General features: G+C 50.3%; 16 protein-coding genes across 30 annotated transcripts; 10 read left to right on the top strand and 6 right to left on the bottom strand.

Annotated features, from left to right (window-relative positions):
- Positions 1–17,619: 17,619 nt before the first annotated feature.
- On the top strand, positions 17,620–39,568 carry NALF2 (NALCN channel auxiliary factor 2). Its single transcript, XM_072335142.1, has 3 exons — positions 17,620–18,748; positions 32,686–32,857; positions 32,990–39,568. Exons 1-3 carry the CDS (start codon positions 17,990–17,992, stop codon positions 33,376–33,378), a joined length of 1,320 nt encoding a protein of 439 aa, XP_072191243.1. The 5' UTR covers positions 17,620–17,989; the 3' UTR covers positions 33,379–39,568.
- A 9,998-nt stretch (positions 39,569–49,566) lies between these two features.
- On the top strand, positions 49,567–106,562 carry EDA (ectodysplasin A). 5 transcript variants are annotated; one of them, XM_072336121.1, is made up of 8 exons: positions 49,567–49,965; positions 82,598–82,700; positions 94,810–94,839; positions 97,630–97,809; positions 98,399–98,433; positions 98,763–98,814; positions 100,866–100,996; positions 102,928–106,562. In XM_072336121.1, exons 1-8 carry the CDS (start codon positions 49,687–49,689, stop codon positions 103,177–103,179), a joined length of 1,062 nt encoding a protein of 353 aa, XP_072192222.1. In that variant the 5' UTR covers positions 49,567–49,686; the 3' UTR covers positions 103,180–106,562. The 5 variants fall into 5 exon arrangements, with proteins under 5 accessions (XP_072192222.1, XP_072192224.1, XP_072192227.1 ...); XM_072336123.1 differs by having other exon boundaries at positions 100,866–100,990; XM_072336126.1 differs by having other exon boundaries at positions 100,866–100,954.
- A 1,353-nt stretch (positions 106,563–107,915) lies between these two features.
- LOC140252271 (transforming growth factor beta activator LRRC32-like) lies at positions 107,916–110,612 on the top strand. Its single transcript, XM_072336750.1, has 2 exons — positions 107,916–108,023; positions 108,678–110,612. The coding sequence occupies exons 1-2, from the start codon at positions 107,916–107,918 to the stop codon at positions 110,610–110,612; spliced, it is 2,043 nt and encodes a 680-aa protein (XP_072192851.1).
- A 2,877-nt stretch (positions 110,613–113,489) lies between these two features.
- On the top strand, positions 113,490–117,874 carry LOC140251748 (protein Wnt-11b-like). 2 transcript variants are annotated; one of them, XM_072335818.1, is made up of 5 exons: positions 113,490–113,691; positions 115,323–115,558; positions 115,651–115,928; positions 116,358–116,650; positions 116,755–117,874. In XM_072335818.1, exons 1-5 carry the CDS (start codon positions 113,525–113,527, stop codon positions 116,927–116,929), a joined length of 1,149 nt encoding a protein of 382 aa, XP_072191919.1. In that variant the 5' UTR covers positions 113,490–113,524; the 3' UTR covers positions 116,930–117,874. The 2 variants fall into 2 exon arrangements, with proteins under 2 accessions (XP_072191919.1, XP_072191918.1); XM_072335817.1 differs by lacking the exon at positions 113,490–113,691 and adding an exon at positions 115,020–115,104.
- Positions 117,875–124,604: 6,730 nt separating this feature from the next.
- IGBP1 (immunoglobulin binding protein 1) lies at positions 124,605–129,032 on the top strand. Of its 2 annotated transcripts, none has more exons than XM_072336191.1 (6): positions 124,605–124,858; positions 124,934–125,218; positions 126,507–126,702; positions 127,712–127,797; positions 128,117–128,229; positions 128,486–129,023. In XM_072336191.1, exons 1-6 carry the CDS (start codon positions 124,605–124,607, stop codon positions 128,632–128,634), a joined length of 1,083 nt encoding a protein of 360 aa, XP_072192292.1. In that variant the 3' UTR covers positions 128,635–129,023. The 2 variants fall into 2 exon arrangements, with proteins under 2 accessions (XP_072192292.1, XP_072192293.1); XM_072336192.1 differs by having other exon boundaries at positions 124,634–124,858; positions 128,483–129,032.
- Positions 129,033–130,605: 1,573 nt separating this feature from the next.
- LOC140251968 (diacylglycerol O-acyltransferase 2-like) lies at positions 130,606–134,071 on the top strand. Its single transcript, XM_072336193.1, has 8 exons — positions 130,606–130,645; positions 131,750–131,878; positions 131,942–132,049; positions 132,217–132,287; positions 132,501–132,705; positions 133,318–133,492; positions 133,582–133,784; positions 133,917–134,071. Exons 1-8 carry the CDS (start codon positions 130,606–130,608, stop codon positions 134,069–134,071), a joined length of 1,086 nt encoding a protein of 361 aa, XP_072192294.1.
- Positions 134,072–135,328: 1,257 nt separating this feature from the next.
- P2RY4 (pyrimidinergic receptor P2Y4) lies at positions 135,329–139,743 on the bottom strand. Its single transcript, XM_072336190.1, has 2 exons — positions 139,644–139,743; positions 135,329–136,463 (listed from the first exon to the last, which is right to left on the bottom strand). Exon 2 carries the CDS (start codon positions 136,445–136,447, stop codon positions 135,329–135,331), a length of 1,119 nt encoding a protein of 372 aa, XP_072192291.1. The 5' UTR covers positions 136,448–136,463; positions 139,644–139,743.
- Positions 139,744–140,710: 967 nt separating this feature from the next.
- LOC140251597 (phosphatidylinositol 3,4,5-trisphosphate 5-phosphatase 2-like) lies at positions 140,711–148,504 on the bottom strand. Its single transcript, XM_072335566.1, has 26 exons — positions 148,368–148,504; positions 147,541–147,604; positions 147,005–147,143; positions 146,785–146,929; positions 146,397–146,537; positions 146,203–146,290; positions 145,904–145,990; positions 145,572–145,676; positions 145,371–145,485; positions 145,117–145,223; positions 144,750–144,852; positions 144,219–144,415; positions 144,025–144,142; positions 143,848–143,944; positions 143,610–143,748; positions 143,439–143,538; positions 143,054–143,142; positions 142,769–142,850; positions 142,597–142,686; positions 142,410–142,526; positions 142,227–142,315; positions 142,012–142,099; positions 141,789–141,944; positions 141,642–141,714; positions 141,126–141,564; positions 140,711–140,926 (listed from the first exon to the last, which is right to left on the bottom strand). Exons 1-26 carry the CDS (start codon positions 148,502–148,504, stop codon positions 140,711–140,713), a joined length of 3,321 nt encoding a protein of 1,106 aa, XP_072191667.1.
- A 2,769-nt stretch (positions 148,505–151,273) lies between these two features.
- Positions 151,274–157,840, top strand: ARR3 (arrestin 3). 2 transcript variants are annotated; one of them, XM_072334183.1, is made up of 16 exons: positions 151,274–151,312; positions 152,328–152,373; positions 152,543–152,573; positions 152,891–152,951; positions 153,291–153,335; positions 153,567–153,766; positions 153,860–153,919; positions 154,087–154,154; positions 154,452–154,587; positions 154,715–154,799; positions 154,900–154,972; positions 155,440–155,577; positions 155,716–155,799; positions 156,093–156,116; positions 156,224–156,273; positions 157,447–157,840. In XM_072334183.1, exons 2-16 carry the CDS (start codon positions 152,357–152,359, stop codon positions 157,560–157,562), a joined length of 1,188 nt encoding a protein of 395 aa, XP_072190284.1. In that variant the 5' UTR covers positions 151,274–151,312; positions 152,328–152,356; the 3' UTR covers positions 157,563–157,840. The 2 variants fall into 2 exon arrangements, with proteins under 2 accessions (XP_072190284.1, XP_072190283.1); XM_072334182.1 differs by lacking the exon at positions 157,447–157,840 and having other exon boundaries at positions 156,224–156,284.
- Positions 157,841–157,931: 91 nt separating this feature from the next.
- RAB41 (RAB41, member RAS oncogene family) lies at positions 157,932–173,744 on the top strand. 3 transcript variants are annotated; one of them, XM_072334186.1, is made up of 8 exons: positions 157,932–158,137; positions 159,223–159,281; positions 160,932–160,985; positions 162,644–162,749; positions 166,467–166,578; positions 169,148–169,241; positions 170,925–170,991; positions 171,330–173,744. In XM_072334186.1, exons 1-8 carry the CDS (start codon positions 158,059–158,061, stop codon positions 171,392–171,394), a joined length of 636 nt encoding a protein of 211 aa, XP_072190287.1. In that variant the 5' UTR covers positions 157,932–158,058; the 3' UTR covers positions 171,395–173,744. The 3 variants fall into 3 exon arrangements, with proteins under 3 accessions (XP_072190287.1, XP_072190285.1, XP_072190286.1); XM_072334184.1 differs by lacking the exon at positions 162,644–162,749 and adding an exon at positions 166,080–166,188; XM_072334185.1 differs by lacking the exon at positions 162,644–162,749 and adding an exon at positions 166,083–166,188.
- Positions 173,745–173,869: 125 nt separating this feature from the next.
- LOC140251312 (START domain-containing protein 10-like) lies at positions 173,870–176,109 on the top strand. Its single transcript, XM_072334901.1, has 6 exons — positions 173,870–174,028; positions 174,117–174,264; positions 174,585–174,688; positions 174,929–175,046; positions 175,272–175,324; positions 175,888–176,109. The coding sequence occupies exons 1-6, from the start codon at positions 173,885–173,887 to the stop codon at positions 176,107–176,109; spliced, it is 789 nt and encodes a 262-aa protein (XP_072191002.1). The 5' UTR covers positions 173,870–173,884.
- A 422-nt stretch (positions 176,110–176,531) lies between these two features.
- PDZD11 (PDZ domain containing 11) lies at positions 176,532–180,734 on the bottom strand. The gene is made up of 6 exons (XM_072334902.1): positions 180,594–180,734; positions 180,426–180,509; positions 180,021–180,077; positions 179,598–179,696; positions 179,370–179,430; positions 176,532–178,569 (listed from the first exon to the last, which is right to left on the bottom strand). Exons 1-6 carry the CDS (start codon positions 180,678–180,680, stop codon positions 178,535–178,537), a joined length of 423 nt encoding a protein of 140 aa, XP_072191003.1. The 5' UTR covers positions 180,681–180,734; the 3' UTR covers positions 176,532–178,534.
- A 92-nt stretch (positions 180,735–180,826) lies between these two features.
- Positions 180,827–197,528, top strand: KIF4A (kinesin family member 4A). Its single transcript, XM_072335269.1, has 29 exons — positions 180,827–181,187; positions 181,806–181,996; positions 182,248–182,340; positions 182,754–182,920; positions 183,142–183,236; positions 183,431–183,550; positions 183,681–183,856; positions 184,000–184,061; positions 184,540–184,675; positions 185,051–185,109; positions 185,297–185,402; positions 186,129–186,194; positions 186,483–186,668; positions 187,284–187,387; positions 187,704–187,848; positions 188,349–188,459; positions 189,190–189,273; positions 189,870–189,983; positions 190,212–190,367; positions 190,986–191,080; positions 191,517–191,646; positions 192,211–192,381; positions 192,760–192,867; positions 193,561–193,638; positions 193,730–193,831; positions 194,703–194,861; positions 195,378–195,497; positions 196,000–196,122; positions 196,716–197,528. Exons 1-29 carry the CDS (start codon positions 180,950–180,952, stop codon positions 196,899–196,901), a joined length of 3,681 nt encoding a protein of 1,226 aa, XP_072191370.1. The 5' UTR covers positions 180,827–180,949; the 3' UTR covers positions 196,902–197,528.
- Positions 197,529–198,269: 741 nt separating this feature from the next.
- Positions 198,270–202,695, bottom strand: TAF9B (TATA-box binding protein associated factor 9b). Its single transcript, XM_072335098.1, has 7 exons — positions 202,085–202,695; positions 201,932–202,013; positions 201,707–201,843; positions 201,500–201,634; positions 200,302–200,383; positions 199,931–200,044; positions 198,270–199,630 (listed from the first exon to the last, which is right to left on the bottom strand). The coding sequence occupies exons 1-7, from the start codon at positions 202,232–202,234 to the stop codon at positions 199,464–199,466; spliced, it is 867 nt and encodes a 288-aa protein (XP_072191199.1). The 5' UTR covers positions 202,235–202,695; the 3' UTR covers positions 198,270–199,463.
- A 2,445-nt stretch (positions 202,696–205,140) lies between these two features.
- Positions 205,141–242,416, bottom strand: LOC140251215 (fibronectin type-III domain-containing protein 3a-like). Of its 6 annotated transcripts, none has more exons than XM_072334701.1 (28): positions 242,277–242,385; positions 239,695–239,853; positions 237,505–237,659; positions 229,198–229,333; positions 225,739–225,814; positions 224,895–224,971; positions 221,734–221,968; positions 220,663–220,935; positions 219,225–219,280; positions 217,929–218,083; positions 217,604–217,663; positions 216,810–216,948; positions 215,868–215,921; positions 215,079–215,200; positions 214,821–214,995; positions 213,944–214,030; positions 213,588–213,726; positions 213,172–213,240; positions 212,823–212,941; positions 212,619–212,724; positions 211,868–212,043; positions 211,139–211,252; positions 210,677–210,826; positions 210,082–210,362; positions 209,272–209,484; positions 208,651–208,817; positions 208,303–208,424; positions 205,141–207,748 (listed from the first exon to the last, which is right to left on the bottom strand). In XM_072334701.1, exons 4-28 carry the CDS (start codon positions 229,291–229,293, stop codon positions 207,431–207,433), a joined length of 3,579 nt encoding a protein of 1,192 aa, XP_072190802.1. In that variant the 5' UTR covers positions 229,294–229,333; positions 237,505–237,659; positions 239,695–239,853; positions 242,277–242,385; the 3' UTR covers positions 205,141–207,430. The 6 variants fall into 6 exon arrangements, with proteins under 6 accessions (XP_072190802.1, XP_072190805.1, XP_072190803.1 ...); XM_072334704.1 differs by having other exon boundaries at positions 229,198–229,336; XM_072334702.1 differs by lacking the exon at positions 239,695–239,853 and having other exon boundaries at positions 242,277–242,416.
- A 13,097-nt stretch (positions 242,417–255,513) lies between these two features.
- CYSLTR1 (cysteinyl leukotriene receptor 1) lies at positions 255,514–259,616 on the bottom strand. The gene is made up of 2 exons (XM_072335782.1): positions 259,555–259,616; positions 255,514–257,873 (listed from the first exon to the last, which is right to left on the bottom strand). Exon 2 carries the CDS (start codon positions 257,828–257,830, stop codon positions 256,793–256,795), a length of 1,038 nt encoding a protein of 345 aa, XP_072191883.1. The 5' UTR covers positions 257,831–257,873; positions 259,555–259,616; the 3' UTR covers positions 255,514–256,792.
- Between the last annotated feature and the right edge of the window lie 17,280 nt (positions 259,617–276,896).

Here is a 276,896-nt window from a genome sequence, read left to right on the forward strand (position 1 = left end):
GGGGTGGAGAGATGGATAATCAATTCATTTCTTGGAGCAAAACATAAAGGGGAAAAATGTGTGGTGTTGGTGTTTAAATTCTCCCTCTGTACTCAAGGTCCTGTGTCCAGACTGGTGGCCCAGCTGCTCCAATACCACCATCACCCCAGTATGGCACATGGTGAACAAGTGTGGCTGTCCTGCAGAGGATGGACCCTTTTCCCATCCCTGTCCCACCACAGAGCTCACGTTGCATATGCAGCTCACACTGCCCCTTTGAACCTCCTCCCGAGATGCGCTTCTGCTGCGACACCTGAAAGCCATTAACCTCCAGCTGCTGGTGGGATGGAGTTGTGGGTGGCTTCAGATGTGCAGCAGGAGTGACCTGGCTTTGATCAGACCTTCTGCTGCTGATCACTGGTGGGAGCTGAACAGCCCTTAGCAGCGCTCTGCAGGGGCTGTCTGTACCAGGAGATGTTTAGGTGCATCTCCTGGAGGTGTCTTGTGGGGACCTTCCACCACCACAGCCCTTACGCAGATGATACACACACATCCCTTCCTGCCCAATTTTCATTCCAAAGAAAAGCAAGAAAAGGATGAGAAAAATGGATGGCACAACCAGGAGGACAGGGACAGTCCCTCCACCTGCCTGTGCACAGCATCTCTCACCCATCAGGGTCAAGCTGTGGATGCTCTCCCATTGCCACTCAGTAGCTGGGACCACAGTTCTGTGCTGGGTTGGTGCTGAGCAGCCGTGCTGGGTCACATTGTCTAGGTGGGAGCCTTCAGAGCCCATCAGCAGTGCAATGGGGCTGGATCCCAGCTCTGTGTCTGGGGGATGCACACAGGGAGACCTGTCAGCAGCAGGGCAGGAAGGGCAGCTGTGCTAAATGGTGCATCCCCCTCCTACCCCCACCCCGCTGGGGCTGTACAAGCGCTTCCCGACACGGTTCAGGGCACAGGGGCCTTCCCCTGCTCCCGCTGTGAAGATGGGAAAACAAGAGCTCTGCTTTGCCCCATGTTCAGCATCGTGTTCTCAGCGCTGAGCGATCCTCCCCCCTCAGCCCCTGGGCTCCCCGTGTGCTTAGGGTGAGTTTGTCCCATGATTGATCTTCCCAGGAACCCTCTGCAGATCCGCTTCACAATGGGGAGGGGACATTGCCGCCACTGCCCCCAGTTTCTCTGGATTAGCAATTTAGGACATCTTTTCTCACTTTATATCCAATGGAGAGAACCTCTGCTAGAGCCATTACTGGTCTCACACAGCCTCACTCTTTGTATGGGAGACATTTCCTCCACAGTACTTTCTCAAATCTTTCACTAAGGTATTTTTTTTTAGGGACCACAAGCTTAATTAAAACCCTCATTATAACTTTAGCACCCAATAATGCCTCAAAGACTTTTCAGTCCCCTACTGAAAAGCCCTGGGATGCCAGATTGCTCCAGCACTGGTTGAGATGAGTCAGGAGAAGAATTGCAGCCCTCACCCAGCCCCAGCACTGGCACCCACATGCTTTCCAAGGACAGGGCTCTATGTCTGCAGGCACAGATCAGTTTGTACTCCCATTTCCTGGTATCTACTTCCTGATGGAAGAAGCACTGTAGTTCGGTCCCCACAGGCTCCTGCCCCAGGATTCTGCCTTTCCCAAAGCACTGTGGCTTCCAAAGCTCAAAGGATGCTTTGTGAGTTCCCACCACTGGGACACTCCGTATGTGCGCATGGAGCTGAAAAGACATGAAGGAATGATGGACCAATGGTCACAAACTTCTGGGCAATGATCAGCAAGCGGCCCCATGGCCCAGTATGTGCTTCAGAAGGTCTGAGTTGTATGCTGCAAAAAGCTCTGTTGGAGGTGTTTCAACCTTTTGTTGCTGTGCTATGCCTTGCCCATCCCCAACTTTTCTGATTGGTGTTAAAAGGTTTGGGTACCCAGTGAGGCAATCAGACATCAGTCTGTTACAGCATAGTGTTTCTAACGTATTTATTGGATTTCTTCATGGGATTAGAGCTGCATGCAACAGGGCAGACAATAAGCCAGAAATTGGTGAACCCTCTACGTAAGCAGAGCCAAGAGGAGTGGGAGCAGAGGACACCCTGGCTCTGCCTTTGCACCCACCCAGAGCAGAGCCTGGCTCCAGCTGCAAGAGGTGCCCACCCCCCCAGCCCCCCCCCAGCCCCCAGGCTGAGAAGGGCTGACCTAGGGCAGCATCCCAACACGCAGCTCAATCCATCAGGACAGCAGAGGCCCCAGGGTCCCGGACCTTTCAGCAGCCAGATGCAAAGGACCACTCCTGCTGCCCAGGTACTTACTCATTTCCACTTGATTGAAACATAAATACAGGTCCTCAGCCTGATGGATCGCTTCTGCCCTGAGCAGCATTTACCTTTGAGGGGGAGTAACAAGCAGAGAAAATGGTTTCCTATGTGCTTTCCACATACAGAGAGAGCACACAGCACATGGAAAACATCACTGCTCCATGGCTAAGATACCGATCTGACTCCTGAACATGCTGGTGTTGTCTCAGCAAAGCCACGCATTGCATTTCTTGCTGCCACAGGTCTCTTTTTCACCATTTGTCCTTTCTCTTTAGATCTCAAATACTCGGGGCTGCTTTTAACCTTTTACCAGTGGTCAGTGCATTTCTAAACAGCCCCGGCTGTGAGGAGACAATGGGACAATGCAGAATCCCTTGCTGGAAGCCATCACCCCTTGCTGGAAGACAAACCCTGCAGATATGCCCAGCCCCTCATCCTTTCCATCCCAGCGAGCTGGGAGTGCAGTGGGGTGAGGCAAGGAGCCAGAGCTGTGATAGCAGGGCGGAATTCCCAGATAACCCCTGCAGATATATGGTCAGGCAGAAGGATCTGCCCTCCCTGCTCGGTGAATTACAGAGGACATAAATTAGTGATGGAGAGCAGAGATAGGGGGCAGCCCTGCTGATGGGGCCCGGTGGGGATGCAGTGGTGTGGGGATGCTCCTTGCATGTGGGGTGAATGTGTTCCTCGCAGGCGTGAGGAGATGTTTAATCCCCACTGACCCCATGGACATGGGTCAGCACCACACCGTCCCACTCAGCTGGGGAAGCAGCCTTTGCAGTGACACAGAGCAGCACAGCTCCATGCTGGGTGTGCAGCCCAGGATGCAGTCCTACAGCCCAGGGGCTGTGGAAAGGATGTGCCCAGCCTACCCCATGAGGGCACAGAGGCACTATGCACCAGGACAAGCACCGGGGATGGGATACAGAACCCACAGGAGAAGTCAGCCTCGTGCCTTTGGGCTCTGTTTGCACCACAGGGTGACTGCCAACCTCCAGCTCAGTGAAGCCCCTCCCGGTGCTGGCGACCCCCAGCACCCCTCCTGGCAGCACTAATGACTGCTGGCGCCGAGAGCGTGGGGCACTAATGAGCCCAGCTCTCATTAGCCCCAGCAGTGCTGTCAGCAGGTGAGGATGTGTGGGTTCGATTAGAGCTCCCCAGCCACCCCTACAGCAGTGGAGAGTTGCAACAAAGCACTCAGCCTGTAGCCCCGCACCCTTCCCGGCACCCACAGCTTGCAGCCCAGTGCTGGGCAATAGCACACAGTTGCCATTTACCTGCCCATCATGATGGATGCTGTTGTAACCAACCCAAAATGGAACTGGACAAAGATGGAAACCAGCCCCCACCTTTCCCAGCCGCCTTCCCCGGTGTTAACATTTTCTTGAGTGCATGGAGAGCAGATAAGAAGAAGTTAAATTTATCTTCAAAGAACCCCCCAAAAGCGGCTCGCTCTTAACCCCCTGCTCGCCGCCTCCCTCCTCACCCTTATAAATCTTCTCCTTATCTGAACTTGCAAGGAGCGGGGCTGGGCGGGGGAAGGAGCGGGAGCACAGTGGGCTTTTTTCAGCCAAAAACATCTCTGGTTCATATTAACGAGGCAGGATAAAAGAGTGCGAAGGTCCCGCTGTGAGCATAAATAACGCAGGATGGGCCCTTTGCTGAGATTTACGCCAGAGAGGCACAAACCCCAAACAACAACAAGGGGCACGGGGGAGCTTTGTCCCCACGTGGTTTGGGGTCTGTTTGCCTTAAAAGGGAAATTGTGTCCCGGGGAAATCACAGCTGCAGCAATAGGCAATGGCTAGGATGAGGCGTAGATGGGGCAGCACCCAGAGTCCATTGCCTCCCACCCCCCCAGCCCCACACCTAGGGAGAAGAGAAGAGGGGGAAAGGGAGGGAGAAAGGCAAAGAGAAGGGGAGAAGAGGGGGAATTGCACCCACACCGCAGTGACCTGCATGTCACACGAGCACAGATGCACCCCTGCTGATCGGACAAAGGAAACAGGGCAGACACAGACAAATTCCAGAAAATTATTTTTTCATTTTCTCCTTTATTAGTTTTTTATTAGAGGAAAAAATAAACGTAAGCTGACTCTGCCCGAGTGCTTTCTTCACCAGAATAGCTCCCGGCTCCTCGGAGGCTCCCCCACGGCTCAGGGCACTGTGGGTCTGGCTGCCCCCCCCCCAGGGGGGGCATGGGGCTGCCATTCCCATGGCATCAGCAGTGGGCTGTCCTCTGTTTGTCCCTGGGGTGACCCATCCTCAGGGAGCTGAGCACAAAGGGAATGAGCACTGATGGAAAAGGGGGGGGGGGGGGGGGGGGGTGACAACACCCATAGAGTGTGGGGCTCAAGCTGCTCTTGGGACCCACCTGGGCACACAGTGGATGGGTGACTAAACCTAAGCAGGGTTCCTGGGGTGGGAACATCACAGTTAAGGTATGAGCTCAGAGCAGGGTCAGATACAGTGGATACCACAGTGTTAGTGCAATGAGGGGGAGGTGAAGCCTGATGGGAACCAGTGGAAAAAGTCTTTGACCTTCCTGAACCCTCAGATAGAAGCAACATCCTGGAGAGCAGGGGGAAAATTAGAGGGCACGAGCAGGTGCACCCTGTGCAAGGACACCTCCAGTGGCCAGGAACATCCCCTCATGCCCCTGCAGCTTGGGGCACATGTGGTTCCACTACTGCTGAAGGTGGGAAGGGCTGCCAAGAGCCATTGCTGTCCTGCAGAAACGCCTTAGTGTCTGGAACCAATTATTCTCCGGGCCCAGGAATTAGCACATTACAAAATCAAGCTGACTTCAAGGACCAGGAACGGGATCCGTTTTTGCTCAAATTGTCACCTGCTGCCCCTGATCCTGCCCTGGGTGTGGGGAGGGGCAGCTGCAGGGCAGCAGTGGGGCCCTGGGGGCAGAAGCCCTCACCCACACCCAGAGGCTCTGGGCCGAGGTTGCGGAGAGGTGTTGGTGCTCACTCCTCATGTCAGAGGAATTTTCCTCCTTCCCATTGAAGCACTGCAGAGCTCAGCCTGAGCAGAGCAGCACTCCCAATGAGCTCAGGCTCACCCACCCAAACTTCCCACGTTATCACCATAAGGGGGCAACGTGTCCTCCTTCTGTGCCATGCACCTCAATCCGTGCCACCGCTTCTTCAGGGCGCAGTGATGAACTGGGGGTGTCCATCTGCTGGGCACAGCAGCTGCTCACAGCTTTGCAAACACACTTTCCCATTCCCAACAGCACAAATGGGAGGTGCCAGGGGGGCACGATGCAGTCCTCATGCTTTCCACCCAAATGGTAGGGGTGAATTGTTGCCTCCATGCCCCCACCACAGTGCATATGGGGTGCAGCCCCAGCTCCATTTGAAGTGAAATGCTGCTGCACTGTGCAAGCCGGAGCAAACCAACACAGGATTTGCATTAACAGCAGTCGCTACAACATGAACACAGCCAAGCACAATATTAGAGAGGCAGTTCCCCTCTGTCCTTAGTGCTTCCAGATGGAGCCCCTCACACAGACCAAAGGGCCGGGCTGCAACTCTGCTCTCAGCACGGGCAGCCCCGTGTGGGCAGTGGGACAGATCTGCCCTTTGTTGGAGGCGGCAGAGCCCCGCTGCGGGCCCGCGCCTGGAGCTGCGCATTTGTTTCCGCTTCCATTGGAAAAAGTTAAAAAGAAAAAGAAAGGAGAAAGAGGCATTCTGTAGGGCCCCGGGGAGCTGTACAGGGGAACACATCTCTGGGACAACACTTCTGGTCCCATTGCTGCCCTCTGCGCATGGCCAGGAGTGGGTCTTTGTGGGCACTGGGAGCACTACAATGAGTTCTAATGGCGATCATTGCCAGGGGGAGATGTCAGCACTGAGCAGCCGTGGGCAATTGGAGACTCCTTGGCTCACACCTGGGTGTGAGTGCCTGTGTTTGTCATTAGAGCCCTGAGCTCCAGTGTCCCCAGGGCATGGCCAAGCACTGACAGCTGTCCCCCCCCCCCCCCCCCCGCCGCCCCTCGGAGCCCCCTCCTCAGAGCTCTCAATGTTATCTGAGCTGGAGCTCAGACGGGCTGTTGTGACAAGGACAGATGCCCCAGGGAGACGTGCAGTGCAGCACCCACAGTCCCAGCACTCCGGTGCTGCTGTGCCCACTCCTGCCCAACCCCTCCAGGCTCTGCTTACATCCCCTCATGCAGAGAACTCACTGCACATGCAGGCTAATTTCTGTCCATATTACATTGCCGTGGGCAGCAGTTCTGCCCTCTCCAGCCATCACAACATGAAGTAGGTTCACTGCTTCCCCCAGGCAACCCGAGAGCAGGCTGGGGGTTCATCCATCAGCATTAAGCTGGCCAGCTGCTGTCCTTGGGACCAAAAGCCATGTGTAACTGCCACCCAATGCCCTGAAACCACAGCACTCCCATTAGTGCTCATGCAGGATCACAGCCCCATCCATGGACAAAGCACCTTCAGACTGACATGAAAATCAAATTGAAGCCACAGTGTTCTCCTTCTTCCACCGGCAGCCTGCAGCCCTTCTTGGCAATGATGTGAGGATCTGAGGCAGCGCCCAGGATGGATGCAGTCATTCCCATCCCATTCAGCCCCCCCCCCCCCAGCCCCTCTGCAGCTGGGAGGGATGGGGGGGTCCTTCCAAGGTTGTTCTCTGGATCCAGGCCCACAGAATGCAGCTTGTTTACGCGGCCATGGCTCCTCCAGCCCCACAGCTGCACTGGGCAGGATACTCAGAGCCCCCCCAGTGCGCTCTCTGTGATCATGGGGTCTGGAGGTCCTCTGCCGGATGGGAGGGGGCTGAAGGGTTCTTCAGCTGGGGAACCCAGGTGTGCTGCAATCTAGCAGGATTCCCACTGCCACGTCTTACCCAAGGGGCCTCATGGGGTCAGGCTGTAGAAACACACAAATGTGTAGCCCTGGGGTCAGCACACACCTGTGGTGGGAGCACATAGCAGCTGGAGAGCAAGGAGAGGACAGCACACGTAGTGCTTCCCTTTCACATGTGCCCCCCAGCCTCTCACTGCTCCCAGCCCAGTAATCCTTCTGCGAGCAGCCCCCAGAGCTTTGCAGCTCTCCTCTTGTCTCTGTCCTGAAGCAGTGTGGGATGAGATGGGTTTGTGCCACAAGGAGGTGCAAAAGCACACAGCCAGCAGAAAGAAAAGGGACACTCCATCACAGCATCTTCTTGCAATCTGCTGGATGGAGGGATGGAGCCTGGGGGATTTGTACTTGCTTTTATAACCCAAAGAAACAGGACAAACCATCATCCTAGGAACCATAGACCAACCTCTTCCTGCTCCTACCAAAGCCCTACTACCACTGGACCATTCCCCCACAGCTTTATTGGGGCCCAACAGAACTCCACAGGGCAGGAGCATGGGGCATGGTGAGCAGTGTTGGGGAGGGCATAACGGTTGCCTTTACACACCCAGAGATACCAAAAGCCAACTCGAGGAGGTTAATTGCTCAAAGAAAAAACCCCAAACCCTTACAACAAAGGGCGCTTCATATTTCCTGGCTCCCTGACAGAATGAGCACAGCAAGCGCACCCTGGTTCTCTTTCATTCCTCTCCAAAAACATCACTTTCTTGGAGAGGGGAGGGAGAGGAGTGAGCAAAAGGGGATGGGAAACACCACACCCCAGGGTGCTCAGCCCTGCAGCCCCAGTACAAAGCCTTGGGTTCAGCCTCCACCCGCAGCAGCTCTACGTCACTGCAGGCCCTGCCTAGCCATGGGTGCATCCCACAGTGATGGCACTGAGCACAGCAGAAGGTAGCATCCCCACATCCATCTGGATTGACCCACATGGTGTGGGGTGTTGAGCAGCTGGGGAAGAGCCTGGTGGGCTTTTCCTCCAGCTCTGCCATGCTGTGAGGCAGCATGGGGCTCGCCCCCAGAGCCAGGCATCCTTTGAAATGGGGCAGCCCCAGCACTGAGCAAGTTGCAGCTGGCCCAGGGCTGGGGTGAAGAGATGCTGCTGGCCAGCACCACTGGGCAATGGGGCATCCAGAGCCCTAACCTGGAAAACAGCCCCAGATCCACAGTGAGCATAGGTGGAACCAAGGGCTGGCTGATCCTCCTTGCATTAAGACCCCTCACATTCACCTCAGTGAAACTGCTGCTGCTTGCCAAGCTCTGCAGCTGAGGGTGCTGCCACCCCCAGAGTTCCCATGTACCCCATCCCCCCCCCCCCCCCCCCAAATGCTGGATCTCAGCCCCTTGTGGCTTTTCAGGCCTCCCCATAAAGAGTGTTATTCAGGGCTGGAATTAAAAAGCTTAAGTGTAAAAGAAGGCTGAAGGGAGCAGTGGAAGAACCGGATTTTCTTTTATTTGATTTTTTTTCTGTTCTGAAGGATGCTGTATTGAGCTGAACATGACAAATATGCCAGGAATGTTTGCCCTCAGGGCTCGGGAGAGCATGGAAAGGCCCAGAGAAAGGCACCACTGGCACCTTATCAAACATGGCTGGGCTGTTTGTGTAATACCCAGTGGCAGGTCCCTGTGCCCTGCCCAGGATGCCACCAAGTGCCAGGTGCCACTGAGGGGCTGCATCACTGCCTCTGCAATGCCAACCCTGCATGGCCACCCCAGTCACGGTGCTGAGCTCTGCCTGCTTATAGGGACAAGAAAAGCAGCAGAAAATATCATATCCATTCTTGGAACCCCAATTAAATGCACCGCAATAGGAGCTCATTGCCCCACCACAGTGCTGGCATCCTTCACACTGCTGTCCCCACCTGTGCTTCCATGTGCCTCTGCCCCATCCCATTAAAACCTCTCCTCCTTGAGGAGTCCCCACTGATGTGGAGCATCCTTGGCTCACACCATGGTCTCCCTGCACCCAAGAGAGAGCCACTGCCACACTGCTCCACACAGCCCCACATAGCAGGCTGGGGCCGGGGCTAATTAACAGCCCTCGTTAAAATATATATTGTGGTCGGTTTAAAAGAGGTTCCCCGGAGCCAGAGGAAGCTGGGGAGGGGCTGCAGAGAGATAGCAAGGCATTGGGGTGGGGTGGGGGGGGGGGAAGGTGGAGGCTGGAGGCTGGGTGCATTTATTTCTTTATTTACTTCCATCTTGAAAATAACATAAAATGCCTCTCTGTAGCTGTAGGCGCCCTCACGTCTATTAAAGTACCACATAGGAAATTGTAAAGTACAGGAAAACAACCCAATCAGCCTGACCCCTTAACAAACTCCAGCCAGAGCCAAAGTTGCAGAGTAAGCAAAGCAAATCCGCCGCCGCTGTGCCTGGCTGGGTGCTGGGGCTGCAGTGCAGGCAGCTGAATGGCCCCAAAGCCCCATCCCAGCCCCAAGCCCCAGACTGGGGAAGCTCTGAGGTGTTACCCTGGAGAAATTGCCCTGGTGGTTGCAGTGATGCTGTGGAACAACTAAGTACAGTTCAGTATATCTGGGCACATCCTCATCCTTGCCCAGCCACATCACAGCCCCTTCCCCTCTGCAGGAGACAGCTGGGGAGCAGCACTGCCTGACCACAGGCTTCCTCAGCCCCTTGGCCAAAGGGAGGGTGTTAAATGACTCAACAGCTGGCCTGAGCGTGGGGGTCGGAGGGTAATGTTTCTTCCAAGTCAGATGCTTCCTCTCCTCCACACTGGAGATGATGACACTCAGGGCCAGCCAAAGGTCCCACCTCCCCCAGCCAATGCTGCCATGTTGCTGGGCCACAGCTTTGTTCCACAGCCCTTGGACACCCGCAGTCCAACTGCCAGCTATGAGCATCAGTCCCACCCAGGTACTGCTCCGTTTCCCTGGACACAAATAATTCCACCAGACCACAGACTATTTTAAGTGTATAATAGCCAGAAATTTGCTCTCAGCTGCAGGCTCTGAAATCAGTGTCCCAGCAGAGGCAGCCCACGTTAATCAGGCTGGCCACAGCTTAGAACAAACCCACTGATTGAGCTTTGGCAGAGGCAGCACCTGTGCCCCCCCAACCCCTTTTCCACCTCACACAGGCACAGCACAGAGATCAGAAATGTTCACAGAGCAAAGGTCTGCATCCTGCTGCCCCTTGCATCCCTCATCCCAAGGGACTGGGGGGAACTGCTTGAGCAAGGGTCCCTCTTGGCCACTGGCAGGGGGCAGCACAGCCTCTGCTGCCACCTGGCCCCAGGTGTGTGTCAAGGGGGGGAGGGAGGATGCCTTGAGCATCCCCACAGCCACAGCCCCACATCCGTGCTCCCTTCCTGGTAGAACAGCGGATGTTTACATGATGGTTTCTTGCTGGTGAAGGACACACAAAGCCTCCAAAAAGAAGGGGAAAAAAAAAGAAGAAGAAAAGGGAATAAAACACACACACACACAAAAATCCCCTGTTGTTCCCTCCAGCAGATGGAAAGTAAACACAGCTGCTTCTCTCACCCCACGCACCCCAACCCCCGCCCCACACCCCCCTTCAGGACATGCAGCGAGAGGCCCTTTGCCTGTAGGGTTCTTCAGCACAGCAGGCATAGGAGAGGGCACTTCTGCACAGGGTGTCTCACACTGTGCCTGTTCCTGTGGAGTTTTCCTTTCTCTGACTCTTATCCTGCCATGATTTTGCTGGACTGTGGGCCTGTGCTTTAAGGTTACCCCAAGGGATGCCACGGGTCCCCCTACCTCATGGGGATATTAAGCATGTATCCATGTGTGACTGCATTTGGAAGAGACACACTCCAGCAGTGACTCAACGTGAAGGCTCCAGGTGCACCACCACACCTGGGATTTCCCATCTCCTTTTCTTCTTCCTTGATTTCAAAGCAGGCAGCAGCTCCCAGTATTAAGGCCTGATGCAGCTCTGCAAGCCCAAAGGTCCCCACCCCACCCTGTCTGACCTGAAACGAAGGAGAAATGAAGCATTTCCCATATTTACTATGCAACAGCAGCAGCTCCGGGGCAGAGCCGTGAGTGGGAACCTTCTCAGCAGCTTCCTCAGAGTAACACTCCCATTTCTGGATTTGAATAAAGCACAGAGATCTCTCAACCCCACAAACGTGCAGAAGCACCACATCTCCCCCTTTTCCATCACCCGCTTGGTGTGTTTGTAAGCAGCCCCAGGCCCATCCACCTTTGGGTCGGGGAGGCGTGTGAGCCCCGCAGAGTGGGTCTGGGGCTGCAGGGTCGCACGGGGCGGTGGTGATGCTCCGGGCTGCGGGCTCCTCACGGCCGTTCCGTGGAGCTCGGCTGCCCTCTAGCGCCCGCCAGGCTCTATGGCACGGCGGGGCCGGGCGATGAAACGGAAATTACAGAGCCGGTCCTGCGGAGCCCGACAGCCGCTTCTCAGCCTCCTGCTCCATTTCAGCCTCCGTTTCTCCTGAGCTTGAATGTTTTGTGATGGTTGTGGGGCTGGGTTTTTTTGGCCTTCCGTTACTTGCTGGCCTCCCAGCCACTTTTGGACCCCACTCTTTCTGGTCTCCCAACACCTTTCAGCCTCCCACACTTGTGTCTTCCCCTCTCCCATAGGCATGCACCATTTCTCAGACTCCACGCTTCTGTGTCCTCCCCAGTTTCTCAGCCACCCTTCCACCTTTTTGGGTATCTCACCTCCTTTTTTAGCTTCCAACCTGTTTTTCAGGCCACGCATTTCTTTTATTAATATTATTTTAAAAATTATTTTTAAAACCTTTACATTTTTCTGCACACCCCACTTCCTTTTCAGCCTCTACTCTTCTGGTATCCTCCACCCTTTTTAATCGCCCCCCCTCCCCCCCCCCCCCAGTCTTTTCAGCCTCTGCTTTCGCTCATCCTCTACTTTTGGTACTTCAGGGGGATGCAGAACACAGCGTTTTCATTGCACAAAGTGACCCGGCAGAGTTTGTACTGCTTACAGCAGCTGCCTCCCTGGAGCTCCCATATAGCGATGGGGGAGGGGGGGGCGCTCAGCATTGCTAATGGTGCAGCCATCAGCCTGGGGCGGGTCCTGCAGCACTGCCCCTAAGACCCAGAGACGAAAGGTTGTTTGGGAAGAAAAGGGAAAAAAAAAAAACTAAGCCGGGTGACCCCCACAGCCCTGCCAGCATCCCCCAGCCCCGACGACTTCTCTGAGAAGGAGCGGAGCTCACCCACAAGGAGGCAGCAGCGGGACAGGGTCGTGCGGGGCCGGGAATAGCCGGGCGTTGAGTGCCGGCCGGGCGTTGAGTGCCCACCTGGCATCCGCGGCGCGGGGCCGGGAGCCTCGCCCTGCTGGAGTGGCGACCATCCCTGCTGGATTTCTCTCTGGTAGCCCTGATGGCTCAGCATCTGCAGAGGCTGCCTTGGAAAAGGGCAATTCCCATCCCCCACTGGGCTGCCCACTTGGTTGGACCTAAAAAGTGGAGTGCTGCTGCTTCCACCTGCGCTCCAGCACCACGGCATCGCCCTGTCCCAGCCCAGCTGCGGCTGAGGTCTGGATACAAGGAGCTCTGCCCCACGGGATGCGCATTCCCAGCCCTGCATGCCGAATGCAACCTCCATGCACAGCTCCCCCCACCTCCCCCTCCTTTCCACCAGCCCCTCTCCCACCCCCACCATCTTCAAAGCCAGCGACCTGGCAGCCGTTCTGAAACCCGGGCAGAGCCTCCATGCCACAGCTTGGCACGCAGCTCAAAGGCTCAATTAGCAACATCTGCTTTTGTGGGCTGTAAAACCTGCTCCCCTCCCTCGCTCCCAGTGCTCACAGCTGGGAGCAGCATGGGGCTGCAGCCTGCCTGGGCCAGGGGAGCTGTGCTGGGCTACCCGGATGGTTTAGATAGTGATACAAAGGGATGCTGCCCCAATGGGATGCTGTTCTGATGGAATGCTGGGGGTGGTGGGGCATGTTTGAAACTAGAAATTGGACAAGGATCAGGTTTCTCACCCCAGGTTTGTGTAAAGGTCATTGTGAAGTGCCTGCATATTGGTCTTTTCCAGGAGATAAGAAACATCAGAGAAAAAATGGGAAATGCTCAAGGTAGTGGGATGCAGAGAGAGCAGAGGACCCTTCAACCCTCCCCAGTCCTACTCTTCATCTCCAGCTTGGCCACCCTCAGACCTACAGGCTGGTGAGAGACTGGGCTGATTCTTACAGCTGCTGGTGCTTGAGTCAGCCAAGAGCTCCAGGTGAGATGCGTTTCCCTTGTGAGAATCCCTCCAATCCCCCAATCCTTCCCAGTGCATCCTACTGGTGTCTGCTCCCCTGCCACCAATTGGGTAAGGGGTGCTTAAGGGGCAGTGCAGGAATGGGCTCAAGGAATCACAGAATCATGGAATGACCTGGGTTGGAAGGAACCTCAAGGATCATGAAGTTCCAACCCCCCTGCCTGGCAGGGCCACCAAACTTCCATGTTTACTAGATCTGGCTGCCCAGAGCCCCATCCAACCTGGCCTTGAATGCATCCAAGGACAGGGCATCCACAACCTCCCTAGGCAGCCTGTTCCAGGACCTCACCACTCTCCTAGTAAAGAACTTCCCCCTAACATCCAAACTAAATCTACCCTCTTTCAACTTCAGTTCATTTCCCCTTGTCCTGCTATTATCAGCACTTTCAAAGAGTTTACTCCCCTCCTGGATATAGGTTCCCTTCAGGTACTGAAAGACTGCAATGAGGTCACCTTCTTTTCTCCAGGCTGAACAAGCCCAGCTCCCTCAGACTGTCTTCCTAGGGGAGGTGCTCCAGTCCCCTGATCATTTTCATTGCTCTCCTCTGGACCCTTTCCAACAGCTCCATGTCTTTCTTGTACTGAGGGCTCCACACTTGGACACAGTACTCCAGATGGGGCCTCACAAGAGCAGAGTAGAGAGGGAGAATCATTTCCCTGTCCCTGCTGGCCACCCCTCTCCTGATGCAGCTCAGGATACCATTTGCCTTCCTAGCTGCAAGAGCGCACTGCTGTCTCATGTTAAGTTTCTCATCCATCAGTATCCCCAGCTCCTTCTCCACCGAGCTGCTCTCAAGGATCACTCCTCCCAGTCTGTACAGGTGCCTGGTGTTCTTCCAGCCCAAGTGCAAAACCTTGCACTTTGCCATGCTGAACCTCATTAGGTTCACCTGGGCCCACCTTTCAAGTCTGTCAAGGTCCCTCTGAATGGCATCCCTTCCTCCCTCCGTATCAACTGCACCACTCAACTTGGTGTCATCAGCAAACTTGCTGAGGGTGCACTCGATTCTATCATCGATGTCATTAATAAAGATGTTAAATAGCACTGGTCCCAGGACAGACCCCCGGGGGACACTGCTCGTTACCGGACTCCACCCGGACATAGAGCCATTGATCACCACCCTCTGTCTGCAGCCTTTCAACCAATTTCTTATCCATTGAGTGGTCCACTCATCAAATCCATATCCCTCCAATTTGGAGATGAGGATGTGGTGGGGCACCATGTCAAAGGCCTTGCTCAAGTCCAGGTAAATGACATCGGTCACCTTCCCTTCATCAACCGACACCGTCACTCCATCATAGAAGGCCACAAGATTGGTTAAGCATGACCTTCCCTTGGTGAAGCCATGCTGGCTGTCTCGGATCACACGCTCATTCCTCATGTGATCCAGCATGTCGTTGAGGAGGATCTGTTCCATGATCTTCCCGGGCACCGAGGTGACACTCACCAGCCTGTAGTTCCCCGGGTCCTCCCTGCTCCCCTTCTTGTATATGGGAGTGACGTGACCCTTCCTCTAGTCATCTGGGACCTCACCTGACAGCCACGACTTCTCAAATATGATGGAGAGCGGCTTGGCAAACCACCAGCCAGCCAAGGAGTGAGGGTTCACACATATGCAAGTGGCACAAGCCTGAGCCCACCCTCTGCCCATAGGAATGGGGTAGCAGTGATTCCCCTGTCCAAGTTCTCCTCTGGGTCCAATCCAAACCAGGGCTCTCACAGAAATTAGGGCATGCCCTGGCTTACTCTGCTCTCCTGGCAGTTCAGAGCCCAGAACAGCCATCTCTTATCCAGCTGATTTTAATCAGATATTTTTCCCCTGTATTACAGGCAAGACCCTACGTACCTTTGGTACTCCTGTAGTAGAAACCAGTAAATCAGCATTCAAAGTTTCATTCCACCTCCTTACACATGCCCAGACTGGCTGTGCAAGCTGTGCCCAACCATGGTAGGAGGTGACTGCAAAGAAAACTCAGCCTTTGCATCTCTGCTTAGCGTAAGAGAAATGCTAATAAGCCACGCTGGCCCTTGGATAACAGCAGCAGCAGCAAATGCTGAGAAGTCCAAGGAAAGCTGAGCAAATGGGTCCATTTGCTCACAAGGGCCATGTGTAAACCATTATTTTTGCAATAAAAGAGCAGGGGCTGGGAGGAGCAGTTAATGTTTTCCCAGCAAGGGGAAACTCCCAGGGGAAATAGCCCTGCACCCTGGAAACGGCTCCTTTGTCAAACAGGGCTGTGTTTGTGCAGCCTTATCTCAGCTCGATGATGCTGAGCAGGGGCAGGCTCTGCAGCAGGACAGCTCCCAGCGAGGAGAGGTGCTGTGAGTTCCCACCAAAGCCTGGAGCAAGATGTGTCTGGGAAGGAATGTGGAGACCAGGGCTGGCCTGGGTTTCTTGGCCAGGGTTTTCATCCTCTGGAAGCCCTTCCTACTGCTTGTCCTTCTGGTTGCATTCAGCCCATGTGCACCCACTTTGAGCATCCAAAGGAGCAGGCAGGATGCAGAGTCCTCTGGACAGGGAAGAAACTGACCACAAAAAGAAAAGCACATCCACTCTGTTGACCCAAAGAGCGCCCCAAGTGAGGAGCTTTTATTTGCAGCCAGATGACCCTTAGGAGAGCCTGGCAGAGTGGGGTCAGCTGGGGTGCAGGACTCAGCCTTGCCGTGGCCCCTGCAGAGAGGAGCTGGGATGGGATATGTGGTCCTGTTCCTCTGTGGTCCCTTAACTGCCACAGTGCCCAGAGCAAGTCCATGGAGCTCTCTGTTACCAGCAACATCTCTTGGGGTATGAAAGCCTTCAAGGGACTCTGCTACTCCATCTATTCCAGCATCTCATGCCCGACTGAGGAGCAGGGAGGGAGGAGAGGGGAGAGCCAGAGGGAAGCTATGCCCTGGGCTCTGCAGTGCTCTGCAAGTGCCACAGACACTCATGCCACAGCTGGGAGATGCCCATCCTTCACCCTGGGCTGCAGCTTTACCTCCATCCCTCTCAGTGATGTTTGCCATTAGCTTGTTCCAGCTGTAAAACCTCTCTTGGCTCTTCCCCAGCTATTTTCTCACCTCAGTGCCTCAGCTGGAGCACAGCTACCTGTTGGAGTGCATGCAGCCCAGGCATGCTGGCACTGATGGTTAATGTACACTGGGATCCAGGTGACAAGAGGCCCTGAGGGGCAGCTGTCACCTCTTCAGTTCCTCTCCTTACAAGGTGCTTGCTGTCCTCCAGGGGAGAAAAGAGTTGGAAAGAAAGAAGTGAGCATCTGGGGCAGAAGCAGGAAAACACAAAACCCAGAGCTTTAGAAGGGAATTTGCCTGGATTGGGCTGCTGCCTTTGGGGCAGGTGAAAGGCAGCCCTATACTCTTCCATCCCTTCAGAATCCCACCTGCCCCAGTCAGCCAGGAGACCTCAGGCAGCCAGCCAGCAGAGTATTGCAGAATCACAGAATCGTTCGAGTTGAAAGGGTCCTTTAAAGGTCATCTGGTCCAGCTCCCCTGCAACGAACAGGGACAGGGCCAGCTCCTCCACTGCTAAAAGGCTGTAGGCGCTGCTAGGCGTGCTGTGTCAGTTCATCTGGGGACAGAGCTTGATGAAAGCCCCATAAATAGGAACACTTGAACCAGTTCCCACAGCCAGGTTAGCGCCTGAGGGTGAGGATGGGTTTGTGTACAGTGGAGCCTGGGAGCAGCTCTGCCGACGGGGCTCGGTGGCACAGAGCTGCTTCCGTTCCTGGGGAGCTGATAGCTGGCGGAACGAGCCTCGTGTTCCACCAGCCCACAAACAGCGTGCTGCCAAGGCTGGGTGCACACCGAGTGACACCCCTCCACCGCCCTCCCCCACCCCCCGGTTAGCTTCGGTGCTTCTACAGTGCTCCCCGGAAAGCCAGCTCTCGGGAATGGGCTCCTCCCAGGGCAAGCGGGGGTTGCCCAGCGCTCAGCCCGTGTCACAGCCGCGGCACCGCCGTGTCCGCCGCAGCGGGCCGGGCCGTGCGGGGCGGCGCGGTGCGGGGCGGCGCGGGGCGCTCCGGGAGAGCGAGCGGGCAGCGGCGGCGCGGAGCTGTCCTTCAGCACCACGGCACCTGCCGGCCGGCACGGCTCCGGGCGCTGCGGGGCGGCGCGGGGCCGTGCGGAGCCGGCGGGCAGTGAATGGGCGGCGGGCGGGCGGCGGGGGGGCCGTGCGGGCGCGCAGGCGCAGGGCTGCGCGGCTCCTCAAGGTGTTGGCGGCGCGGCCGAAGATGGCGACAGACTGAGGGCAATGGGGCCCGGCGGTGGGTGCGGCGGAGGGGCCGGCGGGCTGGCGCAGCCCACGGGGAAGCGGAAAGCCGAGTGAGAGCGGGGCCGGGGCATGCCCCCGCGCGGCGGGCCGGGGCCGGGAGCGGGGCCGGGAGCGGGGCCGAGAGCGGGGCCGAGCCGGCGCCGCCTCCTCCTCCTCCTCCTCCTCCTCCCGCCGCACCATGCCACGGCCGGCGGCGGCCTGTAGGCGCGGGCATGGAGGCGGCGGCGGAGCGGCGGCGGCGCGGCGGCCGCAGGTGACATTGGCGGCAGCGCGGCCGCAGGACCCCCGCGCCGCCCCCGCGGCATGATCCGCGGCGCCTGGATGTACCCCCGCGGGGGCGCCGGCGGCGGGGCGGTGTGCTGCGCGCCGCGCCGCAGCGACAAACCCGTGGCCGACCCCGAGCGGGCGCAGAAATGGCGCCTCTCGTTGGCCTCCCTCCTCTTCTTCACCGTGCTCCTCTCCGACCATCTGTGGCTCTGCGCCGGGGCCAAGCTGCGCGCGCGGGAGCGGAGCGGCGCGGGGAGGCCGCGGGGCCGAACGCCCCGAGCGCTGCAGGAGCCGCCCGCCGGCAGCTGCGAGGCGTTCCTGGGCAACCTGAGCCGGGCGCCGGGCCCCGCGCCGTGCCCCGCCGCCCGCGCGGACCTGGACTCGGCGTGCGCCCGGCTGCACTCCCTGCAGCGCCTGCTGGGCTCCTTCGCCGGCGTGCCGCTGCGCTCGCCGCCCGCCACCGCCCTCTTCTCCTCGCCCTCCTCCAAGAGGAACTTCTTACAGGCGTACTTTAGGAACTTCAACCTCTCCTTTTGTGATACTTACACGATCTGGGACCTGCTGCGGGAAATGGGAGGCCCGGACAGCTTGGATTGCAGCGTGGAGAACCTGATGGTGGATCTGGTGGCGGCGGCGGCGGGCGCGCTGGGCGGGGAGGCGTGCAGCAGCTGCGTGCAGGCCTACCAGCGCCTGGACCAACACGCTCAGGAAAAATACGAGGAGTTCGACCTCTTGCTGGAGAAGTACCTGCAGTCGGACGAGTACTCGGTCAGATCCTGCATCAGAGACTGCAAGGTAGGAGCGGGGCCCCTCCACGCTGCCAGGGTTCTCTGCGGTGCGGCTGTGTGAAAAGGACCAGGGATCCTGGGGAGGAGGAAGGGAAAGGGACGGGGCACCAGGCAGAAGCCCTAGCCGTGGCAGCATGGGGTGCTGGATATCCGGGTCCAACTGTCTGCATGCTGGTCCCTAAGTCCATGGTATGAGACCGGAGACCCAGGATGGGACCGGAGCCTTGGAACAGGACTGGAACCCCTAGGATGGGACTGGAACCCCAGGATGGGACTGGAGCCTTGGGACATGGCTCAGTGCTGAGCAGGGCATCCCCTCGCACCCACACACACACTCTGCAGACCCCAGCAATGCACATAGGTTGAGCAGATCAGGTGTGGGGCCTCTCACCTCTGCCTCTGGCCTGCACAGAGTGCTGGGGTAGCACACGGCCTTCCCCACGCACCGCTGATCCAGGGTGTACAGACATCAGTGACCTGAGATGAACCACAGAGCAGAGCCCCCTCCCCACAGACACAGTGGGTGCATGGACATCTCCCAGCACCTCACTCCCTTGTCCTGTGGGATGGACTGGTTGGTGTCACCCAGCATCACCCCAGACCAGGATGCATGGTACAGGGGACCAGGAACTCGCTCCGGGGCAGGTATCACCAGCCCTGCCTGTGGGGCTGGTAGGGGTGGCTGTACTCCAACATGTGGTCCCATCTTTGTGCTGCTGCACCCATAGAAGGTGACAGAGCCCAAGTCTCACAGGCATCGCCATGCTGTCAGCAGAGCAGGGGTCTGTGGGGCGGTCCATGTTCCTAAAGCCACAGGATTGCTTTCCAAGCCTCACATGGCACAGACGTTGCTCCTCTTGGGGGTTGCTCCCCTTTCTCCTCTACCCCCTCCCTTCAGTGCTGTCTCCAGGAAGCACAGCAGTCCCAGTAATTAAACCTGCAGCATCTGGGAGCAGCAGGAGTGCCATAGCACTGTGTGTGTGTTTCACCCCAGAGGGCTGCAGGCATAGCATCCCTGGGAGTGGCATGGAGCTGCCCCTTGCCTGGACCATATCAAGGGACACATGGAGCTGCGCAGCAGCTTCTGGAGCAGTGTTTTCTCCTGGGGAAGAATGGACCTTCTGGAGATGGTGCCTTTGACCGTGAGCATGGCCATGTGGTGCTGCAGGGGCTCTCAGCACCTCCTGCATGGAGCTGTTGTTGGGAAGGAGCTGGTGCTGGCATGCTGGGCTGATGCCAAGCCAGGTAATTGCAATCTGCTCACTGAACTTCCCCCTCTGGTTTTGCAGCTCCGTAGTACTCTACTTGCACCAAAGGATTTGGTGCTGCTGCTGTGCTCCTGGCGGTGGAGGAAGCAATGTATCTCATACTGCATGTGTGCCAGTGGTGCCCAGTGGGCTCAGCAGAGGGCAGGAGGAGATGGGAGGGATGGAATGGGCTCTGCAAGGTGCCTGGGGGTGCCCAGGGGCATCATCATGTGGGCAAGCTTGTGTATAAACTGAGCTGGCACCAGCGGTTCCAGTGGGTAGTTTCTTCACCCAGCGTTATCCCACTGGCATTAAAGGATGGTGAGGAGAGGTTGGCTTTTTAGTAGAGCAGATGGAGCCTGAACACAATTCAGGAGGAGGGGTTTGGGCAGAACTCCCAACATCTCCTGCTCCCCAGCATTGCCCCTAAGCACTCCCTGGTACAGAAACCTCAAGAGCGACGATCAGAAAGAGAACATAGAACTTGTCATTGGTAAAGAGGTGTTCCCATTGACTCCAGAGCACTAGAAACAGAGGCTGGCTCGGATGAGTTTTCCTCCAGTGTCCGTGGGCTTAGCATCCTCGATGAGAAAGCAGGAGATGAGCTTGGGTGATGCAGAGCTGAAGGCAGCTCCCGACTCACCCGCTGTCACACTCACACTCTCCTCCTTGCAGCATCTGTGAACACAGCTCTGGGGAGCAACAGGAGGGTGTGAGCAGTGCATGCAACCTGTAAGCACTCACCCATGCAAGACACAGGGAAATTCCCCTGCCTGAATTTTCCAAGGTGCCCACGCGATCTCTCAGCTCTCCCTCTTTTCAGCATCTCCTGAGCATCAGGCCACTTGTTTGAGGTGCTTCTGTATGCTCTGAGGTGCCTGGGGGCTTTCAGTAGTGGGAAGCTTGGCACTGCCCTCACTGTTTGTGTGAGATCAGACCCGGTTCGGTGCATTCTGGCCTTGTTTCCTTGTTGCTCAGCAGGGCCGGGCTGGCAGCACTGTCTGGTGGGACTTTGAAACAGGCAGGCTTTGCAATCCCTACCCAAGCACTGAATAACACTGCGTCTTTTGATGCTGCTTTTGGCTGTGTGCAGCTGGAGAGAATACCTGTGTGCAGCAACAGCGGAGAGCTGCTGCTCAGTGGTGGCAAAATGCACAGGTTGGTGACAACAAAATTTGAGAGGAGAAAAATACAACAGGTGGCCAACAGTCTGACCCTGACTCCATTCATACCTTCCTGCTCCACAGCAGGGGCTGGAAGATGGGATGCCAGCAAGGAGAGCACCTGTGCGCCCCTCAGACACTGTCCCGCTGCAGGGCCATGTCTTCCCCAACAGTGATGTCCCCAGGGAGCAGCACAGCTCAGAGAGCAATGCTGGGGAGCTGGCAGGCAGTGAACCAGTGTGGGGATGTGGGCTCTGCTGCTTTAATGCAGCAGCTGAAGTGGTGCAGGTGCCGCTCAGACACCGGAAGGCTCCATGTGTTTTGGGTGAGTGTGTCAGTCCTGCTGCTCTCCCCCTTCATGTTTAAGGCCCTTTGCGGCTACAGGGCAGGAGGGGCTCTGTGCACTCAGTGGCTGTGCACAGAAGGGCTTTGGCAGCTGGATACCCACAAACACGGTGGGTGCTGTGGCCACTTCTCCCTGGGGAGACTTGGGGTGGTGGGAGCCTTTGTGCACCAAGCAATCTGCTCCATCTTTGCAGAATGCAGTGCAGAGGGAATTCCCGCTGCTGTGAGCTGCCATCCTGTGGGATACTTCATGCTGATTTTTTCCCTTGTTTTCCTGTCTTTCTGGGTAGACAGAATGCAGCGTTGCCTCTTGCTGTGCCACTGTGAAATTAGATGTTTGTTGCTTTAAAGGCGGTGGCACTGCGCTTGTGCTGCCTAACGCAGCCAATCGCTGCTCCAGAGAGCACTCTGAAAAGCATGCATCCCCACCCTCGTTAGGGCAAATAAAGATCTATGGGATGGAGCCTGGTGAATTAAGGACTCATTAAGCTGTAAGAAACAAAGCTGCAGAGGGAGAAAGCCTGACAGGAGGGATCTGCTGGGCACTGCCGGGCAGCCGCCTGGGCAGGACCTGTAGCATCTCAAGGCAGATTAGATTAGTGGGGCTTCTCTGGGTGTGGGACTGACACTGCATCATCCTGTAGCTCTGTCTCTGTCCCCATGCTGGTTTCCCCGTTATCTGTTTGGAAGCAGGACACAGCTTTACCCCCCAGGTTTTTGGGCAGTGCAATGAGAAATAGAGTTTGGTTGCCATGTGGGCAGTGGCAGCAGCCGGGACACGGCATGGGGATGTCCTGGGTAAGCTGCCCTCCTGCCCTCCTGTTTTCTTGCTTTGACACAGAGAGTCAGAATAGAAAGATGGAAGCAGGGAGAGGTGTTACAGCACCCACCTGCTGCAGAAGGGGTCTGAGGTGCATCCATAGCACTGCCATGCCCTGAGAGGTGCGCTGACAGCAGCTCTGCCTCAGTCATGGCCCCAGGGTGGCTGAAAACAATAGGAAAAGTGGTGTCCTTTGCCCAGAACTGCTCTTTGCTGGTGGCGGCACAAAGATTTACTCACATTTCATGAGGTGAATGAAAAAAACAAACAAAAACAAATAAACAGTGGATCAGTGCAGTACTTAATTTGACAATTTGAGCAAAGACCATATGTGCGGGCTTAGCCGAGCATGCAAGTCAGCACTGCACGCCCATCCCCTATAAACAGAGGTAATCTCTTTCAGCCCTGCTCCACTATGTGGTAAAAAAGAAGGAATTTGAACCAAAGGGGTGTGCAGTTGCAGCAGCCATGGCACAGTTCATGCACCTCATGCAAGATCTTTGAAAACTCAGATCAGAGACAGGCGGGTTCTTCCAAAAGTAGAATAGGAGAGAAAGGAAATGGGCTGTCATGTCGTGCAAAGGGGGCATTTTGCTGGTGGGATCCCATAGGGAAAAAAAGGAAAAGGAATCCAAGTTTCTGACAGCAGCCAGGCTTTGTGCAGCAACAGCCGGGTTAGCAAATGGTGCATGGGAGGGTGAGAGCTCCGTCTCCATCCGGCTGTCACCGGGCAGCTACAAGTGACGCAGGTGCCAGCGCTGCTCCAGTGCCTGCATGCTGCAGGTGCGTGCCATGGTGCTGAGCAGCCCTGTGCCTCCAAGCAGGATGTGGGGTGAGGCTGGAGCAGCTCCCTGAGCCTCCAGCAGCTGGAGGTGATGGCTTTGGAGAGCATCCAGCATGTGTGGTGCTGCTGGGCTGCGGGCAGTGGGCGGTGAGCTCAGCAGAACGTGCCCAGTGCTGGCAGGCTGCGTGATGGTGAGCTACTGGGCTGAAGCAGGGCCACCTCGCTCTTGGGGCTGTGTGACAGGCAGCAGGATGTGCTGTCCCTGCATACAAAGGGACCTGGCTGCTTTGTGCAGCCCCGATGTTCTCTGGCACCACAAGGAACCTTACCTGGTGCGGGAGCTCACAGCAGGGTGTGGAGCCCCAAAGGCAGCAGGCTCTGTGGCAGCGATGCCCGCAGGGCTTTCCTCTGCTGGCAGCAGGCAGGATGCACCTGAGCTGTCACCAGGATGCCATTAGGATGCAGCTCATGCCTGGCTCTGCACAGAGGAAGCAGGGCTCCGCTGTTGTTTGAAGGGCAATGACTCAGGGACAGCAAATCTGAAAATGAGACACAGAGGCTGCTTGGGTGGGAAGGAGCTGACCCTGCCTGTCCACAGGACCTGCTCCCCTTCCCTCTTCCCTGGGCTTTTGCGTATGTGGCAGCAGCATCCCCTGGCGGGGTTTGCGTGTTGCAGATCCCTGCCCAATGAGCATCGTGGTGCTGCTGGAGGAGGAAGCACTGCCCACCCCACACATCCCCGAGGAGGAAGGCACGTGCTTGGCATCACAGCTGACATCTCATCTCTGCACAGCAGCCTTGCGGAGCAGCTGGTAAATGGGTGCTGGGCAGGGGCAGCTAGGAATGGGAAAATGCTGCAAGGACGTGAGTGGGGGGACAAGCCATGGTCTCCAGCTTATCTCCCACTCCTGGGTGCTGCAGGGGATGTCTCCTGCTGGGGAAGTCCTTGCTGTGTCACTGATGCCATGTTCAGCAATGCTTTGTTTGCAGTAACTCTTTGTTGGGCAGCATCAGTGTATGCAATTAATGGGCAGTTGACCTGCACGGTGGTTAGGGTGATAGAGCTGGTTGTGGTCTTGGCCTTGGTGGCATCCTGCTGGACTTCTCTCCCTGGTGCTCCCTGGGGTGACACCGCTGATAATCACAGGAGGTAATGAATCTTCACATGGCGCTGTGCAGTCTGGTTCTCTGCATGTGGGTGGTGTGTGCCTTAAACCTTAAACCCTGTCTTGCATCACAGCAAGCAAGGGGCACAGCAGCTGGCCTATGCTGGGTGCTTGGCACCATAGAGCTCTCAAGCAAGGCCAGGGTGAGTCCGGTTTGCCGAGGAGACCCCTCTGTGCCAGAGAAACTTCTCCTGGCTGCAGCCTGCCCTGGGTAATTTATTGTGTGTGGCACTGAAGTGTCTAGCCCTTATTTTTTTATATCCTATCTAATGTAACAGGATGTTCTCATTATCTGTATAAATGTTTAATCTGCTTTTGAATCCCGGCTGCAGCAGTATCTAATGGGGGTGAATTCCTCAAGCTCTCCTAATAGACGGCGGGCACCCGATTTTTTCCATCTGTCCCGACTCTGCCATCATCATCTTCATCTCCATAACTGTCTTTAATCACTTTGTCACTAATCAGCCAGCCAGCAGTGAGGCTGCAGCTCCCTAGCACTTACCCAGCAGCTGCAACAGGGAGAGCTGCTCAGGAAGGCAGCGGTTGTGCACTGGGGTAACTTCATTGCATGTCCAGGCCTTACAGTGACATTGGGCTGCACTGTCCCTGGAGTCAGGCTTTGTGGATGGTTGTTGGCAATAGGGATGGTGCCTGTTGGATGCCAGGGTTTGTGCCTGGGTCCCCAAGTGATGGGGAATCTCAATGAGGATCAGTGGGCTCCCGACGTGTGTCCCTGTGTGTTGATGTTGATTAGCTGCGGGGCAGCCAAGGAGAGGGGATGCAGTGAGGTCCCCCCCCCAAGCTGATGGTGCAGATGTGCCCAGGGAGCAGTGATTTGTCTGGGAAGCACTGCTGTGTTTGGCACACCTGGTGCATGCAGTGCCATGCATCCCAGTTCCCATCCCTCCATCCCCACAGCCCTGAGGATGCTCCGACGGAGTCCTGTGCTCCAGACAGCCCAATCCCCACTCACTAGCCACCAGCTGCATGTCCCCTTCCCACACATACCTTCACGCTCCCGAGGCCGCGCTGCCTTGCTGCCCCTCTCCCTTCTCAAGCCCAGCCAAACCCCTTCTAAAAAGGGACAGAAAGCAGCTGCCGGGATTTATGGCTGCCCATCTTGCTGCGTGGGAGCACTGCTGCCTTCTGCCTTTGCTCTCGGGTTCATGTGCATCTGAAGTTTCTCAGGACAGCGTCTGTCTGCTCCCTGCGTCCTGCAGCACAATGGGGCTTGCTTCTATAAGACTCAGTGTGCATTTTGTTTGCGTTCAATACATTTGTTTTACAGCCTGCAGGCAGCCCACCAAGACTGGGGCCACTTTGTCCCAGACGCTGCCCAAGCATGGGTAGAGGGGACAGAGCTGGCTGCGGGCACCAAGCACTCCACCAGCATCACAGAGGCATGGCACAGACTGGGGTCTGCACTCTCAGGAGCTCTTCCACCCCACTGAGTCCCCACTGGGAGGAAGGACTCATCTACCCCAAGGTGGCATTAATTAAATTAATTAAATGCCAATGTTGCTTTGTGGCAATTAGAGTGGTCTGAAGAAGCGGTGTGGTATCAAAAGCAGCAGCACATGGCCAGACTCTGATGGCAAATAGGGTCACCGTGGCAAGGCTGCACTGGGCAAACTGGGGCTGTTTTGGGGGAGCAGTGGTCTGAGGTCCCACACTGCCCTGAATCACTGTGGCTGCATGACTGGTTCCTGCACTGGACTGCCTACTGTCAGAGCAGGGGCTGCGGCCTCTCCCGTCATCCAATGGAGCCATACCACCAGGTTGAGGTGCCTAGGGCTGCATCCCCCAAAGTGCACACCCAGCCACATTCCCAGGGGATGCTTCCTGTTCTGATAAAGACCAAAATAAGGGTGATTCCTCATTTGCTGGGATAAGTATGGGCTGAAGCACTGGTCTGTGCTCAGTGCCATTGGTGCTGAGCTGGGTCTGAGCTAAGGGGATTTCAGGCTGTGTGGTGCCACCCTGCAAGGGATGCATCCTGCAGCGTCAGTTCCATGTATGGCTCCAGGTCAGTCCTTCTCGTGTCCTTCATTTTGGATGCACCAGACAACCTAAGTCCCACATTTCCCCCTTTCCCAGAATCCCCACAGTGGTTAAATGCATGCATGTGTGTGCAGAAGTCCAGGGGTTGGCATTCCCCTGTCCATGTGTCTGCATCTGATCTGTGATGTGGTGGGAGGATTTGTCCGAGCAGTTGAGGTGCGTGGAGGTCGTGCTGTAAAGCTGTTCTCTCTGAGTTTTGAAAGAGATGAGCTCAAAGGGCTGCTTGTGTCTGGCTTGCTCTAAGTAGCTCGGAGGGGGTTTTACTGGGAAGGCCATATAATCTATAAAAGAAATGCTAGCTTCTTTATTCCAAGAACTGGGAATTCAAAATGAAGATTCTAAAAGTGCGTTTCTTCCTGCAGTCACGAAGGTCAGCAGTGCTAGGAGCAGACTGACAGTGCTGTGGGGTAATCCTGGGGTGGTGAGGCTGGGATGAGGTCTGCTCCTGGGGTGCAGATGGCTCTCCTTCATGGTGCCGCTGCTCTGGATGAGACAGAGGATGCTTGGCTCCAGCACTGTCAGCACCAGGCACAGGAAAACACCATAAACAAAAAACAGCATGAAGAAAAAAGAGAAAACTGCACAAAGTAATGTTTTTAGTCCCTTCTCTCCCACCCCAAAGCAGAGCCTGTGAATATGACAGGGCCAGGCTAAGGCACGGCCACGACACTGCTTGGGAATATCAAAGTTACCGAAAAAAAACAGCTGTTCCCGATACGATGTTAGCACAGCCTATGGCAGGCCTAATGAGAAAAAAAATACAATGCTGCTTAAAAAGCTCGACATCGTTAATGTCAGAATTGCAGGCAGCGGTAATTGAATACAGCGGTAATTGGACGTTGCAGGCTGTGTTTGTGACTCCTGGCCGGCCGCTAGTGAGCATTCCCTTAATCCTTTGCCATCCAGGGGGCTCTTCTCTCCCCCTGCTGAGCCCTGCTTCCCCCGCTGCAGCCTGATGTGCCAGAGCTTGGAGATATGCCCAAGCGACTCATTAGCAGTACTCATTTCCCTGTGTCCAAGATTAATGAGGCGCAGCCACTCCAGATGCTCATGGCAGGCCATGGTGAAAAGGCGAGTCCTGAGAGCGACTCTTCCGGCGCAGGCAGTTCTGTCTTCACGATGGGGACATGGGGCACCATGGGCAGGACCTGCTCGCTCTGGGTGCCCGGTGGCACTGCTGCTGTGTGTGTGTGGCCCCAGAGACAGACAGCTGCCATGAGCTCGGTGGCACCAGCAATGAGGAAGAGGATGAGGAAGGGCATGAGCACAGAGCAGCAAGCAGAGCAGATCCACCCTAGCACTCCTGGATCATTCTGCAGAGCTGACCTCGGTGCCTTCTCCCAGCACTGCCCAATATTACTGTGATTAAGTGCTGCTCTGAGCAGCTTTGCCAAGCTCTAAAGTCAGGCGTGCTTTCTCCAAGCCCCCAATTTGCCTGCAGCTGGTGGAACCACTGATTGCAGCCTCTCCATGCCCGCCTTCTGGGCAGCAAAAGGGCAGCACCCTGCTCACCTGCACAGGGACATGCTGCCTTGCTCAGGCACAGGGATGGCAGCAGGTCTGCCTTGTCTTTGCAGGACAAGATAGATTTGCAGACCAAGATTTCCTGCTTCTCTCCCTGTCCTCGTTGTCTCCCCCCGCTTCGGTCTGCAAATCCCCGTATGGAGAAGCAGATTTTGAGCCACAGGCAGAGTTTCCCAGGGTGCATCCCCAGCACCGTGTCCTGCTCTGGTGGGAGAGCAGCCACTTGTCAGGTTAATTACAGACATTGGGTTAATTACAGCCGCTCACCCAGGTCAGTCCCAGGGATGCTCCTCCATTCCTGCATTGGTCCTCCCAGATGTAGCTGGCGCAGTCTAACAGCAAGCACTGCTGTTGGCAAAACACTGGCACCAAAACCAACCAAATTACTTCAAAACAAACAAAATAACAAAGCATTATCTGGTTTTGTGTGGAAATACTCAGGACACAGGAAAGACTGTTTTATGGGAGGGTTCTTGTGCAGGCAGATAGCTCACCTTCCTCATTGCCTATAAACGGGGTGTCAGATGCTTACCCCTTTCCTCAGCAGCAAAGCTTCCTGTCCTTTCATGGCCATCCAGGCAGTGCTCTGAACTTTTGGGAGACCACATCACTTGTATTCACTTGGATGGGCTGGAGATCAGCCAAAAGCAAAAGCAGAATGGCAGGAACGCCCACTGTAGCCCAATTCACTGCCTACAGAAACCATTAAGGACAGGGTAAAGTGGGTGAGCTCTCTGTGGTGAGTCAAGCAGAGAATAAATCTCCACCTGTCCTAAATTCTCACAAGTCCTTTAGAAGAGCAAGAAAAAGCAGGCTGCATGGGATAAGCTCAGAGGTGTCAAAAGCTGCTGAAAACCTGAGCTGTAAGCTCAGTGCTTAGCTAAGGGAACTGTAGCTTTGAGGAAAAGGTGCCAGTGCACCAAGCCCTGGAAATGCCCAGCACTCAGCCTGGCTGGAAGTAGAGTGGGGTGCTGAGTGCCTGGCTGACCCCATGTGCATCCCACATGGGCCTCACACTTCCCTCAGCTGCTCCCCAGCCCATCCGTGTCCCTCTGGGTTACTCATGGCTACGTGGAGGCTGGAGGATGGTCTGCAGGAGACCATGGGTTTGGTTTTGCCATGCCTGGAAAACCCTTCTGCAGGAGGAGTGCTATCTGAGTCTGGCTCTTGGAACTGCTTTTCCTTCTCTCTTAGCATGGCCAGGGCTGGGGCAGCACACCTAAAGGGAAGAGGATGGTTGGTGGGTCCTGTCTGCTCACAGCTGGGGTGGTCACTTGCTTCTGAGCAGCAGTGCAGGAAGGAGGCACAGATGATGAAAGGGAGGGAAGAAATGTGAGAGTAAATCAGTCAGGCTCGCCTAAGTTATGACTAAACGGGGAGTATGATACATCTGCAAATATTAGAAATGTGTAAACACAGAGGAGGGAGAGGGATGATTTATGGGATGATTGAAGGGAATGAACTTTTGGATGGGAAAATGTAGGTCAAGTAGCGAGGAGAACTTGCAGGCATTGAGATAACTGCTGGCGGCAGGAGCAGCTCCTCCTTGGGAGTGGGGCTGAAGTCCCATGGGGGCAGTGGGGGCTCCGGGAGATGCATCCCCCTGAGGATGGCAGCAGGGTGATGTGGTCCTCCCAGAGCAGAACATGCCATGGGTAGGCAGTGCACTGCGTATGCAGTTTGGTCCCTTTCCCGTCCCTGCACCAGATGGGGTTGGTTCATGATTTGCTGTTGTATGCATGGTCAGTTAACATTTGTAGCAGGATCTCAAGTGTAACACAGTGTGCTGTATATGAACCGTGCTCTTCACCTATTTGCTATTTATTATTTGTAACCATGGAGCTTGTAAGAGTGTGTGCAAGAGAGGCTTCAGTGCCCTCTATGTGCTGTGTGGATGGCAGGCTGACTTCAAGGGAAAGGCCTGAATGGTCTCTCACAAAAAGCAAGTGGAGAGTTGTCTGGCAGTTGATCCATGGTTTTACTCCTGGCATCTCAGTGAGACCACTCTCTGTAGAAGATGTCTCAGGCCTTATCTGCTGTCTTCTAGTCTCACTTTTCATAGAATCACACAATCACAGAATGGCCTGGGTAGAAAAGGACCACAATGCTCATCCAGTTCCAACCCCCTGCTATGTGCAGGGTTGCCAACCAGCAGCCCAGACTGCCCAGAGCCACATCCAGCCTGGCCTTGAATGCCTGCAGGGATGGAGAAGCTCCTTGCGCAACCTGTTCAGTGCATCACCACCCTCTTTTCCCCTGAGATACCTCATGAGTTTTACTTAACACATTCTACCTGCAGCTTGGTTGTTTGTGGTGCAGTTGGTGCATCCTGTTTATAACTCTGGAAAGACTGTGGCTTTGAGGAGAACTCATCCCACCCAACTTCAGCCACTTGAAGCATCTGATCTATGCTGGCTGTCAGGCACCAAGCCCTGGAGCTGCCTAGCACTCAGCCTGGCTGGAGGTAGAGTAGGGCACTGAGTGCCTGGCTGACCCCACATGCATCCCCAGTGGGCCTCACACATCCCTCAGCTGCTCCTTAGCCCACTGGTGTCCCCCTGGGTGACTCACACTCTGCATCCAGCAGGGAAGCAGCAGCACCTCCAGCCTATATGTGCAGCCAAAGCCACTAACTCAGATAACAGTTGCAATAATGAGTTTATTTTAAAAGGTCAAAAATTAAGTCCTGAATGCCTAACAGACCTAAACATTTTGATTGGAGCGTGTTTATGGCAGGAGATGCATTTCATAAGGCTGTTGTTTCTCTCTGCTTTTTCTTTCTGTTGCTCTGACAGCCGGGCCGGTACCCGTTGCCCGGTGGGTGCCTCCCGGTGCCCCTGGGTTTGCCCTCTCTGTGCCCACGGAGCGCAGCTGTGTGCCGCCTGTGCCCCCTAACGGGGAAGTGGGGAACGCGCCCGGCCGGGCGCCGCTCTGCGCCTGGCAGCCGCTCTGCTCCAACTGCCGCCCGGCAGGGCTGCCCCGCGCTGAGCCCATCGGCAGGACGGCCGTGTCCGGAACACCGGGACTGTGGTTCTAATGCGGACTTCGTGCCCGCCTGCAGACACGCATGGACGGCTGTGGGGCAGAAGTGAGGACTTGCTAACCTGTAGGATCATAGGGCCATAGAATGGCTTAGATTGGACCTTACAGATCATCCGTCTCTTCCTATCCTGTCTGACCAGTGGGTGCTTTCAAGCAGAGTTTATATCTCCAGGTTCTCCTTCCTACCTATTTTAATGTATCGTTACCTGCTGAAATGCTTAACGTTCTGCTGAGTCCTACTGAGGTTGCACTGGGAGTGATGGTTGGCATCCCTCCCTCTGAGTAGAACCCATTATGCCTGTTGAGCACCACGGGGCAGCCCAGTGCTATGTGCTTCCCTGAGCTTTTTCCTCCTGGCTTCCCCACTGCCCAGCACCAGCCCTGAGGAGTGCAGGCTGCTCAGTAGGGCACATGCTGGTTATCCTTACCTGCAGTCCTATAATACCATGTCTGCAGCCTTATAGAACCCCATCTGCAGCCCTTTAAGTCTATGTCTGTGCCATGGAGAAGGAGGCTCAGGAGGAGAGGGCAGTGGAGGTGGGGAAGTGATTACCCCAGGCTCGCTGCCCATCTCCCCTCCTCCTCAGCCCTGAAGAATGAGCTCAGGCAGATGCAGAACCAGAAGCAGAGCTCCAAGCTCTCCCTCCCGGCCGTGTCCTCATGGGCTGATTACAGTCAGTCCATCCTCTGGAGCCGTTCCACTTTGTCTAAATAATTAACGTCCAGAGGGCCAGAGAGAAAAAACAGGGCTGCAGCTGGAGCTCCACTTCCCAGCTGAAGCCCTGGCCACAAGGCTGTTGCCTGCTGCATGTATTGCGTCCTGGCCCCCAGTAAATTTGTTCTGATGAAAGTTTCAGCAAAGCACGCTTCCATGAAAATTCTGGTTTTCATGAATTGGCATTTTCCAGGAAAAAAAAAAAAAAAAAGAAAAAGAAAAAGAAAAGGGGGGGAAGGAAGAAAAGCAATAGAAAGAAGTTGCCAAGAATTTCCCAACCAGCATTAATCCTGAGACACTACTATGGTCCAAACAGACGATGATAAGGATCTATGGAAAACATGGGGAAACAAAGAAGAGATGTTTTTAAGGCCTCCAGAAAATAGAAATCCAGCTGGAAGGAGGGGCATGGGGTTTATCCCAGCATGCTCAGGAGGGAGATTCATTCCCTTTCAGGGCAGGGAGCCCTTTCTAGTTGGTTTCAAAGGAAGTTGGATGTGGTCATTAATGAGACCTTTGTTTTGTTGCTAAATGATACGTTCGTGGATGAGCTGGAAACATCAGGGAGATGCAGCCTGAGGAAGCTCATTGCTCAGAGCTCTTCTCCAGTGCAGATGGGCAATTCCCCCCATGCCCAGTGCCTGGGAGGTGTGGGGCATGGGGGTGATCTCTGCACTCTGGCCATGGGGCTGTGCCTGGCCCCACATCTCTGTAGCTACATGAGGTGGGGAGGTGGGCATGACTGTGTGCTTCTGAGTGGCTTTTCCAGCAGACAGAGATGCCCAAAAGACAGGCAGCTCCATAGGGAGGGCACCAGCAGCCCAGTGCATCCCTGTCTATCCCATGGCTTGTACCATGTGGTTGGTTCACTTCTGTGGTGGTTTTTATTTGATTAGATGAGCTCTGCAGCCTCCGATGTTCTCCTTTAGTTGGTGGTTAGCTCAGTAAGCAGCCCAGATGTACCGACAAGCACTTCCAAGTGAGATAGGGGCTCTCTTCCTGTTAACCCAGCTCTCTGCATCTCTGGGGTTGCCAGGTGCTGGGGAGTGACATGTCCCTCTTGGTGACTTCCCCTAGGCTGTCTACAAGGCCTGGCTGTGCTCCGAGTATTTCAATGTGACACAACAACAGTGCCGACACCGGATCCCATGCAAGCAATACTGCCTGGAGGTGCAGACCAGGTGCCCGTTTGTGTTACCGGACAACGATGAGCTGATCTATGGAGGCTTGCCTGGCTTCATCTGCACAGGTAAGGACGGTGGGGCTGCGAGTGATGGGGGTGCACCTCATGGTCCTTGAAGTCTCTCTGGGAGGGAGGAGGAGGAGGTTCCTGGGCTGGGCTCCCTCCATGCAACCTCGCTGACCCCACTCCTTCCTGCAGGGCTGCTGGAGAGCCAGCTGCCCGAGGAGGAGGCCAAGTGCTGCGAGGTGCAATGGGACTCCTGCGACCACCCCCCAGACAGCAGCTCCGACACATCCCCCAAATCCACGGCGTCAGAGTCGCTCCATTACCACCGCCACGATCCCCACCTCCATCACCAGCGGCAGAACCACTACCACCTCTACCACCACCACCAGTACCACCACTCCCCGTCCTTGCTGCCGGTCTCCGCAGGGTCTCGCCTGGGCAGCAGCAGGATCCGGCTGTGCGTGCTGGTTCTGATGCTCCTCCACACCATGGTGTCTTTCTCGAGCGTGCACAGTGGCGGTGGAGGGCTCAGCCCAGAGGCCCTGCCCTCCTTGGATGAGAGCGTGGCGCGGGATGAGTGATACGGAGGGCAGAGCCGACCTCCGAGAGGAAACGCCAGATCTTTTTCCACGAAGGGGGGCACATGCTATTCCTCCAATGGGAGGCACGGGATTGGGGGTGACACACGCAGACACACCCCCACACATACCCCCAAGAGCTGCTCGCCGCGGGGCATCCCCGTGATGAAGAGTCTCTAATGCGCACAGGGCTGCGGGACTCGGCGGTGAGAAGGGTTCAGTCAGCAGCAGCCAGGCGGCTCAGCTTGGGGCAGGACGGGATGGGAAGTGGAGGGGATGGGACCCCTCAGGGGGTGGCCCCATGGGTACCACATGTGCCTTGGGTACCCACCAGCTATGTGCCAGGAGCATGGAAATCAGCCTAACTCCCATTTCTCTTCTGTCTATAAAGCCCAGCGCCCTCTGGTCCCAGATGGGTTTGAGGGTATGGAGACAGCACTTCTCTGCAGACCCTTCTCTTCCCTTCTTATCCCTGGGGAAAGTCCAGCAAGGCAAGGCAGGCCCTGCATGGCCTGACCAGGCTCCTTCTGCTGCTGGTGGTGCTGGCAGGGCTGGAGGATGCTGTCCTATGGTGCTGGTGGGGTTGGTGGGGCAGGAGGATGCTGCACTACGGTGCTGCTGGGATTGGTGTCACTCGGACCAGCGCTCCCCGCTTTGCAACATGATGGTTCCATTTACCATCTTTTGCTCTCTTTCCCCATGGGAGAGGTTGCTCTCGGGGAGGCGTTAGGGAGACATGGTGAAGCTGAGGGTGTCTTCAGCTTGCAGTGGGATCAAGGCTGGTAACAATTGGATGAAAGGCTTCAGAGGGCATCCTTCCATGCTTCGCGGCCACAAATCATCTACTGGATGGCAGAAGGACTGGGCGAAGGGCTGGAGAAATCTGGCTGGTAGGGATGGTCTCCCACACAGAGCAGAGGCGCTAATAAGGCCCAGCTGGGGAAGGGAGTTCTCCCAAATGCTTTTTATCAATAGTTGCCCCCAGATCAGAGAACGCTGAGGAACCCACCCGGGGCAGTGGCACTCACTCAGGCAAGGTGCAGCCTCAGTCAATGCAGGCTGAGCCATACCTGAGTCCAGAATTTCTGAGTGTTCAGTCCCAAACAGACACCAGGTCTCTCCCTACCACAAAGCTCCCAGATTCTTTATGCACCACAGATCTTTGAAGGCAGCACAGAGGAGGTGGGGAAGCAGGCTACAGTCAGCTGCAGAGTGCCATGGTCACAGCACGGGTGCACACCCGCTGTTTCTATCCTTGCCCCTTCAGGTTAGCCCAGGGTTAGGGTCAGAGTGGCCCTGTGGAAGGCATGGGGATCGTCCTGCTGCACTCAGACCCATCCCAGGGCCCTGTGGAACAGTGGGGAGGTTCAGAGCTGTGAGCATTTCTAGCTTCTGGTCTGGCGAGGTGAAGCAAAGCCCCGTGCACAGCACTGCTTCTGATCTGGAGGAGGGCAGCACCAAGAACCTTACAGGAAAGGCTGCTCCCAACATTTCCAGCCCATTCACAAACCAAAGAGGCTCTGAAAAGCAGCTGAATGTGTGACTTCTGCTTTGACTTGAACCTCAGAGCTCTGGGGAGATGTTTACACACTACCAGTTACCTGTTACCAAAGTTCTGAGGATGCAGAGCCCATGGGCTTGTTGTGCACGGGCTGTTGGGCAGGAGAGCTCAGGATTGTGGGAGGTGCAAAGAGTTTCCCAAGCAGATTCTATTACTGTTGCCACCCAGGATGGATAGGTAGGGCGATTCTTGTTTGAATATTCACAGCAGCATCCCGGTATTTGCAGTCTGGTTTACACCAAGCTGGGAAGTCAGACGTGCAACAGCTCAGCAAACAGGAGTGGGGCTGCTCCATTTGCTGTGCTGCGGCACCGCAGCGTTGTGCACGGCTCTGGCGAATAGCAAAGACACACAGCGAGAGCGAGGGAGGGAGCACAGCCACATCCCATTCCTTCTTAAGGAAATGAGATTTTTCATGTACTGCCAAGAGTGAAGCTGATTCCAGGCGCCTCTCCCCGACATAGGCTGCGTCCAATCTGGGGGGAAGCATGGCCCCGCGCGGTGCGTCAGCACACGGCCCTGACTCAGCTCTGCTCTTTGTCTGCCCACAGCTTGCTGGGGGTGCTGGGCCTCTGCACCACTGCTACACAGAGTGACAGCAGCAGGGACAGCTTGGGGACACCGCGTTTGAGTGCAGGGATGGGGATCCCAGGCAGGGAGCAGCTCAGGGTGCTGCTGCGAGGGGCTGTGGCATTACCTAGTGTGACTGCGAGGAAAGTGCTGAGTCTTCACAGAGCGGGGCTGTTGGAAGGAGTTCTTTTATTTAGCAAGTCTGGGCTGCTGTCAATAAGTTCTGTGGTTTTCGGGCACCATATGCTGTATTCAACACTTTGCCAATGGCGTTAAACAAATCCAGACACGGCTGTTTGTGGAGCGGGATGGAGCAGCTGGGAGCAGTGCGTGACACAGTCCATCACTGTAGGGCCAGCAGATAAAAATCTTCCCTCTGCCTTGACACTGCAACCCCAATAACCCTCTGCATCAGCCTTCCCCTTTCTAGAAGAGAGAAGCAGAAAGCAGACTGGGCGCAGGCTCAGCTGATACCCCGTAGTTCCCCATTGCGCCCTTTGCAGAGCATCCCCGGGGGAGCACCGCCCCACGCAGCCCATCCTGCAGGAATTCAGCCCACGGAGCTCCTCCTTTCCCCTCCATTCACTGATCTGATTTCTTCCCCCGGTGCTGGGGGTCGGGATGGTGCTGCAGGGAGAGGTGGCCACGGCCATGGCCTGTCTGCTGCGCCAGCTCTCTGCTTTGTGCTTTAATGTCGCTGCCAGTTGTACAAATTAATTAAAAATAACTGAAGAAAAATCCCAAAGAAAGGCCCCGCTTCCTCTGGTGAAGATTAATCATTAGTTGAGCCTTTTTCTTATGAAAATACAGATCCATGGTAGCCCCAGGCGAAAGATTCCCAGGGAGAGCCCTCACCATTCGTGCTCTGAGTTAGGGAAATCGCTTTGAAAGCATCTGACAACTAAAGCAGAACATGTTGAGTAACTTGGCAACACTCTGAAAACATCTTGAAATGGTTTTTGTTCAACACATTTTGCTTTGCTTCAATAGGAGATGTCAAGGCAGTTCATTCACTGCCACTCAGGGCTGCGGGCGATGCCGGGAGACGGCTCCTCTGCCCCTGTTAAAAGAGGCAAAGAACTGAAAACCCTGATATGTGCTGCTGTGAGCCAGGGGCAGGGTGGTGCTGCCACATTGGAATGGCCTGGAGCTCCGCATGGCTGCCTTTGCTGAACCCACATTGCTCATCCCTTATCCTGCATCCTATATCCTACACCTCGCATCCCATATCCTGCATCCCTCATCCTCCATCCCAAATCCTGCACCCCACCCACAGCAGCCCTGCCCTGTTCCCTGCTGCCTGGTTCAGCTGCTGCCCTTCCAGCAACTTCAGATGCCCATCCTCAGCTTGCATTGGAGCATGATCCAATACACAGCCACCACCCCAGGAAGGAACACCCCTTGAAATTAAGAGACAAATTCAAAACAGAAATATATATATATATATATATATATGGAGAAAGTGGCTGAGAAAATCTATGCAACATGCCCAGCAATTTTGTTTATAGATTTTTTTGAGCTGCCCTGTGAATTTCCATCCATGGGAGCATAAATCATTATTCCAAGTACATTAGAGTCACAGAATGGCTTGGGTAGAAAAGGACCACAGTGCTCATCCAGTTCCAACCCCCTGCTATGTGCAGGGTCACCAACCAGCAGCCCAGGCTGCCCAGAGCCACATCCAGCCTGGCCTTGATTGCTTGCAGGGATGGGGCATCCACAGCCTCCTTGGGCAACCTGTTCCAGTGCAGCACCACCCTTTGGGTGAAAAACTTCCTCCTGATATCCAACCTAAAACCGCCCCATCTCAGTTTAAAACCTCCTGCCCTGTGTCCTGGATCCCAGCAGCTCGGGGCCTGCAGGCTCCATCTGGGTCATCCCTCAAGGATTTTGTCACAGTTCTGTGCACAGTGTCAGATGTGTCCATAGAAACGGGCTGCAGCTCAGCTCTGGGCACTGGAAATGATCCTGAGCAGTTCCCACCTCCAGCATTCAGAACAATGGCACTTCGCGGCCATCTCATTGCAATAGGAAGATGACTCCAGCTTTGCTTACTGTAAACTGAAACTCCCCCCCCCCCCCCCCAAAAAAAAAAAAAAAAAGAAGAAGAAAAAAGAAAATGTAATATATTTATTTATTTACTTTACAAATTGGCATCAGCTTATGAAATTTGGGTTTGGTTTTGCCACTTTTAAATGTATTTATTTGGGATCTGTCCGTGCTTGGATTGCAAAACAAAAAGCCATTTTGAGCCAGACAGCTTTTGGGGTTGTTTCTTTTTCTTTTCATTTTTGAAACATATCAGGACAAGGCATATGGATAATTAGCACTGATTTTTGGTTGGTTTTTTTTTTTTTCACATTCAGAAATGTATCCAGAACTGCCCTTTTTTTTTTTCCCACAGAACCTTTCATTTTCCAAAAAAGAAAGAAAGAAAGAATGAAAGAAAAAGACAAAAATCAATCACACTTTTTCTGCTCGCGCGGTTGGAGCTGGTGGTGGTGCATTCGGAGAGAATAGCAATTTGTCAGGAATTCCAACCAGCTCAGCTCAAAATAGCACCCAGCCATTTCTCAGGAGCAGTGGGCTGAACAGCACTGTGGTGAAATCAAACTGGAGAGCTTCCTTCCTTCCTAGTTTCCTTCCTAGTTTCCTACCTTCCTTCCCTCCTTTCTCCCTTCCTCCTTTCCTTCCTTCCTACCTCTCTTACTCCTTTCCTTCTTTGCTTTCTCCAACCCTTCCTCTTTTCCTTCCTCCTCTATTCCTTCCTTCCTCCTCCCTTCCCTTTTCCTTCTTCCCATCTTCTTTTTCCTTCCTTCCTTCCTTCCTTCCTTCCTTCCTTCCTTCCTTCCTTCCTTCCTTCCTTCCTTCCTTCCTTCCTTCCTTCCTTCCTTCCTTCCTTCCTTCCTTCCTTCCTTCCTTCCTTCCTCCTACCCTTCATCTTTTCCTTACTTCTCCCTTCCTTCTTTCTCCCTTCCTCTGTTCCTTCCCTCCTTTATTCCTCCTTTCTTCTCTTCCTTGTTTCCTTCCTTCCTTGCTTCCTCCCATCTTTCTTTTCTCCCTCTATCCCCAGAGCTGCAGACCTGTCATCTCACCTGTGGCTGCAGAGATGCTCCCATTGCAGACACCACTGCAGTCCCCGGTGGCTGTTGGCTGCCCGCAGCCATCTCTCCAACCACACTCTGTTCTTTCCCAACCCATTGCATCCCAGCTCCTCCTGGCCTGCAGAGCACTCAGCCAGCACTGATGGGAAGCCCTCAAACCAGAGCATTTTCCTACATGTTCATGGGAGTTTAAATTTGGAAGGAATTAGACCAGTGGATCTGGCAAGGACACTGCAGGGCAGGCACGGGGAAAAGCAAACACAGCATTCCAGCAAAGAACAACCTAAGGGGACAAAGGGGAGAGCCCGGAGGGGGTGGGGGTGGCCCATGGGGGGAGGGCTGATGGTGGCCGAACCCTTCTCACTCGCTTGGAGCTGTCGGTGGGTGCAGGGCCTCAACCTGCACGGTGCCCAACTCAGCGCTGCGAGGTGAACCAACCATACTGCTGAAGTCAAAGTACTCTTTCTAATCCACCCCGCCCGGTTTTCTCTTTCTTTCCAGCTTTCGTCCTCTGCCTCCCCCCCGTCCCTCCCTCTGTTCCCACCCCCCTTCTGTTTCTCTTTCTCCCCTCTGTCATAAGAAAGTGACTGTGTCCTCGAGGGGACAGTTTTCTTATGCCATTTTATACACTGTGCTTCATGTTTAGAACTTTTTTGCACTAGTTCCTATTACATTTATTTTCCAAACCGGTTTGACAAAAAATAAACGATTAAAAACAAACAAACAAAAAACCAACAAAAAAGAAAAAAGAAAAAAACGAAAAAAAAAATAAAAAAACCAACCGACAAAACCAACACAAAACCATGCTATAATTCCGTTGTATTAAAGATATTATCCTACTACTCTCTGTGTTCAATAGTCTCTGTACCTGTAATGCTTTCAGTTCTGTTGTATCCGGGGCAGAGGTTTGCTCCGCTCCTTGTTTAACCCAGTACGGAAATAAAATGTTAAGAGTTGACGATCCCCTCCCGCTCTCTTGTGCCTCGCTCGGGGCTCGCAGGTCCGCGCTGCGCTCCGGCCGTGACTGCAGGCGGAGCGGGGCACGGCGCGCTGCCTCGCCGGGTCCGCTTTCGTAACCTTCCTTTGTATTCTTTTGTTTCTCGCCTTCGCATTTCTTGCCATGGGGCTCACCTCGGAACAATAGGGGCAAGGACTGTCACCAAGAGATTCATCATGGAGCAGTGACTAAGCCAGGGTATCCAAATTTTGCCCGGCTGAAGCCCACACCCACATGTAATCTGGAATTAATTCATCTGGACGACAGATCTCGGCATGCAGCAGAGCCGGGGCTCTCCTCTCCAAACGGAGCTCTGCGTGCCCGGCTGCAAAGCAATGAAGTTATACTTTGGCCGTCCCCACCCTGAGCCGTGAGCTCTCAGATTGGGAAGAAGATGGGGAAGATGAGAGCAAGGAGGGAGAAATTGAGGATAAAGGGATGATCGGTGCAGAAGACAACCATAGGGTGCTGGAGAAGAAGATGGGAAAAAGCTGGGGCATGGGCAGCTGAATGGGGCTGGCAATGTACTGCTCCCACGACAGGCAGCTGGAGAGCCCCTGACCTGCTGCAAAGCACTGGTGGCAGCAGCAGGCACAGGTGTGTAAACCCTCTCTCCATCTCTCTCTCCCTCCCTCAGCTGTCTGCAATTGCCAGCAATGAACCTTACCAGATAAATGCGCTGCTGGGGCACCTCCCTGCCCTTTGGTTTGAAGGAAGCAAACCATCTGCAGTTCCCTGGGAGGACACTTCAGAAGCAATATGTGTGTGAGCTCTGTCTGGAGTTCCCAGGTAACCTCATTGCTTTGGTGGGGTGTCATATGGGAGCACTGGTGGTATGATACAGCGTGGTGGGTCCTTTGTCCTAAAGCCCATTACTCTGGTTTGTTTTGGGCTCATTGGCTCATTAGAACCTGGGAAGCAGATGTGTGCAGACACAACCCTCACTGTGCACTTGGGTTCCCTCACCCCACCCTATCCCTCCCTGCTTAATGAGGAGGAACTTCGGAGCCCTGGGTGAGCCCTAGGCTATGCTGCTGGCACAGGCTGTGTGGGAGCCCACATGGACTAGAATGATCCACATCCCCCATCTCCCTGGCCAGGTAAGGATGTGGTCACTTGCCACCTGGTGCAGATCCTGCTGCTGTCTAGTGCCTGGAATGAAATCAGGTGTTAAGAAAGGGGAGGAATTCTACACACAAATTGGGTAAGAGTGGGCTATATCACTTTCCTTAGAGCTCCCTCCTGTAGGCGGTCAGAATTGTGACCTGGAGCACCATGTACTGGTACCCTGACATAACAATTAGGCCAAATCAAAACAGTATCCAGGAGGAGAAGCGTGGCTGACAGCAGTGAGGGGTTCTCCTATCACTTGTGTAGAGGCAACCATGCTTAGACTCACAGCAAAGCATACACAGGGGTCTATGCCCAGAGCAGCTCTCAGGTGCAGTAAATAGGCTGAGGGTGCAATGTGTTCTGCTTCTTGGGAGATGAGCTGAAAGTCAGCACTTCCTTCAGGCCATGTGCCACCACATGAGTCAGAGGAACATGGAATGTCCCAAACTAGAAGGGTTGTACAGGGATCAGAGTCTAACCCTTGTCTCCATGCAATGCCACCCAAACCTTATGGCAGAGAGTGGTGTCCCAGCACGCCCTGAGCTCTGGCAGCTCTGTGCTGTACCCACTGCCCTCTGGGAAAGGGCCTTTCCCTGACTCCTCAGCTCAGCTCTCCGTTCCCTAGAGCCTCATCTCCGGACAGTCACACCGCAGTACAGCCCTTGAAGCGCCAACGTGCGCTTAATGGGATTTGCTGGCCGAGCAGAGGGGATTGCTGCAACCTCCTTATCAAGCAGCTCGGGAATGGTGCGGGGCTGAGCGGGCGCACTCAGGATGTGCAGTACCACGCCTGGCCGCCAGGGGGCAGCACCACGCCGCCAGTAGGTTCCACCTGCGCAGGACGGGCTGAGCCCTGCAACGCGTGGCATAGCTGGGCGGGGGGCTTGCCCTTCCTCTTTGTCGAAAGGAAGCCTTGAAAGAAGGCAGTGCGGTCTTCAAGCATGGGCATCATCATGCCAACTTCACAGTTCCACCCCCGAACCACTTCTGAGCTCCTGAAGCTGCTGTGTGTTCTCTGCATGTGCAGCCACTCCAAGTTGTGAGAATTGGGCTGTGTGTCACCGTGGGCTCCATCTTTGACACCAATACTTGGACACGAGATGGAGAATCCCTAAGTGATGCTTGTGAGCTTCCCTGCACTCCTTGTTGCTCTCCACCGAGCAGGGAGCCCATGGCTGTTCCAGGCCATCTGTGTACCAACAACGCCCAGAGCAGTGTGCCCGGCTGCTGGGATGAGCCCTTCATTTGTTCCTTTTGATCTCTTGTTGGTTTCTGTGGGGGGATCAAACAGGTACCTCGTGTTGAGTGATGTGTTCTGTGACTGGAAAGTTGGTGTGGTGCCTCCTCAGAGGACTGATGAGACTCTTGTAGCTGGAGCTGAAGAAATTATTAATGACCGTAATTTCCCACAACTTTTGCCTGGAGGACTCCTTTGTTCTCTTCTTTGTCTAAAGTTTGTGTGAAGTAAGAACTCACAATTTATTCTGCATTAGCAGCCCCCTTTGCTATAGCGGAGCAGGCGCTGCCTGGATGGGCTGTAGGTGGATCCTTGTGAGATGCTCTGATCCAGACAGGGCTTTGCTCTGCTCTTTCTTCCCGGGCTCTGCTTTGTTTTAGCTCATTGCCCAGGCACTGCGTGTAGCACTCAGCATCCTGTTTGATTTTTGGGAGCTGAGGGATGTCTCCATCACATCCATGTTCTCAGTGAAGGCAACATCAATGCCTTTAATTCACCTTTATCTGAATTAACTCCACTTTCTTGGGCCTGAAGGAGCCTTCCCTTTTGCAGCACAGCTCCAACCAGGGAAGGTCTGCCTCTTGTTGCCATCCTCAGCAGACTGCTGTTCCTTTTTATGTAAGCCATGGCACATGGACAAGCACACTCTCGGTGAGGGTGATGGAGAGCCTTCAGCTGGTGAAGGTGGGAGCTCAGAATGAGATTCTGGAGGTGAACTTGATGGTGTTGGAGGAGTGGTGGCTGTGCCCAGGATGCCTGGTTTGCCACTGGGTGCCCAATGCTTGGTGCTGGGTGACCCGTCCATCCCTCACACTGCCCTGGGGCAGCATCCTGCTGGAAGAAGTGTGCAGGAGGTGTTCTTCCCTTTGAGGAGGGGAAGATGATGTGCTAAAAAGGATCACAGAGTCTCTCTGATCTGCTAGATCCAAAGGGTGCTGAACCACAACAAAACTATCTTCACTGTGAACAACCCAGACAAGGCCTAAACAGGATAAGAGGATAAGTTGCTGTATACCAACACTGCATATGGAAGTGGTGTCTTTGTGTCATGCCAGGCACATCACCTGTTTACACCCTTCCTTCCCTGCCCCCAGCAGTCTCCTTCATGCATCACTATGAAATGATGCTCCCATCCCAGGAGCATCTCTCCTTGCAAAACCCACTGGTGCTCCACCCTCCCCAGGAGCATTCCTGCTCTTGTTGTTCCACCACAGGGAGGCTGCAGGTAGCTCTGCCATGAGCAGGGAGGAGTGTTCTGCTGCCAGCCATCCCCTGACATGTGGGCATCCATCAGCCTGTCAGCATTTGGCTTTTCTTTCCTGCTGGGGGAAATGGCTGCTGTTCCTCATGACAAACAAGCCTTGTGGAAGTGCCAGATCCAGGAGCTGTGCTTGGGGTGAGCCCACGTGCAGAGCTGTTACTGCATTGGCATCAGTTGTGGTGCAGCCTGGAAGCCAACAAGAACCTCTTTATATTAACTCTAAGGTTTTCTTTTTATTATTATTATTTTTTATTTTTATTTTTTCATAAAAGCCCTTCTAATTTGTACCAAAGAGGCTGGAGCACACCCTTGGGACTGGTAAAAATAATAATAGCTTAAGTGGTAGAAGACTGTGAATTTGAAACAGAAGGTTACAAGACTTAAAAGTATTACAGAAACGTCAACATTGTATATCAATAAACGTCATTTAGATATACAAAGGAGATAGCGGAGACTTAAACAAAAAGCTGTCAAGTTTTACCTCTTCAGATCTCCTTGAAACGAAGCAGATGTCTTCATCCAATTGATCCCGTGAAGCCAGCCTTCGCATCCAAAAGCATTTCATTTCAAGTCACAAATGAATTACTCATTACAGAAATTACTTGGTTTGCTATTTTTTTTTTTCAATCATTTATTTTTTTTGTTTCTTATTTATTTATTTATTTATTTATTCTGAGATGAAACACACATGTTTGTGTTGGCTGCTCCAGCACAGCGCTCCCCAACGCTGGGAACAGGGAGCTGCGGCAGTGCCATGGGAGGTGGAGACAAATGGCTCTCATTACAGCCCTATCTGTTGGCTGCTTGAAATATGCCTCGGTAATAAGCGGGTTTAATTGTGAGCACTGCGTGCCATAACGAATGGCTGCCGCCTCCTTCCAAATCCCCCACCAGTCATCCAAGTGTCCCTCATCAAACTCTGATCCAACACGGAGTCTGAAGAGGAAATTGCTGCTTTAAGTCCGTGTTACCACGGGATATTACGTCTGAGCCCTGTGATCTTTCTCCTCGCATAAATCTGTGGCTGTTGGGACACATCTAAGAACAAGCATTCAGGCTTTCCTTCCCTGGGTTATTGCTGTCACACGCTGCAGGTCCTGAGGCTGCAAATCACCGTGCCTGGCCTCAGCCAGGAGCCTCTACCCTCAGGGGCAGTCCCTCAGCTTGGAGCTTGGTGTGTGACCACAAGGTGAGCAAAAGGCAGCTCTGTGTGTGCACCTTATGGCTGCTCCTGCTTGGACAGAAGTTCTTGGGATTTGCCCTCTGCAAAGGCAATGCTTTGGGTCATCACCCTGAGCTGCCTCAGAACAGGAATTATCCCAGCTGCAGCTCTTTGGGCAGCGTGGTGCCCGAGGTCAGCTGCCTTGCTGAGGTGTTCATCTCGTCTCATCTACAAGTAAGGCTGCAGCACTGTGCTTGGTGCACAGATATACCTGGGCTCTGACCTCACTTCCAGCCTTCAACTGTGCGGGGTGCACCAGGATGTGTCCTGGAAGTGTCCTGGAAACCCTGCACCCTTTGATTTGCATACGTTTCAATCCTCCTGTGCCTTTGGAGGCCACATTGTGTGGGGAATAATTTAACCAAGATTGTTCCTCCAAAGAGATAACCTGCACCTTGTGTTAACAAACATCAAATGACCAAAAACATTTACAGAGGAAACCACGATGCGAGCTCCAGCCTGAGCACTGTGTGCAGGGAGATCCTATTTGGAGGTAGCTGCTCTGCTTTGCAGGGGTGAAGGTGCACCTGGGGACCTCCATCTCAGATGCTGAGAGATGGCTTTCCTGCAACCAGCCCTGAGTTGTGGCAATAAAAAGGGGAGGGAGAGCCCATCCATTCCCACAGCCCTTCATCTGGGCACAGAGCTGTGTGCTGAGCTGCTCTCACATGGACTGCTGGGGGCTGAGCTGAGAGCAGAGCAGGCTGTGAGCTCCCCAAAGCGTGCCTTGCACACAGCACAGACCTACACTCCTCCAGGCAAAGATCCTATCACCTCCATTCCCCAAACTGGATCTCAGTGCCGGCCCTCCAGGCTGATATTCAGCAGCATCCCGTGGTCGGGAGCCCAGGGCTGGGGGAGAGCAGCAGGCGTTGTATAACTCAGAGTGGAATATCACTGCTGCAGCCAGGATGAGTAAGAGAACAGCTGATGTTGGTCACCGGCTGCAGTTCCGTGCGGCCGAGGGAGGGGGAGGCTGAGAGACGGCTGCACAGTTGAAAAAATAAAGACAATGAGTCTATAAAAGTTGAAGAACTGAATAGATTCCGAACATTTGCTTTTCATTATCACCAAATAACATATAAATAAACATACGACAGAAACGAGAGCAACGTCCCAATCGCCCTCTGCAGAAGGAGCCGTGTTTAGGCTGAACTGAGAGTTCTGTGGCCAGACCTCCTCCCCGTGTGCTCTGGGATGGGAGTGCGGCTCCGGCTGAGCTCTCATCCTAATGTGAAGCCAGGTGTGTGGGAAGGAGAGCTCTGCTGGCAGTCCTTCGAAGGCAGAAGGGCTGGGGGAAGGATGTGGAAATAAGCACTGCCAATCCATCCACTGATTTGCTTTTCGGCGCAAGCAGACCTGACTCTTTTGTTGTTGTTGTTATTGCGTGTTGATAATGGCTCATGCAGCTCAGAAACACTGTCCACAAAGAATGGTTGTTTTTGCTTTTCCTTTCCCCACATCTCAAGATGCAAAATGAGCCCTCGAGTGACACTCAGCACATGGCAGAGCAGATGGCTCAGGCTGGAATTGCAGTGGGTGCTGTGCTGTCACTATCACTGCGCTCTCTGCTCCAGCTCTGCCGTGCACATTCCACCTATGGCAGTCCCAGGGCTCAGTTTTGCACTGCTCTGCAGTGACCACCAGCCCAGGGGGGACTGTGGGCTCAAGGAAAGGAGCGGTCAACTCTGCAGCTGCAGAAGTAAATGGCACAGTTTGGTGGAAAGAAGGAATCCCCACGGCTGCTCTCCCCATGCAGATGCACTGCTCAGTCTCTGCAGATGGACATAGCCTCTGTCACAGCAGGCAGAGCCACAGTGGCTGGGAGTACAGCCTTAAATGAAGCAGATAACATGAGAAACAGCAGCCCTGACAAATCGCTGTAGCTGCAGAGGCGAATGGAGGCTTTCAGAAAGTCGGGATGCTTTGTCCTGCAGGCTTACAGACACATCTGAGGACACACTCCTTGCACGCTGTGATCTCAGCATCCAGGAGGCTGCGTTCTATTAGGGTTGCTAACATCACTGTGTGAGCAGAGGAGATGGCTTTCCTGCAGTTTAGCCGAGTTTTCCTCAAAGGAAAGTCATGAATTCCAAAGCTTTTAGGTCACGCATGTAAAAATCCACTCTGCTGCTGCAGCAGATACAACAGCTGGTGCCAAAACGTAAATGGGAAATGGGCTCAAGGCTTATTTGCAGCATGCCTTGAAGAGATTCACTTAATCTCCCAAATATGCAAACTGTTGGCACTGCACCTATGGTGCTCCTGATGTGCTGAGAGCTTTGCCAAAGAAAGGAAACCTGAAGTGATGAGCTGCTGCAGGTTCCTCCTCTAGGCTGTTTTCTGAGCTCTGCTGGGACGCAGCAGCTCTGATATAGTGGTGCTGGGAGTAATGGCACGCTGGGAGCCAGGAGGAAAAGCCCATGGGGTGAGAGAGGTGGGCTCTGCGTTCCCCCCTCCTCAGCCCCCAGCCATCCCCTGGGGTATGTGGGCTGCAAGGAGCAGCACCTTTATTTCTGGGATGTTTCCTTTTTCCCTGGATTTCTCCCTGTTGTTCAAAGGGAAACAATGAAGGGGCAGCTGGGCCCGATTGATTCCAGCAGACAGAGAGGTAAAATCTAGTTGGGAGGACCTCCTCCTTGTGCAGTAATGCTGCTTTCTCATTAAGAACTGCTCCCTGCAAAGCTGCGTGGTCAATGCGTGAAGTCTCACCTCTCAGGTCTGGGGTGGCACATTCACTGTGTCAGCAAATGGGATTTCTCATTGACTGGTGGGATTTTGTAGGAAGAGCTCCCTGGTGCTTCATTCTGAGGATTTGATGTGTTATCCCAGTGAGATCCCAACGGAGGTGGCCAACTCAGCTCTTCTGAATGGTTCATGGATGGATGGAGACCCATAAGCAGGCCCTAAGAACATGGGTACAAAGTGTTTAGGGAATCACTTAACCTCTGAAATTCATCCTAAAAGGAAAATGAATTACCCTTGAAAACAGAGCCAGGCTACTACCAGCCTGGGAAAGTCAGTGTTTGTAAATAACTTGGATCTCCATCTTGAAAAACAGGACCAACCCTGAGTGTGCAAATAATTACAGATGTCCCTAAAATAATGGCAGTGTTGTGTACTGAGAGTCCGTAAGCTTTTATTTGCTTTTTGCTCTGGAGCTGTCAGGGTTGGTGCTGGTTAATGCTTCCAGCTTTTCTATACAAATATTAGGGAAACATTTCTCTCTTAAACGAAAACAGAGACTCTCATATAATTCCATGACTAGGACACAGAACTTAAAGGCAAAATAATAATAATAATAATCCCTATAGCAGAAAAATAAGTCTAGGAAGGAGTACAAAGAGGTCATCTAGTTCATCCTGCTCCCCAAAGGCAGCACAAACTGTGTTCTTTATGGCCCTAGACTATGAAATACGGAGTGCCGGAGACCCCCCATGCGCCCCATGCTCCATCCCAGTGCTTGCAAGGCATTCTCAGAGCCTCACATCCCCCTGTCCTGCTCTGTGGGGGGCAGCCCCCTGATGCTGCTGTGCTGGGGGTCCCGCAGCTCCCCTCCCCCTGTGCCATGGGGACTCAAGGTTGTCCCATTTGGTGTCACAGCAGATTTCTGCTGGCACCCTGTTTTGCATTGGGCACCTCTCTGATTTGCTAAGACCACTGCTAATGCTTTATCCCACCAATTCCCGGAGGCATCCCTTAAGGATTCAGACAAAACACTGCCATTGGCAAAAGTGCTCACGGTGCCAATTTCCCTTTCTGCTTTCTTTTTGGGTTGAGTATTAGGAGAAATTTCTTCTCCAAAAGAGCAGTGGTGTATTGGCACAGCTGCCCATGGAGTAGTGGGGTCACCACCCCAGAGGTGCTCCAGGACCATGGGGATGTGGCACTGAGGGACGTGCTTTGTGCTTCGTTCCTTTTTCCACATCTTACCTGTTGCTGATGTTAGCAGTTCCCTGAAACACCAATTTATAAACAGTACAATTTCTTGTTAGAATTGCCCCAAACCTTCGATCTCCTGCAACTCCTTGCCCAGAGGGCCCCTCCACCTGCTGCCCCTGCCATGTCACACACAGTGACACCTTCCTTGGCCTTTGCTGTTGGTGACACCTCTCTACCCCATCCCTTCCCTGTTGCTCCTTCCACTGCCCGCCCCCCACAGCCCCACTCCCTGCAGCTCTGTCCCCACACCCCCATGCTATTCTTCTCCATCAGGAAGGGCCCTGATTTATACTTTCTGTGCGTGTTCCTCATTGTCTCCGAGATGACCGAGCTGATCTCATGCTATTCTTTCTATCTTGCTTCTGCCTTGGGATGTTCTGCAGATGTGCCCTTGTGCTAATCCCTGTGAGCAGCTGGCAGCTCCCCCAACCCTGCGTTCCGAGCACATCAACTCACTGCTTCCCTCAAGCCTCCCTGCTCAGGTCTGCTTTCTCAAAAGCCTTTCCTCCCAAACCCCACACCTCTGCCTCATGTACTTTTGCTGCCAGTGCTCAAGAGGCACTTGGATAATGCCTGGGTTATATGTTTTAACTTTTGGTCAGCCCTGAACTGCAACTTGGTAATCCTTGTAGGTCCCTTCCAAATAAACTTTTCTGTTCTATTCCACCCCACTCTATTCAGTTCCATTCCAACCCATTATTTAAACTTCCATTCCATTCTGTGCTGCCATTCCATCCCACTACTCCCTTCCCTTCTCTTTTTGCTTTCCCTCTTCCTTTCTCTCTTCCCTTCCCATTTCCCTTCTCTTCCCTTTTCTCTCACTATTTTCCTTCCCTTTCCAGTTTCCCTTCTACATCTCCTTACATCTTCTTCCTTTTTCCCTTCTCCTTTTTTCTTCCCATTTCTGTTCCCTTTCCTCTCCCTTTCCCCTTTCCTTCTTCTTTTTTCTTCCCATCCCTTTCCTTTCCCTTCCCTATCCCATTTTCCTTTCCCCTTCCCTTGCCCATCTTTTCCCCTTCCCCGTTTCCCCTTCTCTATCCCATTTCCCTTCCTTTTCCTCATTTCCCTTCTCATTTTCCTTTCCCTCCCCGCTCCCCCCCGCCCAGTCCACATCTCCCATCCCCGGCCCCCGCCCATTCCCCGCCCCCTCCCGGCTCGGTGCCGCCCGCAATCCCCGCCCCGCTCCGTTCCCCGCCCCCTGGCGTGGCGGTGGGGCGGCCCCGGCCGCTCTGCCCCCGTCGCCCCGTCGCTCCCCGGCCGAGCATGGAGCAGTAGCGGAGCCGCCGCCGCTCCGTCCCGCGGCCATGGGTGCGGAGCGCAGGGGGGAGGCGGCCCGCGGCGGCTGCTCCTGTGCCGGCGCCGGGAGCTGGCGCCTCTTCCTCGGCTTCTTCGCCCTCTCGCTGGCTCTGCACGTCCTCACCCTCGGCTGCTACCTGGAGCTGCGCTCCGAGCTCCGCCGCGACCGCGGCCCTCAACCCGCGGCCCCGCCGAGACGCGACGGAACGGCGGCGGCCGCAGCTCCCGGAGCTCCGCCCGCCGTCCGCCCGCAGCGCCCCGCGGAGAGCGGCGAACGGCGGCAGCAGGTGGGTGCGGGCCGGGCAGCGCCGCGGGGCGGGGGGAACCCGGAGCGCCTCCCTCGGAGCTCGCGCCGTCGCCGGGCTTCATTGGCGGTCGCCCCGCGTTCCGCTCGGCTGTCCGTGGGGCCCCGCGGCGGGTGGGAATGCACCGCGTTACGCTACACCTGCTGCGGGCGGCGCTGCGGATGGAGGCACCGCGGGTGCTGCTCGCTCCGTGCTGCGCTCTGCGCTCCGGGCGCGGAATCGCCGCTGCGGCGCACGCGAGGGGAGCCCCGCACCGCCTGTCTCCTGCGCCCGATCCGGTTGCGGTGTCCGCTTTTCTCCCCGGCGTAGTTTGGCGATGGGGGGGATCTCCCCGTCCCGATTTCTCTCTCGCACTCAAAGGGCCTTTCGGAGTCTGCGGGATGCATGAGAAGCTGGGGGGTCTGCGGGCAGAGCCCTGCGTATGCCGAGGGCCGTCAGTACGGGCGGACCGCACGGGAACAGCTGGGATAACCCGTGGGTTTGGAGTCTCGCTCTCCTGTTCGGCCTCCGGGTGCTGCTCCCGGCGCTGTTTGGGTTCTCTGGCTTCTGATAACGAAGCGTAAGCAGGAATTGGATTGGGGGAAACTGGATTATCCGGGTATCCCCCTGCCCTGTGTGTCTAAGCAGTGTCAGAATGAAGGGAGAGAGCTGCTCGGTGTTGTGGTTGAGTTTGGGATTGCCCTGTGGCTGCACATGGCCGGAGCTCCGTCTGTGTGTTGTCACGTGAAATGTGCTCCGGCTGCAGAGCGCTGGGTCACGGAATAGCAGAGCACACAGCTGAGGCATGCGTAAGTTCCAGCCTGAGATAATCTGTCTCTGAGTTTGTGCTGATATCTAAACGCTGCTCTGCACAGCTGCCGTGCTCCAGAGAAGGGTCTGCGTGGTCCTTGGTTTGCTGTGTGTCTGCTGAGAGCTTTTTGGCCGTACTGTAGTGGTTGGTTGCAAGAGAAAGTTCCCTGCTCCCATGAGCAGAAGGCTTGGCACGATGGGCAGGGAGCTGCTGGCACCGCACGGCGCTCTGACAGCATGCAGCTCGTCTTATTTGGAGCATTTCTCTGCTCTTTCTCACTGCCTTTGCTGGGAAAAAAAACAACAACCAAAACCCAACAGAAAAAAAACAAAAAAACAAAAACAAAACCCAACCCTCAGTGCTGCAGCGTTTCATTAATACATCCATTTCCGGATGGCCGCAGTGAAACAAGGTGTTTGCAAACAGCCTGCCTTAAGAAGTTAATGACGGTGTAAAACTCCTCCATGTGCTGCCAGCAGCTCCCAGCCCCTTCAGCCTCACTGCGCGCAGATGTGTCCTGAGGCATCAGCTTGCAGCACCCGGCACGGTTTGGGGCTGTGACGGTGACACTGCAGGGCTGCAGCCTGGGGCCCCCCCACCCCCTCCTCGTTCACTGTGCTGTATGGGAGTGGAGACACGGGCTGTGGGAAGCCCTTCCCCTCGCTGACCCCTTTGTTTTATTTTCTCCCCACTGACCCATGGAGGAGGAGGGCGGCCGTGATGGTCAGCGCTGGGATTTTGGCAGGAGCTGTGCTGGGCTTTGTGCCAGCAATGACCTCATGACAGGAGCGAGATTTGGCAGCCCGATAGCGCTCTGCTTCCCTATCTTACAGGGTATTCAAATATGTAACTAATTTAGGATACAAGGGCAATTTTTCATGGCAGAGGTTGAGGCATTGTGCTTCACATCTTTGTCCCAGAAGCTGTGGGGCGTTGCGTCAGCAGTTTGGCCTCCGGGTTAAAAGTTTGTTAACGCTGCATTAATTGGCTGAGTTGGGGCTGTTGGTGGTGCTGGGGAACACCGCATGGGATGGATGCAGCCCTTGCAGGGCACTTCCTAGCACTGGGCACTCCCTTGGGTGCTGGCACTGTGGCACAGAGTGGGCAGCAGGGATTGAAGAAGTTTGTGTCTAACCCAGATCGTACTCCGTTTGCAGAAAGTTATTGCTGCTCTGTTTGAGTGTTGCAGTGGCCTCACAGCACTGAGCATCCAACACGATGCTCTGACTGCAGGATGGCACGTGTGGGCTGCGATGGAGAGGGTGCAACTCGGCAGCGTGGTGGGGCTGGAGCTCCTCTGATGGAGATGAGCATCCTCAGCTGTGCTCAGCAGGTTGGAGAGCTATCTTAATGGAGGGAAGCTCTTCTGTGAGCATTGCTCCTAGCAGGCAGCAGGCCCCAGCCCATCCCTTGTTAGGAGCTCAAATAAGGCTTTGCATTTGCTCCAGTGCTCAGTGGATCCCTGAGTTGGTGCTGTGACTCCCAGCACCTTGCAGTGGCTGAGAATGGGGGCCAGAGGGTGCAGCACTGTCTCTGCACACTGCCCTCCTGCAGTCTGCTTCTCTCAATAATGTCATCAGTTTGGGGCAAGCAGTGCTCTGCTGCTACTGATGGCTGAAGATCAGCACATCAGGCAAGGTGTGGGCAGTGTGAGGCCAGGACGGTGCCCACGAGCTGTGTGTGCTGCTGTAAGCACAGGGAGCATGCAGGGTTGAGTTCAGCACACAACTCGAGCATATTTGGACATCCCCCCCTTACTGATTGCAGAGCCATGGGGCCTATGAGTGCCCTCAAAGTATGGAGCCTGTACAGAGAAGGGTTTATTTCTCAAGCTGTTGGTTGGCTGCAGCTGATGACCCAACTGCCATTAAACTGCCTCTGAAGCATTCCCTAAAAGCAACGAAGCTCCTCCTCTGATGCACCCCAACTCCCATCCCCACAGTGTGATGGGTGCACAGAGAGCTGAACCGCGGCTGTGGGACATGTCCTGATGGGGGCGTCTCCATGGTGCTCATCCTCCATGCTGTGCTTTGTCATCCAAACTGAGGCTCCGCTGTGCAGTGCTTAGCATTGCTGAGGCTGTGTTGGTCTTTGGGGCCATGTGCCTGGGGGGCTCATAAAGAGATAGCAAATAGGAAACATATTTGTGCTCCTAAGCCTAGGGATATTCTGTGCGAAATCTGGCACCAATCCATGTGCTCCATTTCTGTAAAGAGCAGATAGTGCACAGCATTGGAGGAGAGCTGCGGGAGGCAGGAATAACCCAGTTCATCATCAGCGGTGCTGCTTTGGTTCCATCTCAAGTGGGGTGCTGGTAGGAACAATTTCTTCTCAAAAAGAGCGGTGCATAGCACGGCTGCACAGGGAGCAGTAGGTCACCATTCCCAGGGGTGTCCCAGAACTGTGGGGATGTGGCACTAAGGATGTGAGCATGGGCATGGCTGGGGATCTGAGAGGGCATTTGCAGTGCTCTGATCTCTTCCTGCACCTAGTGGGTTGCACAGGGGGCTATGCTTTATGTTACCTGCTCATTAGCCTTTGCACCAGCGGTACGGAAAGCATGTGAGCACGGGGGAGTCATGGCACCAAGTGCTCCATCAGTCCGATGGGATTTTAACCTCTTAATGTGATTTTTCTTACTGCATGGTACTATAAATCATCTCTGCTCCTCTGTACGCATGTAGTATCTTGTAGTACTAATTAAGCTGCACGCCATCCTAATTTTTGCTCTTATACTAATCCCATATATTTTTCTTGACTCGAAGCCAAACCCTGAGAAGTTCAGAGCATGCGAAGCTCCCAATCCTGCCTTATTATATGTTAATGACTTGGTGTTTTAATGTCTTTCAACACTTTAAGAGGATGTTATTTCTGGAGGTTTTCTGGCTGCAAAAGGTGACCTGCATGTGAGTGCAAAGCAGCGAATGGGCTCTGTGCATCTCGGCACTGGGATCTGTCAGAGTTCAGTGTGCACAGATACAAATTGCAGCGAGATTTGGATGTAATTTGAAAATAGTTAACTGTCTTTATAGGTTAGGAAAATAAAGCTCCTGCCTAGACTTTACATGCTGGAGTTGTAAGTGCTCTCTTGTTAAACACTTGGGGAAATGAACTGTTTTTGTGTGCTGATGGTGCTGATGCCAGTTGGGCCTGAGCGCTACTATAACAAATAATTACTAGCAGATGTGTGCATATTAAAATGAGCTCTTTCCATAAGGCCAAATAAAATTCTGTTGTAAGTGCAAAGTACTAAATATGCAAGATTGTATTGATGAAATGCCAGTGCTCTAATGCGTTCCAAATGGCAAGTGCCAGCATCCCTGGCTCAGGCTGCACCTCAGCTGCAGCTCCTCCTTCTGCAGTTGCTCTGCACTTCCTCAGCAATGGCTTGTACCATGAGAGGAATGGAGCAGCACCTGGAAGTGATGTGTGGGTCTGCAAGGGATGTGGCTCTATGCAGTGCCTCCTGTCTTTGTGTAGCAGGGAGGGTTCTGTGCAAAGCCATGCTGTGTGTCCCCCGTGCCTTCTGCTTGGGCAGAAGCTCCTCAGTGTGAGGAGCTCACCTGTGCAGGTGGTACAGTGCTGCATAGATTTGCAGCAGTGGGCATTGCACAGAGCAGTGTTGTGTTGCATGCCCTTGCAGTAGCATATGTTGCATGGTGCAGCATGTCTTTGACAGTGAGTGGCATTGCATAGCTTTGCAGCAGGGTGTGCTGAATGGTGTTGCCATGAGGTGACGTTGTGTTGTATAGCTTTGCAGCAGGGTGCATTGCGTGGTGTCGATGGCTTTGCAGTGGTGTTGCATGGCTTTGCAGCAACAGGCATTGCTTGTTGTGATGTCACCACAGGTGCTGCATTGCGTGGCACTGTGGGCACTGCATAGTGCTGATGGCTTTGTGGGGTGCAGTGGTGCTTTGCATGGCTTTGCAGTGGTGTGCACTGTGTGCTGTGATGTGTGTGGCTCTGCAGCAATGTGGCCTTGCAGTACTTTGGTGCTTAGCAGTGGCTGGTACCAGGTGCTCTGTGGTATGGCAAGGGTGCAGGAGATGTAGCCTTGATTTGGGTTAGATTCAGGCAAAGATGATGATAGACCGAGCCACAGAAGTGATAGCAAATGTCAGTTTGCAACTTCTCTTTGCTGTTCCTACCCCCTTCCCAAGAGACAGACTGTGCCAGTAGCTCCCAAAGCCTCAGCCCATCAGTCAAACAGCATTAAATGCTAAACGTGCCCCGGGCAATGGGTGCTGGTCCCCATCCATCCCTGCTGCAGTCTTTGTTCGATGCCCATTCATCCCACTGCTGCCATTCATTCACCTCTGTGCCTTAAATCTCTCCGGAGACACATAACAAGGGATGGAGACAGTGGGATTGTTGCTTAAGCTGTGGCTCAAAGTCAAACACACCTCCAGAGATTGGGGAAAGGCCCAGTGGAGCATCCCTGCCTGCTGGGCGCCTGAGTTTGGGGGTACAGTGCTGAGGGTGGAGATCACACAAAGGAAGCCTTGGTAGTGCCAGGGCTGAGTTCAGGGCTGTTAACCCAGCACAGGGTGCTGCAGGGGGGTCCCTTCCAGCTCGGGGTTTCCTGTGCTTCTGACTCAGGGAGCAGTTGTGAAGCAGTTTACTTTAACCTCACACATCAGCTTTGGGGTTTGCTCAGTTTCCCATGGGACAGGAGAACAGGGGTGAAGCCTTTACAGCTGATTGAGCTAATGCTGCACTGTATCACTGTGACTGAGATGAAAACACAGTTCCCATTTATACAGATTTTTCATTTACTGCTCTTTTAGGATTCTGGCTGTCAGTGCATTTGACCGGTTGCCTCCTTCCAGCTGGATGGGAGGATTTGGGATGTTGGGGTTACCAGAGTTAGGAAAGGTTGTTTCTGTCTGGAAAGCCTTAGCTCTTGATCATTCCCACAAAGGCAGAAAAAGGAGTTTGGAATGTGAATTGCAGGTTTGCCATTGGTGTGCTGTATGGAGGCAGCACCGTGGAAACACACAAGGAAAATATTTTCTAAGTGCAGCTGTTAGTGCCTTTTTAGTGGTAATGAACTCAATTAGTCCAGTGCTGCCCCTGAGCAGTGGCAGTGGGGGGACATCAGGACTGCCTGCTCCCCTGCCCTGGTAGTTGGGTTGGAGGTGTGGAGGAGCCTTTCTCATCTGCAAGCAACAGATGGAGCATAACGGTGTCTGTCCTCATCCATCAGTGAGTGCTGCATCTCCTTATCAGTACCACGTGTAGCAGAAATGCTAAGTCACAGCTTGAAGCAGTGATGGAGCACCTGGTGGGAAGGCAGGGCCGGCCCAGGGGAGCTCAGCTGCATGCAGTGTATCTGAGCAGTGGAGGGGATGAAGCCAGGATCCACCCCTTTCCAGCCTTCATTCAAGGGTTGGCAGTGGATGTGAGGGTATCATGCTGGAGATCCCTGCCTACCTGCACCAAAGGTAAGCAGCTTTTCTTCCTTTGTTTCTTTGTCCATGGCTGCTGCTCTGGGGCTTCAATTCCCTGCACTGGGACTAGTCCCAGCAGCAGCACGTGTGGCTGATGGTGACTTCCTTGTGACACAGCAGAGCACATAGGCAGCCACAGGGCTCTGTTTGTTTCCTACATCCTGAGTGCTGACTCAATTTTTATGACGGAAAATCACTGTATTCAATAATAAAATGAAAGGTGAGCTGGTTGGGTGTAAAGGAGCTCATTCAGACCCAAGCAGGAGGATTAACTTGCAAGTGCTACATTATCAGAGGCAGCATCCGAACACAGGAACCACAGGGAAGCAGCCATGAAAACGAATGGTGCGTGGCATGATAGAGTGCTGTCCAATGTTGCAAGTGGGTGACAGCTGCACACCTGCAGCTGGAAGGGAGAGTGCAGTGGGGTGGGAGCTGGTTGTGGCACACACTGCATTTCAGGGCCCCTGGGTGCTACTGGAGCTGCTAGGAGTCAGCGTGGGTGTGCAGGGAAGCACTGCAGTGTTATAGCAGTCTGTCACTGTTAAGGGTGCTGCTTAAGTCTGAGCCTGTTCTTGCAGACAGATTGCATCATGTTGTAGTGACTGCTGTGACATCTCAATTGAAAAAAGAAGGAAAAGCAAAGGCAAATAAGCAGAGATGAAATATCTAAACAAAAGAAATCATTCCCAAAACCAGAGGAAACATCTGAACCAAACTGTCCATGCTGATAGCCAGGAGGCTTTGCAGTGATGCTGCCAGAGGTACCAACCAGCCTTACGATAGTTTCCTTACAGCTTGCTTAAGGTATATTGACAATGCAGATGAGTGCACTGAGGAGGCTTTGAAAGCAGAGATGATGCCCTGTGCAGCCTTCTGCAGTTGGGCAGTGAGGGCCTTGGGGACTCAGCACCAATCCTGCTCATCCGCACTTGGCTTTAGGTCTGGTGGGACAGCAGGCAGTGGGAAGCACCAACCCTCTTGCTGTCAGAAGTGCCGTGTGGGCTCCTTGTGAGCTCAGGGCATGTCTGGGTGCCATATTTGTAAGGTGTGGAGCAGCTCTGCCCTGTCCCTTACCCATCAACATCTGCACCGGCACCAAGGCTGGCAATGTGCTGTGCCAGGTGTGCAGAGTGCTCCAAAATCAGGTGCTTGTGCACTAAGGCTGGCTGCTTAGCACTCCGAAGCAGGCTGCCAGATGCCCCCAAGTCAGGTGCCCGTAGCAGGGTGCCGTGCTGTGCTCCCTCAGCCTCACGCTATCTCCAAATGCTGCAGCCGCTGTCAGAGTCACGTAGCAGGGAGCAGCAGCCCATGAGTGGCTCTGAAGCCGAAAGCAGCACGCCTGTAATAAAAGCAGGCTCCGACTTCAAACAAATGTGTACTGCACAGTCGTTGTTAGCACTCTGATGTGCGGCTGCGGAGCTTGGACAATTTATAGGCACTGCATCAAGAGCTTTAGTCAGTTCCATATGTGCTGCCTTCATGCGTTTGCCGGTATAGAGCGGTGGGATAAGATCTCGGAAGTTGAGGTCTTCAAGTGTTAAATACAAAGCGTTGCTCCTGCAGGCTCTGCTCTGCTGATCCAAGTGTCTGGCGCACATTTCTCACAACAGGCTGAATTTGCCAAGGAGAATTACGCTCGATACAGCAAAGAGCTGTCAACTCCTTCCTCCCTCGCCTGCCAGTCTGCCCTTCAGAAAGCAGTGGTGTAGTGCCTGAGGTGCTAACTTTGATAGTGATGGTTGCTGGGGGTGCTCAGGGAAGGTGTGTGGTCGCTCAGCTCTCAGCCGAGCATTGCTGCATCGCCTCCCATTGACTTGCCTGAGCCGGGGACTCAATGGTTAAACGTTCCTGCTCTTGGTCTACAAGAGCAATGACAGGTATCTCCTGCTGGATCCGTCTGCTCCATCAAATCTGGCAAATAGCACAGATTTTTATGCTGTGAACAGAAATGATGCCCCAGGGCTACGACTGAAAGGAGAGGTTGACATACTTACCTTGCAATCTTGTTAGCATTTAGCTGTGCTTTCTCCAAAACCCCAAATCCCAAGAACAACAGCAGCAGCAAACATTGCAGGTTTTGTGAGCAGATGCCTTGGAGATAACAAATTACTTTGCTCTTTGTTTGACTCCTTGGCACTCAATCGTTAATTAAAATGAGGCCAAGTGTGCTTAGATGGTTCATATGAAGGGAAAGGGGAAAAAAAAGCCAAACTTGCTTGCGGAATGAAGCAAAACTGCCTTTGTAAGAAATATCCCATGCAAAGTCAGCGTTAGTCTTCAGACTACGAAGCAGCAGCGTGAATTCTGATCCAGTTGTGCCCCTTTTCACTATTACCTTTTGTGATAGAGAGATCTGCTGATGTTAAAGTCGGTCCAAAGTACACCTGGGATGCTGGGGTAGCACTGCTGTATGCAGCTCCATGTGTTTCTGAGGATGGGCTTGGAGGGTTATTGTACAAAGAGGAGCCTGAGAAGCATGGCTCTCCAGTTGTGACTTATAGGCGCAAGTGCTTTGCAATAGGGGATGTTACCTTAGGGTTGCATCCATGCCTTTCTTCTAGCTGGGGCACAAATGATGCTGTTAGCATTCAGTGTTTGGATATGACATCTTCACAAGAAGTACGCACTGCATTCCCCAGACTGAGTTGGAGTTGTTGCTGTACTTTAGGGAAGGCCCTGTGAGGAAGAGCAGAATGCAGGGGTGTAGCAGAAATGCTATTTCATGGTCTGCAGCAGTGATGGAGCACCTGTTGGGAAGGCAGGGCCAGCTCAGGTGCGTGCAGTGTACCTGAACACATTGAGGGATGGAGCCAGGATGCACCCCTTCCCATCCCTCATTTAAGGGTTGGCAGTGGAGGTGAGGGCATCTTGCTGGTGATCTCTGCATACCTGAGGCCTTTCAAAGGTAAGCTGCAGGCTGGATGGATGCTCTGTTGTGGTGTTCATTTATAGTTCTATGTACATCTGCCTCAGAGATAAAAGGCAGCTGGTTGGTCTGGGTTGGGCTGAGTGCTCTTCATCTACATGAGAGCTTGTGCTCTGCATGGCTGTTGTCTGTGCAAAGGGAGAAGTGTCTGTTCATGCAGTTAATGCAGACTGCTGCCTCTGCAGGAGGCCAGAACAGCTGAGCTTTGCTGGCGAGCTCAGTGTGACATGCTGGGCAGCAGTGCAACTTCCAGCATCTTCCTGCAGAGAGCCAGAGCTGTATGGCTATCAGTCAGCACTAACAGCAGGACAAGCATCTCCCCCTTCCACAGTGGGATGAAAGCAAGTGCATGTTGTGTATCTGCAGCAGCATCTCCCTCTCCTGCTGCCTGGATTCTCTTACACCCTGGTGGGACAGCATCTATCCAGATTCACAGCCGCCAGTGCTGCACCCTGGGCTTAGTGGGAGCAGTTGGTGCTGGGCTGCAGTGGTTGGTGTTGGAGGAGCACAGTGCTCCTGGCTTCATCCTCTGGAGCATTGTTTCACTCAGTCAGAGCCTCAGGCATTACTGTAGGTAAAAGTCAGATGCATAGAGCTGATTACTTTAGGTCTTCCTGCCAGCTAGTTGGGGAAGCGTGTTGCTGTGTGTGCTGCCCGCTGTGAGAATCCCTTCAGTGATTATTTGCTGTTTCCCAGTTCTGTGCTAAGAAAGAACAAGTGCAGAATGCTTGCTGGCAGAGTGATTCTTCTGTGGTCATTTTTAAATGGTCCTTTTCAAATGAGTGTTGCGCATGGGTTGGTTATTCTTTAAGGGAATGAACTGCTTAATGAACCGTTATGCTCTTATCGAGTGACAGAACTCTGTTTTTTGTGCTCTAGTGACTGAATTGGCCCAAACCAATAGCTTAGAATCAAACCAGCCAATGCTGCTGTGGTGGTTTGGGAGCAAGGATGCATCCTGTGAGCATCTGGGGGGGAATCTGGTGTGTAAACTCAGAGTGCATTGACCCACAAGGCTGGGTGGCCACTGTGCCCCACACAAATCCCACACTCTGCTGGGTTGGTCCACACCATCCTTAGCTTCAGAGCCCAGAGCTGCCTTGGCTAATGACTCCTGGAAGCACAGCCATGATGAGAGAGAACTGCGGTTGGATGGCACCCATCCCTCCAAGCAGAGCTGCTGATGGCAATTAAAGCTGCTCTGATAATGCTGAGCATCTTCCCTCTGTGCTGCAGAAGCCTCAGCCCTGTGCTGGTTCTGGAGGTGTTCTGCAGGACGGGACCATGCAGCTGACACAGCAAACATGCTGCTTCCCACCCGCAGCCAGAGCGGGTCCTCAGTGTTGAAGAATTGAAGGTTCAAATCCCCTTCTAATTTTGTGCCATTTCTTGTTACTTTGTGCCTATCTGAAGCTCTTCCTTGTGACAATGTCTGATAGCAGAGAATACTCTGCATTAGAATTTTTAATTAAAACAAATTGTTTGTGGGGGGTGGGGGGGCGTTGTTTACTAAACATGATAGTTAATGAGTGTCCACTTGGGGTCTGGTTATCATGTAAAGGGCTTAAATATGTTGGAATCCCCTGCTGGCAGTGCTGGGGTTAGGCAGGATGATGCGGAGCAGTGCAGCAGAGGTGGGCATTACAGTAGGAGAACGTCCTCAGCAGAGCACGTGTTGGTGCCCGCAGCCATTAAGCTTAATAATCTCGCTGTCTGTATCGACTTACAAATGAAAGCTTGCAGTAATTTGGAGCAGCATTTGAATTGCGAGTGGTGGTGGTGATGCTGAGCTTGTCTTTTAATGCCGAGTTTGGAGTCTTTGAGGTTTGGATTAAAAAAAAACTTCAATGAAACCACAAAAAAGACATTGGAAGCATAACCGAACAGGTGGAACAAATTTGTTAAATCTGTTATTGGGAAAACAGCAACTTGCTTTTAAGAAATAAATCAATCTGCAGCTCAGCGTTTCATAATGAGGAGTGGGATAGGAAAATCTAAAAATATCTACAAATGGGAGCTAATGCTCTGAAGGAACAGATCCAAACTCGAATATAATATTGCCCATTGTGGTGACAATAAGCATTTTAAAGTTCATTGAGATCCGTGCTGGGATGCAGATGGGGCTCTGAGAGCCGGCGTGTTTCTCTTGCCTGGGTCCAGTTTTATTTGCATAACCACTTATAATTTGCATTGCCAGTAGCTTGCAGAGCTGGAGTTGGGAAACCACGATGAGTTCATCCCACTTGCTGTGCTCAGTGCATGAAATGGCAAATCTGGAAGGCTCCCTAATGTGGGTGACCATGCTCTGTACTTTGTCACCTGGCCATGTTTGTCCCTTGAGAGCACTGGGAGCAACCCTTGGTCAGCACAAGGACTTGTGCTGGTGCTGTGGGATGCGTGCACCTGTGTTTGCAGAAGGGCATCTCTGTATCCTGGTCTTTGCTTTTCATTTAGTTTCCACTTTGATGTTTGGGCAGCATGGCCAGCTCAGCTTCCCTGTTTCTTGGAAAGTCATCCCACAGCCCCATGCTTTCCAGCAGGGTTTTCGTGGTAGTGTTGTGTTTCCCCTGCTCAGCCATGGCACGCAGCAGCACTGCCCTCAGCTGCTATGCTCCATCCCAGCCTGATATTTGCTGAAGGCTTCTTTCTGCTCTTCTTGAGCAAATACTGGAATGCATGTGGACAGCTGTTGCTCAGAGGCACACAGGGAAGTGCATCTATACAGCTATTGCATGGTGCTTGTCTTTTGAGGAAGCACTGTGCTCTTGTGGCACTGAATCCAGAAAAACCTCTCCACCTCATCCACATTCAGGTTCAATTGGGTTTAGGCTGGGTGTGATTGGGGCACTTGGGGCATCAGGGTGGGAAATACCCCTATTGCTGTCCATGCAGAAGGTAGGGATGCCCTGCTCAGGGCTGCTGGCTGTGTGCTGCCCCAGGTGGGTGCCTCGCTTTGCTCTGCAGGAGGCACCACAGAACACCAGCAGGCCTGGAAGGGCACAGACGATACTTCTGCATGGTTGGGCTTCCCTTGGTGTATCACAGCCCAGCGCCCAGCTTTTTGTCCTCAGACCCATCACATGTTTAGAATACTTTTAACTTCCTTAATGGTTTACCAAAACCCAGCCAAGCTCTAACCACCATCAACCTGGCTGTCCATGCGCTGCTCTCTGCGCGCATCGCAGCTGCTACAATCTGGCGGCTGCTGCTTTAATGAGAACTGGAGCTGTGCTTTCGGGGCCCGCATAGCAATTGTGCTGACTCCTCCTGATGCTTTTGGAAGCACTGCTTGCCTTCTGTTGTTGCCGTGGTTTGGGATTGCTTTCATTTGATGCTCGGTCCCCGGGAGAGCATCCCCGTGGTGCAGCTGCTTGGTGCCTGGGGCGGAGGTGGGGGTCCCATGGTGCCCATCTGTTCCCCAGCCCTCACCCATGGGTGCAGGGGCTCTCAGGATGCCCTGCAGAGCTGTTAGGTTGGCAGCTGTCGAGGCCAGGGGTTCAGGGAGGCTTTGTGTCCTCGCTTTGAAGCTCGGGTCTGAAAGTGTTGTAATGAGGTTTTATGATGTATTCTGGCAAGGGCTTGTTATTTTGTGTGTGGATTTATTGTATAATGAACAGAGTGATTTTGAAATGTTTTGTGCAACCATTTTTTGGAAGGGACATTGTATTTTGTTTATGGGGATGTGTGAGTTTTTATGAAACTTTATTTAGCTTTTAGCAAGAATAATCTTTATTCAACAAATAGCGCAAATAAATCTTAAATTGAACAAATATGTGCCAACTTTCAAACACAGCAACAAACAATGACATGAAACGGGGCAACTTTGGAACAGCATACAACTGTAAGCATAGTAAAGAAATAAGTAATAAAAGCTAACAAAGAGCAGCTCGGGCCGTGCAGGGCAGGTGGGGGTGGGCTGGGCCCCTTCCCCATGCTGTGCTCAGCCCCATGCCTGCTTGCATTGGGCTCCAGCCGAACCCAGGCTGATGCATGTAGCTGTGGGTGATGTGGAAACGTTCTCCAGCAAAGCTTTGTGTCCCTGCGGCAGCTCCAGGAAATGTTTCATATATGTTTCTGTCTTTGCTCAGCAGCATTGCTGGCGGGGAGAGCCCTCTCCTTCTACACTGTGTCCCAGTGGCAAAGCATCATAGGATGGCTGTGGGAAACAGCACCTCATCCCTGCGCAAAGCCATTGGGATCCTGCCATGTTGCCATAGCTGAGATGGGCACAGAGTGACCTGTGGCAGCTCTGCTCATAGCATTTGCTGGTTTCTCCCATAAGAGAACCTCACGGCACCTGAAAGTGGCCAAGCTGGTGGCCATGCCATGCCTGGGACTCTCTGCAGTGTTGTAGAGCCCTGTCCTTCAGTTCTGCACAATGTTCCCCTCTGAAATGCTCTGCTTGCTGAAATGTCTTTATCACGAGTGAATGTATGGAATTAATTCTGGGTTTCCCAGAGTTTTCCATCAAATCTGAAGATAAATTACAATGCAGAGTGGCTCATCCTGATGAGTGGCATTTACTTTTTTCTTTATCTTTTGGGCTATCCCAGCATATCCGTTTTATTTGGCTTTTTGGAGGGTTCCTTGTAGGGAAGGACAGAATCTTCTTTCTGTTCATTTCCAGGGCGATTTTGCTCTGCTTCATTCTTTGCTCCTGCACCATAGTTGGGTGATGCTCATCATTTTACATGCTGGTTGCTGTCCCCAATTACAGAAGGAGCCTATTGGTGGGGACACCTGCCCCTTCCTGGTTGCAGCTTTCCCTGAGGTGTCAGGAATTCCTGTGCTGAACTTCCATTTGTTTCTCAGACCTTCCTCCCCAACCTTCCGGAGTTGACCTTCACCACTGTGCTTGGGTTGTAGAGCAGGAGATGAAATGCATGAGGCCATGAAATTGAAAGAACAGAGCTATTTGTGGAGGAAAGAGACCAAACTCTGTTTCCAAGTGTCCTTCCTACTTTCTTACCTTGGAAATACCAGGAACACGAAGCCTGATATTACTTATTTCTGCGGGGAAATCTCACGTAGCAAATCCACTGTTACTGGGAGGAGCATTTTCAGCCCTTCATTGGCCTTTTCAGCCCCTATAAGTTTTAACAAAAGAGCTTTTCTTCTAATAGCAAGCAATGGAATTGGGTGTTAATGAAAACAAATTAATTCTGAATGGAAAATTCCTTCTCGACTGTGTTGTGCCATTCTCTTCTAATAGAGCAAACCTGCCAGCCCTCTCTCCCGTTGCTCATACTTTTCCAGGAAGAATAAATGAGACTTATGTTTCCAGAACCATGAGATAGAGGCATCACTTGGTTTGTGTCCAGCCTTCTTCATCCCTTCACAGTGCCCCTGCAACTGCACAAAGCCAAACTCTGCTTTTTCTTCTGTGTCACTTTGCTTTTGAACATTGATTTTTTTTTTTTTTTTCCCCTGGTGTCTCTTCTCCAATTTGGATTATTCCTCTTTCTTGCATGTCCTAATTACTTTGTATACGCAAAGAATCTGGTCAGAACTCTTTATTGTTAGCTGCAAATTCAGCTTCACTTTTGGTGTTGGACCCTGATGTGGTGCGGATGGACATAATCTCTGCAGATGCTCTGTGGGACCAGAGGACTGTGTTGGGTTTGGGAAAGCTTTACCCCATTTGTCAGCAGGTGACATAGATGTGGAGAAGCCCCACATGCCCAAGGCTGTACCAGGGGTTTGTAACTATGCCAGTGTTTTGAAACCAGATCACTTGAAACACAGTCCAACGTGCTGTGAAGCCATGCCACATCTCCCAGCTATGTGCCTGCTCTGTGAATCTGGCTGGCTGTTCCTGCCTATAGACAAGGGATGGAAGGCCAAATGCAGAGAAAACACCTGACTGCCTGCTTTGCTTTTAAATCCATATATTAACTTATGAAGTCACTAAGTCACTATCATTTGCACCCCTTAGGATCAAGAGGTAGCTGTTTGAAGCTCAGCGTTCTTGTCAAGCTGGTACTTCAAACACAGCCTTTGTAGCTCCATGCAGCAGAAACAGATTTTAGAGGTTCTCACTGGTACATGGCTCCTAGGAGCCATCAGCAAGGCAATGGAAGGTCCCCATGTTCATCTTCTGGGGAAGCCATCCACAACCAAGGGACTGTTCTCTGGCTGAGGCTGTATTATCCCTGTTCTGTAGGCTGTGCTGGGAGGGCTGGAGCTGATCCCATTCTGCAGGATGGGACAGGAAAAGCTCTTGAGTGATGTGCTGTGGTCATGGGCAGGAGGAAACATCAGCAGATGAGAGCAGCCATCACCTGTGCCTCACTGGAAGCCATCAGCTTCCCTGTACATGTGTAGTGGGATATCAGGGTTGCAAGTGTGTTGGCAGCTGAGCTTCCTCTTGCTTTTGAATCACAAGGAAGGATGGAGCAGACATCCTGCAAATCCCATGTAGGAGCTGGAGCCCGGTGAGCAGTCAGGGTGGGATGCAGCATGCAGCCATGTGGCCACCGAGGTGCTGAGCTTGTCCCATAGGTGCTGTTTGGCACCCCCTGTGAAAGATGGGGGTTGTGTGGCTTGCAGGATGTCCATCACTGGAACAAAGAGATCATTTATTTGCACCGAGCTCAGAATTTCAGTGGTCACAGGTACCTGTCTGTAACAGCTCAGCTGAAGCCCTGCAGTGCTCAGATGTTTTGGTCCTCAGCTCTCATTTCTGCCACTTCAGACTTTGCTTTGCCCTAGGATCTTCCTTTGGAAAGAATGCGGTGCTGTGCGTCACAGCACTCACAGATGCAATTGGGAGCTCTGCCTTCGGGGTGAGGATTCTGATCTGAACCTGTGAGTCAGAGCACGCACTTCTGCAGCATCCCAAAGAGTTTATGGCTCAGGGCTATTTACTGCCCGTCACAACAGGTTTTTTATTACACTGGAAAACTAATTTGCATCGCTTGTTGTAATTAACGCTGTAAAATGTTTAAACAAAAGCACAGATAGAAATTAAATTTACAGGCATTGCAAGCAATAGTATTAGCATATAAACCTTTGGTTCGCTTTTCTCCTTTGGCATGAAAGTGATTAGGTCTAATTAAATTTATGAAGCACTCTCTGCTCAGATTGAGGGATGTAATGAAAAAAACACATGGCAGAGGTGGCTTTGGACCCAGAGAGGTCTGTTAATGGAGTCATCCAACCAACATGTTTATGCCCTGATTTATATGGTGGGCAAAAATTATAATGCAGGAAAATGGTCTTTTGGTCATTTGAGATTCTCTTCTGTTGTTTTGAATTGTTTTTTTGTTGTTATATGGCTGCAGTTTGCATGGTTGAAGCTGATTTGTGTGTATGGGATGAGGCCGTCAGCTGTCCGTGTGCTGCCATGGGACCATGGGATGGTGTGTGCTCCTTTGGGGCTGTCTGCTAGTCCAAATCCAATTAAAAGTTGAAGCGTGGTGCTGTCTTGGAGTCCTCCGAGGGGTTGAGTTGCACTGAGGGTTTGCTTTTGGAGGAGAATTTGCAGCAGTGGGGAAACACAGCCAGGTTGGGTGATAGGAGCAATTCCTGCTCCAGAAGAGTGATCAGACATCAGCACCAGCTGCCCAGGGAACAGTGGGGTCACCCGGCAGTGCTGCAGGGATGCAGCACTGAGGGATGTAGTGATAGGGGTGGTGGGCTGAGTGGGTTTGGAGATGGCTTCTTTATCCTGAAGGACTCAGTGGGTCTGTGATTGTGACCTGGCAGTGTGTGTTCAAGGCCTGCTGTGTGATGTGTTGCTGCAGGAGTGGGTTTGGCAGTGGGTTTATACCCTATGCTCTACAAGGAGGGAAAGGTGAGGTTTGTGTCAACAACTCATGTGTGGTTAGGATGGGAATCATGACACTGATAAAGCTCTGAGGCTGCTCTGCCTCTGTGGCAGTTTGGTAGCCCTGGATGCTACTGGGAGTTTGCAGCATCCCTTGGACCTGCAGCCCTGGCCTCATGTCCTGCTAAGCACTGCAGGTGGGAGCACTGTCACTTCTCTACATGTGCAGAATTTTCATTATCAGGGCCCTCTTGCACTGCTGCTCTGCTTCTTGCTGTTTCCCAAGCAGCAGCTCTTTAAAAGCCCAAGTGTAGGTGTGTTATCTATGTTCATCTGAGCAGACTGTCAGCTCATACAAAAGCTCTTTCAAACCCTGCCAGCCTGTCTGCAACCTGTCTTCTTTTTTCTCTCCACAGTTCTCTGCTTGCATAGGTACTGTGTTTATGTGCCGCTCTTTCTCCAGATTAAATTCTCTTGCACCCTGTGTGACTCTGTGCTGGCTGAGCACATCTCCAGCCCATGTGTGCACTGTAGTAATGCTGCTCAGAGCATTAGTTGCATCACTCCCCAGTCTGTGATTTACTCAAGTGACAGAGCCCTCCTGCTGTAGTGGCAATGCTAATTCAGAGCCTGAAGCAGTGATGGAGCACCTGGTGGGAAGGCAGGGCCAGCCCAGGGGAGCTCAGGTGCATGCAATGTGCCTGAGTGACTGGAAGGGATAGAGCCAGGATCCACCCCTTCCCAGCCTTCATTTAAGGGTTGGCAGTGGAAGTGAGGGCATCTCTTGCTGGAGATCCCTGCCTACTTGAGCCCTTCCAAAGGTAAGTAGTTCCTTTCCTTCATTTCTATATCTGTGGCTGCTGCATTTGGGCGCATTCTCATTTACAATAGCCAAAGACTTTGCCACCCTGCTGTTATAATCTCATTTTAGCATTACACCTGCCTCACCTGGGAAATATAGAAGCTCTGGATAATGGAGCTACAGAAAGTAAAGATTGCTTTGGAACAAGTGGTTTCAATGGGGTAAGTAGGAAGGAGGGGTGGGCTGTCATTCTGCCAGGCAGCATGGTACCTTTCTCAGTGTGAAGATGGATCTGTAATGCCCTATGTGCTCATTGTGAGGAGCAATTAGAGCTTTTTTTTTTTCAGCTGGTTGGGTTTGATTTTGTTTTTCAGAGCCATGTTCTGGATTTTGATGTTTCAGCCTCTGAATCTAAAGAGAGCTGTGGGATTGGGGGAAGTGCAAGCTTGATCATCAAGTTTCAGGGAGTCTCAAAAACTCTGAACTGCAGGTTTGGGTCACAAGACCAGCTGATGTAGTACATCAGAGCTCTGTGTTCACAGTGAGGTGCTCAGACTTCATTTAGCAGCACTGCTGTTGGGAGTCCTGAACTCTGGGAGGGCTTTGGTCAGGTCCTGCTGGTGGTTCGCTTGGCTTTTGGGGAAGTTTCTATGTTGCTCTCTTTTGCCGTTGTTTTGGCTCAGGCATTGGGCTGCAATCTTTGGACCTCAGGCAGCCTCACACGGATCACATAGCATCTTCTGCAGCCACCATACAGAGCACATGCACTGCTGTGTGTCTGGGTAGATGGGGAGCAGAACAGCCCTTCAGGGTGTTCGCTCTTTACAAGCTGACCATGCATGTGGATGGGAGACCTCAAACCTGACAGCTTTTTGAGAAGCAGAGGGGGATCATGGTACCCTCTTGTGCCAAATGCCCCAGCAGTGCCTGCAGTGAGGCAGGCAGCTCTTCGTGCATGGCTAAGCTGCAGGTGGTGGCTTTTTCTTGCAACCCTCCTCCTCCTCAGACCAGCAGGGCTGTCCTTGGTGCACAGCGCTTCCCCCACTGCCTTAATGGGAAGATTCCACTATCGGGTAATGATGCATCTGGAAACCTGCTTGCTAGCAAATTACCTCTCTTTAAAGAGAAGATCTGGTGTTAACAGTATGAAGAAGTGCTGGAAGTGAAAGAGCGTGTCTGTGTCCCAGTGCAGGACTGGGGAAGTGCTTTGGACCAGGCTTGGCAGTGCTGAATTAGAGCACAGTGAAAGAGCAGCTCCCATCATTGCCTTCTGCTCCTTCTGTTATCCAGGAGTGAAATGAGGTTGCTTGCTCTTTCACTCCAAGCTAAGCATTTCCAAATTGAGAAGCTCTGTGCATCCCCCTCAGTCACAGGACAAGAGCAGCAACAGTTTGCTGTGCTGCTTTCAACTGTTGCTGCCTTTCATTTGGCCTTCTGCTTAATGCTCACAGAAGGGAATTACAAGCTGCTCCTGGCTAGGAGGAGAGCAGCTAATCCACAGAAACATGTGCAGCCCAACCTTTGTGGCTTTCCATTTTGCATAATTCTGCAGAACAGGATGTGTCAACGCTCAGGTGTTTGACAGAGAGCCACAGAAGGGCGTGTGGATGAACCGATAAGCTGAGACCAAAGGGGTAGGTGTTGGGACATGCTGCTGGGTATCGAGTCTGCACAGAAACAGCTGTTTTATAAATCCCTTCTCTCTTTGTTAATGGAAAACTGACAGCATCCCAGAAGTGGGGTGAGTTCTGGAGGTGTGGGCTGGTCTGAGCCTCTGGGTGTGCTGGGTGTCTCAGCAGTTAGCTGACATTGTTTTGGTTGTATGTTTGTGCTGCTGGGATGCAGCACATGCTTCATCCCTTTCAGATGTTCTTTTTTTGCTTCTTTCCTCCACCCCAGAGGTCACTGCAGGACCCTCCCTGCAGCTGCTGTGGGGTACAGCTATGGCTCAGCACCCACAGCTTGCTTTGCCTATCCATGGGAACATGGGGCTCTGTACCATCACTGGGCCAGAACTCACCGTGCCATTCTGATGTAGCTGTACCTTCTACAGCAGAAGTGCTCCTCTTGGTGACCAGCAATGGTGAGCTGTTTGTGTCCAGCATTGCAGAGCTCTTGTGCCTCCTGACATCTGGGTTAGGTTGTGTTTGGACTCCTGAGCATCCAGAGGTGTCCCTGTGTGTTAAAGCTGCCCTTGTAACTACTCAGTGACCCCATTCTTGCACAGGGCACCTGTAGGTCTCTTACTTCTGAGGGATGTGATTCAAATTAAGTGTTGGCTGAGCTCGGCAGTGAGGTGTTGACGTGCTGAGTTCATGAGAAGAAGCACAGTTACACTTGGCAGAGGTTAACCCCCGTCTGGGTAAATGTTTACTTTGTTGAGTACTTCACTGCTTGTTCTGAGTGTCTTTGGAAGATGGATGTTGTGGGATTCTGGGGAGGAAGATGAGCAGGAGGGACTGAGTGCTGCCTCACAGCCTTGGCGCTTACAGAGCTGTCAGCAGCCCACTGCTGGGAGCTGCTGCCCAGGGGAGTGTACTGCAGCTGCAGAAGGTCCCTGGATCATGAGGCTCCTGTGCCTTCCTTCTCCTTATTGATTTCAAGAGGAGGCACTGGAGCAGGGACAAAACTCATCCTGAGCAGCTGAAGTTATTGCCTTCCTTCTCCTTATTTGCTTTAAGCTGATTTTTCAAAGTTTTCAAGTGCCTTTATTGTCCTCTCTGGTAATTATAACAGTATTTAATGTCATTTTTTTGCTTATTCTGATTAATGGGAAGTACTTACAAACCCATAGTGTGGTCTGACTGTTTCTTGGTGCGTGTTGTTTTGTACCACAAGCAGTCAGCTCTTTAGGGCTGTGCTAACAGATACAGCTTTTCATAGAACATAGAATCATAGAATGGCTTGGGTTGAAAAGGACCACAATGCTCATCCAGTTCCAACCCCCTGCTATGTGCAGGGTCACCAACCACCAGACCAGGTTGCCCAGAGCCACATCCAGCCTGGCCTCGAATGCCTGCAGGGATGGGCCATCCACAGCCTCCTTGGGCAACCTGTTCCAGTGCGTCACCACCCTCTGTGTGAAAAACATGTTTCCAACATGCTTGGGTTATAAAATCCCAAGAAAAGTCAGTGGACTCTTAACTAACAGGTAGGGCAATGCCAGGCTGAGTTCCTTGTTGGGCACAGCCCCCCAGGTGAACCTGTGGGAGAAGGTGGTTCAGGATGAGCCTCCTGGAGGTGTAGCTATTGCTGCCATAGCTGCCAACAAATATAAATATTGATGCCACTCCAAAACAATCTGTTTTATGAGGCTCTTTTCTGGTTAGTTTCTATTCTTTGCTACTCTGTGGGTTTTTCTTTCTTTGGAGTGAGGACAATGAGATCTAGCACAAGAGGCTCATTTCTCACACTGCTTGGGCGTCCGTCTCCACACAACAGTTCTTCAGTTTGCTAATGCAAAAAGAACAACAAAAAGAAGTCTCAAGCAGATGCAAATTGCTCTCTATGTGCAAGAGATGCTGAGGAGGGCCAGGAACAAGGGCTAATACCAACATGTAGATCACACCGGACCTGCAGCAGGTGGAGCTGCCCAGCAGTCCCTGCTCTAACAGCAGCTGCAGGATGAGGAGCGGAGAGAATGACTGCTGGGGCCCAAGCATTTGAGCCAGGTATCTGCCTTGCTCTGCCCCTGCTGCCAGGGAGAAGCTCCTGAGAGCCTCCTGCTGGCAGGGGATGTTGCTTATTAAGGACTTAGGTTGTTGCAATGTGACTATGTGGAACCAAAATGATGTGAGAAAGGGGGATTTTGAGGGGAAAACTGTGCTAAGAACTAAATCTTATGGTGTAATGCAGACTGAGTGTGTCTGTTTGGATATTCAGTGTCAGATCTTCATGTTACTGATAACACCAGAAGTGTTTGCTCCAGATTCTGAAGATCTTAGCATGTGCATTTGGGCTTACATGTCCCAGTGATGTCCCAAATAGTTCTGATTGCCCAATGCAACGCCTCAGGTTTCTGCTGTCTTGGATGTCTGTTGTGGGTTTCCCCAGGTACGCATGTAGTGCTTGAGAGTTGAACATCTCATGTCCTTGGGTTGGCCCCACAGAAGAACCCACCCAACACCCCCTAACCTCCCGCAAAGGTCAGCACACGCAGCAAACCCCATTGCTGGCTTGAGTGCAGTTTTCACTTTGTATCTAGTGTTGCTGGAGCTGGGATTTCATTTTCTGGAGGCAGAGTCTTTCTGCTCTGCTTCCTTCAAAGTGGTAAATGCACACTTTGGGCTGCATTGGGTCCTTCCCAGTGGGTGTGGGGTCACATCCCAGCACAACTGTCTGAAACATCTTTCTTCTGCTTTATCTGTCTTTTCAGTGGCCTTTTGTAGTTCCCAGCAGCATCTCGCCTCCTCTGCTGGTCGTTTATGTACAATTCTGGTAAAACATTCCTTTCATTTGGGAGCCTTTCCCAGTCTGGCTGCTCCAAGGGGTCGAGGGAATAAAACCTCATGGCACGGAGATCATCTGACAGTGCAGTGCGTGTAAGCAGGCTGGCTGCCCAGGGTGCTGCCCAGCTGATGCTGCAGGGATGGTGCTGTGACCAGGGAGCGCCCCACCTGTGCTGGGTGCTGTCTGATGTGTGCCAGGGCAAAATAAAGGCTCTGGCAGGCTGAGCTTGGAGTTAAACCTGCTCAGCAGAATGTTCCTTTGTTTCAGTATCTGGTCAGTGTGCCGTCCCTCTTTGTTTGTCTGTTTAGGATGATTTGGAAAGCCAGTTTCAGAAACAAACAAACCCAAGCAAAGCTGCCTGAAAAAAAAAAAAAACAACAAAACACCAAACAACAACCAAAAACACCCTGTGAGGATACATTTGATACTTTTTCCTGGCAAAAAGTAAACAGTTTCCATCCTCCTTCAGTTTCCAGCCCCTTAAGGTCTCTGGGACCCCCTCAGCTCAGGTTGCCCACCCATGGCCATGCTGGGGGGGTGTGGGGCTGCGGGCTGTCCCCGCTGCAGGTGGGGCTGCATGTTGCCTGGGGCTCTGCTCCATTCCACGTCCCCACCGTGGCCAGGAGGTGACCTGGGATGACACTGGGAGCAGTTACAAAATCCTGTCTTTACACAGTAACTTTTCTTACACTCAGCCCCAAGCCATGGAGCTGTTGGTCTCACCCAGAAAAGCAGGAAAATGCTCCCTGGCTGCAAGAGTGAGGGCTTTTTTTCCTATTTTTCTTTGCTGCAGCAGTGTTTCTCATTAAGCAAAGGCATGCGGAGTGCCTGGATGAGACCTCTATATCATGCATATACACTGAGGTGCATGACTACGTATACATATATGAGATGCATCCGTGTGTGTGTATGGATAGGTACAAAGATATGTTTAGATATCTAGGAGGCCTCACAGCTGCCAGAACACACGCCGATAAAGCAGCACTTGCTTCTACCACGTCTGCTTCCCAGCAGTTTGCTGGGTAAAAAGGAAGAAAGCAGAATGATAAAATGTATTGTTAAAAAGAGAGCAGGATGAGGCTTCCTGGGAGGGAGCAATGCGAGGGGTGCTGTGCTGGGGTTGAGCTGGGGAAGTGTTATCGCAGAAGGCTTTCAGAGCCAGCGTGCAGTTGATGTGAGCCTGTTTAGTTGCAGTTTGAGGAATTTGGCACAGGCAGTGTTTGTGAAATTTTTATTTCCTGATTTGTTTTTTTTTTTCTTTTATTTTTTGACTTTCAAAAAGTCACTTAACCTTTCCATGCCTCACTTTGCTGTGCTGGAGAAAGCAGCTCCTAAGGAGGCAGAAGCCCCTTTGCAAGCCCAGCGTCACACCCTGATAGCTAAATTAGCTTTGACAAACTCTCGGGACCCTACAAAGGCACTGTGTGTCTGCATCCCAAAGTGCAGACCTGGGAGCAGCTCCCGGCAGCTGTGCCGCAGCTGGGCTGGCGCACGAGATGGGAACATCTGGCCGGCCTGACGTCCCGCAGCCCCGGTGTCGTGAAAGCTGCGCCGATGCGTTGTGCACAGCATCTTTCTGCTGCTCATCTCGCCTCTTTAGAAGGCATGCTCTCTCTGTTTCAGCACATCAAAGCTGGAAGCAGAAAGGCTTGGCTTGCAGAAAGCAGAACGAACCAACGCCTCTCCTTTCTTGTATAGCTTTGCTGCGTCTCCTGCGCACAGCCGGAGATTGAGCCTCGTACGTGAGCTTTATTAGCTCAGAGGAGAATGCAGTTCTTCTGTTAGCTTCAAGTTGCACTTGAGCTAGTGCTCTGGTGGCTGCTGCCCAGGCTGCTGGGCTGCGAGAGGCTATTTTCTCCTGATTGCAGCACTCCTTGGCCTTCATATGGAGAGTGAATGGGAAATGTTTTCCTGCTTACAGATACAGGTGGGGCTTACGCAGCAGGCACAGGGCAGCCATGGGGCTCAGCTTCTGCACATTGTGGATGCCTGGGACCAACTGTGTACCATCGCAGAATCATAATGGATTGCGTATTGTATGGAAAATTGAGGTGTGGATGAGTTAAAGTTCCCTAAGGATTCCTAGCTCTTTTCCCATGGGTTCCATAGGGTCATACAAGATCTCCTTTCCTTTCCCATCCCATACATGCACAGGGCTGTGTCTCTGGGCAGGGCACAGTGACCACCTGGGTGCCCTCAGCCACCCCAACCCCTCCTGAACCAGAAGGTCTCAACAGCATGGCCTCAGGTTGGCGAAGGGCCATGCTAAGGGGATGCTGGATTCCCCCTCGTTTTGAGGTCTGGTGTGCTCCAGGACATCACTCCTTCCAGCAGGGCTCAGGCAGCCGGGGAAACCAAACAAACACAGCTCCATTTGGATTTTTGGCAAGAATTGCCTTGATCTGGAAATGAGGTAATTGGTTTCCCAGGTGCCGTGTGCTGAGGAGAACCTTGGAGCTTTCTTCTTTCAAGAGCAGGGCCTCGAGGGATGTTCCCCTTCCCCAGTCCCATACCCCAGCTGAGTGTGTGCCGGGTGCTCCTCTGTCCTCCAACTGGTCATCCTCCCTGCATCTTCCCACTGGGAAGTGCTTTCCCCCTCCTCTCTGTGATGCACAAACCTCGGTCCTGTAGTGTGAGAGCTGCCAAAAGCATGAGACCTTTTGCTTCCAAAGCACTGCAGTTTGTGCTGGGGGATTCACTTTGTTGGCACTACAGTGCCCCATGGCAGAGTGAGCACTTTCAGAGCTCTCAGTTGTGTTTGCATGCAGCTGTAGTCTCTTTTGACAGTAATTGCAATGGATCTGACTAATTAGGCATCAAAGCATGATTTATTTAGCAGGTTAATTTGATGGAATTAAACTGGCAGTTGCTGCCTCGCACCATGATACCCTGCGGTCCCATGGGAGTGGGTGTTCACCTTCCCTACTGAAATAGGTGTCTCATAAAGGATTGAAAGGATGTGCTGAGCTGCTGTGTGCCCCTTGGGGGCCAGTAGCAGCAGCCAGCACTTGTGGCTCTGCAGCCATCCCAGTGCATTGGAAATGCATGGGCAATGGTGCCACTGAGACTGATGGCAGCCCCAGCTGCTGTCCTGCTGCTGGCTTTGCTCCTGGCTGGGCTGTTTGGTGGGAGTCACACATACAGTGCGCTCGGTTTTCTTTTATGGTGATACTGTTTGGCTTGGACTACTTGAAATCCTCCTCCTGTTTCCTTCTCTGCTGCCTCTCCTTCCAGTGAAATGTCATAGAATTAATCATGGCCAAAGGCCTGGTTGAGCATCCAGATTTAGAAAATAGGATTTGAAAGCCCCTGTGCTGAAAGTCAAGATGAGCTCCAACAGGAAGTCTTTATTTTGTTACGGAGCAACAAAGTAGGGGGGAGGGATGGTGTCAAAGCATTGAAGGTGTCCAAAGTTTGTGAGGAGCTGATGTGGCTCCAGGCTGTGCTGGGGCTGCAGGTGGTGGGGAGATGGGAGCAGAGTGCAGCTGGAGGAAGGCAGAATGGGGAAGGTCTGCATGGTGTCGGGTTGGTGGCACTGCTCTGTGCTCTGCAGCCTGGAAAGCATTGCTATTGATACGCAAGAGGAAAAACTGTGACCTCCATATGGAGGGGGGCACAGCCCAGCTGGTTCAAAATGGGACTGAAAAAGACTATGAAGGCTAATTAAAATGTGAAAAACTGAGAATTCGTGCTAATAGACAACAGATCTCTGTCTGGCGCTGGTTCACAGCTAAATCTGATTTCCTTGGGAGAGGAAAGGAACTGATTTAAGGCCCATACCTTGCACTGACACTGATACTTCTCAGTCCTTTTACATGCGTGTTCCCAAAGCAGGGTTGGGTTTCTGCAGGTCTGCCTTCCCGCAGAGGGGAGCCTGCAGCAGGAACCTCTTAGTGCCGCTACCATTAAGAAATTCAGCACAGGTGTCTTCCTGCACGGTGTTAAACTCAGCTTTGACCTCATTCTCCCCCAACATCTGGGTTGTGTTTTTAGCTTTCCCTTCCCGTGCCAACAGGTGCAGTCAATTGAAGAGCCCAACCATTGCAGTGTGCCGTGGGGCTGGAGCATCAGCACATGTGCATGGCCAGCCTGCATTGAGCACGAGAGGCAGTGATGGAGATGCCAACCAGAACAGCTCCTGGCGCTGTGGGGATGGAGTGCTCATGGTCACAGCCACCATCACCTCACCACCAGCCAAGGGCAGGACTTGAGACTCCCAGCACTGGCTCCACAGTTCTCTGTGGCTGGCATGGGCCTGTTTCTTGGCAGCTCTCAAGGTCTGTTCCCTTCAGCAGTGTCTGTGGAGCTCGTGGTTACAATGTTGAGGCTTCTGTATGGGTTTTGGTCTCCCTTTGAGCTGAAGCTGTGTAAAAACAACCGATGGTATGGACAAGCAGTCATAGCTGTATTCCCCCAGTCCAAGAAGGAGCCATCACAGGAGGAGGGTTGGACTTCTTCCCCAAGCCAGCAGAGGCCAAGTCCCATTGCTGATCCCAGTGTTACCTCTGCATCCAGGGCTGCATGAATGTTGGCATCACTGTCTAGCAGGCTGCTCTTGCTGGTGTTCAGCCTGGAATATCTCAAGCAAGCTGCTAAGAAATCTCTCTCTGTGGTCTGTGATTAACATGCAAACCGCTGGGCTGAGGTGTTCAGTGCATGGTATGGAAGCATCTTCCCCTGCTCCATCCCCACTGTGCCATCATTGAGGGGTTCTGCAGCATGGCAGGGTGGATGAGCAGCTCTGAGTCACACAGAAGGCATTCATCTGTTCTTTCTTCTGTAAAGTGAGTGTGCCATTAACTGCAAGCAGTTTAGCTGTGTTTGAAAAGTAGAAATGAGTTAATGGTAGAAATATAAATACTTGGGACATTGCACATTAAACTCAGCTATGGGATGTGCAGGAGTTGCTTGATTAGCTGTGCAGAGCTGAAATAGCTGTGAAAGCACCACGAGCCAGCACTGCAGTGTGTAGGGGGAAGTGCTTTTGTTTTGAAGATAGGGATGCTTGTGGTTGTTTCTGCTCAGAGAGCTGTGGATGCCCCATCCCTGCAGGCATTCAAGGCCAGGTTGGATGTGGCCCTGGGCAGCCTGCTCTGGTGGGTGACAGCCAGCCCATGGAAGTTGAAAAGATCTTTAATGTCCCCTACAACTTAAGCCATTCTATAAAGCTGAATGGTATTGGGATCCCTTTGAGAGATACCCATCTGCTCCAAGCAGGTTCCTGCCACACGATCCCCTTACTGTGCAGTAAGTGCTTTCCTGAGGAGGAGACGGGTCAGGCTATGCAGTCCTGGCTCAGCTCTGCAGGAGAGTTTATGAGCTGCGTTGTAACCTCTAATGACCATTAATTTGTGTGTGTGCGCATTGGTTGTTAACGAGGCTTGAACTGATAACTGGCAATTGGACTGAATGCTCTGCACTGAAAAACACAGCGGCTTTCCCAAGTAATGAAGTTAAAATACCAATAAAATCTTAGGAAAATATGCTCCCTCCCTTTTTTATTGTTGTCTAATCACTTTATATTACTGCAGTGCCTCGAAGACCCAAGAGCAGGGCTCGCTGGGTTCTTGTTTAAAGCTGTGATTGCGCAGTGCTGAGCTGTGAGGCTGCTCAGCTATGGGCAGAAGTGCTCCATTCCTCATTCAGCACAGTATGCCCATATCATTTGGTCTGAGCTCAGTGGCATCTCTGGAGCTTTCATCTCCTGAAGAGGTCATGGAGTGTCTCAAAGTGGAAGGGACCCACAGGGATCGCAGAGTGCAGCTCCAAGGAGGCTGTAGATGCCCCATCCCTGCAGGCATTCAAGACCAGGCTGGATGTGGCTCTGGGCAGCCTGGGCTGCTGGTTGGTGACCCTGCACATAGTAGGGGGTTGGAACTGGATGAGCACTGTGGTCCTTTTCAACCCAGGCTGTTCTGTAATTCCTGGCCCCTTTCAAAATGTGTAGGAAATGTCCCTGCTTATTCTGTGATTCTGTGAAATGGTGACTGCAGAATTTCTTTGCCTCATGGCTCTGGGAGGTAAAAGCATTTGAAGATGACTGTCCAGTCTGATGACCTCAGTGAGGATACTTATGTGCCGATTAGAATGAGGGGGAATTGTGTTTTTCTTTGCCTTTTTTCCTCTATCAATTCAGAGCCACTGTTGTGTGCCTGTGGGACCTCAGGCTGCAGTGTGAATAGCTGGCATGAGGAATCCAGCTGCCGTGGGGGGGGAAAGGATGGCAGGGAGTGCTGAGAGATGGAGCAATAGGGTGAGAAGAGTTCGGGGGAGGGGGGGGGTGGGAGGCTGATGGTTGAGCCTTTGTGCAGAAGGCACACAGTGCAGAAGGCATGCAGAATGGCTGACTTGGGAAGGGACTCCAAAACCCATTCATTTATTCATTCCCATCCCTGCAGTGGGCTGGTGGCTCTCAGGCTTCCAAGGATGCAGCCATAGCTTTGGGCACCTCCAGGGATGGGGAGCCCCTCAGGGACCCCACAGGGAAGGATCTGAGCCCCCCAGCACGACTCAGTGTGCAGAGTGCAGCTGTGGGCTGATGGCAGCTCAGCTCGGTGCTGCTGTGCCCAGGCGTTGGCTCCCAGCATAGCTCACGTTTCAGAACTTCGCATTCAGATCCTCAGCTCACAAACGCGGCGTGTGTAAATTCTTGTCGTGTTTTGTCATGTTGAAATGCGAATTGTTTACTCTTTCGCTCCTTGCATTTTTATAAGAACAAGTCACGATGACCCAAAAAAAAAAAAACAAGGCTGAAAATATGTTGAAGCTTCTCCCCGAACTTCTGTGTTGTTTTGTTGTTTTTTTTTCCAGCCTGATTGAAAATAAATAATCTCTGGATTTGACACCACGTGTCACCACGGGCGAATTCCTGATGTAGGACAATGGGCTGCGATTCAGGGAGTTGCTGCTGCTGGAACCGCAGGCTCTGCCTGCTGACCTCCGGAGCCAAAAAGCAGCAGCAGTGCTCGCAGGGAACGGCTCCGAGGGGCTCCGTTTGGCTCCTGGTCCTCTCACGCTGATGATCTGCAAAGCTGCGAACGAAAGCGTGAATTGAATTTGAAGGGCAGCGTTTGGTAATAAGGATGAGGACAGCTTTGTGCCTTCTTGCTCGTGCGAGACTGTGGGGTTGGGTCGTAGGTCTGAAGGATGCCGTGGGACTGGTGGGCACTTTGGCGCTGTGCTGCATCACTCGTTGCTCAGGGAAAGGCATTCCTCCTGCAGTGCTGCCTGCATATAACACACATACAACCACGTAGGGTGGTCACAGCTTCCCCCCTTGGGAGCAGTTTGACCCTTTGGATCGTGGTGCCCAGCGGGTCTTTGTTCTGACATGCTGCATTGCCAAAGGCTGCGTGGTGTTGCAGAGGGGTGCAATTAAATCCCCAAACCTTTGCTATTGTTTATATATCCCAGCACTGCTTTTCTTTTTCTTATTGCTTGGAGTTTGTGTATCCAGCCCTAACTACACTCCATCTGGGTCTCATATCCTGAAGAAAGCTTCCTATTTTATGGTACCTTTAAAATGTATTTATATATATATATGCATATATATATATAATATACAATAAAATGTCTTTATTCTTCCTTTTGCAGAGTCCCTTCTTACAAACCAGATTGGCTTCTGAGTAACTGCAGGCGACCTTATTTTGGTAATTCCTATTGTGTTCTCATGGCATTCCAGAACGTTATTGTTTGGTGTTTCCAGAGAGGTTCTGCATGTTGCTGCAGAGCAAACCAAGTGCTTTTGTGTGCACGCCTTTGTGTTTGCTTTATTCTGCTGACAGAAAGCAAGGTATAACTGATTCATTGCGGCAAGGCATGCTTAGGGCTATTGTTCCACAGGTTATTTTGAGGTATGTTTTCCCCTGGGGGGTTTTCCTCTCTTTGCTGTTTGACCTTTCAATGTCCTATAGAGATCTTTGTGATTAAACGTAGGGAGTCATAATGAGTTTACACGGTGTTGGCAATTTAAGACCTTAGGATGGGAGTTCTGGTTGTTCCAGCTTTGTGCATAGCTATAGTGAAAGTACAGCAGGAGCTGCTGCTGCTTTGGCTGCAGGTGTGTTTGCGGGGCTGCCTTGGTCTGTTTTTTGGGTGGTCCTGTGTGGAGCCAAGGGTTGGACTCTGATCCTTGTGGGTCCCTTCCAACACTGGATATTCTATTATTTGATCCTCATTGCTCATGGTGGGAAGGGTTCTTTGCAGTACATCTGTGCTATGACGCCGTCCTAGTGAGTGTTCTGCCCAGAGATGATGTCTCTCCCTGCATCTGTCCCCTTGGCTGCTCTGTGTTTTGCAAGCTGGGTGGCAAACACCTGCACGTTCTGCTGGCACAGCCTCTGTTGTTGGAGACAAGTGGAAAACAAGAGGGTAGGTGAGGTTAACTCGAGGCAATGTGCAGCCTAACGGCCAGACTGAGAGCTGCAGTGCTGCTGTTAGTCACATCTCAGGGGCGGTGGATGGGAGGAGCATCCCTGGCTCTTCAGCCCCACACAGCTGTGCTGGACCCAAGTGCTATTTCCACCCGTGTGGGTGTGAGTTCTGTGTCTGAGACCTCTATGGCCAGGTAGGGGCAGTTGGGGGGCATTGCCCTGGGCAGCTTTTTTTGGTGCAGCTTTTCTGGCTGTGCCATCCTGTGCCTACTGCTGGGAGCACAGCTCCATACAATCACAGCATCACTGGAAAAAGCCCTTTCAGATCCCAACCACCCCCCACTATGTCCATGCCCACATCCCCAGAGCTGGGACGATGACCCCACTGCTCTCTGGACAGCCTGACTGCGCTAGGGAGAAGAAATTGTTCCTAATGTCCAATGTGACCCTCTCCTGAAAGTAGTGCTGGTGTTCCTCCTCCATCCCAAGGAAAAACCTTTCTAAGCCCCTGTATGTCCCTTCCCATTGGCTCAGTGCTGCTGTTTGCATTAATAAATGTTGCAGAAGCAGTCCCTAGGCCAGGCTCCTCTGCATGTCCTTTTTCTCCCCACACCAGTTGTGTCCATTTGCAGTCCAAGCGTGGAGGGCTGCAGTCAGACAGTTTTCTTTCCTTGGAACTGTTCTCAGACTGCTCACAGCTGCTGCGGTTACCATCACTGCCATAAGCAAGAAGTTCTGTTATTTTCCTAAGACTCACTTTGTACAGTGAGGTGAGAGGGGTCTGCAGGGTTTGCTATTCCACCTCCTTGTCCTTCAGTCCCCTTTTGTGTGTTGTTCCCTGGAGATCACATGCTTACAGAAGAGGGGGAAGGAGTCGGGCAATGAAAGCTCTGAATGGGTTTTACAATCACTGTTTTTCTTTTCTTTGCTCTTGTAGCTGGGTGGGCACGGTGTGCTGCACACAGCCCTGTGTGGGCAGCAGGGGTACCAAACTGGCTTTGGTAGAGGCTTTTATGTCCTGTAGCTTCATACACTGTCCTTGTAACTGCTCATATGTGAAAGGAGTTGGTTCTTCCCTGCTATTTAAAGGCTGCTTATGATGCACTGGGTTTTGTTCTCTGTGCTGATAACCTTTGGTGCTGCTTTTGGAAACCTCTTCATTCTTTCCTTAGATGGGCATGTGTGCTTTTGTTGTGGGTTGTTGTTATGAATCAGTACATGCAACCGAGTTCCTTCAGTGTGAGGAAGAAAACCCCATCCATGTCACCAGCAGTGCAGTGCAGGCAGAAGGAGGTGGCTGCTATAGAATCACAGGATTTGTTGGTTGGAAGGGATCACCCAGTTCCAACCCCCCTGCTATAGGTAGGGACGCCTCCATCTAGACCAGGTTGCTTACACCCCCATGCCTTGACATGCAGTCTCCTGTTCTGAAGGAGCAGGAGTACATGGGAGAATGCCCCCAGCAATGGGCTGCTGCCGTGGCTGTGCTGCTGGGCTCCCAGGCTGAGCACTGCTAATCATCACAGGGTTCCAAGGGCAATTAGTGTTCTCCACCAATGGGAGTTTGCTGCATGGAAATGTTTCCATCTTGGCAAAAGCCGTGTTATAATGATGTACTTGTTCTAGGTTTAAAGTGTTAATGATGTGGTATGCCGAATTGGATTTAAAGGTCCCTAAAGACCTCTGAATCTCAGTAGCTAATGAGTCTTACAGAAGGGAGCTCGAGAGAGGAAAACTTACTGGCAGTGAACAGTATTGGTGAGAGCTCCAGGATTGAGCAAGTTTTGCAGAGGATAATTAAAAGTGATTGCATCAGCGTTTGGGGCTTTTGTTTATTTCCAGCTCGACCATCCATGATCCGTATGTTGGATGCGGGCAGCAAGGTGGTTTTTACTGGATTACCAAATAGGGAGCAGAAATAACTCTTCTGGTGCAGCTCAGCCCTGTTGGGAAATGCCCAACTTCATCCTCTACCTTGTGCTGTGCATTGATGTACCTGCCCGGTTGGATGCCTGGGCTCTGCCAGCAGCCTTAACTTTGTCCTTGTCTTGCAGCTGGCCTTGCTGAACTTCTTTCACCCCGAAGAAAAGCTGCATGTTGGAGAAGGCAGACGTGTCCGCCGGAACAAGAGGAGTAAGGGCAGCGAGGGGCCAGATGGTGAGTCCTGCTGTGTTCCTTGTTTCCTAACCACTGAGCAGAAGGACCTTTTCCTTCTTATCATTGTTATATGCAGAGTTCTGTTTGTAAAGGAGAGAACAAACAGCATTTGTGGCGTATTGTAGTTTCTGCATAATTTTGCTTGCCTTCCAGGGTGTTAATTGCAGGAGTCCTTATTTCTACATCCTTAGGCCTAGTGAACTAGTGCAAAGTAGTGCCACTGGGTAGCTTTGGCCTTAATTCTTCCACAATAGTTGAGGCTCTGTGTTCATTCCAGGTAACCGTTTGCATGTGTATGCCCATACCTGTTGCTCTGTTGATCTGTTAGCTGTAGATCGTCAAGTAGCTCTTCACTGTCTATCAAGTGACTGCAAACATCTGCATCACAGAACGTTAGCTGTGCTCTAATGGGGTTTCGAGCATGCTGGAGGATCTCAGGTGGCTTCAAAGCATATGTTTATCTTTGAAAGCACACGTTTCATCTTTAACCTGGGAAGCCCTGGGTGGTGGCTGACATCTGCAATGGAGCTGGGCTGGTGCATGGGACATGGGGTAATGCAGGAGCAGCTTCCACTCTATGGGAGCTCCATGCACGGCGCTGCCAGCAGATGTCTGAGAGGATGAGTCTGGTCCACAAGGCTGTCAGAACGCCAGCTTCATGCTGACAGATGTGCAGAGAGCTGTGCGGTGAGCAGGAGCTGCTGAAAACCAGTGGGCTGGTGGGAGCTTTTCCCTCACTATTGTGCCAAATTGCAAGCGTGCCCCTTTCCATAGCACCACTACAGCCTTGCCACGTGTGCTGAGCTCCGTGTGCTGCAGGGCTCAGCCATCCCTGCAGTGCAGCATGCTCTTACCGTGTCTGTTTGGAAGTTATTTTTTGACTGTGTGAGGTGATGGGGATGGGCAGAATTGCCAGTGTGATGGGTTGTGTCCTGGTGAGCTTAGCAGGAGTGGTTATGTTGGCAAGCAATTACCCACTGTTTGGCTATTGCAGTTTATTGGGTAGAGAGGTATTTAACAAATGTCAGCTGCCAGCGAAGGGACTGTTCTGCTAACAGCCCTGAAGTCAATAAACAAACAAAACTGCTTTCTATCCCATGTGATTGCTGGGGTTTGTTTTAGGTTTGCGTGCAGGAATCTGTTTTTCACAGAAGGAAAATGACTCATTAAAAATATATATGTACAAACCAATGACACTGATATGGTGTTGATAACACCGTTTTATCCTTGAGTTTTGCAAAGCTGGTCAAACATTTGGTCTCCAAAGAGCCCCCAGAAAGTATAAGTGGATGCACTGCAGATCCCAGGAGGAAGGGGGAGTGCCTTCCATTGAGGCCTTGAGAATATTTGTGTGGAATTGATCTGGGGACCCTCCGAGCCCCTTGCCACATGCAGCCCAAAGCGCTGGGCAGGGTGGCACACAGCTGCTGCCTTTCCCACTGCACCAGCACTGCACTGGGCTGGGAGATGGGAACACAGGATGTGACACCACAAAAAGAATGTGTCTCCTTTCCTAAAAGTTGTTCTTTTTCTTTCAGGAAAATGAGCTTCCAAGGCTTTGACAGTGAGCAGGGCATTTGGAGGAGGGGTCAGAATTTGTCCCATCCCTTCCTTGGGGCGGGAGGTTGGGATGCTCAGAGGTTGGGATGCTTGTGGCTGATGAGTGCATTGGCTTAATGCTGGTTGGTGCCCCGGAAGCACCTGAACAAAGCCAGGATCATGTCCTAGGAGGAGGAGGATTAGGGAGGAGGCTGCCATGGGACTGTCTTGCAGTGCCACAAGCCTGGTGCCCATCCACGTGCTGCTAAAACCAAGCTTGCACCACTGAGAGCTGCAGCTCCTTCTCTGTGCTCTTCAAGGAGCACACTGCTCTCCTCACAGTGCCCTATGGTACCAACTCCACCTGCCTTAGCCTGCTCCCCCCCATTCCTCTGCAAGATCTCCTCTCCTCTTTTGCCCTCCATCCTTTCCATCTTGGTGTGTTTATGCTGCTGTGGAACTGCTGCAGCTCCCAGATGGACAAATCATTGTGGAGCTGGTAATTAGCAACAGTTGTGCTAAAAGGAACCATCAAGAATGTTAAATTAGTCCACTTTTAAATAAACTGTGTATGAAATGTTAGATCTCTATTCCCAGAGCTGCAGTAAAAGCGCTGCTGGCTCTTTGCTAACAAAGCCAGAATATGGGAGTAGCATGGTTGTAAGTACAGAGACAATTCCGTGCTCTTGAGGTTATAAATAATGACAGAACATTTACAAAGCAGATGTCAATAGGACTCTTTTAAAAACACTGCTTTAAAAAAAAAAAAAAAAAAAAAAAAAAAAAAACCCTAACAAAAAACTAGTTTCTTTTTCTCCTATTTTCATCTCTGTTCCCAGTGAGATCCCTGTGGTGCTGCTTTCCTGGTTTGCTTGGTTTCTGCTGTTTGGTTTGGGGTTGGCCTTTCTTTGTTTTCTTTATCCCTTTCCTAGGTTTGTTCCTAATGTGCGTGGTGAGAAACACAGCTGATTGTTCCCTGCCTTTTGATGGGGAGTATGGCAGCTGAGGCACTGTCCTTAGCTGACAACACTTTGGTTCCTACTGCTTTGGCAGTCATTGCCGCTGGGGAAAGTCCTCAATGAGCGCTCATTGGTTTCAGTGGTGGGTTTTGCTGGAATGGAAATACCAAGGAATCTTTGGCTGTTGCCCTCACACCTGGGGCTGCACAGTGCAGGGTCAGCAGGGTGCCCTCCCATCCCCAGGTTACGGCACAGATCGGTGCATGGCGCAGCGCTCTGTTATGCTGAGGGGTCACAAAGGGACTTTTCCTGCTCGCTTCCTCTCCGTTGGAAGGGGAAGATACAGCCCTCCGACTGCAGAGCCCAGAACAGTCAGTTCCTTTGTGCCGGCCCCGTGCAATTCCCTGCAGCCCAGGAATTCTCAGAAACACAGATGGATGAAGGGCGATAGAGCTTTATTGTGCTCGGAAACCATGGTGATGAGCACTCCATAAATAAAGAGCATTTCCTGGATACTGGAGAGGAGGAGACGGTCCCAGAAGAAGGCTCACCAGAACACACTTGCTCTTCACTGGTTTCCCCCAAATTTCTCTGTGATTTCCCCCAAACCAGGAGGAGCGGAGATACACCAGAACAGATGTTGAGTCCTCGCATGTGAGGACCATCACCTCCCCATGCTGACACTGGCAGTACTTTCTATTACCATGATTAAAACTGAGCCCACAGCTCCCTTACAGCCCCTTGCCTTTGGTATTCCTGTACTTGTCGTAATGAGGCACTCTAGCTGTATGGCTCACACAGTTCAGGCACTGCTCTGCAAGGAGGATTCATGGGTACAAATACAGTAATCTGATTGTAGACCACAGCCTGGTGTCTGTGTTGGCTTCTGACTGCTGTTTCCACAGCGACACATCCAGAGAAGCTTAACAGCTGTTGGAACATTCAGAGTGACATCCAGGTGGTGGTTCTCAGCTCTCTTGCAGCAGTGGCAGACAAACACCGACCCGCTGCTGCAAACAAGCGGAGGTGGAAGTTGTGTTCAAGGGATCCTCTTGCTCCAGGTGTGACATGTAAGGCAGAGCACAGACAGCAGAAACGTTTTTAGCTCATCCTTGGCTCAGACTGCTCGGAGCTCAGTTCTTCTGAAATTACTCTAGTTCTGAAACTGCTTTGAGGCCAAATGGATAGTCATTAACGACCTTTGCTGAAGCCTCTCTTGGGTACTAATGGGCAGCCCTGGCCATCCTACAGCAGAGGCACCATCTCAGGGATGCTCCATGTGACTCTGGGAGTGCAGAGATGCTGGCATCATGGCTCAGGCCTCAGTGTTATCTGAGCTCAAAGGGTTTGGAATCACTTTGTGCAGCAGGGAGGTGCATTGCAGCGGTGTGTCTTGGTGGTGTTTGGGTGTGGGTGTTCTGCATTGGACGGCGAGGAGGAACTGGGGTCTGCAAACCAATGGAGCCAAGAACTGGTCATTGAATTCTGATGGTGCGTGGCTACCCGGATAGCATCCCTTCCAGCTGTGACCTGCAGTGTTCCAAAAGAAGCCTTGTTTCTTCAATATTCCTAAAGCTGCAATGGGGTGCAGCTCTGTGTGTGTGTATCTTCCTGCTCTGGTCCCTTCCCATTCATCCCCTGTCTGGTGTAGGTAAGGTAGGAGGACATGACAGAAAGATTCTGAGATGCAGAGTAAACTTGGAAGGCTTGAGAGAGAGTTCTGCACTTAGACCTCTATCCAGGCCGTGCTTTGAGGTCCTTGTGCTGATTCAGCTTGTGGATGGGTTTCAGTCCTGTCCTGCTGGATCCTCGGTGCTAACCCAGCGCCGTGTGCTGCAGCAGGCTGTGCTGGAACTTGAACCAATCTTTGAAACTTCTTCTAAAGCTGCGTGTTGAGCAGGGACCGATATCATTAGAAGTAATTGGTTGACTCCATATGAACTCCACTTGTGAAAACTGTGGCTTTTCATAACGCCTCTGGTCAAATGCTGACGTTTGAGAATCTCAGTTTCTTCTGTTACAAAGCATGGCCCAGGCTAATGAGAAGAGAACAGATGTTACAGCAGGGTGGGAATGTGATTGCATCTGAGCTATGTGTGCATCTGGACCGTGGATGCCACGTACCAGGCATTGTAAATGCTGACTTGGACTGGTGGTTGGTGATTCCTTTCCCACAGTGTGCCAGAGGCTCTATTGTCTGTCCTTGGGAAGTGTTTGCAGCTGAGCTTTGATTTCTGTGCACGCACTGCTCGCTGGCCATGGCCCTGCAGCACTCTGCAGGCAGACGGTGCTCAGCACATGTTGTAGTCCATCTGGTCACCGAGCTGTGCTGCTGTAAGAGCTGCCTGTTGAGTGCATGCCCCTCCAAATGGCCAAGGATGCTGCTCAGGGTTTGCTTGGCAACTGCACACTCTGCCTTCTGCAGATTTGGGGCAGAATAGTACTTGATCTGGCAGCTCAGTGCTTGATCTGGCAGCTGGCAGCCCTGCCTACGACAGAGAGTTGGCACTTGCTGATCCTTGAGGTCCTTTCCAGCCCAAGCCATTCTGTCATTCTACGGCATCCAGGGTGGGACTGAATAGCCAAACGCAGAGCTGAAGCTCTGGCGATGGAATTGTGGAGCTGCCTTCAGTTGTGGCCTGTCTGTGCGCTCATTAAAAACCCGCTCGGTTATACGAGACCAGATACATTCACCATTAAAAAAAGGAAAAGCTGCACAAAGCTGCAGAGCAGCACCAGCGAGGAGCTCTTTGGGGAAAAAGTTGTGAATGAGGCATGACAATTCCATGTTTTCATTAGGGCTTTGTTAGCTGTGATGTATAGCAACATTGTTGGGTTGGTAGCTGGTGCTGTTAATGTGAGCAGGGCTCAGTTCAGTGCTCATTCATCTGTCTGCAGTGATGTGAATAGATGGAGTCAGGCTGGCAGAGCCAGGCAGTGCTGTGCTGGGCCAGAACACTGTCAGTGGGGTCTTGCAAAAGGTGCAGGCTTCCCAAAAATTGGGCTCTGCCTCTCCCTTGGGTTTCTTGCAGCTCCTTTTCAGATTGCTCCACATCTGTGCACATGTGCATGCACACACGTTTATCTTCAGCAACAGAGCCCCCAGATCACAACAGCTCAGAGCACTGCAGAGGTTTGCAATGCAATTAGATTGCAGGCGGGAGGATGGAGAACCATGGCAGCTTGTACAGAGAGAAGAGGGTTGGGTGGCTTTCCTCCTACCTGCACTGGTTTCTCAGGGCTGTCTGTCTTAGAGTGCATTGGAAATAACCCAGTGCAGAGCATCTTCCATCCTCTCAGCTCCAACCTTACTGCAGCACCGCTGGGGAATCGCTTCTGCTGGAATTCAGGACATATGTTACTTGTTTATCTTAGTGGGATGTGACTTAAAATGTCAGAATGTTTTGTGTTAAGCAACAACCGAATAAAACAAACAAAATAAAAGCACAGCTGTAATACCACGCTTTAAATAGTTGCATTCAAATATGTGGTATTGATAAAGTAAGCAATAGGGTGCAGCGGTCTATAGATAATAAGCATTGCGAGGCTGGTCAGCCAGCCAAAAAGCAACCTTGAGATGCTCGAATTGGAAATAATAATGCTGTTTGTCAGCTCTGCTGCGAGAATCCAGCTCTTGGAATCCACCCGCAGCGCCTGAAGGGAAACAAAAGCACATCATATTCTTCCATAGCCAGCGAGAGTGTGGAGAAATGAAATCTGACGGCCGCAGGTTTTGCTGTGAGCCCCAGGAACTTGGCTGGGACTGATGATGTGGGAGCGGAGCTACGAAGGGCGGAGATTTATGTGTGATTGGTTTTGTGTTGTTTTGAGAAGTCAGCACAGCACTGCAGCCAGCAGCAGTGGCTCTGCAGCTAATTGGGAGCAGGACAGTGTCTGTGTTGGTGAGCACTGCGCTGTGCTCACACCTGGATGGGGTCAGGAACCAGCAAAGCCCCTTGTGCTGACAGCAGGTTGTATCTATGCTGTAGGTGCACACAGAGCTGTAAGGGCTGAGCCCACTGCCACTTCTCCCAGCCGGCCCTGGGGCTTTTCTTGCCTCAAATCCTTCAACACTTCAGTTTGCTGAAGTTCTTCTGTTTTTTGAGGCAGTGGTGAAAATGAGAACCTCCGGTGTGATGAAACCTTTGAGTTTCAGCTGTTCTCCCAGCATGGTCTCAAGGGCTGTTGCAAAGTGCTTGGTGGGTTACCGCAGCCAGATGAGACAGCCAGGAGCTGCCTGTAAGCTGATTGCTGGGGCTGTTGCTGCACTGGGGTGCTTACACCTGGAAATGCGACACATGCTGTGCCTGCTGCTCTCTTAGGTCTGTCTGTTGTACTCCCGCTTCACTTTGGCTCAGCTGAGCAACTCTAACTGATGATTTTTTTTCCTTTTAATCTGACTAAAGACCATTGTAAAGTGCATCACAGCTGCCTGTCGCTGTTAGCCAGCATCTCTGCATTCTTGCCTTTCACTCATGAGCTCAACCAAGTTATTCCCATTGTGGAGAGCCTTGCTTTCTTAATCATCAAACCAGGCAGAAATCTCTCTGAAGCACTGGTAGGAGAGAAAAAACAATGGTGACAGCAACAAACCTGCGAGGTGATGAGCTGTCATGCAGCCCGAGGCTGTCTGAGGAGGAGCACAGTGTGGCTCCAGGGAGCACAAGAGCAGCAGCAAGGAGCTGGGGCTGCTCCCACAGCGGTGCATGGGCTCAGAGCAGCAGGGAGGGAGCAGGCTGCTACCCGTGGGGCTCCTGGAGAAGAACGATCATCTGGATGGCACATGGGTGTGGGTTTGTCCTCTGATAGATTGCTCAGAGGAGAGCAGTGAGGCAGCAGAAAGCTGCTCTCATACCGAATTCACCAGCAGATAAATGATCTTCAGTCTTTGGCGTTAGTGCAGAAGCTCTTTTCAAAGCCTCGTGGCTGAGCACTCAGTGACCCAGAAGTGCCAGGGAAGATCTCAGTGTGGGATACTTCCCCTGGAGATGTGTGGAGATGTGGGAAAAGTCCTCTAGGGAGATGAAGAATGCCCTCAAAAGTGGATGGAGCCGAGGGAGTGCCTCGAAAGAGCACGGAGAGCTGCAAAATCCTCACCATCTTGAGGAAACTAGTTTTGAGTGTTAGTTCAGTTCAGCACAGGGGTGGGGGATCAGAGCCATGGCAGCTCTGACTTGGGGCTGAGCCTGGGCTGTGCACTGGGCAATGTGTGGCTGTAGAGCATGGCTGGGGTACCACTGTCTTGTAAGCAAAGACCCCCTGAAGTGTAGGACATGGGGTCTGTGATGTGTGGGGGGGTCATCACGGAGCATCTCAAAGGGGTGAGAAGAACAGGACAATGAAGCATGACCATGTCCATGCATGAGTTTGGAAGAGTTTAAAAAAAGAACTGGAACAAAAGCAGAGAGAGGCAACAATGGTGGCTGAGAATAACCGAATGGCCCAGGGCTCTGCCCTGCATGCTTATACATCAAACAGCACTATTTCATCCTTTTCTCCCACTTGGTACAATGAGCTCCGCTTTCCATTCTGTAGTGTATTCAGTATATTTGGATTTACTGAAGTTACTCCAGGCCTTGTACCTGGGATGTCCCATCCCACGCTTGGTTTCACCTCTATTCCTCCTGCCATTGCTGACAGCATCTTTCCTCTGCTCTCAGCAGGAGATCGCCCTTCCTCTTCCCACCCCCAAAACCCAACTCTGCCAAAGCATACCAGACGTTTGGAGCAGTGCATGGTGTGTTTTACGTCTTGGATGTTTTCCTACATCTATAATTCATTCTATTTTCTGGAGTGATAATAGCAAATAAGAGCTGCTCCTTGAGAGCTGCTGCCTGGCTCTTTGGAATTGGTGAAGAAGCACTTTCTTTTTAAGGGAAGGGGAAAATTCATCCTGCTTCAGTATTTGTACTGCTGATATTTCAGCAGAGTCCAAGAAGCTTTCATCTGGCTAGACCAAATTTCCTGAAAATGTTGAAAACATATTGGTTCAAAACCTCCCCAAACCCACGTGTTCTGGATTAAGCATGTGTTGGGAGCTAACATCCTTCTTTCTCCAGCTCCACCATAGTCTGGCATTAATAACACTGCACTCAGAAATGTTTGAAAAGCCTCACATATCTCATAGCCCCGTGAGTGGAGGGAACAACATTGCACCCATTCTGCAAACAAAATGGTGGAGTTGGAGAGGTTGAAATGGACCTTTCCATCTCATCCATCGGGACAGCATATCAAAGCATGTCATAGATTTCTCATTGCTTGAAAACTTGATCTCTGGAGTAAAGCTTGAGCTTTTCTTGATCTCTTACCCACTCCCCCCAGCATCAGTAAGACAGGGACTCAATGGGAGGTTTACTGGGCAGGACTTCATTAATCCTTGGTCATCATCCTTCTGGTCTTAACCTGCTTTGAAATGACAGTGCCCACCATGGTAAGGTTATACCAACTGCCACAGCCTTCTCTTTGGGACACCTTAAGTGGCAGAAGGACTTTGACCGGCACCTATATGCCTGTTGGTTGCTTCTCTAGTGATGTTTTCCCTACCATGACCAGGTGGGCACATTGGGTTCTGCAAACCATCCCTTCTCCAGGGGCCTCTGGTGGAGTCAGGCAGCATTCAGTGCTCCCTCTGGGATCCAGCAAACAATCACTTTGTTAAACCAGATGGCTACCAGGGTTTGGAAAAGTGCTTTGCACAAATTCCCATCGCTGTTGAGAGCAGCAGTTGTTAAACCTGGCATTCCTTTTGCAACCACAGCCAGAAGCTCTCGCTTCAAAGACAAGGCTGCAGGTTTTTGGGAGCGCACAACATTGGGAAGATGTGCCTGCTGGATAAGTCGCATTGAGCTCCTGCTTCTGTTCTCATCTTCAGATTGCAACTGTGCTGGAAGCGAAGTGTCTGCATAGATGAACAGGGAATTGCTGGGTTTGGGGTCTGGCTCTGCCTGTCTCCGGGGTGAGGGTAGCTCAGCAGCCTTCCTTGGGCCAGCTTTCTGCAATGGCCTTTTGCAGGTTTCACATCAAACCAGTGTAATTACAAAGATCTGTTCCTGTCTGTAAGACCAGTTTGAATTGTATTGAAAGAATTCAAGCTATTTCTCGTTAATCCACACACACAGCTAATAAGTGAACGCAGGTTGGTTTGTGTTTTTTGTTATTTTAAATATGCTATTTATATCGGCACATGACCTAAAGAAGTTTGGGGTATTTTTGTATTTATAGCAAATCATAGCAGCGTGTAGCACGCAGAAAGTAAAATCAAGGGGGAAAAAAAAGTAAACTCTCTTAATCTTTATAAGCAAAAACATGTCATGTGTAATATCCTCAAGTTGCATCACCATCTGGTTTCTTTGCAGTTCGTGGTGGTTATACAGCAGATGTTGGGGCCGACCTCATCCCTGCAGCACTGTGCAGTGCCCTCTGCATGGCCACAGGTGCTGCCCTGCATAGCAGCGGCCCACCTGCTGCAGATCCCTCCCTTGGTGTTGGGAAATGGTTGCAGGGATTCTGCTGGTGCTGCCTCAGACCCCCTCCCATGTTTGCCCCGCTGTGCCAACTGTGCAAGGTGAGGGTCATATTTGGGTTGGGGATTATGAAGGATATTATGTGTGGTAGAAGGAGCTCAGCTAGCTGGCTTCAGTACTTTGAGACAGGTTAGCAGCCTGCTTCATGGTTCTGTGCTAACAGCCTGCAGTGCCCATTGGGAAGTATTCTCTCCAAAAGGACTGATGAATTGCTGAGCCTTTCTGGCAGTGCCCCATGAGGCTGAGGGCTCACACTGAGCCAACAGACACCTCCAGACCCGTGCTACTCCTTCTGGAGGTTAGGAATAGCCCCCTCATTTCCAGCTTGGTTGCTTTTGGGCATGAGCCTGACTACAAAAATGCTCTCATTTGAGCTCAGGTCTGTAAAGAGGAGCTCACCGTGCAGCAACAATCTTCATTCCATGTATGTGGGTCATTTGTAGGACTGTGCATCCTGTATAAGTGAACCCTATCCCGTGCTCCCTGCTGCATCCTTCAGGGCCTTCCCCCTGCTGCCCCTCTTCTCAGTCTTGGTGCTTCTTGACAGCTCTGCTGAAGCAGAGGATTCCACAGAACTGTGAGCTCTTTTGAGGAAGGGTCGCAGCATAAGAGCAAATTTCATTTCAGCTGAAGGGGAACATGGGAGGATAAACTTCCTTCAATTTGGTTTGGCCCCGAGCATGAACAGAAAGCTTGCAGGGGGGAATATAAGTGGGGCTATGAGGAATCAGAGTGGAAGTTGGGCACAAATACAAATGCAGAAGAGCCCCGTGCTGTGGCAGGTACTGGGGTGGAATTGTGCTTCCCAAACTCAGTGAGAGACTGTTACTGCATCACAGTCAGTTCCAAGCTGTACAATGAGTTCTGAGCATAACCAGCAAAGCTTTGGCTGCTGGTGCATCCCATGAGCCCCATGGCTCTCAGTGCAATTAAACTATCCATCCCTCCCTGTTGGGAAACGAACAGATGCAAACCCCAGAGGCTCAGAAGCTCCCAGGGCTAATAATATTGTGTTTTTTTTCATGTCAGAAGTATTTTTGTGTTTGTCGAAAGATTCACTTGCACAGCCGTAACATCTCTCTCTGCCGTGCCTGGAACAGATGTGTGTGTTGTAATATAGACTGTGAACATCCACATCGCATGTGGTTCTCATTCCTCCCATTCATCTTTGAAGCTAATTGGTTCCATCCATCCCCAATGTGTTTGGCTCGCCGCAGCTATTTGTACTTTCACTCTGGTTATGGCGCTAATGGTGTGATATATATAACATGAAATAAACTCTCGTGACTCCAAGGTCTGGAGAGACACATACACAGTGCTCGCCTCGTGCTGCCTGCCCTGGGTTGTTCTCTGGGTGATGTCCCCTGCAGTGTTTGCTTATCCCTGAGCACGGTGTTATGGTGCTTGGCAGGCGTGGGCAGCGTGGCAGTAGCCACCAAGTATGGTACCTGGCAGCTCATCTCTGCTGGGCTGATAGGAGGGTGTATATTTGTACATAAGAAATAGGTTTTAAAAAGAGCATATCAATAGAGGTAATGAGTCAGATAATACTGTACATTTCCTACAGCATATTGCATGTGCTTGGGCTTTGGGGTTTTGGCAGGCATGTGGCAGGGTGGCACCTGGGGATCTCATTCTTATCCATCATTAACTGCGGGGAAAGCAGTGGGTTGTGTTTCACACTCATGCTCAAGAACTGTTTCACCAAAGCAGCAGGACTCTGCGCAACCTCCCAGCAGTGGCTGCACTGTGCACAGCATTCTGTGTTACAGGGATTGTGTTGAGGCTCAGGATTTCTGCTGCCCAAAAGCTCAGTGTGCCCTATTGCGCTGGCAGCCTTAGCAGGTATGTGCAGCACATCTGTGTGCAGAAGTCAGGCAGAGCTGCAGCTGGGAGCAGAGAGCAGAGCTGTGCACAGAGCATCCTGCATGGAGCTGGGGGCTCTCGGCCTTGGCTGACCACTTCTGTTCCCAGTTTTGTTGCAGAGAGAACCCCCTTCCCAAGTGCTATGGGTGGCAGTGGGGTTTTTTTAGGATTAAATGATCACTGAATCTTACTGGCTTTCTTTTTTTTTTTTTTTCTTTGTAGGTCCAAGCTCAGTTAAAAACAAGAAAAAGGGTAAGTTTGATCTTTAATTTAATTGGACTTCAGTTACCGCTTGGTGCACCTGTGTTATTGCTCTGGCTACAGGTTCTCTAACTGACATGATTGGGAAAACCATTCATTCACATCCCAGCAGTGAGCACAGCATCCAATGCAGCACTCTAGGGCTGCTCTCCATGCTTCCATCATTGCTGTGGCACAGCTGCATCCCCCAGCAGTGCTGTGGGGCTGGAGACACTTACCAAAGTAATCTTTGAAAGTGAAGGGAACTTAATTGCATTGCACAGAAATAATTGTTTATAATTGTATAAACAGCTGTGCTGCCATGTGCCAGCTCTGGTGAGCTGCAGCTCCAGCTTCACTCTGCTCTGCCGTGGGTCTTGCTGCCACTTGGGACCTCCTTCAGACCTTCAGATTCTCTCTGAATACACTCTGCAGCTTCTGGTTGTGCACCAAATGCAGAAGTACTGTCTTATGTTTCCATGCTGAGTGTGGGTCAGCCTGCAGGTGTTGCTCAGCTTTCTCACCGTGTTCCTTGAGCTGACTGCATTGTGCTCTTACTTCACAAAATGAAGACTGGGGAGGTGGATTGTTTTGGGCACATGATTCCATGCTTTGTTGGGTAGCTGGTGCCATCTCTGCCTGTGCTTGGCTCCTTGGCACACACAACAGCCGTATATTGATCTGCTACCAAAACACAATCCAAAGGTCTGGGTTGCTTTGTAGGCTTGTTCTCAAAACCAAGCAACAGCCATGGTTTAGGAGAGTGCAGCCATTGGCTCCTCTCTGCGCCTTGCACCCATCAGAGCACCCACCCCCCACCCATCTCACACCCACGGTGCCCTGCAGGCAGCAGGAAGATGTGAGCTGTGTGCAACTCAGGGGCTCCCCCAGACATCTCTGCAGCACTCAGTGCTCACTGCTGATGTTGGGCTGCACCCAGCTGGGGCTGTGACAGCACCTGGGGATGGGACACCCAGGATCCCACACTGCACTGCTGCATGGCCCAGGCACTGAGCTGCTGCAGCCCCTGCACAGCAGTCTGCTCTTGCTCCTTGCATGCAGCCTCACAACTGATGGCTGCAGCGTTCAGAAACTTGTGCTGTTGTTTGCACTCCAGAGCTGAGTCACGATTCATGTTCGCAAAGTTTGTCCTAACAGAGCTCTGAAACCCTAAACCCTGCTTAAATCAGCTGAGCTAACAGCAAACGATGCCTGCGGTATTCGTGCAATCCTGGAGCAGCTGAGGGATCTCGCAGTGCTGTATTACATACAGCTGCAGTGCTGCGTAGAATATTTCATGTTATGGTGTTGTCACATTTCTTTTAATTTATTTTCGTTTTTCAGAGTTAGAGCTTATTGTTTGGTAAATGGCAATTAGGGAAAGCACACGCTGACTGTGCTGTGCTTGGGTTGTGCTGCCTGCGCAGTGCATGTGGCTCCTGGGAACGGGGCCTCCATCAGCAGCTCTGCCCCACTGAGGGGCTCTAAAAGAAGTCCAAAGAGGAGAAAGGGGTAGCAGCAGCAGCAGCAGCAGCAGCAGCATCTCACTCTTGTATATCCACCCAATGGAAATGTCTGTGGGCGCTGAGCCCTGCAGTGCACTCCTTGCTCTGTGCTGCAGCCCGCCCAGCAGTGGTCTCCTCAGTTGGAAGATGAATCGAGCTTTATGCTTTAGTGAATAACCACTTTTTGCCTTGTGACATCAGTGAGCAGGATTCCATTACAACAGAGGGTTAGTTGAAATTGTTTAAAGGAGCAAGAATGCCCAGAATGCACATCCCTGTGCAGCTTCAGGGTGATGTTTGGTTGTTTTGCTGCTGAATGAGCAGCACACTGAGCTGCAGACCCCACTTGTGAGATGGACTGGATAAAACAGCTGTCACATGTATCCCTGAGGGAAAGAAAGCAGAAGAGCCAGCCGTGAGACTGCTGGCCCAACATGTGAGCCTTCATCAGCATCGTCCAGGTTGAAGGAGAGGAACTTGCAGTGTTCTTTAGGGGACATAGGTGAGGGCTGGGACTCAAGCTGCTCATTTCCAAGAGCTGTCACCATCCCGAGGTGGAGAATTGCTGGTGTAGAGGCAGCCTGGTGCACGGCCAGCTCAGGTGTGAGGGCACAGCTGCTGATCTGGGCAGAAATATTGCAGGTCACAATTTGTCCCCCTGTTTTTATGAAATATTGGCATCACTGCTGTGTTATTTTGGTTACGCATAGCTAGTTTAACTTACTTCTCTGCTTCAGAAGGTGACATTCTGCTTCCTTTAGCCCTAGAATTCTGTGCAGGGCTGGAGGTGAGTTATGTGCAGGGAGCAGCAATGTGGGAAGGGCCACGAGGTGCTGAGCAGCACAGCTGTCCCTCATCCTTGGTTCATGGCCACAGTATCCCAGGTTATATCCCCCCAGTTCTATGTGAACTGAAACTTCTTGTGATGTGATGGTGATGCTGAAGGCTTATATATAATGCATCAGCATACAGCAGGTGGGAAAGATTGCAACTGTTTTCCATCAGAAAGCCCCTGTCACATCCCTGGGGCAGATGCTCCATCCCTCAGGTGGCCCTGGAGGTGTGTTCCTTGGTTAGGTGTAATTGCACTGCAGGTGATGACCTGTGGTGATGCACCAACACAGGCTGCCCAGGGAGCAGTGGGTTCCCTGCCCAGAGGTGTTGCAGAGCTGTGAGGATGTGGCACTGAGGGATGTTGGTGATGGGCACTGTGGGGTGGGCTGGGTGGAGCTGGCATCAGAGAGGGTTCTTCCAACATGAATGATGCTGTGTGCTGATGTGGTCTTGTGTTTTCCAGGTAAGAAGGCTGGTCCTCCAGGACCCAATGGTCCCCAAGGACCACCAGGCCCCCCTGGGCCCCAGGGCCCCCCTGGCATTCCTGGCATCCCTGGGATTCCTGGGACCACTGTGATGGGACCTCCTGGCCCCCCAGGCCCACCCGGCCCTCAGGGACCCCCAGGGCTGCAGGGCCCCTCAGGTGAGCACTCCTATCTCCTATTAGAAAATGCTTCTTCAGAGAAACCAGGGCTGTCACCCCACATCTCACACAGCTCTCAAGGGGAAGCTTAGCTGACGTCAGTCTCTCTCAGAAGCACAGGCTGGCAGCAGAACAAGGTCCTTAGTGCTGCAGCGTGGTGCCCACAAGCATCTCCTCTCTCATAGAGCTTTGGCTCTCAAAGAAGAGAGGTTTCAGCACAGAGCACAAGTGTAGCAGATGATTGTGTTGCTGCCATCACATTGGTGTTGTCTGCATCCCAGAGCCTCCATTGTCACTGCTGCCAGGAGCAGAGCACTGCAATTTGTCCTTCCAGTAGAAGCTGGTTGAGCGATGTGGGGATGCTTCAGTGATGCTGGGCAGAAATACAGGATTAAGACAGGAAAAAAAGCAGGACGAGGCCTTATTTCAGTGCTTTCTGACATGGAGCTGTACCCCATGCAGCTGTCGGTGTCCTCCTGCTAAAAACATGCCTTTTATGCTTGTTATGGGGATAAGAGTTTTCTCTGAAGGAATAGTTACTGCAGCTCTTTCAGGCTTACTCTGCAACGATGTGAATTGCATTTTGCAGGTGCCACAGACAAGGCCGGCTCCAGAGACACCCAGGTTGGTTGGCCTCCTTCCCAGCTACCAGCTTTGTTGATTAACATTATCTGCTGTGTTTACTAACATCCCACCCTTCCTGTGTGTGCTGAGTTGTAGCTGCCCCAAAAAGGACCAGCTGAGCTGACTCTTCGCATTGCTCAGAAGCAGGCTGTGTTAATCTGCCTTGGGTTTCTCACTCCTTGTGCAGTGCTGATGCTGTTCTTGGCCACTCTGCTCTTCTGTGTTTGTGAAAAGCAGTAACGATCTCAGAGCTGTGGAGCTATGCCCCGTTACTGTAAAATGACATGGTGTTTCTGGCCAGCTTTTAATCCCTGTAATCTCGTTTGCAGCCAGCTGTGGTCCACCTTCAAGGCCAAGGCTCAGCCATCCAAGTGAAGAATGGTAAGGATCTCATGCTATTGGCACTTACTGGGCCCATCCTGCAGCCCTGGGAGTATGTGTGGAGCTAAGACCTCCCTGTGATGTGGGTCAGTGTTGGCTGACCATGACAGGCCCAATCCCATTGCCCAAACCCCTCAGAGGAGCCCACTGCTCAGTGTCCTCCCATTTCTCCTGTGGTCAGATTCATCCCCCACTTTGTTTCTGTGAATCTCCCAGTAGTTTTGGCTCACTGGATCTCACTTCCCCTTGACCTCCTCCCATCTGTTCTAAAGTCATCAGTTTTCCTGAGTCCCCTACTGGTAGCCTCCTTTCCCGGTCTGTATTCTAAGCCTGCAGTGTATCCTTTTCCCACCTCAGCCCCATTATCCTGTGGTTTTCTCCATTTTCCCCATTAATTTATATCAGGAGAAAGCACAGCTGTAGTGGGAACTGCGAGCACACAGAGGTGCACTACCACCAGCTCCTGCCTTGCCATGCTGCAGGCACACAGCATGCAGCCCCTGAGCATCCCTACCCAACCGTACCCACCCTAAGTCCTGTTGAGCCATCTCACATTCACCAGTACTTCTCTGCTCTCTTCCTTCCTCCCCAAACCCATCTCCAGTTTCTGCTTGCATTCCCTTTGCCAACAGCTGGGTTTCATTCATTAGCTGCTGCCTCTTGGCTGGCAATATCTCACTGTGCTGGAGAGGAGCTGCTTCATCCCCTGCCCAGACTCAGGGAACACTGGATCAGAGCTGCAGGAGTGGGTCAGGGCAGCAGGAATTGGGTGCACCAACCACTGCCCTATGCGTGGGATGGTAAGGGCTGGCCAGGGCTCCTGTAGGAAGGCTTGGTTTGGCTCTCACCAGGCATGAGCTGTGGGAGCTGACATTTCTCACAAGTAGGGGAGTGCTCTTTGAGCTGAATGTGTTCACTATAGCAGGGTGGGGGGAAGCTCCCAGCAGCAAAAAGGAAATCTGCTGTTTCTAACAACAGCACGGGGGAAAAGATGCTGTCGCGCTTACATTTAAAAAGCAATTATTCCATTATTAATGGGACCCTTCTATGTTTACAGAGCGTACGCTGCTCTCTAAGAGTGGGAATTACCCTGTAACTGTCCTTCCCTGCTGCTTGGGAACAGTCTGCTGTGCTGAGCCTGCCTTCCTCGGGCACTCTGACATTAATGCTGTCCAGCTGACAGAGAGCAGAAAGCACAGCCTGGCAGGCTCACAGCTGGGGGCAGGGAGCAGAACAGCAGATGAAGGAGATGGAAGGGGAAAGATTGCTTTTGATACAACCTGCAGACTGCAAGCTGTCCTCAGCATGTAGGCAGAGCATGTCCTTTGGGATGTGTCTACTGATGCTCTCAGTTATCCCATTGGCCCCAGTGACAGAGGAGTGGGCGGTGGGTCTACAAAGACCTAATTGTGCTGAGAATCTCAGCCCAGGTTAATGTGGTGGGACGTGATGCCATTTCATGCAGGCAGGCTTGCCACGTTTAGTCCCATTCCCATAAGGGGATCACAATTCTCACCCTAGCCTGGTTTAGAAAACATAGCAAATAGTTTGGAAATACTGGCACTGGTCTCTGTGTACCAGTGTCCTTGCTGTGCAGCAGGGATCGTGGCACTCACTTCTGATGAGAACATCTTATTGGGTCTGGGAATCAGCTGGGTACTTGGTTGCTTGCATCAGGAGAAGACAGGTGGGTCTGCACCCAGCTCTGGGGATGAGTGTACAAAGTGCTGTGAACTGCATTTCAAGGATGAGAAATGAGATCGCTAAAAGGAGATATGGACCGCTCATCCTGTGTGCACGGAACAAAGTGGGTGTCCAGTTCAAACAGCAGCAAGAGATGGTGCGGGTAGAGCTGCTGCCGTGGGAAAGAGCCAGAGCTAACACAACACTGTGCTTAACTCTGGGGTTTTCTTACACTAAGTTCTCCTGACCTTCCCATGTGGGGCTGTGTCAGCTGCTGTGTGGGAAACGTTGCAATGTGACTGTATTTGTGTGCTCCTGCGCTTCTCATTCTGACGGGTACTGAGTGACTGCCGTTTTCTCATACTGAGATCTTTCAGGTGGAGTCCTCAATGACTGGTCTCGCATCACTATGAACCCCAAGGTGTTTAAGCTGCATGCCCGCAGTGGGGAGCTGGAGGTACTGGTGGACGGCACATACTTCATCTATAGTCAGGTAGAAGTGAGTACGGTCCTAGGCCTAACTCCTATTCTTGTGTTCCAATGGAAGCCTTGCATGAACCACGAGAGGGCTCCAGACAACTAGAGAATGCCAAGAACTTGTATGTGCTTTTAACCACTTCGTACTCTAGGAGATGTGTGTCAGAGGAAGAAGTTAATAGTGTTGGGAAGCGTGAGGTCACACGTTCTGCCACCACACCAGCTGCAAGAGCCTAGTTACTGTGACACATGCACAGAAGCCCAACCAAATCCCATGTGCCACCAATGCCTTTTATTTCTTTCCCTCCACATTGTCTGTGCAGTCACTCACCCGCAAATCTAAACCTTATTGCAGAACAAGAGTCCCAGCAGGAAGCTGGGCTCTGTGCTTTACGAGGGATGTCATGCCAAAAACCCTCACGACTTGGGATGTTTGGGCAACTGTGGCTCTCTCTGTAAGCATAGGACTTCCAGCCCAGGTAATTCCATTTTGCTTTCACATTCTGTGTGTAGCTTCAGATTGATTCTGTGCACCAGCAGCCTTGCTGTGCAGCAGGATGGCACAGCGCCTGCGTTAGCTGGCACCAATGATGGGTGTACAGACCTGCTTGTGTAGAAAGGACTGAACAAAGTAACAATTGCTTGTGTTACAATTTAGGATAGAGCTAATTAAGACATCATTTCTATAATTTCCCCATTAAATAAAAAAAAAAAAAAAAAGCAGGAGGTGTGCTGTCATTTAATGCAGCGCTGCTCATTTCTTGCAAAGTCTCTGAAATGGAGCAGGAACTGCCACATTCTGCCTTTCCACAGCAGCCGGGGTGTTCAGACACCTGTGGGCTGGAAACCTGTCCAGGCTGTGGGACAGATCTCAGCAGTCCTGCTCACGGTTTGGCTGCATTCAGTGGGCAGCCCCACTGGGATGGTACCAGGCAGGATGGGCTGTGGATGTCAGGTTAGACAGGGCTCTTCTTTGAGCATGGTTATGTGCCCAGTTTGGATGGTGACAAGGAAAATGACTCTACCTGGGCCAAAGTGTAATTGTTTCCCAAGTGCTTTGTGCTAACTGCTGACCACCAAAGCCATTGACATTTGTAGTCCATCAAGGAAAAAAGGGGATTCAGCCTTGCTTAGCTTCTGTGGTCACACAGTGTAGGCTAAGAAGAACTGGCAGACGTGTCCAAACTGAGTAGTTTCCTTCTATCAGGAAGAAGCAGCTCCCTGGGATGGATTTGTCTCTGTGCAGGCCTTTCTCAGGCATCCTGGAGTTCTTCAGAATCAGTACATGGGAGATGGTTAAGTTACAGCAGGCTGCGCAGTCCTGGGGGCTTTGTCACCAGATCTAAGAGTTAAATCAGTGCAGATACTATGAGGTCATTTGCTTCCAAGCTGTGGAGGTTGGGACAGTGTCTTCCCTGTAACAGCTCATGCCTTTGAGAGCACCACAAGTCCAGTTACAAAGAAGGCAGCTCCCAGTACATCTTAGGGCATTGTTGATGTCAACCCTAAAGGAGGCTCATGGGACCCAGAAAGCAGGATTTGCCAGGTAAGTGCAAGAGGACTTCAGTTAACAACTCTGTTTGTTTGTTGGATTAAATGCTGTTTGTGGCAGATAGATTTGTTCTCAGATTGCTGTAACTAGGCCTGCACAGGTTTGTACGTTCCCTATAATAGCAGGGTCTGGCATGAGGCTTCCTAGCTCAGCCATAGAGATGCTTGGATTCACAGGCACTTGCATGCTTTTATTAGGATGAAGTGAAATACGGAGTTTCCTTATGTCTCATTGGCTTGAGAGTCTTTCAGACAAGTCAGCCTCCCACGAATGTGTGTGGCTGGGGGCTGAGGAGAGGGTCGTTAGCAGAGGGAGATAGGTATGCACGAGGGGAATGTGGGCTTGTTCCTGCTTCACAAACACACTGCCTAATAATCTTTCTTCTTCCTGCTTCACATCAGGTATACTACATAAACTTCACAGATTTTGCCAGCTATGAGGTGGTGGTGGATGAAAAACCCTTTCTGCAATGCACTCGGAGTATTGAGACCGGCAAGACCAACTTCAATACCTGCTATACAGCCGGGGTCTGCCTCCTCAAAGCCAGGCAGAAGATTGCTGTGAAAATGGTCCACGCTGACATCTCCATCAACATGAGCAAGCACACAACTTTCTTTGGGGCCATCCGCCTAGGAGATGCTCCAGCATCCTAGATGAACTTGGCACATCCAAGGAGACTCACAGAACTGCACCGTGCTGCTGTTCATAAGCGTATCAGTATTTCAGGGGGTTCTGTAATCCGGCCATAAGAAAAACTGATCCAGAGCTATTTATTCCTATATGTGAATGCAGGAAGCACAATGTCTTCTGTGACTTGCACAGAGACTTGGATCAAAAAAGCTAGCTGAAAAAGCGTGGTGAGGAAGAAGGGCTGTTGTGTCCGCCTTGTCTCAGTATTTCAAGTATTACTGCACTGATGTTCTGCTCTGTGATCTTCACTCGGGGCTTGTTGGGAGTGACGTGGGTCTCTGCTTTTATGTTGCACTAGCACGAGCATCATCCCAGGCAGGAGCAGGAGAGAACCCTGCCAGGCGGCCCTACCTGGTGCTCCTGCTTCTGCCCGCTGATGAGAGCAAGGAATGGGGTTTCTGCTTTCCTGCCTTCTCAGTTCTAGCTGGAGCGGTGCACGGCCCGAGAGGAGGTGGGTGAAAGTCAGTGGTGTTTACATTCATCCTCAGGAGTGGGAGAAAGGAGAGCAAAGTGCCTCAGGCAGAGCTGGGAAGCAGGCTGTGAGAGCAGAGTGTGGTGGAGGGGAAGGTGGATGCTTAATAGAGCGGGCTTAGCGCATGGAGAACTGCCTCTGCATTCCAGAAATCACAAAGTCCCAAAGATAAAGACAGTCCTGGCTCCAGAGCCTCTGCTACTTCCAGCTCCTGCTGTTACCCCGGAGCTGTGTGCTGCCCCACCAGGGGCAGCCATCACCCACTGCTGCTGTCACAGCTGTCGGTGGTTTTTGTTTGGGGGTTGGGCTTTTTTAACGTGTGTCTTTTGAATTGATATTTTGCAAACCAGAACACTTTTCTACAGGCTTCCCAGAGGCACGCAGAACAGACACAAGTACTTGTGAGAACGCTCTGAAGAAGTTTGTCATGTTTAAGAATAAAAATCTTCCAACAGGAAATTATTTTTTCTGTTTTAATAGCAGCTGCCCTGCTCTAAGATGTGGTTTTCATCCTTCCTCGCCACACCCCGGCCCTGTTGGCACCCTCCAACCTAAAATGCTCCAATGAGTGGTGATGGAGTCTCTAGCAAAAATGTGGATTTATAAAGCCTGGTCTAGCATGAAGTCACTGCTTTTCTTTGCTCCGAGCCCTGCTGGGTCTAGTCCTAACTCGATTTCTGGTGACTAATAGCAAAGCGAGGACGCTATTGTTTCTTTTGGCTTCTTGAGCAACTCTCTCCCGTCACCTCCCCTCATCTGGTGGTAAGATCTGAAGCTGGAAGTTGTGCTGGAGCTGAGGAGGAGGCCAGAGCGCTAATTGCCCTGTTGTGCCTCGCAATGGTGCATGCCTGGCTGTGTCCTTGGGTAAGAGGCTTTCACTAAGCAGAGAGAGCAGTGAGATTTCAGCCCCTGTGGCAAACACAAACAGCTGGATGGGGAGCTGAGGTCCGGGTGACAGCCAGGTCTGCCCCACCAGTGCTCACCTGCAGTGTCAGCCAGTATTGCTGTGCCCCTGCAGGGTCCGCATGCCCGCAGTGCTCCTGGCTCTGCTGCTTTCCAAGGCCGTAGCGAGTGATCTCACTTGCCAAGTATTGCAGTTATTGGGAGATAAATATTTCTTGGGGGCACCCAGCTTTGGCTTCAGCCTCGCTATTCACAGGAGGCGTGCAGTTTATAAAATAACTGCATGAAAAATTGCCTGCTATTTCTTTTTCAATATGTTCTCCTCCTTTCTATCCTTAACATGTTGGGCTAGCAAGAGCCTTAGGGGCACTGAAGCAGCCTTTGTGGTTTATTTCCTTTAGAATGGATTAAGAAGGACATGTTCCTTTGACAAGAATGAATCTGGACAACTGCTTATAGTGAGAACATGAAGCAAATCATTAACAGGATTGCTTTAGAATAGTCTGAGCAGCGAGGCTTAGGGGCAAGCATAAATAACGCGATGGCTTGGGAGAGTGCAATGGATGTCGCTGGCATTCCTCGTCCCCTGCTGGCAGGAGCTGTGGTTCACTCCTGAATGTGCCTATGAGCAAGAGGAGGCAAAGGGAGAATCCCTTTTGCTGTGAGCACCCCAGCACTGCTGCCATGATCCACTTGACACGTGTGCAGGGAGCAGGGCAGGAGGAGGCAGCGTTCCTTCCTCATGGGCAGCAGGAGGTGTTTGCTGGTGGCTGCAGGTGGCCATCCTTCCTCGCTGCTCCATGCCTGGCAGCCATGGAGTCCTTTGTATTTGAAACCCTTCAGCTGCTGCAGCAGCGTGTTCTCATGGATACAGTATTGTGGCATGGTTACCCAGGCTGTAGTACAGCTGCTTCTGTTTGATACTGCTCTGTGCCTCTACATGTATATGTCATTGGAGCCAAAGGGCCTGGAAGCAGCTCAGGACAGCTGGAGGGGGTTCATTTGTATGGGAAATTGTAAGCTCCAGCAGGAGCAGGGCCTCACTCCATCCTTCCCTCTGCTGTCTCTCCTCCAGAACTCCCGGCAGTCCTTCAGCTCACCCTCACCCACGTGCCTCAGTTCTGCTGCTCAGCCTTCGGCTGGACTCCAGTTGCAGAAATGTAGCAAGCAGCCAATTGGTATCTTAACTCAGCATCTGAAACCCTTCTCCCTCTGAAGATCCCCAGTACAGACAGCCCGTATGGAAGCCAGCTCTGCTTTTGTGTTCAGGGTGCATTTGGAAGGAGGGATGCTCCTCAGCACACCCATTAGGTCATGGCTCTGCACCCACACATGCTGGCTGTGCTTCCTCCAGTGCCTTCCTCCCCCAGTGTGGGGGCTGAGGGGCTCCTGCCATCACCAGCAGCCCATCAGTGCTGCAGCATTGTCCTCTCAGCACTGGGTGTTAGAAAAGGGCCGTTATATTTCCCAGGCTGAGAGGTACAGGGCAGGTTCTTACCCAGGGGCTGCTCTCAGGTGAGCCCTTTCCACAGCCCCATGAAACCCAGAGGTGCAGTCCCAGCTCATGGGAGCAGGAAGGCAGCAGTCCCAGCACTCAGCACTGCAGGCTGAGCCCCTCCCACAGGAGATTGTCCCATTTCATGGGCTCTCCCCTGTCTAGGCACAGCTGTGTGTGGGTGCTGCACCCTCTGGCCTGACCCCATGCAATGCCCATCCTCATCACTTCCAGGGGTGGAAAGAAGCCCCTCCTCACCCCCCAACCAAAAAGGAATGGGAAAGGAGTTGTGGGAAAAGATGCACAACTCCATTCCCATTTATCTGAGCTGCACAGAGATATACCAATGCTGTTTTGTGCTTCGACATCTTTATTCAAGACACTATCTGTATATAAAATATACATAATGTATATAAATTAGGATGTAAGTTTATGTAAATTGTCAATATTTTCTTGCAAATAAAGCTTTTTCCTGATCTCTGGGCATCTGTGGATATCAGCTGGGTGGTGGGCACAGAAGAGCTGGGCCCTGTGGTGTGGCAGCCCTGGCTCAGACACATCCCTGCACAGGAGCGGGGCAGGCTCTGCCCTAAAACAGTGCCCCAAAAGAGAGGGGACAGGACATGGGGAGTTCACAGGTGAAGAATGCAAATGGCCAGGGGTTCTCCGTAGCAGTCCCTGCCTTTGATCTGGGGCTTTTGGCTGATTTCTTCCTTCCTGTGTACTCTGCAGACCTGTACCCAGAGCTTGGGTGATGGCTGGGGCTCCCCAGGCCATGCGGTGCAGAGGGATGAGGACGTTTGGGTTCAGCCAGAGGCCGGTGGCTCCCGGGTGGAGCTGCCTGGTTCCACATCTGGACAGATGTGTGCTGAGAACAATCCAGGGTTGTTCTGCTGCAGCTGCCCTTGGCCTGAGTGCATCCACTGCGGGCGGTGGGGAGGGCTCAGCTCCCAGAACTGCGTGGATCCAGAGTCACTGTCTGTCTGTCCAGGAGGAACCACAGCCCGGAGGCAACAAAATGCTTTCCATGTTGTGAGCTGGCCAAGGGCAACCCCAGGAAAAGTCAGGCTGCTGTGTCTTTAGATATAATCACGTATATATGGAATATGCAAGCAGGGGGGAAATGTTATTATTATCTATCATTCTGCCAGGCACATCTAGGAACAGAGCAACCAATCTACTGCTGCACTCAGAGTGAAGCCAGACCCCAGCTGGACTGAGACATAGCAGCTCTATTCCAGGCCCAGTGGGGATGTGGCAGTGAGGAGCCCAGCACTGTGTCACTGTGGGAATAAGGGAAGGGCTGCATCCACCCGGGCTCCCACCCAGAGCTTTGCTTTGTACCCCCTTACTAAAGGGCTGAGCAGTGAGAGCACAGCAGTTGCATCTCAGGGTGCACAGGAGGGGGGATTTGTTCCTCACCTGTGGTCCTGGGGTCCACAGTGGGAGGTGGGGTGTCCAGGTTTTGGGCACATCCCTGGCACAGGGCAAAGAAGAGCAGCCCTATGTGGGGAACTCCTGCAGAGCTCTCTGCTCTCCCAAGCACGGTGTTCCTTCCTGGTGCTTCAATTCCATGGTGGTTTCAGTGGATCACCTGAGCCCTTGTACAACCCTGCCTTCCCCCACTCCAGTAGTTTCTCTTTCCCTTCCTTGTGGTTTTGTGCAGTTTTTCCCCTCCATGGTCGTATATGACTCCTTTCCCACTTCCTCAGCTGCTGACACCCCTCTCGCTATCTCCTTCCCCCATCCATGCCACAGCCTATTTATGGGGCTCTGGGCAGGGACTGGAGCAGAGCAGTGGAGCTGCGAGCAGTGCTGGCGGTGCCACCATGCAGAGTGTCCCTGGGGCAGGATGCCTGCTGCTCTGCCTGCTGCTGGCCATCCTCAGGGCCCAGGCTGGTGGAGAGGCAAAGCCCAGGCCTCCGCCATGCCAGCAGGTAAGGCTGCTGCTTCCTGAGGCTGTCACAGCACCCATCCCTCTCTGCAGCAAAGGGAGATCTCACATGCCTCTCCCCCACAGCACTTACTTCATCCAGCCTCCACTTCTACGCAACCCTGTCTCCCCACCTTCCTGTTTCCCTCTGCTCTCCTGGCTTCAAGCTGTTTGCCCATAGCCTTTTCCAGCTGCTGCCCATCAGTGGCACCTTTCAGACCAATGAGAACAGTTCCAGGGGATAGGATGGGACAGGGATGCTCTGCAGAGCGGTGCTGTTAGTGATGGCATTAACTTCTCACTCACTGCATGAAAGAACAGCTATAGGGCCAGAGTGTGGGGCTTCTCACATCTCCAGGAGCACCATCAGGCAGACATTGCCTTCCTCTCCCTAGTTTATCCCCCAGGGCTTAAGGCTAAGGAATGCTGGTGATGACCTGCACCCAAACCAGCACATTGAACCGTACACAAAAACAGGTGCAAAGAGCAAGATCCCTCACAGCTGAAAGCCCACCCTGTGCAGAAGCTGCTGGTCCCCTGAGCAGCTTCTGGTGGCCTTGCCCCTTCCCACTGCAGGCACAGAGCAGATGGCAAAGAGCAGCTCTGCTGGCTAGAGCTGTGCTGTCTGGTTCTCATGGGTTTCTCCATTTCTCTGTAGAGTCTCACAAAGGTGTCCTGCAGGGCTGCTGGGCTGCACACCTTTCCTGAAAACCTTCCCCAAGGAGTGAAGCACCTCGATCTGTCCCACAACCTCCTCCAGAACCTGTCAGAGAGCCACCTGCCTGCACTGGGGCACCTCGAACACCTGGACCTGTGCTCCAACCTCCTAGAGGCCATCTCAGGGCCAGTGCTGGCCCAGCTGCCCCAGCTGCACACATTGCTGCTGGGCTCCAACCGCCTGCACCAAAACTACCGGGACAACGCGATGGCTTTCAGTGCACTGCAGGGTATAGAGGTGCTGGACCTATCAGCCAATGGCTTGGAGAACCACATGGTGGGGGGATTCCTGAGTGGCCTCACTGCACTGCGGGCACTGCACCTGCCCGGGAACAGGCTGAGCCAGCTGCCAGCAGGCATCTTCCAGGGCTCCCCACGGCTGAGTGAGCTGGACCTCAGCAACAACTACATCATGGACATCGAGGAGGGAGCGTTTGAGGCAATGCAGGAGCTGGCGGTGCTCAGCCTGGCCCTGAACTCCCTGCACTGCCTCTCCAGCTTCAGCCTGCAGCAGCTGCAAGTCCTGAACCTGAGCCACAATGCCCTGGAGCTGTTTGGCTGGGAGGACGGACAGGGTCCCTACCTGCTCCAGGTGCTCGACCTGAGCCACAACCGGCTGCTCTCCTTCCCACAGCTCCCAGCTGCGCACCACCTCGTGCACCTCAACCTCTCCCACAACGCTATCGTTTCGCTGGACCCCAGCTCACACCTCCCAGCACAGTTTGTGCTGCGCTACGAGGAGATGGCGAGCTTCAACACCTCACTGGGCACCACAGCCAGCCTGACCCGCCTGGCCAAGCTGGACCTCAGCTACAACTGCCTGCAGCTGCTCCCACTGCTGTTCTTCCGTGCCATGAGCTCCCTGCTCACTCTCAGTGTGGCCATGAACTGCCTCCAGGACATCACCATGGAGCTGGTGAGTAGTGATGGGGATGGGGACAGGAATGGCACAGCTATGTGGCAGAAGGACGCAGTGCTCTCTGTGCGTTCCATGGACCTCCATGGCAATGCCATCCGTGCTCTGCCCCATTGGTTCTTTGATGTCCTGCCCCAGCTGGAAGCCATCGACCTGGGCTCCAACAGCCTTCAACCCTGCGGGAGTGAGATGGGCAGCACATCAGGAGTGGGCTCTCCAGGGGCAGAACCCTGCACTGCCTTCCACAGCATCCCCCACCTGCAGCACCTCAGCCTTCGCAGGAACAGCCTCACCCAACTGCTGCCCCGCACCTTCAGCCAGACCCCACTGCTCTCCTTGGACCTGTCTGAGAACCGGGGCCTGGCTGTACCATGGGCGGCGCTGGAGGGTCTGGAGCACTCCCTGCAACAGCTCTGGCTGCAGGGGAACCACATGGACAACAGCAGGGCTGAGATCCCCTGCCTGGATAAACTCAGGGTGTTGGACCTCTCAGGCAACCATCTAAGCCTTCTGCCCGTGGGTTTGTTCTGCTCCCCTCTGCAAACCCTGGATGTCAGTGGCAACAAGCTGCCAGCACTGCCCAAGCAGGCACTGATGAGGTGGACCCGCAGCCTGCAGGCACTGTGCCTGGCAGGGAACCCCTTCCACTGCTGCGAGCTGGGCTGGCTGGATGAGCTGCAGGCAGCTGGTGTGCAACTGCCGGACTTGTACCGCGCACGCTGCATCCACCACAGCATCACAAACAGGACAGCACCACTCAGCAGCCACCCTCCGTGGCCATGCCCTCAGCCCTGGGATGGCAGCTCAGTGCTGGTGCTGGCAGCCCTGCTGGGTGTCCTGCTGTGTGCGGGCTGTGGGGTGTGCTGGCTGCAGGGCCACAGGATGGGCATCCTGCTGCCCCAGCCCCAAACAGAGAGAGTGGCCGAGGGGGAGCCAGCACACAGAGACACTAATGTATAGTCAGGAGAACCTCTGTGTTGTCAATAATACTATTAGTATGATAGGGGAGGCACCTCGTTAGTATGATAAGGAGGAACCTCCCACAACATGCTGTGTGTTCTGCAGATGTTATCGCACACACCCAGTGCTGGGCAGGCACCTGGCAGAGCTGGGTCCCTGCAGCCCATTCTTTGCAGGGAGGAAGGTGCCCCATCCACAGGGCCACAAGCAGTGTCAGGAGAGGTTCTGCCCTCTGCTCATGGGAAGGGAAATGTCCCTGCAGCCAGGAGTGTGGTGCCACCACCATGAGTTCAGCTGGCACCCATAGGGTCAGCAAGGGATGGACAGGGCAGAAGATGGGTGCTGGCTTTGCCATGGGGCTGAGAAATCAAGGAGAGTCACCATGGAAGGGCAAAAAGGGACTGAGGTGTGGAAATCAATTCAGGGAAACAGTCCTCTGCATCTGTGCCTCATTCAAAAAGCAGCACTCTGGGCTGCGTCCCATGGGTTGCTCCCAGGAAAGCCCCATGGATTTGGTGTTAGGAGCTTTCTCTGGGTTGAACATGAGGCTGAGAGATCTGAAGAATGTTGGTGCTGAACAACTGAAATGACTGTGTCAAAGTGCTGTGATTTGTGCCCAGCTGTAAGACAGTGCAACCCCTGCTCTGAGAGGAGCGCTGTGGCTGACAGACCCCAACCATTATGGATTTTCTAGAGAATCAGCTGAGAAATCCAGCAAAACTAATTCCTTCCAGTGGAAAACTTTCACATGTCACGGAATCACTCCATTTTCAAAGTAAAACAGATTTTATCAGAAGTTCCCAACTAGCTGCTCTGCTAACTCGTGTGGAAATCACCTTGCCTACAACTAACTCGAGTTGAGGCAGAGCTGAGCTTTATCCCATTTTCTCCATGGGATCAGGATCCTGGCTGGGAGCTGTGGGAAGCAGTGGGCAGAGCCCCACCCCTGTGCTGCCCCCCTGATGGGTACAGCTTAGCCCACTCCTCCCCCAGCTCTGCTGTAGGACAACACACACTTGGGGCTGCTGTGCTCACACTCTGTGTTGCACCCAACACACACAGCCATGCATGGCCATGATGGCAGAGCTGCTGCCGGAGCTGTCTGTCCTTTTGAGCTTTGCTGGTGATGATTTTCAAGCCATCACCCCTGTACTGCAGGCAGGTGGGATTTCTGTTTCCAGCAGCTGTGGTGTTTGCACTGTGGCTTCAGCATGGGACCGGGGCTGCTGGCACCGCCTCTTCCCCATCCCATCCCCATCTGCATGTCCTCCAGGACCTCTGCCCGGTGCCCTCCCTCCCGCAGGACGGTGCCACCGCTGCTTCCCATTATCACTTCGTACCACTGCCTCGGCTGCGTGACTCAGTGCCACCCCTGACAGTCACTCCTGCCTCATTGGTGAGGTCGAGCGTGTCATGCATGACACTCTTTTCGTCCTTGATGGGGCTCTGGCTAGACGGGGACCTCCAGCAGCCAAAGAACTGCTGGCAGTGAGCACAGAGGGAGGGCAGCTCCCAGGCATCCCCTGCCTTATTCTCAGAGGCAGCCGTGCAGATGCAGACAGCTGTTCTGCAGCTGGGTGCCCCCATCCCACTGCCTTCTATCCTGGTGCCCCAGGGACAGGGCATGCAGCAGAGCCCAGTCTGTGCTGGAACACTTCTGTCAGTCACCCCATGGCAATGTCCCCACGTGCTCTGTTCCCTTTGAGCTCACACCCATGGCATCTGCATGCCCATGGTCTCTGTCCCCAGCTGTAAGGTGCCAGTGGCCCAGGCAGAACTGAGTGAGTGCCACGGGAAGAGGGGACAGACCATCACTGTGTGTCACTGTCCCCACAGCTCAGCTGATGGGCACCTCAGAAGGTCACTGCCTCCCACAGCTGTGTGAGCATCTGTCCTGTGCTGAGGTCATCGACACCTCGGAAAGAGGAAGGAGATGGTTTGTCACCACCACCACTGGGGCACCTCCGGTACCACCCACACCCCAAGACATGACAGAGGTGGCCATGGGGGCTGGAGAGGAGGCCACACTTCACAGGTGGTCCTCCCTCTGCTCTCACACCGTACCTGTCCCCAGCTGAGCATCACTGCACTGTCTCCCAGGCAGAGCAGGGGATGCATCTCCCAGGCTGGGAATCCCCTTCCTCACCTCCTTCTGCCTCAAGGCAGCCCCACATGGAAGTGGAAGAGGCATTTTTAGCACTTGCCCTGTGCTCGCTTCGTGGATGAGGCTAGAAAGAGGAAGTGACATCAAATGAAGGGTAGCTTTGGCTTTAAAAGGAATCCTTTCTTTCCTACTACTCAGTCATTGCAAAACTTCTCTGAAGAGAGGTTGGTAGAAATCACTTGGTAGGAAGCAGCGAGTGGGAGGGAGGAGGATGAGGTCAGATATGGATGCTCAGGGTCCCAACCGATGCCATCCCACTGCCAACTGTCACCCCTCCAGATCCCAGACCATGACACCATCCTCACCTGGAGGAGTTTTCCTGGCAGTGACACAGCCAATGGGGGCACAAAGCACAGTGCTGAGGGTGGGACCTGCTGGCCCCAAGGAGGGAGAAGGCAGAGACCCCGAGGGGAAAGGGAGGCCCAGACAGCAAAGCCATTGGCCAGAAGGTGGCAATGTGCTCCCTCCGGCTGGGGCTGGCACTGAGCCCCGCATTAGGATCACCCTTTGCCCCCATCCCGTTCCTCCTGCCCAAATCCCATCACGGCACCAGCTGTGCTGACAGGTGTTTGTGAGGGGCAGCTGATGGCCTTTCTGGGTGATTGCTGCCCCATGTGCTTGGTGGGATGCTGCAGGCTGAGCACGTGGTGCACAGAAAGCACCCGAGCACCTCCCAGTGCTGACAAAAGCTGTTTTTCCTCCTCAGAAAACTCCTTATTCCCCCAGAAGCTGCTCAGATTTCCCCCCAATGTTCCCCTCAAGGCACAAGGCAATTCTCCATCCCTTAAGGCTGAAAAAAAAGGGATTTTACAGAAAGAAAATATCACAACACCAGAATATTTGGGGTTGGAGTGAAAGGTCTATTTGGGTTCATGGGAGGGAGAAGTGTGGACACTGCATCTGGTTCCAGCCAAGGTAAGAGAAGGATCTGCAACAGCTGTGGTGTGGAGGTGGGAAGACAAAGGGACTTCCAGAGACCCTCATGTGCAGTGGTGTCTATATGGCACACCCATCACACCAGGGACTCCAGGGGGGCTGTGGCCTATCACAGCCCTCAGCAGAGGTGGGTGGGATTCACAGATTGGACCCTCTCTGCCATTCAGCACCTGGGATTGCTGTCAATGACCCGGAGTGGGTTTACTTTACAGAGGACAGCAGTGCTGAGCCTGAGGTGTGGAAGGAGCAAAGCAAGCAACATCTGCCCTAGACCTCATGGATGCTGCAGGAGGTGCTGGGCTGGTGAGGGAGCAGCTGAACTGGAACTGAGGAATCGCCTCTGGCCCTGCAATGCTTCCCTGCTCTGACATGGAGGCTGTGCTGGGCAGTGACTCTCTGTCTTTCTCTTTTACTCTTTTTGTTCAGCCCTTTGTACTTAGCTCAGGATTTGGGAGTGATCTCAGCCTTTTCCTAGCAGGACACAAAACAACCTTTCCATCCCAATAAAGCACTTTGGGGACGTCAGCCATACACACTGTGCAACCCAGCTCTGGATCACATGACAGCGAGTCAGTGGGAGGTCAGAGGTGCTCACCAGACAGCAGCGGCATCAAGCAAAGGGAAAGCACCTCCTGCTAGAAGGGAAGTGGCACAGCAAGGGAGAAAGAACAATTCCAAACAAGTCCCAGACATGAGCCCAGCTGCTGCCCTGCAGTGCAACCCCTCTGCCTGCTGTAAGGCAGACCCAGCAGCATGCAGCACCATGGTTTCCAGGGCCCATCTGGTTGGGAAGCTGGCTGTGTTGTGTTTAGGAGGAGTTGACAGCAAGCAAAACAAAAAATAAAGAAAAATAATAATAATCCAAAATTCAGTATCACTCCTTGCCATCCCTTCTGTCCCTTACTAAAGTCGTCACTGATTCCCACTAACCTACATCTCCTGCCTATGGGGACAAGTTTTGTTCCGCTGAGAAAAGAAGTGTGTGTTTGCTTTGCAAACAAATGGCTCTCCTTGAGAGGCTGAAGGTGATATCCCCTTGCACCAAGCTGCTTTGTGCTCCCTAAGGAGCAGCTGTTTCAGGGCTGACCACAGCAATAGTGGAGTGCCTGACCAATGAGACCCCACTCCAGGAGCACCCAGGCTGGAGACCAAAGCCAGGCAGTGGGGGTGGCCACTCCATCCTCCCCTAACAGTTGTGAGCTGTGAATGGCACCAAAACTGCCTTTGTTCTCCTCCCCAGTGGGCAGGACAGAGGCCAGAGGGTATAAAGGGAGCAGAGGCCCTGCTCACAGCCCCGCTCCCTGTCCCATCCCCAGCCATGGGCCACCTCGCTGTGCCCACTGCTGCTGTGCTGCTCTGCCAGCTGGGGCTCACCACGGCCATCCAATGGCTGTGAGTATTGGAGAGCAGTTGGGGGATGGGAGGAGGATCTCTTGGGTGTCCCCAGCAGCAGGTCCCCCAGGGTCTGCCCCTGTCTCCCATTCCCTGGGTCCCCATCCTGATGCCTGCAGACCCCAACCTTTCATCCCCATCCCAGTGCCCATCATCCCCATCAGCTCATCCCCATCACAGTGCCCATGGTCTCCTCATAACCCAACCTCCCTCAACAGAGCATTGGCAGAGAATGGCAGCAGAGTGGCCTGGGACAGAAGCCACCACTGCCGGCTGCTGGCTGGGCTTGTGCCTGACCAGGTCCAGATGTGCCGCAGGAACCTGGAGATCATGCACAGCATCGTTCAGGCTGCCAGCGAGACCAAGAGCATATGCCAGAAGACCTTTGCAGGCATGAGGTGGAGCTGCTCGTCCATCCAGCGTGCCCCCAGCTTCAGTCCTGACCTGCTGAAAGGTAAAGAAGAGACAACTTGCTGCCATTACACTGGTGTTAATCCTGTGCCTTTCAATCTACAGGAGATGAGACATCTCCCCCTTTCTTTCCAGGGACCAGGGAATCTGCCTTCGTCCACGCGCTCTCTGCCATCGCCATTGCACACTCCATTGCCCAAGCCTGTGCCTCAGGGTTACTGCCACTCTGCTCCTGCAGCTCCATCCCCTCCGAGGTCCCCGGGCCAGACTTCAGATGGGGTGGCTGTGGGGACAACCTGCACTATGGCCTCCAGCTTGGTGCTGCTTTTACTGACAGCCCCCTAAAATCCAGCAAGCCGGGACTGCAGGCTCTCAGGGCCATGAATCAGCATAACAACATGGCAGGCAGGCAGGTGGGTACGGCCCATGGCCCCATGATGTTGAATATTAGAGCAAATTTCTTCTTGGAAAGAGCAGTGATGCTCAGCACAGCTGCACAGGGAGCAGTGGGGTCACCATCCCCAGAAGTGTCCCAGAACTATGGGGATGCATCACTGAGGGATGAGGTGATGGGCATGGTGGGGTGGGCTGGGGTTTGGGGTTTTGAGAGGGCCTTTCCAACCTCAGTGATTCATTGATTCTGTGATGCAGAGTGCAGAGGTGCCTGGAGTAAGGAGGTAGGCTCCAGAAGAGGACACAGTCTTCCTGAGCCTTTATGAGAGCTGGGCAAGCTGCCACCCTGCTACAAGCTCCACCATCCCTTGAAACTGACCACTGATGTTCTTGCTAAGCGGAATGGGAACCAGGAGCAGCCACTAAAGTCTTATTTCCACCCTCTGCAGGTACTGAGCGAGTCCCTGCATACCAAGTGCAAATGTCACGGTGTTTCAGGCTCCTGTTCAGTGAAGACCTGTTGGAAGGTACTGCTAAGTCTGGGTGAAATTGCCTCTGAGCTCAAATCCAAGTACCTGGCAGCCATCAGGGTGAGCCACCGCCTCGTGGGGCACAGGAAGCAGCTGAGGCCCACAGAAACGGGCATCAGGGTGGTGAGAGAGACGGACCTGGTTTACCTGACCAACTCCCCTGACTACTGCATGCCCAATGTCCACCTGGGGTCTGTGGGCACACAGGATAGGTAAGGAACTGCTGCAAATACGCTCTGAGAGCCACCCAGGTGTGCATCAGCACTGTGGGTGGGAGGCACTGCCTCGCTCTGACCTGTGTGTCCCCCCTTGGCAGGCAGTGTAACAAGACATCTGCAGGCAGTGATGGCTGCAACCTGCTGTGCTGTGGCCGTGGCTACAATGCTTACATGGAGGAGATGGTGGAGAGATGTCACTGTAAGTACCGCTGGTGCTGTTATGTGGTGTGCAAGAGATGCAGGCAGCTGGTGGAGAGGTATGTCTGTAAATAGAGTGGTGCATCACAGCAGGCAGCAGGACTTGTCCTCCAGTGTGCACCATCTGCAAGCAGTGCTCTGAAGGTCTGAAGGGGTTTATGCTGCAAGCCTGGATTCTGGAACTACAACAGAAGACCTCAAACTGGGTGATGATGGGAAGCCTCAAACCAGAGGATGACCTCTGCCACGTCTCTCCAGAACAAGACAAAGGGCTGCCCTCCTGAAGCTGATCAGCATCTGGCCCTCTGTCTCCAGCTGGGGAGAATCATTTATCACTCGGCCATGTTCTCCAGGGGTGAATGGGGACCCTGCACTGCCATTGTCCTTTTGCAGGAGGCTTTTGACAGTGGCCTGAAAGCCAGGAGTGATGGATGAGAAGATGGGTAAAGAGTTGTCCATGGGGGAAGGCTGCAGGGGAAAAAATCTGCTGAGGGTGAGGGCGTCCTGGCAGATTCCCTGGGACCAGGTTTCTGCTGTGGGTTCACCCAACACCACTAAATGTTCCTCCTCATGGGCAAATACTGTTCCAGTGCTTTTTGCTGCATCTGAAATAAAGAGCAGAGGCAGAGTCAGTTATGGCTCCAGGAGACAGAACTCATCACTCTCCTCTACGACCCACATGAAGATGGCTGCAGGTCTCACAGTGACAAGACTTGAGCCGTGGCTGATGGCAGCACACGGGTCTGCAGGCAGGAGTAGTCCTGAGCAGGGCAGAATGGCAGGACTGCACCTCAGCCACACGCTCACAAGGCAACCACAGCAGCACCAAATCTCTGCCCCCTGCATTTGCCTTGGAAGTGGAAGCCTATTCAATATCTAGTATCCTTCCTGCCCTTGCTTTCAGATCACTGACACTTCAGCTGCTCTTTCTACCCCCTGACCCCAGGTGTGTTGGCAGTGGCCCGGAGAGAGGACAGGACTCCAGGGTCCTGAGGAAATAAGCATAACTCTTTAGACTCAGTGTAAGCAGGATTCTGGTGTGTGTTGCTTAAATAAATGTACCATACCGTTCCTTTGTGACAGACCTATACGTTACCTCCTCTCACCATCCCCTTGGCATTCACTTGGCCCCAGAGAGAACAAGGCTGGAAGAAGAGCGTGAAGCACAATGCATAAGGTTCTGGTAGCTGGAAACAGAGGTAGTTGGGGCACGTTTTCTGATCCTCATGTATGTGGGCTGGAATGCAGTGTGCATCATGGATGGGGTCCTGATTTGCCTTTTCCTTCCCTCGGTTGCCATGACGGCTTCTAGCAGGAGTGTTGGAGAAGTGCTTGCATAGAATGAGATTCCAGTTTGTGCAGCCTTTGGAGAGAAGGGATGAACTTAAAAGTGTGTGTGCTGAGAACCCACAGCACAAGGAGCACAGGTAGGTGTTCCTGAGATCCCAGGACAGCTTCCTGCAGCTCCCACCACGACCTGGAGGCTCTGGCAGCCTTGCGTGCGCCTTGTGTAATTTGTGGTTTGCATTGAATGGAGCTGGCTGTGTTCAGTCCTGAGTCCAGCTGTAAGATTACTCATTTCCATATTCATTCAATCATTTTTAACAGCCTCAGCTGGGTCACAGAATCAATTCATAAGCTTTTGTTGTAAACCATCCCATCCATTTAATGTGCTCCAGGTTTCTCTGTTAACAATGAGTAAGGGCTGAGAGTCCAAGGTGGCTCAAAACAAGGCTGAGAGCTGGAAGCTCAAATCCTCATGGGGTGAGGCATATGCTCACATAGCTAACCAAGTGAGTTAACCATCATTATCAGTTGTTAATGCAACATTGACTCGGTCTGGCTGCTGACATACAGCCTTCCCAGAGTTACAGGAAGGCCACAGCTGGGAGGCTTCCGCAGCAGCTGTGAGGGCCGAGGAGCTATCTCCAGTCTGTCTTTTCAAATGCAATTCGGAGTTAGTCACCAGCATTCCTCAGAAAGGGAGGCTTCAGCTGCAACCCAACCCCGTGCCCAGGGCTGGACTGAGGACAGAGGTGATGCAGGTACTTAATTAGGAGGATTGCTTAAATACCTTCCCCACAGCCATCCCCCCGCGCTGCAAGATCAGAGAGAGGTGGAACTGGGAGGGGTTGTGAACTCCTCAGAGCATTGCAAAACGAGCTGGGGAGAAGAAAAGAAGGGAACGATACTGTAAAGGGAGAGATTCTGCCAGGAGGGTGGGAAATGTGATTTGCATTTGGTAACTACAAACACACATTGCCTGGGGTGGAGGAGAGGAGCCACAATAGCTAGGAGCGCCCTGGGGAGATGTCCTGATCCCCTCCTAGAGAGGTCCTGTTTGAATTTCTGCCTGGGAAAAGGCAGGGTCAAGGGCGGGATATGCAGAGCCCTCTCCTCCTCTTGTTGCTTGCATTCTCTCTGTAGGCCCAGCAGGGAAGCGCTGGAGGGGCAGTCAGCAATGGGATACTAGGCTCCATCTATGTCCTGCAGGAGATGGGGAAGTGCTGTAATTAGCTGAAGGGTGCAAACGGGTCAGGCTGGCAGGAGGGGCTGCTGTGCGGTGATGGCAGTTCTGTAACAGCGTTTAGAATGGGAAGTGCTGCAATCTGAGTTTGCAGTTGGAATTTCCAGCCTTGTGAGATCTGCTGGGCTGGAGGAGTTTCCTCAGGACTGGGAGCCAACATAAAATCCTGCAAGGGATCCAGAAGGAATAAACCATCTGCTTGGCCCCAAGGTCTGCTGGCTGTGTTTTCTCTCTTTAACACTGCCAGGGCAGAAAAGCCAGCAGAATGCTGATAGGGGCACACAGCCCTGATTCCCCAGGCCAGCACAGGCACCCTCCAAAGTAAAAGATGGGAAAACTTGAACCCTGACTTCACGCTCAGGTGGCTTCCAGTACCCATCAGTGTGACGCTGCCAGAGGAATCAATGCAGGAGGCCTTTGCCTTATCTGTCTACAACTTCACTTCCATCATAAATACCTCAAGGTGTGGAACGTGCTCCTTCATGACCTGAATTAGCTGGACAACAGTGGCAGCAGGGTCCCTGATGCTCTGTCAGGATTGTGGCTTTGCAGCCCTTCAGGCACCATCCTCCTTTATTTCTTTTGCCCCATTTTCACAACCAGTCCTCTACGTGCTGGCTGCTGTCATTACCCTCTGCTTCACAAAACCTCATTGGGCTCACTGCTAATGTGACAGATCTACCTCTTTGAATTCTCTGTCATTACCCATTTCCCCCCTGTCTTGTGGCTTTTTGTTTATCTGCCTCTGGAAATGAGACTCCTGGAGTTGAATGCTTTATGGTCGTGGCAGAAGTTCTTTGCTTTGCAATGCTGTGAATTGACATGGGAGAGATGGCTCTGAATGTAGCTCATGCACGGAAGAAAGCCATCTCTCTGCATACAGTGTGATGAGAATCAGGCAAAGGGTTTGCTCTGAAAAGCCTCCTCTCTGTTATTGCTTGGCTTTTGTGTTTGAAAAGAATAAACCAGGTGTGAATGTGACTGTTCCCTGCTGGTTAAGGATGCTGCTTAACTAATCCTAGGAGGACAGTCCAAGTAAGGGCAACAAGCTGTTGGTAAATAAGTAAAATCTATGGGGGAAGAACAGCATTGCCTTCAAGGACACTGTGGGATATTTCTTCTCTTCAGCTCTGAAAGGAGAGTGCTTGAAGGCCTCCATCTGCACCAGCACAGCTCCTACTTTCTGCTGGCCCCATGGATGGCTGAACCAAAATAAGGGGAAGGCATATCTGAGGTCACTGTTTGGGGCTCAACTGTTGATCAATGTAAGGATCCGGGGAATGTTACCTTGACCTTTGTTGCTTACAGTATCACACCACCAGATACAAACGTGACTGAAGACTTGTATTTAAGGAAAAACCCTTGCCTCTTTGTTCTCCTTTATTTCTAGGGTGTTCAGCAATATCATGAAGTCCTGAGGATGACAAGCAATGAACAGGGATTGTCCTTGTGGTGATCTTCAACTAAGAGATGTAGGTGAGTAACAGACATAAGACCAGAGGGGGAACTGGTCTGTAGTCTGGGGGCCCTTGAGCATAGCTTAAAGGGCAGCTGCATAAACAGCTGTGCTGGATTCAGAGAGGAAGGAGACTTCCATCCCTTCTTTAGGTTCAGCAGGCTGGAAACCCTCCCAGCTCTGCACCCCTCAGTTCACCAAGTTGCAGTTGCTGCAATTCCCAGATGCAAAAGCTTCTATAGAGAACAGCATTCCTGTAGTGAAAATGCTAAGTTATGACCTGAAACAGTGGTGGAGCACCTGGTGGGAAGGCAGGGTCAACCCAGGGGAGCCCAGGTGCATGCAATGTACCTGAGTGATGAAAGACCTCATTTAATGGTTGGCAGTGGAAATGAGGGCTTCTCCTGCTGAAGATTCCTGCCTACCTGAGCCCTTCCAAAGTTAAGCAGCTCTTTTCCTTCTTTTTTTTTTTGTATCTGTGGCTGCTGCACATGGGCTCATTCTCATTTGCTGTAAACAGACTTTGCCACCCTGCAAATCATCATTACATTACATCCCATTACATCATTACGACTCCAAAGTTAAAATCTCCCTTGATGCTTGCTTGTTGCTCTCCAGAGCAAAACCAGTGTGTCAGAAAGCTTAGATGCTACCTACCTCTGTTCTTGTACTCTGTGGCCTTTTCCAACTATCTTCCTGCCAGTACAGAGAAGGTGCAGTGGTCCTCTTGTTGAATGATGAAATAGTACCACCCTCCTTCTGTTTATCTGAGGAGAAACTGCTTCTTAAGGCAGTCAGAAAGTGAGATAAGGTGGAATGAGGGCTGCAGAACAGCCTCCTCTACAGAGCAGAAGCAGGTACAAGCCCATGAGCTGCGCAGGGTCTCTATGCCATTGGGCTTTTCCAGGCATGCCCTAGAAGCGCAGCCAGACAGATTTTGAGGACTTTCTCAGTTTGCACGTGTGTCAGCCTTGACCTCTGTGCAGTGGAGCAAGGGATTTCCAGGCGTGCTTCTGCATGGCTGGAGCATTACCGGTGTGTGTCATGCTGTAGGGGATAGCAGAAGCTCTGACACTTTCCAGAGTGACTGGAAGCACTTCTAATATGCTGGTGCTCTTGGGGAGCACCAGGTGGGTCCTCTGGCTGTATGTTCTCCACATATGCCTTAAATGCAGTCCATCACAGCAGTCCCAAGTTTGCTATATGTATAGTGGAAAGCATGAGGGTGTGCTTCATGGCTGAGAAACATAAGAGCCATTCAGAACCTGTGGCAAAGCTGGGCCCTAGGCACTGTCTTTATGCTGAAAGCCTACCACACTGAGACACACAATAGAATGGGAGAGCAGGAGAGATCAATCCTACTTGTCAAAGCTGGGACGCTCCTCCTTTTCACATATAGCAGGAATAACCACAGCCACCATCCCTACAGTCAGGGTCTTGCTGGGTAATTACACCTACCAAAGAATCATTTCTTTTTCCCTTGTGTTGAGAACACCACCTGTGTAATTGGAAGAGGCAGCTCAAAAAAACCCCAGAGCCTATGCCAGCCTGTAGGAGAACAACATGCAAGGGTACATGCGGTTTGTTACACTGAGTAGACAGACCACGGGCAATTTGGTCATTAGCCCTTACTGACTTCATTCTCTGTAGTGTAAGTGAAGCCTGTTCTTGACCAGATGGGACAGCAGAGAAAAGCAGAGGTAATTAACTGCTAGCAAACAGCTTTAGGAGCTTCCAACTAGCAAACAGGTTTGCCCACTTGGCTCTTCCTTCTCCATCTTGGAGGAAACAGGACTTTATATAGATTTCCTGCTCTCTCGGTCCAGCTTGCATGGTGAGCAGTGATAATGTGCAGCTTGAGGCCAGTCCTGTGCTGCTACTGATAGACTGGGTCAAAACTGACCACTTCCTCCTTCCTGACTTTATAAGGAGGGGAAGCAGGCTGAGGTCTGGTGCTCCATCATCAGCCTCTGCACAGCTATTTGGAGAGCAGGCAGATAACTCCTTGTGAACCTGTCTGGCTTGTTCTGAGGGCCGAAGGCCTCCAAGAAGAGTGCCCAAAGGAGATGTTTAATCTTTAACAAAAAGAGATATCCTACAGGCAATGTGATCTCTGAACTGCTTAGAAGCTATCTTGATAACACAAAGGTGAAGGAGTTCTCTTTTGCTCTGATCCTCAAAATGTTGAAATTTAGAAGCTTGGGGAGGGTGATGAGATGTGATAGGTTTACTGTGGATTTTAACAAATGCACACAAAGGTGAAAGATGCTATATCAAGTGCATCTAATGAAAGTGAACTGGCTGTAGTTGCTGGGGATTTCACAGTATCTTCTGCTGGTGAGCAACAAACGGCTGTAGATTCCTTGCCCTATTCTACTTCCAGTTATTATTACATTAATTAGCTTCCCCACTGCTGGATGCTGTTCTTTACTTCCTGTCTTGTGTGCAGGAATACCACGGAATGATGTGTTAAGCTGTTGACATAGCTCACACCACTGGTGTCTGCGTTTTCAGTCCAACAATGGTCACACAGAGGAAGGATGGCAGAGCAGTACAAGCACTGAGATGCACTCAGGACATAGCATACAGGATCCTAAACCCACAACTCATCAGCTTTTATGATTAACTTCTTATCAAGCTATCTCATGTACGCACGAAGAAAGCAAACAGAGCCAGTCGTAAACTGACTCATCTGTGGAAACAGTGCTTCCAGCCTGCCCTGAATTATTGTCACGCCATATAAATTTTTCACATCTAGGTCAATGACTTGTATTGTGTTTCTGTGTTTGTGAAAGTCCAGCTTTAACCCTCATCTGTCTTACGCCTGTTTTAATTTCAGGGGTACATGAGGGACTCAGGAGCCAACTGAAGAAAAGAACACGTGGAGAAGAAACGGCAGCAGGCACTGCACCTAAACAGCAACACATAGCACTGTGCTGCCAAGTGCCCGTGGACGATCTGTCACATTCCTGTCCCAGGCTGTGCAGTCCCAGCCTTGATGTCCCCAGGTGCCACTAAGCGTTTTTCAAGAGCAGTAGAGGACCACGTGAAGCACCAGCCCTGTACCTGGGGCAGGACATGCTGCCTTTCTCACCAGACATTTCTGTGGTAGCAGTGATTTGGGGGCCCCTGGAGGGACCCATGGCAGCAGTGCTGCCTGGTGTGCGGGTGTCACAGTGATGGCTTGGCTCCCTCTGGTGCAGCATGAGCAAAACACTGCTGACTGCACCCAACTGAAGGAGCTGAGCCCTGCAGGGCTACCAGCATGGGGTCCTCGGGCACGGTGGCTCATTATCCTATTTTTGGTTGGGTATGGGAAGGTAACATTGATTGCAGTGACTATTTCTGATTCTGGAGTGAACACATTCAGTTCCAGCTTTTCTCCTGCTGTGGAGTGCTGCATTGTGCTGTGTGGACAAACTCTGGCCTTCTGCTGTGTTTCTTATGTAATTAATGGACATTCACAGAGATAACGGAGGGAGACTCACACCATTGAACAAATGGGAGCAAAAGCAGCAAAAGGGTGGATATTGGAGCAACAGTCAAGTAAGTCGGAACTGGTGGGGGGTGAGGGGGGAATCTTGGGGCAATCTGGGATGAATTTGGGTGAGATGTTATCTCGTGTTACTACAAAATACACCGTGGTATGAAACAGGGGCAGCCGCTGGCACGTCTGGAGCGCACTGGAACTGAGAGGCGCACCAGATAGGCCCTCACCAAGATGGCGGCCCCACTAGCACCAAAATGGCGGCTCCGCCCTCACCAAGATGGCGGAAGGGGCGTTGCCGCCGTTACCGGAAGCGGGCGGGCAGGTGGTTCCTTCCCGGCCCAGCATGGCGGAGGCGTCGGGCGAGGGCCCGCGGCTGCCGGAGCTGCTGGAGACGGGCTGGCGGCTGCTGGAGGAGGTGGAGGCCAGCACCGAGCCGTCCTCCGGGGCTCCATCCGTGCAGGCCAAGGTGCGGCAGGGGCTGGGTGCGCTGCAGCGAGCGGCCGCCATGGTGGAAGAGCTGGAGCTGTTCAGGTGAGGCGGCGGGGCCGGGGTCGGGGTCGCGGCCGCAGCGCTGTGCGGAGCTGAGGCCGGTCTGTCCCTTTGCAGTGAGAACGAGGAGCTGGAGGAGATCGCCTCGGCCGACCTGAAATACTTGCTGGTGCCCGCGCTGCTGGGCGCGCTGACGTTGCGGCAGGTGGAGCCGAGCCGGCGGCGGGAGCACCTGGAGAGCGCCCGGAGGCATTTCTGCCGCTTCCTGGAGCTGTGCCGTTCGTACGGACTGAGCAGCGCACGGCTGCCCCCCGCCACCCCCATGGAGGACAACGAGGCCGGGGGCGCCACTCAGCGCAGCCTGTTGGCCATGGCCTCCAACCGGCAGGCCAAGATCGAGAGGTCAGACCCACGGGCCTGGGGCTGGCTGGGCTTTGAGGGCTCTCCCGACCCAGCCGTTCTGTGTTGTTGTTCATGGCAGAGCCCTTCCTGTACGGGCTGCTCAGTGTGGGCACTGAGCACATAGCTGAACCCCACCTGCAGCAGATGAGAGGTGGCTGCCCTAAGCCCTGCTGTGAACAGGTCTGTGCTTGGCCTGCTTGAAGGATGAGACATTGCAATTACGACAGCAGAGACTGCAGGGACAAAAGTTCCCAGAGGCCTGTGTCATCACACAGGCTCCAGAGCTGTCCTGGCCCAGTTGTCATTGTCAGTAGTTGACTAAAGGGAGTTTATCTTGGTGCAAACAAGCCAGAGAGGGGCGGTTTGCTTTACCTCCCTGCAGCCCAGGGTTGGGCAGGCAGGTGCTCAGCTTCTTAAAATGTGGTTTTGGGGGTTTTCTGTGGAGCATTTTATAGAACAGCTCATAGGCTCTGTGTCCTTTTAGCTCCCACAGGCTGCTAATCTTTGGTTCTTACTGTTTGTCCTTTAGTGATGCTGTAACTTAAGGATTTACCCTGGAAGTGTGTTAGGTAGTCCCCTCCCTGCCCCCTGCTTCTCTTAACTAGACCTAGGAAATCCAGAAAGGCAAAAGTATAGTAAAAAGCTCATCTGCAGGCACGTAACCATCTGAGACAGAAATTGGTAATGTGCTCAGTTGTCCTTTTAATCTCTTACAAAGAATGGTAAAAATCCATTACAGTGTCCAAATTGGAGTTGAGAGTAGGACAGAATGGGGAGGGTGGGTGGAGAAGATCAGGATGGCTGCAGGTATGCAGGTATGGTCATGCATTTTCAAAACCTTTGTAAGCATGGTGGAACTCTTCTGGTTTCTGTAGTTTTCATTTATCAAAGACTTCTGTTGTCAGTCACACTAAGGTGGGGTTACATCCTCATGCTCGGTGTTCTGCTTCTTGTGCTTCTTTAGAGGTCATCAGGAAACAGCAGCTGGTATGATCTGCTGCTGTGCTCCTGCAAATCGTTGCTTTAGCTCTTTGGGGCTGTTAGTCCGTTATATGAGTGGGTCCTGCTCTCAGTACAATATGGGACTCTATGCATAGCTGGGATTTGTTTATCCTAATGAGCAGTGATCAGCAACTGGCCCTTCTGTAAAAAGCAGTTTGTGTGGGACAGGAGGTAGCTCTCTAAATGTTATTCAGGTTCAATAAATAGTTTATTTTGGAAGACACGGTGGGCTATGCTGGAGGAAGTTTATTGAAATTAACTAATTATTCATTTCTCTTTGAGCCAGATATAAGCAGAAAAAAGAACTGGAGAACAAGTTGGCCTCTTTGAGAACCTTTGTGGAGAGTGGGCAGGCAGATGAGGAGCAAGTACGGGAGCTGTATCTACTGCAGGCCCAGAAATGGATCAACATCAGCTTTGAGGAAATAGAGAGCATTGACCAGGAAATGGTCATCTTGAAGAGTAGAGATACAATGAAACAGGTATGAAATCTCTCTTGATCTGCAGGTCCTGTGAACTCTGTGTAGTTAGATCTTAGATAAAACCTGTTGTGAGTGAATGAACCTTGGAGGAATTCATCAGAGTTTCCGAAGTTTTGGATTGTAGATTAGAGTCTTAGCTCATACACAACATTAATGGATGGGGCTTGGTTTAATTCTGAATGGCCAGTGGGCTGATTTTTGCATTAGTGCCTGTCTGGTGCTGCCACATATCCTAGACAGTCATGGCTCGTTAAATGCTGGAGCACTGAATATCAGAGCATAGCTGGTCTGCACACAGAGGCTTTTTTCCACTTGGCTGGGTTGTGTCAGACCTTTAAAGAAATAAATACATTTTTTTAATTAAAACAAGGCCTTCCTGGCTTTTTTTTTTTTTTTTTTTGAAGACCGCCTTTCTGAGTCTACAGAGAATCCTGATGTTAAAGTACAACATGTCCATTCCATGTGAGGAAAGCTGCTTAGGGACCTACAAGTCGTGTGTAGAACAGTTTTTCTGCACTTCATGGTACTCACCTCAAATGTCTGTCTAGAATTAAAGAATCATAACGTGCTTAAGTGTACCATAGTCCAGCTTTGTTGGTACAGCTGGTTTGTGCAATTCTTTATTGCAGAGCTCTGCTGTTCTGTAGTGCCCTGGGTGATATCTTCGTGAATGATGAGCTTGATTTGCTTCATAATGTACTGTGTTTGATCCATGGAAAAAATAAGCTATATTTCATGCTTTGATCTGAGCTGATCTGGTTTAGCTCTATTGACTTTCTGCTTTGATCAGAATGAGTATAACAAAGGCACAAAGAGAAGTGATTTGTGGAAGCTCACAGATGGAGTTCATGATTTAAACCGGATTAAGGGTTGAATTGTCCAACTTGGGATGTTGCATTGACAGCAGAGGCATTTCTTTTCTACAAGACCCATAGTAACTTGCTTGGGGTGGGAGGGAAGAGAACTCTTATCTACACGATTGTTTTCTGACTCTTGTTTGCCATTTCAGTCTTCAGCACCACCACACAGTCCTTCTCGACAAGTCAGGACTCCATTGAAACCTTTCATTCTTACCCGGGATGCAGTTCAGGCTAAGTATGTTGGTTTTTGACTATTTAAACACAGTGTGATGCGGTGCTGTGTTTTCACAGTGAGTCTAAGATACTTCTTTAAATGCAGAGAAGCAATTGTTGTCTTCAGGCAGCATGTCACATCAAGATTGCATGTGTTATACATCTGGGTTGAAGGATGGGGAAACTTCTGATGCATTTCTTTCACTTTCTCTAATTTCTTCTGTTGTCAGCATATTTCAGTATCTCAGCTATCCATACAAGGTGGGGTACAGAGTAGTTCCATGCATTGATATTGGTTCAGTCATAGAGAACATTCCTTGACCATCTCTCTCTTTCTGTAGAGTGTTTGGTGCTGGATATCCTGGCCTGCCAACTATGACTGTAAATGATTGGTATGATCAGAAGAGAAGGGAAGAAGCAGCGCTTGGTCAGAGTGCACCTCAGAGGCAACCAGGTGAGGCAGAAAAGAGCAAAAATGGGAATGGAGAATTTGGTAACCCCCTTGAGGAGGAGGGTGAACGAGAATGTATTCAGGGTGTAAAACACCCTCTAGCTTTCTCCATTAGGTTTGAGAATAAATGGGTTGCTAAAGCTGTTCTGTGGCAATTCCTGCTTTCTGTCCAGGCTGATTCCTGCAGGGGAGTTGTGAGATTGAGTGGTAAAATTCCAGTGTTGTGCTGTGTCTCACTGTTGTTCTTGACCTTTAGCAGCAGACACAAACGATGAAGAGTCGCAGAAGGAGCAGCAGGAGAAAATAAAGGAGGAGGATGATGAGGAAGCTCTTCAAAAAGCTCGGGACTGGGATGACTGGAAAGATACACACCCAAGAGGCTATGGCAACCGGCAGAACATGGGCTGATGCTCCAGCAGCAGAGAGAACAGGGCCTGGAAATCCTGTAAGAGTTGCCTGTGTCTTGCAGATGTAGGAATAAATACACTGTACATATGCAGAGCTATCCTTGACTTCTCTGGGAGTCACTGGAGTCAGAGGAGTAAACGTGACAATTTGCTTTGGTTTACATGAAACGTCAGGCTGAGTGTACCTGTCCTGTGCAGTGACACCACAGGGTGGCTCCTGACAGCGGGCACTGCACGATGGGTCAGGCTGCCTCTGCCCTCCCAGTCAGAGGAAGTCCTTGGAAGAAAAGATACCTGAGTTTGGAAACCGCTCTTTGTACTGTTGGTGGATGTATTTATTTTTTTCCCCTCTAAATTTTAAACAAAATAAAATCTCTTGTGTTGCCTAGTTCTCCCTGTGAAAATCCCTTGCTTTTCATCCTGGTCTTTTCCAGAGCATGTGTGTCAGCAGCAAAGGAAAATCAGAGGTGGGAACCATCAGCTGGACAGTTATTTTGGCCAGGAGTACTGTTGGCCCTTTCCAATGCTTCATTACTGTTCCTCCCCAGGTGGGCAGGCTGATGTGTGGGTATTTTGTGTTAAGTAGATCAGGTGTTTCCAGTAGATCAGGTGTTGAAGTGCTGATAGTACACATAGTACAACTGCGCTAATATAAACATTTGTAACGTGGATTCTGTGCGGCTGTAGTATACATACATATGTATGTACAGTGTGTGCAGTCAGGACCCCCTAATGGAGTGTTTTAAAGGCCAATGCTGGGACAAAGCAGTACTATATTCAGAGGAGTAGTGTAGTGGTGGTCAGTGTGCTCTGAAATCTGCTTATAGAATAGTCCTGAAGGATCTGGATTTCTCTAAAGCAAGCTGTTGGGAGCTCTGGCCTTACCAGCTGTGTGCCAGCAGCTGCCATCAAGGTTAAAAATGCAAAGTATGCTGCAAATGTCAGGATTAAACTCCCACCCCACCCCCCCACCCAACTAAGCACCATTGCTTCTGCTGTGATAGCATGTTTCCCAGAGCAGTTTCAGACTTTCATTTGGCCTCGGCAGAGGTTTCAGTAGCAGGCTGCTCCCTCACCTCTAAGCAGCCAGCTGGGCTGCATGATGGCTTAGACATCTCTGCACCTCTTGTCAGTGTATGCTGTGAGGCTGCGTGTAGTCTGCAATGGTTGCAGTTCCCTCTTTTTCCAGATATTGTTTCTGTGATTTACCAGAACATATAATGGATTTCTGTGGGTTCTGTACCTTCCAAAGCTTTATTTTTTTCTTTCCCTCTTTAACAATGCATGCAATCTTGAATGTGAATGAACTCCTTTTCTGTGCTGCTGTCAGCCTGCTGCTCCTGGCAAGTCCTTCTGGAAAGATGTGGCTCCACTGGATGAGGTCCTGCAGGTTTTCTGTCCCTTTCACAGCTGTCCTGGAGCCCACTCTCTGGGCTGCTTCCATGCTGCTTTTGTTTCCTCCTTAGTGTGTTTGGAAGGGAACCTTTCCCATATTCATTTTGTTAAGTTACACCCAATCTTTCCAGTCTTCCTTCAGCAAGCCAGGACCAGCGTGAAGGCTTTTTTCAGTGGGAGAAGTTTGGGTGCCAGGCACCACCCTGACCATCCTCCTGGTTTGTTGAGGAGGTGATCACGAGTCTGTGGCTGACAACCGGCTCACCAAGCTGCATCCCACCCCACCAAGCATCAGGGTGATGTTTTCAGGCTGCTCTCCAAGGGACTGCACTGGCACAGCAGGACAGCGGGTTGTGAATACCCATGGTGCCATTCCTGGGGGGCAGCGGTGCTGACGAGTTGTTACTCAGTGTAACTTCTCCCAAGGAGCTCCAGCACCCATCCTGGCCCTGCTCCTCTCTGTGCGTCCCCCTCACATCAGTCAGGGCGGTCACTGAGCGATCAATCGCCGCCCAGGATTTCCAAACCTGCCTTTTAACCCGCTGAGCCGGGCTCCAGAGCAGAGCTCCCTGCCACCATGAAGACAATCATTGCAGCCTGTTCCCAAAATCTGAGCGGTAAGGAATATCCAAATGTTTGAATGGTTCCTAACTCTCGGCGCTGTATGGGCTCGGGCAATTAGCGTTTGCTGTCACTATTGTCTGTTTGCTTTAAGACTGCTCAGGGGAAAGGGAGGTGTTGGGAGCGATTTGGGGTTAGCGGCACCAGAGGAAAACATAAAGTTGCTCAACAGGAATGGGATTTCTTAAGTTAATGCTGACCAGGCGTTAGGAAACGCTCCTCCTGTGAGATGCTGCAAAGTGATGCCAATTCTGCTCTCATCTCCACGCTGCCCGGAGCTGCAGAGGCTGAGCTCCTCAGGGGAGGCTCCCACCACCCGACTGGGGAGCAGCGTGGGTACAGCACTGGGCATCGCCCATCGCTCTGCTGATGGTTTTCATTGTGCAGTCTGGAAACCAACAGAGTGCTCAAGGGGCTGTAAAAAGAGCTAAAAAAAGCAACTTAGGGGTAGGCGCAGATGGGCTGTATGTCTCCGCTGGAAAAGTCAGCGGGCGTTGGGAAAGCTGAGAGCCACAGGGCTGGATGATTTCTGGGAATGTGGCAGAGAGGGGGGTTGTTTGGAATGGGGACAGCACTGAGGGGGAAGGGGGCAGAATCCTTCTGCCAGGGTGGTTCCAGCACTCTGTTCTTCTCAATTGCGCTATTCCTGGTTTAGATTGAGGTGGGAAGAGCTGAGCTCCCCCCCTGGACTGCTGCTGGTCCTCAATGGGAACAGCTCCATTCCCTCTCCCCTGCACATCTTTCTCACTGCAGATTTCAGGTAGTTTTCACAGGCCCTGCTGGGTCTCAGACCTTTGGCCGATGGCTCAGGCCCATTTTGGGGAGGAGGGATGGGGCTACGTGTGGAGTTTGGATCCTGGCACTGTCCGGGGTGGTTAATGGTTCACCAGATCCAGCAGTGGGGAGCAGGAACAGACTGTCCCTTCAGGGACAATGGGGACAGCCATCCCGACTGCTGTCCTTGGCACTGTGGGGGGGCAGACATCGAGCATCCCCAGCCCATCCATCCCTGTTGGCATCAGCCAAACAGGGACACTCCTAGCATTGGTGGTGGCTCTGTGGATGGGAATGCTGAGCCCACCATGTCTGTGTCCTCACAGGCAGCCGTGCCAGCCTCCATGGTGCCCTGCGCACGATGCTGGCCGTGCCATGGCCCTCGCAGCGGGATGTCCGTGCCTGGTTGCAGCTCCTCGCCGTGCTCCAGTGGGTGCTCAGCTTCCTGCTGCTGGGTGAGTGGGGCCGTGGGGGCTGTAGGGCCGGGCGTGCACTCACTCACCCACCCCATCCCACAGGCCCCGTCACCCTGGTGCTGCTCATCTACCTGGTGTTTACCCGCTTCTGGCCCATCTCTGCTCTCTACCTGGCCTGGGTCATCTTTGACTGGGACACACCAGAGAAAGGTACGATGGGATGGGATGGAATGAGGCACCCTATGGGCACTCCATTTCTCTGGGTCTGCCCAGGACAATGCCACATCTTCCTCCTACCTACAAATGGCAGCAAGAGGAATGCAGCCCTCTGTCTGTTGGGATGGGCTCTCCTCACCCCGTTCCTTTCCCATTTGCAGGTGGCAGGAGGCTGCCATGCCTGAGGAGATGGTCCGTGTGGAGGCATTTTCGGGACTATTTCCCTGTGAAGGTGCGGGGCAGGGTATGGGGTGGGGATGAGCATACAAATAGCTGTGGCACCATCTCAAAGGATCTGCTGGGTTCTCCAGGCAGTTCCCCTTGCTATGAACCAGGCGGGAGCAATGCCGTTATTCTGGGTGTCCCCAAGCCCTGCCTGCAGCACACACTGCTACCACAGAGCACTGTCAGTCCCCTCTGTGCCCACAGCCCTCTGTCCCTGCAGTTGGTGAAGACACATGACCTGTCCCCCAGCCACAACTACATCATTGGTTCCCACCCCCACGGCATCCTCTGTGTCGGCGCCTTCTGCAACTTCATCACCGGCTCCACTGGCTTCTCCGAGTTGTTCCCAGGCATCCGGCCCTTCCTCACCACGCTGGCTGGCAACTTCCGCCTGCCCCTCTTCAGGGAGTACCTTATGAGTGGAGGTGAGTGGGGTGGTGGTCTGGGCAGGGGGCCAGTGCCTGCATCCCTGCTCCCAGCCATGACCTCTGGTCCCTGGCTGTGCCCAGTGGCTGTGCTCCCAGGGAGCAGGCTGAGTCTGCCTGCACCCATGCACACCTTGCCTGCACCATTTACACACCTTGTCTGCATCATGCACATCACTTTTTCAAAGTATTTACACCTCCTGCACATCTTAGTTGCGCTCTGATTGCACTTGTGTATGTCCTGTGCTTACCTCCTCTTGTGTTGTTTGCACCATCTGCCCACCTTGCTTACATCCTGCTCACATCCTGTGTGCTCCTGATCTGTGCTGTTTGCACCTTGTGCACACCCTGCCTGTACCCTGCGCACACCTGTGTGTGCCTTGCTTGCACCTGCACCCAGATTTTTGCACTCATTTGACCCCCTGCACATCTCACTTGCACCCTGTACACACCTTTTTTGCACTGTCTGCACTCCTGCGCTCTGTGTGCACCTTGCTCACATCTCACAGCCCCGCTGTCCCCTGCTCTATCCCCCTCAGTCACAGTTCCTAGTGGGGTCCTTTGCATGGTACCCCTCCCAGCTCCTTACAGACTGTGCTGCTCCTGCCATAGGCCTGTGCCCAGTGACACGCCGTGCCATCGGCCACCTGCTCTCCAAGAATGGCACGGGCAATGCTGTGGCCATCGTCATCGGTGGGGCAGCTGAGTCGCTCTCCTGCAGCCCTGGTGTCACCACGCTCATCCTGAAGAATCGTAAGGGCTTTGTCCGCATGGCCCTGCAGCACGGGTGAGTGTGGGAGCACCAGGAGGGCACCAGGTGAGGGGTATGGGGGGGTCCCAGCACACCCCCTCAGTGCCACTGTGTGCCCTCTGCAGTGCCTTCCTCGTGCCCTCCTTCTCCTTTGGAGAGAACGAGCTGTTCCGCCAGGTGGTGTTTGAGGAGGGCAGCTGGATGCGGGCCGTGCAGCAGCGCTTCCAGAAGATGATGGGTTTTGCTCCCTGCGTCTTCTACGGCCGTGGCCTCACTTCAGTGCACTCGCGGGGCTTCCTGCCCTACGCCCGGCCCATCACCACTGTGGGTGAGTGGCTACAAGGGATCTATGGGGAGGAGGAGGGGGTCCATGTGATGCTGGGAGGTGGATCTCAGCTCATGATCCACTGAGCTGAGCACAGCCCTGTGCTCACCAAGGTGATGGGTTCCCTTCCTGCAGTTGGGGAGCCGGTGACGGTGCCCAAGATTGAGGAGCCGAGCAGCGAGGTGGTGGATCTGTACCATGGCATGTACGTGCGCTCCCTGCTCAAGCTCTTCAATGACAACAAAACCAAGTATGGGCTGTCAGAAGGGGATGAGCTGCGCATCGTGTGAGTGCTGTGGGCATGGCGACATGTGGCTGATGAGGCCCTGCCACTCCCTCTCCTCCTCTTCCTCCCGTGGCACCCAAAGGCTGGCGGAGGCCCCAGAGGTGCCACCCCTAGGACTGCAGTGATGAGCACAGTCCCATACAGTGACTGTGAGCAGAGGGAGGGCGTGGGGTGTCATGAGGAAAAGGAGGGAGGTCATAGGTTTGTATCCCCATGGCTGGGCTGGGGAGGTGTTCCCTGTTGGAGCAAGGGGAGGGACACTCAGGCACGGGAACCAGTCACAGTGGCCTCAATGTTGTTGCTGAGTGATATCTCTCATACAAATTTCCACCCCTTTCCCGTGTCCTGAGTGTGCTTTGCAGTGCCAGATCGATCAGGGCACAGCATGGGAGTGTGGGGGTGGGGTTTGGTGGCACTGGGGCGCTCTGGGATCTCCTTTCCCAGGCATGGGCTGGGAGTGCACTGAGGGGCAGGGACAGCCCCATTTAGCCCCATCCCATTGTGGGCTGGTGTGGGATGCAGCTGATAAGCATCTCCGGGATGCCTGTCTTTACGCAGATCCTCAGTTAAACATAACTCTGGGTAAACATTTAGAGAGCAAATACCCATAAAGGCAGATTCTCCTGCAGGCCTTTACCACCCATCTTTTGTCATCCTGGTGTCACCCCTCATCCCATGGCTCCAGTCTTGCCCCACGTTTTGCCATAGTATGAAGGGGTCACACTGCTGTCCCCTCACCACATGTATATCATCCCTCTTTCTTCTGATACAGGGAGGATCAGTTTGGCATGTGGAGAAGGGGAAGGTGATTTATTGGGGTCCATAAGCAATGCAGCCCCTCACAGCCTCCCCCAGGATGATGCTTTGGAGGGCATCTCTGAAATGTGGCTCCATGCCCATCCCCCAAGTGTCCCCACCCTGAGGACAGTGCAGGGCATTGCAGCAGGGGCTGAGCCCTCAGTGCTGGCAGCACTGGACTTAGTGGCAGTCTCAGTAGAGGCCCTGGCCAGGACCACAGCCAGCATTCCTGCTATGCCCACGTGTCACCACCTACTGACACAGGGCTGCTCCTCCACTGTCTCTAACATCAGACTGTTCACTGCACTCTGGTCAAGCACTGTGTGTGCCTGGGGAGGGACAAATGTCTTATCATAGTGACCTGGGATGCACCCCATGGCCACCTGCCCTCAGACCTATGGTAAGTGCTCCAGACAGGTTTGTGGAACCAGGGATTCCGTGCTGTGCCCCACTTCTTTGCTTCTCATTGCCCACCTCTGCTCCACCCCATCCCTCTACTCTCACTGTTGCAGCAGCTGCCAACCACACTGCTGTCCACGGAGGGGGACACCAGGGCCAGCAGGGAAGTGGGCACAGGCCGGGGTCGCTGGGCTGCCCCCCGGCGCAGCCGTCCCCGGTACTTGTCCCCAGCCATGAAGTACAGAATGGGGTCCAGGCAGCTGTTGATGCTGGCCAGGGGCCGCGTGATCTTGTAGGTGAAGTTGATGATGTTGAGGGTCTGGCAGTCAGCTTGGAAGTAGCGAGAGGTGTAGTAGAGGGTCCGGGTGATGTGGAAGGGCACGAAGCAAATGGCAAAGACGGTGAGCACGATGATGATCATCTTGATGGAGCGCTTCTTGTAGGAGGGCACGCGAGGGCCGGGGCTGGGGAAGCTGGGCTTGCAGAGCCTCTTGGCCATCAGGCAGTAGCACACAACAATCACCAGGAAAGGAATACCGAAGAGGAGGGCCATGACAGAGGAGCTGTAGTGCACGTAATGGTCAAACTCCTCAGGCTTGGTGGTGTCATGGCACAGAGTGCTGTTGTCCTTGGAGCTGGTGGTGACGAAGATGAGGTTGGGGATGAGGCAGATGGTGACAACCAGCCAGACGCCCACGCAGATGAGTCGTGCGTGTTTGGTCTTCACCCACTTGAGGGAGCGGATGGGGTGGCAGATGCCCATGTAACGGTGGACGCTGATACACGTCAGGAAGAGGATGCTGCTGTAGAGGTTGGCATAGAAGAGGAAGCGCACAATCTTGCAGAGTGCTTTCCCGAACGGCCAGTTGTTGCGGTCAGCGTAGTAGTAGACCAGGGTGGGGAGGGAGAAGACGTAGAGTGTGTCAGAGATGGCCAGGTTGAACATGTAGGTGGTGGTGGCGTTCCAGGGCCTCATCCTGGAGGCAAAAATCCACATGGCCCAGGAGTTGAGGGGCAGACCCACCACGAAGACGATGCCATAGGAGATGGGCAGCAGGATGAACTTGAACTCCTCGTTGAAGACACACTTCGCCTCCGCTGCGGCAGTTGTATTCCCTCCCAGCCAGGGGGTTGGCGTCGGTGTCCACGGGGCAAGTGAGAACATCCTCACCGGAGCGTCCATGTTCTCCCAGCCAGAGCTGCTGGAGCAGTTAATAAAACCACATTAGCTGTTGATCCTGACCATTGTCAGGCACAAAGCGAGGCAGGCGGCCAAAGATGCCAGATTTTTTTCCCCCCCTCCAGGAGCTCCGGCCACTTTGATGCTTCTCTGTTTTTTCTCAGCTCTTGGGTTTGGGCTTGACACGTCCTCCCCTCCGGAGCCCTCCCAGTGACACCCGCGGATCGTGGCTCGGAGCAGCACGCCGTGACACCGCGTGGAGCCGGGCAGGGTGCCCAGGGCCAGCCAGCAGACCCGCGGCGCGCCGAACAATGAAACCTTGATCAGCAACAGCAGCCCCCGCGTGGTGCCAGCGCAGCCTCTTGGAAGCTGGCTCAGCCTAATTGGCACCACCGTGACAATGCCGCCGGTCCCAGAGGGATCCTCCCCAGAAGAAAGGCAGGAGGAGAAGAAAGGATTGTCTGGAGGGGTATGATGGCCCTGAGAAATCCTCAGGGGGCTGTTAGAGGAGCCTTTGGGAGAGCGTTCCTGGGAGTGAGGGGCCTCCAGCTGCCAACTCTCCTCCCCAGGAGAGCAGTGAGTTCATCTGCATAGAGAGGAGCTGTTCCCATGCCAAGCCCCAGCCCGACACAGCGCGAGTTAGAAGCCATCGGGACATTTCCCCCTTTGCGCATTGTTCAGATCAAAGACCGGGATTCTCATCATCCCAGCAAATTGGTCCCGAGGGGTGAAAAGTGAGGGCAAGCTGTAAAATGGCTGCACTCGCCTCTGGAGATGTCTAAAGTTCAGTGCCTGCTGCTCCAACAGACACGGGGCAGCTTCCCTGGGTCTGACCTGGGCAGTGCTGGTCCCCAGGGGATGGTGGCACTGGAATGGAGTAGAGCTCGGCTCAGGGAGGTGCTGCAGGATGCTGGTTCAGGAGGGATGAGCAGAAAGCTGTGCCGCCCCACACTCCTGTTCCCCCCATCCCCTTTACCACTTTCCTTTGCAGTGAACACAGCTGGCAGGGATCTCCCCAGGGTGCATCCGTGGCTCTGTTAAGTCATCATCCCACAGAGACTCCCCACTGTTTGCAGAGATGATCATAAACTAACAAAGGGCACCAGGACCATCCCCTGCTCTGCACGCAGCCCAGCAATTTGTTTGAGTTCTGGGCTGAGTGCAGCTTTGGGCCCGAACCCACCACCCCTTCCCGCTGTGGACAGCTTAATGACAGGATGAGTTCAGAGAGCAAGAGGCAGGCCCTGATCAAACATTAACAGCAGGACCTCGCTCTGCTATCCTTGTAGGGACTGGGAATACCAATGGGGGCAGCAGGGACCAGGGGGTCCATTCTCCTCTCCCACCCTCTGAGGATGGCAGAGGGCAGAGCAGCACAGCACAAAGCTCTATAAGAGCGGTGCTGCTGCAGGTTGCGGCCACCACAGCTGATCTCGGTGAAGCTGCCAACAAAGGAAGATGATCTGAATAATCTCATTTAAAAAAATATGACACCTGATGTAAGAAATGCACAAAGAAAATGCAGTGCCAGCTGGCTCAGTGCAGAGGGCAGGTGATAAGACAGGTGAAGGCTGAGGCTGGCTGCATGCAGCAGCTGATTTGGCTGGTCCTGAGCAAGCTGCCTTTGGGAAAACCACTAACAAACCGAAACACAAAAGAAGATGGCATCTGACAATCTTGATCTCAGCAGTCAAGGTTTCTTACTTCCTCATCTTAGTCACGATCAAAGGCAGTGGTTTAAAGGGCTCTGATTTACGCCCATCCACCCTGAGGACACGTCACTGCTGTTCTTGTTCCTCGAGCACAGCCCCAGTGAGGCTCCTCCAGCCATTGCTTTCTCTGTGCACTTTTCTGGAGGGACTACCTGCAACAGTGAGGCTCTGAACCTCTGTCTGGGGGAAGTGATGTTCAGTCCTGCCTGCCTGTTTTGTGGATGCACAGGGCTGTGGTGTGGGAATGAAGCTTTCCCATTGCTGTAGGTGCAGCTGGTGGCACACAGGGAGGATGGCCAGAGACAGAAAGAGGGTTGGGGGCAACCTCAGGGCACATATCTGGAACACGTGCTGCTCTTTGGAGATGGGGCATGGAACGGACTGCAGAGAGGAACTGCAGAGGAATGGGTGAGCCAAAGGGGCTTGGGGAAAACACAGGGCTTTTCTTCTCTCTTAAGCCCCTGGAAATTGCAAAACAAGGGGAAATTGTGCCAAACATCCTGCAGAAGGACCCTTGTCCCTAATCGCCACGTGGTGAGCCCAGCCAAAGCCCTGGCACCAGGGGAGTGTGACCTGATTTCTCTGAGTTCCCTTTCTGCTTGCCAAAGCTGTGTCCTCCCTGGGGCCGGCAGTAGTGCTGGGGCTGTGCAGTACCCCACTGCAGCCCACCTGTGCCCAGGTGCCCTCAGGCTTCAGCAGGATGGAGGTGATAGTTTTTTCACCCTCGAGCGGGCTGCTCCAGCCCTTCCAGCTTGCCAGGTTTGCAGCACCAAGCAGAGCTGCAGCAGCCCCAGGACCAGCTTTGTCTTCAAAGGAGATGACACTTGGGGGGGTGAAGAGGAAGATGAAAGAGAGGAGGTGACTGCCCTATGACATACAAAGGTTTTTGGTGATAGAGGATCACAGTGGTGTGATTGGAAGGAGAAATTTAGGGATGGGCTGACCCCGCCCACCCCCCCAGTCCTGCATCCCCAGGATGTCACTGCCATTCCTCTCAGCGCCAAAGCAGCATGTCCAGCACCCCCAAGCCTGGCTAGGTTTGTATAGTCATGGCACCACCGCAGTGGGACCATCCCAGCTGCTGCCCTCCCCAAGACCCTCACCTCACCTGTGCTCCAGGGATGGGGTGACTCTCATCTGCGAGGCACCCCCAGGGAACACCTGTTCCCCATGGGGCCCAGAGCCATGCCGCTGTGCCGGGCCGGGCCGTGTCGTGCTCGCTCGTGCTCTCGCACGCTGGGAGCAAAGTGCCTGGGAGAGGCAGGGCTGGAGGTAGGCGGAGGCGGGGGCAGGAACCCGCGGTTCACTACCCGCCGTGCCAGCCCCGCGACGGGACTTAGCACTGCTGCGCTCCCGTCCTGTCCTGCCCCGCGCACATGCAGCCTTTGGACTGGATGCAGCCCCCAAGAGGTGAGGTGTGAGTGCTTCCCCCTTGGTTATTGGGGACCTCAGCCCTACACCTACGGCGACCGTGGTCTGTCACTCACCAGGACCACGTCCCATTTGTCCGTGGGGGCCATATGCTCTCACACACTGGGTTCACGGCGCCTTGCTAATGGGAACCAGCCGCGGCCTTTCTTCTCCCGTGGGGAACACGCACCCTCAGCCCTGGGCACTCCGGCCTGTCTCCTTCGGGGACAGGATGGTACCGCAGCCCTGAGAGGCTCTCCTGGGGAGAAAGGCGGCCACTGCCACCTTGAGGCCGGCCCGGGCATCGTGTCCCCAAAGCGGGCAGCAGCTGCGAGGCCGCGCAGTGCCTGCGGTTCGGCAGCACGCAGCTGCGTGCTGGGGCTCCCCATGGCTTGGCAGAGCAGACGGCTGTCCTCAGTGTGTGTACGTGCACACTTCAGCGTCCTCCAAACTTTATTCTGGGTGACAACAGTGTGGTGCACCCCATAGGACTCAGCCTCAAGGAGCAGCAGAGCTCCTTGTGGAACTTGGCCCCAGCCAGGCTGAGGCTAGAGACTCATGGGCATGCAGGTACTCAAGGTCCAAACATCCAGTGGTCCCAAATGTCCTGAGGGGCCTCAATATGTCCTGTGTCCTCCTCCCTGCTGGTAGGGCTCAGCATGGTCTTTGCATTACTTTGGGGTGGGAGGATGGAGATGTACAGAGAAACCCTGAGAGCATCCATATAACGTCCATAGGAACTTCCTGAGACTTCCCAGCAGAGGTGCAGCAGTCACTTCTTGCTTGACCAGGTCCACATCTGGGTGCTGGCGATGGCCAGGTGAGATGCCAACAGTGCTGGCAAGGGAACAACCTTGGGACATCTCCAGTCCCACATGTCCAGGCTTAGGTGTTGGGTTTGGGGTAGGCTCAGTGCTGCCGGCTCCCCAAGAGACTCCTATGCACTTTACTGTGGTGCAGAGATGTGTGCAGGGCTGAGCACCCCAGCTCCCAGCATGTCTTGCTTAGTGCCATCCCTGCACATGCAGCAAAAGAGACACTGTGCCAGGAAACCACTAAATGGGGACCCCAGGGTGTCCATGAAGATCTGGGGACACACACTGGGTCCATCTCCCCAGCCTCCTGCACCCTGCCTGGAGGGGGTTCACCTCTCATCCTCCCCCAGGCGCGGGGCTCTACTGGGGACCCTGGGGATGCAAGTGCTGCCCTGCTCCGTGCCTGCTGCTGCCAGCTCCAGGGCTGGGGGGTACCTGAAGACCTCAGTGCTGTTCCAGACATGTGCACACAGCCCCTCCTCATGCTGCTGCACTCCAACATGGCCTGGCCCAGTGCCAGCACTGCAGGACTTGTCACCGCACCACTGCGGAAAGAAGAACAAGGGAAGGCTTCAGCCCTGTGACAGCAGAAATGCCCACCTTGGTGTCCCCACCCTGCATGAACTGGGTGCCCCAGCACTGCCACCCCTCCAGCATTCCATGCCCCATTGGCAACTCTACAAAGGGTCAGCATCCTGCTTCTGGGGATGGCCCTGTAGCCAAAAGCACATCCCACGGTTGTACCTCTTTGTGGTGGCTGTGCTGGTGAGCACTCATCCCACGCCCTGGCACCTCCCGGTAGCGCGGTGGGGGTGGCTGAGGGGCACTGTGGCTCTGGTCCAGCAGCATTTGGTGGCTGTCCCCTTCACCCCTGGGGGTCATGTGGTCCAGGTGGTTTAGGCAGGTGGCCATGTGCAGCATTGTCAGCGAGCAGTCACCCCTCTCTGGCACATCCCTCACCAGGATGGCTGACTTGGGGCGCTTCTGCCTGCCCACACCAGGAGGACTCAGCAGGGACCTGCAGGGTGAAGGCAAAGGGGCCTGTGCCTGCGGGGGACCCCGCATGGGGCTGTCTTCCTGTATGTCAGCACTCAACGCCCACGTGGCAGGCAGTCCCTCAAAGATGAAGTAAGCTGGGTTGGTGTAGCTGCTGGTCGCCTCTGGGAGGCTGCGGGGACGGCTCCTGCAGGGCACAGAATCACCAGGCTCAGTGTCACCTGGGGATGGGGCACAGGGATGGACCCCAGCTTGAGGGGGTACCTGAGGAGTGGCTTGGGGTACAGCGGGGAGTCCTCTGCTGGAGCATCCTCCTCCTCCTCAAAGCTGATCCACTCTGCAGAGCACAGATGTGTCACTTCTCCCCATGTGGGCACATGGCAGCAGTGGGGTGACACGGTAGCACCTTACCATAGAGCCTTTCGCGGGTGCTGTGCCTGTCCTTGGGGACACGAACCTTCATCCAGCCCCTCATGGAGCCCGTCTCCTCGCCACGGTGGAAGAGGAATGTCTCAAACTGCTGGGCCATGCTGCCAATCATCGACCGCATTGCGATGCAGCACTCGCCTGCACACGAAGCATGTTGAGCCCCACACCCAGCAGCACCCTGCCCGTGTCCCCATCCCATGCACACCGTAAGACTCGCAGCTCTCCATGCCCTTGATGCTGAGAAGCAGGTGCTGGTCACCAAGGTACTCCAGGTCGGGCAGGATAGGGTTCAGCTGCACGAAGTGAGAGGGCAGGTTGGTAAAGTTTGCCTCTGTCCTTGGGGTGTGATCACACCATGCAGGGTGGGAGGGATGGGAACGAGGAGATGGGAGGATGCTGAGCCCTCCCCACTGTGCATACCACAGGCAGCTGCTTTGCTGACCAGCACATCCTGAGGAAGCCAGGGACGTCGCAGCTCTGCGAGGTGTTCTCTCCACTGCGCTGTGCCTCTGCCAGGGAAGAGCCATGGGGACAGCTCCAGCCCCATGCCAGGCACCGACACCCCCCCCCCCTACCCTGCACTGCAGCCCCGGGGCACCTCACCCTCCAGGCAGTAGGAGTGGAACTCAATGTAGCACTTGCTGCGGCTGGCAGTTTTGACAATCACCTCGATGCTGTCCCACTCGATGCAAGCCAGGGGCTCAGGATCAGTGCCAGGAGCTGCAGGACATGAAGGTTCTCAATGGGGTCCAAGTCCTAGTGGGGACAGACCCCATCCCCTTGTCCTTACCCTTCTTGGGCACAAACTGCGACGTCACACCCACCTCAAAGGTGGCAAAGACGGGTGAGTGGTCACTGGTGACGATGTCGTCAGTGCAGCCTGGCATAAGGAGAGGCAGCTGGTGGGCTGCCAGAGCCCTGGGGTTGCATCAGGCTCAGCCCCATCCCCAGGTGCCACTCACCATAGGAGCTGCAGACCAGGTGGGTCTCTGGGAGAGACTTCCAGAGGATGCGGTCACACCACGAGGGGACATTGATCCTCATCTAGGAAGGAGAAAAGAGCCACTATAGGTGTCCTCTTAGGTTCAGGATTCTTTTTCCCAGCCCTGCTTCTTTCTCCTCACCAAAAAAATGTAAAGAGCAGCCCTAAAACTTCACCTTCCCTCAGGGGAGGGCTGAGCACCCTGTGCAGCACCATCCATCCTGCTGTTCCCATGCCCCATCTGTGTCCATGTGTAGGAACTCACCCCTGTGGTCTTGAACTTTTGCCACATGTAGTTGTCCCGGGAGCCCCTCTCATACCGGTAGGTGGGTGGGAAGGAGATGTCACCCTCACCTGGGAACAGACACACACAGGTGACACGAGGCCAGCATCTCCAACTGTCCCCAGAGGTGCAAACTGCTCCTATGGAGCAGTGTCCCCATGGGGACAGGCCCTGAGTGTCCCCATGCCCCAGGCTGTGGGGACACTGCCCAGGAGAGGCTCATGATGCACATGACTTTCCCCAGGTTTTTGGCACCTCGCACAGAGCCGTGCAGGGACACAGTGCTAGAGATGGCACTGGTAGAGAGCTGGAGGTCCCTGGGTGCCACTGGAGCAGGCAGCAAGCAGCTCAGCAGCCCCACACTCACGGAACTGCAGGAACACCTTGTTCTTCTCCCGCTCCAGGTTGAGTTGGTCCATGGCAAGGAGGATGTCAAACTCCTTCTTAGTGACATGGGTCAGGACGTCCTGAGCAGGCACAGGAGGAGCAGTGAGCACTGGTCCTGGCACCCTGAGCCCAGCTCCCCATGGACACACACCTGCACATCCATGTTCAGGCGGTAGTTGAGATCCCCGAACCAGAAGAGGTGGGTGAAGCGCAATGTGAGGTCGAAGGCACCGAGCCGTTTGTCACCCAGTGCCAGCGAGCGCAGGATGTCACTGTAGTTCTGGTTCCTCCTATGCCATGCAGAGGAGTCACATGTCAACCACTGTGGGGTATTGTGGGGCCCCTTGCCCCTGAGGTGGCACCTGCCCACCCCACGGTGTCCCCATCACCTGTGGGTCTTCTCGCTGCCCGAGGCCAGGTGGCAGTTGACAAAACCAAAGGATGTCCCATTGAAAAGAAAGGAGACACCCACAGCCCCTTTGTTCCCTGTGGGGACATAGAGCTCAGGGGGCATGGAGGTGCCATGGGGCAGCCCCCCCAGCTCAGTATCCCCATCTCTTCCCTACCCAGAGTGTTGGCAATCCCTGTTTTGACGCTGGAGGTGTGGACGTGGCTGATGCGCCGCTTGTGCTCCGGCTTCACCAGCACCACCATCTTGATGCTCCAGAGACTCTGCAGGGCCACCTGCGGGATGGGACGGTCAGCTCGCCCACCCCCACAACACAGGAAGCCAAAGCATCCCCAGAAGTTGGCCATTTACCACTTGGTAGTCAATGGCCATCAGCGTCTTCAGGGATGCGCGCAGGAACTCGACCCACTCGCGGTCACCCAGGGAGTTCTCCTGTGTGCCGATGACGTAGATGTCATGTGGGATGCAGGCGGTGGTCTCGTCCTGTGTGTGTCCCAGGCCTCTCGAGGTCAGCCAGGAGGCGAGGGAGCGGGGTGGTGGTGTGCTGCCTGGGGATGAGCACAGTGGGTGACTGCCTCACACCCTTCTTCACCCCAGTACCCTCGGGGTGGGAAGCATCACACCAGCACCGTGGTCCACCCATGCATATCTCAGACCTGTGAAGCCCTCAAGGGATTCATGTCTCCAACAGCAATGAGGCAAGCAAACTCCAAACCCCAAATGTCCATGATGGGGTCTTCTACAGCCTCCCCTCCCACTGAGGACCAACTCACACATTGCCCGTCCTAAGGCAGCTCCCTGCAGACCCTTCCCAAGCGTCCCAAGTTTGCAGTGGGATGTGAAGATCCCCTAGGATGACAGAACCTCATCCAGGTCCCTTACCCATGTTCCATGTCCCAACATAAACCGAGATGAGGTCAGGTTCATCCAGGTTGGAGTGTTGGATCTTCATCAGCTGCAGCAGCTGGCAAAAGGCTTCTCGCTTCTGGAGCCAACACAGGAGGCTCAGGGTACATATAGGGGGTCTCAGGGGCTGTACCCAGGTGTAGGGGAGCACAGAAGCCTCAAAGGCAGACAGGGTCAGGGAAACAACAGCACCCAGGTGTCAGAGCTGACAGAGGGCTGGCCTTGACCTCAAGTGCACCTATTCCCTGCATGGCTAAACAATGACTCTGTATTCCCAAAACAGCATCTCTGAGGTGGGGGGTGGGGACTGAGTCCCCCCCACAAAGCCACCCACGTTGCTCACCTTTGCACTGGGGAAGATGATATCCTTGCTCAGGTTCCTCTGCAGGTCACGGCTGTACACCAGCCTCACCTTGCTCTGCATACTCTGGTACTTGATCAGCTGCAGGACTAAATGTGGGGTATGAGGGATGTAGGGGGACCCCCTGTCCCACGGCACATGACATGGGGCAGAGCTCGGCATGCAGCCCACCCTGTGGAGTCAGGTCCAGCCCATCAAATGCCTCATGTAGAGAACTGAGGGCAGCAGCCCCTTACTTTTGTCCTGCGGGATGACCTCCTCTGGGGACCCACTGCCCCTCTTGGTGATGGTCACTGTGCCCTCCTCCACATCCACCATCAAGGCTGCGCGCTGTGACTTGCCCACCTTCACCTGCAGCATGGACACGGGGTTCCTGGGCCAGCCCCCACCCATGGGTGACAAAGACACCATGGCCACACTGTGTCCCCTATCCCCACCTCGAAGCACTGTGTGGCCATCGGCTTGGTGTCTGGAGGCAGGGCTGCAGGGCTGGGCAGTTCCAGGTTGTGCCATGACACCGTGTCCTGCAGTGACATCAGCACCTGCAAGCAGGAGGAGAGAGAGATGGGGATGTGGTGGGTGATAGCCTGGGTTTGGCTGAGGTGCCCAGATTGGGGAGATGCTGTCACTGAGAGTATGGAGTAAGGGGCCCCAAGCACAGGGAGAGGCTGAGGGTGCATGGCTGTGCAGCTGAGCAGCAAGTTGCTGGAGGGATTAATTAGCTGAGGAGTTGGCCAAGCACAGCAAGGAGCTGGCAGCATGTGGGCACCTTCTTCTCCAGTGATGAGAGCAAGTGGTTGACAGCTGAGATCTTGCTGAGGAGCAGCTCCAGGTCAGGATTGCTGGCCAGGAAACCCTAGGGAGGAGGACTGGTGCTGGTGCTGTGTTCAGGATGTGCCCAAGGCAGGGACCCACTCCCCCCTCCTGCACTGGGAACACATAACTCCTTGTCCCCAGTGGGGACCTCATCTGCTCCTCTGTGCTCAGAGAGCACCACAGGGCATGCAGCACCCTTAGGCACCAAAACCACTCATACCCCCTGCAGTGGGATGAGCCCGTGGGGCTCACCTGCTCCCTGGCCGGACTGCGTGGGGACACAGGGCGTTCAAACACTCTGGCCAGGGTCTCCAGCCCCACCAGCGTGAAGTCAATCTCACTGCAGAGAGACAAAGGAGCACGAGGACTGAAGATGCACAGGGACAGGGACAAGCAGACAGTCCTTCAACCCTGCCCTCCTCCTGCCATCCCCATGTGCCACTCACCTGTGCAGTGCCTGGCAGGCAGTGACGAGAGCAGCACTGAGATGGCGCAGCTGTGGGTGCCCACTGCGCAGTGCAGCCAGGTCCAATGGCATGTGCTGTGCCAGGTAGTCAGCCATGAAGCCCATGAAATCACTGGATGGGCTGCAAGGAGGGCAGTGGCTGGGAGCGGAGGTGCTCGGGCTCAGAGAGGTGCCAGCCCTGGGCACGGCGCTCAGGATTTGCAAACCACAGGGAAAGGCATTTTGTGCCCTGCTCCAGCTCCAGCATGAGCAGGGCTGGGTGTGGGCGGCCACCCATAAAAGCATCCCCTTGGTCTTGTATTCTTGGGATGTGCCACCTCCACCCTGCTGTGCTGTGCCCACCCCAGTGCCCCTGAGGAGCACGTTACCTGCTGTGAACCTGCTCCTGAAGCCTCAGCTGCAGCTGCTGTGAGATGTGGGGATGGGTGGGGGGAGCACCAGGCCCTGTGCTCCCCCCATTAACCCTGGTGGGCACCACGCTGCCCACATGGCCACATCTTCCATCCTCCCCATCTGCGGGCACAGATCCCAGCTCAGCGCCATCACCTCTGTGCCGGCAGTCCCAACCCTTTGCTCCCATGCCCTCACCAGAGTCCTCATCAGCTGTTTCCCGGAGCCGGTGCACAGGGTAGAGCAGAGGCGTCACCAACCCATTGTTGGGCTGCTGGTAGGCGCTGATCAGCTCAGGGAGACTGCGGAAGCACTTGGCCTGAATGCCCTGGATGCTCTGGGGGGCAGAGGAGATGGTGGCCACTGTGTCCCCCCATCCACAAGCCAGACACCTCGAGCCAGGTTCATAGCTAGGGTGGGCAATGGGGGATGCTCTGCACACTCTCACAGCAGGGATAGTGACAGAGAGGGGACAACATTTTCACTAAGCCTCCCCCAGATGCAGCAGCAGTGGGCGGCTGTGGGGCTACCCAGATGGCATCGTTCCCAGGCGGCTGCGCTACAGAAGGGGTCGGTGCAAAGCTCACACATCCTGTGCTGCTGCACTTATGCAAAAAGCAAACCGCACTGCTCGCCACGTGCGAGAAGCTGCAGGCTGCACCTCGCTGTGTGCTGTGCAGAAGTTGGAGGTGGGGGTGAATGCCCCTTCCCTGAGCACTGCTTCCTGCACCCACCTGGACAGAGAGCAACCCCTCACTGTTGGGCAGGATGCGGTAGGTGTGGACGTGCCGCTGAAACCTAAGGGAGAGCAGAGCATCAGCACCATGTGCACTTTGCAGGCAGAGGAACTGAGCTGCTTTGGGTAATGAAGCTGTCGCCTTGTGCCTGTCCCAGGGTGCCCTGTGCCCCATGCTCCTCAGCACCACGTGTTTGCCTTTTGCACCATGCATCTGGCCAGGAAAGCCACAGGGAACTGGGGGGCATCCTTCCAAACCCACAGAAGCACTGCCCATGCACTTCCAATGCATCTAAGCAGTATGTCCCTCAGTTGTATGGGGGATCCACCCCAGCCCCAACCCCATGCCTCCGCCAGCAGCACCTAAAGGTGCTGGGGCTGCTCAAACTGACAGCTGAGAAGTTAACAGCAGGCACTGTGGTCCGGATGCTGGCGCGCCAGAGGCTGAACGCAGAGGGGATGTTTGTATTCACGCAAAGAGGGCTGTGCTGGCTGCTTCCTTTACCCCACGCAGGGGCCAGGCAGGCACCCAGATGCACCTGAATGTGGGCAGCCCCACAGGGCACAGCATGATGCTCCATGAATGTGGGGTGGGAACTACACAGGGCCCCCCGCCCCAGACTGAACTGGGCATCATCAAAAAAGCACCGTCACAGAGAGCTGAGCAAAGCAGAAGTGGTGGCTGCACTCTGCACACATCCTTTTTGCTGTCGAATGATTTGCAGCCCCAACCCTGCCTTGCTGTTGCGCTGCTCCATCCCCCCACCCTGCTGCACGGACTGGGGACAAGAAAGAAGCAAAGAGCAGAAATAAGGTTGAACTCACAGGAGGCACAGGGCATACGCCCCTGCGATGGACTCACTGTCCCGCACCAGGAAGCAGCCATCCCGCCCTGCCTTGGCCAGCAGATCTTCAGCCACCACCCTGCTGATGTCTTGGTGGTACCAGCTTGCTGCTGCCATTCTTGTGGGTGGCACAATGTCAGCTGCACTGTGTTGCGTCCCCCACCCCACATGGGCTGACTGCCGAGGAAGGTGAAGGTGGGGGCCCAGAGGCTGGGGGTCCCGATGGGCAATGGGCTCCTGCTCATAGGGTGCCCCACATTGATCCTCCCAGCTGGGCAGTGCAGCAGGAGTGGGTCTGGGGGGGCTGTGGGGTGAAGCCGGGGGTCCAGGTGCTCCGCGTCATGGGTGGCTGCAGTCTGCAGTGTGCAGGGGGGCAGAGAGGAGCAGATCAGGGACCCGCGGCAGCATCACCCCACCAGCATCCTGCCCTGCTGCACCAGGAACATGAGGCCATACAGGCATCCCGGTGGCAGATGAAACCCCGTATGTCACCAGAGGTACTCACCGTCCCTCGCAGACATGGTACTGCACACCCTGTGCCCCCACTGCCCGTCCCCTGAAGCCGGACCCACTGCTCGCCGTCCTCACTCTGCACTGCTGTGCCTGCCCTCACTCTTCCTCCTTTACGCTCTGCTCACTCCACATCTGGGACAGCCTCCTTGCTCCTCCTCCCACTCCAGCCCTGCTCGCAGGGGGAAGCCGGCAGCCATGCAGGGCACTGAGCACAATGGGGGCTGCCCAAGCACAGGGGCCCCACCACCACCCTGCTCACGTCCAAGCCCAGAGTCCCATCCCTCAGTTGTACCCAGCGGAGGGGATGGAGGGCTGCATGGCATCACTGCACTGCACCAGAGCTGGCAGTGATGGGGATACTGCTGCAATGTGGGACTGAGCTCCAGCCATGCAGAGATGGTGATGCTGAGGGCACTGTGTGGATGAGAAATGGAGGTACCCACTGCTGCATTCATTAACTCTGCGTGGGGGTACCCTGGCTTCAGGGAAAAGGGATGTGAGGGGCTCAGGAAGGGCACAGGGACCATCACACTGAGGTTTTGCCCCTCGTGCCATGCAGTAAGCAGACCCCACGTGCCAAGAGCTGTGCAGGGCAGCTGCCAACAGGGCTGCGTTAGGGTGATTAGCACCACAGCACTGTTAATTACAGACAAGTTGCAGCCACCATCTGCTGCAGGAGAGACAGGATGGGGGCTTCACCACCCACGCCAGCCTGGCTCCTCCCTGCTCTCTTTGCACGATTTACTCCAGGCAGTTTACAAGACTGGCATGTGGGCACACCCTGCAGCAGGCAGCACCAGGCACAAGGACATCCCCACCACCCTCTGCACTAACCTCTCCAAGGCATCCCCTGAGCTCCTGGAGCTGAGGAGGAACCTGGCCAACTCAAGTGGCTACCACCTGGTTTGGGGCTGGCAGCTGTGTGCCAGTGGCATTCCCATCCCTCAGCCCATCCCAAGGACAGCTGTGTGGCATGGGGCACAGTGACCGGGGACTCCACACCTGGAGACCCTCTCCCACCAGTGCAGCTCTAGGCTGTTACTTAACCATTCCCGTCGCTGTGGGTCTGGCGGCAGGCAGGATTAGTGCTGACCACAGTGCCTAATCCAGCTCAGGGCAGGAAGGCACAGCGCTGCCAGGGGCTTTGGGATATCATTGCTGTTTGTCTGTCTGCACCCATCAGATCATCCTGGGTGCATGAGTGGAGCTGCACGCAGCACAGGAACCCACAGGTAAGGCTTTGATATGTTTATCAAATAGGAGAAAGGCATCACCCAGGGACAGGGGGGCTGCAGAGTCCAGTGTCCCATTGCCCATGCTGCAGCCACATTGACACGAGTAGCCACCCAGGTGGGGCTGCACCCAGACCTCCAGAACTGGGAAGGTCACAGTTCACGTGGCCCCTGCCCTTGGTAGAAATAGTGCCTGCTAATCTGCAGCGTAAGCAGCTCTGTGCATGCAATTAAAGAGATCACAAGTCCCAGCCCCAGTCAGCACGTGCTGGCAGCCACAGCCCCACACTGCTGTGTGCTCAGTGGGGTGGTGGTGGGATGTTCCATCCTCACCGCCCGTGTGCATGTCCCCACGCTGCAGGACAGCCGTCCCCAACATGGACCCACTTGGTATCTTCACAGTTCTCTTATTTGCAGATGTGCATCCTGAATTAACAACACATTGACCAGGTCAGGTGAGGCCAGCCTGCAGCATTATGAAATGACCACAGGACAGAGCCTGGTGAGGGAGCAGCCCTCGTGGGTGTGTTCACACCATCGCCTTGTGAACCACTGTCCCTGTGCCTCCTCCCTTCCTCTCCTTCCACCACCTATCTGTGTGCTGAGGGCAGGACCAGGGGGGCAGGGATGCACCCACCACTCTCTGCCCAGGGTACGAGGGGCTCAAGGTCCTTCCCCAGGTGGCACAATTGGCCCATACCCACAGCAGGATTTAGGAGGTGCCTGGCCCCACTATGGCAGCCCTGCAGGGTGCACAAGGGAGGAACCCAACCAGGCAGCCCCTTCCCTCCCTTCCGCTGTCCCCATCCACCACCATGTAAGGACCTGCTCCCTGCCTGCACCCTGCCTGCCAGGCGCTTCCACCCCAATTACCATCACTTCACCCCTAAGCTTTACCAATCTCCATAATCTGCTTTCCCAGGGCTCCAGCCACCACCCCATTTATAGCCTACTCTTACTCACAAAGCATCTCCCTGGTTAAGAAACTAATAGGATTCCAGCCCCAAAATACCTCTCCCATGGTGCACACACACAGCACACCCCCAGCCAAAGCCTGGTGGGCGAGATCTGGGGTGGGAGCAGGTGGCTATAAGAGGCCACAGAGCTGCGAGCAGCCGTGCTGAGCGAGTGGCAGCAGAACAAGAAGGAGAGGAAGAGGAGAGCGTGCATCTGACCCCAGGTGAGTGCTGCTGTGCTGAATGGGCAGGGATGTCATTGCTGGAGTGGGGGCTGGAAGGAGGGATGCCTTATGGGTATAGGTGTAGGCATCCTTAGTACAGGAGGGCTTGGCCCAGTGCCCACTCTTGGAGCTCTGGCACACAAAGGAAGGCTTCAGCTCTTCTCTCCTTTCACTCCTTTCATCCTCCCTTTCCCCGTCACCCAAATCCTGCTCCCTCAGTGCCTCTAGCTGCTGTTCCCAAAGAACCCTGTAGATGAGGATTACCCAAGACCCACAGCCCACCTGAGGCCATCCCAGAACCCATGTATGGGACTGATGCCTTGTTTTCCCATGGGGAAGAGCATCATCATCTTCCCTCCACTCCCTCCCTTCTGCTTTTTCCCTTCTCTCCACCATCACCAGTTACATAAAGGGGTGATTCTGCCCACGCGCCCCTGGGGCTTAAAATCTTGCCTGGCCTTAAGCCTGGCTAATGTCAGAGCTGCCTAAGTTTAAGAAGCAGAGCTCATCCCTTCTGATCTCCCTACAAATCAGCCAACAATCAGCAAGATATTTGCAGTTTAATTCTGGACGCTGGGGTTGAGCAAGCAAAAGGCAGCAGCCTCTGAGGGAAGCTCGGTCCTGTCCCACTGCTGGCTCTGGGGCTGTTGGTGAGTGTGGGATGGGGCTCTGAGTGGCTCTGGGCTCCCCTGCCCATGGTTTCCTCCCTCTCTCATGAGTGAGGACAATGAGCACGTTCCTCATGGTAGGTGATGGCAGCAAATTTCCAGCAGCTGCAGTCTCCAGCAGCTCCACTGGGATGCACCCCCAACCACACAAGGTCCTGAGGAAGCATGGCAGCTCTGGATGCAAATAGAGCATCTGAGCCCTGCTGAGCCTCCTGCCATGCTGATCACAGTGCCAACCCCCAGGAGGGCCACTGCAGTGGCATGAGAACCATTGAGTCTCCATTGTTGCTGATGTCCAACGGGTCTCCTGTTCCCACCTCCAGCATTTCCCCCATCTTTCCTTGCAGGTTCCTGGCTGTGTGGCACCTGACTTACAATGGCAGAAGGATCAAAGTAAGTTGAAGGCCACATGCTGATGGTCTGCGCTGTGAGCTCATGGGACAACAAATCCCAAGGCTGGGACATATCTGTCTGCCTGGGCACAGCTCCTGGGGATGCTCCTCTTTGGGGAGAGGGCAGTGCTGCCCCCATCCTCACCACTGTCTGTGTGCTTTTCCTGCAGGGTATTCAAGAAGACCAGCCCCAATGGGAAGGTGAGTCTATTGGGCACATATGGGTCTGTCCCCAGCATGGGTAAGCTGATGGTGCCCCATGGTGAGGCTGTGGGGCTTCCCCTTGGTATGGGGGCAGGGGATGCATCCCAGGTTGCCATTCCCTTTGCAACCTCCTGGTTCCCCTGTGCCTGTTATGATGCCATCACCGGGATCACTTTTCAAAGCAAGTGTTCTAAAAAGAACACACAATTCCTACAATGGGATGCCCGCTCCTTTGCACCAAACACCTGCAGCATCACAGAGCTCAGCACCCACTAACCTGATGCATTGTTTCCATTTGCCATGGGTTCCTCCAGCTTTCCATCTACCTGGGGAAGAGGGACTTTGTGGATCACGTGGAGTCAGTGGATTCTGTGGGTGAGTGGGGTCCCCAGGGTGTGGGGGGGCAGTGAGTGGCCTTAAACATTGCTCTGTGGGGTGGGAGGAGTGAGGGCAGCTCCAGAGGAGCAAACATCCCATTTTCCTACAAATATCTTTAAAGCCATACATCTAAAGTAAAATCCCTTTGCAAGTAAGCCTTGTGGATGGAGATGCTGAAGGAAGTGTCACCATCCCCATGCAGGCAGGTCCCCTGCAGGCAGCAATCCTGGCCTCCTCCTGGCTGAGTATTTTGACTTTAGATGCAATAATCTCATGAGGACCTTCCCTCTCTCCAGCATGCCCAGTTCACCACCCCTTCTCTCCTGTTATTTGCAGATGGCGTCTGCCTCATCGACCCAGAGTACCTGAAGGACAGAAAAGGTATTAAGGCACAAAAACCCATGTTACACAGGGCAGGGACACAACCCCTGTAGGTAGCCATGCCTTGAAGAGATCTGATGAATCTCGTTAACTTTATACTTGGTGTCTGAGATCTGCTTTTAATGCCAATGAGTTATAAACACAGCTTGCCTTTCTTTCTTCCTTTCCCAACCCTTCCTCCGTGCCTTTCCCCCCTCGCACCCCTCCATTCTCACCCCACACTGGTCCCAGTGTATGTGACTCTCACGTGCGCCTTTCGCTACGGCCGTGATGACCTGGATGTCATTGGACTGACCTTCAGGAAGGACCTCTATGTCCTGACCACGCAGATCTTCCCACCGGTGCCTGAGCAGGTGCCCAAAACTCTCACTGCTCTGCAGGAGAAGCTGCTGAAGAAGCTCGGCGAGAATGCCTACCCCTTCACCTTTGAGGTAGGGGTGGGTTGGTGCTTCCCAGTCACACATCTCTATGGGGATCATCCTTGGGCATGCTCTCTGTCTTCTCTCTGTCTCTGTTCTGCCCAGGTTGCCACCAACTTGCCCTGCTCGGTCACCCTCCAGCCAGGACCGGATGATGTGGGAAAGGTCAGATGCTGTCCCCAGGCTGTTTCTCACTCATGGGGAAGAGGTTGGAAGGGATGGACAGTTGGAAGCAGGGCTGGGATCTGCAGGGATGTGGTGGGGGAAGGGGGGGAACAAATCTGAACCTTGTGCAGCTCAGGGCCTCTTTGTAACCCAACATGTCCTCCCAGGCCTGCGGAGTGGACTTCGAGGTCAAAGGGTTTTGTGCTGAAAACCTGGAGGAGAAGATTCACAAGAGGTATTTGACGGGGACCCTCATCCTTTTCCACTGCCCTGAAACTGAACAGCTGTACCATTTGGGGGTGATACCTCAGAAGCTGGGCCAGGGCTGCAATGCCTGCCTGTGTCATGTTTGGGTTGGGGACACTGCCTAAAGAAAGGGAAACAGTCCCTATGCATGCACCTACCCCATTCTAAGATCAGCTTGTAGACTGCATTGTTTGAATGGAGGAACTGAGATTCCCCCATAGACAAGCCATGTGTGACCAGGGAGGCCAAGGGGGAGGCCAAGGGGTGACAGCTTCTCGCCCTGCAGGAACTCAGTGCGCCTCGTCATCCGCAAGATCCAGTTTGCACCCATGAAGACGGGCCCTGGGCCCAAGTCAGAGACCACCCGGCAGTTCATGATGTCTGACAAGCCCCTGCACCTTGAGGCCAGCTTAGAAAAAGAGGTCAGTGTAGGGCTGTTCCCATCTCCTGCTACCATGTGTATTCCCAGGGATGGGATGGGGACCGGGACTTCTTTGTCCCCAATCCCACTTGCTGGCCACGTGATTGAGCTTCAATCAATCACTGCAGATCTTCTACCATGGAGAACCCATCAACGTGACTGTCAATATCAACAACACTACCAACAAGATCGTGAAGAAAATTAAGATTGCAGGTGAGAGGAGTTGTCCCCAGCACCTTTGGGTTGGAGACAGGGAACATGGGCCTGGGTCTCTGCCACCATGCCAATGCTGTTCCCTCCTGTCTGCCTCCAGTTGATCAGATCACAGATGTGGTTCTCTATTCACTGGATAAATACTCCAAGACTGTGTGCATGGAGGAGATCAAGTGAGTATAAAGGAGCTGGCAGACAGAGCAGGGAGGGAGAGAAAGAGATGCGGGTGGTGATGATGGTTTTACCACTGAGGAAGATCAGGGTTAGAAGTGCAAATGTGAGGAAGCAGAGGAGAGGGAAGGCTGCAGACACTGAGACCCCAGCTTGAGCCTGGGGATGTCCCTGGGGGAAGGTGCACAGCTGTCCCCAAGCTGCTTCCTCTCCCCGTTTTGCATCTTGAGCCCAGCCACAGTCAGATGAGGTCTCTGTGCTCCTGAGAAAGAGGGGTGACAGAGCGAAGGTGGGAAGGCGGAAGAAAAAAGAAGTGGTTGTGGGAAGGAAGAAAAGGAGGAAATGAGCCTAGGCAGCTGCACGGGGAGGGGAGGATGGGGCAGGAAGGATATCACACTGGCACGGTGCTGAGCACCCATCAGGGGGTGCTGGGTGCTGGCTCTGAGCTCTCCTTTCTTGACCCTTCTAGTGAGAATGTGGCAGCCAACTCCACCTTCTCCAAAACATACTCTGTCACCCCCACGCTCTCAGCCAACCGTGAGAAGCGAGGCCTGGCTCTCGACGGCAAGCTCAAGCACGAGGACACCAACCTGGCCTCCACCACCATGTAAGAGCCTCTGCATCTACCAGAGGTGCACTGGGAGAAAATCTCAGCTCAGGCACCTTAAATGGCCCCCAGAAGCTGTGGCCTGGGGGGGTCATGGGCTTGGCTGCATCTCACAGCTCTGCTCTGCCTCTCTCCTAGCCTAAGACCCGGCATGGACAAGGAGGTGCTGGGGATCCTGGTGTCCTATAAAGTGAAGGTCAACCTGGTGGTGTCCCGAGGAGGGTGAGCTCTGTGGGCATGGGTGGCAGGGACACTCTCTTGGGTCATGCCTTGGGGCCTTGTTCCACTGGGCTGGTGACAAGGGGATGGATGCAATGAGAAGGAGCTCATGCTGTGGGCTCCTTTCTCCCTGCCCATTTCCGAGGACTGTGGGGACAGCTGAGGTCCGCATCATCCCCTTTGTCTCCATCACTACCACCCTTCACTGATGATGAAGTATTTGATTTCAAAGCAAAAGACTGACACCCTTCTCTTCTTCCTTTGCTGATTAATTTCCTTTCCCACCATGGCCACAGCATCCTGGGGGATCTCACTTCTAGGTAAGAAGGGAGCTGCCCACAGTGCTCAGTGCCAGCACAGTGTGGAGCTAGGGTCAGCATTGTGCAGCACTGGGTGGGTTCACTGAAGGAAGTGCTTCTCCTTCCAGCGATGTTGGCGTTGAGCTGCCCATCATCCTGATGCACCCGAAGCCTACGGATGGTGAGTAGCACCTGACATGCTGCAGAAACACCAGGGAAGAAAAGGTAGTTCCTGTTCAGGGGGGAACTGATAGGACCGATGGCCCTGGGAAGTCCCAATGGTTGGATGAAGTGCCCCAGAAAATGAGGCACGTGTGACTCATCAGCCACATGCTGCTCAGGACCAGACAGTGTGCAGGAGGAGCAGCTCTGTTCCCTGCTGCCACCCACCCACCCACAGCTGACTGTCCAGAAAAGCACCTGAGGATTCAGATGTCTGCTGAATGTCATTTCTGTATTAACTGGCACGCATCTCTATTTCAATCCCTGCCTCCCCATGCTGTGCTTATAAATGGACTACACAGACAAACCAAGGTAAGTTTACTTACACCTCAGACTGTATTTCATCCAACACACAAATCACATAAACCCATCACAGATAATGTGCTCCTCCATTCCATTTTTGGTGATGGGGGTTGTTCTTGAGTTAGAACATCCACACCAGCAAGCGTTGTGCACATGTCACAGCAGACAGCATGGTGTCCCCTACAGTGGCACACGCAACAGGATGGGGGTTGTAGGCCTATTCCTGGCAGCCATGGCTACCAGTTAGTCCCACAATTCTCACAGCCCCAAGGATCTGGTTCTGTGTTTGGTAACACATGGGACACAAGCATGGGGGTATTGGGCCTGGGAGCTCAGTCTGCAGCTGTGGGGCTCTCATGCTGCAGACCAGCACTGTCTCAGCTCAGCAAGGACATAGAGGCTTACAGTAAAGAAAACCTCTTGGCTTGCCCCCACCACAACACCCTGTAGATTTCACCAGGTCGTTTATTATTCACACACTCTTGGAATCATTTTTGCTGGTTCTTCATTTGCTGACTCTTCATTTCCATCTATTCCTTCTGTGTCTCTCCCTTGCTGCCATTCGCTTGCCTTTTGCAAGAAGGTAACTAATCTCTTCCTTACCACTTGAGCTTCTTTCCCCTCCCTTTTCCCCTTGAAAATGTAAAGCATTGCCTTGAATTAAAACACCCAAAAGCTTCTGGCCCTCCCCTGGCTCCCCAGCTCAGCATCTGCCCCTGAGCCATCCCAGTTTGTGGCCAGCACCGGGGCTACAGGCCTGCAGGGTCGCTGCAGCAGGAGCTGGATTTGGGCTGGATTTGGGGTGGGATTTAATCATTCTAATCACACCTCCCTCCTTCCAGCGAGGAGGACATCGTCATCGAGGAGTTCGCTCGCCAGAAGCTCAAGGGAGAAAAAGACGATGAAGACGAGAAGGAGGAGGGCGAGAAGGAGGAGAGCTGAGCTGCCTGCAGATGGAGGCACCGGCGGATGTAGACCTTCATAGCACCCCACGGCCCTGCCTGCCCTCATCCCCAGCGTGCCCCATAGATGCCCTCCAGCCCCCGCGCTGCACTCGGGCTGTTATTAGGCCCCACCGCCCACGCTGAGCGCAGAGCTCCGGCGCTCGCACGGCCCAGCAGCGGCCCCGGGCGCTTTCTCGTTCGTCACCGGGCTGAGTTACGCGATGTTTTCGGTGTGTTTATAAATAAACCGACACGAAACGGGAAACAGAACCGCCTTGTCGAATCGCTGCAATAGGGTTGGGCTCGAGGCCGCCGCACGCCGCAAGGGGGCGCAGTGCGGCGCCGGTGACGCCATCGCGGCGGCGGCGGAAGTGACGCCATCGCGGCGGCGGAAGTGACGCGTGGCGCAGCGGGCGGGGCGGCGGTGGCAGTGTGTGCTCGGCGGCCTCTCCTTCTCCTCAGTCACGGCTCCGGCTCGGCCTCTCCGCGCCGCCATGTCCGCCCCCGGCAGCGGCGGCGAGTTCGGCAACCCTCTGCGGAAATTCAAGCTCGTCTTCTTGGGCGAGCAGAGCGGTGAGCGGGGCGGGGGTTGGGCCCGGTGCTGAGGTGCCGTTAGGCGGCAGGGCGGGGGGCGGGGAGGGGCCGGCGGGGCGGCGGCCGAAGCGCGGGGGTGGGGGGGGACCGAAGACGGCGGGGCTGCTCGGTGGGGTGGGAGGGCTCAGCCGTGTCTCACCGCCTCTGGCTGTGCTGTGCCCCCAGAGGCGGCGGCTTCCTCCCCCGCTGCCGTCGGCTTCTTTTCACCGGGACGCCGAGTCTGCATCGCGCCCCTTCCCTCGCGGTGCGTGGATGAATTGCGTCATTTTATTTGAAATGAGGGGATTCTGCCTCTATCGCTCCCGTATTTATCATCTCCTCAGCAGCAGGGCTGCGTCTTGAAGGGATTTCCAGGAGGATCCATATTGCTGCTGACAGGTGTTTGCCTTGCCTGTTGTTAGCGCTCACCATTTCGCTGCTTTCTGCAGCTGGTTATCCCCTTTCTTTCCTCTTCTCTATTCGTGTTTTTTGCAGCTTCCCAAGAGAATCAGGGGTCTTTGGTTCCCATTCTTATCAGTTCTGCACCTTGTCTCTTGGTAACATTTGGATACGTATATTTTTTTTTAAGCAAGCTATAAAAGTTTACCTTATATCTAAAACCACTTTATAGAGATGGGATCTCAGTATTAAATGCTGCTTTTCTATGGAGCCAGTGGCAGCTAATTAGCATCCAAGCCATCACTGTGTCAGCTTTTGATACTTGCATCTAGAAGTCCTAGACTTGGTGATTACATAAGCACCCAAATATGAATAACAAAGCAGATTTACCGCTTGCTCAAAGCAAACAGGCAGCTCTGTGCTGTACTCATCATAACGTACCTAAATTGAGGGCCAAGTTTCCACAGTGATTAATTTTTTTCTTAGATTCATTGGCATAGCGCTCACCTGTTATCAAATGAATGAATTTCTTGGCTGGTTATTTTACAGGTGGGAGTAGCTGGGAAGCAGCTGTATGATGGCAGCTTCATTCTGGTATTCAGTGGTGTCAGTGTGTGTGTGTCAATCATCAACAGCAGGTTTTTTTTCACCGCTCTTTGAAGATAATTTTTCCTCTTCTTTTATAGTTGGGAAGACCTCTCTGATCACCAGGTTTATGTATGACAGTTTCGACAATACTTACCAGGTATGTGGTAGACCCTTCATCTAATTTCCGCTACTAAAATGCATTCCCATTGTACACGTCTCCACAAGGTATCAATTCAGTATCATCAGAGGTTGTAGTGTGATTTGAAATGTAGATCAGACTGGGATTAAGTCCCAGTGTGCTATCAGGATGTGCAGTGTACAGAAGAGCAGCGAGGTTTAGGTCCTGTTTGAGTATTGGAGAACTTTAAGAAAAGCAAAGAGAAACGTCATATGAGATTGGTGAACAAAAAAGACAATGGGGAGGATGAGTGAAGGTCAGTATGGAGCATCAGGAAATAGAGAATATACATGTGTGATTCTGATCGTTCTTGGTCTCTGGAATCTTTATAGACTACTTGTTAAAATAGGAATAGTTGAGTCCAGAGTGCGTGGATGGACCCACGAGAAGTCAACGTGGTATATTTTCTCTCTCTTTATTTTTTTAAATGTGTTTTTTGTTTTTTTTAGCTGAAAGACTATTGATAGAAAAAGGGAAATTTTGGCAAGGAGAGAGTAGGGTAGGGATGGAGAAACTTCAGACTGAAAAGCTCAGGGTGCGTAGGAGGCGCAAAGATCTTGGGAAGAGTTAGCTGAAACAAAATGACTTAGTGGTATTTCAAAGGAATACTGAATATCTTTAAGGATGATGAGACTGTGGTGTCCTTGTTTAATGCAGGACAGAAAGAGTTATTGGCTTCAATTGGAATAATTTGAAGCTGGATGGTAAAAGAGAAGATGGTTTCCTTTAGGGCAAGACATTTACTGAAACTGGATCCACTTGTGCTTTGTGTGCTTTTCTTTTGTTCCTAACTCTTGTAAGGTGCTCTACAGGTTTATCTTGTTGTAAGCTATATCTTGGCTGCAGAAAATAGGGCTCCTAGAAAAGAGGTACTGACTACAGAAATTGACAGTTGAGGTTTGGTCTGATATCAGCTGGTTTGTGTTCTAATGGATTCTTCCAGAACACATGATGCTGTTGGGTTTCAGTCTGGAGATTGTTAAAATCTGTTTAATAATCATTAACCTGTTTCCTGGGGTTGTGATGGGCAAGGATACCTGCTTGATTTAAATGCCTGGAAATGTTTAACACCTGTTAGTAAGTTACTTTGGGTGTTTCTATACTGGAATGTCTGTGCAGCAATGGAAATGTGAATGGAGGGAGGCAGACAGAAAGAACTGCTTGGGAGATGAAGCTTCTGATTGTCCTTGAAAGGGAAGACATTCTCAGTTGTTGGATAGCCCTGAATCAATGTTACTTTTTAGGTTTCAGCACAGTTGCTCACAATTTTTTTGCTCTACCTTCTGGTTATTTCTTATAGGAGAAATCTTACCAGAATGTATTGCTGTGAAGCAGAGGGAGATGACAGGACAGATACGATCTGTGCTGAGAAGCATGAATGTCAAGGAGGTAAAATTAGAATTTGGAGGATCTTGTGAGTTGAGATGTGTTGGAAGAATAGTGTGAAATAAAGATAGCGGTGATACCCAGATTGCTTTGTTTTTATCAGCTCCTTTAAAAGCAAATGACTTCGACAGCTGAATTACAAGTTAGTGAACATTTCTTAGGGATTGTGTGGAAAGATCTGATTTGCAGATACTGGGAGGCAGTTACTAATGCTTTTTTTTTTTTTTTTTTTTTTTTTTTCAGGCAACCATTGGAATTGATTTCCTGTCAAAAACAATGTATCTTGAGGATCGCACGGTAAGTGAGGCATCTGTGTGATAGTGTGGCAACTGTGGTCATGGCAGCAGCAGCTGCTGTGCATGCTGTTTGCTTGACCAGTCCTCCTACGGCTGCTGAAATCCCACAGCAGCCTTCAGAGGGACAGCCTTTGTTGAATCAGATCACTGACCCAGTATTCTTTCTGGCACTCGCTAATATGTAAGACCTCTTGCACTAAGCCTAATCCTTTCATGAAAAATTGGAGCAAGCTAATGTCCGTATCCTGGGGGAACAGCTGCCTGCTCAATGTTTGATAGGCATGGTTCACTCTCAGAATGTGCAGCTCTGCCTCTAGGGATTGGCAGTGTGAATGGATGTGGACAGACCTCAGGTAGCAGTTTCAAGTTTTGAAGTCGTTTAGGATTAACAATAGCGGCATGGTTCCTCTTTGCAGAAAGGTTCTATTTGTAACACAATGTTGACTTTCTGTTAATGGAGCGTTTTTGAATTTAGCTTGCATGAGACTCCTTTCTGCATAAAGAGATCCCTTGTACCTCTCTCCTGTCTTTCAGCATCTGTCCATTTGTTCATGTTTTGCTAGTAGTTGCCTTTTTGCTCATTTTATTGCTGGCCAAGAAGTACAAAGCTGGCAGGAGGGAGGAGAGGGGTCACTGCTGCAGTGGAAGTCTTTTATATTGCTTCAGTTGCTTTTGTATTTTTTGTTAGAAAAGACCTTACTGAATCTTTGGGAGAACTACTTGCAGAATGTTCTTCAGTGTTGTTAGAAGGCTTTGGGAACACAGCTTGACACCTGTTAAGTCAAGGAGGAATGCCTGTGTCTTGTTTGCAGCTGTCTGTAGTTCTCAAGTGTAGTCGTGGTTTCTTATGGCTGTGTAGGTCATGATGCCATGCAGCCCCCGGCCTGCTATCCAGAGAAATGGCTGGTGTACTGTTAGCTCTCCCAATTATCCAGTCAAAATAATGAGAAGTGTGAAATGTAAGTCAGAGGAGGGAGAAATACTAGTACACCAAGCTAGGAAAAGTCAAACAACAAAGTGGTTCCTCAGATGTGGCTCATACTGTATCTTGCTTTCTGCTGTATATGAAACGAAGAATGTGAAGCCTTCAACTGCAGCTTATGCTTAGACCTATGTGTCTTTATGCCAGATAATATGTCCTGTATGTAATGGATTGTACCCCACTACTGTTCTTAAGCACTTCACATCAGAATTTCCAGTGGATTAATCAAAACTGTTTCTGGATAATACACTCCTCAGGATTTGGAGTGACCATATCTAGCTAGCTGTAGGCTGCAGTCTGCTTGTATGACTTGTGTACTGGAGTCCCCATCTGGCAGAATGCACTGAGGTTTGTATGCATATTTCCCTCCTTAGCGGACAGGTTAGGAAGGCATTTTAGGGATATCTTGGTTTTCCCATGAAATGGAAGAATGTGCTTGTGTGCAAGTTGCTGATGGTCTTATGGAGGGAGAGAAGTTTCTCTGCTATGTCAGGTCACTGCAGTTAGAGGTAGCGCTGGCTCTTTTCACGCTTCTGTTCTGTTCCATTTTAACATTCCTTTTGTTGCATTTTTTTACCTTGCGGTTTTTGTTCTTTTTATTTCACTTGAGTTTTGGTTTTGTTTTCCATTTTCCTGCTCTTTCCTTTCCCTCTCCCCTGCACTTTTCCATTTCCCAGATCAGGCTGCAGCTGTGGGATACAGCCGGCCAGGAGAGGTTCCGCAGCCTCATTCCCAGCTACATCCGTGACTCTGCTGTGGCTGTCATTGTCTTTGACATTACAAGTAGGTATTGAGTCTGAGTGTCTGCAGAGGCCTTGCTTGTAACATGTGCCTTTTATGCTTTGGAGGTGGTGGTGGTATCTGAAAGTAGATAAGATAGAACATCAGCCCCAGAACTGTGGGCATTTTGTGGTCTGAGGGGAACCCCCAAACCAATGCAAACTCCATCTCATAACATCAAAACTGGGCAGTCATTTGACTCTTGTCTGCTCAAAGATCTATGGAAATTATACAGAAAACTGCATTGGCAAGTGGGTGAATAGGGGTTATGACTGTGTGTGACTTCACAGGTTGGAATAGAAGGTGACTGGTAGCCTTTAGGAAACTTCTTAGCTTTTCTGTTTTTTGTGGGTTGATTGTTGTTTCTGCTGTTGTTTTTGTGGCTTTCTCCTGTTTTGTTGTTCTTTGTTTTGTTTTTCAAATCTTCATATGTTTTCTCCACTCTGGATAAGTAGAGGTAATACAAGTGACAGTTTCAGATGCCAAACCAATGAATTACAGCCAGACTAGGTAAAACACTCATTTAAATAGAAGCAATGTGGTGACTTGTGAGTACACAAGACTCCCATTTCACTGAAGAATAGAACTAGCAATCCACGAGTCACCAGAGAGCTTTTCAGAGAGAATTCCTCTCACCACAATTTCTAAAGAATAAAAGACTTTGTATGGAAATGGTCTATAGCTCTTGGCATGAGCATTCTAGTATATGAAAATATTAATTTCATTATAACTGTGTTATTGTTTCCACTTGATCTGGCTTTTTCAGCTAAGTAAGCTACAGTATCAGCATAAGTAGCTAGTCAGGATTCATAACCCCTGAATTAAGCTGAAGTAAAGAAAGTACCACAGATTTACACACAAAAAAAAACATCACTCCTTTGGCTTGCCTTCCTTCTGTCACAAACAGTACTTTATTATGAGTCTTTATGGATCGGGAGTTTCTTTCACTTTGGGAAAAGGAAGTGCTTAATGGATGATAACAAACTGCCCTCAGAATGTGAGGTTAATTGTAGCAAAAAATAATTACACTGTCTCTATTTCAATTCTGTAGCTTTAAGTATTTAGAGAGGATTTCTGGTTTGGTACAAAATATTTTAAAGCTGATTTTTTGGGGTTTGAGAGGTGCTGAAATGTGCACATGATGACATGCTGGGAATGGATTTACATGAGGCAGAGTGGCAGGCTGCATAGGCTAGCATCTTTTCCTCCCAGCTGTTGTGACAGGTTTAGGAGGCTGTTTACCCAGGCAGGTGGAACAATCTTGCCACAGTCTAGGTTGCTGTTAACAACTTCCAGACATGTCAAAAATAATTAAATGATAGCTGATCTCATCATGCCTCAGTAATGATCTGAACTTTTCAGATAACATTTTTTTTCCTGTTACTGCTCTTTGTTCTGTTTTTAGCAACTAAGAAGCTTTTAGTTTTCTTGTGTTAGTGAAGGAATACGCTCATGTACTCTTGAGGGCATGATAATTGTGACTGGGGGGATTAAAGGAATAGTTTCCAGTCTGGAGAGCGCTGTGCTTTTGTATTGTCCTTAGTAGCAACTGTAATTGGAAACCTCAGTCTTCTCTGAGTTTATGCTGATTACAGTCGTGTAAAATAGGGACAGTTCCATGGGGCATACTTAACTACCTGCCAGGATGCTTTTATCAAGCAAAGGCCAAATTGCTGGCTCCACCAGTTTTTCAACAAGAATATTACCAGGGCCAGCTGGTCACCTTCAGCTGCTTTTTTTTATTGTGAATCTGAAGTCTGGAGCATTTAAATCGCCACCTTGATGAATTTGGTGGGTGTGGCTGGCATAGCAGTAATGTTTTGAACATTCTGTAAGGAACCTCATTGTGAAGTTCAAAGCCCACAGCCTGAAACAGTCATTACTATCAGTCTGATCTGCCAGCAGTGGTGCGATATTGTCCAAGTGCTTGGATTTCATCACTCTGATTTTCCAAGGGTAGTCAAGAGCCTTGATTTTTGCTACTGTAACAAAAGCTGCCTTCAGAAGGAGAATACTTCAACTATAAGCCCTAATCTTCCTGAAGTCGTTGGGCAACCATGTGGGCATTCTGATATAGATATGTCTTGTTTAATCTGCTTGTAGTAAGACATTGTGCATCTATTGAAGTTATTCTTATAAACAAACCAACCATTGGATCTTCAGAAACTGTATTCTTCCTTGTAGCCTGCCAGCTCCTTATCAAGCAGCCTTCTATGCATAAGGAGCTACCAACCCTCATCACTGCATGAGTGGCTTTGTGAGCACATCTTACCAGTTCCTGTAACTCAACTGGGATCCAGTATCTGCCTGCCTATGGAACTCGTGGCTGCTGAGAATGCAATGTGCTGGTTTTCTGGCAGCGTGGCACTGCTTGTACGGCTAGCTATATGGGGTTGGAGGAGGTGGTATCACTGCCAATTGTTAAAAGCTTCTGTTTAGCGTTCCTTGTGATAGTCAGACATTTTTTGGCCTTTGTTGCTTCAAATAGGCTGGTCCCAGCATCACATGGGTATAGTGGTGGTTATGACTGCACGCACCACATATGCATACATGCTATAAGAGAGGGGAAAAGGATGGTAGCAAGCCAGATGCTAATGCTTTCATGAAATAACTTGGTTTGTGTTTGGAAATAACTGTGGTTCTGGAGATCAAACAGTATCTTATAGCATTTGGTACTTGGTTCTTACTCTTGTGCTTATTACAAGGGGGGAGAGCCCAGTGCCCTTCTGGCACTTGGAGCCTGTATTGTAGCATTTGCTTTTTCTTCTGCTGGAACTTAAATTATCAGCTGCCCTGATATTGCATGAAAATCTCCATTACCATCTTCTGGCTGCATAATGCTGGGAGAATTGATGCTGTTGCAATACTTAATGCCAGACTTAAGGTAGTTACGTGTCTGTCATGTGGTAAATGCCCAAAGAGTTTTAATTGGGTCATGGTGGGCCAGGAATACCATGGAGACCTTGCATGTGTCCCATAAATAACCCTGGGTAGACTAGGAAGGTAACTCTGTTATGTACCAGCTGCCACTAGCTGCAGTGGCTGGAAGTGGCAGCTGTAACCTGGAGCTCTTTGGATGTGGTGGCCACGGGAGTAGGAAAATCTCTAGGCAAGCAAAGGAGGTAATTAAAGCACGTTATCTGCAATCAAAATCTGAAAAGCCCAATTCTGTGGTGTGTGGGTGTCTGGAGCTGCATTGCAAGGTCAGTATCAGCTTCTGAGAGAGACTGAGCTGCATATAGTTGGTTCTAGAAATGGCCTTTTCTCTAAAGGACAGTTTCCTCCTTTCTTTTCTCTCCTGCGTTCTCTCTGCTCTCCCTGGCCTGGTACCAGCAGGTTCGGCTGCAGCTCTGGGACACAGCAGGCCAGGAGCGGTTCCGCAGTCTCATTCCCAGCTACATCCGCGACTCCACTATTGCTGTGGTAGTCTATGACATTACAAGTGAGTGATGCTTTGGTGTCTCATTATTTGAAATGCTGCATGTGAGCAGAACTGCTTCCACAAGTTCTGCTTAAAGATGATTAACAGTAGAAATATTTCCCCCCCACCCACCCCTGCTGCTTTTTCTGTTCAGGCAGAAAAGAATTTGTGGGTCATTTGTATGTGATGTGGGGAGACTTGGAGAGCACCTGGATACAGGCATACCCAGATTCATAAGTTTTCTTTCTTGCTTAAAAGTAGTTTTATCCTTAGCATTCCCATTTGTTTCTTCCTTACAGACTTGAATTCCTTCCAGCAAACCTCCAAGTGGATTGATGATGTTCGGACAGAGAGGGGAAGCGACGTCATCATCATGTTGGTGGGGAACAAAACTGATCTGGCAGACAAGAGGTAATAAAGTAGAGCTGGTGGCCTTGCTGCCCTGAGCAGGAAAAGCAGGAAACTGGCTAACTTAGACTCTTAAAATCCCATGGATTTCACATCTTAGGGCATGTTGTAAAATGTTTTGCCTTTAAAATTCTTAATCCTGTGATGTTGCTTTAACTGACAACCACCATCAACCACCCCTTTTCAGGGGACAAAATTCTGCATTTCTATTTCAAATTCATCTCTGTATTGTTAAGAAAACATATTTAATGTTTTCAGGGATTTTCCTTTATTAATGCATTTGGAATAATTGGTCAACTGCTTTATTAGTTGACAGAAGGAAAATGGAGTAAGCCGTGTGGCTCCTGACAATCCCAGTACTTAAAACTAATGTATGCATGTATAGTGGGTCCTCTTATGTTTTGTTCTTTGTGTATCAAAGGGCAAATGAGGCATTGAAGTTACAAAGAATTTTTGTTTGGTGCAAAAGAATCTCAGAAGAAAACCCAAACTGGGCAATGCATGGATCTCCCGGTAAAGTGGAGTCCTATCAAACTGAAAGCTGGCTGCACTTGAGACACTTCCAGTCAAAAGATAATATCTTGAGAAGCTGTTTTCTCAGGAAAGAAATCCTGCACTGCTATCTGAGTTGCTCGTTTGTTTACTATTCTTTATAGTATGATGTGCCTAACAGCAGTCTGACTGTTTCATTGTTGGATGCTGTCATGTTTTACTTACTGTGATGCTTATTTTTTTGCTCCCCTTGTATTTTTGGTGTTGTACAAATACTCATGTGAGACAAGAGCCAGCATCCCAGGCTGCACAAAGTGGTATCAGGAGATGCTTTTTGCTCTCTGTCTCTGTGCAAATAATGCTATTAGCTTTTAGTTTGCTGTGCCTAGAAGAAAAAGCATAGTACTAAAACTCATGTGTGTTTTGAATCAGTGGGGGGGAAAAGATAGTTAAGATTTTCCTGTGTTTTGTGTGGGCTCTGTACTGATGATACTCGTGGAAATGTCCTCCTCTTTCCTTCACACCTTCATTTTATCCATTATTTTACTCTACCCAGCTCCATTGGAGGCCAGTGCCAGTGACCTTTGCCTTACACTTCAGAAATGTTGGGGAAACTTGGTGCCCAGAGCTTCAGAAATATGATGATGTATAGAGCTGACTTACATTAAGAAATCCAGGTAGCAAGAACTCAGAGTGGTCTGGCCTCTGATTTCAACTCATAAAAGCATCTGAATGAAATCTCAGGGGTTGTACTTCAGCAGCTCTGTATGCAGACCAGTTGCTATCCCTTATGCCCTCCCAGGAGCTGGAAATAACTGCAGCTCCCTAATTGAATAATCTGGAGTTTAGATTTGAGGCTACTTTGTATCAATTTCCATTTTTTATAGAACTGTAAAACCCAGTAGGGTAATTCCTGCCTTGTATTATTTTCTGGTGGTACACAACAGTATGTGCAGGACTGCTGGCTCAGCTCTGCCATACCAATATAGAAACCAGAAACTTATTTGAAACATAGCTATGGCTGGAGTTCATGTAGCACTGAAAATCAGAAGTTTAATTAAGTGTCAGCAGCCCTGGCCTAGGCCTGAATCTGCAATTGCATGTAAATCCATATATCAATAAAAGAAGCCCCATTGTCTTGACCAGAACCATAAAATGAAAGCTAGGTTTGTGGCAAGCTGAAATGCTGGACCTCATAATGCTGGACGAAGCTGTAGTATCAGTCTGAACCTTATAACGTTATTATTTCCTTTTAAGTAGTATACAGCATATTGGAACCCATTTCCCCCTATGGTAACACCAAGTGATGATTCAGGTTGAGTTCTGGTGCCAAAAAGCTGAACTCAGGACAGCAGTGGTTTTATTCGCTGCAGCCTGTTAATTTTTCTTTCCTGTTAATGTTGCTTCAGTTGGTGGTTGGTTTTTCTGCAGTTTTCTTTTTATCAGTTTTGGACTATTTTTCTTTGTTTTGGTTTTTTCTTTTCTGTGATTTGTTCTCGTTGCTGTAGACAGGTTTCTATAGAGGAGGGCGAGAGAAAAGCCCAAGAACTGAATATGATGTATATTGAAACCAGTGCTAAAGCAGGATATAATGTGAAACAGGTATGTACAGGGCATTGGTCAGAGATGCATTTGCAGGTGCTTGCAGATAAGCTGTAGCTGCTGCTGGAGCCTTTCTGATATCTTTCTGTAACCTTGTGGAGTTCCCTTCTGTTGGCTTTTGGGAAACAGCTTTTTGCAGCAGGTGCAGCTCAAGGGGATTCTTTCTTCCCTTGAGAATGCTGTGAATGAGACTCAAATGTATTACATAAAACTTCATCCTGTGCCAGTCATCCTTCAGTAATGGTCTTAAGTCCAGGTGTTCCCTGAATTACTTACCTGATATTGCTTCCTTAGCTGGAGAACTCAGGGGTCTTAAATACCCGGAGGTCCTGAGATCTCCAGTTTTGGATTCTGCACTCTCACAATGGGCAGTGAATCAGCCCTTCAATGACAAGTGTCTCACTCATAGATATCTCTAATTCCTCTTTGTCTGTTTTTCCTTTCTGTCTTTTTTGCTTCTGTTTGCACTTTTGTCCAGGCAAATCACTACAGAAGAAGGGGAACAGAGAGCCAAAGAGCTGAATGTGATGTTTATTGAGACCAGTGCAAAGACTGGATACAATGTGAAACAGGTAGATCAATCTTCTGTTCTCAAGGCAGGAAATCTGTACTTTCCTTTTGCTCTGTGGGAGGATTAAGCTTCTGCTTAGGGTTCATGTTCTATCAGATACTTGCTCGTATTTACTGTCAGCCCCTGCAGTGCTCCTTGCCTAGTTGTCATTGCTGCTGCTTTATCTAGTGAAAGCTTCTTTCCCGTCAAATCAGTGAATCCCTGTTAAAGCTAAGGAAACCCTTGAAAGAAAGGAGAATCTAAAAATAAGATGATGCTGAGGAATAGGAATGGCAGTGCTTAATGCAGCCTGTCAAACATTGTTTTATCCATTCCCTTTGCTGTTGTTAACCAAGAACACACTGTTTTCTAAAATCAGTTTTGACACCAGTCAAGACAACAGCATATGCTGATTCTTAGAGTGGAAGTTTCTGCTTCTGTTGACAAGCCACAAGATTAAAAATCACAGGATGATTGAGGTTGGAAGGGATCTCTGGAGACCAGCCCTCATGCTTAAATTGTAGTCAGCTAAAGGAGGCTGCCCAGATCTTACCCCAGTTGGATTTTGAATATGCCAAAGAATAGAGACTCCATCTCTTCAGGCAACCTTCAGTTACCTTACAGCTATGGTAAAGGATCCACAGAGAGCATAAGCATGATTGGTGTTGGGGAAACTGCCAGCTGGGATACCTGCTTAAGTTTGCCGCACACCAGCTGGTGAGAAGAGCCTAGTGATAGGATTAGGAGATGAATTTTGTTTCTGCAGCTATTTTGGATACAATCTGCTATGATCTCAGGTTCTAATTCAGTGTTGCTTTATTTACTTGAGGGTGTTTGTAGAGAGAACTAATATAGCTAAAATTGTTGAGGGAAGCTAACTGCAGCACCTTGCTGCTGTTCAGTGGCTTGATTTTTTCCAGTAACGTGTTTTGGAGGTGTGGATGAGAACCTCAGCCCAGAAAAATTATTATCAGCTGATTCCTTTTGTTCCTTAAATGAGAAGCTTTTACACAGCATCTTCCACCTGACTGTCTAGCAGCATCTGTATTGTTTGTTGCTTCATTAATGGCATCAGGAAGAGCTCTAAGCACTGGTTTAAAATTATGCAAAACCATTTTCTGTCTTTATGGGCATATGCTAGTCCTTCCCAGCTCTTTGTACATCCTTAATAGCTTAAATACAGCTCACCCAAGCTGACCAGTCTGCTCACAGGTGACTGTTTTACAGCAGGACTGAACTGAAAGGGTTATTCCATAGACTTCTGGAGCAAAGCTTTCAGTTAACTAAACGTTTCTTAGAGGTCCTGAGCCAAGCACTGTAGTGTAACTGTGTGTAAAAGCAGTTGAGGCTGGTAATAGTAAATTGTAGCCTCTAATGTGTTCACCTGTATGCAGGGAGGGTTGTTATACATCCCTGGGAGAGCAGTTTCTAATGAAAAAGAACTCCATGTTCAGCTCAAGTAGAAGTAGGTAAAAGCAAGCCACCTGTTTGATAGGTGTTCAGTAGCTTCATTTTCTTAAGCGAGCTTGTTAAATTGTTTGTGGAAAAAAGTCTTGTGGTATTTGACTGTTGCTTTGCCTGTTAAAATACCCACATAACAAATCTGTACGATGCTCAGATCTGCCACAGAGCAGTGTTGGAGTGGGCTTTGTGTGTTTTTGACATGGATTTCTTTCTGAGGAGCTCACCTGTTGCTACCTTTCAGCTATTCCGTCGTGTGGCTGCTGCCTTACCTGGGATGGACAGCACACCAGAGAAGAGCAAAGAAGACAGTATCCTTGTTTTCTCAACAATAATTTTGTGGATATCGTAGGATTTGGCAATTAATGCTTTGTGAGTTTGGGTTTACTGAGTTCTTGGCACATTTGGAGAATGGGCCTCGCTGGGGTTTTTCAGATACATGGCTGTAAACAGTGCAGTGTGGTGCTTACCTGCAGCTATGCAGTGTGGCCCCTGCTTGTGGTCTCCGTATAAATATACGTCACTACTTGTAAGTGTGCTCAGCTCTTACCAAGAAGGGGCAGCTGACAACTCAAGATACTGATTGTGTTCTCTAGGTCTTTTTTAATTTTTCTTGAGACAAGTGATTTCCTTAACTTACCTCCTGCAGTGATTGACATCAAACTAGAGAAGCCTCCTGAGCAGCCAGTAACGGAGAGCGGTTGCTCCTGCTAACAGGCCCGTTCTGTAGCAGCACATTCCCCAGCTGGCCAGTCTCACTGAAGAACATCACTGCTCATTGGCTAGGCAACCCTACTTTGGGCTGAAAAAACAATCTACTAAGCGAGCGAACTCCCTGTTTACGGTGGGGAGCAGCCCTGGCCGCCCCTCTTACTGCATGGTATGAGCCTTGAGTGCAGAATGAGTGTCCTGTCTTTTATTTTATTTTTTTATGTTGTTGCACTTTGGCACCGTGGTGCCCTTTACACTCTTCTCTTTCTCTCTCTCTTTCTCTCCTCCCTTCTCCCACCTTGAGCCTGTCTGCTCAGATGTATCATGTGAATGCAATGGAAAAGCCACCAAGTTAGAGAGAAGGAAAAATAAACCTTGGGGGTGGGTTTTCCACATTCCTTTACTGCCTTGCATATTAACTCGCTCCCTGTTCACTCCAGCCATGTCTGTCCTGCATCCCTACTTCCTCTGATTAAAGGCTGCTCCTTTTACACCAGTCAGTTTGACTTGACCTTGCCTTCTAAGGCAGTACAGGTTATCTTGTTTCTAGGCTTTTGCTTCCTGCGGGGCACACACACAGTATTAGCTCTTCAGTTTCTCCTTTCTATGGATGATCTTGACTAAGTCTTGCTCATGACTTCTGGGTTTTGCCCTACACTCTGGCCCTCATGGGACACAAAACACTGGAAACTCCCAAACTGTTAGCTTTGACCTTATTGCTCCCATCTGTGTAGCAGAGACATCCCACAGACTGCTGCTCCCCACAGTGTGAGTATCTTCCTGTCCAGAGGATGTTGGTGTTTGGTGAGTGTTAGAAGTCAGATGTGGGGAAGGAAATGGGTACAGAGGTTTTGCAGCATGAAGCTGGGTGGGGAGAAATCCTCAGGGTGATTTGTAGGGACCTTGGTCTTATCTGTCAAAAGTGAACAGCTCTGTGGAGCCCATCACTGCAAGAGCATTGCCTGCCCTGGGAGTCATGTGTGTGACGTTCAGGTTTCTTTCCTAGTCTCCATCCTCCTGTTTGTAGTCACATAGCTTAGGAGCTGCTTCATGGAGAGCATGTGGGCTACAGCAAATTGAAGGCCAGCGATAGCTGTTCTGGTTTTGTATCTAGGTTGCTGCTTAATGAAATCACACACAGATGCTTCTGCTTTTGTTGTGGTCTCACAGAGGGTGGGGGTTAGAACCCTGCTGCTTTTGGAATAGTGGTAAGCTGTAACAGAGATAAGGGCTAGGAGGGATTTGTTATCATATGTGAGTGGGGCAATGTGCACTGTTGAAGTGCATTTTATTGTCCCTTCTGGATGCTTGCGGTTGGGAAATACCTCGTTTTTCCCTCAGCTCTCTACCCCTGGTTTCTAATGATGTTAGTAGAGCTCTTTGTAAACATTCATTGTGATTTTTTGTGTATGTTTGTGTGTGTCCATCTGACCAATCCAGAAGTCAGGAGATCTGTTGACCGAGAGGAGAATAGAACAGCCAGGTGGTTTTAAGCCATTCACCAGTTCTTTCATCACCCAGCCTGTGTATCACCATGTGGAATGCTGGTGGGCAGGAGCACAGTGTGCCACAGTGTTAAGGGTAGGAACAGGGGCAGTGGTGTTTGGGTTAGCGAGGCTCTCCTAGCAGGATGCCCTGTCGGTCACTGACATAGTGTGTGCACTTTGAAACCTGTGGGCTGGGGATGGGGGGGAAGGGGCAGCCTTGGGCTGGGTGCTGGTGGCCTTGTTGGAGAAGAACCTGGTCAGAGTACCTTGGCTGCTTCCTGGTCACGTTGGCTTACTGGCATCTGGTGACCAAGCCGCAGGTGGCTGGCTGCCCTTGTTCTCAGAGAGCTTTGTCCCTCCCCCTCCACATGAGCTGGCCTGCAGGAGGAAGCTGGGATGTCATTTCCCCATTTCATTCTGGGTTGTCCCTACCCCTTACCCACAGTTCCAGCTGGTGTGGCTGAGTCCTCTGTGCCCAGCCCCAGCAGGAACTCAGCCCTCTCCTATGTACATACTCCTGTCATGTGGGAATTGCTGATATTTGTTGGTGTGTGTGTGTCTGCTGTAGAACAGGTTTTGCTGTCCCCTTCTCATGGGCAGGTGTACACTGTGCCTGCTCTTGTATTGTTCTGAGTCACGGGCCTGGGGGAGGGAAGGGGGGGGATCATAAGTAATGGGGGGAGGGGTAACTAGTGAAATAAAATAGTTCACTTCCCACTGTCTTCTCTATGGATGTGTATAATATTGAGTGTGTGTCTGGCCCTGCTGTCTCCTAGCTGTTAGCCAAGTAAGTGTGACTATTACTATGAGTATGGACTGTCCGACCACAGCCGTGTATCACACTAAATAAAGTTATTTCACCGACACCTCCTCTGTCCTGCTTCAGCAGCAAGCCAAGTGTCCTAATGGCAGCTTTGACGTGGCTGTAGGGGGCGGGAGCTGCTCTGGCCGGCCCCTGGGTGTTGTCAGACCGGAGCTGGGTGGCACTGTCCTGTTGCTGGGCTGCATGGAGCAGGCGCAGGTGCCCGATGCCGCTGCGTTCCGTGCCTTCAGGCAGCGTTGCCAGGCTGGCAGCTGGCAGCAGGACCGCGGTGGGCTCGCTGTGAGCCTCCAACTGCCACCGCCTGGCTGTGCCGTACACCAGCTCAAGGTGAGGGCAGGGTGGGGGGGGGGGGGAAGTAGCACCAGGCTGGGTGGTTGGATTCAGAGCTGTTCTGAGCTCCCAGTGCTCCCTGCAGTGCCGCATCAATGTCCCGGATGTGCCAGCAGAGACTATGTATGACGTGCTGCATGACAGCGAGTATCGCCGAGAGTGGGACACCAACGTCATCGACACGCATGACATAGCCCAGGTGGCTGTCAACGCTGATGTGGGCTACTATGCCTGTGAGTGGAGGGGGCTGAGGGCTGGGGTGGTGCTGGCCTTCTTTTGCCAAAGCCTTGGTCTGTGTTCAGCAAGGTACCCCTGTGACCAGCCTGCCTGGCAGGAGGGACGTAATTTGGGGTGCAGGGTGCAGCTCAGAACTGCTGCTATGTGAGCTAGGTTGCTGAGGGAGAGGAGTGGTGCTGCTTGAAGGTACTGAGATAGCAAAGCAAGGTTGGGGGGTTGCTTGGGCAATGCAGGAACCTCTTAAGGGGCTGCTGAGCTCCATAGTCCCTGTGCAGTGCTTAGGCAGGGGAAGCAACTTCCTCCCTTCCTCATCCAGGGCGATGTCCAAAACCCTTAAAGAACAGGGACGTGGTGATGCTGCGAGCCTGGCAGGTGGAGGATGGGTATCACACTATTATCAACTTCTCCGTCAAACATCCGGTGAGTGAGGAACAGGCTGGGCTAGAAGGCTGCCCTGTTACAGAATCCCACCTATGTTTGGGGATAAATTGGAACTCTCAGAGCCCATTGCAATTAGCTTCCTTGCTCCTGGATGAGATCCCAGGTGGAGGCAGCTGTTCTAGCCTGGTTGTTGCTCTGTGAGTTTAGTGCTAGACCTGAGAGAGGGAGAGGGCAGGGAGCATGGAAGCCAGCATCTGACTGCCTGGTGTGTCTGCACAGAAATACCCTCCACGTAAGGACCTGGTAAGGGCAGTCTGTCTCCTAACGGGATACCTGGTGCATTCAACTGGGCCCAACAGCTGCAGCCTCACCTACCTGGCTCAGGTGGATCCAAAAGGTAACTGGTGCTGCTGGGCTTGTGGTGTGGTGATGTAAATTCTGATCACAGTGGAAAGCTGGCTCATAAGCCAGGAGTGCATCTGCATTACATGGCACTACTCTGTTCCAGACCTACTGGTTAACGCTAATGCCACAGCTTGCTATCAGAGCTGTTGGTTACTTGGTAGAAATAAAGCCATTTTCTGGCACAATAACTTCTGATTTTCTCCCCAACATTTATTAGGGTCATTGCCAAAGTGGGTTGTGAATAAAGCCTCGCAGTACCTGGTGCCACAGGTAAGTGAAGCATTTCTATGGTGTGTATGCCAAGAGCCACCCCACTGCACTGGCTGGAGCAAAGGGCTGTAGAGAGTGGGTGTCCCTGGGCAATGGAGCTGCACTAGGAATGTGCATCGTGGCTCACCTCAGTGTGACATTGCATTCTGTCAGCCTTACCAGTCCCGACAGCTGACTGATTCATATCCGAAGCCAGAGGGAGGTGAATAATGCCACTATTCCGGTTTCCACTTGTGCAGTGTCCTCCCTTACCTCTGCTGTTCATGTGACATCTGAACAGGACCTCAAGGCTCGGGAGTTTTTGGAGCTCCTGAACCAAGCAGCAGAACAGACAGAGGATTTCTGTGCCTTGACAATGTATAGGAAGTTTGATTTCACTTTCCTAAAGCAGCTGTCATTAGGGGATCTGAGCAATTAGATGTCCTACAAGGGAGTTAAAAATTGGCCTTTCCTGAGCTCCTCTGCAGATAGAAATGGAGTAGCTGTCAGTAGTGCCCAGATTGCCAAGAGTTCTTATAAGCTGCCATAGTTGTTTCCCAGTGTGCTTCCTTGCTTTTGATCAGATGTTAAAGAAACTGCACAAGGCCTGTGTGCAGTACCCTGCCTGGAAGCAGCAGCACAACGTAAACGTGAAGCCCTGGCTGTACCCTGAGCAGAACAAGCTTCCCGTGCTGGCGCTGTCAGAGCTGGCACTGCAGCGTGCTGCGTCGTTGGAGAACATCGATGAGAGCAACCTGGCTGAAGAGAAGGATGAGAGCAGTGACCGTGGTGCTTTGGAGAACTGATGTTGCTCAGGCTTGTCTAGTGGTTTACTTACAATAAGGAGAGAAAGTTTTTTACTTAAAGAAGAAATCCTCATGTTTGTAGCCTTTTCTCATGAACCGGCTCATGAGCTGCGTGGCTCCTGGCTTGCTGGCCCTGCTTAGTGCAAGGCACAAGGGCTTGACAGTCCTGACCTGGTAATGTCATGCTCTGGAAGAATTCATACTGTGTGTTTCTCAGGTGAAAGCCGCCCTCACTGAATACAGCTTGTTCTGGGCCTGTTGCTCCAAGGGGTCAAGTTACCTGCAGTGCCTCTTGCCAGGCTGCTCTACCAGCTGGTGAGTTACTCATTGACAAAGTGCTCTTTGCCTCTGTTCTGTGAGTGGCTGAAATACCTTGTGTTGCTGGAGCTGTTGTTTTCCCAAAGGGAATCAATAACTACCTGATGTTTCCCTCCACCTCTGAATGATGAAATAGACTGTGGTGACAAGTACAACCCATACTACCGCTCTGTCCATTAAAGGTTCTTAAGCCATGAATGGTCCTTGAAAAGAATCCACTCCTTCCTTGTTAACCCACAGCCAGTTGTGGGGGCTGCAGAAGCACCTGAGCAATTCAGAATATTAGCAGAGGAAGCTGCCCTGGGCTGGGCTGATTTTTCTGGAGCTCCTGTGAGGCTCTGAAGGATGAAAAGTTGGGAGCTGTATTTGCAGTCCTCTGTGTAGTGAGGTCAAAGTCCTCTTTGCTCCTGGGCAGTGTGGTTGTGCCAGAAGCCTGATGGGTGCAGTTGTTTGCTGTGCGTTCCACCAGGTAGAGCACAGGGGTGGCCTTGGGGCCAGGGATTGGCAAGTCTGAGCACAACACCAGGGGAAGACAGAGCAGCATGAAATGTTATCTTGTTCTAATTTGTAAAGCTGGTGTGAGACTGGAAGCATACGTGCTCTGCATCTAGAAGACCTTTGACTTTACCTCTCAGGGTGTTACAGTGGTTAGGCCTGGATGCTTATTTCCCTGGTAGAAAAACTGACTTTTTCATCTGAAAGTCTTTCCTAGCATTTTGAATCCTACTTCAGCTAAGCAAATCCAGCAGGCAGAGTTGAAGCTGCATTAGGACTTCTGCTCCTAGCTGTCTCAAGGGAGGTGATGCAGACAACTCCTTCTATTGCAGCCCTTCTTCTTTCTGGCAGCACTGAAATGCCACTCCAAACTAATCACAGGCTGACTTCCATCACAGTCAGAGGAAAAACACCCTTATAACAGGGCTGCACCTGGTATGGGTTCCCTGCATTTTTCCTGCAGGCTGTAAAGGTAATTGGAGCCGTGCATTTCCTTGGGGCAGTGCTGAGGGTGGCAACAAACCCTTCAGAGACCTCCTGAGTGAGAATAAGATGAAGTCTGGTTGCTGTACTAGTTTTATTATTTCAGTTATTATAGGAAGTGGAAAACACCGCGTAGAAAGCCACAGCAAGGGCTGTCCTAATACCATTCACAGTATGATACTATCCTACGTTTGTGCCCAGCTTTGTTGATAAACTGTAGTGTTTTCATCCGTGCCCTCCCAGCACAAGGCACAGCAGGGCTTTGTCCCCCTTCTCAGGTAGAACAGCTACCATATCACCATTTCAGCAGCAGGAGGGTGAACTGTCCCAGCAGGAGAGAACATACCCAAGGCAGAGGAAAAGTGAGCTTACCTCAAAGGGGCAGGGAGCACCTGAAAGGGATGGGGCTGTGCCAAGTGAAGGAAGCAGGTTCAGCAAGTGAAACTTTTAACAGTGCAAGCACCACATGTGAGGGAACCCGACTATGTGCTACTGCAGTTTAGAAACATGCTCTGAGCATCTTGGTCCTGTATCTCAGGGGTGGATAAGCAGCAACAAGGTACGCACGTGCCTTGGCAGACTAGTGCAGCTAGAGTTGTGCATTGAGTTTGACTGGCTTTTACTCCTGTTTGAGTAGCAAGCAAACCCAGTAGTGTAGAACAGAGGTAGAATAGTGGAGAAGGAAAGGACTTCATATCACCAGAGAAGTGAACAGGTTGATCTCTTAGAGAAGGCCATGCTCTGCTAAAGTGCACTCAGGCACTCCTGGCGTTACATCCTAACAACATGTACTGGAACCAGCAGTGCACTCCTTTTAAGTAAGTTATATCCTACTAGAATAGAAGCATAGTTCTGGCAGGACAAGCTGCCCCCTGGTACCCACTTTCATGCCAGCACCGCCAACTTGTTTCATCATCCAGTTCCAGGAGAACAGACTGAGGCCCCATCCATCTTCCAGCTAAATAGAATGTGGTGTTCCTTCAAGCAGGAAGCAGAGCTGATATCTGCGCAGTTGTGCCTCCAGTGACAACTGAAACTTAATAATTGTCATCTCAGATGTTGAGGAAAGGTAGTGGAGAGTTTCTTGCAGGACAGTTCCTCCAGAGAAGACACAGCAGACAGCTGACTATTAGTGAACAGTTCTTTCTTTCTGTCGCTGGTAATCTGGACAGGAAAAAGAAGGCAAGGCTGAAGGGACAGGAGAGCAGTTGCAAATAGTGAGGAGAAACTGGCCAAGATGTTACAAGAAAAACAAATTCTGCTTATACTTCATGAATAGATACAGTGTTTGCTGCCTTCATAGACAGCAGCTGGTTTTAAAATAGCACACCCCAGCTAGTTGTTTCAAGTTATTTCAGTGCTTGTTTTTAAAGTTATCTCTTCCCTTGCTGCTTATTTTTCTACAACTTAAATTTAAGGTCCAGTTTCCAATTTCATGAAGAATCCTTGTTTGGCTTCATTTAACCTTTCCTCATTCCTCCTTTCTTTCTTTGAGTACTTCTGGACATTATGGGTTCAGAAATCAATGGCTAAAAAGTTTTCCTCTCTTGGCAATATTTAAATATCCTTATAGAGACGGACTGAAAACACAGGCAGTGTCTATCTACCATCAGCATAGGTCCACTAGCAACAGAACTAGTTCCTGCGTTACTCGAGGATAAGCAGGTTCTCGTACACTTCCATGAGGAACCATCTCAGCTTTTAGCACTGTTTTCTTAAGTCCTGCTCTACGAGATACTATGCTTGAGCAGTTGAAGTTAATCCCCGCTGTTCTGACTTGATAACTTTTCTGATCCCCAAATCAAAGCCCAGTTTTTTCTGAGCTAAAACTGCTTGTGTGACAACACCTATGATTTCAGGCTCATCACTGCTAAGCCCAGGTGGATCAGCAGGGATGCAGAGCAGTCTGTTGACCCAGGAGAAATGGCGCTGGCTGACCAGATTTGGAGCTAGCAGGCACTTACTGTAAGGGAAGTAACGCACACGCATGGTGATTTCACGGGCTGTCTTCAGGATCTCCACAGCCTGAAAGCAGAAAGAGTTGATCAATGCCCAAACTGTTTTGGAGGATGGGAAACAGCGGTGCATCAGTTATGTAGTGCCCCCAGCTGAGCTGGTGAAGAAGGTGTATGCAGCACTTCCCCTCTTCCTGCTTGGGAGGAGAGCACGTGCTGGGAAGCAAGAGTACTCACCTTGCTGTGCTCGATGTCCTGGAAATCCACATCATTTACAGACAGCACCTGATCTCCTTCCTGCAGCCCAGCTCTGTGTGCATCTGAGTCAGGGATCACCTGCAAAAGGCAAAGCAGATGCAGCAGTGCTGACACTATGGTCAGTACCACGGGTCTGAGAGCTTGCATGATGTGCCCGTGCAGTGTGTTCACATAGGGTGGGGATCACGTGGAGAAGAGGGACTACAGTGCTCCCCGTAGGCAAGGGAAGGGTAAGCAAATGGTGCCGCATTGCCTGCGTGCTACCTGGAAAGCGGCAGATTACAGCTCTGAGTCTGGAGATTCATATAAGGGCAGATGACAGCCTCCAAACACACCCAGCTGGCTCAGCAACACCCAAAGGAACAGACAGAACACGAAGGAGGAAGGAGAGCACAAACACACCTTAGAGATGAAGATCCCCAGCTGTGAGGCCTTTCCTCCCCGGATATTGAAGCCCAGCTGTGAAACAAACCAAGTCAGCAGTGAAACATCACTTCCATAGCAACCCCACCCCCAATGCCCACAGGGCTGTTCCCTCCTGCTCCTCACACGACATTGCCATTCCCTACAGCTTTCTCCCTCCTCTACACACAGCAGGGTAGCAGTCCCCCTCACCTCCCCCAGGCCCCAGCACCATACTGACCACCCAGGGTTACCCTTTACGTGCTGTCTTGCACTCAGAGCTTATCACGCCCTCACAGCTTTGCCAACGTAGGGGAAAACAACGTGAGTTCAACAGGAAATAAAGACAACAACGAGGCGCAGAGTGACCCGGGCAGGGCCGCAGCGGGGTCCCGCAGCACTCACTTGAGCCCCGGGCGGCTTCTTAAGGACGACGGTGCGGGGCAGGAACTGGGTGAGCTCGTTGTTGTAGTCGGGGTGGTAAACCCTCTGCAAAACAAAGCGGCGGGCCTGAGGCGTTGCCCCCCAACCGAGCCCCACCGAGCCGGAATCCCCCTCGGAGCCTTCCCTCACCTCATGTGGCGGCACCCAGGCGGGCGGGCTCTCGTAGGGCGGCAGGAAGACCACCGGGAAATCATCGTACGGCAGCCGGCCCTCCATGCCGCCTCCCGGCCGTGCCGCGCCCTTTCAGCCTCCCTCGGCCCCTCCTCTCGCGCGGCGCCGCGCGCGGTGATGACGCAGAGCTCCGTGATTGGCGGCGCGGCGCGCGGCAGCGGTTTGAACGCGGACGGTTGTGGCGCCTGCAGTCCGAGGGGTGGCGGCCCTGAGGGGGTGCGCGGGGTTGCAGGCCGCTCCGTTGCCTTTCCCGCCTCGCCGAGAGCCTCGCAAGCTCCTTCCGCGTCTCTCGGCCCGCTCTGGGTTGGCCCGAAATGGTGCGCGAGGAGGAGAAGGGGATCCCGGTGCGGGTGGCGCTGCGCTGCCGCCCGCTGGTGCCGAAGGAGACGAGCGAGGGCTGCCAGATGTGCCTGAGCTTCGTGCCCGGGGAGCCGCAGGTGATCGTGGGGAGCGACAAGGCCTTCACTTACGACTACGTGTTCGACCCGTCGGTTGAGCAGGAGGAGGTCTTCAACACCGCCGTCGCTCCGCTCATACGGGGCATCTTCAAAGGTCGGGCTGAGGTGGGGTGTGGGGCTGGGAGGTGCCTTCAGGCCCCATTCGCTGTTCCTTGCTTCGGTTCGGAAGGGCCAAACCCTGCCTGGTTGAATAGAACGGTCGAATCGCAGAACGGCTGGGTTGGAAAAGGCCTTAAAGCTCACCCGGCCACAAGCCCTGCACTGCAGGCTGGTTGCCCCCCAGTTCAGAACCCGTCTGTGGCCATGGGCACCCCCAGCTCTGGGGAGCAGAATTGGTGCTCACCACCCTCTGAGAATTGCCCCCTAACACTTAGTGTAGATCTCTTGTTGTTCAGAGCCATCCCCCCCTTGTCCTTTGAATTAATTAATTCATAAGCATCCTTAATTGTTGCTGAAGTGCGTTTAGAATGACAGAGAGCTCACACTGGCTCTAGTGAAGCAGCAGAACAAGTTGTCTGTTTGTCTTTAAAGAACTGATGTACTAATTATTTTCAACGCTTTTCATTCAATCCATTTTTTAATGTTGTTAAATGTGATCTTTGCATGAAGGTTGTACAAATCAATATTGCATTTCCTGGAGTGCTGCTTTCTTGTCAAAGTTTCTTCTGGTTTCTGTTCCACCACCTGATCTGGGCATTCTTTGTTCCCTCAGGGTACAACGCCACTGTCCTGGCATATGGACAGACAGGATCTGGAAAAACATACTCTATGGGAGGTACTTACACTGCCAGTCAGGAGCACGATCCCAGCATGGGGGTCATCCCTCGTGTAATCAAGCTGCTGTTTAAGGAGAAAGAGCAGAGGCAGGATTGGGAATTTGTCCTCAAAGTCTCCTATTTGGAGGTAAACGTGGTTTTGCTTTTCAAACTATTGGAAATGTACAAACTGCAGATAAAGTGGGTTTTTAATAAGGCCAGGTCTACATCTGACTACATGAGATCTTATCTGAGTACTCCAAATCTTTCTCTAAAAGCAAGATGAGTGCACCGTCACATGCGTTTAGCCCTGATTTCAATCTAGTTGTACGTCATTCTTTGTGCAGATTGTTTTCTCAAAAAGCTGTTGATTCTCAACTGCTGTTGTGATGCTTTCAGATCTACAATGAGGATATTCTAGACCTGCTGTGTTCATCGAGAGAACGGTCTTCTCAGATCAGTATACGGGAGGATCCTAAGGAAGGCATAAAGGTCTGCTGGGCTGTCAGAATCAGTTTGGGGGCCGTATTTGGAGACATATTTCAGTGTAACCACTGTGAGCCTGCTTGAGCCGTACTTTGTATTAGTGCATACAAAATCACTGCAGCTTCTCCTTCTCAAAATCAAACTGTTGATGGTCCTTATGTTTACTTAAAGTGTAACACCAGTAGGGTTAAACTTGCATATAGAAATGTGATGAGTGAGAGGTAATGAGACATAAATCACTGGTGCAGACTTTTTCTGGGGGGTCTGTACCAAACCTCTGTCTTGAAGTGAGGCTGACATGCTTGTGAATGCACATGTACGCTGAAGATAGCTTTTATGATATAGAAAGTTAGAGGTGAAGAGGAAGGAGAAGGTAAATGATACTTTTTTTTTTTTTTTTTTTTTTTTTCTGGATACAGATCGTAGGTTTAACAGAAAGAAGTGTCGCCTGTGCACGAGATACTGTGTCCTGCCTAGAACAAGGGAACAATTCCAGAACTGTGGCCTCCACAGCAATGAACTCCCAGTCCTCACGTTCCCATGCAATCTTTACCATTTGCATTGATCAGAAAAAGAAAAATGACAAGTAAGTCGTCCCACAGCTGCCAGGAGCCATACTTAGTAAAAGTCTATTGTCTTGGTCTTCTCTTCTATTGGTAGCTCAGCTGAGCTATTCTTTTTCTTTAATCTGCCTCTGATAACAGGTATATTTCTGAGCCCTGTAGCTCAAGTGTAGTAGCTGCTGGACTGCTTCTTTCCCAACTTCATGTTTACTTCAGCAAGTAAGATAGTCTTTTTCTGCCATAGGAACAGCAGTTTTCACTCCAAGCTACACCTGGTTGATCTTGCTGGATCTGAGAGGCAAAAGAAGACCAAGGCTGAAGGAGACCGGCTGAAAGAAGGTCTGTAGGAAGAGAGCATAACTCGGCTTCTAAAATTCATAAATTGAGTCTTTGTCAGGGAAAGCAAAATAGCTCTTGAATATTTTTAACGCATGCACTTTTGAAGTAAACCTTTTTATGCTTTGTAAGAAAGGCAGGAACTGAGTGGTTTGTAGCTACTAATGCTCCACTCACCATCATCTCTTTGTGCACAGGTATCAACATTAACAGAGGTCTCCTCTGCCTGGGGAATGTAATTAGTGCTCTCGGTGAAGAAAATAAGAAGGGTGGTTTTGTCCCCTACAGAGACTCAAAGTTAACAAGATTACTGCAAGGTAAGAGACAGATAATGACAAAGCCTAGATCTACGGATGCAATTTAAATAACAAAGTACCAAAAGCAAGAATTCACTAATTATTTTTGCTTTCTCTCAGAGCGTTGATAATGTCCTGTTTTCCTTTTCAGACTCACTGGGTGGTAACAGCCACACTCTCATGATAGCCTGTGTAAGCCCAGCAGATTCCAACCTAGAAGAAACTCTGAATACTCTGCGCTATGCTGACAGGGCAAGAAAAATAAAAAACAAACCAATTGTCAACGTTGATCCCCAGGCAGCTGAGCTGCATCATCTAAAGCAGCAGGTACTGGTTGCTTTCTTCATGTAGCAAGAATAGATCTATCCTTTTAGTAATTGGCTCAGTAAATAGCAGGCAAAGAGACAGGACATATTCCTTCAGCCATCTAGTAAGAGAGACCTTCAAGCACTATTTGTTTGTGTTTCTAGGTACAACAGCTACAGGTGTTACTGCTGCAGGCCCATGGAGGGACTCTCCCAGTGTCTATCAAGTAAGCTCTGTAGATAAATTTTCAGTGTAAATGATGGCCAGAATCAGTTGTGGGAAAGAAAGAGAAACCAGGCACCGTACTTTTGTATGCCTTTCTCAAATCCATCCTTCCTTTCTTCCTCCCCCTTTCACCACTTAAAATTAGGAACCTCCATCTCCACTATTGGTAAAAGCACAAAAGCAAAAGGAGGAGCTTGGACTGTTGTGGGTGTTTTCTCCTGAGTGTATTTTAAAACCCAAGTTAATGCAATTTACATTACTATGTTAAAAGGTTGTTTTCTTTTCTTGTGAATGTCTGCTTTCAGTACCCTGTATTCCCCAGAGTCTTTGAATTCAGATTAGTCTTCCTCCAGTCTTTCTATCCATGTGCTATAACTTGTATTTGCCCTAAGTTATTTCAGAAACTTGGAGGCAGTTTTAGTGCTGATACAAAACCTCTGCTGAAGTCATACAAGCAAAATGGTTCCTTGATGTTTCAGTAACATGGCACCTTCGGAGAACCTGCAGTCTCTGATGGAGAAGAACCAGTCTCTAATGGAAGAGAATGAAAAGCTGAGCAGAGGGCTGAGTGAAGCTGCTGGTCAGACAGCACAGATGTTGGAAAGGATCATTCTGGTAAGGCTCCATTTCCTGGGATGAGCCTTTGTTTGTGTGATTTTTTTTTTCCCTTTAGCTGAAGCCTGATCAATAATAACTCCTGTACTAATGACATGTTAGCTCTCCAGAGTTTCACACGGTTATCTCAGATCTTTAGCTATTGGGTAGTCAGAACCAAAAGTCTGCTGAAGTCTGTCAAGGCCTGAAGATCTGGAGACTACAGGAAAAAAAGGGAACTGAACTCTTTCAACTTTTCTGTTGCTTTAATGCTTTAAAGATGCTTTTAAACTCCCATTCTCTCCTGTTTTTCCTTCCTCTTTCTTAATTCATTGCTGTGTATACATCTGACAAAATAGGTTTCCTATAATTCAGTGTAATTCTGGTTTCTCATAGACAGAACAAGAAAATGAGAAGATGAATGCCAAACTAGAGCAACTTCAGCAGCATGCTGTGTAAGTCTGTTACCACACCCTATTTGTGCTGAAGAAGTATCCTTGTTGGGATAAACAGTATGCCATTGATTTGTTGATCCAGATTTCATTTGTGTGTTCTATGGGGAAATGTGTTAATTACTGGTATGTGTGATACAAACCTGCCAAGTAAGACTTTTGTGGATCTATCCTTGTGCCTGCTTTGCAGATGCAAGCTTGACCTCCAGAAGCTGGTGGAGACCGTGGAAGATGAGGAACTGAAAGAAAATGTTGAGGTGATCCGTAATCTGCAGCAAGTGTTGACTCAGTTCCAGGTAAGACCAAATTAAGGAGAGAAGTGTGTGTGTGTCAGGCAGCTTTAGTAACAAAACCCAATTCCCACCTGGTCAACCTGCTGTGCAGTGGATTCTACTCATCAGAAACCTCCCTTAAGGTGCCCGGATATTAAAACTATTACATGACTCTAGATGTCCACTTCCATACAAGCTGCAATGCTGTGCTTTTAATGCAGCAGAAGGGTCATTTGTGCTCGAGTGTCTGCATGTACTGGCAGAATGGGAGGGAGGTAGAGGGAGATGAGAGCCTCCATTAAAGAATCTGATGATTGGGAGAGCAGCATGGATTTCCAATCCAAAAACTGAAAGCTGAATTAGAAATCTGGTAGCTTAATGAGCGACCCCAATTGCAGAAACCTGGAGTTGTTTTATAGAGGTTGCCAGATCTTTGTCTAATTGAGAACTACTACTCTGTACTACCTTACCAGATATTTCCCCTCCTTCCTCCTGCCCCACATTCCTTGCTCTTGTGAGGATCTGGCTGCACTGTCTGGGGAACCTGGGCAGAATGCCTTGTCAGGAGGAGAAGGCTGCTCACTGTACAAAAGAAGGAAGTCAATGACATCTTCTTCCCAGAAATAGCTTTTTGAGCAGAGGAGGGTAACTGACTTTGTCATTATAGACCAAGAGGCTACTATTAACTACTTAATTTTCTAACTTCATACCTTTTTTTTTTTTTTTTTCTTCCCTTTTTTTCTTATATAGGCTGAAAGTGCTGCCACAGTGGAAGCTACTACAGAGATGGCAAACTCTGAACAGGATGCTACTGGCGTAAGTGAGAGGAGTCCTTAGTCTTACTGGGGGCATATTCTTGTTCTATTGCTCCTCTCTAATTTGTCTTTTTGCTAGTTTACTGATTCAAGTAATTGTGGATAATGTGTCACTTGTGTGTGTGCTGCTTTTCTACATCCATATGTACTCAATTCAAGTTCAGTAACCTGTTCTCATTAATGAATACCTGTTTTTCTTAACGCAAAAATAAATTTGTTCTGCAGAAACTAATTGAGTTGTCAAAGAGCTTTATTTGGCCATTCCAACTCATTGCTGTGTCTTCTTCAGGAAGCAGAAGCAGACCAGGTTACCAAGAGGTCCTCAGGTGACTTTACCACGCAGCATGCCCTCCGTCAAGCACAGATGTCTAAAGAACTGATTGAACTGAATAAAGCTCTGGCTCTGAAAGAGGCACTTGCAAAGAAGATGACGCAGAATGACAGTCAGTTGGAGCCCATTCAGTACCAGTACCAGGTAAATTCTTCCACAAATGGCTTCTTTAAGGGTGTATGAATTTTGTTTTCATTATTAATGTATTGACTTGTACACTGAAGATCTACCCTTTCTTGAGCATGTTTTTGTTGAGTCTCTTTCCTTAAGTTTTAGCCATTGCCCTCTTGGGCACAGAAGGATGTTGGCTATAGGTCTGCAAAGAATGGGGAGAAACCATGTCTGATTATCTATAAGCAGTCCAGCAGATGATGATCTTTTCCCTGAAATAAATTATTAGCCACTGCCTGTTTAAAGTGAAATAGGATTCTGGTTTGTTTGTTTTTTCTTCAACATTTACTTGTCTATACTAAGCCAACTTGCAGTACTTATTATTAAACATCATAGTGCAGCTAGCTGATCTGACTTTCCTCATCACAAGCTGCAATAGGATCTCCCTTCTCTGGAACTGTTTGTTTTTCACTTCTGGTTGGTGTTAAAATGGCTTTGTGCACTGACTACAGTTTCAGATGTGCTGGTTTTAGGAAATATCCTACGTGGTTCCCCAGGGTGTTCTTTCTTAAAGCTTTGTCTCTAGGAGGTGGGGGTGGGGGGGTGTTTCAGGTTGTTATTGGGATGTTTACTGCTTCTGTCTTTTAGACTAACATCAAGGACCTGGAATCAGAAGTCAGCAATTTGCAAAAAGAAAAGGAGGAGCTGATCCTTGCTCTGAGCATGGCAAAGAAGGATGTCAACCAAGCCAAGTAAGTATGACTGCACAAGCTGTATGGCTTATAGCACTGAAATTTGTGTTAATGCATCTGAGAAAATTCATTGTCTAAGCCTTATGCTAAGCCTCTTTAGCTATATGACACAGCTCTTCTTTTGATTAAGAGTATTGTACCTCTCATCCACGGTAGTGAGTGCTTGTAAACACTGCAGATGTCATTGGCAGAGTATGTTCTGAGTCTGGGGGGGGAAAAGATCAGTTTGCCAGAATATTTTGGAGAATGTTTTTTTTTTTTTTAAGAATAACAGGGGAAAACAGAGGTCTGTTTTTGAAGTGTGGCTTCTTTACAGGCTGAGTGAACGGCGTCGGAAAAGACTTCAGGAGTTGGAAGGGCAAATTAATGAGCTAAGGAAAAAGCTGAATGAACAAGCAAAGCTCCTAAAGTTGAAAGAATCCACAGAACGCACAGTCTCCAAACTGAACCAGGAGATAAAGGTAACTAACCCTAGCAGTTCTCAGGCTTGCCACGGTTTAGATAAAGTGGCTTCCAGATAGAAGCTGGTGGTGTTCTCAGTCTAATAAAACAGAAAATGCCAGTCTTTTGGCGGAGTTCTTTTGGCAGCGTGACTTCCATTGGTGGTGCAATGCAATAGGGAGGTGACCACTGTGAGTTGGAGGAATAGAAGAAGCCAGAAGTGTCTTCTGCCTATTCTGACAGTTTGCTGCCTTAGTCAAGTTGCTTCACTTTGATTTCTGTGTCACATTATGCTATTATTATTATTATTATTTTCCACTTATGGGTTGAAAACGAATTCTTGGGCTTTAGCACTTTGAAAGCATCCTTAGGCATGTACTCCAAGAGAGCAGTGTATTATGATGCTTTCTGCCCACGACTCCTGGTACCTATGTCTACCAACCTACAGCATGGAAATGTAGGTTGAAACTATCTGGAGTTGAATTATTGGCCAATCCTTCCAGCCCTCTGTATTTTCTAGGAAATGAAAAACCAAAGGGTACAGCTGATGCGCCAGATGAAAGAGGATGCTGAGAAATTCAGACAGTGGAAACAACAGAAGGACAAGGAAGTGATCCAGCTGAAAGAACGGGTGAGCAAACAACAAGCTTTTGAACTGCACCTCTTTGGAGTGAAACAAATCATGAATGCCTTTGCTATAAGGCTTTACTTAATTTACAAGCATCTGGAAAAACTTCTGGGGAATGCTTTGAAGATAACAAAACAGTTTGTGTGGTTGCCATCTTTTAGCAGTTGTAAAAGGAGTCTCTTGCTTATGTCTGGTGACCTTAAAGCTATCAACAGGCTCATTGTCATTCAGCTCTAAAGCAAAAGACATTTATATTCTGAAGTATTTAAAGTCATAAGGTTTGGCCACAAAACAGGAGTATCCAACCTTTCAAGGGAATATTCAGTCAACAGGTGAAGAGTGAATCAGTTAAATCCATCTGGCTTGTACTGTTCAAGTGTAATAAAGAGCAAACGTGTACCACTTGATTTCTGGTCTCACGGGAGATCTTAATACAAGAAGTTTCCCCCGGTGCTTAGGGCTGCCACATTGTAAGCCTGTGATTTGCAGTCTTTTGCAACCTTCAGGCTCCTGAACCTTTTTGGTGGAAAGCCCTTCTACTCTAAGCTAGGCAGCCTGCTGTTCTCAACCACAAGGCATGACTTAAGCGTGTAATGATCAGTGAAATCACTGTCATGAAGCACTTATGTATGTTGTTCTGCGATGCATGTGTTCTCCTTCAAGAAGTGTGGAATAGTTCATGGCTATTAAGATGACACTTAACTTCTTGCACCTTGGACATATTTCTTTGCAGGATCGCAAAAGGCAATACGAGCTACTGAAGCTTGAGAGAGACTTTCAGAAGCAGGCCAGTGTTCTTCGGCGCAAAACAGAAGAGGTAAGGAGCCATTATCAGCTAAAAACTGCTGGCTGGTTCCTAAATGTCTACAAGGAGGTGGTGATGGGATGTGCAGAAATGTCCAAAAAGCAGTTTGGTGGTTTGTAAACAGGGAGGGAAAGGGGCAGGCTGTAGGGAAAATGCTGTGCTTCTGTCCTGTAGCCTAAGGGATTCTGATTCAGTCCAATACTTTAAAGGATAAATTATCCCCTGCTGACCATCAGGTTGCTGTGGAGAATTTGTTGCAGACTCCCAAGCTAGAAAATGTGCAGTGAGCTTTGATGGATGCACTGGATTGCAGTTCAAAATTCCTTCACAATGCTTGAAAAGAAGAAATGAGTCATGAAACCATTTTTTGGTTGTTTCCTTCAACCTCCAGACCTAGAAGCAAGTTGTCTTTAAAGCAAGACTTGTAGCAAATGAAAACGTGTCAGGGACTCTACAATCTGTGCTCAGATCTGAAGCTGTTTCAGTTTTATTATCCTACTTTCTCATTGTCTCACTGAGCCTGGCTCACACTGTGAATACTTTGTTTTCAGCCGTTAGATGTTAAATGATGTAACCTGTCTTCTGCTTCTGTGTGAATCCTTCTGCAGGCTGCAGCTGCTAACAAACGCCTGAAGGATGCTCTGCAGAAGCAACGGGAGGCTGCAGATAAACGGAAGGAGAGTCAGAACCGGGGAATGGAAGGTGTTGCTGCACGAGTGAAGGTGTGTAGCAACAGGTTGTACAGGTTGTTAGCAGACCTAGTTCTGCTCACTCAGGAAGTGCTGCTGGGGTTGATGAGTGGGGAGCAAAGGGGAGGGATGTGTAGTTCCTGTTAATTTCTGTTAATGGGAAGTAACTTAATCCAGAGGTTTAGCTGTGAAGGCATTTTGGATAAAAAGCCAGTCCTGAAGCTGAGACTGACGTCAACCACTGTAATGTTTCTCCTCCAGAGCTGGCTGGCAAATGAAGTAGAGGTACTGGTTAGTACTGAAGAGGCTCGCCGGCACCTTGCAGACCTGCTGGAGGACAGAAAGATCTTGGCACAGGATCTCCTTCAGCTTAAAGAGAAAAAAGAGTCTGGGGAAAACCCACCTTCAAAGCTCCGGGTGAGAAAAGGAAATGCCACGTTGCCTGTCCCACACCAATGGCTGATTAGCAAGAGCCATATCATAGTATCGTGCGAGTTGGAAGGGACCTTAGAGATCATCGAGTCCAACTCCCGGGATTAGAGCCCTCTAGTGTAGCAGAGCGGCAGTTTTACCCCTTGCGCCACAAGCTTGCTCCTGTGTGAGCATTTCCCTCAGAAGGTGGGTGAGGTGATTCCCTTTCTAGAAGGAAAGTTCTTAATGCCATAGACTCTCTTGAGTTGGAAAGGACCCTTAGAAGTTACCTAGTCCAACTCTCCTGCCATGCACAGGGACATCTGCAGCTAGATCAGGTTGCTCAGAACCTGGTCCAGACTGATCTTAAGTGTCCTCTTATGTGTTGGGAAACATGTACTTAACCTGCTATGTAATGCAGTGCATCTGGAGCTTAGGAGCCAGTCACAGCCCTTATCAAAGATTTTGCTGTTGCAAAAGAATAATGGCATTTAAGCTTCCAAGAAATTCTTGGAGGCTTTTGCAATAATATCTCTACTTTTTGCTGAAGTGCCTATAAATGAAAGCTCAACCTTTTATGCATTACTAAAGCTGTTGCTCTTCTGTCTGGCTGCAATTCTCTAGAGGCGAACCTACTCCATCAGAGATTTTCAGGCATCAGAGATGGACCTTTCTTTATCAAAGCAGATAGAAAGCCTGGAAACGGAGATGGAGCTCAGGTAAGGTGGTATTATAAAGCTGATTTCCACAGCCTAAGGCTACTTTTTTTCTACTTTACCTCTACAACTGTTCTGTGAAACAGAAAAGCAATTAAATACCTTCACTGTCAGTGCTTGAAGCCATCAAACAAAAAGAAGCTAGATCTTTCCTGCTTTAATTTTCTTCTGAAATGCAGGTATTTGAGGATATTGCTCAGCCACTGAGATTTTGTTCCTCACTGTTTGCAAGCATTTTTGACTCTGGCAAACTTCTTTTAAGTGGAGGTGTGGATGGGAGGGGAGGAGAGAATCCCTGGTGTAGCGCGTAGCAGCTGTAGTCTGCATTTCTATGTAGTCAAAGTATAAATTTCATCTAATTTGTCTAAAGTTTTGATAGGTTTTTTTAAGCTGTGTTCTCACCTGTGTTGTGACCTCGCATGCATGTGCTCTTCCAAAGGAGTGCCCAAATAGCAGACCTGCAGCAGAAGCTCTTAGATGCAGACAATGGAGATCGTATGAAACAACGCTGGGACAATATTGCCACCATTCTAGAGGCTAAATGTGGTTTGAAGTATCTCCTTGGGGAGGTAAACTGAGTCTTCCTATTTTAGAGCCCTTATTTTTTAGTGATGTAGTCTACTTAGTCAGGAATGAAAGGACGTGAATAGATAATAATCTGAATGGAGCGAAGGGCAGTGTTATCTGAGACCAGGCTGGAAGCAGTATTATGAATGTTGGGATGGTAGAACCTTAAACAAGACGTGGAAGTAGAAGACAGTAAGAATTGGGCTAACACTAAATCTGGGGAAAATCAACTGAATGACAGAAACAAAATGCAGTTCCTGAAACCTGGAGACTGAAGGAAGAGAATGAAGAGAGCATTGTGAGAGAGCATTTGTTCTGGGGGTTCCTTCTCTCACTAAATACTGAGCAGGAGGGGATTAGAAGTGGCTAACTCTCCACTTCCATACTGACTTTCAGATGCTAGCTCAGGATGTCTCATCTATTCCCTTTGTTGCTCAAGGGACTATTCTGCTTCTTAGAGTGGTTGGCTGTTAAGCAGAAATGCTTCACATTCAGTCTGCATTACTTCTGTCTCAAGTACGCTATGAAATGTGGGACCATGCAACCATCTTACGTTTGTCTTTCAGCTGGTTTCCTCCAAAGTCCAGGAAAGCAAACTGGAGAGCAGCCTCCAGCAGAGTAAGGCCAGCTGTTCAGACATGCAGAAGATGCTGATTGAAGAGCGAAACCATGCAACAGAAATGGAAGCTGAATTCCAAAATCAGCTTCTGCTGCAGGAGCAACAACACCAGGAGAAGGTAAAGCATGAAGCAGAAGTCTTGAGAGCCCCTATAAACATACTGGTTCCCAGATCTACTTTTAGATCAAGGCATTTGGGACATGCTGAAGCTAATCTATTGATAGATGATCAAAATTTGTTAGTAGGCTCTTTCAGGACAGGTAACAAAAACACAGGAGATCTTCTGTCTCTTGCAAGTTATTCAATAAAGTAACTTTTCAGTGCTCTAAGCGAGGATATTGCATTTGAATGCATGATAAGATATAAAGCAAATCAGGATAGAACAATACTGGAAATAGCAGAGACCATCTTTCTGTCCAGGCCTTTGACACCTGGCAGCTCAGCCTTAGCTGAATTTAGGAATTCACACTTGTTTGTCTTTTATATTTGCTTATAGGTTCTGTATCTGCTCAGCCAATTTCAGCAAAAAGAAGCAGCAGAGAAAAGACTGGAAGATTCCCTAAATGAGCAGGAGAAACAGATGCAGGAGAGACTCAAGTTTCAGGTACTCTTCTTATATGTTTTTCTTTTTTTCTCCCAAGGGCCACCTGTGAACTGGAATATTAGCCTTAGTGCTAATAGCACTAGCTAATAGAGGGATTTGCTGAGGGTATTTGCATTTCTAGCTAAGGTTAATGCTGTTACTCTCATTTTTAATGGAAGAGGAGATGAGGAATGACCGAGCTTACTAGAGCTTGAATAGCAGCTGTTCTCCAAGGTCAGCAGTATCTGACCAGCTCATGCAGGGCATCTGTGCTCAGAACACCTTTTGTTAGGATAGTCAACATGCTATTATAAATCCTTTGCTGAGCACAGCTCCACTGTGATATCTAAAGCAGAACAGCCTTAACCTGCTCATACATGCATAGTACAAGCTGCACCTTGTCATCTTGCTTCCTGCAGAAGGGCTTATTTGGTGATGCACTGAAGTCTTAGGTGCACCTTGTTTGCCAGTAAGCCTTGGAAAGAAAGGAAGCTTTAGATCCTCAGTCACTTGAAGAGAATTGACTTCTTTCTGTTGTGTTGATAATGTTACCTGGCCTAGAATGCAGAGCTGATATCCTATTGTAGATTATCTGGGAAACCCCTCTGACACTGCAAGTTTGAAACACAAAACCTTTTCCCAAACTCCTATTTGTGTGTTTTAGCCCTGTGTAAGCCTTGTAAGCCTGCTGATTTCATCTTGTCTTGCAAACAGGAGGAAGAGCTGGAGAAAATGAGGGAGATCTGTGAGAAGAACCAAGAACTTCTCCAGGAAAATGATATTCTTAAACAGGTAGAGATCTGTACAGACCTAAGTGATGGAAGAGCATCTTGGCAGCTGGGTTAATATAGTTCACAAAACTAACTTCTGTCCTTCTTAACAGAAACTGCTGCTTATTCAAGTTGCCAGCGGACAGAAGCTCCAACGTGTTCAGCAAGTGTCACCTGAGTCCCCAGACTCTCCTTTTGATTACATCCCACCCAAAGTAAAGCTGCTGCATAGCGATTTTCTTTCTTATGTTGTCCAAAACTGCATGCTGCTTAGTAATCCAGCTGTTTTCTCTGTAGCACTTTCAGTCTTTGAACCATGGAGCGAGGCATCCGTTGTAGCAAATTTAATCATGGCCCTGCAAAAGGTCCAAATCTTAGTGCTGAGAGGAGTAAATGATACAGAACTGTTTTGCCAAGGCTGTGACACTAATCAGTTAATTTCTCTGATGATTTCTCAGCTACATTTTTACAGACTTTGTAGCAGTTGAAGCTGGCTGTTTGATTGAACTTTTGATCCTCAGCACTGTGATCATTGGTCTCTAACCCTGTAGCCCTGCAGGGCTGTCTGAGTGGGTGTGGTAGTGGGACTGAAGTGTAAAACCACTTGTGTGTGTTCTGAGATACGTGTTCAGAGGAGGGCAACAAAGCTGGTGAGGGGTCTGGAGCACAGAGGCCGTATGAGGAGAGGCTGAAGGAGCTGGGAATGTTCAGCCTGGAGAAGAGGAGGCTCAGGGGAGACCTCATTGCTCTCTATAACTTCCTGAAGGGAGGTTGTAGTGAGCTGGGGGTTGGCCTCTTCTCTTGTGTCATTAGTGATAGGACCAGAGGGAATGGTTTCAAGCTACGGCACGGGAGATTCAAGCTGGACATTAGGAAGTATTACTTCTCAGAAAGGGTGGTCAGGCACTGGAATGGACTGCCCAGGGAGGTGGTGGAGTCACTGACCCTTGGGGTATTCAAGGAAAGACTGGATGTTGTGTTGAGGGACATGGTTTAGTGGGAGCTATTGGTAATAGGTGAACGGTTAGACTGGATGATCTTTTAGGTCTTTTCCAACCTTGGTGATTCTATGATTTTTGTGTGCAGCCAAAGACTCGCCGGCAAACAGTGGCAAAACCACGTGCACCAACCCCAGAAATGGATGTGAAAGAGCTGTTTTCTGACTCAGGAGAGTCTGGAGGGGAGGAGGATGCAGAGTGGGTTCCGGTGAAAGGAGTCAAAGGAGCAAAGAAGAGTGTGACAGGGGTAAGGTCACTTGGCTATCTATGAGAGAATTGCATCCCTGGTAGATAAGCATCCCTAGTATGTGTACAGCAAAGCAGTGACATTCTAGTGTCTGCACTGCAGGGCATCTGAGCTGTGCGGCCTCATACTGCTCATGCACCCAGGCTAGCAAGGAAATATTGCTCAAATATGCCATGAAATAGCTGAATTGTGTCACTCCCATTTAGAGAGCCCCAGGTGTGGTGGTAGTGGTTTTCCTCTTAGTGTCTGTTTGTTAGTTTGTTCAACTGGAACTGGATTCCTCTGGGGGGGTTACTCCAAGACAAGTACTGAAGAACCAAAGATTCTTATGTTCCATACTGAGGGCCAAAAGAGGACATTATTTTTCCCAAGATATGAGGCTAGCAATGAAATAATGAAATGTTTATGGTAGTTTGGGGTTACTGTCCTTCAGATTGCTCCAGGTCTTGACAGCTGTAGCAATAGAGATGCAGTCTATAAAATACTGAAGCCTTTTCTCCACAAAACTTCTCTCAGTGCTTCTGCAAGGGCCGATGTGGGAACAGGCAGTGTGGCTGCAGGAAGCAGAAGGTGGGCTGCACTGCAGGCTGCAACTGCGACTCAACCAAGTGCAGAAACAGGGAGCCTGGCCTTCAGGTGAGTGCTGCCTGTGCCCAGAACTAATCAGTGTGTTAAAGCAAGGTTGGCTGGATAAGTGAGCAGTTTCTGTACCAGCCTACAGAACCTTTCTGAGGCCTTTGTAAATGTTACTGGAATGTATGGTTTTATCCCTGGTGGAATTCAGAGTCTTCCACTGCAGAACAGAGCTTCTCGCACCTCAGTGTACAGAAAGCTGGGCAGTGTCCAAAGCCACTTAAATCCACTCTGTGCTGTCAGCCACAAATCTGAGAACAAACTATTTTTCTTCTTTTTCTTTAATCCCACTCTCAGTAAACGAGACTCGTATCTTGCACTTCAGATCACGCAGCATCTGAACCCTTCTTTGTGTGTGTGTGTGTGTGCACCTGCATTCTGTAATATGAATGACTTGGAAACTGGAGAAAAGGTGGCTTTAGGGACCTTGAGTATTTCTTCAGCCATTGGTGGGGAAGGGAGGGCTGGGTGGTGCAGTGATGTTCAATAGAGCGCTGCCCCTCAGGATGCCACCATGTGTGAGGACCAAACAAAAGACTCAGAAGGTTCCTTCAAACTGGAAGACCTCTCTGACGTGACTGCAGGAGAGACCTTCTTTCAGCCCGTCGATATCCCTCGAGCTATGACGGTACTGGATAAAGTTTATTATTATGATTCCTATTTTCTCTGCAAGAAAGCACCAAAATGCTGTAGTGTGCATGAAATGCCTGTTAGATTCAGTGATGAATCTAAATGGGGAAGAAGGGGGGAAGGGGTTGGACGTGGGGAAGTCAGTGTGTGCTAAGAAACTGAATGGGTTGAGACGGTTTGTATTTAAGTCTGCTGAATTGTTAAGTTTCTGTATTAAAGCTGCCACTCAGGCTTCCTATGAAAGGAGGCAGAGTTCAGCCATGCTGAGCTCACCTATGCAGACTCATGTTGCCGTTAAGAGGCCGGGAATTGAGGAATGAGGACCAAATCCTGTTTGTGTCCCAATGTAACCATTCTTAAGTTGGTATGTGCTTTGCCTGGCCAGCTGGGGTTTTGCCTCAGGTAAACTGGATTGTTTACTTATGTGTACTGTCTGCATTCTATTCTGTTTTGACCTCGGAAAATAACTTAGACACTTTCTGATGCTGATCAGGGAACTTTATGTGCTGCCCTCCAAAGTCCAGCACAAGCAGGTTGGCTTCCTCAGTGCTGTGACCAACTCCAAAATTGCCTTCTTTGCTTTCCTGGTAGGTCCTGAAAGATATCAAAGACCAAGATGTGCTCATGAAGAAGCCCAGCACTGCTGCTTCCCTGCTGGTGAGGGATGAGGATGCCCAGGAGAACCAGCTTCCGTTTATAAAGAAGAAGAAGAGAATGCTGAGTAGCAATACCAGCTTCTTCTCAGGTTGTACCCCAATCAAAGAGAAGATTAACTGATGAGCCGGAACAGAGGTTGTGCTGCACTTGTTTACACCACGGCTGCTGGTGACTTTGTTGGTTTTTAATGATAAAAAATGGAAGTGTTGGAAACTCCTGCTGCAGAAAGTGGACTGTCCTGCCTGACAGCTGCCGGCATCAGCAAGGGAGTTGAACACTAATTCCTACTAGGATCTGATAGTGTCCAATTTTATGTATGATATTTTGACATGTGGGACTTGAGTAGACGTCTTCTACTGGGACCATGGTGAGAAACTTTCCTCTTCAGAAACTGCGGAGAGAGTGCAGGTGGTTTATCCAGGTTGCTCATTTACAGCTGCCTCCCTCGTGCTGAGCTGTGAACACATTGGGTACAGATTAATCCATCATCTTGAAAGAACTCTGTGTATGCACTGGAAATGTAGGCACTGGCTTCCAATACAATTAGAGGAACCATTCCGAGCTGCCACACGAGATCTAATGGTGCTTGATGGTGAGGAGACTCTGTAGTCTTAAAGTAGCTAGCAGAGGAGAAATGCCCATGTTCCTGGACCTGCTGAGGCACTGGTGCATCCTTGTTGGATTAAATTAGAAACTTGCTAGCCGTATGTGAATGTTGTAGTGGTTTTTAACTTGTTGTAGCTTTAATAAAGAAAATACTGAAAATGTGGTTCTCTGTAGCATCTCTTGTTATAAATGGCCTCAGAATGGAGCTGGCGGTTTCTGTGCTGTTAGTAGGTCGGCTGTAGGTCTGTAATGCTGCCTTCCTTTCCTCCAGAGAGAGGTGGGAGCATCTGAGAACACCAGTAATGGGAGAGAGGGTTCCTGTTGGTAACGATAACAATATGAGCTGTAGTCTGTCTGGATGGGTGTGTTTGCACAGTGCCTTCCCTGAGCTGTAAGAGGTTTATTTTCTCAGGCTGGTTGCAGTCTGAGCTGTGGCTGTGTGGCTCCTGGGTTGGTGCAAGCTGAGCGTGGTTCTTAGCGCAGGAGCTGTTCAGACACGCCTTTACAAACATCAAAGGGCGAGAGGATGGTTTGTTTGGTGTGAAATTGGTATCGGTGGGAGCATCTCCCTTTGCTCTCCATCACCCCACAAAGCTTCCCATCCACCATGCAAGGAGGTGCAGGCTGAGTCAGGCCTGGTTCATCGCTGCAGAATGAAGCTGGCACAAAGGAAAGAAATCTGTGCAGGTGAAATAGCTGGGGCCTCATGCCTGTGTCTGCAGGGCTCCTGACCTGCCTGCTATGCTGTGTGTGCCTGGGCCAGCCCATCCATTATACTTTCTATTGAATGTATGAGAAATGGTCCCTGAGACAACAGAGAGCACATAAAAGGTACTCATACATTTATAGAGAAGGTGAGAGGGCTTTCACACACACATATCTATAATTGATTCTGTATTTATTGTATATGTCATATAATTATATGTGATACAGAGTGTAACACAGTCTGTAATTATAACCATTGCAATTAAGCGTTGCATGGTGCCACTTATTACTATTCCATACTTATATGAAAGGGTGCCTGAGCCTGACTGTACAGCAGCTCCATGGCTGCTGGTCTATGGAAGGTGACTGCAGGGGGGGAAACGGAATCAATTCAAGTGTGAACAGCACAGGTGAAACTCCTGTGTGAGATACAGCCCTGTACACATACTGATGACATAAGTTGCTTTAAAACACGCTTATGTGGCTGTTATAGAGCCTGTGTGTGTCTCTGAGGGGTGGGTGTGCACACATGCATTGCTGAAACCATTTGGTTCCTTCAGCCTTTAACCACTCACAGTGAAACAAGTCGATCTCGTTCTGTTTGCTTATTACAGCATTCCTGGGACCTTGACACACAACAGAAGCATCTTCCAGTGCATAAAGCCCCACATCAGACACCTGAAGGGCAGAACCGCCTGCATCAACTGCACCTGATCTACCACCACGACAACAATAGTTTCCTTGGTGCACACATAAAATACAAGCTTGAGGAAGCACCCGCTGCTGTGCTGTACACAGAACACAGAAGGGGGGAGCAGGAAGCTGTTACCTCTTCCCTACCTCTTCCTGTCTGCATTTCTCCTGTTAAAGAGAGCACTAGACCAGCACATGTGCAACATAGAAGCTTTACACGTATTAGTGGGGGGGAGCAAAGTAGCAAAGATGCTTCCCTCCTCATCTAGGACTTTATTTTCTATTATTTGATACAAAATTCATTCGCTGCTGTATTCTATACCACCCCATTTTCTACATACTGTGGGGGTTTTGGCACAGAATGGTACTGTGAGCATCCAGCAGAGAGATGGACTGTCCTCTGTGTGAAATAAGGCAACAGAAGAGATGTGAGGGCTGTACTCCTCCATGATGGTCACCACTGCCATAAAGTCCAAAAGCCATCAAAGATCAGATGAAAATGGGAACTGCTCCTTGGTTTTTCCACAGGTCACCCATCTCTTTCACTGTATACCCAACTGCATACTAACAGAGTCCTGGCATGCTATGGAATAGCTTACAAAGAACACTTAGGGGGGATGAAGACCCTTTCAGACTCAATATGAATCACTGAAGAACAGGAGGGCTGGGGCAGCTTCCTCACAAGTTATCATAATCATCATCCTCCTCGTGCTTCCTTTTCAAGGGGTTGGATTCATTCACCGCGTTCTGTGAGGATACCATATTTGTAGTAATCAGAATGTTCTTTGGTCCAATTAACGAAGGATTAATTAGCACATTCTGAACTGTTGGAGTAGTTGGCGTGGCTGTAAAGATGAAAGAAAGAAAAGAGAGTCAGGAGCCGAACACGTTGAAAAATGCTTTTCCCCACACTTGAAACCCCATTTCCACTCTGAAGCTCTCAAGGCAAGTAAAAGGGAGAGAGCAGAACTGTGAGGGAATGCAGAAGGGCCAGTGAAGGGGTACAGGAAATCTGTGCAGCTCTGTATGCTCTGGCTGAATATAGTGAAATAACTTCCCATGTTATTACTATAAATCAACAACTTCTCTGCTCAAAAGAAGCTGTGCAGAACGGAGAGGCCAGTGCTTGGCAGTTTGCATCTTACCTGTCTTGACTGCTGCTTGAGAAGAAGGGATCTGCACAGTGAACCTCTGCCCAGTGAGTGACACCGGAGCGCCCACTTTAGTTGAAACAGACACTGTTTGTGCTGAAGGTGTTCCTACATTGAAAACAGCTCAGTCAGAACACACAGAAACGCACTGACCAGGAGTTACATGGACTTACCAAAGGTAACAACAGGCCTTTGAAAAGAAACTTACTTGTTTTTCGGATGCTGTCAGTTCAGGTTGCCAAATAAACACTAAGCTTGCATGGCTCCCAGCATTACCAGCGCCCTGAGCATGCTTTAAAAACACCTCTCAAGACTTTTTCCTTCACAAAATCATCATGGGAAACCCTCACTGAGCTGCTGCTTACCTAAGGTGGGAGTGCTGGGCCTGCTGCTCACAGCTCCGACGCTCAGGCGAGGGACTGTGATCCTGCCTGCAGAGGAGGCGACCTGGCAAGAGAGAATACTCCAATTAACATGGCATCCAGAATGACCAGCTCTTCACATGCAGGTAGGAAGCAGTTCCCCCTACAGGGCCACAGAGAGCAATACTCTGTTAGGCCACAATCTGCGTTCCAATACTGAAGTTTTCAGACTGTGGTGTGGACAAAGACCTGCACAGAGCTGATCTACCAGCAGGTCGGCAGGGTTGGTTTCTACAGGGAAGAATAACTACAACACTCTAACCACCACTGACTTTTATTCTCACCTAGCACCAAGTTACATCCCTTGTCAATATCTGCAATCAAACCTTAAGCTCAATGTTTACAGTTCTTTCTTTACAATGCAGGATAAAACCTGATGAACAGAAGCATTCAGTACTACTCAGCAAGCAAAGCGAATCTTCTCCCTCTAAAACAGACAGCTTAAAAACTAAAACCTAAGTAAGTTCAAAACACCTTTTAGCACCTATACCACCAAACACCTTACCTTATTTTTGCCTTTTCCGAGTGGATTGATATGACTTGTAAATTTTGCTGTAAGACTAAGACTCACAGATGCTCTTTTTATGCTATTTGTATTTGAAGCTAATTAGCAGTAAGGGACTTTAGGGAATCTTTAGGGACAATAAGTGCTTACTTTGAGCGTGCACAGGTCAGTACTCATAGAATCATACCATATCACAGCCAGAGTTAGAAGGGATCTTAAAGTTCAGGCTGTCTGGGCCTCCCCCTCAGCCTTGGGCACCTCCAGGGATGGGCACCCCCAGTTCCGGGCAGCAGTGCAGGGCCTCACTGCCCTCTGGGTAAATGATTTCCCCCTCACATACGATACAAATCTCTCCCCTTTCAGTTTAAAGCCATTCCCCCCTTTTCCTACCACCATCAGATTGTGTGAAAGCCTCTCCTGTTCATCAGCTCCCTTTAGGCAGTAGAAGGGCACAGCAAGGCCTCCCCAGGGCCATCCCTTCCCCAAGTCAAACACACCCATCTCTCAGCCTGTCTCCATGGGAGAGGAGCTGCAGCCATCGCACACCCCCTTAAGCAGCACTAACGGCCCACAGCAGCAGCACTCCCAGCAACCACAGCGTGCAGTGCGTGCAGCCAGCACTGCCCGGCCCCTCACCTTCTTCTGCAGGGACTTGAGGCGGTAGTTGGGCGCTGTCAGGCAGTATCTGTCAGGGGGCAGCCTGGGCCCGGAGTAAGGTTTGATCAGAGGCAGCGGCGTCTGGTTCTTCTGCCTGGCGATGTCCAACAGGAACTGAACGCAGAGCGTTATTCACCCGCCCTCCCCGCCCCTCCTTCCCCGGCTGTACCCGCGGCCGTCACTCACATCGCGGGGCGGAGGGGACGTGAAGGACTGATCCGTGCGGCACTGGATCGCCAACCTCACGTCGTCCGCGTCCACGCTGGACTTCTTGGCGTGGCTGGAATAGATCTTGGCGTCCTCCAGAATGGTGGTCACGTACCCTGCGGGAACAAGCAGGCCGGCCTCAAAGCGGGAACCTTTCCCCGCACGGCCGGGCCCGGCCAGCCCGCGGCGCCGCCCCGCGCTCACTGTAGGCGAACTCCAGCATCTGGTTGATGACGCGCGGCTCGTACTCCGTGATGCCCATATCCTTCAGGATCTGCGCCATCACCTGCGGGGAGACACGCACCGTCACCTCGGCCCGGCCCGGCCCGTTTCGGCCCCGCGGTCCCGCTCCGTTACCTGAGCGTCTTTAGGAGCGCTCTTGGGCGACGCCATCTTGGCCGGCTCCATCGCTTCCGCCTCCCCGGGCGGCCACTTCCGTCTCGTTACCCCGTTATCAAGGGGCGGGAGCGCCGCGACGGCGGCCGGAAGTGCGGGAGGCGTTGCCATGGAGACGAGGCCTAGTTATGGGGGGAAGGGACCAACTGGGCCTGCGGCCCGCATCGCAACGAACGCGGGCTTCTTTCTTTCCAGCAGACGTTGTACCGGTACAGATCGGTATTTTTAACATAAATACATCGGTGGATAAAAGTGATGGCGGCGGCAGTGCACGTCCTTCGGGCCCACGCTGAGCAGCGACTGACCCCCACAGCCCGTCCTTACAGCCTCGGTGAGCCCAAGATCACAGCCCCGGAGATCACGACGTCCGATTAATGCCAACCTGTCCCTCCATGGTGCCCACCACACCTGGAAGCAGCAAAAGTGACCTACCAGGAGAGGCAGGCACAGGTCAGACTCATCCAGCACAACGCAGTGAGACAAGCCCAGCTGCGGGACCAAAGGACTGCAGCAGGAGGGGTTCCCCACCCCGGGGCTGTGTGGAGCAGCCCGCACTGCAGAGCACTGCAGAGCACTGCAGAGCACTGCAGAGCACTGCAGAGCACTGCAGAGCACTGCAGAGCACTGCAGAGCACTGCAGAGCACTGCAGAGCACTGCAGAGCACTGCAGAGCACTGCAGAGCACTGCAGAGCACTGCAGAGCACTGCAGAGGGCAGAGGTGGCCCCGCGAGCAGCACGTGTCAGTGCTGGACGTGCGGACAGCCAAGTGCTGTTGCCGGGATCTTTGGCTGGAAGCGCTTGCAGAGCTTTGGTCCAAGTCATTTGACTTTCATGAGTCATAGAATCTTACACAAAAACATCCTGCAAGGAGGGAACGGAGGATGAATTCCAGACACTGACCTTAGACAACAAACAAAAGCCACTTTTTTCTTCTTGTCTTCGCCTAGTGGAGGAGGGGAGCTTTTCCTCCATGAACAGAACACAGACTGGGGATTAGGGTGAGACTCGGCCTCAGGAGGCCATCTGCCAACAATGCCTTTCATAAGAGGCAAGGCACTTCGTATGGGTTTACCTCAGAGAGCAGCCAGAGGCCCTTTTGGACCCAGGGGCTCCCTCCCTGCGCTTGGCCACGGAAGCTTCCTCCCCAGCTCCTGTCCTCTGGCCGTGCCATGAATGCTGGTGTTCAGCTCTCTGTTAGCGCTCCGCCTGCTGCCCGAATAAAAGAGCAGTTGCTCCTCATCTCTGCCCAGACACTGAGGTTTCTTTCAGAGTTAGAAAACAGGAAATCAGGTCAGTGTGGCCAGGCTGAGTGATGCCTCCTCCCACTGCCACCACTGAACCAGTGACATTTAGCAGAGGTGACTCCCCAGGCTGGGAGCAATCTTCTGAGACGCTGTGCAGCCCACACCCCAGCCCAGCTCTGCTGTTTAAATCCCCACCATCACAGCGTCAAGTGTTGATAAGAAGTGCTTAAGGTGCAGCAGAAAGCAAAGCCCTCACACCTAGACAGCTTGTCTTGCCTTGATGCACTGGGGTGCGTAGATCTCTTGAAAAACACAACCAGTGCTTCAACCTCTTCGAAATGACAGCAGAAATCCTGCTACCATTAAAAGCAAGGCTCTGTCAACATAACGCAGTGACTTTGTTCAGCACTGACCTTTCAAGCCCAAATCCCACATTATTTGGCTCTGCAGAACGCTGGGTTTTGGACAGTCTTTCAGACAGGAGAGCTGCAAGGAGTGCAGCTCCAAGGAGGATGGGTGAGGTTTCTTTTGTACCAGGCATCCCGCTTCACTTCATCCAGTGTTAGGGAGGAATTCCTGAGGAGCCTGGCTGGACTCACCCTACTGCCAGCTGAGCAGTGAGAGCAGCATCTCAGACACCGAGCTGAGTGCCATTAACCCGCTGCCCCCTGGAGGCTTCCCTTGTGTTTTCTCTGGCTCTGATCCCATTTCCCTTCGCCTTCCCCACGCTGGTGCTTCCAGCTCGCAATCTCTGATCTTTTCTGAAGTGGAAAGTAAATCAGGGCTCAACGTCAGGCTGTCTCATTCTGAAGATCGATGTTCAAATAAAGGCTTTCCCATCATAACTTCATCCAGCCACTAGAAATTTATCACCCCGTGGCATCTGCTGGGTAAGAGCTCAAGTAGGAAAGGCCCTACATAAACACAGAATGATGGAAAACTGTGAAACTGCTCCAAATGGCCTTGTTAATTTTCCACTATCAAAGAACTGTTTTATCCTATCAGTGACTGGAGGCATTTTTTTTTGCAGGGTAAGGAGGAAGGCAGAGTGAAGGGTGTGATTTAGGGCAGCACCATTAGAAGCATGCAGGGGAGGGAAAGGATGGATCACTGTGCAACGGGCAGCATGGGAGGCAGCCTCAAAAACTCAGACAGCTCTTGCTGATGTCCTCAGAAATTGGACTCACAAATCTGGCCAGCCCTGCCCTCCCTTTATGGGCCAGATGTGGCAATGGCCTTTGCTTACATAGCCACAGAGCTCCTGTTCCACATTTCCCAAGGGCTGAGGTGCATCCTGTCTTCAACCACCCCCTTCTCAGCACCAGCTCTGGTCCATTGCCCTGCCACAGCCCCTGAGGAAGAGGGACCTGCAAAGGCCTGAACTCATCTGCTAGATAACAGCACTTACTGCCACAGGATCACCAGAGCGCTGCTGGCTGCACTGCATCACGGAGCCCAGAGCCCAGGTTCTGTGCCCAGCACCTCTGCGTCCTGAAGGCAAGTTCCCCTCTGAGTCCTGAAGGCAGAACAAAAAGCCACACGTTAAGGAACAAACTGAAGCCTACACGCACCTTTCATGGCAGGGTAAAGGCATACCTCCTTCCCCACTGGTCCTCTGGGACACCTACCTGTAACTTCATCCAGAAAGACCTGTTAAATCCAGCTCAGTGATAACTTAGCAAACGTTTCTTCAGCTTCAATTACATGCTATAGAAATGACTGCTCCCAGATAAGGGCAAATCCCACAACAAACACACGACAAACCCCACGGTCAAATCTGAATACATTCGTATTATTTATTGGCTGTATTAAATATATTATCTATTTGATAGTTACAATTTAGTAATACAATGCATGGCAGCTTTAACATAGAGATACCTCAAAATTACAATACAGGAAAAAAAAGATACCTAAAACATTAATGCCACTAAGGGTACATGGTTCTGGAATGGATAAGAGCTGATGTCCGTCTGCACTGTGTGAGGCTCTGCGGTACATCTGGAAACATTGAGTACTTTGTGGCAATTACAGAAGAACTTGTACTTCTTTAGGAGTCGCCCCTTTGTTAGTATTTGCTTTGCAACCCTAATTTACCTCTTTAAAATCATCCAGAACAGCATTGCAAATTAACCTCTACAGACTTACTTTGCTCTAAGAGTTAAGAAGAAATAACCCTTTGGCAACAGAGATTTGCTGGAGGCGGTAGGATTTGCTAAAAGTAGACCCTAAAGAGGAACAGAGACAGACTGTAAACTCTTCTAACTAAAGACACTAAGATCTGTATAAAACTCTTTCCAAAAGCAGAGGGATGGATGGAGAGATTTCTATGATATAATAAATGATTAACTTAAAGTTCTGCTACAAGTAGAACAAAATACATTCAAACATACCTTTTTTTTTTTTTCTATTGTTTTTGTTTTTTTTCCTCCTCCAGGACTTTTAATCAAAATAAATAGAGTACAAAAGGAAGGGTACATTTTGCAAAGATTAATTCTCAGATTGCACCAGAAATCTACTTTTTACGAGTATTTAAGCGATACTACATCATAATTTAGGTTTCCCACATCTGAAATACAACACAATGCCTCGAACTACAACGCAACATTATTCGTCAACTGCCATAGGAGAAAGACCCTTAAAGTGATTGAATTACTGGCAATCCTTCGCCTGCAGCACCAGCACATCCAGCACCCCACGTACAAGTGCCTTGTTACAGGGTGATAACCCTACCTCCACCTTTCTGCACCACGCTCCCATGCTGTTGGGAAGGCCCATTCTGCAACGCTTTCTAAACTTGCCAGCCCAGGCTTTCAAACCCTTTGGCACAGAGAAGGCAGCTGTCAGATTCATCTGCAGGCATTCGCAAGCTGGAACTAACGAGAACGGGCAGACGTAGCGCACGGTGCCCACCCCGAATCCCCCTGACAAACAGGACACGTCTCAGAGCTCATAGCAGGCTGAACATTCCCAACTAGGAAACAACGGAATGTGAAGCTGCTACCACCGGGATAGCAAGTCGGATAAAACCTTGTACAAATGTTGGCTAAAAAAACAAAGTTCTTCCATGTACAATTTGATCATTCGGGTTACGTAAGGAGGGCATCCAAAAGCAGTCCGAAGTTTTATTCTTTAGGTTAATAATAGTACAAAAAACATTTGCTCAGTTTGAGCCAAATAGTGTAACATTTATCATAAATGCACTCTTTCTCCTTAAAGACGAGACCTGTGCTTTACTGGAAACGCTGCAAAGATTTCATCCCAAGCACAGGAAATTCACTTTTCTCTCAGGCACTGAGAGTGAAATGTGGATTGGGCCAACAGCTGCTCACCACCAGCAGGAAGCCCCGCGCTCACGAGCGTGCAGTGCAAAGGGGCCTTTCCTGCACTGTCACATCCCAAGGCGGCTGCCGCGTGGACGCAGCATCCTGCTAACATTGTGTCCAAGCACCTCGATTCAAACCCTACAAATGCTGGCACCCGCTACTTGAAAGGCTTGAAATGATTATTACTGAATCCAAAACATTAAAATAACTGTAAAGTAGTAATATCGCTAAGTCAATATTCTGCTTTCCTTCTACGGTATATTAAATGTGGTATGCTCTAGTAATGTTCTGCAATACAGTACTGCTCTAAGCTTAAGCATTTGTGCTGCTGTATGTCACGTATACCAAACTGCGATGATGCCTGATGGGCCACCACTGCTCTAGCTGTGCTTGGAAAGGACTCGTTCCAATAACGCCGTCTCTCTCTGACTGCCCAAAGGGCCTCGTGTGAATTTGGAGAGAGCAAAGCGTGCACACGCGCACCGGTGTGCACAATAAGGCAGTTTGTGCTGTTTTCTTAACAGCTAACCCTGATTACAGAGGACAAAGGATTACCCTTTCTACAAGAAATCTGTGTTCAGTATTTGGAAAGGATCTGCTGACCCAGCCTCGCTGTCAGCCAGCAGCAGGGCGGAAATGAGCGTATCCACACATTTCCAGCTAGGATTTCAATTAGAACTAACCATAAATACCCGAAATAGCTTCTGTACAAAAAGCTGAGCACTGAGTAGGTTCTTGTCTACTTGATCACAAAGTACTGAATAACGACAGCAAATAAAATAGCAACCACTGCGAACCCGCAGAGAAGAACGATGGCAATGAAGCGCTCCTCATGCAGCCTCTTCTTACTGTCTGCCAGCTCCGCGGGCACGGCGGTGCTCTGCGGCTCCAGCCCCTGCTTCTGAGATGAGAACACCGCACTGGGGCTGTAAGGTCCATACAGTTCTTGGGATCCAGCAGCGTCCTGGGACTGACGGCCAGCGCAGACTCTGATCCGGTATTCACAGTTTGTCTGCAGGCCTGTGAGACGGAAGGAAGTCTCTGGTCCCTTGTATACCTGGTCAGCACAACAAGAAAGAGAACCACTCTGAACACGATTAGCCTTATAAACTGCCTTTGCAGCCATTTGCTCTGCCAGTACAAGCAAAGTGTCAACGCAGATGTGAACCGTTACGTTTGCTTAACAGATTATTTCTACATAAGTGCTCCTGTTTGAAAGGAAGAGCAGAAGCAGCAGGAATTTGCCTGCTGACGAAAATGACAAGCTAAAGAAAACATACATTGTGCAACCTGTGTTAGGCTCCAGAAGAACACTCCAAAAAGCCCGCCCTCCCTCCCCTGCAGGGACGTACATCTGTAGTGATGCTCCTTCCCTGCAGTGCAATTAACAGCAAACAACTGGCATGAAACATTCAAACTACCCCTGCTACTTGGAGAGCTACTGCTCTCACGTGAGCTGAGAAAAAGGAGGAGGAACTGCAATGTCCTTTGGAATAACTTAAGAATTTAAAACGCTATCAGATCTGTAAAAAAAAAAAAAACCCCAAACAATCAAAGAGAAAAATGTCAATCCTTTTTTGTGAGTAAAAAGCCTCAATAAATGGAAGGTACCTGATCAAACTCTCTCCCAGCAGCAAGCTGAAGGATGTAAACAATGGAATCTCCTTTCATTGGCTGTAAAGGTTCCCAGGTGATTTCATAAGTGTTTTCTTCCAGCTGATTTGCTTTGGGTGCTAGAACATAAGCAATTTGTTGGTAGTTTAGGAAAGGGTTTGTACGAGCATTCTTGCCTCTTCCAATTAGAAGGAAGAAGCCAAAATCACCAGTTACAGTCATTCACATTCAGTTTCCTTGCTTAAAACAGTCCTTTAGTCTGTACAAGTTCCATTTTACTGGGAAAGTGGGTTTTTAGCATCCACCCTACCACATACTTGGCTCACAGAGCTCTCTAACGCTCACCTTTAAGAGATGCAGGGGGAGACTTGGTTGTAGTGAAAGCGTAAACGTCAGAAAACTCCCCCTCTCCAGCATCATTGTATGCCTGGATTTTGAAATAGTATGTGGTGGATTCACTGAGCCGCTGCACTTTGTATGTATGACATGGACCACTATAAACCGTAACAAACCTGGGAGAGAAAGCACAATACATACAGGTCAGAAGTATTCGGGGATCACTAAATCGTATGTGTGACGTTGGCACAAAAATTCTGACAATGCATTCCTTGTGCCCCAGCATCACATGTGCTGTGCATAGCGGGCAGCTGAGCACTGCTACTGTGCCCAGCTGTACGTGCACTCCTCAGCAGCACTCATCCATGCCACTTCCAGACCCAGGCATTCATTAAGCTGGCAGGGCATTGAGCTACAGCACCCCACAGAAAATTCACAGCCAAACTCTGGGTTTCAATCAAGAGGAGGACACCTGTGCCAGCTAGGTTTGTTTGTAATTGCAGGTCAACATTTGGGACACCCAAGCAACTCAGTGGTGCAAACAGAGGTGAGAATACTGAAGAGGCCTTAACAAACCTGACACAGAGGTTTAATGAGACATGAATGCCCTCAGCGCTCTGAGTATCTTACCTGCCAAACCTGTCCTCCATCTGCAAGTTGAACTGTGTAGGGTTGGTAATTAAAGCTTTGCTAGGACCTTCACCCCATTTAAGTTTAAGGCTCTGGTAGCTGAACACCACACATTCAAGGTGAGGAGGGTCTGGAGGTAGTGGTTTCGTTTTGGCTTTAATGGAATGACTGAAAGGACCAACTCCAAAGCTGTTTATGGCCTGTATTCTCACCCTAGAAACACGTGAAGAAGAGCCATATAGTTATCATTGGGCCCTGAAATATGCTAGGTAATCAGAGTCAACATCTGTAATGAATATAACTACGAGCAATAAAGGAATTAAAAGGCAGTTAGAAATTAAAAACAGCCTATTTCAAAACAAGTGAAAATTACTGCAATTTCAGCCTAATGAAACTTCAGCATTTCTCAGCATCGTTCAGGTTTACTTTACACCATCAACAAGCACCCAGCTTCTCCAAGGTGACGTTCAGCCTAGAGCAGGGGCTCTACCCCTCTGCACACACACACCCTCTTTTGGTGAAGTACCAATCATACCAAATAAGCAATTGGGAATTCAAAGAAGCCTGGAGTAAAGCCTCAGCTTTGATACCAAACAGCATTCTTACTGCAGCAACCTCAGCTCTTTCTGCTAGATGGTACAGCTTAAGGTCTCAATGTGATGACATAATTGGTTCAGAGTCGCAGAGAGAACCAAGCAGATATTCTGTAAGCCGAATGATGTTACTGCAAAGCTTAAAAACACTGCCCTCAAAGCTAGGGAATGAAAAACCATACTGATGCAGCTTGAAATGAGAACTGGTAATTATTACCTGTAGAGAGTATCAGGCAGCAGATTCTCAAGAATGTGGCTTGTATTCCTTCCAACAGTTACAAGCTGCTTTTCCCCATATTCTATATTATATCCAGTGATCTCTGCTCCGTGACAACACGGTTCTTCCCATTGAATTGCAAGGCACGTTGATAAAGGAAGAGGGACTTCCATTTGGTCTTCATCCAGCAGCTGCAGTACGGACACGGCCGCAGGTACTGATGCAGGGGTTGTCACCAATCCAGTCTCCCCAAACAGCCCCACCCCAGCAATGTTCACAGCCTGGAAGGGACACCATGAATTGTTAACTGAATCCACACTTTCCTACTCAGTACATTGACCATGCTTCCTTCTGCATGCCATCATAAGTATGGAAGAGCATAGGAAACAGCCCAAATAAATTGCAAACGTGACAAAACACCTGGTACTTAATGCAGTATCTTATTGACAGATACATGTTGTTAGGAGGGACTTAGGGGGGGAATGAAAGCCTTAATAAACGGCACTACATAACTGCATTCATCCAGAACTCAAGTTTTCTTCCAACTGTATGTACTCGCTCATTTGTTTACTAACACAAAAGAGGCTTTTCGTACCTGTACACGACAATAATATGTGGTTGCAGGTGTGAGACCTTTTACTTCATAGCTCTGGCAAGGGCCTGTGTAAATGACATGCATTGATCCTTCCACCTGTCCCCACTCCAGTCTGTATTCACTGATTTCTGCACCGTTGCACGCAGGACTCTGCAGGTGTCAAGCAACAAATTATGTGTTCATCATACAAGTACAGTCTCCCACTACACCGAACAAAGACATCCAAACAAGCACTGGGGTTGAAAAGCTGAGTTTGAGAGAACAACCTTACTTCTCAGATTTGACACTCTGGTGCTTCACTACAACTAATACAGGCACCAAATCCACCTCTACACAGAGATGTCTGAAATATTACACCCGTACACTCGTCACTTCTTCCATTTCCGTGCCATGTGTACGTCACCACGATTCTAAGGGCTGCATAATACAGTTTATGTCTCACTGAACACCATTAGCACCTACCTCCCAGGAAACTGCAACACATGTTGCATTTTTACAAGCGACAACAGGTTTGCAGCACTGATCAGGGGGGCCGGGAGCAGTAGAGATTTCTGCTTTGTCCGAGTGAGGACCAAACTGCAAAAAGAAATGCAACCTGATGAACATGGCAACAGAGTCGAGGAAAAACTGACAGGTGAGCGGATAAGCTGAAGAAAACAAATTATTTGTAACAATAAGGAAGCAAATAGGAGATTTCCATGCTTGTTTTCAGAGCATTTTCAGTTCCTTTCAGGCAGTTTACAAACTGGCTTTGCACCCACAGGGTACCCATAACCCTCCCACTACCTCCCACTCCTGCTGTCGTGTCACTCCTCCTTTCCCCCTGGTCAGAAGCAGCTGGGTAGTGTTTCAGAACACTTTTACACAACACACATTTACCCTAACCTTGTTCAAACCCAGCATTGTTTGAATGCATCCTCTTCACATAGTGCTATTCCCACAGCACCAGTCTGTAAAGTCCACATAACTATAAAATACAGGGCAATTTCTTAAGGCACAAACACCAAGAGATTATTCACCACCAGAAATGTAGGGTTTACTTTCTTTTTATATATACATCTACATGAGAAATTCTGCTCTTCTCATGAAAACATGCCAGAACACAAGCTACAAGATACCATCAGGCTCTGAATTGGAAAGCACCACCGCCATCCTCTGTGTAAAACCTGGCCTTGCTAGCAGGGCACTTACCCCGACCCTGTTTGCTGCCCGCAGCCAGAAGCAGTATGTTCTCCCAGGGAGCAGGTTGCTCACGGTGCACTCGGGTGCAGCACCCTGGTACACCTGTCTGCGCTCCTCCTGCTCTGAGTTTGCCATCTCTACAACGTATTCTGTTATGTCAGAACCTCCATCTACAGGTGGTGGGCCTGCAAAACAAAAAGGGATTTTTTTTCCTATTAATTTCATTAAGAGCCTTTTTCTTTCTAACTTGTTTCTACTTTGCCTTCTCAAGCTACAGGTCAAGCTAGATGCACGCTACAAATCAGGGTGCAGGTGTTCACTGCAGCTGAGCAGAGCAACACCAACTTTTTCTTCCCCCACAGGAACTGGTATATTAGTTTAAGATAGCCTCTATCAGGTTCTTTCATAAATGTCCTTCAAAAAACAGTCTTATCTTCACTGCTGCTTGCTTATCTTCTTTATGGAGATAGAAGTAATAAATAAAATAGCGTTGATTCTTAACTCAGCAATCATAATAATGAATATATCAGTAATGAGGCAGCCAGCGAGCTCTCCTCACTGGAAGACATACATTTAACTCTCTCCACATCACTGCACATCTCCAAGTCACAGCTGGCTTGCAAGCTTTATTTATTTATTTTAAACACAAGTAACACCATGGGCAATATTACTCACATTCCTTGGCTATTTAAACACTTACATGTCTATTTAAATACAATAAGTATCTCAAAAGGGTTCAACAGATTTTTCAGGAGCTTACCCCACTGCAACGAGATCTCCTTGGGCTTTGCCTTGCCTGCCAGGCATGGAGTGGGACACGGCCCCGGAGGAACAGCTGATGTCGTAACAGTCAGGACATCGGAAGCCTGGCAGTAACACACATTCATTTCAGAGTGGAGGCAAACATCACAGTGAAACAGACAGAAATGGCTTTCTGTAGTACATTTATTCTCCTTGCTCTCACCTGGCTCTCCCCGCCTCTGCTGACACAATGAACTCTCATTCTGTAGGTAGTACCAGGCTTGAGATGATCACACACATGCTCTCTCTGGGTACCGCTGTAGATGGTGTCCCATTTACTCCCTGCAGCAAAAATTCATACTATATACTGCAAAGCTTTTGCAAAAATCAACCTCGACAATTCCTGTACAGTCATTAAGGTAAAGAGAAACACTCCATTTGAAGGACAAATTAGATAAAGAACACAACAAAAACATATGCAAGAAAAGAACAGCAACCACTACAGCAACAGTAGTGAATCACAAGCTCTGTTAGTACACAAGCTCAATTAGTACTTAATGACAACTGCTTACCAATTACTGCTTCTGAGATTTCCAAGAAGTATCTAGCAATGTCTGATCCTCCATTATCTTTGGGCGGTTCTGAAAGAAAACATCACCTTAAAATAAACTACTGAAGATATAAAGACAAGGCATTACTTTGTCGCCTTCACGTAACATTTTAATCTGCTGTAGAATTAATTCAGGTTTAAAAAAAAAAATCAATTCAAAAAGAAAACCGTGCACATATATACAGCCACAGTACAATGTTTTTTTTTTCCCTTATTAATCATGATTATATGAGGAAGAGGAGTACTATGTACTTTTCCTGCAGTACCATTCCCTGTAGGGACAAGAGTTCGGTCTATGGGTTTGCCTCTGTGTTTTAATCTGCATTACCAGGTGACTGCACATACACAGGTGTATGAGAGCAACTCGAACAAACGTACCCCACGCTACTTTCACACTGTGTGAATGGATCTTCCCCTTTGCAGTTGGTTTACTTGGTGGCCCAGGTTTGTCAGGGTTGGTGCTGTGTTCCACTACCTCACTTGGACTGCTTTTTCCTTCGCTGTTGTAGGCAAAGAGCTGTTTCAGGAACAAACAGAACATGTAAGTGATTGCTAAGATTGATTTAATGGCATGTAATACAATTCTGACTTACAAAACTCTTCCATCCTAAACCAACAACAACTGCAGGTAAATTTCTCCCGTCTCCATAGAGATTTCTTAGCCATAATAAAATGCTAAAACCCCAGAAATGCATACAGACATCATTAAATGAGTAACAAAACATAGTACAAACCCTAAACTTATAGGATGTGCTCCTTCTAAGATTTCTTAAAGTGCATGAGAGTTCATCTCCATTGTACTGTGGCTGGAAACCATAACCCTACAAAGAAGGAAAAACAAGAACAAAATGCAGTCACTGATTTTCCATGATTGGACAGTGATGGAAAGACAAGGATAGTGTCCTTGCAAAAAACAGTCTGGGAAGAACGAAGGAAGGATTGGGGGTCCCCAAGATTAAAGAAAAAGCAGAGAAGAGTTTCGGTCCCAAGGATCTGGTTAAACAAACTCGGTCTTGCAAGTACATGGCAGGAGATGCTGGCTTAGCACCTTGTGTACACCTTGTTGTTGGGCAGAATGAATGACAGACTTTACATGATGCAAAGGCAGTTCCAGATGGGCAAAACAACAAACTCCGAATCCAGAGTACAAAGTATGTGTCAACAAAGGGAACGAAGGGACATACCACAGGGCAATGGCTGACAGGAGAATGGAGAAAATGTGGACACCAAGTACCTCAGCCAACAGGGACAGGGGGCTCACTAGCATTGGGGTACAGGAATAGCAGGGAAGCTGTGTGTCCCCCAGAGCAGTGAGAGACCCCAGAGGGGTCCACCTCAGTGGCCTCTGCCCTTATTCAAATTAAGAAAGATGAAGACTGTCATGTTTCTTTTTGGGATAAAGATGGTTGAGTAAGCTTACTGGAGCAGAAATGTTCCTAACGGACAGATTGTTTTCTGTTGTTGTTGTCATTCTAGCTGGAACTTCATCTTTGTTTCATAAACGCATGCAGTGCTTGCCAGTTTATTTGGAAGTAAAATATCAGTTGAAATGTTTATTGATGCCCAACTGCATATCAAGCTTTTATAAACATGAAAGAAAGCTGCACTTACAGAACCTTCTTCTTCCATGTCTAAAGTGTAAGTGAGGGAGTCCTCTGAGGACACTCCGCTGGGTGGGCTCCACCGCAGGGCCAGCCAGGTCACTCCAGCTTCAACGAGCACCGGGGGTGATGGGGCTGGGGGCACCATCCCTGCTGTGTAGTACGTCACCGTCTCACTAAACCCACTGGAAAAATGTTTTTTTGGAGTTAGCAATGGCTTTGGGTTGCTGATGAGAGAACGAATGATGGCAGAAACAGCGTCCATTACCTCATTCCAATATCGTTTTTAGCAGCTAGTCTAAGCGAGTATTTGGTGGAAGGAGAGAGTTTGGTAAGCTTATACTGCTTCAGGTGCCCGTAGTAGCATTCTTTGAAGGGTCCATTCTTTCCCTTTAAAAAAGCAAGAACAATCTCAGCAACTTCTTGCACTGAGACTACACACTCCCTCCTAAGGTCATTTTCTTCACCTCTAACTTTTCCTAAATCTCACTGCCTTACTTTAATAAATATTACATTAAAAAACCACAAAGACTGAAGAATTAGGAAGCTACAGTCACCCACACCACGCTGAGCATGCCTGACAGCAATCCTGAGCACTCCAGGTACCAGAATCACATCTGATTGAGATGAGATAATTTTTTTGGTGCTGGGGGTTGTGACAAAATGGTAACAAATCCCTGCAACTGAAAACAAAGCACAAACATGAAGTTTTTTACCACTTTGGGATATATTTCAGTAAGGAGTTCGGACTGGAGCAGTGTTTGTGACAGCTACCGAAGAGAGAAGCCAAACACTTGATAAACAAAGGCTAGGAATTAATGCTGCTCTGACTGACAAGGACCACACGAGGACACTGAGCACAGCTCTCAGAGGATCTGAACAGACCGTCTGCTCCAACGCTTCACTACTACCAACGGCATTCAGGATCTTTAACTGGCTTAAAAACTGCCTGGGAAGTTCACTGAAAATAGTGGATGAACCGAAGCAGAAGAGTATTTTTCAAGTATAACTGTTCATTACATTGTTGGGTATTTTTTTCCACTAGAAAAGGGCTTACCTCATCCCATTCTAAAAGAAAATTAGTTATTTTGGAACCATTGTCATTTGAAGACTGAAAATAAAGAACAATGAAAAAAGTTAAAATCAAACAGTTGAACATTCGCATCTTTTGCATCCTAAGACAACATTTGAGCCATCAAATATATTCATACATTCCAACTGGCTTTTAAAATGAAAAAGAGTGCAATAAGCGCAATAAGCAAACGGAACAGCTCTATTTTTCCACAAACACTTGTGATAACCTGCAGCTCTGGGCACACACAGATACTCTGTGAAGCGAGACAGGGAGGAGTGGGTAAAAGCCAGCAGCTCATTCAGCCCTTCACTCCCGGTGGCTCTCTAAAATGCTACATTAATATTGGGAACTAACTGTGCTCTCTAGGAGATGCAGTTTAGGAACTTCCTAAGTGCAGATCACATAGATAATTTAACTGCTATTATTCATTTATTAACCATTTTTTCCAGGTGTAAACATAGTTTTAAGAAAAACGCAGAATGAAAATACAACACCGTGACTGAATCTTCAGAGATTATAAACTGCACGTATTCAAAAGTCAGATTCAAAAGCTAATGTTTAAACTAGAGAAAGAAATGCACTGTGAGATGGCACAAGTGACTACCAGAATTATGGAATTACAACATTACCATCCAGAAATCCCACTTACAAACATCTCCTTCCTTACAGTGTCATTTCAGAAGAGAACTTTCCCACCAAACAGTTCATACTTAAGAGGCTGCTGCTTCCAGCTCCATGATGCTAAAGCCATACATACGCAAGAACTAAGCAGCAAAGGGAGCAGGAAGAAGCAATCACGATTTCAGCCATCAGCCTTAACTAAGCAACTTAAAAGCCAAAACTGAAAGCAAACACTACATTACAGGCAAAGCTAATGCAAGCACACTCACTGTGTATGAATACATCAGTCTGCTTTCTGCTTACCTTCCATTGCAAACTCAGGCTGTTTTTGGTTCTATTAATTAGCTTCGGTGCTGCTGGACAATCTGGCTCACAACTCTCTGTAGTGAAACTCACTAATTCTGAAACAGATTCCTTTATGGAACTGCTGGTTGCTGAAACTCTAAACAAAAGGACAACAAATTATGTTATCACATCGGCACCCCAGAAGTTAAGGAAAGATTTATCAGCTTGAGAAATGCACTGAATTGTAAGTTGTTGTAACAGCAAGAGGACCAGAGCCTTTTTGCTATTGCAGATCACTGATTCCAAAGCATTGCTCAGGAATGAAGAAACAAAGCCTCATTTTATGATCTCACTCCACATTTCAGTAACTGATGTTCACATAACAAACACCAGGATTCAAAAAGTTCTAAAATCTCAGAACAGCCTGGGTTAAAAAGGCCCACAATGCTCATCCAATTTCAACTTCCCTGCCACATGCAGGGCCATCAACCACCAGACCAGGCTGCCCAGAGCCACATCCAGCCTGGCCTTGAATGCCTCCAGCCAGAAGATAACCCGACGTTTATATTTTGGAGAAACAAGAAGAGAGAGAAGACAGCAGAATGCTGGAGAAAGCAAAGTGACATTTTTAGGGGGTTAGAAGATAGATGGAAAGCAGGCACAGTAATGTCCGCAGCTGTGATGCTTTACGCACAGTATTCCTTGAGTTCTCTGCAACCACACCCTTCTGATGAAGCCATGACGACTTTATAATTAGCACATCAACAACAGCGTTGTTAAACGTTGTTAAACGTTCTCTCGCAGCAACATACCTGGCATGGTAATCGGTTGCTGGTCTGAGATCAGGAAGGGTAATTGTTAATTCCTCCCCACTATGAGAAGGGAAAAGAAGAGAGGTTACAGCTCCTCCTTACACCGTCAGGGATAAAAGCTTATTGAATAGCAAAACCAAGTAGAGCACATTTAATTTTCAAGTTTCCCATTGTCCATGTAAGTCATACTGAAATTACTTAAAACTTTATTGCACGTGAAGTAGGTAGGTCTGCAAGTCAACAAACAGCTCCTGATAAAGAGATTGCTGCTCGGTTAATGGTTTTAAACATCAGTATTGTGCTTAAAGGAAGAAACTAAACTTACACATAGACAGATTTAAATTTTCCATTTTTACCACTGTTGGATATTGCTACTTCAAATGTAAATGCTGCTGGACTATGACTATGGCTCTCTCCATTCTGTGAACTAACTGGGAGATTCCAGGACAGAACGGCTGATCTTGCTTGTATATCAGAAACCTATTAAAAGCATAAATAATGCAAGTAAGTTTGCTTTCTGTAATAAAAGGTATGTTAGTCAATAACACGGTGTTGCTAGTTTGCCCATGAAGTTCCTCGCGGGAGGAATTCTTTACCTTTGTAGTGGAGATATCAAGTCATTGTTTGAATTTAACATTATTTTGTTTTCACTTCTCAAATCACATTAAAGGATTTCCCTTACTTAGCGGCACATCACACCATCTCAGTGCATGAAGAGGAGCTCTGTATTTCACCTGCACTGTTTGCATCACTCATTTGGAGCAAATTTTCAGATCTGGAATCTTCGGTACTGGCACCAGATGTGTGTTTAGGCACAGTCAGATGACCTCACTTTCTAAACGAATTGCAACTCCACCACTTGATCTTAACATTCAACCAGTAACCTGGCCAACAGTGAGAGGCTCTGATTATAACTGCTCAAGACTAAACATCTTCTGTCTAAGCAAAACATCTCTGACAAAATTCAATACAGCCTTCTGCTGACGTTAAGTACAGATGTCAGAGGCATCGGTGAAAAAAAACAACTGTAGGAAAGACTGGCTGGACAGCCAGAGCAGAGAAAATACAACCCATGCTTAACGTATTGATAGCACAAGGAAGAGTTCATGAGACGTGCTCGGGACCACAAATAAGTGCAGTTTTAGCCTTGAGATATGCAAATTTGTGTTAGCAGATTCCAGTATCTTAAGCAGTCTGTAAATACTCAAATATTTGCTCCAATTTCTTAACACAAAAAGATGAGCTGTTCCTGTAACTTCCATCCCCAGTACCTCACATCCTCCTCGCTAAATGAAGGCCACTTCAAAGAGCTAACAGGTTATCACTATGTTAGCAGGTTCTCTGCTCTCCAGGCACTCAAGTCCTCATTTACACACACCACAGCTCTGCCAGCAGGTACAGCTTTGCCTTACAGGCTGGGAAGTAGACTCGCTCAGACTGCTTCAGTAAAAGCAGGTATCACCATCGCCCCTTCCCAGACATAAACCCTGGTAGCTAAAATACATTTTCTCTACTATAAAAATTAACCATGGTAGAAAAGGAGATTGATGAGAAAGATGCGTGTTATTTAAACACCAAGCATGTGCCCAGAAAATAATGGCATTTTAAAGGCAATACTTACTACTGGCTTGCCAATGCTCAAGTGAGTATCATACTTCTTGGATTCTGTGTCAGATTCTGAAATTTCAAATACAAAACAGATTACAGAAAACCCCCAGAGTAAAAACCAGCCTGTTACAGAAATGCCACCACAAGATGGAGTGTGTTTCATTAAGAGCTTAACAATAGCACTTATTGTGCAAAGTTAGCTTCCCCTGTTTGTTTTGGCTGCGTGACGGTTAGAAACATGAACTATCCAAAACTAACAGAGTTACAAAAACCCTTTTAGTCCATCCTGCACAAAGGGGATATTTTCCCAACCTGAGCAAAAGTGGATTTTCTCTGATAACACAAAAATATTTCTCTACAAACAAAAGGTGTTAAAAATTGACAGTAAGAGCTTATCTTGCTATCGTGTGTGCCGGTCCCTGAATTTCCACTGGAAATCACTTGCTCTGGGTATAAGAAGCCTGATCATCAAAACTGCATACTGGATGTCTATGGGTATCTGCAGGTTTACACCTGTCTTGAAAACTGTCTACACAAACAATTCTGGGTATTTTTCTCAAACATTTATTGGGTTATTTTTTCCCTCAAAGTAAGTTTGCATTGAGACAAATCTCTAATCAAAGTATCCCGTCAGTCCCTGCAACAAGCAGGATAAGAACTTCCACCTCTGTTTACTTCCCCAGACACAGAGTCAGATATTTGTTTTATTTCTCTAACCAAAGAGCTCGGTACAACAGTGACGCAGATGAGGACTGTCCCCTGCTGTCTAATGAGATAATTAAGATACACACACACACCACTGAAGAGATGCAATTAATTTATAGAACCTTGATAAGAAACCAGGTGCACACCGGTGACAGTGTTCCAAACCAGCACAAAAGGCACTGACACAAGGTATTTTAGTACATGTGAGTAAATAGCCATGAGAGATTAAAAAGCTCAAACATTCATTTCAGCAAATTAATGTACTGCACTGAAACTGCAGCTGATCAAACAGCAACTTGTGAAGGCAATTGCTCAAACTATCCTGTTTCTTTGAGCCTCACATAACCCCTGGTTATCCAAAAAGCTAGGAGAGAATGACACCAGAAGTCACATCTGCAAGTACAGCAGTTCATGCCCACTTGGAACACTGAGCAGAGACCTGGGTCAGAAAAGGCAGCACCATGAGAGGCCTAGAATTAAATCTTCCTAAACATCTTATTTGGGGAAACCTCAAATGATCAATGTTGATACAACCAGTATTTCTACAGGATCATAAATGAATGAATGATTAACTAAACATCCAAACACAGAAAAGTTACATCAGGCTTTATTTAACCCCACTCAGATGGAAGAAATTCACAGATCCAATTCTTTACAGAAACCATTTTGCAATGAGCACATAGCAGCTTCTAATTACCAAAGATGTACCATGATGGGTTTTTGTTAACCTTTTTGATGCAACCTACCTCCCATCTCTGCATCTGGACCGCCCTTTGTTTTTCCCATCTGCTTCTGCTTTAGCGGCCCTCCTGTCCCTTGCTGTCCCTTTCCATTTCCGTTCTGAATTGCTGCACCGGAAGAATTATTAACTTTATGTGGTGAAGATGGAGGACTGTTAAGCTTATTGTTAGTGTGACCACTCGCTTGTCTGTCTTTTAGTCTTTTCTTCAGGTGCTCTTGCATTTTGAGACTCCTTTCATCTCGCTGAATAAAGTTTGTCCTTCCATGAGAACGAGGTTCTAGAAAGCAAAGGAAACACTGCTTTTGATCCCAGATTGACTTCATATTTGTGGCTGCTTTTTTCTGACTTAATTCAGACCACCATCTTCTGGTAGTGGTTGACATCAGGCCTCAAAGTCGCCCTCCTTCCCCTGATACTTACTCATATTTTCAAAGAAGCACAAGCAAGCACAGGACCCAAGCTAACTTTGTAAAACGTAGCTGAGGTGCTTCTATTTTATGCTAGACATTAGCTGAAATAGCTTCACTAACAATCTGAACTCGACAGAAAGAGAATGACCTTTCATGGTCTAATTTCCTCCTGTGTTAAATGCCAGTTTTCAGAAGCAGGTTATGGGCTGTCTCAGATCAGCAGGGATCCTCCCATGAAACACTGCTTCAGTCAGCTATTAAATATAGCACAGGCTTGCATTTCAATCTCCAGCATGGATGACTTTTGGTGCATGTGTCATTACTTTTTATTTTCTTTCCAGTCCCATTTGGATTCTGTCTAGCAAAAAATACGTTCACGTATTAACATTAAACACGTTTGCAAAAGCTGTATGCCAAGGCTGCAACCAAACACAGCAGCTTTTGAGAGCACCGTTTTAGAGGAAGGCAGAAGCAATCATGCAGAGTGCCATAGGCTGGGCTATAAACAGCTGTATTTACTGTAAGGAACCCACAAACAGGCACAGAGTTTCAGGGAGGCTGGAATCACAGGAGACAGGAGGAGCTACCAGCAGAACTCAGGTGTCCCAGCCCACACACCGAGCAGGAGGACTCCTCACGTATTTCAGACCTGCCCGCATGCTCACCTTGCTCCTGGAAAACGTGTGGAGGTGGATGCTGGTGGATGAACTGCGGCGGCAGCTCTCCTGTCCCAGGAACAGGGGGGTACACTGGGTGTGGGGGGTGGGGGAGCAGAGCGTGGTGATGATGCATGTAATGGGGCACATGGGGTGGAGGATGAGGAGGAGGATGCATGGAAGGATGGAATTCAGCTGAGTGTGGCAACACCACCACTTTGCGAACTCCATTTTCTTCCACCACCTGTCAAATATAAGAAATGAAAAGTCAGTACAGATGAGCTTTAATAAGGAATCTCTGCATCTACGTCTGCACCCAGCAATCTGACAGTCAGGGGTATACAAACAGAAGCGAACCCCAGTTGAAACCCAGCACGTGTTACTGGAAGGAACTGGAGTTTCAGGCTGTCATCTTTAAGAAGCTCAAAGAGTTAGGCAATCTATAATCTATGAATTACTTACGCTTTTTTTTAATGAAATCGAGTAGTGTGGATTGACCATGGTGCAGTACCCCCTGTGGCTGCAACTACAGCCTGCTTTAGACGAGAGACAGTCTGGCAGCACGAGCCACGTGCAGGTCACTGCATGCCATGCCATCCACACAGCATGGCTGCACACACGTCCACAACCTGTGGCGAGCACACAGCACTGCAGTCAGCTCTGCTGTGATCCAACCCAACTCAGGTGTCAGGATGGTTCATGTCTGCCACAGGCAAAGGGAATTCAGACAGGGAACCAGTCAGCACTGCTCAGCTCTGGGATGAAAAGGTGCCGGTGCCCCAACACACAGAAAAGAGACTGCATGTGTATGGACAGGCACGCACACACCGTGAGAATGTCCTAAACTGACAACATGCTGGATCAGCTAGACTGTATTAAATCCTGTTTAAAGGTAGGCAGCAAATGAATTGTTTTATGTTTCCCCTCACACAAAATAATTAATCAGGGATGAACAACGTGATTGGAAAAAAAAAATTACTAGTAGAAAAGTGCTGAATTTTAAGGGCAAATGGACACTTTCAACTTAATTGTCTTGGTAGGAAGATGGGGCCTTTTTCTTAGATTGGTTTAAAATTAGTCTGCAGCCTTATGCTTCCTTCTGCGAGCTGCATCGAAAGCATGGATCACATCTGTGGGAGGGAAGGGCCTTCAGTGTTGCAGCAGTGATGCAGTGGTGGGTCTCAGCACAGTGCTGGGCTGTGGTTGTGGGGAGGCACCCCAGCTGCAGGCTGGCAAACAAACCAGAGATGCAACCTCTTTTTTTTTAAAGCAATCTGTGAAGTAAATCATATAAAATAAAAACTGCTCTTAGATAAAGTTCAAAGCTTCTAAATAGCCCTCTGTTACTAAACCATACACAACTTATATTTTCAGGCACTTATAAAAAGCACTTTCCTCAAAGCAGGCCATATTCTTTATCCTGTTAGTCCCTTCGAGATCCTCTCTTAAAGCATGTTTGGTTTGGCTGTAAGAAATGACTCCAGCATTTCCTAGTTGGCAAAGAAGGCATTACGGATGTTGAAATACTGCTCATGCCAAAAGTACATTTTGAAAAGCTCCTCAGCAAAAGATAGAGCAAACGAAGCAGAAGTATTTTGCAGAAGGGAAATAGGACGTGTCCAGTCCCAAACTGCTATGACAGAGTTCAGCTGTACGATGACCTCAGAACCAGCTGTGCTACCAGGAATTCTTAACAGACCTCACCAAGAAGGAAAAAAAATGGTATGAGGTCACTTAAGACCAAGTCTGTGTTACATTGCATGGGGTTTGTTCTCGAAGCAACGTGGAGGGCTTTCTGATTTACCAGAACTGAACACCCCACTTCATCTACATGACCGCACACAGTATTGTAACATATGCATTCATACAGGCAAGCCAAAGCTCACAGCTGAGGTTGTGGGTTACACTTACTCTGTGCATACAGTAACCAAGCAAGCACAAGAAGCCTATGTTCTGACAGAAGGGATACACTGCTACAATACCATTTTCATAGGATTTTACAGTTTGAAGCTGCTACATCTCCACTACCCACTACCAAATCTCTTCAGAGCACTTGAGAAGAAAGCAGCATAAATACTTCTGGGTTCCTTCAGCTAGTTCTCAGAATAGCAAGTTCAAGTCTCATACGTTGAAGAGTTTTTATACATGTGGCTACTCAGCTCTCAGTCCTACTTGGAAACCTCCAGATTCTGAACATTACCAGAAACCAACAAACCCAGCCTAGTCCTTTGTGGAAAAAAAAAAAGTTTCTCATTACCTTCCTTTAAAAAAGCATTAATTCAAAGGTAAATCAAACTGAACTTCAAGTATGCCTGATAGGAGTTTAAGTACCACACACTGCTCTGATCTGCCATGACTCAACAGCACAGCAGAGTGGAAAATCGGCGAGAATGGAAAAGTTAAGGCAGGAGAGAAGCCCAGAGCCCTGCTGTTTTCCTGGGCACGTGTCACCAGCATTAACACTCCAGCTCACACTTCTGCTATAACAGTAGAGTCTTTTGCTGAACGCTAAGGAGACCAGAGCTGGGAGATGAACAGAGTTATGTTACAATAGAAAAATCTGAATTACGAGAACATGTTAAAAAGAAATAACTTACACAGTCCTGGAAAACCAAAAAAAAAAAAAAGGACTTAAGAGATGGAAGAGCTTGGTAAAGATCTGTGGTCCATATAACCTCAGTGTAAGGAATTCGAGTCTCATACCCATACTGGAGACAAGTTCACCTACTGCCAGCAGCCATACTCCCAGAGGCTGCTCTAACATAGCCAAGCACCGTTACACCCATCAGCCCTCTGGTACTTCTTGGTCTGCAATCCACAGAGATACACCCTAAGCACTTACTTTCACCCTGAAAACAGGGCTGAAGAAAAATCAGGAAGTGTACCATGTTAATGGAACCCAACGGCCAGTTCAGTTACTGTCCCAAAAAGGAATCTTTCATGGCCACCTAACTATCAAAGAAAAAACAACAGCCCTGAGAACTGGCTCAAGTTTTACCAAGCAAACAGATGGTGAGAGTGCCTGCAAGAAAGTCAGTTAAATATCTGGTAAATTCAATGGAAAAAATGAGAAATACTTTTAACAGCTGTTACAGATAAAAACAATATCTTTCTTGTTAAACAGCCACACCCACAAACACACTTCAACACAAGGATAAATTAACATTTACCTGAGATACGTAACCGGGAGGCACAAAAATAGGCGGCATAGAACCATTTGGCGACATCATAGGAACATGGGCTGGACCTGGGAAGCAAAGAGGGGCCACTTCACAACAGGTATGGCTCTGGGACACCAGTTTTCAAGAGCAATGAGAACCAGCATCATTTGTATTACAGTAATGCTGACAAACAGTCTACCAACTTTAAAAATATATATGTGTATATATTTATATATATATATATATATTATTTTTCATATCAAACTGCAAGATTGCATTCCTTTCTGTGATGTGATGGAAGCAGAATGGACATGTTTTTTATAGTATCATTTGAGATGGTGAAAAGCATTCTTACAATGGAAGTAGTGATAAATTCAACTTGACTTACAGGAGATATTTTGAACCAGCAGCAGATTTGCAGCTCGGTCACCTACCCACAAGCCAAACAGCAGTTTGTAACCACAAAGAGGGCAGCGACTCTTCCCTCAGTACTAACATACTGCTAATGCCACTGTCCTGCACTGCAGCAAGGTCACACAGCATCCATTACAGGACTAAATCTCACAAGTTCACGTGCTGTGAGTCTGACAAGATAGATGCTTGAGGACCACTGGAAGAGCAGCTGAGATGCTGACCTCTTAAAAGCTACCAGCAAAGCGTGCAGGGCTGCAGGGAAGCCTGCCAGCTTCCCAGCACTGTCTTTATTTGTGCTTCAAGTACACACTGAAAAAAACCTGGTTTATTGCATTGCAGAGCACATAAAAACATGCCAGATGTAACAGAAACAAACTGCAGTAATTTTATGATGCGGTATTTTATGTTATTCGATTTGGTACTCCAGTCTTTCCTTTACCTTGAATACACTGAATGTGTCCATCTTCAGTTGTAATTGTAAATGTTTCACCCGGGTTCACCTGCACAAGAATAACCTGTTAAAAACAAAAAACAACCAGCAGTTAGTTAGCTTTTTATTGATTTTAAAGATCACTTAATCTCTATCTTACTTCATGTCATTGTAAGCATTCCTGAGAAGTATTCTCCATTACTCAGAACAGGAAGTTTGCACTGATCTGTTACATTTAAGCAGCGTGTGTAAAACAAGACCCAAAGGAACAGCTTGTTAAATGCTGGTCAACACCAACTCTGCAGCTTCTGCATACTACTATATTCATCTTTTTTTACCTAATAACATGGGATGTGGAAGCATAAATGAACATAGACCCTACCCCGGTGAGTTCACAGTGATTCTGCTCTGGATAGGTAAGCTGCTTCTGGACATGAGCACAGCACCCAGAGAAGGCAGGCAGCCACTTAGCAATACTCACTGCAGTTTTACCAAGAGGACAGGGGCAGACAGCACCTTCAAACACTGTAACACTGAACTGTAACTAATTCTGTCACTTCAGTACATCAGTAAATGTGTAGCTTTAACTCTGCTACATTTCTAGTAGTAGAGAAGGTGATGCAATGTCTTCAGTTGGTTTCTGTTAACACACCAAACAGACAATAACAGGCTGGGGATTTGCCAGAGCACAAAGGAAATACAAAGTCTGCAGTGAAGAACTGATGCTGGGACGGCCCCCATGGGCAGGTATTTAAGCTCACAACTCATCTCCAAGGACAAGAGAAATCAGAAGCAGGAAAGGGATGCTTTAAAAACTCAGAGCCTTTGAACAGGTCTGATCTTCAGAAGAAGTTCCAATTAACTGAAGTTCAGGAAACATTAACAGAACTGAGTGAAAAGGATCCTAAGTGGTATAAGCACAGGACTGCAGAGCAGCACCGAGACTGGAATGTCAGGAATGCACAGGGTAATGTCTCAGAGGAATGACTCACTATAATTAATGAAGCAAATGCTATTCCATCTACCTTCCATCAAGGAAAACTTCCAGGAAGCCTGAGTGCTCCTCAGGAGTCAGCTTAAGCATAGTTAGAGGCAGCACAGAGCACTCACAGGAAGGCTGACACCTCCAGATGCCCCACAGAACCATTTTGGAACTAATGAGAGTCTGAGAGCTGTTTCAAAGCACTGCTCAGCATTTTGATGCTGTGCACTTTCTATTGCTGGAGTTTCTTTGTTTTGTTTGTTTTAGCAAAGAAAACTTCTGAGCTCCTTTCTGTGAAATGCAACTGACAAGCTGGAAGCTGCATCTGAATTGCCAAACAGCACACATTTTTCTTCTACAAACAAAACCACTGTGTAATACTTTATAATTAGCCCATCCTCTCCAGCACCAGCAGCAAAATGATTAAATGAGCTTTAATACTCATCTGCCTTAATAAAGTTTCCAGGTTAATACTCTACTTAACAGCGAGCTCGCAAATGTGAGCTGTGGCTCAGAAGCTTCTACTCCCTGCAAGTGAGAGCAGCAGAGGAGAGCAGCACTGTGTGTGTAATGTGACTGCAGTTTGGCAGCACGGCTGTTTATAAACAGAGTGAGAAATGCTGGCACAGTGACATGAAGTGACATTCTCGTCCCATGAAGACAGACACACCTATTTTCACTAGACAGACTTACTCGTTATTTCCAAAATAACTCAGTTACAAGGCTTAGAGACTATCTGCTTTCACGTCTGCTCTTAAAAGGCCATTTTCCTGTGCATCTCCAAGACTCAACCCTTTTAAACCCCACTCAATTGCAAACAGTTTCCACTTGGCTCCCCAGACTCCAGTGACGATCACCTTTTGGTCTCTCGCTGCACACTGGTGCTCTACACACTGGTCTGTACAAAGACGTACTACACAAACACAGTGACAGAGCTGGTCTCCAATGAGACCCACTCATCTCTTTTCATCGTGTAACAAGAAACACCAGCTACTGAATAATCTCACAGCTGGTCAGTGTCTAAAATGTCATGTTGCTAATGCTAGCACTGCAGAACGAGCTGAGATATCCTATAGCTTTGTTTATTTCAAGGCACAGTCGTCTCCAGAGCAAGAGGAAAAAAAAAACAGAGTACAATTACTCATCACCTTTTATTTAGTGAGGGCTATCATTTCTACAAGGAAGTGCCCTATAACTGAAATAATGCAGGTCTCTCCTCTTTCCCACCTGTAACATTTACAAAATGAAAGAGATTTAATTTAAAATCTTCCAGCATACATTGTTTCACAGATTCCCATCAGCTCACAATGCTGCTGTAACCCTATTTATTTGCTGTGCCCTTCCCCACTGTTTCACAGGAGAGTTATCCTCCAGAAACTACTATACAACCTTCCCTTCTGAATTAACCCCCTAATTTCTATTTTAATTATAGCCAGATACTTAAAGCTACATACTGACCATAATACAGGAATGGGCAACTTTGTTCCTCTCTTCAAGACAATTATTTGACTCCAGGAACATAAAGCCTTCCAATTTACCTTTTGTTACATCTGTAATTCAGTTACGTCAACAAACCAAACACCCTTTTCTTTCCTACAAGGACCAGTTATGTTTGCAGCTTCTTAAACTAAGATCCCGAGTTAAAATAACAGGATGCCTGTGAGATTTCAGTGGTTGTTCAGCAATGTATCTCTCAACGATGGGAATTTATACTAGAAGATACTTCGCTTTTATTGCCAAGTACTGAATTTATCTCAAATTTAGCACCAATCTGTGCAAGTTTGTACTCCTGTCTGTATTTCTACTCATCTTAAGTGCTTCTGAGGGTTGTGTCCCCCAAAAGTCTAAAATTTCAGCTCTACTCAGGTTTCACTCGCATTATGTAATTATTAATGAAGATTCCTAGCATTGGGAAACCAGAGGTTTTTCCTCTCATCTACTTCTCCCTGCAATAGGTTTCTCAATTTAAAGTACCGCAGCTTCTTTCTAAACTGTATCGATTTGTTTTATTTCCCCTTGACTATCTGATTTTTGGTTTAGTTTAATATTAAAGACATGTGCATAAAACACTGCAAATTAAAAGCAATCTTTTCATATTTCTACTGCACAATATTGAATGATTTTCTTCCTCTTTACATTCTACTGCACTGACAGTATCAGTGCTGAGAACCACACACTTGCAGATTCACAGAACAGGATGGAAGGGACCTCACGCTCACCCACTTCCAGCCCCCTGACACTGCATCAGATTGCTCAAGGTCCCACCCAGCCCAGCCCTGAACACTTCCTTGGAGGGAGTAACTGCAAATCAGTACCACAGATGCTTTCTTTGGAGCCTTCTCTCAGCCATCACAAAAGTTCACCAGCAAATTAGTTTGTCTGAATCTGTTCTGTCTTCTACAGTATGTGTGAATGCCAGCCACCCTGCAAGCCCTGCAGGCACAGTGTAACAGGGACCCAGATGGAAGCACAAGAGATGGACTTGCCTGTTGGATGCTGTCCCCATTAACCATGTGAGGTAGAAGTGGCACTTCGTTCAATAGAGGCGTAGCTTCTAACGGAGGCGGCTGGTCGGCCATCATGTCTGAAAACCATTCATGGACAACTGCTCACAGTAACTGCCTGCTGAAACAAAAAGACAGCACCAGTATTAGGCTATAGCCACTCCCCTTTCCGAAATAATTCTCTGCTTTGTTTGCCAAACATGGCACCAGTAATTCAGAAGAAAAACACGGCGGTGCCTTCAGCATTCCACAACTCTGCCCCAAAGATCTGCAAGTAAACTGACCTTAATTAGAGCCTAAAGTTGGTATGAAGCATTCCCTTCTGCCCTCACTTGCACATTTAAGAACTTGTGCAAATGGACAGCCTTGACAGAACGGAGGGCATCACCTCAGATGTCCGTGTTCTTTCCAATGGTGCTCTCAAGGAGCACAAGATATTATCCTGTCCTCAAGTACTGTGTATCAGCAATACATATCCTCCTTCCAAAAATACATCCTTTAAAATAGCACACGTACCCCAGTCAACATACCACAGGAGATGACATCGCTATGTAAGCGATGCGATTACACAGCAGCATCATTTATGCTCACGTAACATTTTATTCTTAAAATCTGGAGTTTTCTAAGTTTCTGAACTCACTGTAAATAAAGCTTTACACCAAATAGTTCACAGAACTTACACGCATTTCAGTCTCTGTGGTGATCAAAAACCCTCCATGCCTCCCCAGTGTTGCAACATGCCATTAGCACAGAACTCTGGTACAGTGAAAACAAAGCCAAAAGCAGTGTGAGACAGACTAGAATGCTTTGTATAAGAGTCTTTAAATGAGGGTACCATTGAGAACTGCAACTGGGAAAGCACTGCGTAGTTGTGAGCTTCCCATGAACAATCCATAATTACAGCAATGCAAAAAGCAATGCAACTCTCCATGAATTTTTGATGAGCAATTAATTCAGTGTCCATAAAAAGCACAAGGTAACAGGATACAGGAAATGCTGCCATTTCCTTCTCCTTCCCCATTACCTCCCATAACCCAGACAGAAGACCAAAATGCATTTAGAACAGACCAATTTATTACATTAAAAAACAAAACAGAAACTGAATGCGAAAACACCACCTCGCCTGTGCATAAATCAAGCCAGTCTACGTACAACTGCTAAACCAATATGGAAAGAGCAATGTTTAGAAAAACATCACAGCTGGACTCTCATAATCTCTTCTGACGTTAAGCTCAGGTTGCCCAGAAAGGGAAGGCCAACATTACAAGGTCCTCGTGCACTGCTGCTGCCAGATGAGAAGGTCAGGTGAGCGCAGAGGCACAAACACATCATTCTTGTTTGCAAAAGCATCTCAAGAGAACTGATACTATCACGCAGCCACAAAACACAGCACAACGGAACAGCCCATAGTGCCACAGATAGCCCTGGCTCTGCACACCAACCAACACCTGGGCCCACCCCTGCCATGGGATCTTAGGAGACCAAAGCAGACTGCAGGGCCGTGAGGGCCACACAGAACTTCAAAGCGCCAACGTGTACCAGGTTTGCCCTAAATACACCCAAGTGCCTTAGCATGTTATTTATTTCCTGAATAAAATCACCTTCCCTTCTGTTTGCCAGATTTTGAACGACCAATGCCAAGGAAACAAGCTCATCTGATTGTAAATAACTATTCCACTTAAAAATAACTGCTAACACCACCGGTCCATAGGCTAAAATTACAGCTGCAGTTTCTTCTACTACAACCCTCCTATTTTTAGAGGTTTCTAGCTAAGACTTCAGAGAAAATGCTTCCATAATAGGAATTCAGTACACACGAGCAGATTAAAAATACACTATTTTATATATATAAATAAATACGTAAAACACACGTGTCTGCGTGCAGTCTAAATTTCATTCATCTAAGAAACTCAACAACGATAGAAATCAGCAATTAACACAAAGGGGAAAACCCCTCACCAAAAAAAAGCGACCAGATCCACATCCAGCAGCTCAGCTGAGCACACAGAAATGCTGTTAACATTTTGCCATTTGGATTAAAACAAGAGACTAAAAATCTGACGTACAGCAGAGCATGCATCCAGCAAAGCACTTGCATGGCTATCTCAGCACGGGACACAGACAAGTAAGAAATAATGACTGTGTGCCTCAGGAATTGAATCTGCCTCAGTACTCTGCAGTGATATTTAACACACAGTCAGATAAATCTCCTCCATTTATTACACTGAGTGCTCACGTTGGTTTCCACATCAGGCTTCCCTGTTCTAGCACCGACAGCAAACATTTCTCTCACTTCCATTTATACGACAGTTTACCAACAGTTGTGAAATCTGGATTTCATATTACTCAATCAATGTTATCAGATCCTAAGAGTTAGGTTTTGCCACATCTGGCTGTGCCAAAATAGGGTATTAAGGATTTTTAAAGCAAAGAAATCAGCTCAGATTTTAGAAGTGTTCTCTGAGAAGCACTGAGCGATCCAACAGCGTGCCAACGTAACGTGGTTCATCACACTAACCATATTAAAAAGGCAATATTTTCCACTGACAGTCTCACAATACAAAGGCTTCTAAGAAAAACAGAAAACTTTACTGACCAGCCTTCCAGCAAACAATGACAGCACACAGCGCCGGGCCTGACCTCACTTCCTGACACAGAAAAACTCACAGCCTGCACCGCTGCAATGTGGGCCTTCCCCTTCCCAGCCCCGATGCTCCTCCAGCAGCACTGCAGTCATCTTGGAGCTGCTCCAGCTCTGAGCTCCCACCGAGCACAGCGCTCATGGATTCTACCTGCCTGCAGTTGAAGTCAGCACCTCCGGGATGGGGCAGGCCTGCTTTATGCCACCAGCTCTGCTGTCTGTCTGGGAAACCCCACTGACCTCTATGAGACGTTCTGAAAATGAAATCTCAAATGGTTTCAGCCTCAAAGAGAAAGAAATACGCTATTCCTGTGTGTGGCTGTAGCTATTAACCAAAGTTGACTGAAATGAATAGAAGAGATGCTCACCGCACTGAGCTACATGTTAATGTGCAAAATGGAATGAGATGCTACTCTCCACCACAGCTCACACCAGCACTGCCATGTGCACAACAGGAAACTTCCAACCTGTGCCAGCTGTCCCCCTAAGGACAAGCCATGGCTGTAAGCACTCTTCTGCACACAGGCACTGATCCTGCCTCACCCAGAGCCCTGCAACAGCAATCAGCAAATGGCAGCAGCACATCCCCATGCCTGCAGGCATGCTTTGCCTGTGATTTGATTGGGTTGAACTAAAATCTCCTGAGGTCCCTTCCAACCTCTGCAACTCATAGAATCATAGAACATCCCAAGTTGGAAGGGACCCACAAGGATCATGAAGTCCAACACCTGTCTCCACAAAGGACCACCATGCAGTTATTTACATGCAGGGTGCAGAATGATGAAAAACTGTGTGTTCTTTAGGCATGTTCTACCACACTACACAAAACTAGGAACATTTCACAGACTGAAAGACAGTATTCTCATTGGAATTATATCCTCATATTAATGGCATGAGATTACTTATTGTGCAAACGTGCAGCAATGTCATATACTCATGCAAGTTGCAGGCATCTTGCTATCCCAATGTATTGAAAATGCCTCTTCAAAAGACATCACACTTATCCTAGAAGGGGGAAAGCCTGTAGGCAGAAATGGATCAGCCTCATCCCACCACCCAGAACAAAAACTGAACCTATTCCATTAACAGTCAATATGGATCTCTAGCCCCACACATAAGGTAATGCAAACATTTTTCATTATAATAAGTGCTGGGTTTAATATGAAAAAGCTGCTGTTCAAAGGAGCTTATTATTTAAATGGGGACTTTTTTATTTAAGTGGAATGAAGCTGAGGTAGGAAGAACAACATGCTAATGGCCATAGAGGGATTCTGATGGGAAGATGGGTGCTCAGCTCATAAAGGTGCTTCCATGCCTTCAACTCTTGCAAACCTTGTAATATTTTAAGATAAAGTTTGAATCAAAAGGCTGTTAAACAAGAACAACAGATGAACGAATGGTTCCCCAGCATCGGGGTAAGAAACTGCCTCGTCAAAAGATCAGACCTCACTAGGAATTCCAGTAAAGCCTCACCCCCCCACACTCCAAAATGCACACCCCATGTAATTTTGAGGTAGGAAACATTTAGGTTAGAAGACACAAGTTACCTTCTCCCAGTGTTTTTCAAATAAACAGCCCTAACAAAGTGTTTAAGATATCATCCCGGTCCCAAAATAGCTCCTTTCTGCCACAAGACCACACATGAGCCACACGGAGAGCACTGGTTTACTTTCAGTGAGATTAAGGGAGTGAGAGCCCCTGCAGAACCACACTTAACAGAGGCTCAGTTACAGTTTTAGCTCTGAAGAGACCACCATCGCTCCATAACAGTCATCTGTTCAAAACTAAATATATGTTTTGATTCAAACGTTGGAAATAATTCCTAATGACACCCGAGTGGGATTTGGCTGCAGCACCTTGCCCGGAGCCTGGCTCTCAGCCAGGGGGCACCGCAGCCCTGATACTGAGAATGCTCCTCATGACTTCAACAGACAGCTCAGTCATACATTTAACACCTACAGCTGTGAAAACCCCCATATATAACAGATCTAGGTGTACCCTGTGTCATTTTGACCTAGGAACTGCTAGGTCTTTGAAGTCCCTTCCAACTCAGGCCATTCCAATCACTAGCAATTTGGCTTTAGGTATGCTCTGCAATGTTAAACCTATCAACTTGTATTGCAAAACAGTATGAAACCCCAACAAAAAGCCCACTGCACAGACACGCAGTATGTGGTTTTAGCACGCTGCACCAGGTGCTTTCTTTGAGGTGCAACAATGTGATAAAACCTCAACCCCAGTAGTAATGCAGATGCACCAGTGCAGAACAACTCGTGTTCCTCCTTTGTACCATGCTGAAAATGACAGCTGCAAAAATGGCAGAGCTGGAAGCCTCCAAAGGCAGGGCAGAACAACCTGAAGAGGCTACAGATGTGGAAACATTTGAGAGGTACAAACATTCTCCTGTATTTTCCAGAAAGCCTTACTGCCACTGAAACGCTGATTCCATCACAGAATACAGAAGTGAGCACCATGCTTCTATTGGGCTGTCTCGTCCTCAGGGTATTCTAAGACCTGACTGCCCACAGAAATTCTCCCCAAAGGAAAATTAAGATTGAGATGGGAAGCCCTCATATCATAGCCACCAAAATAAATAAATAAATAAATAAATCCCTAAAGTCACAGAAATAGCAGATCAACAGAGTAGGACACATGGGAACTCTGCCACAAGTGATAGCATCACCTTCCAGCCTCCCCTGCCAATCCGGATCAGGTTCCTGATGTGACCGTGCCAGGAAAGCAATAAAAAGAAATCCTCCACCCACTAATAAAAACTATACAAGCAACTGCCCTCAGCATTTACTGACTGCTTTGTGTTCTGGCATGATGTCCCTTAAGGTCTTGGAGCAATGGGGGGAAAGCAGATGCACCACCTGAAGGGAAGTGCTTGCCCTGTGGGGTGACAGGCACTACCCCAAAGCTTGAACAAAGCAGGACATTCTGGAGCTTAGGTGAGAAAATTTCTCTAATAGCTACAATAACAGTTTTTAAACATGCTGGGAACCAGTTTATTAACCCATTAGTAACATCCAAATGAAATGCTACACCCAAATGCCTATCTAAGTGACTTAATAGTTATGGATGTAAAATATAACACAGTCTATTGAAAAACAAACTTGTGACCCAAGAAAGCTTCCCATCAGAGCCACAAAACTAGAGCACATCTTTGAAATGAAAAATCAAATTAAAGAAAACCCTACCAAGAGAACAAAAGCAATGACAGCATCCTTACAGGGACTGCAGTGCAGTCATGTAGGAGTGGTGAAGAACAGCTGGAAAACTGGGGTACTTCCCTGCAAACAAAACACACAGCTGTAGAAAGACAACACTTTGCTCCTAAGACCGCAGGCTGTGGTGTGCCAGAAAACAGGCATCTGTTCCACACCGTGGTGATAAGCAGCAAGAGCCCCAGAGAAATCCCCCCCCCCCAGCCACCCCAAAGCAAGCCAGGCACCATAACTAGGTAACTACTGAGCTCAACAGATGAAGCAAAGTGTTTAAATTGGTGCCAAGAATGACAAGATGGGAAATGCAAGTTTCTACAGGAGCTGTAATGTGCTCTGAGGTTCTGAATTTTAGGTTAAGTATCTGGAACACTATGTATGATTCTTCCCCGTGGGACAAATAAGGTTTTAAGGTCAAGTTGAATCTCTTTCACAGTAATAATTTATTTATCAATAATCATCTTCATGGGGAAAAAGCGTCGTTTCACAGAACAGAAAAAAACACCCAAAGCTATTGTGTGCGCAGACAGCCCCACCACAATAGGAACAGGCATATTGCACAGCACCATCCACGTCTCCTCTGTGAAGCAAGGCATACCCAGATCACAGCAGGGCACGAGCACGTGGTCAATGCCAAGTACTTTGCTTTTGTCTCCTATGGAGTGCAGGTGGAAGCTGCCCTGCCCTACACACTGTATTTCCAGACACTGAAATGTCCCTGGGTGCCATGCAGCCATGGATGTCAGCGTGCTGTGCCCACAGAACCTTCTGTGCCTACAGCACGACAGCACCAAAACACAGACCTCTCCAGCACCAGAAGGTAACCAAGCAAACACTGTGGGATGGCAGACACACATGGTCAAACAGATGGTGTGATACAAACACCAGCTGATCCAAAAGTTATTTCCCAAATGTTCTGCATTCCTCATACTGACTCCCCGTCCCCGTCCCCCCCCCCTCCCCAAACTTGACTGAGAGGAAGCAATCATTCAGACTACTAAAAACAACAGCCCCAATTCCAGGAAAGGCACTGTGCAGGTCAGAGCAGTCAGTTGTCATCTAATCCAACAAGAGAGAAGCAAAAGCAAGACTTGTATATTCAAGAATAAGGAGAATGAGAAACACTTTGCTTTTGCTATATTATGGTTTAAATGTTTGACGTACAAACCAAAAACTTTCTTGCACAACAAGAGAAGCAGCTCAGGCTGTAGTGCTTTAGCTACAGAGCAGATCAGACCAGCCTCATTTAAACAGGGATACTTAAACTTGGTGCTAAAACACACCAAGAAATTACTTAAATTACCACATCTGAGCAGTCTCATGGTAAATGACCATGTGCCTTTCTTCAGTTCATGGCAAATGCGAGGCAAAATGCAAACATGACATCATGCACGTGAGGTTTAAGCAAACACCCTTCACCCAGCATCAGTGACAGGTCAGCAGCAAGCAGAAAGCCTCCAGCACAGCTCACCTGATGCAGGCTAGCACTGAAAACAGCTGCTTCTGTGCCTGAATTTAGTGGTAGATCAGTTGAATTGCAACACCTTTATGTAAGAGAATGAGTGGAGCCTAGCACAGTTTTGAAGACTCCAGGAATGACTGTTGATATCTATTAAGGGTTTATTTTTTTCCCAAGAAATCTAGGCACTAAAAATCAAAATTATCATCCTGAAGACCTGCTTTGTATTATAGTTTCCCATCACATCCTATTCTGTATTGATCAGCTACCATTCAGTCTTTCCTTGATCTCTTCTACTGCTTTAGACAAGCATGAACCAAACCAGAAAATGGTTAAGTTGCTCTTCACAAAGATGAGAATACCATTCTAGGAGCAATTGGAATCCACGGGAATCTTCATTAAAAAAAGAAAGCACAAGTGGTAGAATTCTGGCCCTTGTGACAATACAAACATCACACTGATGATAATTTATAGTGCTGGGTTTCTCTCCCCCACCTTACCCCCTCCCCAGGTCAATTCCACGCCCTGATCAGTTCCATGAGCTCCAACTCAAACCAGCACACCTAAGCAGTGTCATCCAGTTGGTCACTTATCGGTACGCTGCCACTCTCTTGAACTGTTTTCTCTACAGGAAATGCCTTTGCTAAAAACAGAATTTACTTTCTTTATACGAAGGCTGATTATGCAAGTCTCATTAAGACGAAAATTCCAGCTGGGGGAAGGAGAGTGAGATTAATGCCAAAATAAAGATAAGGTTGCTACATTATAAAACCAATAACATTTATCTGGAAATACCGAGCTTCTTCCCACTTCAAGAACTGTATCAGCTCCTGCTTCTCTAACCCGTTTTTCATTCGATAGTAAGCTTCAAACAAAATAAAAAACAGAGAAGAAAAAGGGAGCCCTAAGCTTTAAGTTTCTCAAATATTTATGTATTATTTCACCTTAACACATGAGAGACTTACAGAAAAAAATGTGTCAGAAGATCTGGGAGAACAACAAATGATGGCTAATTACTGCTGACGCACTCCTGACTTGAAGCTGCTCCTGCTGATAGACGTGTGCGGTCACTGCCTGCTGTAGTAGAAGCAATGTGCTGTGCTGCCCCTCAGCCTTCCCTCTGTGGACAAGAAAAAAGAAATAGTGATTTTCTTCTTAGAAACTGGCAAGCACAGTCTTAAGGAAAAAAAAAAACAACCCAACCATGCAGAAAATAGCTTGTATTGAATAAGCTGCTGGAGAACAGCCAGAGATAAACTCCAACAGGATCTGCAAATAAGACTCAAGGAAGACTCCAGTGTCAAAATACCTTACGCAGCCTTCTTGCATCCATTCAGCACGTACAGAATGCAAAGCCTGACAACTGTGTAAACATACTGCACATATATTTACTGCAGTATCAGCTAAAGGTACATTGCTAGTTAAGCTATGATCTCATTAGTGAAAAGGAACTTAAATGCAGTGAAGACGGTTCCCGTACGTGGGAGCTAAGTACAGTTACAAAGTTGTCTGCTCAGTACTCCATTCTTTTATATGACAATAATGAGGGGAAAAGCAATTTCCTAACAGTACATAAACATATCCATGTTGAAATTACCAGGAATGTGCTTCTCCTGTGATAAGGCACACTGAAAGCAGAGCAGTGATACAGCCTGGGGAATGTGGTCAAAGCTCTGTGTGATGGGACAGCACAGCTTCATTCCAGGATCTGTCCCACCAAAGATGCTCCACCAGAAGATGCTAAGAACACCTTCAGCATGCACCAAAGCCGTTCAAGAAGTTACATTTAATGATGTGAAAGTCATCACCTGAGAAAGGCACTGGATCAAGTATCAGCTTCCAGTTCCTACACTGTCTGCACACTGATGAATAAGAATTGCCCTGTTTTGGCTCTCCAAACTTACAACAACCCCATGAAGTCGGTCAGTTCCCAATATGCTTTTCTTAAAGCCAGGGCACAGGCCCCTGCTTTCTGGCTAGCTTTGCAGGAAACAGACAGAAGCCCCTCCTGCAGACACAGCAGCTCCTTTGTTGCTCCCACCAGAAAGGTGATCTTAGCTCGAAGCCGCAGACATCGCTGAGGTCGCAGCCTCATCGTGTCCTCCTGAACTACTTTTCATGAGATAGGGGCATAAAAGCACAAAGCGCCAGGCCTCAGTGCTGGAGAAGCCTATCATCTCGAGCAAACCGAGGCATTTTTCCACATCAATCAGATACTGGGAACAATAGCAGATCTACATTAAGACTGAAACGGACGAAGGGCGCTGCGCCAGTGGTCTGTCCCTGCCGGTCAATACACAGAAAGGATTGTGTTAGCACCACTGAAAGAATAAATTATCGCTGCTTTTACAATAAGCTCTTCAAGAATGCAATAAAGAGTTCAGTGTGTGCTCCTCACTCAGGAATCCAAAACTTTTCAGTGAAGGTCTGGCGTGCAGCAAAGATAACAGCTGAAAACCAACCATCTTGACCTTGGTAAGCTTCATGACAACTTGCTAAAAACAGGTGAAAAAAAAATCAGAAGGTTACTTCTGTGATATTCACCAGCCTTGAAACGGGAGCAGCGAGCAGCCACGGTTCTGAATACCAACAGCTCAGAGTGGACTGTGCTGAGATGCAGCACAGTTAGAAGTGAGAGAGCCTGTTTTCGCTTCAGCTCTCCTGACTGTTGCAGTATTACTAATACTGAGGTTTTCTTCATCTGCTTTCAGAGGTAAATTTACAATTCTTTCATGTTAAAATGAAATCGTGATAGGACAATAAGAGAACGTGTAAGTAAAGCATGCTTACAGTGCTCTACATCAAAGTCACGAGCCATTATGATAACTTGTAGAATCACAGCATCAGTCAGGTTGGAAAAGTGCTCTCAGACCCCAACTCCAGCCCACCCCACCATGCCCATCCCCATACCCCTCACAGTCACATCCCCATGGTCTGGGACACCTCAGGGCCAGTGACCCCACAGCTCCCTCTGCAGCTGTGCACCACTGCTGTAGGAATGCCTTCCCAGCTGTCTGTTTTCTTAAAAGCAACAAGTGTACGTCTGGAGTTTGATGAGAGGCCTTTGAAGTTGGGCACATCACAGGTCATCAAACACAAGCACCGGCTCCAGCCTCCCAACCTTGAACGCGTGTTTCAATTTGCACAACACTCACCCAAAGGGATTTCCAAAGCGTTTTCCGCCACAGGTGTACAAACATACCCATAAACACACACACACAGCGCTGCTGCAGCAGTCCCAAGGGTTCACCAACAGAGAACTTCTACTGGCCACGTGGTACATGTGAAGTCTTATTTGAAGGACCAAATCCTTTCTAAAATTAAACATAAAAGATAAAAGAGCATTGGGATGGCTGCGGCGGCCCACACGAGTCAACAAGACGCAAACACTGGCCTCCAAAATCACCCAAACAAAGGACTGTCTAAACGTTAAGATGGCATTCAACTTGGGTGCAGATTTGGTTTCTGAACAACATCAAAGCACGATGCACTCCGTGACCGAGGGCTGCAGCAGGAAGCAGATTTGTGCAGATCGTTATTCTCTAAAGGTGAACGCGCCAGGAATTACAGTCTTACACCATTCTTCAAAGCTGCTGGCATCTCTAGTAATGTTAGCTACTGTGTTTTGCAAACAGAAGTGACCTGTCCCAGCACAACATCTGTGCAGATACCTGAGAAGCTGAAATGATTCCATTCCACTGCCCGTGTGATGTTTAATTAGAAGTAAGGCCAAGTTTATCCCAAATCTGCAGCAGCACTCCTGAGCCTGTGAGTGATCAATCTGCACCCTGCTCCAAGAGATACCCGAGACAGGCAGCACAAGTCCTGTTTGCACACAGACTGCTGCATTAAAAATCACAAACTAAGACCCAACAAACAGCAGATTGCTTTCAACTCCACTGCGCGGAACACGAGATTTATTTGATCCTGGCTAACAATAAATTATTCCCAGACAACAACAGCATTCCAAAACTTCCAGGGGTTTGGAGCAGAGTGAAGTAACCAGACCTAGGAGAGAGGACAGCGTAACAGCTGGCTGCTTTTCAGCACGCATCATTACACACTGTGCCCTGAGAAAGTCAACATCTTTCCCACTTTACCACCTTATACTTTTCACATATTGACTACATAAGAGGAAAAAAGCCCACAAAGGTGGGATTTTGCCCTTTCCTCACCAGGATCCTGACTGAAACACAGAGTACTATGCTGGATGCTAACTCCGAGGATAGCTTATTGGCTTAAGACACAGAGAGGATGCTTCCCTGGTTAAAATGCTAATCTGAGTCTCAGGAAATCTAGATTCAATTCCTTGCCTGACCACACACTTCCTGCGTGACCTTGGGCCATAAATATTTCTGTGCCTCAGTCTTTCCATATGGGACTGAGGTAGGATTTCCCTGTTGAACTAAGTTTTGTAATGATAAATATATTAAAAGGGCACAAGGAACCGGACGATACGGACACACATACCGGGCTGTTATCTGCAGAAGCACTGTGGTGATGCTCACAAGGAGTTACCTGATGAAGCATGGAAGGATCAAGAGCATTATAAACCACCACGGGACAGAAGAGATACAAAACATTCAAGGAATGGACAGAAACTAAAGCAATACAAATGGGGTTATATTACTCCAGGTATGGAAATAACTATGTGGAAAGTTTCGTCTGTTCCAACACAAGGTCTGAGCAGCAAGCTTCAAACACGAGACTCAAAGCTGTGAAAGCAGCATGGATGGGAGCAGATCCACCTGCCAGATTCTGTGCAGAGGTGATCCCAACGCGCTGTGCTCCCAGGGGCAGAGCAGGGCTGCGGGGCCCGGCGGACCATCCCCTGTGCTTCCGAACAGCCCGCACAGCATTCGGGAGGCGGCACTCAGAGAGATGGCGTTGATCGCAGAAGGGTCCCCACTTCACCGCCGCCCCCAGAGCCGAGGGGGACAAAGCGGAATGGGGGCAGGGCGCGGGACGGGCACCGCCACAGAGCGGTGACAGCGCTGACCTCCCCCTGCCCCGACCCCGCCGCGCTGGGGGAGGTGTCTGTGCCGGAGCAGCGAAGGGGAACAGGCAGAAGGCGACGTGGCATTCGCAGGCAGCGGCTCCGCTGCGGGGAGGGAGAGCGGGAAGGAGGGGGGGGAAGAGGGGGGGGATGAGGAGGGAGAACGGCATCAGCTCTCCCCGAGGAAATAACAGGGAATAAGTAAATTAAAAAATAAATAAATAAAAGGGAAAAAGAAGGGGAATAAAAAGGGAGGATTTGAGGCGGGAGGGGGAAAGAGAAAGTGCGGGGAACGCGCTGGCAACGGCCCCATCCGGGGGGGCACCGCGGGGCGAGCCGTGAGGCACAAACCCAACACCGCGGGGCACCGAGGGGCACCGAGGGGCACTGCCGGACACTGCCGGGCACTGCCGCCCCCGCCCCGCGGGGCGCCCCCCGCTCCCCTCCGCCCGCCCCACACCTGCCCCACACCCCCACCCCCGGGGTCTCCAACCCCACACCGCGATCCCCAGCCCCCAGAATCACCACACAGAGACTGACTGACAGACAGACAGACACCATCCCCTCCACCCCTCCCCACGCGCTACCCCCTGCCCGTCCCGCACCGCCGCCGGCCCTGGCACAGTCCACCGCGCCCTGGGTGTGGAGCGCAGCTCGCCCCCATCCCGGCCCCGCCGGTCTCGCCCAACCGCCGGCTCCGCGGAGTGAGAGGAGCCCGAACCGCGCCTCGGTGGCACTGACCGTCCGCGGCGCCGCTGCCCCCGCCTCAGCCTCGGCGCTGCCGACCGCCAACAGACCGCTCCGCCATGATGGAATGCGGGCACTGCGCCTGCGCCGCAGCCGGCCGGCCAGGGGCGGGCGGGCGCGCGAACCGAAGGCCGGGCCGAGCGCGGGGCCGATCTCTGGCTACGGCCGCCCGCTCCCGCGAAAAGCCGCGCGGGGGGGCGGCGGGGAGCACGCAGGTGGCGGCCGGGCCTCGCTCGGCGCCGGGAGGTGACGGAGCACTGCGAGAAGCCACGACGGCAAAAGGTGGTCCGGGGTCCGCTTACGGAGGGACGCTGACCGCCCGGGCCGCAGTGAGGGCCCCCGGGGTCTGAGGGGAGGCCGCTGCGCCATCTTGGCCCCCAGCTGCTGCCCTCCGGCTTCCTCGCTCACACCTCCCGTACCCCGTGCTGGTCACGGGGTGATGGCAAAAGCCCCAACGTGCGGTGTTTGTTTTAATCCAGTTTGGCGTTTTTCAGCCGTGAACGTGTGGGGGTAAAAAACCGAGGTGTGGGCCGCGCTGTGGCACAGCCCCGTGTGAGGTGTGTGTGTCACCGCAGGGCTGAGGGAAAAGGGGAAATTCAAGGCCTGTGCACAAACTGCATCACACAGATACAGAGAAAACCCTTCAAAGCAAACCACAAAGTACATAACACGAAGAAAGAAACCCTAAAAACCCAGCTGACGTACTCCCCCTTCACCCTCCCACCCCCCCTTCTGCCCCGGATGGATATCAGATACGTTTTTAATGAGCATTGTGTCAGGAGTAGAAGAAATGATTTCTCCATGCTGGAGAATTTCAGTGGTGGATGGGACGTCCCATGCTGAACTGGCCGTGCTAAGGAAGGCCCAGGAGGAGGTGCTGCTCAGCTTCTGGATACCCAATAACCTGCCCTGTTAATCAATGCCACCAAACTATCAATAAGGGCTTCACAGTAACTTTTCTTAGGCTAGACTATAGGACAAATATACTCTCAATATACCACCAAAGAACAGGTCACTTGATCACTTCATCTTCAAGGTGTGTCTCTGCGCTCACTAAGGCATTATCCCTTTTTTTATTGCATTTGATCTTCGACAGAACTGATGTTTGATAACAAAGCCTTTTAAAGTTTGTTTTGGGGGTAAAAACAGGCCAACAGGCCAACGCTGTAGTTCTGCTCCAGCATAATTCCACTGAAAACATCCAGATGGTAAGAGCAACACTGTGGGTACAGTAAAAAATTGCTCTTGCAAGGAACCCATTACCTTCTCATTGTGCACTTTGCTGTCAGCTCTATTTATTCAAGCTCCGTACAATGCATGAGAGGTTCTTCATCTAAGCAGCTCACGGTACTCTTGCACTATCCTTTGTGATCTGAAAACCAGACCCAGGCAGCTGGCTCAGTGTCCGGTTCCAGGTGGAAAAGACACGAGCATCCTTTTCCTCCTAGAGAGCAAAAGCTCTGCCATAGTCTCTGCCCTGAATTCTCCCTTCTACCTCTTCCAAAAATGTTACTGCACACATGTGACTACTGCCCTGGTTCTGGTACAGAAAAGTACTTTCTTTTGCTCATTGCTTTTGCTCTGTGGAATAGTGTGGATCAGTGTATCAGAAGAAGAAATTAATCATTCTTTATGCCTATAAAGTAGATTGAAATCTCCAGAAAGGGATTGAGAGAGAAAAAAATTAAGCTGCTGCTCAAAATCACATCCTGCTTCTGTCGCTAATATTTAGTTCTTCTCTGATAATTCTCAAATGAGATTGCTTTATTCTAGCTCAGACTTAAGGCTGGTGAACATTACAGATGTGGTCCAAAACAAGGCCAGCACAGGAGGCGGTGAATGCAGACCTGCTCTCTGCATTGTTCTGCTCCAGGAACAAAAGGTTGGTTAATCATTTCACCTTTGAGAGAATTCCTGGAATCTTCAGCAGCCCATCTCAGGAATCTTATAACTCCACAGGCTCTGGCTAATCTGCAGTGAAGCGTATCCAGTACCCTGGGGATTTCATTTCTGAAGTGAAACATTTCTACTTACTTTTGGGGAGATCTCAGGCAGAGACCCATCAGGGTGCAGTCTGAATTCAAGGCAGTGTTTCAAAGGCTATTTTGAACTTGCAGGCTTGATATTTCTTCGTTGCCAGCTAAACCCTAAAAGTTATGGTGTGATATATGGAGGTCTGATTCCCTCCCATCACGAGCAGACTGTGTCTGATATCCCAAGTAAAGAAGGTCTTTAGGGGTGAATGCTGAGCATTCTTTGGACTGACAGCTATTGGACCTCCCAGCTTTGATTAGTACAAGAATTCCTTTGTAGGTAATAATGCAGTATTTTAGCATTCAAAAACAAAAATATTATAAAAAATAAAGCATATTTTGTGTCAGAGCAAGGGATCCACTGGCAATTCCAGCAAATAGGATGTCTGGTAGAAAAGCCTACAGAGACTGTAGCCAGTTGCTAGTGAGACTGAGGATGAAAGATCTAAGAACTGCCTGCATTCCACAAGCTCCAGGGCTCCTTTAAAACTGAAATTACTTCAAGTACGAGAACTGTTCCCACACCGCAGAAAATAAATGACTGAATGTTTGCTGCCTACATCCGACACTCAGATTGCTACGGGATGACAGCAAAGGAAAATTCTTTTCAGCTGAAACTGGAAACTGTATGGCCTGTCGGTGAGGCTGAAGGCGCACACGGGTTGTTCCAGATGGCAAAACTGCACAGAAGAAATATTTGGCGTGGCTAGTACATTGACCAAACTGCCTGGAAAGAAGGAAAGAAGGTCATGGTTAGATGGGTCAGAAATTATAGAACAAGGCAAGGGGAGGGAGCTTTAACTGGGTTTTGAAATTCCTGGAGAGCCTTAAGGACTGTGTGAGGACAGTGGTGATGGCAGAGGTCATGCACAAAGGCAAACAGTGCTCCTCCCAAGTCTGCGGGTCAGAAGAAGTGGGGTTTTGAAGAGACATCTGCCCAGGCAGTGCTGTCAGTCCGGAGCAGAGGGCAGAGAGGCACACAAGCTAAGGATAGAGAAAGAATTTAAGATAGCAGACGTTTGGAAGAAGGAAAAGGAAAGAGAAAAGCAATAGCCAAAACGAGAAGTGGAAATGAGTCAGGAGGGAGGGAAGAGGGAGCACAAGTGGGAAGAATTCTGGATTTAGAAAGGAAGGGCAGTCACCGGAATGGAAAAGGAGAGTTAAGGAGAGTCTGTCTTAGCAAAACAATGAGGAGAAGAAGTGCCAAAAACATGCCCATTCTTCCACTAGAAAACTTAGAGTTACAATTTGTTTTCTTCTTTGCTGATTTGACTGCTCTAGGTGAGCTAAGAAAAAAATTAATGGGGAGGGGAATAGTAAAGTAGAAAAGAAATAGAGAAAGAAAGCTTTCAACAGGAAAAGGGTGAGAAAACAGGTAAGGAGATGCAACATATTCTGTACTGCACATCAGGAAGGGGCTGGGGGCTGCTGGGAGGTCACTGAGCACCTTGGCTAACCAAAACCTCTACCTGCAGCTGGCTGCAGTAAATACCTGAACACACAATGCCCCTGCAAACCAACAGCTCTCTTATCATGATGATTTACACCTGCTCTGTGCTTCTGCTGCCAGCCCATAATAAAAACCTTTTTTCTTCTGTACTTGCCTGATATTAATAAATATGATTATGGTTGTTTTAACAAGTGTCTAGCAAACCTTCCCATCTCTTGAGTTTGTTAGGACCTGCAAAGTGAGGTCTTGGAACTCAATTGCTTCATTTTCTCTTGTTATGTACAAATACTGTTGTGTACACTTTCAGAGCGGACTGAGGCAAGGCAACCTGGCAAACAAACTTTTATCAAGCAGAACTTTGTTTGAAGCAAGAATGCTTAGATCCTCAAGAGTAAACATGGTACGCTGGAACAGGTTTCCAGCCAGCATGCATTGGAACATCTCCATCCACCCCAGTGGGATTAGGAGTGTTTTCTCCAGGTGAAGATCCTGTCTATCAAGAGCAAAGCAGCACTCCGTGCTGTGTATTTGGAAAGGAGCAAAATGGAAGAAGGCTGTGGGGAACTTGGAGCAAGAGTTTCCCTTAAAGGTGGATGAAACCTTTCTCCTGATGTGCATGCACAGGTGCAGCCATATCTCTTCCAGAGAACTTGCCACTTCTTTGCCATTCAACCCCAGAACCATATCATCAGTACCAGAGTTAATTGACACTGTCTAAACAAATGGGAGTTGCCATCAGAGGCACTGAAGTGTTTTAACACTCCATCCCCTGCTGTGTAGTTATGTCCAGAGCGTCCTTACCAAACAATTCCACGATAAATGAAGAAATCAAGTTAAGCTTGGAGACTTTGAGCCCATCCTCTACATTTCAGTGGGCACAGCGCTGTGTGTTCCTGGTCGAACTGGAACTGATGGTCTAAGGAAAAGGAGAGATCAGAAGAAGCAAGAGGACAGCCGGGCAGGTGGTGCAGATGCATGCTGCATTTGGCTGTCTGTGCTGCTTTCTCCAAGCAGGGCACAGAAAGCCATGGCACCGCTGCTCCAGACCAACAACATGTTGCAGAGAAGTTATCCAGCAAACTCACACACAGAATCCTGGAACATCATTATTCTATCAACGCTGCTATTGTTATAAAGCCACAATAAAGGTGCACAACAAAACCCAAACCCCTTTCTAACCCACAATAAACATACTATGCATTTACGACTATTATAAGTGGAAAGGAATGAGGTTCAGTGCCTGGCTAATTTGCACTTTGCACAGAACATCTGTTTTATGATTCCTTCTCTCACTTATTATATGGAGCAGACCATGTGTAAACACTGCATGTCCTGGCCCCAGGCTACAGCCTGTATCTTCATTTGTCCTGGCTTTCAGATTTGACCAAGTTCCTTGGAAACCCAGCAGCACCTGCAAGGAAATGTGGTTGATTCTGTAGTTCAGCACAGGCTCTGTGCTGTAGCCCCTCTGCTGACATCTCTGCCTGCAAGCTGCTGTGACGTGGTTGCAGAGTCTCCTTTACAGCAAAATGGACTGCCAGCCAAGGGCAGCTCAGTTCATCTCAGCAGCTTATGAAAGAAAAGGGGAAAGCAGCTGGCGGTGCCTCTCTGAAGGCTGAAGACGAAGTGCGGTGTTTGTTTTTGGAAGCCTGGTGACTGGCTGCGTGCATTTAGCAGCAGCTGAACTCAGCCCTGTAATTAACACCTTCAATTCTGCTCTTTGCTGAAGGGAGAACCCAAGGGGAAACTGCAGCCCCTGGGTTCAGGGACGCTGCAGCTGTGTGGCACTGCTGGATGAGCATGGGGTGCCCAATCACCTCCCCCTCCTGCAAGGTCTCCCCTCTCAGTTTCTCCTCAAATTATCCAACCAGGGCCCAGGTAGTTATCAAACATCCCAAGTCAGTCTAATTCCAGACACTGTCTGAGTTTACCCTTCATTTTATAATTCTCCCCCAAGCCAAGAGCCAAAACAAAAAAATCCCAAGGAGTCTGCAGTGCTCTGCAGAGAGCTGGCAGTAGACAGGCCCAAGCAAACACTGGGTAAGGGCATGTTAACGTGGCACTGTTACCTTTTGCTTTGCAGCAAAAGCACCCAGCTGAGCAAATAAAGCTGGCTGTGCCTGCGGGAGGGAGCCCCGTGGCACAGGGCATGTGGAGATGCTGCAGGCATTGCGGGGCAGGGGAGAGGGGGGTCGTCCAGAACCCAAGGGGATGGACTGGAGTCACCCCCCTGGGTGAACCCATGGACATGGTGCTAAATAAGGTCTGCTTGCCTGGCCCGACGCAAATGTGGTCATAGTTCTAAGAAATCTGAGTAGCTGGATCCTCAGAAAGGCTCCAAACACCCATAATTTAAACATGTTTGAGCTGGAGGATGCTTGTCCATGTGCTAGCGAGGGAAGGAGCAAGCCAAAATGAGTTCACCACTGGTTTTTATAAACTAGGCTGGAAAATGTTTTAAAAAACACCTCTGGAACGTGCTTTGCTGCTGCTGTGGTACAGTCTGAAAGCACCAGGAGTCCTCTGCATTTCCACCCCACTTTGTGGGCTTAGGGGGGGGGCAGGTTTGAGCTGCAAGCACAGCCCCAGTTCTGCTGCATGAAGCTGAAGAGGGGATTCAGAGCCAGAGCATCAGAGCCAACTGCTTGAGAACACAGAAGGGAAAGGACAAAAAGGGAAGTGAGGGAGCAGAATAAATCTGAGTGCAAGAAAATTACAGTCTGCATTGAAATTTCAACATTTGGAATTGATTTCTTCCATCAGACAAAAGGCCGCGAGTTCAGCTGCTGAAATGCTGCTCTCTTTTTTAACCCCCACTCGGTGCTGTACTGGGAGGAGCTGCAGGTGAGATGTGGGGAAGAAAGGACTGATGCAATCTGAGAATATTTTACTGTCAGGCGTAATGTGATGTCCTCGCTTTGTCTGCTTTGTTTTCTCCTTCCCTGCCCTGCAGTTGGTGTGCATTTCCCACCACCCCTCATCTGCCTTGGGCTTGCTGTTTTCCTGGCTGATCCTGTTTCCTACCTCTCTCTTCACTTTTAGGGACTCATAACTGTACCCCCTCGTGATATCGGGTCAGCACCAAAGTTTCAGCTCAATTACGTATGTGGGGGTAAAGAGTTTTATTTGCATCCCACAGATGTGTATGGAACTGAAAATGAATGAAGCAGCAGCTGGTGTGGAGCAGCTCACCATGCTCAGAGCTGTGACGTGGGGCTTCCATTGCCCTGCTCTTATTCTCCTTGCTGCATTGTCTTTCCTCAGAGCACTATTGCTTTCCTATCTGGCATTCCTCTCGCTGTCCCCACACAACCTCTTTTACTTGCTCTCTCCTATAGTAACCCCATTCCTCATTGTTGTTTCCATTCCCCTTCTTGTTCTCTCACTCTGCAGAAGCCTGGGACCCCTCTCAGTGCTGGGGGGTCCCTGCCAGCCCCACACCCATGCAAGGTGTGCGCTGTGAGGCTGGCGCTGTGTCTGCTTTGCAGGGGTATCCACAAGCTATCGAGGTGCAGAGCAGCACTGAACCCGGCCCTACATGCAAATAAGAAGCAGCCACGTGGCATGAAGAACTTGGGAGCACTTCAGGCTAAAAAAAAAAAAAAAAAAAAAAAGATAAATCAGGAAAAGAAAAAGATGCAGCTGTGAAGAATGCAAGTATTGGCTCCTGAAGGAAACCTCCATGTTGTATCCATTATTACAATCTACTTATTTGTTCAGGGCTAATGCTTCATTTTGAGGCTGTCCCGTATCTGGTTTCCTGTGTGCAGAGGAGGGCCGTGCGCAGCCCCTGCAGCAGGAGCCCTTCTGCGGTGCCCACCTGGCACAGCTGAGTGCCGCTCAAGAGATCCTGCTATTAAAATGAATAAGGACCCTTTTGTGTATGAGAAAGAAGAAAAAAAGTATCTGGCATGTTCCCACCTTCCACATCTTCTCTGGCTATGAAACAAACATGAGCCGCCTGCTCGGTGCAGCTATTTCAGTGCCTTGTGATGGAGCCTGAGGGAGCTGCAGGTGCTTTGACCAACTGTAGGAAAGCTTCATAGCATCATAGAATCATTACTGTTGGAAAAGACCACTAAGGTCATCCAGTCCAACCATCCTCCTCTGCTGGAACACCACATGCTCATCCTGCTTTGCTCCCTGCCGGTGTGGGGCTCTGCCTGTTGGCCATGTCCCATGCAGATGCCTTTTTGGTGCCCTCCCTGGATAAGTAGGAGTGTATTTATATAGAGAGTTCTGCAGCAAAAACAGCCATAAAAACCATCATTACCTAAATATAGATCCCTTCATCCAGACAGGACCTAAGCTGTGTTTATGCAAGCTGGGCTTGTGCAGGCGAACCAGTTCTGTGCTAAAGAAAAGCACCCAAAGTTTAACATAAACTAAAAAGAAAAAGGCAAACCCCTCCACTTACTGTTCTCTCAAACAGCCCCAAATCCCAGCAACCCTGGAGGCTGCAGCCTGGATGGTTGATATCTATGGGAGCAATGCAGTTTGTGCTGGGGATCTGGTAACCTGCACAGCATCCAGTCTTCTTGGGAAACCAGGAGCTGAAGTGTTTGAGTTATTTTGTATAACTGAATCAAATTCAGGGTTGAACCTTCAGCTGCTGAGCACATGGTTAATTCTCAGCTTTAGCTTTTCATTATCACCAATCCCATTTTTCAAGGATGCACTGCTCCAGTTGTTTTCTAGGAGCACGCAGTAGAAATAACACAGCACAAAACCAAGATGTACAACGTGCTGCAGGTACAGCCTGCGTGGCAGAGGCTGTGAAGCCTGGCCTCTATTTCTGGAAACTGTAGAAGATGAGACCACTGCCTTTATGTTTGTGTAAACTCCTTGTAACTTTGAGTGTGTGCAAGGAGCTGGGGTTATTCCATTAGGAGGACTTCCCACTGTAGGGAAGAGTTACTGTGCTTATAAATTGAACCTGGGAAGATGCCACCTCTGAGCTGTTGGGGCCATGCTCTGTCCCTGATGCTTCTGCCCCACACTGACTCCTTCAGTCTCCTCTGCTATGGAGATAGATACCCCAACAGGTCTGAACCTCAGAGCTCTAGACTGCAGTGATTTGGTTTAGTTTTACTTGCAATGACATCAGCATGGTGTCAGCATTGCCATTCCAACCTGCACAGGTTCCTGGGAAGCCAGGAGATGAAAGCCCCCAGGATGTCAGGGCATGCAGAAATGTCCATCGGGGCTTTGGCAACTGCTCTGTGGTGCCTCTGCTTTATTAGTTCACGTTCACAAGGCTTGTTTCTCCTACCACAGGATATGATTAACCCTGAGTGCACCATCATGCCACATCTGAAGCTGTGCCATATCTCAAGGCTGTGCTGCATCCCAAAGCTGTGCCATCCTGTGCAGGGTGAGGTTGTTGCTAGTGCAGATCAGCATCCTTCTAACAACTAGAAAATGGTCTGGAGAAATGGGAACCAGCTGGGAAGGCCTGGGAACCTCTGGCACAGTGAGTCAAGCAGTGAAGGACACAGGAGGGGCATGTGGGAGGATGCGCTGCTGACAGTAAGCAGAGGCTCAAGGCCAGCCATGGGGAGCTTCTCATTCCATTTTCCTTGAAAAAGGGTGGTGAAAGGGCACTGCAGCTTTTCTCGGCCCTCACTCACGTAAGCAGCGTGCGCTCACCATTCCGACAGCTTCCTGTTGTGAGTAACGTGGAAAAGGTCAGAAAGCAGGGACTGTCTCATTGCAGATCATTACTCATAAAGGAAATAAAAACAAGGTTGGCTCCTGGGATACATGTGGCTCTTGCACAGACGTGGGGCTGGATGGTGTGAAAGGAACACAAATTCCTTCCAGGCATGGTGTGATGCCCTCTTGGGACCCAGAGAAAAACCCTAACTGAGGATCTGCATCTTGGCATCTCCAAGATGCTGCTGGCACACTTAGCACACCTACACACCTCCTGCCCTCCCCATGCTGCACCCAATGACAAGAGAATGGGATGGCAATGGGCAGTGCATGGTAGCCCTGCCCAGGGGGTGCCGTACAGATCTGTGGGGTGAGATTCCATGCTCACAATCTGCAAAAGTTGCTGCTGAAAGAAGCAAGCAGCTGCTGAATGAGCAGACAAAACGTGTGTGTGCGTGCACTGCTTTGCACGGTGAGCCAGTCCCAAAACATTCAACAGTATGACACTGAGCCTCCTGCATATACAAAGCTCCCACAGGGCTTTACCTGGATGCCTGCACTGAGGTTAAAGGTGCATAGACCAAAACCCATGCGGAACATCATGGAGACATACTCCTCCCAAATGAAAGAGATTTCAATGGGCTGAACCAAAAACAAGCTCTGTTTAGTCTTCAGCATCGCCAGCAGGGACGCACAACAGTGTTCCTGGAAGCAGAGTTTATGTTAATGACCAAAAGAGAGCAATTTTGCTACCTCCTTCTCTCCTCCCCCCAACAAACCTGGTGCACATCCATCTGGAATATATTTCTTAAACTAACATAGGGTCCTCCTCGCCTTGCTCTGCTAGCAGCCTCGCTTCCTCTGAAGCATAAGAAGCAGCATTGACAGGAAAGAAATGGGCACATTTTCCCCTGCAGTAAGGTTTGCAAATGCTTGGAATAGTTGTTTGTGCATGTGGCCACTTGCAGAGCCAGAATTCATCATCCTGGAGAAGTGGGGCTCAGTTCCCGAACTTGCTGACCTGTAAATCAGGCGATGGGTTTGCACTGCTCACCCCACAGTTTGCTGTCTGTAGCTCTGAAAAAATGTGTAAGTAACTGCTGTGATCACTTTATTCCAAGTGCACTTCTGGCAAAATTGCTTACATGGATGGCGTGTTAATATCTGACACACTGTCCTGTGTGTTTCCTATTATTTTTTCCCCAGTGATTGGCTCATCCCCTCTGCTGCCATGAGCAAGGCATAAAAACCACAGTGTTCTCCCTCCTGCTGCATGAGAGAAGTCCTGCTGCTGCTGCTGAGCCGCAGTGGAGCTGGGGAAAATGCCACACAAAGGTTCACCAGGGACTCCTGGCACCAACCTGAGCCAGAGCTTCACAGCTGCACCATGCAGCACAGGGACAGTCCCTTGTTGCAAGGACTTGAAGCTTCTTGCTTGTTAAGCTGAGAATTTACTCACTTCTCACATCCTGCAAGCATTTTACAGCAAGCACTGTGTAAAGTCAGAGTGAGGATGGTAGCATTCTGGATTTCCCAGCCTGTGGCACTGGAATGTGACCCTATTTCAGGCAAGAAGGATTTGGTGTTAAAACACCTGACTGACAGATCACAGCATCAGAAAAGGAAATGTTTTTGCACACACCAGAGGAATAGAAGACCTCTGAGGTCTTGCAAGAGAGATAGAAGTGTCACTGAGGATCAGCAAAACTAACTCAGCTTCTGTGGTTGATGCACACTGGAGCTCCCCAGCACACACCCAGGGGTCAGCAGCAGCTCTGTAGTCACCACATGAGTTGGGTGCATGCAGAAGTCACCCCACGCCAAGTACTCACTGCTCCCAGCAGATTGACACCAAGAAAAGCTGAGGCAACAAATCCCCTTCACAAGCCCTCTGTGCAAACCCCGCACTGACCAATGCGTTCTGAGGGAGCAGAGGGGCTGGGATGTGCCTGCCCTGCAACTCCACACAGCTCAGAGCTGCTCCAACAGAAGCACACTGCAAACAAGGCCAGGATTTACCAGGAACTGAGATTTGTGCTGTTTTCTTGGGAACAGAAAGACGGCTTTATTTTTGCAAACAGAAATCTCGCTTGTGGTTAGCTGCTGGCAGCAGGTGGCTGTTTGGACCCTCTCTGAAAAAGAACACAAGTGAACACTCATTTCAGGTTGCTCCAAAGACAGAGCAGCATCCGTCTGATCTCCAGCAGCAGTTCACCCCATACATTCCTCCAGGTGAAGGGGAGAGGCTTTGCTCTGGGAGGCACAGCATCCTGTGCATCTGCTAGAGCCACATTTCTCATCCCCCATTAAGGAGTTTGCTTGTTGTCTTCTGTGATGGCCCCAAAAGCTCTCCACCTCCATCAATGCACAATGCAGATCTTTCTCTTGTATCTAATAGCTTTGTTCCATTTAAAGAAGCAGTGGGTGGAGGGGAAGCATTTACACCTCCCTGGGAGGAAGCAGTGATTTTGGAGAGCCTGGTGCCTACCCAGGCTCTTCTCACACATGTGCCTGTTCACTCCACCAGGAGAAGGGCTGCACCCCCTGCTTATCCAGAAGAGACCACAACATCAACTTTGCATTCTTGTCTGTGTGCTCTCTGTGCTGAAACTGAAAGGGGAATGAGGTGTCAGTGCCTCCTTCCTCCCATCTCAGCCATGGTGTGCGCTCACACCTGCAGGCTGTGCTTGCTGCTCTTGCTCTTGCTCAGTTTCATCTGAGAGATGCATTTTTGTTTTATTTTTAATACATTTTTTGTTTATTCCCTTCTTTTTCTCTGCTGGGGGGTTGAGCTCTGTCCCACCCAGAGAGCACTGTGTGCTCTGCATGGTGCAGTATTGCTCTGCATGCTGAGACCCAGGTTTGTAGGATCCCCAAGAGTGAGAGGAGCATCTGAGCACCCAATGATTTGTCTCACAGTGAACATACTGTGAATGTGTTCATACTTCAGTGAGTGAAACACCCTCACCACGCTGCCTAAATGCACACACGTGGCTCTGAGCACACATTCTGAACTGGCTGAATTGAGAGCTCTACAGCAGACGTCCCCACCAATGCAGGTGTTGGCAGCAGGGATCACTATTACTTGCTCAGCCTAAAATCTCTGCTTTGACCTTTTTATAGGAGATCTCTATGCTTACTTTCCCAATGCATCTCTCAGTCAGAGAAACAGGCTTCTTTCTCAGACTGGCCAAGCTCCATGTCTCTGCACAGCGGTGCTGATGTGACAAATTCATGGGAACTCAAACCCAGCAGCTTCCCTTTGAGCTTCCTTCAGCTTTAACACCCAACCTCCTGAAAGAGTTGTTTGGAATGGGAGTTTTGTGTCACCCAAAGAAAGCAAAACAAAACACATAACAAAGCCCATTCCAAGATGCTGTGGCTGCAATGAAAAGCCCGAGGACGCTGCCAGCTCGCACCCTGCAGGCTTGGAGCAGCACACGCTGTGCCACTAGCAGCTGGAAGCATGGGGCGAGCTGCTGGGTGCTCAGGGCACAGCCTGAAGTGATGGCACAGCGCCGTGCGATGCTCCCCTTCTTTTTCTGCCCTTACAAACCTCGGTGGCACAGCGCCATGCGGACCCACTGACCCGCCTGTGCTCAGGGATTACTGCAGCGTGCCAAAGCAGCGACTCGTGCGAACGCTTTGGGGCTGCGGTGCTCAGCCGGCACCGTCCCTGCTCAACGGCGACCGCGCTGCACGCAGCTGGGCTGCATCCGTGCAAGAGCAGAGCGCAGCAAGCTGCTTCCCTTGGCCGGGCGGCATCTCACGGCCGGGACGGCATCGTCAGCACAGAGCAGGGGCTGCCCCCAGCGGTGTGTGAGGGGTTTGGCTGCGGAGCATCATCCAAACGAGCGGCGGCTGAAGCGCTCAGTAGGGGACAGTATCGCACCGCGAACGGAGCGAGCGCTGAGCTCCGCACTGCCCCTTCCTACAGCTCTCAGAGCGGTTACCGGGGGAACGAACCCGAAAAAACCCAAAGAACCCATCTGCAGTGGCTTTGAAATAAGGCACAGCGAGCACAAGTTGAGCTTGTAACATTTCCATTTAATTCTGTCTTTTTTTTTTTTTTTTTTTTTTTTTTTTTTTTTTTAACAGCCTTTCCCATTACACAAAACAAAACCCAGTGCTTTTTCTCTCTGCATGTAACATCATTCCTTTCCTTAGAATGACACCAAGTAACCTCTTAAATACTGCTCCACTGCCTTTCATTAGCAACTGCTGGTTTTTGACTACAAGATTCCTGTAGGATTAAGACCATTTCTGTCTGATGCAGTGTCTTTATTTTGGGCACGTCTCCACCAAAGCAGTGCAACACTGATTCATTTACATTGGGTTTAACCACAGGAATGGCTCCTTAGGCCCAGGATCTGGAAGTTTCTCTTTCCAATCTGTGTTTCCATCATCCTGAGCTCAGAATGACATCACCCACATCTCCCTGTCAGCTCTCCAGCTCTCAGTGGCCAGGTCAACCCAGGTCCCTGCAGAGCCTCAGGTTGCAACTTTTCTGCAAGGTGTTAACTTCTGAATAGGACCAGGTGTCCATCACGGTTGGCTATTTTTACAAACTATGTCTACCACTGTATTTTTTCTTAAAACTTAATCAGTACTTCAGGAAGGCCTGATTGTGATCCAGGCTCCAGGCAAACAGAGCTCTTTTAGGCAGATCTCATGAAGAACTGGAGCAACAATCCAGGTCCCACAGCCATCACTTACAAGACCAGCCCCATTGTAATCCATTTCAAATGCATGCTGGGCTACCATAACTTTGAAGGTGCTCTCACAAAGAATGTTTCTTTAGGAATTCAAAATCATAGAATCATAGAATGACCTGGGTTGCAAAGGACCACAACACTCATCCAGTTCCAACCCCCTGCTATGTGCAGGGTCATTAACCACCAGACCAGGCTGCCCAGAGCCTGGCCTTGAATGCCTCCAGGGATGGGGCATCCACAGCCTCCTTGGGCACATCCAGTCCTTACCCCTCTCAGCAGCAGAAAGGCACCACTGTGCCTCCAGAGATGCATCCAGGCTTCACGCTGTGGGCAGTTCCCCTGAAGTTGCTGCTGCTCAGCCCCTGCAGACATGCTGCCCCAGCACCCAGGGCTGCTGCCTGCAGGGTCGGGGAGCGGGATGAGCCCCAATCCAGGATTTCCACATACAGGCACTGATGCTGCGAGCCCCACATGCACACTGCATTTTGAAACTGAAGTCCAAAGCAAAAACATCTGGGAGCGGGGCAGGAATCATCTTGACCTCTGCCATGTAAATAACTTTGTGTCTATTTTGGGATTCAGTGGAGGCTCACATCTCCTGGAAGAGTTTAGAGAACTCCGTTCCCATCTGAGATCCCACGGGAAGGTTGCACCGTGTTACGAAGCAACCACAGGGGCATTCCCATTCTCCTTATGGCTTTCCCCAAAGGGTTCATCGTCTCTCTCTTTCAGGGAGAACTTTTTCCTAAAGGCTTGTGTGATGCTGGAGGAGGAAGCCTTCCTGAAGGTGGTCAGCCTCTTCCGAAAGTTGCCCCCTGAGAAGAAGTAGAGCAATGGGTCAAAGCAGCAGTTGGCTGCAGCCAATGGCAGCGTCACCACCACTGACTTCTGCAGATAGGCCGTATCCTCACAGCTGGAGCGCCGCAGCCGCAGGACATGCAGGTGAACGGTGCGCAGGATGTGGTATGGGGTGAAGCTCACCAGGAAGGTGGCCGTCACGATGATGATCATCCAGATGGCCTTCTTGCGGTTGGCCTGGTTCTTCTTCAAGGAGTTCTTCAGGAGGGTCCTTATGATCATGGTGTAGCAAATGGTAATGATGATAAAGGGGAGAACGAAGCCCAAAAAGAGGGCGATAAAATCCAGGATCATAATTATGTTGGTCTTCTCGTTGTTTTCAGGGGGTTCAAAGCACTTGGTCTTGTTGCCGTGTTGGTAAGTCCCATTCAACAGAAAAGGAGCACTTGTCAGGGTAACAAAAATCCAGATCCCGATGCAGACAAATTTCGCCTTCCTCTCTGTGACCAAATTGATGTTCTGAACTGGAAAAACGATGGCTATGCAGCGGAAGAAGCTCATGGCAGTCATGAAGAAAATGCTGCAGTAGAGGTTGACGTACAAAGCGTAGGAGCTGAGCCTGCATAGGATGTCACTGAAGAACCAGTGCCCTTGGTGGACGTAATAGACCACACGCAGGGGGAGGGTGCACACGCAGAGGAAGTCTGACATGGCCAGGTTGAGCATGTACACTTGGAAGGCCGTCCGCTGCCGGAACGTCCTGATGAGCACAAAGAGCACAACTCCATTGCCAGCAAAGCCCACGATGCTGATCATGGAGTACAGCGTGGAGTACACGCGGTTTCGGAAGTCATCGATGGTGTGTTGGCACAATGAGTCATTGAGGAGTGTGGTCATTGCTGTTTGGGAGGCAGTGGGTGGCTGCAGAGTGATCCCAGGTCTAAGGATGGAAAACTCGGTTATACAGCAGTTACAGTAGAGCTGCTGTATTTCAGCTGTTGTGTTACAGTTATTTAAGCAGCATGTGAAAATAAAACATGATTATTAAATACGAGAAAAACCCATCAATTCTCTTTTATAAGAGAGAACAGCCAGGAAAGGATGTGGTCCTGCAAAGACCAATGCATTAGTGACATGTCAGTAGAACCATCTAGTTCTACTGCTCCTACCCTGGCACCCAGTGCTGTGGGGTCACATCTTCATACATCCCCAATACTGCATCCTTCTTCCACTGCTATACCAGAGAGCTTCAACTCCCTGCAAACTGAGGTAGTTCATCCTTCAAAGGGGTAACGAAAGCAGCCACAGAATGATGGGATTTAAAGTGCTGAGACCTAATCTAGTCCCTAAGAGCCGTGCAGCTCTGCACTCCTGATCCCTGCAGGAGGAAGACCACATCACAGCTTCCAACAGGGGATAAGAAGTGTTCCAACAAGCACTTCTTCACTTAGAGATATAAACAAGTGCTGTGCATAGGAGGTGGAAGGTTGGGCCGTGTGCTGCAAGAATGTTTTGAGATTGCTACCTCCATCAGCTCATGAAAACTCACACAGATAGCATCTGTGTACTCACTGAGGCGTCACATATCAGTTCTTTCTCAGACATGAAGAGCAATACAAGATACTCCAGATTAAGAGGCTGGAGTGATCTTGTTACACATTGCAGGCAGTGAAGGTTGCTACAAAGTAGGAGCAGAAATTGGGGCAATCCAGGCTGTGTGGGGAAGCTGAGCCGCCATGCAGCACTCAGGGAAGGAAGGAGCTCCGCTGGGAAATGCAAAGGAACCCCAGGGGATCCCAGCAGTACCTTTGGGGTCAGACTTCCTTCTGCCTGTGGGGAACCCACAGAAGTTGCTGTTCACAGCAGCTGCCTTTCTGCGGCTGGGGCTGGGCTGGCTGTGATATAACCCGGGGATCTGCCTGGGAGATAAACTGTTCTATGTAATATCTGTGCCACATTTGTGTGCACTTCTTCAGCGGTGCTGAGCACGTGGATTACAAACTTTTACCCCCACTAGGGACTGAATTTCAGTCTTTCTGATGCTATTCTGCAAGTCACTCATGGACAGCGAACAACCACACAAGGTATTTGCCTATAAGACTTCTGGGACCTGCTGCCTATATTTCTAAACGCAGCCTAAAGTAGCTCTGTAACCAGAAGGACAACAGATGGTTACAACAACGATGTGACTGTTAAAGTAGGGGACAGCTCTGCGCCTAGAAATAGAAAAGCAGAACCTCACTTTCCAGCTGAGCTTTTAGCTTAGGTTTGCATCAGGGCATGAAGACGTGAATCCCTTTCTGCCGCTTTGTGCTTACCCAGCAGCAGTTCGCGGGACCGTTTATTTACACACCGCCTAGGAACGCACAGGGCAGACTGAGCTCAGCATCCCAAACGGAGCGTCCCGCGGCCGCGGTGACACACAACGACCATTTCGTTATTGCGAGGAATTACACGGCCAGCAAAGAAGATCGTACCGTCTGCTTCAAGATGAGATGCGAAGCAGCACCGGTCCCTGCAGGGAACGTGGGAACCGCCTCGAAAGGCGACCCTACCCAAACAAACCCTTCTGTAAGCGGGGCGCAACGAATAAACCACCACCGGGACCCCTCCGTGCTTACCTTGCCGAGCCGTGCCGATCCGAGCCGCTCCGAGACACCCGGACCCGCTTCGTCGCCCTTATAGCGGGCAGCCCCCCCCGCCCTCCGCACGGGGAGGGACCGCCCGGCCCCGCTGGGAGCAGCCCTCGTTCCGCGTCTCCGCCACCCCCGTACTGCTGAGCTCCGCTACCGGGGGGCAGAGCTCCCCGCCCCGGGGCAGGCAGAGATGCCCTGAACTGGGATCAACATCACCACCAGAAAGGTGACTTTCTTTCCTCCCATCCCAAGGGACCTCTGGTATTAATGTCACGGTCTAATATTAAGCTTGAGCTCCTCGTGGGGAATGAAGTATTCCCCAGATATTTTTCTCCAGAATTCGGGGTTCACTTCTACAGCTGCAGGCAGGAAAAGGCAGCTGAGCCCATGGAGTCCCATTTCTGCTCTCTGCTTGCAGGACGTGCAGCCCTTCAGATCCTCCTGCTCCCATAGGACCTCTGTGTCTGGCATGGGTGGCACCTGACCCCAGTGTAATGGGGCAGGGAGAGGTGGGGGCGATGGGGGGTAGAGGAGTGCCTGGGAGTGGGACCTGCTGGGTTGCAGACTGTCAGGCAGTGACAGCTGGCTCCAGGGCTTCCCAACACTTTCCTTGGCTCATTAACAGCGAGGAAGGTGCCTGACCTGTCCCAGCTGGGTGCACACATCTTAAATAAATGGTTCTGCATCAAAAGAATGCCACCATGCTGGATGCTGTTGCTTGCTGGGAATGAACCACGAGAAAAGATCAGCAGTAACCTGGACACACAGCCCCACTGCCTTGCGCCCACTGGGCAGAGCCCAGCCCTGCAGCTGAGCTGTGCCAGCCCTTTCTTCCATCTCCCTGCTTACACCTCTGCTACCTGAGAGTTTTCCTGCACATTTACAGCAGGTCTTTGGCTGCTCACAGCTGCATCCCTCTGGGTGCTGAAGCCTCCCACCACGGAGGTCCCAGAACACTCAGAGGTGGGCAACCCACTGTCTGCCACCTCCCACACCACAGTGCCAGTGCTGCAGCTCCTTTTTGCTGTGTGTTTTGGTATTGCTCCATTCTGCCATTCCTTCTGCTTTTTTTTTTTTTTTTTTTTTTTTCTTCCTTTTGCCACTTCTTTTTTACTATTCCTTCTGCTTTTTTACTACTCTGTTTTCTTATTCCTTCTCCTTTTTATTTTTATTCTTTCCCCATTCTTTCTCCTTTTCTTCTCTTCTACTCCACACTCCCAAGAGCAGAGAATTTCCAGCCAAAGGTCAGAGAAAGGTTGGAGGGGAAAGGACTTACCTCCTCTCCTCTGAGCAGCAGGGCTTCAAAGGTGCCCTAGGCAGGACTACAGGGTTGGGCAGGTGTTAGGAGGATGAGGAGAAAAGGAGATAAACTATAAGTTTGGTGGGACAGAAATGGGAGGAAGATGAGGGAGTGGTAGGCAACAGGTTGTTCTAGAGATGACAAGAGGTGAGAAACCTCAGTGTCAAAAAGCACACATGAGAGGAGAGATGGGGGGGAAAGACATAAGATCTTGCACAGTGAGGGTGAGGATGAGAAGAGGAAGGAAAGAACTGTGGAGTGTTTTGGGAGAGGGATGGGGGCCAGGAGGCTGGTTGTGGGATTTGGGGTGAGCTAGGGCAGCTCTCACCCAGCAATTCATTGCCAACATGATGTCAAGTGGTTCCTTACCTCTCCTCCAAAGTCAGCAGACTTTTTGGTCTGCTTTTAGTGGACAGTTGGCTCTGCAAGGAGCCCAATGGCCTCACTCAGCCCTGACTGCCCCCATCCCCAAGCTCTCCTTCCCAGCCCTGTGACAAAGATGCTCAGCTCTCCCCTTCTCGACATAAACATCACATCAATCCAGCACGCTGCTCTGCTTTTCTCTTTACAGATAGAATTTCAAGCAATTTTCCTAAAAGCCTAAAGGGTTTGCAGTCTGTGTGAAAAAGCTCTTCAGCTTCGGAAGCTGCTTTCCCTCTGCTTATTTAAGAAGAAATCAAGAAGGAAGCATTTAGTGATGAAGCAAAAATCTTTTCTGCATGGTGCAGCTTCTTTTCTCTCCTGGGACTCACTAAATTTGGCTGCTTCTCATTGAAACCCCCTGCAAGGAGGGCAGCAAGCTCTGCTCTGCCTGATTTCAATAGGGCAGGCTGGGTCTTGTGGTGATGGAGGAGGATGAGCTGCTGCAGCATCATTCATTGCTGGATACAGCTTCCAGAGAAAAGCATGGCCTGGAAACTGGGCTCATCGCAGACACGTCTGCCCCTTTGGTGAGGGTGAAATAACACTCATGATGAGAGGAGGTGGAGAAGGGTGGGGAAAAGCAGCAGAATGTTTTGGTGTGGGGTAACGAGCAGAGTGCTGGTACACTGACAGCAGAGCGTGGAAGGAGACAAGGAAAAATCTCTTTTAAGCATCGATTTCTGTGTTCTGGCAGCTGAAACCTCAGAGTTATTCCAGAACATGCAACTTCTGCTTTGCAGCCATGCAGGAGCTGCAGATATTTAATTTGTTGTTTGGAGAATAAGGGCAGAGAGATGATGCAAAGCCATCTGGGATGGCAGGATGGCATCAGCACTGTCTCTGCTTAGCAGCTGTTTGCAGTAATGCATCTGCTTGGAGATCCTCAGGGGCTTGAATACATTACCCCGAGTATCAACCACAGAGCAGCATTCAGAGAATCTGTCACCCTTACCATAAGTATTCAGAGCATCCTGTGGCTGCTTCACGCGCACTGATCACCTTTCCCGGGAGGAACAATGGAAGGGGATGGATTTGGGTGGCATCTCTACAGCCATGTCCCCTGCTTGCCTACTTTACCTTGGGGGCTTGGGGCAGGGAGCAGAGATTGCAGGGGATTCTGTCTGGGAGAAGCTGTAGGGACACTCTAACCATCTCCATCCCATCTCGTGCAGAAGAAAAGAATGGAGAGCTGGGGCCGGGACTCCAGATGGTCTCCAGACAAGAAAACTTGCAGGAGCATTTATCAAAGGGAGGAAGCTTGAGACTCCTGTTGACATTATGGGATTGGCTCTACCAGGTGGCAAATGGCTTTGGAATCCTGCACAGGAAAGTTGGAGTATCAGGAGGTGCTGTCCCCACAGAGTCAGCTGCTGCCTCCCCTCCCTGCCTGTGCACATAGCAAGGGCATATCTTTGATCTGCACCTCCATCAACCCACAGCTCACGCGTATCACTCACAATATGAGAAATACAAGCAGCATTCGGTGCCTGTTGGTGAATGGCACGTCCTCATTCAGAAGCAGCAGAGCCTGTTCCTGTCAGCACGTGCCAGGAGCCATGAACTATCACTGATTCCCACTTACCTCAGCAGGTTCCTACTGACACAGGCTGCAAAGCCTACCTGGTTACTTTACTCTCAGACAAAGATCCGTGCTTTGATTTTCCAGCTTTGTTCCCCATCATGAGACATTTCATTTCTCGCTTCTTATATATTGATGTGCAAAGTTAGAGAGACAGAAATCACCTGTTGCTTTTTGTCTCTCTGACCCACAGTACTGATGCAGCACACGAGTCCTCTGATGTTCACTTCACAGTGCAGTGAGCTGTCAGAGCTTTGTGCCTCAGAAAGATGGGAAAACCCACCTCCAGAAAACACAGCCATGTGCAGGAAAGCGTTTCTCACTTCCTGAGCTTCTGCTTTACTTTTCTACTGGAAAACTGTCCCAAAAGCCAGGAGTAGTAAGCTGGGAATGCAGGCTGCCCTTCTCTTCTGGGAAAAAGGCATTGGATAAACATGGTTAAAAATCCATGGATTTTTGGCATTAAGATTAGGGGATGGCTGCACATTTCTTCCAGTCTGAAAGGTGAATTTATGAGCATTGCTACATCTCAGTTTTGGTAATAGAGACACTCTATGTGAAGCAAGAGCTGTGTTTATCTGGTGCTGCTGCTGAGATAAGGTCCCATACTTGAAGACAGGCAGATAACTATCTGTGACACGGTGCATGTCAAGCATGTGGCCATAGCATAGCAAAGGTTGTGCTCCTCCTCTTGTCTCAGGACAGCCCTGCAGCCCCACCAGCTGGCTCTGGCTGCCTCTCACTGGAGGCCTTTCTTAGGAAATACCTATCAGAAACCAACAGTTCTGCCTTTCAGAAGAGCAGCCATTAGAATACAGCTCTCTTTGGGGCAGTACTGGCTTCAGTGGGTCTGCTTGAGGAAACTTAGTGCCACACAGCCTTTAAAAGGCCATTATTTTCTCCCCCAGCTCTTCATCCTGAGAGAAGTGGGTCCCACAGAACAGCCACATACAAAGCCAACCAGGGAGAGTGCTCACAGCCCAGGGCCTGTTGCTGTACACCAGTGCTACTCTGCCCTGCTGCAGGTGCCAGCAAGGAGGGTGATGCTCACTCTGGATGTGGATTCCATCAACACCAAATTGAGTTATGCACTGCTCTTCAATATTAGCATAGCAACAGATGAACACGGTGCTCACAGCTGTGTGGGGGGGGGGCATGGGGCTGCACGATGAGATTTAAGTGAGGAAATTTGAGTCATGAGAAAGATGAGTACAGATAAACAGATATGCAAAGTAATCCGGTTGAAGTCAGCGGGGGAAAACGCTATTAGAAATGTCCCATTCTTTGAGCATTCAGCTGCTCAGAATTTTCTCTTGTTTAAAAAGAAAAACTGAAAGAGGAAAGCCCCACATAGATGGTGACACAGTTCTGGGGGCTGTTGGTTTGGATCTGAGGTTCAGATAAGGGACCAGCATTACATAAATCAATTGCAAACTGCTCTTGCAGCCGCTTCTACCCACCTACAGCAGTCCCACATTCAGCTGCTGGAGCACATATTTAATCATTAACTATGGAGGATATCACAAGGAACCCTTCTGACATAGAAGCTTGGCCCTCAGTAGTCAAATCCGTATTTCATGGACCCCACCGGTGGGCAACAACTCGCTGCATCACACCCTGCTGTCACCTGCTGCCTCAGTGCTTCCCACAGACCACCCCACGCTTTCCCCACAGCCATAACCCAGCAATGCTCCACTTGCAGCTCATCCCTGCTCGAGCACAACCTGTTCTGCCCTGCTCTGGAAGCCAGGAGGTGTTACCACAGGGACCAATATCACCAATGGGTGCACCGCAAGCGCCCAGTGGGGGCATCGACCCCATTTTAACACAGCAAATCACAGACTGGTGCCGTTTCACGGTGAACCACTTCATGTCAAACCACTGTTGCAATATCTTCCCAAGAACAGTGAGTTTATTTCATTTTATTTTTCCTTCTTCTTCATTAAGGACCTTCTGCAATACTCGGAGTTTTGCAACTCCTTTTCAGCTCTTTGCATTTTCACCACACTCAGTGCAACAAAGCACATGCAGCAAGCAGCTCCCTTGACTGGCACACCTGCCCATGTCGAGTTCAGCAAGCAGCAGTGCTCTGACCCGGTGGGTCTGCCCTGGGTGCAAGGCAGAGCCCTCTGCCCCACAGCCCTACATGTACCACAGAAGGCACGGGTTTGCTAGGGGACACTTGTTTCCCAGCAGCACAGCAGTTCTGGATGTGCTTCTCCCCCAGTTTACAAGGCAAAACTTTTTGGCAAGTGCAGAACTGTGAATACCGTCAAGCAATAAAAACTGATCTCAGAAACGTCACTCTGCTTCTGGAGAATCGAGTTAACATTCAGAGGCGCAGCTCGACAGTGGGAACTGCTTCCCTCCATAGATAACTCCCTCACGTACAAAGAAAGCAGCAGTCTTGGGAAAAGAGATTTCCCCCTTACAACTGGATATTTCAGATTTCACCACCAGTTCCAGCTAAGCACGTACACAGGTCATTTATAAATATATACACACACATCCACACACTCACGATGCTGATCTAATTCCTGGAAAACCACATCCCACCTGGGAACTTGTTTTTAATTAGGAAGCTATTCCTGTGTTGACTCTCAAGTGAGCTTTATATTCTATATTTCCTATTCATTTATTTCTATTATTTCCAGTTCTAACCTGAAGCATCACTTCCAGTAACTGCCTTCTCTTTCTGGTATTAATCACTGTGGATGGTTGCCTCATTCTCTCCCTTGCTTTGCCGTTTCTAAGTCACACTGCAAACCTCTGACTGCTGGCTTCAATGAGTCGTGGCCATACCAAGTGCACCATGTGCTTTCAAATGTCTTCAGCTATTTAATTGCTTGTAAGATCACAGCTCGCTGCCTTTGTTCTTTGAGTCAGCCCAGTGGCTGTTCTCATCTCTTACAGCATAGGCTGCACAATGAAGCAACAGCCACAGCACCAACAATGGACCTTTTGAAGAATGATGGCTCTTGACCTTCTTATTTAGCACCAAAGCTTCTCAGTCCTATCTTAATAAAGCTGGGTTGTTCCCTGCCCATCCATTTAATGACCTTGGGTGGTGCCAAGCTAGGAAAGGTGTCCTGCAATGAACAGAAGCTGCATGTCTGACCTTTAAAGTCACTCACGCAATGTTAGTGCCACAGCAGCTCCAGGTGTGCATGCCCTGAGCTCTGGCAACAGCTCCTGAAATACAAAGATGTGTTTGTTTATGTGGGTCTGAGCATTACTGAAGATGCAAAGACTTTGCTGAAAGAGGAAAACTCTCCTGTGGGTGGGATGAAAAATAGCATACCCTGCTTTGATCTGGAATGCTTTTTGTCCAGCAGATACCAGTGGTGGTTTTACACTTACAAAATTGAGGTGCCCTGATGTTTTGATTAAAGACTGCAGGGAGCTCTTAGTTTTTGTTTTGAATTTGCAATGTATGGCACATGTAGACAGATACGAATGTGCTGGTGTAGTTTGTACTCACTTCTGTGGCTGCTCATGCAACAGAACCGGACCAGCTCTACGGGACCAGGCCAAAGAGGGACGCTGCACCCCAGGATGGACACAGAGCCACAGCCACTGCCAGCCTCTCCCCCAGAGGTTCAGCTTCCTCAGCCAACTGTCCACACAACTGAGATTTATGGCTGACTTTCCTCTGAAGATCATCCAACATCACAAAAACTGTCCTTTTTTGGGCAATCTGAACACTGCAAGATGAATCAGCCATGGTTCTGTTTAAATTACATGCCAAGACTGAGGAGGATTGGTATTAATGGCTGTTTATTCAGACACTTGTACTTAGTTGGGGTTACAAAGGGTCCAACACCTTCTCAGCACTTGCTGGGTTCCCAGCACCTGTCCCCAACCACAGACTGCTCCTGTCCCATCAGCTGTGTTCCAGGTGCCATATTGAGCATCATCCTTTTTTTCCCCCTGGAGTTCCTTGGTCCAAGCCAATGCCAAGAGGACTCCATTGGTGAGATGCAGAGCCTGCCTTCCCATACAAAGCATTTTACACATTCCAGTCCCCTCCTCCATACAGGAGGAAAGCAAGTGGTAATTAAAGGCTGGGAGCCCTCTGCTTCCCCTCACAACTATCAGCAACACCCCCAGCACCAGCAATGCCCACACTGGGTTATGTTCATGGGCAGGCAGTACCTCTCCCCAACATCTGGGCTGGCAGAAAAAGCCATTTTCCTCTGCAAACCACTCATGTGACCTTAAAAATCAGAAGCCTGGTAATTCCCTGATTTAACAGACATGTTACTCCATCCCCTGCACTCTCTCCTGTTCTTTTATCAGCTTTGACAGGCAGATGATCTGCTCGGTGACAACCCCAGAAACCCAACACCAACTTTCTTTGATCTCATGGCCTGAATCACATGAGCAGATAAAACCCACAGTCACAAAGCCTACAGCTGCCGCATCCCAAATGAAACCCTGCCCCACCAGCTGGCACTCCTTGCTCTCCCCTCTGCTCCAGGCTTCTGCAGGGAGGCGACACTGGGAAGGTCAAAGAGAAACCCCCAGCACCAAAATGACTCTAGTGGGCTTGGACTGTAAACTCAGTTGAGCTCTGTAGGTAACCCATGGGATCCATGCACAGTCCAGAAACAAGCTCAGGTACAGATGAGCAGAGGAGCCACAGAGCAAGACCTGCAGACCAACTTTACTTTCTTCATCCCAACCACAACTTCCCTAGCCCTAAGCTCTATCTTTGCCATAAAGGATACTAATTATTACTGTGAACTGGGGGTGCCCATGAGAATCAAAGCATTGAGTCCTCCCAAGGATGGGCTTGCCTACAGAAATGAGGGCTGCAGGCTCCTTGCAGAGGAGCTCTGATTTTGGGAAGGAGGTGGGAATGCTGCAGGTGGCCAAAGGCACAGCAAGGAATTTCCTGGCTGCACAACTCTACCTTAGTGAAACATCATCTTAATCAATACAAGTTTCTCAGCCTTTCCAACACAGCACATAGCAAGTACAGAACTGTTCACATCTTAATTAACCCCAGCCACATGATGGACATCCCCCAGCACAGTCCCAGCTCTAACCCCCATGGAAAAACCCCCTTACCTGCATCCTTTCTTCCACATACCTGAGTACCTTCAGCCCCAGCTGTGATGGAGGAAGACCTCTGCAACCTCCTGGTCACGCTAGAAAGGATTCAGGTGAGAGGTTCCCCTCTTCCAACCCCCAGCTGATAGAATTAAAACGCAGTTTCTCCTCCCACTGTGATTCACCTCCACCTCCTCACCCTACAAGAGCAAACCATACCCACCTTCTCCTGTTGAGGGGAAGTATATAAAGCCATGAATGCTCATTAGGAGCAGCTGTGCTCCATGTGGAGGCTGTGTTCAAAGGCTGACATGAAAAACAACACATTGGGGGCAGCCTTTGAGAAGAAGGTAAGGTGACACCTGACATGGGGCAGATCCATCCACAGATCCATCCATGACTGCGCTGTCTGTGCACCCATTTATCTACAGTTGGCTTTGGCATTTTTCCCCTCTCCATGCTCACACATGGCTGTGTGTTGCCAGGTTAAACCTGCCTGCTCATAATTACATCACCAGCACCAAAAATATTAAATAAGACCATGGAGAAATCATGACAGTGGGGGACAATGGCCAATTTTTCAACATTTAAACAGTCTGAGAATTAAATAGACCTAAATAACTCCCTTAGGACAGCTGGGCTTCCCATGTATATTTCTGAGGTTTCCAGTGAGTTTGACAACAGTGCAATTACACTGTTCTCTTGGTTAACAGTTTTCTAAGTTCCTTTTGCCTATCTGTGTGTCCTCTGCAGGAAACAATTCACTAATGCCTGTCATCTGTCCAAATCAAACACATCTAAGATGGGAATTGCACGGAGGAGCGCAGAATCATTTCCTCCTTTCATTCTTCTGGGCAAGAACAGCACTGTAAATAGCTCTTCAGATCTTTTGTTAGGAGCATAATAAATGTTTATTTCTGTCAACCAACTTTCCCCCACTGAGGATGAGTAAAGCAGATTTCTGGTAAGCAATGAGAGCAGCTCCAGGTATTTCTTTTTGCTCCTTTTTCAACTTCCCATAGCAAAGCGGCTCAACCTGATGGCCCTAGGCACAGGGATTGGGATGGGGACAAATCCTGGCAGTGCTTCTGGTGGGTCAGGACTCCAGGTCAATCAGTGTGCATTTGGTGGGATGTTACCCTCCTAGAAATATATGAGATTCCTCTGTTGAATGGGACAGATTCGGTCTTCCCATTCTGGCAGGAGGACATGGGTCACCAGATGTGTCTACGTGTTTATGGCAAAGAGGATTTCTTCCTGCTGACCCCACAGGACTGCCCTTTGCCCTTGTAGTCTGTCTGCTTTCTTTAGAGTGTTCTTCAGAAGGGAAACATTAATGTTTGCATAGGAAATCTTCGGGCACATTTTTAGATCTAATTCAAGTAAAACTCAAGAAGACCTGAACAAATTTTCCATTTCCTGGAGCTGGAAACAGGAGTGTCATTCTGCTGAGCTCACCTACCTGCATCATGCCCATATCCCAAGGGCTGCTTCCAGTGAAGAACTGAATTGACAGTTCCAGTGAATCATCACTCCTACACAATGATAATTTCCCATTCCAATTTACGAGACTCAGCATAACCCAATTTTCTCCCAAAAGAAAGAAAGAGAGGAAGGAAAGCAGTCCCCAAACATCAGAAAACAAAGCCAACCAATCAAAGAGAAAACAAACAGAAGAAAATCTCAACTTCAGATCATCACGGCCTTGGAAAATGCCCAACACCAAATTGACAAACGCAGTTGTAAACATTTTCTCCTACAGTAGATTTGAGGTGACCTCTCCTGCCTCAGGGGAAAAGTAGGATTTGGAGTCATACTCAGGAAAAGCATCACAAGTGTTTGTGGAGGGACAGTTTCCCAAAGGAAACATGGAGGAGCAGCAGTTTGTTCTGCAGGCACTCAGGGGAGCAGACGACACTTTTTTTGGGGAAACCAGAGCTGATCCTTTGCCAGAGCTTGCAGTCATTTCATACACTGGGTAGGAGAAGCGTGTGTGCTGCACACTGAGCAACAGACATACGTGCTGCACCAGATCTCTCTCTATATAAGCATAGCAAATACTATTTTTTTCACGTTCGGAAGAAACAAGTGAAATGCAAAACATACTACCAAATGTGCTGGAAATAGAGCTGCTTTGTCTCCCAGGGGAAAGGACCCAGAGGCTGTGGGCACACACAAGGCTGCTCCATTTATTGCACTAAGATGGCTGCCAGGATTGCTTGAGATGAAGCAGGGATTGCACAGGCCCATTGATCCTAATGGGATGGCTAAATCCCAGTTCTTATCTCCCTGGAAGCGTTGGGTGAATGGAGCTCCTGTAGCCATTCCTGTTTCCAACAGGTGCTCACACTGCCCTGTTTTGCTGCTAGAAGCAATGATAACATGAGAGGGACAGAGGGTGCTGCTCCGGATCTGAGCACCATTCTTTTTGAGGTTGCAGAAGTGACCTCAGCCCCTCTGTTGCTGCACATCTGGGGGATGTGGATGTGGTTTTTCTGCCTTTGTCACATGCTTCACACTGGGTGAGGAACTCAGGTGTGAGGAACAGAGAATTTTAGACACCAGCTGGACAATGCTTGGTGTTCTGCAGAAAGCAAACCCACCAGACTGCAAAACAATGCACTCTCAGTGCCCCTCCCATTCGATCTCTATGGGAAATGGAGGTGTCAAAACCATCTGAGATGAAACTGAAAGCCTCTAAAGAATTTTCATTGAGTTGTTTATGAAATGCAGAAGATAGGAGGAAAGTAAAACTTGGCGCATCTCGGCCTGAGTTTGAGGCTCCCTCATTCAGGATAACCTCTTGCAGATGGTTATGGTTTTGGCTCTTGTTTTCCTGGAAAATATGTTAAGAAACCACCATAGATTCTTCCTGATTGTCCCATGTGTTCCATCCCAGAGAACAAAGCCAAAAGCCTCTGTCTATTTTATGGTACAGGTTAGACTGGATGACTAAATGTGCAAATCTTTCAGTATATGAGCATGAAATACCACCAAGAAAGTTAGAAGTAAGGAGGGAACACAGAATAAATGATAACTCAGGTAAGTGAAGGCAAGTAAAAAGGGGATGTTTATCAGAAAGCCATCTGCAGGATGAATCATAGAATGGCCTGGGTTGCAAAGGCCCACAATGCTCATCCAGTTCCAACCCCCTGCTATGTGCAGGGTCACCAACCAGCAGCCCACGCTGCCCAGAGCCACATCCAGCATGGCCTTGAATGTCTCCAGGGATGGGGCATCCACAGCCTCCTTGGGCAACCTGTTCCAGTGCATCACCACCCTCGAGATCTCCCAGAGTGGGCCTCAGAGGAGGGAGGAAAACTCATTACAAGGAGACATTAAAATCGATTTGAGACAAAGCACTGGGTCAATACTGCAGCAAAAACACGCTGCTCTGCTTTTGTGGGCCCCAAACAGGGGTGAGAGTGTGAAGAAAAACCACATTATGGATGGGAAGAAATGGGTGTGAGTGCTGAGGAAGGGTTTGCACAGAGCATGTTGTAGTGCAGAGCCCAGGGCTGTGATTCCAGCACTGCAGGGCTGCTGCATCTTCACTTGGAAAAGTCATCAGCTGAGAAAGTGCAGCTTCAAGCAGGAGATCCCCAACGCTGCAAGGATGAAGAGGGATCTTCTCCCTGCTGCTTGTGCTCTGGGGGGAAGCATTTCCCAATGCACTGCTTGTTTCATAATTAGAAACGCTAGCTAAGCAGAAAGGAAGGAAACAAGCAAGCCAAAACCAGGCGAGATTTGCATTAACCTTCATGCATCTCAGTTCTACCTACACTTCTGTGCTTCACCACCATTACTTTGTCCGTTTGACCTCTTGATCCATTCAATTACTTAGAAAAGATAAGACCACAAATCTTTTCACTGCTTCTTCATAAAGAAACCTGTCCTATCACCTGTGCAAAAAGGGCCCATGAATTCATTTGAGCCACGTGCACCCCTAGCACTGCAGAAATGGAGAACAGAGGCAAGAAAACAAACATTCCATTATCCTCCATGTCATGCTTTACCCAGGTGCAGCTGTAGTGCATTCTTGCTGCTCCTCAGGGGGTGCACATCCCATTTTAGGCAAGGAGGATGGCCAGAGAATGGTGGTGTTGGCATGACCTGAGGAAGGGTTAAGCCACAAAGAACAGAAATTTGGATTCGTTTCATAGAATGGAGCTGCAAAGTAATTGGAAACAAAAACTGCTTTCTAACGGCTTCCTCAAAATCTTCAAGAACGTTGGGAAAAAACCTCAGCAACACCCATGCAATGCGTGTGATGTCATTCCACTGGGTTGCCTCGAAAAAGATCCTTGCATGGTGTGAAAGCCAAGAAACCAGGAATGGGATTGTTTGGGATGGGCACAGCCCCTGAGGGGTGCATAATAAAGAGGAGAGAGGAGAAGAGAGGGGAGAGGGTCAGCAGTGAGAGAGAGGGGAAGGAGTGGGAAGCAAAGCAGTGCTGGAAATTCTCTGGTTTGAAAAGCAAAATGGAACATTTTGGGCAGAGAAATCGATGTTTTCTCACCTACTGTTGAATTCTAGTGAAATCTGATTGTATTCCAGGCTCCTAGAGTTTGGGGGAGGGGGAAAGAAAGTAAGGTGAAGAACAGCATTAACCGATGTACAGAGCTGGCCAAGCACTCAAACAAGGGTGCAGCACAAAGCAAACAGGGTATGGAAAAGCACTGGAAATCATCTCATGCACACAGATTGGTGCAAGGCAGCTTTTAGGGGCTGGGGGTGCAGGAGGGACACTGTGTGTGGGCCCAGGGGGAGGGGGATAAGTGGGGCTGCAGGCTGGAGGAGGCACTGTGGTGCTGGGAGGAGCAGAGGGGTTTCCTTGATCTTTCCAGCAATGGGCAAAGGTTATGAACAGGCAAGGTGCTGGGGAAGTGTGTGACTCACCTGCAGGATTCGTGCTCTCACAGCTGAGAATTCTGACAAGCAAAACGCTCCAATGTCATGGGAAGGAACGGTGGCTGCGAAAAGAAAAGCCCCCGCAGCACAAATGAACTCGTTCTTATCAAAATCAAATACAAAACCAAGCAGAAATCAAAGCCCAGATCTGGGCTCACGGGGCACAAAGCAGCACAGCCTTCATCAGCACCTTTAATTCTCTGTTCTGTTGTAGGAGCTGAGTGTGAGCCTCGTGTTTGGGACGGGTTGGGAGCAATGCCCCGTGCTCATAGGAACAGTCAAGTTGGAAAAGCCCTCTCAGACCCCCAGACTACCCCACTGATGCCCATCCCTGCATCCTTCAGTGCCACATCCCTGCCGTTCCGGAGCACCTCCATGTGCTCCTCCTCCCTGGGCAGCTGTGCCAATGCATCACTGCTCTTTGCAAGAAGGAATTGTTGCTAATATCCACTCCTCTCGTGGGATTTGCTCTTCTCCGTGGTGTCTGTAGGACACCACTCCTCTTCCCCACCACACTGAGCCCTGTGACAGGACTCACCCATGTCCAATACCCTCTGCTCAACCCGTGTCACCCCCAGAGAACAACAAGTGGAGGCCAATGTCAGTGTCACAGCATCACACCCAGGTAACCCCAGCAACACCAACACAAACACACATCAGGATAGCCCGGTCGGGCAGGCTGCAGTACTGCTCCAGGTACATTGCAGTGCTCACAAGAAACTCCTTGTGTTCACAGCCAGCATGCAATAACTCACACGCTGTAAGCACACCACCCCTCCCCCTCCCCCCCCCGCAATCCACTCCAGATGTGGCCATGTGTTTGAGGAAGTGTCTGGGACTCCTCTGCCACAAGGGCCATCAGTTTTTCCAGACGGCTGAAAGTGCTGAGGCAGTCCATACTGCCATGATTCAGGCGACGGCTCTTGTGAAACCTCCCTGGGATGGAGCTCGACAAAGCAAAACCCGCTCTGACGTGGTGTGAGCACGGCATTATCTATAAAAGCCTGGGAGTGATCCAAGGGAACGGCGCACTGCTGCGGAGCACACACAGCACACAGTGATGGGGAGAGACAACACCAGCTGCTTTTTTCAGCAAATGTAAGTATTTTGGCTTCTAAATGGAGTGGAAGCTCACAGTGCCCACAGCAGTCGGGGCAGTTGGTGGTGCTTTGGGTGTTCTGCTCCCCTGTGTGTTCTTAGGCATGATTCCAAGAGGAATTTTGGAAGGAAGTCTTTGCTGAGAGCAGTGGATATTTTTATGTACCTCGTAGGTTACAGAGACATAGCAAGGACAGAACAAGGACTGTGGAAGTCACCGTTCACTGGAATTTGTGAGGTGTCCCAGGAGGATAATTTTGGTAGGGAATAAAAACCAGAGTAGATGGAAATGTGCCATGGGCTGCAGCTTCGTCTGAAATAGTGTAAACAGAACCTATCTGAACCTACTACTGTCCCCAGGCAGCACTGAAGCAGTGGGTGACATGGGTCAGAACCATGAAGGCTGCTGGAGAGCCCTGAGCTCAGAGCTAGCACAATTTGGGCTGCCCTGTACCAGGAGCATTGCCCAGCTCCTCTCCATTTACTGGAGCAGTGTATCCTGGCAGCACTTGGAGCAAGCGCTGGGAGTTCTCCCAGCCCCAGGACTGTCTGATTTCTGCCAGGTTCCTGAGTTGGAAGGAGAAGCATTCCCACCCACAGCCAGCTGCTGAGAGATAAACATCCCAATGCTCTCGGCAAGGGAGGAAATGGAACCTGGTTCTGCTGCATTCTGGGTGGGAGCTGTAAGCACCAAATCACAGCGTGTAAGGGGTAGATGGAGGCAACAACAATGACCCCATCTTGGGAGCAGGAGGGACACCTTGGGCACATCTTGGATGGACAGTGGGAAGGCATCATCCCTTGGGAAACTACAACTCCTTTCCAAAGCCCATGCAACCTTACGTGAAATGCAGCGTTACGTAAAGCTTTCAGGAAGAGAAGATGTGAAAAATGCACTGAGCAGCACCCATCATTGGGAGGGGCTTTGGCTCATCACCCTGGGACCCCCAGTACCCAGGAGCTCATTGCTGAAACTTTTCACATGACCGTGATGAAGATCTGCTGTAAATCCAGTCAGTGGAGTTGCTTTCCTTTCAAACTTACATGGAAAAAAGAAAAAAAGATGGAGGAAATACTTGAGTGGACAGACAGACCAAAGAAGCTCGGTTTTATGGCAAGCCTTCCTTCTGGTTCAGTTTATTTTGCAGTTAATGTTTATCTGCACATTCTCCAGAGGAGATGTAAAACCCCAGGTCAAGGAGCTGCACACTTCCCTCACCCATTGAACCGCCCAAACCAGTTCTGATTTGTTTGCTCCCCTCCTTCTGGAAATCACAGCCTTGAATTCAGCTGAAGTCCTCTGGCCAAACACATCGATCTCCTGCATGCAGCAGCCAGGTCACAGGGACTTTTCATCATACAAGAATTCATGATAGAAATCCACTGTCAAAAAAAAAAACCAAAACATCCTTACCATACCTGGTGATCTTAGAGGTCTTTTCCAACCTTAATGATTCCTTGAGTCAAGATAAGGAGGAACTTCTTTGAGTAACAGAACAAATCAGAGCTCAGCTATACGTAGCACAGATTGGCTTTCCTCCACCACCAGCCAGAGGGACAAGCTTTCACACTGCAGGTTGGGAGGGGTTGCTCCAACGGCAGATCCTCATTCCAGCAGTGCTCTTTATCCAAGCAAGTGGTCAAACTGATGCTCAGAGATCAACCCTCCTCTTCACCTCTACTTCCATCAGCAGTGAGGCAATGCTGTGTCCTGGAAGGTTAGTGGACTGTAAGGGATTGCAATGTCAAAGACCCTTGTCTTAATGGAGGGAAACTGAATTACAGGGAAGTGTTGCTCTTGGCAGAAAACACAGGTATTTTTTCTAGTTAATCACTGTGGAAAATGAAGGTAAGATGAACCACATCCCAATTCGGCCACAGTACAGCTGAGTTTTTCCTACCTCTTCGGCAAAGGATTCCCCCAAGTTGGCTCAGGTACATAAATAGAAGATAAAAGGTGCCCATGCATCTTGGATGAGTCAGTCTGTGTGAGTAATTGAGCCTCAACAAGCAACGGGAATCCCACCCTTACAAATGCTGGCTCATGTAGAGCTTTACTCAGGAATTACAGAGAATTACTACTTTGGCATCATCTTATGACAACAAAAATCAAGCAGGAACCACAGCAGCCACCCAGTCCTGTTGGGTAACTACAGGAAAGCCTTGCATGCAGTACAAGACCCAGGGTGCTCCTACCAGAGGGAGCAACATTACCATTTCCTTCATCTGTGATCTAAATTGACATCAGAGCAATTTAACAAATGAGCATCTCTTCTAATCCAAGCTGCTCAATGCTGACTCCTTCCTCTCTGAGTCATGTTTTAGCTTCCTTTCATGGTCTTCAATCCACATCAAACACTGCCAGAAGTTGATACCTTTCTCAAACTGCCAGCCTCACAAATGGTTACAGCATTCTTGTTCATGTGTTACAGCAGACTTCATAAGCTAACTCAATAAGCATGAGCCCTGTTCCTTATTCTGCAGATCCTCCTCTGATACATCATTCCTACCATTTCAGATAATTAGCCTCTCATTTTTCCACCCCTCTAGGCATGACTTAATTGTAGCTTCTCCTGGTCTGCGCTGCCTGTCTCAGTCCTTTGTAAGAATGCCTTATAACACAATATCAAACGTCTTAATAAAATCCAAAATACACATTTTATATGCATATCTTGAATTTTATATAGTCATATATCTATTGCAGATGCTTGTTGACTGCTTTCTGCCCCCAGGGTCTATCGCCCTGCTACAGAAGGGAGCTTGGCCAACTCAGTATGCTTCACCTGAGAGAAATCCCCATTGCGTTTCCTTATCTCCACTCCATCACTCAGATAATTGTTGGGTTATTTCAGCAGCTTGCTGGGAAGGGGCCCCTCTTGCTCCTCCCTCAGGGCCTGCTTTTCTTCTCCAAATTTTCTGGAGCTTTTCCCATTTGTCCCGTAGAACTCCTCAGGGATAATC

The sequence above is a fragment of the Excalfactoria chinensis genome, chromosome 4 (genome assembly GCF_039878825.1).
Source record: "Excalfactoria chinensis isolate bCotChi1 chromosome 4, bCotChi1.hap2, whole genome shotgun sequence".
NCBI classification, from domain to species: Eukaryota; Metazoa; Chordata; class Aves; order Galliformes; family Phasianidae; genus Excalfactoria; species Excalfactoria chinensis.

Coding starts and splice junctions, on each gene's coding strand:
- LOC140251597 (XM_072335566.1), bottom strand. CDS start 148,504: ATGGCAGCAGCAAGCTGGTACCACCAAGACATCAGCAGGGTGGTGGCT. Junction 146,538..146,784: donor CAGGAGCAGGTTCACAGCAG/GTAACGTGCTCC, acceptor CCCTCCTTGCAG/CCCATCCAGTGATTTCATGG. Junction 140,927..141,125: donor AGCACAGCCACCACAAAGAG/GTACAACCGTGG, acceptor TTCTTTCCGCAG/TGGTGCGGTGACAAGTCCTG.
- CYSLTR1 (XM_072335782.1), bottom strand. CDS start 257,830: ATGACCACACTCCTCAATGACTCATTGTGCCAACACACCATCGATGAC.
- LOC140251312 (XM_072334901.1), top strand. CDS start 173,885: ATGGAGCAGGCGCAGGTGCCCGATGCCGCTGCGTTCCGTGCCTTCAGG. Junction 174,689..174,928: donor ACTTCTCCGTCAAACATCCG/GTGAGTGAGGAA, acceptor GTGTCTGCACAG/AAATACCCTCCACGTAAGGA. Junction 175,047..175,271: donor GGCTCAGGTGGATCCAAAAG/GTAACTGGTGCT, acceptor AACATTTATTAG/GGTCATTGCCAAAGTGGGTT.
- TAF9B (XM_072335098.1), bottom strand. CDS start 202,234: ATGGCAACGCCTCCCGCACTTCCGGCCGCCGTCGCGGCGCTCCCGCCC. Junction 201,844..201,931: donor GATGCTGGAGTTCGCCTACA/GTGAGCGCGGGG, acceptor TTGTTCCCGCAG/GGTACGTGACCACCATTCTG. Junction 200,045..200,301: donor GCCCAGCACTCCCACCTTAG/GTAAGCAGCAGC, acceptor TTTTCAATGTAG/GAACACCTTCAGCACAAACA.
- LOC140251215 (XM_072334702.1), bottom strand. CDS start 229,293: ATGATGGCCGACCAGCCGCCTCCGTTAGAAGCTACGCCTCTATTGAAC. Junction 212,725..212,822: donor GCAGAGGCGGGGAGAGCCAG/GTGAGAGCAAGG, acceptor TGTTACTGCCAG/GCTTCCGATGTCCTGACTGT. Junction 210,827..211,138: donor GTGTTGCAGTTTCCTGGGAG/GTAGGTGCTAAT, acceptor TGACACCTGCAG/AGTCCTGCGTGCAACGGTGC.
- LOC140251748 (XM_072335818.1), top strand. CDS start 113,525: ATGTTCCCCTCAAGGCACAAGGCAATTCTCCATCCCTTAAGGCTGAAA. Junction 115,929..116,357: donor ACAACATGGCAGGCAGGCAG/GTGGGTACGGCC, acceptor CACCCTCTGCAG/GTACTGAGCGAGTCCCTGCA. Junction 116,651..116,754: donor TCTGTGGGCACACAGGATAG/GTAAGGAACTGC, acceptor CCCCCTTGGCAG/GCAGTGTAACAAGACATCTG.
- KIF4A (XM_072335269.1), top strand. CDS start 180,950: ATGGTGCGCGAGGAGGAGAAGGGGATCCCGGTGCGGGTGGCGCTGCGC. Junction 189,274..189,869: donor TTCGGCGCAAAACAGAAGAG/GTAAGGAGCCAT, acceptor ATCCTTCTGCAG/GCTGCAGCTGCTAACAAACG. Junction 192,382..192,759: donor AGCAACAACACCAGGAGAAG/GTAAAGCATGAA, acceptor ATTTGCTTATAG/GTTCTGTATCTGCTCAGCCA.
- ARR3 (XM_072334183.1), top strand. Junction 153,920..154,086: donor GACCGGATGATGTGGGAAAG/GTCAGATGCTGT, acceptor ATGTCCTCCCAG/GCCTGCGGAGTGGACTTCGA. Junction 155,800..156,092: donor CTGGTGGTGTCCCGAGGAGG/GTGAGCTCTGTG, acceptor CCATGGCCACAG/CATCCTGGGGGATCTCACTT.
- LOC140252271 (XM_072336750.1), top strand. CDS start 107,916: ATGCAGAGTGTCCCTGGGGCAGGATGCCTGCTGCTCTGCCTGCTGCTG. Junction 108,024..108,677: donor GGCCTCCGCCATGCCAGCAG/GTAAGGCTGCTG, acceptor ATTTCTCTGTAG/AGTCTCACAAAGGTGTCCTG.
- EDA (XM_072336121.1), top strand. CDS start 49,687: ATGGGTGCGGAGCGCAGGGGGGAGGCGGCCCGCGGCGGCTGCTCCTGT. Junction 49,966..82,597: donor GCGGCGAACGGCGGCAGCAG/GTGGGTGCGGGC, acceptor CTTGTCTTGCAG/CTGGCCTTGCTGAACTTCTT. Junction 97,810..98,398: donor AGGGCTGCAGGGCCCCTCAG/GTGAGCACTCCT, acceptor TGCATTTTGCAG/GTGCCACAGACAAGGCCGGC.
- IGBP1 (XM_072336191.1), top strand. CDS start 124,605: ATGGCGGAAGGGGCGTTGCCGCCGTTACCGGAAGCGGGCGGGCAGGTG. Junction 125,219..126,506: donor CGGCAGGCCAAGATCGAGAG/GTCAGACCCACG, acceptor TCTTTGAGCCAG/ATATAAGCAGAAAAAAGAAC. Junction 128,230..128,485: donor TGCACCTCAGAGGCAACCAG/GTGAGGCAGAAA, acceptor GACCTTTAGCAG/CAGACACAAACGATGAAGAG.
- PDZD11 (XM_072334902.1), bottom strand. CDS start 180,680: ATGGAGGGCCGGCTGCCGTACGATGATTTCCCGGTGGTCTTCCTGCCG. Junction 179,697..180,020: donor TGGGGATCTTCATCTCTAAG/GTGTGTTTGTGC, acceptor TGCCTTTTGCAG/GTGATCCCTGACTCAGATGC. Junction 179,431..179,597: donor AGGACATCGAGCACAGCAAG/GTGAGTACTCTT, acceptor TTCTGCTTTCAG/GCTGTGGAGATCCTGAAGAC.
- P2RY4 (XM_072336190.1), bottom strand. CDS start 136,447: ATGGACGCTCCGGTGAGGATGTTCTCACTTGCCCCGTGGACACCGACG.
- LOC140251968 (XM_072336193.1), top strand. CDS start 130,606: ATGAAGACAATCATTGCAGCCTGTTCCCAAAATCTGAGCG. Junction 130,646..131,749: donor CTGTTCCCAAAATCTGAGCG/GTAAGGAATATC, acceptor GTGTCCTCACAG/GCAGCCGTGCCAGCCTCCAT. Junction 132,288..132,500: donor GGGACTATTTCCCTGTGAAG/GTGCGGGGCAGG, acceptor CTGTCCCTGCAG/TTGGTGAAGACACATGACCT.
- NALF2 (XM_072335142.1), top strand. CDS start 17,990: ATGATCCGCGGCGCCTGGATGTACCCCCGCGGGGGCGCCGGCGGCGGG. Junction 18,749..32,685: donor CCTGCATCAGAGACTGCAAG/GTAGGAGCGGGG, acceptor GACTTCCCCTAG/GCTGTCTACAAGGCCTGGCT. Junction 32,858..32,989: donor GCCTGGCTTCATCTGCACAG/GTAAGGACGGTG, acceptor TCCTTCCTGCAG/GGCTGCTGGAGAGCCAGCTG.
- RAB41 (XM_072334184.1), top strand. CDS start 158,059: ATGTCCGCCCCCGGCAGCGGCGGCGAGTTCGGCAACCCTCTGCGGAAA. Junction 159,282..160,931: donor GTTTCGACAATACTTACCAG/GTATGTGGTAGA, acceptor TTTTTTTTTCAG/GCAACCATTGGAATTGATTT. Junction 170,992..171,329: donor AGAGAAGAGCAAAGAAGACA/GTATCCTTGTTT, acceptor TACCTCCTGCAG/TGATTGACATCAAACTAGAG.